Source organism: Punica granatum, chromosome 8, assembly GCF_007655135.1.
Source record: "Punica granatum isolate Tunisia-2019 chromosome 8, ASM765513v2, whole genome shotgun sequence".
Taxonomy (NCBI): Eukaryota; Viridiplantae; Streptophyta; class Magnoliopsida; order Myrtales; family Lythraceae; genus Punica; species Punica granatum.
In genome coordinates, this window is record NC_045134.1 from 5,555,081 (window position 1) to 5,834,337 (window position 279,257).

The 279,257-nt window shown below is 38.7% G+C and overlaps 28 protein-coding genes and 2 long non-coding RNA genes across 50 annotated transcripts; 14 read left to right on the top strand and 16 right to left on the bottom strand.

Annotated features, from left to right (window-relative positions):
* Positions 1-9,399: 9,399 nt before the first annotated feature.
* LOC116187086 lies at positions 9,400-11,629 on the top strand. 2 transcript variants are annotated; one of them, XM_031515678.1, is made up of 3 exons: positions 9,400-9,738; positions 10,420-11,011; positions 11,224-11,629. In XM_031515678.1, the coding sequence occupies exons 2-3, from the start codon at positions 10,510-10,512 to the stop codon at positions 11,250-11,252; spliced, it is 531 nt and encodes a 176-aa protein (XP_031371538.1). In that variant the 5' UTR covers positions 9,400-9,738; positions 10,420-10,509; the 3' UTR covers positions 11,253-11,629. The 2 variants fall into 2 exon arrangements, with proteins under 2 accessions (XP_031371538.1, XP_031371539.1); XM_031515679.1 differs by lacking the exon at positions 9,400-9,738 and adding an exon at positions 9,993-10,165.
* Positions 11,630-12,375: 746 nt separating this feature from the next.
* On the bottom strand, positions 12,376-19,023 carry LOC116187895 (sucrose synthase-like). Of its 2 annotated transcripts, none has more exons than XM_031516902.1 (13): positions 18,874-19,023; positions 16,138-16,262; positions 15,903-16,029; positions 15,577-15,728; positions 15,288-15,480; positions 14,873-15,208; positions 14,512-14,781; positions 14,312-14,428; positions 14,042-14,208; positions 13,727-13,951; positions 13,044-13,607; positions 12,806-12,944; positions 12,376-12,682 (listed from the first exon to the last, which is right to left on the bottom strand). In XM_031516902.1, the coding sequence occupies exons 2-13, from the start codon at positions 16,233-16,235 to the stop codon at positions 12,653-12,655; spliced, it is 2,418 nt and encodes an 805-aa protein (XP_031372762.1). In that variant the 5' UTR covers positions 16,236-16,262; positions 18,874-19,023; the 3' UTR covers positions 12,376-12,652. The 2 variants fall into 2 exon arrangements, with proteins under 2 accessions (XP_031372762.1, XP_031372761.1); XM_031516901.1 differs by lacking the exon at positions 18,874-19,023 and adding an exon at positions 17,050-17,204.
* An 8,326-nt stretch (positions 19,024-27,349) lies between these two features.
* LOC116188415 (kinesin-like protein NACK2) lies at positions 27,350-32,912 on the top strand. The gene is made up of 15 exons (XM_031517762.1): positions 27,350-27,491; positions 27,938-28,191; positions 28,277-28,366; positions 28,455-28,555; positions 28,644-28,757; positions 28,857-28,938; positions 29,201-29,268; positions 29,466-29,525; positions 29,617-29,741; positions 29,841-30,039; positions 30,150-30,287; positions 30,388-30,477; positions 30,557-31,420; positions 31,508-31,812; positions 32,378-32,912. The coding sequence occupies exons 2-15, from the start codon at positions 27,963-27,965 to the stop codon at positions 32,703-32,705; spliced, it is 2,793 nt and encodes a 930-aa protein (XP_031373622.1). The 5' UTR covers positions 27,350-27,491; positions 27,938-27,962; the 3' UTR covers positions 32,706-32,912.
* Positions 32,913-34,102: 1,190 nt separating this feature from the next.
* LOC116188418 (eukaryotic translation initiation factor 3 subunit K) lies at positions 34,103-36,626 on the top strand. The gene is made up of 8 exons (XM_031517767.1): positions 34,103-34,372; positions 34,729-34,785; positions 34,891-34,941; positions 35,029-35,091; positions 35,464-35,514; positions 35,610-35,676; positions 35,814-35,896; positions 36,271-36,626. Exons 1-8 carry the CDS (start codon positions 34,259-34,261, stop codon positions 36,460-36,462), a joined length of 678 nt encoding a protein of 225 aa, XP_031373627.1. The 5' UTR covers positions 34,103-34,258; the 3' UTR covers positions 36,463-36,626.
* A 579-nt stretch (positions 36,627-37,205) lies between these two features.
* Positions 37,206-48,401, bottom strand: LOC116188417 (phosphoinositide phosphatase SAC3). 7 transcript variants are annotated; one of them, XR_004152249.1, is made up of 17 exons: positions 47,640-48,401; positions 46,873-47,077; positions 46,633-46,798; positions 45,776-45,998; positions 45,040-45,116; positions 43,830-44,187; positions 43,560-43,693; positions 43,328-43,456; positions 42,713-43,073; positions 41,680-41,801; positions 41,247-41,357; positions 40,527-40,712; positions 39,600-39,764; positions 39,410-39,515; positions 39,139-39,189; positions 38,461-38,878; positions 37,206-38,107 (listed from the first exon to the last, which is right to left on the bottom strand). XR_004152249.1 is itself a non-coding variant. In XM_031517766.1 (16 exons), exons 1-15 carry the CDS (start codon positions 47,745-47,747, stop codon positions 39,142-39,144), a joined length of 2,499 nt encoding a protein of 832 aa, XP_031373626.1. In that variant the 5' UTR covers positions 47,748-48,401; the 3' UTR covers positions 37,206-38,107; positions 39,139-39,141. The 7 variants fall into 7 exon arrangements, 3 of the variants coding, with proteins under 3 accessions (XP_031373626.1, XP_031373624.1, XP_031373623.1); XR_004152248.1 differs by having other exon boundaries at positions 38,461-39,189; XM_031517766.1 differs by lacking the exon at positions 38,461-38,878.
* A 14,437-nt stretch (positions 48,402-62,838) lies between these two features.
* Positions 62,839-65,947, top strand: LOC116188971. The gene is made up of 5 exons (XM_031518429.1): positions 62,839-63,060; positions 63,688-64,622; positions 64,768-64,968; positions 65,190-65,385; positions 65,514-65,947. Exons 2-5 carry the CDS (start codon positions 63,765-63,767, stop codon positions 65,732-65,734), a joined length of 1,476 nt encoding a protein of 491 aa, XP_031374289.1. The 5' UTR covers positions 62,839-63,060; positions 63,688-63,764; the 3' UTR covers positions 65,735-65,947.
* A 1,043-nt stretch (positions 65,948-66,990) lies between these two features.
* LOC116188972 (probable E3 ubiquitin-protein ligase RNF217) lies at positions 66,991-70,353 on the top strand. Its single transcript, XM_031518430.1, has 4 exons — positions 66,991-67,508; positions 68,234-68,384; positions 68,724-69,173; positions 69,746-70,353. The coding sequence occupies exons 1-4, from the start codon at positions 67,130-67,132 to the stop codon at positions 69,819-69,821; spliced, it is 1,056 nt and encodes a 351-aa protein (XP_031374290.1). The 5' UTR covers positions 66,991-67,129; the 3' UTR covers positions 69,822-70,353.
* A 1,458-nt stretch (positions 70,354-71,811) lies between these two features.
* LOC116188194 (protein FAR1-RELATED SEQUENCE 5-like) lies at positions 71,812-76,535 on the top strand. 3 transcript variants are annotated; one of them, XM_031517395.1, is made up of 7 exons: positions 71,812-71,977; positions 72,571-72,624; positions 72,780-73,735; positions 74,085-75,135; positions 75,425-75,510; positions 75,614-75,691; positions 76,079-76,535. In XM_031517395.1, exons 2-7 carry the CDS (start codon positions 72,591-72,593, stop codon positions 76,106-76,108), a joined length of 2,235 nt encoding a protein of 744 aa, XP_031373255.1. In that variant the 5' UTR covers positions 71,812-71,977; positions 72,571-72,590; the 3' UTR covers positions 76,109-76,535. The 3 variants fall into 3 exon arrangements, with proteins under 3 accessions (XP_031373255.1, XP_031373253.1, XP_031373254.1); XM_031517393.1 differs by having other exon boundaries at positions 71,812-71,973; XM_031517394.1 differs by lacking the exon at positions 71,812-71,977 and adding an exon at positions 71,986-72,144.
* Positions 76,536-80,930: 4,395 nt separating this feature from the next.
* On the top strand, positions 80,931-90,260 carry LOC116189279 (1-phosphatidylinositol-3-phosphate 5-kinase FAB1B). The gene is made up of 12 exons (XM_031518871.1): positions 80,931-81,445; positions 81,532-82,248; positions 82,348-83,067; positions 83,698-83,851; positions 83,966-84,310; positions 85,186-86,055; positions 86,142-86,473; positions 86,919-87,042; positions 87,139-87,309; positions 87,536-88,954; positions 89,138-89,404; positions 89,592-90,260. The coding sequence occupies exons 2-12, from the start codon at positions 81,620-81,622 to the stop codon at positions 89,916-89,918; spliced, it is 5,358 nt and encodes a 1,785-aa protein (XP_031374731.1). The 5' UTR covers positions 80,931-81,445; positions 81,532-81,619; the 3' UTR covers positions 89,919-90,260.
* A 2,609-nt stretch (positions 90,261-92,869) lies between these two features.
* Positions 92,870-94,906, bottom strand: LOC116188990 (pectinesterase 3-like). Its single transcript, XM_031518470.1, has 2 exons — positions 93,781-94,906; positions 92,870-93,628 (listed from the first exon to the last, which is right to left on the bottom strand). The coding sequence occupies exons 1-2, from the start codon at positions 94,883-94,885 to the stop codon at positions 92,955-92,957; spliced, it is 1,779 nt and encodes a 592-aa protein (XP_031374330.1). The 5' UTR covers positions 94,886-94,906; the 3' UTR covers positions 92,870-92,954.
* A 679-nt stretch (positions 94,907-95,585) lies between these two features.
* On the bottom strand, positions 95,586-99,873 carry LOC116188487 (pectinesterase/pectinesterase inhibitor PPE8B-like). Its single transcript, XM_031517881.1, has 4 exons — positions 99,426-99,873; positions 97,560-97,870; positions 97,135-97,429; positions 95,586-96,466 (listed from the first exon to the last, which is right to left on the bottom strand). The coding sequence occupies exons 1-4, from the start codon at positions 99,787-99,789 to the stop codon at positions 95,769-95,771; spliced, it is 1,668 nt and encodes a 555-aa protein (XP_031373741.1). The 5' UTR covers positions 99,790-99,873; the 3' UTR covers positions 95,586-95,768.
* Positions 99,874-110,006: 10,133 nt separating this feature from the next.
* On the bottom strand, positions 110,007-113,051 carry LOC116187469. 2 transcript variants are annotated; one of them, XR_004152065.1, is made up of 6 exons: positions 112,293-113,051; positions 111,852-112,194; positions 111,552-111,689; positions 111,080-111,210; positions 110,866-110,974; positions 110,007-110,700 (listed from the first exon to the last, which is right to left on the bottom strand). It is a non-coding gene; the product is annotated as an uncharacterized LOC116187469 (long non-coding RNA). The 2 variants fall into 2 exon arrangements; XR_004152064.1 differs by having other exon boundaries at positions 111,852-113,050.
* Positions 113,052-114,963: 1,912 nt separating this feature from the next.
* Positions 114,964-122,923, top strand: LOC116189499 (alpha-aminoadipic semialdehyde synthase). Its single transcript, XM_031519185.1, has 25 exons — positions 114,964-115,211; positions 115,999-116,294; positions 116,499-116,585; positions 116,679-116,808; positions 117,040-117,213; positions 117,343-117,425; positions 117,555-117,671; positions 117,914-117,989; positions 118,120-118,291; positions 118,450-118,546; positions 118,679-118,845; positions 118,983-119,031; positions 119,132-119,272; positions 119,712-120,026; positions 120,264-120,344; positions 120,473-120,538; positions 120,644-120,761; positions 121,094-121,223; positions 121,329-121,408; positions 121,480-121,638; positions 121,720-121,960; positions 122,039-122,147; positions 122,233-122,394; positions 122,502-122,571; positions 122,704-122,923. Exons 2-25 carry the CDS (start codon positions 116,046-116,048, stop codon positions 122,754-122,756), a joined length of 3,126 nt encoding a protein of 1,041 aa, XP_031375045.1. The 5' UTR covers positions 114,964-115,211; positions 115,999-116,045; the 3' UTR covers positions 122,757-122,923.
* Positions 122,915-125,099, bottom strand: LOC116189500 (glucan endo-1,3-beta-glucosidase 6). Its single transcript, XM_031519186.1, has 2 exons — positions 124,519-125,099; positions 122,915-124,228 (listed from the first exon to the last, which is right to left on the bottom strand). Exons 1-2 carry the CDS (start codon positions 124,869-124,871, stop codon positions 123,112-123,114), a joined length of 1,470 nt encoding a protein of 489 aa, XP_031375046.1. The 5' UTR covers positions 124,872-125,099; the 3' UTR covers positions 122,915-123,111.
* A 935-nt stretch (positions 125,100-126,034) lies between these two features.
* Positions 126,035-128,148, bottom strand: LOC116189501 (E3 ubiquitin-protein ligase RHA2A). The gene has a single exon (XM_031519188.1). It carries the CDS (start codon positions 127,944-127,946, stop codon positions 127,404-127,406), a length of 543 nt encoding a protein of 180 aa, XP_031375048.1. The 5' UTR covers positions 127,947-128,148; the 3' UTR covers positions 126,035-127,403.
* Positions 128,149-131,623: 3,475 nt separating this feature from the next.
* LOC116189246 (protein FATTY ACID EXPORT 7-like) lies at positions 131,624-134,603 on the bottom strand. Its single transcript, XM_031518820.1, has 3 exons — positions 134,144-134,603; positions 133,464-133,598; positions 131,624-132,082 (listed from the first exon to the last, which is right to left on the bottom strand). The coding sequence occupies exons 1-3, from the start codon at positions 134,490-134,492 to the stop codon at positions 131,943-131,945; spliced, it is 624 nt and encodes a 207-aa protein (XP_031374680.1). The 5' UTR covers positions 134,493-134,603; the 3' UTR covers positions 131,624-131,942.
* A 1,649-nt stretch (positions 134,604-136,252) lies between these two features.
* On the top strand, positions 136,253-139,192 carry LOC116187342 (E3 ubiquitin-protein ligase AIP2). The gene is made up of 5 exons (XM_031515999.1): positions 136,253-136,533; positions 137,267-137,480; positions 137,567-137,766; positions 137,978-138,193; positions 138,888-139,192. Exons 1-5 carry the CDS (start codon positions 136,378-136,380, stop codon positions 139,035-139,037), a joined length of 936 nt encoding a protein of 311 aa, XP_031371859.1. The 5' UTR covers positions 136,253-136,377; the 3' UTR covers positions 139,038-139,192.
* A 289-nt stretch (positions 139,193-139,481) lies between these two features.
* Positions 139,482-142,412, top strand: LOC116187341. 2 transcript variants are annotated; one of them, XM_031515996.1, is made up of 9 exons: positions 139,482-140,027; positions 140,129-140,368; positions 140,590-140,647; positions 140,838-140,900; positions 141,272-141,347; positions 141,454-141,569; positions 141,681-141,770; positions 141,847-141,978; positions 142,065-142,412. In XM_031515996.1, exons 1-9 carry the CDS (start codon positions 139,504-139,506, stop codon positions 142,197-142,199), a joined length of 1,434 nt encoding a protein of 477 aa, XP_031371856.1. In that variant the 5' UTR covers positions 139,482-139,503; the 3' UTR covers positions 142,200-142,412. The 2 variants fall into 2 exon arrangements, with proteins under 2 accessions (XP_031371856.1, XP_031371858.1); XM_031515998.1 differs by having other exon boundaries at positions 139,487-140,027; positions 140,129-140,332.
* Positions 142,378-145,761, bottom strand: LOC116187340 (3-ketoacyl-CoA synthase 10). The gene is made up of 3 exons (XM_031515995.1): positions 145,272-145,761; positions 143,885-144,510; positions 142,378-143,140 (listed from the first exon to the last, which is right to left on the bottom strand). Exons 1-3 carry the CDS (start codon positions 145,689-145,691, stop codon positions 142,588-142,590), a joined length of 1,599 nt encoding a protein of 532 aa, XP_031371855.1. The 5' UTR covers positions 145,692-145,761; the 3' UTR covers positions 142,378-142,587.
* Positions 145,762-150,213: 4,452 nt separating this feature from the next.
* LOC116189196 lies at positions 150,214-153,575 on the bottom strand. 2 transcript variants are annotated; one of them, XM_031518755.1, is made up of 5 exons: positions 153,440-153,575; positions 153,110-153,290; positions 151,814-152,180; positions 151,237-151,728; positions 150,214-151,148 (listed from the first exon to the last, which is right to left on the bottom strand). In XM_031518755.1, exons 3-5 carry the CDS (start codon positions 152,174-152,176, stop codon positions 150,420-150,422), a joined length of 1,584 nt encoding a protein of 527 aa, XP_031374615.1. In that variant the 5' UTR covers positions 152,177-152,180; positions 153,110-153,290; positions 153,440-153,575; the 3' UTR covers positions 150,214-150,419. The 2 variants fall into 2 exon arrangements, with proteins under 2 accessions (XP_031374615.1, XP_031374614.1); XM_031518754.1 differs by having other exon boundaries at positions 153,110-153,527.
* A 5,476-nt stretch (positions 153,576-159,051) lies between these two features.
* Positions 159,052-160,426, bottom strand: LOC116187258 (ethylene-responsive transcription factor ERF017-like). The gene is made up of 2 exons (XM_031515916.1): positions 159,659-160,426; positions 159,052-159,492 (listed from the first exon to the last, which is right to left on the bottom strand). The coding sequence occupies exon 1, from the start codon at positions 160,360-160,362 to the stop codon at positions 159,661-159,663; it is 702 nt and encodes a 233-aa protein (XP_031371776.1). The 5' UTR covers positions 160,363-160,426; the 3' UTR covers positions 159,052-159,492; positions 159,659-159,660.
* Positions 160,427-164,966: 4,540 nt separating this feature from the next.
* LOC116189649 lies at positions 164,967-169,379 on the bottom strand. 3 transcript variants are annotated; one of them, XM_031519407.1, is made up of 10 exons: positions 168,246-169,379; positions 167,814-167,930; positions 167,088-167,471; positions 166,932-166,995; positions 166,590-166,807; positions 166,384-166,497; positions 166,079-166,184; positions 165,758-165,969; positions 165,541-165,644; positions 164,967-165,410 (listed from the first exon to the last, which is right to left on the bottom strand). In XM_031519407.1, the coding sequence occupies exons 1-10, from the start codon at positions 169,329-169,331 to the stop codon at positions 165,266-165,268; spliced, it is 2,550 nt and encodes an 849-aa protein (XP_031375267.1). In that variant the 5' UTR covers positions 169,332-169,379; the 3' UTR covers positions 164,967-165,265. The 3 variants fall into 3 exon arrangements, with proteins under 3 accessions (XP_031375267.1, XP_031375266.1, XP_031375268.1); XM_031519406.1 differs by having other exon boundaries at positions 167,814-168,014; XM_031519408.1 differs by lacking the exon at positions 164,967-165,410 and having other exon boundaries at positions 165,541-165,660; positions 167,814-168,014.
* Positions 169,380-173,924: 4,545 nt separating this feature from the next.
* Positions 173,925-186,005, bottom strand: LOC116187816 (endoribonuclease Dicer homolog 3a). Of its 4 annotated transcripts, none has more exons than XM_031516765.1 (25): positions 185,598-186,005; positions 185,026-185,206; positions 183,619-183,732; positions 183,254-183,388; positions 183,066-183,135; positions 182,920-182,984; positions 182,711-182,842; positions 182,356-182,508; positions 182,064-182,190; positions 181,742-181,847; positions 181,469-181,661; positions 181,143-181,303; positions 180,830-181,051; positions 180,134-180,399; positions 179,009-179,280; positions 178,244-178,773; positions 178,037-178,131; positions 177,635-177,855; positions 177,331-177,540; positions 176,397-176,876; positions 175,949-176,221; positions 175,498-175,824; positions 174,922-175,117; positions 174,644-174,755; positions 173,925-174,291 (listed from the first exon to the last, which is right to left on the bottom strand). In XM_031516765.1, exons 1-25 carry the CDS (start codon positions 185,720-185,722, stop codon positions 174,087-174,089), a joined length of 4,971 nt encoding a protein of 1,656 aa, XP_031372625.1. In that variant the 5' UTR covers positions 185,723-186,005; the 3' UTR covers positions 173,925-174,086. The 4 variants fall into 4 exon arrangements, with proteins under 4 accessions (XP_031372625.1, XP_031372623.1, XP_031372626.1 ...); XM_031516763.1 differs by having other exon boundaries at positions 174,850-175,117; positions 185,598-186,003; XM_031516766.1 differs by having other exon boundaries at positions 174,922-175,099; positions 185,598-186,002.
* Positions 186,006-193,270: 7,265 nt separating this feature from the next.
* Positions 193,271-197,359, top strand: LOC116215883 (2-hydroxymuconate semialdehyde hydrolase). The gene is made up of 5 exons (XM_031551687.1): positions 193,271-193,712; positions 194,481-194,798; positions 195,556-195,651; positions 195,820-195,887; positions 196,843-197,359. Exons 1-5 carry the CDS (start codon positions 193,389-193,391, stop codon positions 196,961-196,963), a joined length of 927 nt encoding a protein of 308 aa, XP_031407547.1. The 5' UTR covers positions 193,271-193,388; the 3' UTR covers positions 196,964-197,359.
* Positions 197,360-201,602: 4,243 nt separating this feature from the next.
* On the top strand, positions 201,603-206,860 carry LOC116215885 (guanine nucleotide-binding protein alpha-1 subunit). Of its 2 annotated transcripts, none has more exons than XM_031551692.1 (14): positions 201,603-201,916; positions 202,515-202,762; positions 202,909-202,981; positions 203,429-203,466; positions 203,558-203,647; positions 204,002-204,079; positions 204,288-204,395; positions 204,591-204,692; positions 204,851-204,906; positions 205,211-205,345; positions 205,435-205,528; positions 205,631-205,690; positions 205,763-205,842; positions 205,955-206,860. In XM_031551692.1, exons 2-14 carry the CDS (start codon positions 202,676-202,678, stop codon positions 206,130-206,132), a joined length of 1,179 nt encoding a protein of 392 aa, XP_031407552.1. In that variant the 5' UTR covers positions 201,603-201,916; positions 202,515-202,675; the 3' UTR covers positions 206,133-206,860. The 2 variants fall into 2 exon arrangements, with proteins under 2 accessions (XP_031407552.1, XP_031407551.1); XM_031551691.1 differs by having other exon boundaries at positions 202,521-202,762; positions 205,955-206,297.
* A 1,281-nt stretch (positions 206,861-208,141) lies between these two features.
* On the bottom strand, positions 208,142-221,507 carry LOC116215884 (myosin-15). Of its 2 annotated transcripts, XM_031551689.1 has the most exons (39): positions 221,352-221,507; positions 221,075-221,203; positions 220,323-220,469; positions 219,661-219,806; positions 219,400-219,556; positions 218,600-218,658; positions 217,907-218,063; positions 217,537-217,686; positions 217,297-217,433; positions 216,940-217,086; positions 216,744-216,845; positions 216,470-216,527; positions 216,267-216,368; positions 215,948-215,985; positions 215,736-215,862; positions 215,484-215,657; positions 215,080-215,211; positions 214,732-214,841; positions 214,333-214,393; positions 214,038-214,215; positions 213,441-213,646; positions 213,011-213,130; positions 212,796-212,894; positions 212,469-212,690; positions 212,154-212,293; positions 211,880-211,991; positions 211,637-211,690; positions 211,457-211,546; positions 211,134-211,304; positions 210,876-211,028; positions 210,470-210,646; positions 209,907-210,038; positions 209,737-209,807; positions 209,551-209,650; positions 209,413-209,469; positions 209,246-209,302; positions 209,063-209,143; positions 208,899-208,981; positions 208,142-208,786 (listed from the first exon to the last, which is right to left on the bottom strand). In XM_031551689.1, the coding sequence occupies exons 1-39, from the start codon at positions 221,355-221,357 to the stop codon at positions 208,663-208,665; spliced, it is 4,566 nt and encodes a 1,521-aa protein (XP_031407549.1). In that variant the 5' UTR covers positions 221,358-221,507; the 3' UTR covers positions 208,142-208,662. The 2 variants fall into 2 exon arrangements, with proteins under 2 accessions (XP_031407549.1, XP_031407550.1); XM_031551690.1 differs by lacking the exons at positions 220,323-220,469; positions 221,075-221,203; positions 221,352-221,507 and having other exon boundaries at positions 219,400-219,579; positions 219,661-219,801.
* A 2,849-nt stretch (positions 221,508-224,356) lies between these two features.
* Positions 224,357-226,216, bottom strand: LOC116188650. The gene is made up of 2 exons (XM_031518137.1): positions 225,133-226,216; positions 224,357-225,031 (listed from the first exon to the last, which is right to left on the bottom strand). Exons 1-2 carry the CDS (start codon positions 225,925-225,927, stop codon positions 224,537-224,539), a joined length of 1,290 nt encoding a protein of 429 aa, XP_031373997.1. The 5' UTR covers positions 225,928-226,216; the 3' UTR covers positions 224,357-224,536.
* A 12,670-nt stretch (positions 226,217-238,886) lies between these two features.
* LOC116189043 lies at positions 238,887-240,108 on the bottom strand. Its single transcript, XM_031518537.1, has 2 exons — positions 240,035-240,108; positions 238,887-239,570 (listed from the first exon to the last, which is right to left on the bottom strand). The coding sequence occupies exon 2, from the start codon at positions 239,544-239,546 to the stop codon at positions 239,196-239,198; it is 351 nt and encodes a 116-aa protein (XP_031374397.1). The 5' UTR covers positions 239,547-239,570; positions 240,035-240,108; the 3' UTR covers positions 238,887-239,195.
* Positions 240,109-251,005: 10,897 nt separating this feature from the next.
* Positions 251,006-265,047, top strand: LOC116188667. The gene is made up of 4 exons (XM_031518156.1): positions 251,006-251,279; positions 251,322-251,515; positions 251,720-253,154; positions 264,995-265,047. The coding sequence occupies exons 1-4, from the start codon at positions 251,006-251,008 to the stop codon at positions 265,045-265,047; spliced, it is 1,956 nt and encodes a 651-aa protein (XP_031374016.1).
* A 1,807-nt stretch (positions 265,048-266,854) lies between these two features.
* On the top strand, positions 266,855-267,697 carry LOC116189226. Its single transcript, XR_004152361.1, has 2 exons — positions 266,855-266,901; positions 267,014-267,697. It is a non-coding gene; the product is annotated as an uncharacterized LOC116189226 (long non-coding RNA).
* The last annotated feature ends 11,560 nt before the right edge of the window (positions 267,698-279,257 follow it).

Here is a 279,257-nt window from a genome sequence, read left to right on the forward strand (position 1 = left end):
CACAGAGATAATGATAGGTACTCCCATAATTGCATGCTACTATACTAGCCTAGGCTTAGTGTATTTTTTTTGTGATAACAAGCTGTGCCTGTCCAAATAAATGGACCGCCAATAAAAAAATAAATAGAAGATTTTGTCGTCTTATATTTTGGTCTTTTCCGAGTTTCCATCACTCGCCTAGTCCTTTCTTTCTCGATAGTCGATTCTGCTCTTAGCACGTTATACCGGCTCTCACTTAATGTATTGATTTCTGCCTGACAAGCTCGAACAAGAAGTTAATTTTCACGTTTTGAGATAACATACACAAGACACTTGATTTAAGTTTGATTCCATATAAGTGTCTCTATATTCGTTACTGATTTTCTTTAACCATCATGAATCCGGCTCTTGATTTTTGCCCCACCAAAGATTTCACTCCCCTCTATCAAAATGTTGGGTCCATTCGATTTACTTGTTATGTGAATTTCGGTTCCTCCGTCAATAAGATCAACTCGATGACGACTGACTTTCCAAGTCAACAGAGAGAATGGATGACCCATTTAAGGTTCTAATCATTGAGCAACAAAGGGCTAAAGGGAAGATAAACTTTAAATGTTCAATTCAAGAGAGCTTTATTAATAAGTTATAAAAAAATTGTACAAAGGCCAAATCCGCGTGGAGGATAAAGTAGAAAGACCAAATGGAGAAACCTAAAAACTGAAAGTACTGAGTAGGGTAAAAGAAAAGATACGGAGTGGAGAATCGTGGATGGACGGTTACGATTGCGATGCCATTGTGAAACCGAAACGCAGGAGAATAATCCCTTTCCCAGCAACGTCACGTTTACCTCGCGTTCAACAGAGTTACACTTGAAAGCGCTTCACCGACCGCGTACGAGGATAACATAAAATGTCCGAAATTTTCCTAGTGTATGACCTTGTAACATTCATGTCTAAATGTGGTGCAGTTGATAAATCGTGTTTAAAGATCAATAACGAAATAAGCTGAATCCACGTCCGAGAAAGAATTTGTATTAATAATGAAATAAGCTGAAAATATCTCGCTACATTAAAAAAAATTATTAAAGATCCATTATACAATGTAAATTCATGATTTTTGTCATAAAAGATGTCCATAAATCTAACTTAAGAATAAAAATTAGTAAAATAAATAAATTCAAAATCAAGAAGTCCTAAATTAACGTTCGTGCTGCAACACTAAAACTCCGTTTTCAGAAGTAATTCTAATTTACCCTTTCTTCGTATAGGATTTTCCTCAATTATAATGCATAAACGATAGTCTTACGTTCGGACGAAATAAGATTCTTGCATTTGCCATTCAGACGTAACTAACATTTTTAGACCACATCCTAGAAACTCTTGGTTTTTAGAAATAGCCCAGTGTATGGCAATTTGTTTGTAGTGTTATTGCATAATATGAACGGCTCTTCTCAATAATCATTAATTTTTCTTTTTATTGTGTATCGTTAGTATCCAAAAATCCAACGGGTATTAGCTAATTCAAATTCGAATTGGATAGCTTAATAATAAGGTAAAATTCTCATAATCGTGATTTTTTTTATATTCAGAAGATTCATATGTGATTATTTAAAGAAAAAAAATGTTGAATGATTTCAATAATCATTAATAAATTGGGATTGATGTGATACGCGGGGAGTGGTAGTTGAAAAATTAGGTATATGCAATGAAATTTAGGAATCTTTTCCACTCCTTTTTTTTTCCCCCCTTTTTGGGCTAAACTTTACACTCCGATTGAAATGGGGATAAGTGTTATGGACTTGTCATGAGATGTACGTTGAAATATAATTGAAAATTAGGTAAAGTGTGTAATGTTGAATAAGTGAAACTTTGAGGTCAATGAACTTTCTTATCCTTTTAATTTATATGGCCATCACAGGGCCAAGAGAGCACATCCTCATTTATCAGCATCACCACGTGACTCACATTCACAGTTCACTAATTAATGTTGCCCATTTGAATTCAAAATTCACGATAACCATAACAATAATTGGTTTCTTCAAACAGATCGAGGACTGATCGGGTTGCAAACACGATCCTCTGGAAATTCATAATTTCCTACAAGCTATAATTTGTTATTTTTCGTGAGATGATGATGCTATATAAACCTCTACTTATTAGTGAGATGAAAGAGATGATGATGCACGAATGTCCGGATGTACCTCTACTTATTAGGGTTTATCCGTAGCCCTAAGGCCCATCCCGGTTCGCATACATTCACAATAGGTGGTAGCAACCAATGTCGTGTCTGACAAACAATTCATGACGAGAGAAATTTTGACTGCCTCTTATGGCAGGAAGTGCCCGAGAGACGCACATATGCAATATGCATGATTTTGTGGATGTGGTCTAGTTTGAGTAGTGTTCAGATTAAAATGTTTCGACGGAATCAACTGCGAGGAAAGAAAGGCAAGTTAACGAAGATTCGAAGAACCGAGATGAACACACCACTTGTTCTTCTCGAGTGGTTGTTGGGTTCTCATCCTTTTTAAGAACCAAGCATGCATGTAGGCATTCACAATATATATATATATATATATATATATATATAATATATATATAATATAAACTATGACAAGTTTATTTAATTTTCAATATTTCAAAAATGCCATTGTATTCTTGTGACTTTTCATCGCACATTTTCAGCTTGTGACCTTTGGTCGCACATTTTCACTATAAATATAAATCGGCTCTTTCAATTCATCACTCATTTTCGACACTTTATTACATTGCATCTCTATTAACCAAGTTACCATTCATCACAAATATGTTTGTTCTATTATTATCTCATAACGATTTATAGTTTCAAAATTTCGTTGAATCATATGTTTGTTTTCAACGTCTATTATTCTATTAGGTTCATATTTTTTTTATCTCATCGCTATGAGTCAAGTGGTTATTTTCATAATTTCTTATTTTTCCAATTTTTGTTCTAAAAAATACATGTATTCTTCGTAAATTTCTATCTTCCTTTTTATACCTTTTACTACCACACTTTTGGTGTACTTCTTTAGTATGATTTTTTTCTCACACATATTTAATTCTCTATTATTCGCTCATTTTCAACATTCATTGCCTCAAATGTTCTATCATATATCACCTTAGCCGAGTTAAACTTTATACATCTTTTCCAAAGTATGACCATTCCCAAAGTGTTTCTTTAACTTTTTTTTTCCTTTTTGCCATTGGTAAAATAATTATATTATTATTTTACCCATAATTATTGACTTTGACGAACGCATCAAACATGAAATAATTTCTCCATTCGATACTTATGGTCCTTCTCTCCCATTTCCTATTTACATTTATATTTTTTCTATTTTCTCTTTCGATTTTTAATTACTTCTCCTTTTAATTGTTCTTATTCTTCGACTTTGCTAATCGTTGGAAAAAGATATCTCGTATTCTCTTTCTTTGACCATAATCCTTTTTAAAAAAAAAAATTTAAAAACCAACTTATACGTATTCTTTCTCATAACCTTTCGATTTTAAGGTACCATTTCATACTTTTTCACTGTAAAAACTACCTAGCATATTCTATTCAATAATTATTCACTCTGACGAACACATCAAATATGAAATAACTTATCAAATCAACGCTCACGGATCCTCTCTCGTGTTTCCTATTTATATTTGTATCAATGAATTTTCAAAATTTATATCAAGAATTTTTTAAAATTATTTTGTGAATGGATATTTTCTGATGAGTTACTGACATATATCCTATGATTAAAATTTTATATTTTTAACGTATTTTTCAAAATTTATATTGATTTATTTGAAAAATTATTTAAGACATTATGCCATTGGTAATTTGTTTTCAAAATCCCAATCAATTTTTTTATGGGATCTTATGGATACAAAAGTACGCATTTTGGAGAATAAAAAATAAAGAAAGAGAAAAAGAGTTTCAAAGAAAAGAGATACAAATATCATTAATTTCTTTTTTTATTTAATTTTGTTTTCTCTTATGTCAAGTTCTTACTTCTCTCTCTATTCTTATTTTCTTCTTTTTCTTCTGTCTACAGACATTGACTGTCGTTTATACATTGTCACTGTAGTGCCTACTATCACCACCACTTGCTAATAATATTGCACAAGCTTGAAGTCATCATGTTGTCAATGTCCTCCTTCACGAGCTCTAGGTACATTTTCATTCTTACTTAAAAATGGAGAAATAAGTTGCTTCCAATATAAATTTAATATCAATTATCAATACAATTTATCAGTTTGCAATTGAAATTAAATTTACTCTTGTGCCTTAGTTGGGATCTGAAGTATTTTGTTTGTTTTTTTATTTTATTTGTTAAGTATAAATTATAACACATAATATAAATTACTATATATACATAAATTCGAATCTTATCAACTTCCTTCCAATTTTCTTTCTTTCAAAACTAAACACGACCCTTAAGGTCTTTAATTTTCGGAATTTTTCGGTCGGTTTGGGTAGAATTGTTCTAAATTTTCGAACTATGGGTGCCATTGCAAGCCTATTTGTGAAAATAATATTTCTATTAATTATTTTGCAAACTTTTATTAAAAATTTAAATTCATTTCTCTATTTTTCTTTAGGATGTTCTATTGAAATGAAAGATCAAGCCAGAAAAATATATCTATTGAAATTTTTTTTTGAAATAAATTATTTTTAAATTGCATTAATTTCATTTTTAAAAAATTATTTTTTATATTTTAATAGTACTTATCAATTTTTTATTATTTATTGACTAGATTCTGCATCAGCGCTACGGGCAATGTAAAAAAAAATAATTTAAAATGTTGTCTCTACATTTTCATCATTATATACCATTTGTAATTCTACATAGATGTGCTATTATTAAAAAAAATTAAAAATTGTAATGAAAATTGAAAAAAAAATTAGTGAAAGAAAAGAAAAATAACTTAGGTTGAGATAGATCTGGAGTAGGGATTGAAGATAAAGAAGTAGAAAGTAGAGCAGAAGATGACCACGTGTGAATTGATGAATGAGTAAGATATATGAATTTAAAATTTGAGCAGTTTTATAGTTTTATTATTGCCTTCAATTTTACTTTTCTTCAATAGATTAAAAAATAATGAGGATAATTTTGTAAAATTGTGCAAAAACTAATACGTATATTTAGATATAGTGATTTGTCCTTAGCATGTTAATTTTGTATATAATTTTTTATGTTACATATATGTAAATACCATTATTAATATATATACATGTATGTTTTCATTGAATTTAATATTATTTATTTATTATATTATAAAATTAAATGAGATTTTATTGTGAGTATTATTAGTTTCCTTTAATATTTAAATCCCCATGGGGTTTACTTGGTAGATTTTCATGTGCCATGTCTATAATGTTAATTCCATGTGAGAAAATTCCATTAAAATTGACAGGAAAGTAATGGTATGCTACACATTATAAGAAACTCATAATTTATACTTTTTTCAATTAAAAAATTCTTGCTAGAAATAATAAAAGGCTAATTTTTTGCTTTTTTTTGGTCATTAACTCTCATAGATATTATTAACTATTTTGTATTTTATTTATTTATAAATTAAAGTAAGAACAGATTTATGACTAAAAATGGTCATAAATCCATTAAAAAAGATATACTATTAATTTACTTAGATTAGATATATATATATATATATATATTCAGAGAGTTTTTTTATGTATTATGTTGTTCGAGTATTATGTATTTTAACCTTATCAAAAAAGGTTTCTTATGCAACACACGTGAATTATAGTATGTATATGTATGTGTGTGTGTATATATATATATACACACACACTAGACGTAAACCCACGTTATGCATGAAATTTTAAAATATAAAAGAATGCCATACGTGCAAAATATAAAGATCAATTTTATTTTCTATTGTTGTAATTACGTTTTTATAAAATTAATTACAGAAAGTACGTATGATGTAATTTCTATGTGATATATTCAGAAATGATTTATATGGATCTTTTTTAGTAGATTAGATTGATTCATTTCTAATATTAAAATTTAAAATTATAAAATATAAAAATTAACAAATTATTTACATGGAAAAAAAGAAAATGCGGGTGAAGTCTTGTTGAAGAGAGAGGGCGAGAAAGAAGGGAAAGAGATAAAAATGGGTGGAAATTAATAAGAAGTCATGGAAGTGGAACGAGAGAAACACGAGAGAGTTGGAGAACTTTTAGGAGAAAAAAATGGATTGAGAGAGAGTTAAATTTATCAAATTAAACTTATATCTAACGGTTATTATTTTTTTAATCGAATCAAATTAATGATATTCCTCGAAGCTAAACCTTAGACTAATAAGTTGCTTCTCTTTTTGAAATAGTATAGAATCTGCATGCAGGCCAACCAATGTTCTCCTCTTGTGTCATTACTGGGCTGGGCCGATCAGACCAGCATTAGATATCAGGCCTAGAAGGGGCCCAGTCCAAGCCCAAGTTTTCTCTGCATTATCTCAAGAAACTGATGAGGCTTAATCAATCAAATGCATCGATGACTAAAAAGCAAAACATTATGTTGCTTTGGATACCGAAAAAAAAAAGATTAACATTATGTTGTTTTATATGCTAACTCAATTATATGCATTCAACTTAAGAAAGGACACAAGCCTAGGGGAGGGCAGCTCGAACCCGGGCATTTTGAACCTATTAATTTGAAAATAAAAGTTCGACCAGCTCGGGGCTCGAAAAATCTGGGGCTGGGTTGTTTTGCTCCTTTGTAGTTAATAAGCATTTGGTCCATATACCAAACAGACATCAGTCACAGATTGTTAGAGCATTCCCTGGCTGGAGATGTATGTCATCGACAACTTTTTGCCATTGATCTTTAAACAGTCAATCATAATTACCTTAAAAATCTATAATCCTTGGACCGATTCGGAGCGATCTATCCTCCGATCCGTTATATTTTTCATCATGTTTTTGTGAAGATACATCCAAATCCAATCATGTCAACTAATATGTAATCAAAATGGAAAGCGTCACGTAAATTTAGAAAATTCTTTCGTCCCTGTGCTAGATAGTCCCTTTCCCATGTAAACTATGTTCTTCTTTTCTTTTCTTTTCTTTTTTTTTTTGCGATAGGGAGTAAACCATCTTATTTTAGTTGAGTAAGAATTTGGACCGTTTCTCTTCCTCTGCAAGCTATCAGATAAACATTATATGCAGCAACTTCCATCACATAAAGTTGAATCCTCGTAAATTGTCGTTGCACCATTGTTTATCGGAGTTTCTTTTGGGGGCAAGACACCATCATCATTAATTAAGGAAGTGCTTGACGCAAATCTATGAAACCAATTGCTTTATTTGATCTTTGTTGAGCACGAAAAAAGAAAAAAAAAAGATGACTACCACCCTAGTGGTCTACTATCCAATTAAATACATTCATATCAATCAAGTGTGGACGTTTCAAATTTTCAAACACAGTTGGTTCGCCTCGTATTCAGACCTATTTTTGATCCGAGTCTCTTGCAAGCTTGCACCCTGGAAATCCAAAATACTCTCTCAAGCAAGCAGAGGCGTCCTTTCTTGAATTACCAAAGCTAAGTCAAGAACTTCCTTCTTTGAACATTGGGAATTATACTTTATTACCAGATCCTCTAATTTCCTTGCCCACAATATATAGCTGAATGGGCAAGCTTTTGTAATCATTCTGGCCCAATTTCAATCTCAAGCCTCCCTGGTTATGTCTTTTCGCGGGAGAAGGAGATGTAAATTGGACCGGTTATGGACTTCTTAGCCTCATTTTTAATGATGAAATTCACCTTTCAAAGCAAAAAAAAAAAAAAAAAAATCACAGAGAGAGAGAGATTCAAATTTTCAAACTCCCTTACGTCTAAGAAAATATCTTGCTTCTTTATCAAAGGCTAATTAGAAGGACCACTCTAACATCTATATAACTTCCTTTGAAAACTTAATTATTGATAATGGCCATCCTAAGGGATTCTTAGGCTTGGGTTCCTTGTGAGTTATATCTCTTGCTCTTTTTACCTCCCCATATCAAAGAGTAGGATAGGTGCCTTCCCACTTGCATTCGTATGTGAATTTATTATTCGGGTGTCTATCGTCGGTATAATTCTCGTAACAACGCTTCGTCTTAGAGTATTCATTCCATAACGTGGTTCCTTCCTTCTCATATCCAGTGACGATTGCGATATTATAAATCTAGATTTGCATTTTGATTTCGTTTCATTATAGTTAGATATTTAAAAGAGAAATGGTATTGCTGAATAAAAGAGAAATGGTATTAATGCATTGTACATTTTGATATTGTGTAAGTGGCCAAGTTGATGCCATTATTGCTGATGCATACCGTACCAGAACGGATAAAACACAGAGGGAAAAGCTGATCTGATGAGACGCTGGCTGTAACATGTGACTCAGCATCATATGAATCCTTTCCAGTTTCTTTAGATCTGACACGCCCGTATTAATTAGATTCCGATCCTTAATTAATTGTTTTTATTCCCTATTTCCTTAATTTGTGTTGGATATTAATTAAATTGAAAAAGCACGCCCTTTCGCATGCCGTGATCATAAGTAAATTTTCTTCTAATTAATAGCATTTTAGATCCAAGAACATCAAATTGACCGGGCTTTTTGTTAACATCAAACATAATCATGAAAAACATATGATATGTTTTATAGTTCGTAATATGCGATATTTATGTTAGTTATAATTACTTCTACACCAGCTTTCGATATATAACTCAAGTAAGTCATTTTGCAAAATTAAAATTCAGTCATTTTGCAATACGGAATATACGTAAGGGAGCATCTTATGGCCTATTGAGTGAAATCTTGTTTATGGCAACCGATTCTTGTTTAGGTATTGGCTTAACCATAGCTCTCGGGTGCTTTCTTAAGGAAAGCAGCGCAATCTGTGTTATTTTTTTTCCCTTTTCTTATGAGGACACGATTTCTCCTTAACCTACTACCACTTGAACATACCACTCAGGCATTGGCTCAACGTTGGCTGGGAGATGTTTTCAAGATTGAAACTCCTAAAGTCTTTCCACCCGAAGTGCAATTTGCCCGTCGTACCGTCTCTCGTATTTTAAGGCAACAATTTTTTTTTTTAATGTATACTACCTGATATCCAGAAATCTAACGGAATCTGATTAATTTAGGTTTGAACCGAGTCAGCCCATGAAAAAAAACTTTCGCAATCGTAGATATTCTCCATTCACAAAATGAAATAGGCCTAGGTATCGAACTATTTGCACCAACCCATGTTGGTTAATAACACAACAAATCTTCAATAATCCTTAAAAAATAAAAGATAGACATAAGAAGAAAAAAATAAAATGAAAAAAGGAAAAGACGTAAACTGGTTTCCTTATCATGGAGGAAGGAAAAACAGTAACAGAGTTCTCTCATATATGTTTTCCATTTCCAAACAGCAGAGAGGAAAGCAAGAACGAAAGAAAGAAAGAAAGAAAGAAAGAAACCGCAGAAGTCTCTCCTCTCCCCTCCTCCCGACATTAATCTCGGAGTCCCCAAATGGATGGCGACCGATTAATCTAACACACCACCCACCCCATCGATCCGCCATTCCTAAATTTGTCATCCTCAAATACCAAAGCCCTTCTTCTCCGATTAGATTTTTCTCTCTCCCCTCTCTGATTCAATTCTCTCTCTCTCTGTTGTGGTTTCAAGCTCCCCGGAGGTTCCTCCCATGGCGGTCTAGGCTCTCTTTCCTCTTCCTTTCCTGGTCAGGTATGCCATGTCTTTCGAGATATTTGTATTCGACGAGGCATCTGCCCGGCAGGATAACCCGACCGGGACTCTCGATAACAAAATGAACGTAATAATATTCTTAGATCGTGCAGCTAGCTAAACCCGACCAGGACTCTCGGAAACAAAATGAACGTAATACTATTCTTAGATCCTGTAGGTAGCTAGCTACTATTAGATCGCGTCCTAATTGATTGTTTCTCTTTTTTTTCTTTCTTGAGACGTGAATCGATTCCACGGGGACCTGTGTACATTACGTGAACGTAAACGTAATATGTAACGTGTTCGGTTGCACGAGCCAGGAGTAGATCATTTGAATCAGCTGCATTAAAAGTCAGAATTGTATAGATATTCACGAGAAGCTCAAATGCTATTGAGCCAGCATGTGGAGATTCGACAAGGATGCTCGGTATAATAGTTTATAAATAACGTTCATGGTTATGCTGGTCCTTATGTCGTGTTCGATCATCATGTGTTTCGTAATCATTTGTAATGTTTTCTTCGATCTGATAGACAAATTTTCCTCATGATTTCAACGGAAAAGAGCAAATGCACCGTCTTGAAATGTCTACAAGAGTCGATATCTTGATATGTTATCACGCGTTTTATTGCTTGATATTGTTCTTAGATGAGTAATGTAATGTGACCAATATTTACGTGCAGTGGAAGGGATCCGATGAGATTTCCTGCCCGGAACTGGATACTGCGAGACCAGTCCTAGGATTAATCTCGTGATACTGTTCCTGTCGAGTGATGGAAGAAAACAGTAGCGCCGCGGGTGGAAAGTTGACGGGAATCCGGCAGATCGTCCGGCTGAAGGAGATCCTCCAGAAGTGGCAGTCTGTCACACTTAACCCAAAAGCAGACGGTTCCTGTTCTACCTCGCAGCTCGATCACGAGACGACGGTGACCCCAGGGATCAGCATTCCACGGATCCTGAACAAGAGGTTGGAGCAGGTGAGAGCATGCGACTCAGATGAGGAGAGCATCCACAGCCCCACGGATCCACCACCCGACGTGCCCAAGGGATACCTGGCAGTTTACGTGGGTGAGGAGCTGCGGAGGTTCGTGATTCCAACAGGGTACCTAAAGCACTCACTCTTCAAGGTCCTGCTCGAGAAGGTAGAGGAGGAGTTCGGGTTCGATCACAGTGGGGGGCTCACGATCCCCTGCGAGATCGAGACGTTCAAGTACCTCCTCAAGTGCATGGAAAACCAAAACAATGCCGAGGATGGCCCCGACGACGAGAGCTCTGGTAATTTTCAATACTTATGCAACCCTTCTAATCGACTTTGATCATATCTATTCATGTGATAATAAATTTTTCATTATATTTTTTTTTCTAGAAATCAATCAATAGTACTCATTTCATAATAGCGCGAAGTTAATTTTTCAGTATTTCGCGTGATTTAACCATTACGAATGCTATACTTAACATATTTTTTTTTTCTTGGTGATTTGTTGCAGCTGACAATTCAGAAGCCACAGAAGAGTGAGGTGAGATGATCAATTGGCTTGTAGGTGGATATGCCCAACATTTCATTATTAATATTTAATATTGCTGCAGGGCTGACTTCCTTGTGCATATACTAAGGCTTTTATCCTTTGTATGCACAAATTTTCTTTTCTTCCTTTCCTCTTTTTTTTTTGTTGCGATAATTTTCTTCTTCACCATTCCTCTTTGGAAGTGATGAAAAGAAGAAACCCAATAGGAAACTTTTGTTTAGTTTTGGAGATTTTGAGGGTTGTGTTGGCCAAAATTAATTTTTGTGCTAGAGGGCTAAAATTTTATTTTGACCTCTATCACGTGTTACTCCTTACTTTGTATGTGAATTATTATCAAAGTGGATATCCGGAATACATTTGAACATAAGATCTTTCTTATTCATTTACGGGTATCATGTCAGTTTCTTGATTTTACGACATATGTCAAGATTTTTATATGGGTAAGAAGTTACTCGTAAGTTCATCTAAATCCAACCTATATGAAAAAAATTATAACCTCTGACCTAACAGGAGTGCACGCATAACGTTTCGATTTTGATAATTACGTATTTGTTAATTATTTGTGGCAAATCTTGCTCCGGACTACATTTCTGGTGTTGGATCAGAAAGTCCTAGTGATCAATACTGAAATGGCAGATCCTGCGATGCCTGATTTGATTCAGAATGGAAGAGATATGGATCCGCAATCTTGTTCATGTGCCCCTAGCTAATGGATCATAATGGCCCTTTTAATTTAATAAAGACAAATAATTATCCTTTAAAAATTATAACCTTGGTTTTTTTGGTGACTAGATTAGATAAAAATAGTAGATCGCCGCCATTGATGTTGTCAGGAAATATTTTTTTTATTTGTATAACAGTAGATTAGATTAGATTAGACAAAAAATAAAATTAACATAGGTGCAGGGTTAAAGGGACAAGAAGAATAATTATTTCATTTTAAAAAATAACTAGCTTGTTTTCCATATCAATGCACGTTGATAGGCAAAATGGATTGTCTAGACACATTTCAAGGAGGAATGGTTATTGGCACAGATGCGAGTCGGTATATTTTGATGTGATAGTCTCGATCATTGAACACCGGAAAAGTTAACGATCACAAGACGGCAAATATGATCACGAGAAGAAGGAACTTTCACTGGATGGCCGGGGCTGAAAACCCGAATTACAAGCATTTCCACGGGAAGAATTGCAGGGGAAATGGAAATAGAGATATGCAGAAAACAAGAGGAAAATGGAAAACACATTCTTCACAAAACACATCACAATCCTCAAATTGTGACATAATTATTCATGCCTCAGGACTCATAGAAAACTCAAAATGCTGCTCCCGCCTTTTATGTAGTAGAAGTTCTATCTTCATGTCCCTTCATCTGTAATATTTATTTATTTACTCAACAGCAAGTGGAACGGACTGAGCCTGCAGATTCGAAGTCGTATCCCGGAACTCGAGTCAGTGAAAAGCACGACATTTTGTTTGCGTAAATGAACTTACTGAGCAGATCATGATTTAATATGACATGGGTTGCGATGGATGGCTTACCAGTGGACGGTACTTGAGGGCGTAGAACATCTCAAGGTAGCGGCGGCTCTCGAGCCTGTCCAGGTTCGATACGTGTTTCCAGAACCCGTACACGGCAGTCAGGTTCAGGAGCCTCTCGGAATATATCTGCCATGTGTACCTGGAATAAAAATCATGGCGGAACTGTTAAATGATGAATGAACGCAGCAACCACGGTTTTATACGAAAACTCTTGTAAGTCGAGCTAATTGGACTTTACTTCTCTTGGATCCTCTTCATAGCGCCCAGCGAGATCCTGTCCCAGTGGCTCGGGTCATGCTTGCACTTCTCGAAGAATTCGACAAGGATGTTGGCTGCCTGCTCTCCGTGGTATGGATCGATGTGGAATCCTGACTTCCCATTCACGATGATCTCAGCAGGCCCACCATTGCAGGTTGCAAAAGTGGGCAGCCCGCAGGTCATGGCCTCGACGACTGTCAGCCCAAACGCCTCGTAGAGGGCAGGCTGCACGAAGGCCCCCCTTGTGTCGCAGATGTAGCGGTAGAGCTCTCCATTCCGGACCCGGTTCATCTGGGACGAGATCCACCGGAACTGTCCGTTCAACTTGTAGGTCTCGATAAGGCCATGCATCTTCTTCATCTCGGCCTGCTCTTCCAAGTCTTTTGATTCCTTCCTCCGGTCACCTCCCACCACGACCAGGTTCACAAGCTCCCTCAGTCGGTTGTTCTTCCCGTACCACTCGACGAGCCCTGTCAGGTTCTTGACACGGTCCAACCTAGCCATGGTGAAGAGGATCGGCTTGTTCCGGTCCTTAAGCACACACCTGGCACAAAGAAACGCAATAGTGTTCAATTTTCGAGTTCTCCTGACTAAGCAGTTCAGTTGCCAGCGCTGTAGTTGATAAACATAAATACCAAAACCAAATTCAGTATGAGGACTCACAAGTGCTCCTTGTTCTCAACATCGCTGAAGAGAAGCTCTTCGATCTCGGGATGGAAGGACTTCAACCTCCGCTTCTCTTCGGTGTAGGCGAAGTAGATGCTCATATCAGCACCAGGGGAGACAATGTTGAATTTGGGGTCGAATACATCAATCCCGTGAACAACCCGGTAAAGCCCAGGCATAGTGAAAGCGATGTGACTCTCGTACTGCCCGATTGTGTCCTTGCTGATAACACAAAAACATAGAACGATTAGCTTCCAAGGAACAATATGTTCTACGGAGTTGGAATATGATTTGAACCGGGAAGCTAGTTACCTTCCGGCAATTTCTTGGTAAGTGCTGGTGATGATGAAATCGGTGTGGTTCATGGCAATAAGATCAGCTGTGAACTGGCACGAGAAGTGGTACTTCTCCTCGAAGTTCTTCCAGTATATGTCGGAGTCAGGGTACTTGGTCTTCTCGAGGGCATGGGCAATCGTACACTGGAAAATTGCACAAAAAGAAATCAAATATCAGGGCATAATATTTATACATCAAGCATCAAAGTAAACATAACATGATGGGAGCTAGATCGCAAAAGCAAACCTGTGTAACCCCTAGCTTATGGGCTAACAAAGAAGCAACAAGGTTCCCGTCACTGTAGTTCCCAACGATGAGATCAGGCTTGCCTTGCAATTCTCCGGCAATTTCATTCGCGACATCCTAGTAACACCAGCAGATGGTAATTAGATAGAGCACAATTTGTCCATTGAACTTGATTCATACAATGTGAATCTTATAATTACCTCGGTGTATCTCTCCAGGTATGGCCAGACCTCGAACCTTGAGATCCATTTACGGACGATTCCCTTCTCATTTCTGAAGGGAACACGAAGAATGTGCGAGTGCTCAGTCCCGAAGACTTTCTCCAGCCTCTGGTTGCATGTTGTCCCCACAGCATCGGGAAGAAGACGAGTTACAATGAGGATCCGAGGAGTAATGTCGAGCCCCTGCTGCTTGATGCGGTGAAGCATCTCGCTCTCTAAGGCACGAACTTGATCGAGAATGTACACAACCTACAACAGCGAAATAACCAATCAACATTTGACAGAGCACCATGATCAGCGATCATCAAAAAAAATATTGCAACAGAAGTAAATAATTTACCTGCCCACCAGTATCGGGGTACCCGAGCACGTCGTCCTGGGCAAAGTAACCGTGAGGGGACATGATAACAACATTAAAGACCATTGGGATCCGGTCGAGGAACTTCTCGAGGGTGCACGGGTCAGGGGCCTCTAGGAGGTCGAGGAGGAGCTGGATCATCTCGTCGACGCGCGCAGCGGTGTCTCCCCAGCCCCGCTCGAGCCCAATCTCCTGGAATTTGTGCTCAAACTCGGAGTATGGGGTGTCGGGTTTCAGGGTAGAAAGATACTCCTCTGCCTTCCTCAGGACATGTTGGAGGGCAGAAACATTTTGGATTCTTGTATTCACCATCATGTTCTGCAGAATGTTTCAGACATCACTCAGCAGTTCTATGCTTCCCCTATTTCATAATGTAGACAAATGATATAGTTTCTACCTTCCCCTTGTAGCAGTGAACTTGGAGGAATTCAAGCAAAGGGTGCAAGCTTTCCTTGTCGTGGAAGAGCTTCGCGGAGAGATGGCGGTTGAGGAACTCCACCCCATTTCCGATCGACTTTGAGAGAGTCGGGCGGGGGAATGAGGCATTGAATGGCTCAAAGTCCAGCTCAAGCACGAAGTTGCCATTCAAACTGCATTAGAGAAAAGACAGCAACTCGTTATGAGAATGAGACCTGGCATATGTCAGATTAATGGCAAGAAAAAGAGAATCAGGTTAGCTCATTTGCCTTCCATCGACGAGCTCTTCCTTGAAGTGCAGGTACTCAGCAACCTGCAGTTGCTCGACCACGAGGGCGTGCACGTTGACACGGATGTATTCCCACACCCCGGGCCTTGGGCGGACAGCAATGGCAACCCACGGAGGCAAAACGATTGCTTCCTAAATTATTTACACAAACATAACAGAGAATTAGAATCAAAACAACTCGCACATTTTATGAAAAAACCTCTCATGTTTGAACCGAAGAGATCGGTTTGTAAAGCATAATCCGACGACCGATATGTAGCTTAGTTTCCAAGAAAGGCAAAACTGAAAGAAGTGAAAGAAGTTTACCTGAGAGGCTTTCAGGACTTCACCAAATGCACCATCGAGGAGCTTCTGCCTGGTGTCCTCGGAGATTGCCTCGAACTCAGCAATGAGCTGGTGGTGTTGCAGTATGCCTTTCCCCTTGGCCTCGACCCTTTGATAATCGGAACACAAACACATAAGTCCCGAACTCTTTCCCACCTTAACGTCCCCGAAATTTAATCCAGAAACAACAACAGACAACACTGCTATGTAACTCTACCTGGAAAGGAAAGCCACAATCTCGTTCCGGTGAGCAGAGAGGGTCTCATCGAGACGCTCACGGAGGCTGTGAGATCGAGTCAGAAGTCGCTCCGCCATGGATGAAATCCTTCGGAAACCTTAGAACTGCAAACACAGACAATGAGAGAAGATGAGAATCAATGTCATCCGAAACAAATCCATCATTATAGGAGTTGTATAATCACCAGAAGTCAATTCCAACAGAGACAGTTATTGCTAAATTTTTCTCTAGAATGACACGCAATTTCAAAACCTACCAGCTCACCAACCATGTGCATAAGAATTAAATAATCAAAAAGGGTGTTCAACCAAAACAAGATTTTGATCTATTAACACCATAACATGGGACAGACTTAAAAAGCAGAGATCTGATAATCCGACAAACGATATATTCACTCGGGGAAATAAAATAAAGGGTGTTGGGAATGTATCATGAACAGGGGACATGGGGGAGTGAGTCAAGGAATTGAACACAGAGTCCCATTTGCAGCAGAGCAGATTGAACTTTGACTGAGGGAGAATTCTCTTCTCTCCCAAAAAAATGTTGGAAAATTCAACTTTGGACAAAAACCATTCACATGGGACTAAGAAAAACACAAACATAGTTCTCCGCGAAGAAAAATTCCATTTCTCAACAGAAATGGAGCTCAAGATCATATTCTAGTGAGACATGAATTGGCTCCATTAGCAGTGTTCCTGAGGTGATCAAGTTTTGTCAGATGATCTTCAAAACCATGAACATGGGATCCATTATTTCTTTTTTTTTCCTGCAGATTCTGTAATTTCATCCAGCAGCATTTACATCATCTCGATTAAGCTCGGCATCCGTGGATGAATGGAAAGAGAGTATAAGAGGGGAAGAGGGGAAGAGGAGAAGGGAGATCAAGAATACCCAGAAGAAACAGAGCAGAGGAACAGAGTAATACGGAGAGACAGAGCTCTGGAAACACAACAAAGTGAACGGGGGGAGGAAGAACGGATGAATGCTGGATGGGGTTTCGGTCGTTGAAATTTATAGGCACAAAAAAACATTAGCAAATCAAAAAGCAAAATTCTCTATTTCCTATTTCTTTTTCTTTTTTTTACTTTTTTCCTCTTGATTCTTGACTCTTGACAAAGAACAGTCGTGTATCCAAACTGAGACCTGACTGGGTTGAATATATATGTATCTATATTTTTTTAAGAGAGGTCATGAGCTTAGAACTAGAAGGAGATTGATATTAAACGGGCACGAACCGTCTCACCCGTCGGACTTAAGCTCATACGTGTTTCTAGAACCCGTACACGGCAATCAAATTCAGTAATGTTGCAAGTAAATCACATGAATGATTTACCTGACGTGATCCTATGTTTACAATTGACACACGGACATTCGGTAATATACCAAATGATTTAAAGACGGAAATGTGAATCGACAACATGAAGTGGAGATTGGCGGCGTATATTCTAAAGTTCATCACGAGAATCAAAAGTAACTTCAAATCAATACCCTCAGCATATATCTTGAAACCACCTGAAATATATAGCGGGCTTTCGAATTGAGAATATACTAAAGAAGAAAATTCTTGTACACCGAAGGAGTAAGGGAAAACAAAACAAAAAACAAAAGAAAGAAAATTCTTGGTTTTTCAAATATATAAAACTCTTGGCTTTTTTTTTTTGAATAATATTATTGGGTAGTTGAATTTATGTTATCTAATTGGGTGAGGAGTCCTGCATTAAGGTCGTATTAATGGAAGATATTTCTGGTCTTTTGGTAGTAATGAAGGGACCCTCAATGAACCTAACAATCATCGATGGTGAGGCAAGTGGAGACGTTTGGCTAGTTTACAAGGGTGGGGACGCCGCAAAGGACCACCGGACCATCATCTCCCGAAATCCCGAACTAGGAAAAGCCACGTCAATACAATCGCGACCAACATGTGCGTAAATAGTTAAGACGCATTTTAGATCTGATTAACAGGTGTGATTCGATTAACGGTACACTTGTACTCGATAGTATTAAAGTTTAGAAAGTAAGCAACATTAATGTGGTCTCTCCTTCATGATGATTGTGTTGAACTTTGATGATCACCGTGAAGGTCTCTAGTTTTTTCTTTCTTCCCTCTTTTATTTTATTTTCTTTTTAGCATCTTTTATTTATTTAGTTGCAAGAAAAAAACAACCAACCCAACATTCTCTTTTCTTTCGGCATGGTAGAAAATTAGGAAGTAAGGAATATAAGAGACGCAAAAATTCTTACGGAAAATATGGAATCTCTTCATTACTAGTTGATGCAGTATCATCGCACCAAATTCTATTTTTTTTTCTTTTCTTTCTTTACTTATTCCCCACTCATTTTTTTTCTTTGCCCCCTTTTTGTTAAGAATATTCCTTGTGTTGGGAAGTAAATACCGACCATTCTTACGGCCATTCTTACGGAAGTTCTTTTATGGCAATGTACCAAAGGAAGCAATTGTTATAACATGACACGATTCATAGCACGTGTAGGTTCGTAATTGTGATCAACCTTCAAAATTTTTTTGAGTGTAAATGGAAGATAAGAAGGAAAAACAAACATGTGGAAACTTGGTACGTACTCATTGAGCTTGGTTCGACATGGTGCACTAGGCACATAGGTCGAATGCAGCTCGAGTGCACGACTCAAACTGTGACCATGACCAGTAACGTGATACGATAAATGAGCAAAGTACATTGAGTGGTTGATTTCACTTACCTCGAGATTGGAGGGAACTTCTTCAATGGGACCAAAAATGATCAGAGCGTATCACAGCGACCTCTTAAATGAATAGTATTAACGCAAAATGGGGAATAATGAGAAGAGAAAATGAACGGAAATGGGGATGGGATGGAGAGAATGGGAAAGCAAACGAGCCCTTTTATACTCATATTTTGAGGGGTTGAGGAAGGCTCGGCCCTCCACGCCGCCGCTGACTGCGGTGGTTATTGGTGACGACGGCGGTGGTGGTGTTGGTTTTTGTGGGTTCAAGGAGAGAGAAAAAGTGGGGAACCCCTCTTTTTGAAATTAAATTAATAATTTATGAATCACGATATATGATACAGTTAACAAACTACACTTTACCTAAACAAACTTACATGTATTAGGGATTTAACATACATACACCTTGCGACCAAAGTCAAGCTAATACCTAAACGGGTATCGTGCTCGGAGAAAACCTCATTATTTTACCGTAAAGATACTAATTCACAATTAATTAATTAGGTGGAGGATTACAATGTTCTCACAGTTTCATTGGATGTACCTTCCTCTGGTTTTCTTGTTGCTTTCTGAAAACCGCTTTTCTCCTCATTACCTCCCACCATTTTCTCTGGTTTGTACGTCCCCTTAAGTTTGATTAATTAATTAATCTCCACATCTTCTCATAATTAATGGCTTTCCCAATCGATGGAAGGTGCGGTGCGATAAGCAACGGTAGAAACGGTCGAGAAATAATCGACGAATCATGCATGTATTCATAATATAAGGTTAACATTCTAGATTAACTGTAACTAAATAAGTCCGAAATTAGCTTCGCTCGTATATAGCCGCTGGATTTCCACGTCCGATCGTTTTCTGGTTTCCTAATTTCAAGGCGTGTACAGGAAGTTGATTCCGAAATTATTCCGTAATTCTTGATTTCAAAAAGTCCAATTAATTAATTAATTAATTAGCAATGGGTGACAAGTATTTAATTAAGAGAGAGGAGTGTTAAATTAATCAAACCCAATTCTTCTCCTTTAATCAAGCACAAGCAATTGATTATATTTAAATACTATGCAGAATTTTTGAATCCATTGAGATTTCGCCTCATAATTAAAAGCAGCGCATGTATCAACTCAATTTCAAATTCCAAACTCCTTAGGACTAGCTTGCGTGGCTTTTGACCAGTATATCCTATTCCGTGCGCTTACAGATCTGCAAGACCGTATGGATTAATCGGGTGAAATCCGAATATTCTAATATGCGGTGGAGAAAAAAAGGAATTTTCTAGGCGTCGCCATCTTCTATCCTATGGATCCTATTGTCTTTGACTTCGGAATGGTTGCCTTCCGCTGTTTGGCATTATTATTTCACTTTATTAATTCTTATATACTCGTCTATACGACTACGCGTTCGCTTAATTATTCTTTCTGATGCAATACGACGGCCGAAACCCAAATCCATTTTTTCTTAATTTAATTAATAACAGTCAGCGGACCCAAAGGTTACGAATTTTTAAGTTACGGGACGATCCTGCATGTACCGTCCCGTTAGAGCAGGCCACGTACCCGCGCATGCGGCCCGTTCGGGACAAGGGAATCTAACGTCACGAAAAGTAATTTTTTATGTACGTTAGTTTCGTTTATACCAAATTAAATTTATTAGGCTAACTTTAATACTTCATCATACGAAAACTACATCAATCGCTATGTCCGAAAGGAAAAAGAAATGTCCTCCCCTTATTAGTGTAATATCCACGTCCCATGCCTAACTCAATGGCCAACTTATAAGAATAAAATTCCATTCGGTGTTCGAGCAAATTTAACGAATCAGGTGAATGAGAGTTAACCTCAAGCGGACGATAAAATAATTTATAGTGTGCTTGATTTTAGAGCTGAGTTGAGTTGAATTTTGATTTTAATTGATTTATAATAATTGTGATGTTGAATTATGAGAAAAAATGTGAAAAAATTAATGAATAGTTTAGAGAATTGAAAAAATTGAAAAAGTAGTAATTATGTTGTTGACTTTTGTTGTGTAGTTAGCGGTGTTAAAATTAGAGTTAAAATCTTAAAATGGAATTTGAAAATCAAACAGGACATTAGAGTTTAGATTAGTATCGTACGTAATCTTAGAATAGATATCTTCAATTCAACATCACAATCATTACTTTTTTATTTTTTAAATATTTTTATCCATTCAATTCAATTTTTAATATTAAATTATCTCAACTATTCATTATTTTTTCACAATTCAATAACACAATCATTACTTAATTATTATTTTCTCTCGATTATTTATTACTTTTTCATACTTTTTCTCATAATTCAATAATACAATCATTACAAATCAATTAAAACTAAAACTCAATTCAACTCAACTCTCAATCCAAACGCACTCTTATTGATTAACTTAATTCTATGTAAGTGGATGCATGAGTCCAACAATAGATAGTAAAAGATAATAAATGAATAGAATAATTCCAATTTTAGTATAATCAAATTTGAAATCTCTTCATATAAAATCAAGCGCAAATGGTAATATATTTAAAGCGCTTTACTGACGGGACCGATTTTAATTGGTATTTATACTGTCACGTCATGCAATGGATAGCACCTGAGGTAAGTGATTTCGTAAGGAGTGAATTTTTGTCGTGCCCTTGGAATCACGAAACCTTATTTGGTCCCGGACCCCAGACCGTCCGGGAGGCCTCGGGAACCGTAAGATGGGAACAGCCCCTCTCAATCAGGGGCTATCCTCTCAAATCAGCGGCTCCCAGGAAACCCCCCCGGCGGTCCCAGCCTGGACCAGATAATTTTCCTCGGGTCACGTGATCCATGTAACAATTGAAGTATTGCCTCCAAGTATCCACTGCCTAGGGCGGACCCACGTGTCAACAGATTAGAATTTGGACCCAATATTCATAATTTTAATTTTTTAACAATAATATAAAATTTTAAAAAAAAATAACGTAAAAGTGAGAGACGGCGAAGACTGAAATGAGAACCGTAATTGGATTGGCCAATAGATCGTTGTGAGACGCGGCGTCACCGATAAAAAATAAATTGGAACAGTCCTATCCTATTCTTTTTACTAATCGGGCTTATCCGTTAAGATCCCTAATTATTTTTTTCTGCCCAAGTTAAAGTTTTCGGAAGTTGGCCGATCTAATTCAAATGGGATCGACTCACTAAAGAATAAAACTTTTTTAATGTAGATTTTCTCGGTACGTAAAACTTGAATCCTAGATTTTATATAAAAGAAATAAGTGTCAGATCACTTAAATCAACAATTTAAAAAAAAGTTTGCATCCAACTGCGCAGAGGACAGCTGATTGGAAATCCATTGGCTAGGATTTGGTGGTTTTTGAACCATTGAATTCCATTGATTGGAAAAATTGCTTTACAAATAAACTTCAGGGTTTGGTAGCCCACTTTCACATTGATTGTCGCAAATCGTACACTTAATTTCTTGAAGAATAAGTCGGAGTCTGGAAAAGTTAGCATCGAGTTGAATAGAGTATGACCTGGGGAACTAATAATATATTTCAACGATTTGCTTTCCATTACGGATAGTTTTTGCCAGTAGTCATTGGAATGATAGCTAGTCTTTCTTATCCGAAATATCAAAGAAAATGTATAATTTATAAGAGGCAGAACAGGAAACTGTCTTTACTTAGAGCAAAAGGGCACGATAGCGAAAGGAAATTACAAACAGTGTCATTGTTATCAATATTAACGTCTGATTAGAAACTAACATGGGTTGATTTAAGCGGCTTCACACTTGTTCCGCTTAAGTAAAGTTTCAGATTCGAGTCTTTGTGAATGTAAAAAATTTACGATTGAGAGAACTTTATCCTGTAGTGGGCGGACCCGGCTAAAATTGGATTAGTCTGGACTCAATGGATTTCAGAAATCAGAATACACATCGAAAAAAAGTCGGGTTAAAAGAAATATAATACAATGGCAAAAGTTCGCTTAAATATTTAATATGAGATTTTTTTTAGATTTATTCTCACTGCTCACTAAGAAAACTTTTCCTATCCCGTTACTTTTATCCTTTTCATATTCATCTACTAAGTTATGAGGCATTTCTTGTAACAAAAAATTAAAGTTGGGTAGATCTACTAACTATTTTATGCAATTTTGTAGGTTTTCTTCAACCACATCATTGGTGACATCTCAATGTTTAATTGTGATGATGATAAGATGAAAATCTCCCTCTCTCCCTCTCTCCCCCTCTCCATGTGGAAGTTGAGGGGATGGATATTTGCATTTATTAAAGAGTCATAAATCTAAGGCGAATAATTCTAGAGACATGCCAGCTACTTTTGGTACTTGATGTAATAAATTAGATAGCTACGGACACAAAACAGATGTTAATTTACACGTGGCAGGTGAACGAGGAATTTTCGAAGATTTTATATCGCCATATGGTGCGACTGTATGAGAAATCATCAATTAAAATACAATAAATTTATAAATGAAATGTTAATTACAATAATAGTTGTCATAATTATTAATTACAAAAAATCATATTGATTCTTTGTCACTATATCATTTTAAAGTATGATCATTTAAAAATTTCTATAGATAAACTAAATATAATATATAATCATACGAGCTATCGTTTGAAATAAGAGGTTTTGAGGTTTGATTATTCTCGTTGAAACTTCATAACTTTTTCTTTTCCCTCTGTTCTCTTCACTAAACCCATGCATGTCTTATTTGATAAAAGTAAAAACTTCGCATAAGAGAATGAAATGAAATGGCGTAAAATGACATTCAATTCTTCACTCCATTTTCTTATATAAGTTACTATTAAGCGTTAGAAAGATCATTTCATTTGAAGGATTTTTTTCCCTCTTAAATAAAATGAAGAAAAAAAAAGATCCCAACAAAAACTTCTACAGTCTATAGCTATCCAATTAAATTATCAAATTATAATAATCTCCTCTAGGGATTACTAGAAAGCAACTTGTTGGATTCAATTCATATTTTATATCTTAAGTTTCCTAGTCCGAGGCCAACAATGGAGAGAAATAAAAAAGTTAGACTACGAAAATTTGATAAATTAGAGATTTAATATAATGAAATAGAAATTTTAATATTTAAAGGGACATAAATAATCCTATTAAATATCAAACCTGAAACTTCCTAATTATCTATATAAAATGATATGTTGGTAAATACTATACGCTATTCATATACTCGAATTCAACTTAAACATGACTGGCCTTCTCTTTATAAAACTACATTTCAGCATTTGAAATGCATTTTCATTCCTCTCTGTTCCATTCTTTGTACCAAACAGGACCACCTAGTAAGCAAATTATCATAAGTGCTGCATTTCTTTCCCATGCATGTTTATTATTAATGCCTGTTTTTACAATTAAGCTACCTTTGTGAATCGGGTCCACGTGATTAAATACATATTATTACTAGGATAAATTTTATAACTAGACAAGTGAGAGTCGCGTTCTAGCGGTTAAAAAATGCTATAGCCTATAGATCGCCACTTGGTCGAGATGTACATCTCGAATGAGCTAGTTCAATTTACTGAATGGATAGCATACTTAAGTTTGGTATGCCTAACAATCTTTTATATGTGTTGGATATGGATGGTAAATCCCTTTCTTTTTAACTTGAAAGTCAAGCCTCGATGCCTTTCTCCACTTACTCGCACCAAATTGGAAAGCTTTGAAATTTCTCTCGATGGGTTTTGCAATCTGTTGTAGGACAAAGAGGATGAATAGTCTTTCTCGGAATTAATTAGAAGCATGCTTTAAATAATATTAATATTGCTAAAGGCAAAATAGGCCGCAGGTTCTAGTCCCATTTAATGTTCATATTGGGACACATTTGTTTTTACTGGTTTTAGAATCCCCATTTGTACTCTTTAGATTCCTTTCGGTCGTATCCAGTCATATATGTACTTCAAAGTCATAACAACCTATGATCTATTTTATATAATCACGATATCGTGTAATAATGTGTGTGTATATATGTATATATATTCAACTATGTATATTTAAGGCATTCAGCAAAAAACCATGTCCTCAAGTAAATGTAAATAAGTACATTAAAATTTTCTAATAACTATATTATATTAGCTTTGAGAAATAACCGAACATTTTGGCAAAATTGAATAAACAACTTAGTAGAGTTTTGATTACAACAAATCATGGATATCAATTCAGTAATAATATATAAAATCATAAATATTTTTAAAAAGTAGACAGAAAATAAAACTTTCTTTTGGATCATTGACTTGCTATATTATAAAGCTCTAGATTCTTCTTTTTTTCTTAAAAAAAAAAGAAAAATAAATTGGTTAGGAAAGTTAGCAATCAGTGAGATTGGATGACCTTTTTTTTGTTTTTGGGTAAGGGGATTGGATTATCTTAAAGGTGGGGCCAATTCACTTGCCAATGAGAGAAAGGGCAATTTATGTGTCTGTCGTTGCATGTAACTTTTCTTGTCCTCAAAGCATCAACCATTCTTTCTAATTTAATGAAATGATATAATCTTTTCATTTAAGCTTGTTTTGTGCGTAAGAGTGTCATGGTCAAGTAGATAAATGACGCATGATGCCCAAAATTTTCACGAGCGCTGACAGAGGCCATACGGAATTGTGGATGTCCCGGCCCCACTAAAATTAGTCCGTTTCGATGAAACGAGCAGCACCGAATTTCGGATACAACTTTGATGCATGGTAGGTATCAAATCTGACATATTTGCCTACAATGCATGATCATAGGTAAAGGTATATGTGCCACTTTAGCTTAGGGTTTACGCCATTGACTCCGAACTAAAGTTGTAATTCTATTGCCATTATTTCCCTACCTCTTATATTAGACTCTCAGTCGAAATCGTCCCGTTGTTTCATCATGGAAATATAAGAGGAGAGACTTTGTTATATACTTCTAGAACAATGCAATATTGTTTCTTCAACGAGTTTGTTTAGGGACACATTTGGTCCAGTTTCTATATTGGAAAAGAAGCAGAACAAAATCACGACTACCGTCATTGAAACCCACACTTGATGTGCGGGTATGAAGCAATCAATATATATCAAGAGTCAGAACGCAACTGTAACTAACTGATAAAATATATGTAATTATGAGTAATTTTTACTCGTAATAATAGTATATATAAAATATCCGTTTTCTAGTTGAAAACATGAATCGAAAAAAGAAAAAAAAATCAAAGGGTATATTTATAATTCTGCACGAATATTGACATCGATGATCAAATCTGATAATTTTGGTTACTGGCTCTCGTCAAAAGGGGGGGAAAACCTAATAAGTAGGCCGGTGGGTCCGCTTGGGATGAATCATGAATGTGCCCCCCCCAATTATCATTTTAACCAATAGCTTCCTTCGCAGCAAAGTATAAATGTGAATAATTCTATGATGACTTTTTGGCCCCCTTTATTTTTTACCATCTTCTAGAAAAATATGGCCCTCTTTTCAGACAAAATATATTCGGGAATTGACATTTTCCCCATCCCATTTCTTTGATAAGTAATAAGTAATTTGGGGTCTGAGGTGTATTTCACGACATATTATAGTTGGTTTGTTGGCTCTAAAATGACCAGATTTGACATGATTATTAATGTGGTTATTCGGATAAGTGCTTTTGGATATGCCGATCCAGACGAAACGTGTTAGGTTCAAGCATTTCAATAAGAGCAGGCATATTCCTAGCTAGAGACTTTTTTGAATGTGCCAAAAGAATTAAAGATGGTTTTGTCCATAAGATTCTTCGAGATACCAGAGCTCAAATGTCAAGCCATTGGATTGTGATTTATCGTAATAGTAATAAGATGGCTTGGAAGCACAAATGTCTATACCCAAATTTTAGTGCAAAAGCTTAATTGGGGATTTTTCTTGAAATATTCCATTAGTAAATACAGTGACAATATTGGGCTCACATTCGGTGTTAATTTAGTTTTATCTCGCGATGACTTGTTGAGGCATTCCACGATCCGATCAAAATTCCCAAGTAAACCGGACCATATTTACTTGCTTAACCAACGTGTTCCCACGCGCTGAGATCATAATGTGTACCTTCCTTATATCACATAGCGAGAAATAATCACCTAAAATTACTTTATAGTTTATTATACTGTCATATGTCTTCTCAAATTTATCGGCTAAAATTGGTTATTGGGCCCATGTCGAAGTTGTGTTTAGGCTGAGATTAAGCCCAATTTCATGAAGAGCCGACACGTGTAGGAACTCCCGGGCCAGACCTACTTCGATACTTTTACAACATTGGATGGCTTAAATGGAGAGAATAAGAAAGATGGGATCTAAAATTTAAAAATAAAAAGTTGAGGGACCGAACGAATATATGCTTTCCTAATTGTACCAGGTGGCGCCTTTCCGCACGGATGAAACGGAAGAACACGTGAGCGGTCACGTGCCAAACGGAAATACGAAAAATCGAATTAAATTTAGAAAGAAATTTAGCCGTTACCTCTCAAGATTACCTTTCCGCCTCTCTCTCCCTCTCTCTCTCGCGCTCTCTTCACTCTCTGTTCTCTCCACCGAGCTCGCCGGCTGTCCGATCTCCGGTCATCTGCTTCACGAATCTCCGGCGAGAAACCACTAGCCGATCGCCGACCAGGTACGATACATGATTCTTACTTCTTGGTCTTCTTTGAAGTGTGCAGTCCGTGTCGTCTGCCATTTCAGGTGATTTTTGTTGATTTCGGTGCTTCAAAGAAGCTTGATGGTTCGTCGCGATTTCTCGACTTTCTTTATACTCTCCCGTGTCAAAACCTGTGATTTCCGGTGGTTCGGGATGGTGTAGGGGTTCGGTTCTTATCGAAGTTCTTCTAATTGGAAGTAGGAAGTTGGAATATGGAGATGGGGATGGGATTGGAGCCTGATTGTACTGTAGTAATCAATCTAGAGTTCCTTGAAGTAATATCAGCTCAGTCAAATCGATTCGCAGGCTGTTGTTTCTTGCTGGTAGAAATGGAGTTTGAGATGCAATGGCCTTCTAAAGATGTGTTCTTGCGACTGTAGAACTGAGATTTAACGCCGAGAACTTTTATTTTGGGACTGCAGGGTTGGGCTGCTTCATATTGGTAAGATGTCGGGGGCCGCAGCTACCCCTTTGACGAAGATACGGAGGGCCTTTTCATCTACACCAGGGGGGCAAAAGGCTTGTGAGGAGAAGATTCGGGTCACAGTCAGAATAAGGCCCTTGAGCAGGAGGGAACAAGCATTGTACGACCTCATTGCCTGGGAAAGCGTGGATTTCAACACCATCATCTACAAGAACCCAAATCAAGAACGGAGTGCTGCGACATATGTCTTTGGTATCTCGGAGATCATTCTTTGTCTCAGTTTGGATGAGAATGGGGTCTTTTAGATATGTTGCACTAATCCCAGTCTATTTCATAGATCGAGTTTTTGACACTTCATGCTCAACTCAAAGGGTTTATGAAGAAGGGGCAAAGGATGTTGCTCTCTCTGCTCTGAAAGGAATTAATTGTAATTTCCTATGAGACTTCACTACATGTGTTTTGCCTTGTGCTAGTTTATTGGGTTTTCTATCTCAGATTATTCCAATTTCTGGCAGCAACAATATTTGCGTATGGGCAAACAAGCAGCGGAAAAACCTACACCATGCGAGGCATCACAGAGAACGCTGTGAAGGACATCTATAAACATATTGAGGAGGTTCTTAATGGCTATAATTCTCAGCACTTGCTTTCAACTACTTGTATGCTCTATTATCATGAGGCTAATGCATCGTTTTAAATGTTAGAACCCAGACAAGCAGTTTGTTTTGAAAATGTCGGCATTAGAGATATACAATGAGAATGTCCACGACCTTCTGAATCTCGAGTCTGGTTCCTTGCGGCTTTTGGATGATCCTGAGGTACTTGTATGAAATTTAGAGTTGAATAAAATTTTCTTAACTGATAGACTCAACAACTGTTTTATTTCTTTTTTCTTCTTTTGTTTATTTGAATTACAGAAAGGTACAATAGTCGATAAACTAATTGAAGAAATTGTCAAGGACAGTCAACATTTGCAGCAGCTAATCAGTATTTGTGAAGGTACAGTATTATTCTCATGTAAATCAGTACTCTGTTTCATTATTTGATTACTCGAATCTCATGACAACCCTCGTTCTTTTGGAGCAAAAATATATGAAACGGACTTTAGGACTTGTATGACCAATGAGTTCATCTATTCGGAGCTAACATGATTTTGGTTTCTCATTTTCACTTCATGTTAATTCCCTCTTTCAATATGTCAGTTCCAATTGCATTATGTCAAGTTAAATACTCACCTTCTTTGCCTTTCTGCTCTCCGCAGCTCAAAGACAAGTGGGAGAAACTGCTTTAAATGACAAAAGTTCGAGATCACATCAGATAATTAGGCTGGTAAGGTCTATTAATGATTGTATTTATCTATCATGCGGTTGATTAGTTACATTCCTCATAATAATTCCCTCCATTCCTTCTCACCAATGTGCATAGTTTATGTACTTCATTCTGCTTGTGAAATGCTTGGTTTGTAAGCTGAAAAAACCTTGACGGATGATAACATCCTTCTGTCCGCTTCTACCTTTCTATTTCAGACCATTCAAAGTAGTCTCCGGGAAAATTCTGGGCGCATGAAGTCTTTCATCGCCAGTTTGGTATATTACTTCGTTTGCCATCAATTTGGTTTGAATCAAGGTCACAAAAGTACTAGCTGTGCTGATGGAGCATTGGATTAAAAATTTTCAGAATCTCGTTGACCTTGCTGGAAGTGAGCGTGCCAGCCAAACGAATGCAGGCGGAATAAGATTGAAGGAAGGCAGTCATATCAACCGCAGTTTGCTGACCCTTATGAATGTGATAAGAAAGCTCAGGTGAGAATTTTTGAAACTCCTTTAAACAAATAATTACTCATTTCACGATTGAATTTTCATCCTCTTTCTAGCCTTACATGATTGAACTTCTTTATGCAGTGTGGAGAAGAGGAGTGCACACATCCCATATAGAGATTCGAAGCTCACACGCATATTGCAGCATTCACTAGGTGGAAATGCTCGGACGGCTATCATATGTACCGTCAGTCCAGCTCTAAGTCACGTTGAGCAGACAAAGAACACGCTCTCGTTTGCAACTAGCGCCAGGGAGGTTACAAACAGAGCTCAAGTAAACATGGTAAGTTTTAGAAATGAACCAAAAAGTGCAGAACTGATCGTAGAGCACATTCTTGTGCAACAGAATATTCAGATCATAAAATGGCTTTCTGAGTGCATTTTCGTAATCAGGTTGAACCCGAGAAGAGACTAGTGAAGCACTTACAAAAGGAAGTGGCCAGACTGGAAGCAGAGCTCCAATGCCCAGATGTTTCCTCCACTTCAGATCTCAGGGATCTACTAAGAGAGAAGGACGTGAAAATTGAGGAGGTAAGATTATATGTGGCGAGTTTTGTCTTCATAAAACTGACTTTCACTCGTATATATAGTTTAAATTGAGTCAGCCATATGGCCTCCATTTGAACTGCAGATGGAGAAGGAGATGAAAGAGCTAAAGCGACAGAGGGACCTCGCACAGTCCCAACTGGAATCAGAAAGAAAAGCACGCAAGGAACTGAAGGTAATGACTTCCCTATATCTATTTAGTACTAGTACATCTTTATAAGTCCTCAGCTCTAATCATTGCTCAACTTTGTCAGGGCCTAGACCAGGAGGGGCCCTCAGATCATGTCGTAAGGCGTCTTGCCTTTGAGGGGGAACCTGCTTTGTCTGTTAGATCTACTCCTGCGAATAGTAGACTGCGAAGCACAGCAGCAAGGAAGGCAATACTGAGGCAATCAATCACTTCCACTGACCCTTCCTTGCTTGTGTCTGAAATAAGGAAGCTTGACGAGCGTCAGAGGCAGATCGAAGAAGAGGCCACCCGAGTTCTCGAGATTCTTCACAAGGAGGTCGCCTCCCACAGAATAGGCAGTCAAGAGGCTGCAGAAAATATAGCCAAGCTGCTATCAGAGATAAAGGACATGAAAGTTGCTGGTTCCTTCCAAGAAGTCGTCACTGCCGACAAGGCGAATTTACAGGAAGAGATCATTCGGCTCAATTCTCATGAGAATGGTATCATGTCATTGGAGCGGAAGCTGGAGAATGTTCAGGAATCAATAGACAAGCTCGTCTCGGCTTTCCAGATGACTGCAGAGGAATCCTCGGAGAGCAGGAGTCTAAAAAAGAAGAAGGGATTTCCAATTAGCTTGAGCAACAGCCCAAACATGCATAACATTATCCGAGCACCATGTTCACCTTTGTCTTCTTCCAGAAGGGCAATGGAACATCAGACAGAGAACATGGACCCCAATAATAACATGTTCGTTTCTTACAAAGAGAGTCCATCGAGGAGTCACGGAACTGCAACCCCAAAGCAGTCAAGATCAATTAATGTGAAGAAGATGGAAAGGATGTTCAGGAATGCGGCCGAGGAGAACATTCGTAGCATCAAAGCTTATGTAACTGAGCTGAAGGAGCGCGTCGCAAAGCTACAATACCAGAAGCAGCTTTTGGTTTGTCAGGTAATTGGATCTCTTTTGCAGTTCACTTCACTTCTATATTTCATTTGTACATAATCTCTGTGCTTTCATGCATGTCGCGTCCATTAGGTTCTGGAGTTGGAGAAAAATGAGTCGGCACTTGACGAGGCAGACATGACTGACCAGTCCCCCATGCCATGGCCATTGCTATTCGAGGATCAGAGGAAACAAATTATCATGTTATGGCATTTATGCCATGTCCCTCTCATTCATCGGACACAGTTTTACCTGTTGTTCCAAGGGGATCCCTCTGATCAAATATACATGGAGGTCGAGCTCCGCAGACTCACTTGGTTGGAGCAACACTTCGCGGAGTTGGGGAATGCGAGCCCAGCGCTCTTGGGAGATGACCCTGCTGGGTCTGTTTCATCATGGTAAATTCTTTAGCTCCTTTACCGTCTTCCAATGCATATCCAAATGTGAATTGCTTCCTCCCAATAGAAACCAAAACGAGTTACAAAGGAGCAAATCTTTCACTCTTTTGATGCGTATGAGAAAAAGGAAATTCCTCAACAATCTGAAACGAAAGCTTTCTGCAATTCTATTTCATGTGCTTTCTTTTACTTCAAATAAGCCACATTATGCATTCTGTAGCTCGACCTGTTGCCATATTGAGCTGCAATAGGTCGAGCAATTGCCATATCACTCTTTTGTTTGGAGAAATCGATGAACGAATTATTAAAAATATTTGAGCTACTCTATCATTGGGAAAATTAATGGGCTGTCTATTAATAAAAGTCACTTGTTCATCAAAGAATAAAGAATTTGCTTTTGTTTGGAGAAATAGATAAGCAAATGATGAAAAAATGTTGCTTACTATAATAACACGAAGGTTATCATCACCATCTGCAGACGAACAACAATATGATGTTCTATCTCATTTGTGCAAGAAATAATGAGTAGTGAAAATGATATTGCATGTACTTCCATTTGATGCAGCATAAGGGCACTTAAACAGGAGAGGGAGTACCTTGCCAAGAGGGTAAGTTCAAAGCTAACAGCCGAGGAGAGGGAGAGGCTGTATGAGAAATGGGAGATTCCACCAGTTGGAAAGCAGAGGCGGCTGCAGCTGGTGAACAAGCTGTGGACGGACCCGCTCAACATGGAAAACGTGCAAGAGAGCGCCGAGGTCGTGGCAAAGCTGGTTGGCTTCTGTGAGTCGGGTGAGCAAGTCAGCAAGGAGATGTTCCAGCTCAACTTTGTGTCCCCAAACGACAAGAAGCCGTGGACAGGCTGGAACTTGATATCGAACCTCTTGCATCTGTAAATAACTTAGGACACAAGGTTCCAAAGGGATATCAGCCGTCCAGAGGCGAATACAGAATCTTGATCTAGTTGTTTACTTGAAACCTTTTGGGCTCTGCAATAGATGTTTCCCAGTCCATTTACTAATCGAACCCGGGGAGCTGATAGTTAATCCGTATAACTGTATAACTGATGCCGAAGAAAAAGAAATGTGTGAATCTAAGCAGGCGATGAAAGCGATCAAACAATTGTATTCGGTCTCCTGACCTCTTAATACCATTGCTTGGCAACCTCTTATGGTACGGTCACACACTGCAGATAGACATGACATGCACTGCGAAGAAGTGCTCGAGATGAGAATGGAGTCGGTGCTATCAAAGGTGGAGGTCCGAATTGGTCCTCAGCTATATGTAGCTTTTTCATTTTCGTCCTTCAACTTGGTCTTAAACATTGCACGATTTGTTCACGTCAGTCCTACCGTCCAATTTTCCACCCAAAATATTTCAAAAGTTAAAAATTAAAAATTGGAAAAAGAAAAAAGGAATGAACATATCATTGGAGAAGGCTCCGCGACGGCGGCCCCTATCCCAACGAGGTTGTCAGTAGCCTCTGAAGTCATTGCCAACTTAATAAGAAAAGGGTAGCCGCCGGCGAGTCTCTTTTCCTCGAAATGAGGATCCTTGTTTTTTATTGGGATCCCTCGATTTCGAGCGAGGTCACTGACGGAGGGGCAACCACCAGTGAGCCCCTCCCTTGGAATTGAAGGGGCCCCTTCGATTCCAAGAGAGAGTAGAGATCCCCTCGATTATGAGGGGGAGAAGCTCACTAGTGGCCACCCTCCTCCGCCGAGATAACCTAAAAGCCACTAGTGATCTCTACGTGGGAGTGGCGGCCAGCGAGCCTCTCCCCCTCTTAATCGAAGGATTCCGCCCCTCCTCCCCTTCTCTCTTTCTTTTATGATTTGATTTTTGTTTTCTTTTACAGTGTATTTGGTTTTAGAGTTAAGTAGAGTTGAGTTTTGATTTTAATTTGGTTGTAATGATTGTGTTGTTGAATTATGAAAAAAAAAAGTTTAAAAAAGTAATGAATAGTTGAGAGAATTTAATATTAAAACTTTTTAAAAAAAATAATAATTGTATTGTTGATTTTTATTGTGTAGTGAGTTGAGTTAAAATTAGAGTTAAAATTTTAAAAACCGACCTTAAAACTAAACGGGCTGTAATGTTTCGAAAATTTTTTATTGTTTTTTGAACCATTTTGGACGGAAAGGTCATGTTTTGGACGAAAATTTGAACGATAGGAAAGAAGTGAGTAAAAAGTGCAACGTTAAGGATAAAGTTGGAAAAAAAAGGAGGAGGAATTTAGAACTAAAGTGAGAAAAACAGCCCAGAATGTGGACCAAAAGTGGGTTTTCCCCATCAAATCATCAATATAAAACCCTAATCCGTAATCCCTCTCTCTCTCTCTCTCTCTCTCTCTCTCCAGTTCAATCAAACTCGCCGAGTTGCCCGGTGAAGAAGGCGAAGCTTATAGAGAGAGGAGCGAAGATTCTGAAGCTTTTCGCAGGAAATAGCAATGGGGAAAGAGCTTCAGAAGCAGCAGCAGTCCTACACTGTCGAGCAGCTCGTCGCCTTCAATCCTTACAACCCCGACATCCTCCCCGATCTCGAAAACTACGTCAACGAGCAGGTGTCCTCTCTTTCTCCCCCAGTATGAATCCACCCGATTGCTGTATCCCCTCGTACAAAAAGGAACGATTTTTTTGCTCGATTTAGGTTTGCTCGTGCGGGTCTGAGGTCTCTATTTGCCATCTAAATCGTGAAAATATTAGTATTTGGAGGCGTATTTAGCAGTCTGAGCACTTTGTAATGTGGTTTCAAAGCTATTCGCTTTTAACCGGAAAAGCTTGCAATTTTGAGATAATCAGTGTTGCAGTGATTTTATCTAGTAAGAGTTTGCTCTCATCTGTTAGTTTGCTCTCATCTGTTTGGGCGAAGCTCTCCCGTTATTATGTAAAATTAATAGGAATTAGTTGAATCGTCCAGGTTTCATCTCAAACCTACAGCCTCGATGCAAATCTTTGCCTTCTCCGCCATTACCAGGTATAATGCGATTTGCCCTTCTGGTATATGGTTTTCTTGGGTGTTTTAAGGATGCTTATATTTGGTGAGCTGTTGGCTTACTGGCAATGGTATGTGTTATTGCAGTTTGAGCCGGAGAGAATGAGTACCCAAATTGTTTCTCGCATCCTAATTAAGGTATGTTTAACACTGACTTTGCCCCCCTTTTTTTTTTCAATCTGCCATTTTGCTTATTTTATAATTGATTGATCCTCTGTTGAGCAGGCTCTCATGGCGATGCCAGCTCCAGATTTCAGCCTTTGCCTCTTTTTGATTCCAGAGAGAGTGGTACTGTTCTTTTTTACTTTCTGACACTTTCAAGTTTCAATAAATATTCCTCATATATGTTCTATGAGAATGGACTATCCGCTTTGTTCATCCTTCATAATCATAACGGAAGGCAGGAGATATCAGCTTTTTGAGAGTGAGAAGATCCATGTTTCCTGGAAGGACCCGTCTTTTCTGTAGCATATCATTTGATCTTGCCCAAGGGGGGCGCTCTTGCTACTGTTTAATTTATAGTCTTCAGCTGGTTTCAAACATGTTGCATTGCTTCTCAAGTTTTGACCAATGAAGCTTTTGTGAACCGTGTTTTGTATAGTTTTATCTATCAACAGTTGGTAGTGAATCTTTGCTCACTCTATTTTCCTTCCAAATCAGCAAATGGAAGAACCATTCAAGACACTGATTGTTCTCTCCAACTATTTGGAGGTAAGTCTGTTGCTCCTTATTAAGGAGATCTGCCTCTTGTTCAGTGGTATCCATAAATTTCAGTTAGATCAACCAAACTCTCCTATTTTGTGCAGACAGGAAGATTCTGTCAATTCTGGGATGAGGCTGCCAAGAGCCGTCACTTGCTCGAAGCCGTTCCAGGTATTTAGACGTCACTTTGTTGCTGATCTTTTTCCCGGAATTTCCTGGTCAATAGTTGCTAGCTTTCCATGCTGCTCTTATCCTGAAAACATAAATTTAGACTACCTTAGTATGTTTCTTGCCCCTTTTTGATGCAGGTTTTGAGCAAGCAATCCAAGCTTATGCTGTTCACGTACTTTCTCTGACTTACCAAAAGGTTCCGAGAGCTGTTCTTGCCGAGGTACTTCTTCCATCCAGTATATTGCTCTTTTATTGGATCAGCTTCATGATTATAATTTCTCATGTTTGCTGTTATACATCACTCATTACTGCACAGAGCTTTCTCTGTATGCTTACGACTCTCCCAAGCCCCAATTATCTTTCTTGCTAAAAGACTTCTTAGTCCTCGTAGGGCTGAAGCAGTGCCCATAAGCAAAATCAATTACAAGCCCATCGATTGAACAAAGGCTGGGCTGCTTTGCATAGTCTGTGGAGTACTGTTAAATTAGTGATGGGGGAATTCAACCCAATATGTGATTATCTAGTAAATGCCCCACAGGGAAAGGATGTGTGCTAGCAGTAAAGCACTTCTAATGCTGCACACTCACGTTGCAGGCAATCAACATCGAAGGTCCATCACTGGACAAGTTCATTGAGCACCAGGTCGCGAACTCTGGTTGGGCTATTGGCAAGGGACAGCTCATTGTGATATCTCAGAACTTATTCAATCATCCTGAGCTGAAGAAGAATGGCGCTGAGATTGTTCCGTTGGAGCACATCACCCGGATCTTCCCCATTCTCAGCTAATTTTCCCAAGTCAAATGTGAAGTTGAGCTTCTAGAGGCTAAGTCCGACTTTGTGATGCTCCAAAGTTGAGAATTATGTATTCGTTTTTATCTTGGACCGACTCAATTATATATCTGAACTTAGCTTGAAATTGCACCATTTTTGTGGGGTTTGATATTATTTCATCAGGCTGATTCAGTTTTCTTGGATAAAAAGGCAAAGCCTATTACTAATGAATATAATACCATTCCTTGTGGAATTTGGAATTGTCAAAGTTCAACCCTATGTTCAATCACATGCAATTATCATGCCACAAGCATGTATTGTTGGCGACAGATCTAAATTGTCAAACCCAATTTGATGAAATCTTAGGAGACTGAAATGCATCTATTCATACCCACAGAATCACCCGTCTATTCATACCCACAGAATCACCCGTCCACCCCCGATGGGATGGCTCCGTTGGTGTGTTGGCTGGTTTTCTTGAGGGATCGAAATACATCAGCATTTTTTATTGTTATGCAATGCAGTGGCAATACAATCGTAGCGAGACTTGCCATCGCGCATTATAGAACAAATCCTTCATGGTTTGATACAATTGGGATTTGTATGGGACCGGTACATGTGCAGCAACTTACATGGTGTCTAGATCAGATCTTCGAAGACGACATGGTCCACATTCATAACAGCTGCTGAACATAAAGATCAGATCATTTTTGCACCCTACAATTTCACTGGAATCATGCTAGTGCGATCAAACTAGCTCGCGTTAAAGAGTGTCACCAACACATTGTTCTAGCTCGTGTTAAAGAATGTCACCAACACATTGTTCGTACCACCAAACACAACCCTACTGACAAGAATGCCTAGATAAGAAATCATAAGTGGCCTCGTCGATTCATACCTTTCCAACAATCGACAATTTAATCTCTCAGCCAATCAGAAGAGCCTCCAAAATGTCAATGCAAGGATACCTAACGTTTGAAGTAATAAATGCTTCCTATATGGAATAAAACAGAAACAGAAACCAAACCAAAACGCCTTAGAATGCTTTAGTACCTTGACGGGTTAATAACGACTACAGATGCCGGTAGTTGCTCATAACTCCAAATGCGTGATCCTCGATGTTAGTAACATGCCTGACAACTAGAAACCAATAACAGATAAAGAATCAGCAGATCTACAGCTCTACAAGTGGAGCTCGAACATTATATACACGCTTGACCTATGGAAGCCTATGGGTACGCCGTGCCCCAAAAAGAATTTCAACTCTTGCTATTTACTTCTTTCTTTTACTTTTTCTGGTGCTATGGCATCGACTCCCCATCAAACTTTTACGATGGAATGAGAGCTGCACACTCAGAGTTTGACGGAAAGATTGCCTCCGCAATATCTTAAATCTCACGGATCGTAAACCCTCATCTTTTTGCTTGTCCAGCCAAAGCAATTTGCTTTGCTTCTTTGTTGATCATGATGTATAAGCTTTTTTTAACGTCGTCGAGAATATATAGTAACCCACGAATCAAGTAGGGGGAAGAGACAAACTTTAGTGGCAAAGCGTCTCCCCAGAGGTCACCCACTTGACAAAGCTATCAGAATAATCCTCCAGAACATCAGCATGGTGCATGCTGTGATATGATAGCTCCGCCGATGAATTCTCCCCTCCCTAAAGAAACATAAGGGATGTTATAGCAATCACACCTCTAAAAGCCAAAAAAAAAAAAAAAAAAACGGAGAGAAAGAAAAAGAAAAAAATTGTTTAATTATTTCCAACATTCAAGATGACATTGGTGTTCAGAGGTACAACTCGCAAAACATACCCAGGAGGCAAGATTGATGTTTTAGAACATAAAAGCAAAGTATGTCCAAAGAACACCATATGCCAATTTAGTTCATATCCAAAGCATATCCCATGGACATGTTGAAGGATAATAACAAAGACAAAACACATAGATAGAATGGAAAAGACACAATTTCCTTGCCTCACCTTACTAAATTTTGAGTGAGAATTTATGTTACCTCTACAAAAATGGCTTCCTTTCAGTTGGCCCCCTGAAAAGATTGTCTGGGCATGTCCTAAGATAACTTCTTTGTCCGTAATGCTCACCCAATGTCATCCACTCTTTAAACTGAGTTCATATTTTCTCCTTAAAAACTCCAAGATGAAACTGAGCACGCAACCGACTTACATTTCTTGAAACCAAGTGCTTATTCAAAGCTTCTAAATGTAATGTGTGGATTCAACGAGTCAACTTCTTCCTTGGAGCCTACAATTGTAACGAGTTCCGCAACCCAACAATTACACTTTGCAGTAAATTTCCCATTCCACCTCCAACTCAAGATTGCCAAACCTCTAACCTCCATTCACAGTAGAATCGCCAGTACGCCGATGAAAATTGCGTTCTTCTAGGGAAATAGAAGAAGATATATCTGACAACTAATCCAGCCCAAAAATTGGATAAGAGATCTCGCATCAAAAGTACATGCATTTGACCAGATTCCTTCCACAGATACCCTCACTAGTAAGGGGGGATCGTTGAAATAATTGAAACTAAGTGAGGCTAATCAAGACAAATCTTTTCAGGGGCCAGACTGAGATAAGAGGATAAATTCTAGGAGTATAATCAGTATCAACTCAATCTAGAGCGTTTAATAATCCCAAGGGATAAATTATCTGTCGCTGGTAAGATGAAGTACCTTCTAGATGGACATCTTCATTATTAATTCGCACGGCAGGCATGGAACACCCTGTCAATTATTATAGCAACGCGCTAACGTAATAAACCCAACTGACCGTTGGCATAGTAATCTAATACAAAGCAGCTATGGCATTTGAACAAAGTTCCCAGCATTTTATTGCGTACTTACAGAAAACCTAAGAGCATGACTACGCAGAGGCAATGCCTCTAAAAGAACATCAACAGTTGATTTCTACCAAATTGTTAGTAGAGTCTCGAGTGAGGCTGACCTTCATGCTGGGTCCATATTCACTTGTTGATGGGGTTGCTCCTATTCCGTTCATGACATTTTCCATTGATAGACCCGCAACTGAGGAGCTTGTAAGCACAGAAGATCTGCAATCATTGAACAATGTCATGACCTAAAGTTATAAACCTAAGCTCAGCATCATCAATTTACTCTTAGCTTTTTAAATTTACCTATCATATGCCTCTTCGTCACATGAATTCCCTGAGGATGAAAGCCAGTCCAGATCCACGAAGTTTGAGTAATTAGACGCATCTCCATACTCGGAATAGTAAATATGATTGCTTTCCCTTTGAACATCACCGAATAGCTGTCTTTTTGGCATAGTGGGAGTATACCTGAATATAAGAAAGTTCATAGTATTTAAGTCAACTAGATAAGTGTAACAATAAGGAAACCTCTTTCCTAAATTTTATACAGCTATAGACACACGAGTCAAAATTGTCAGTATTCAATAGCTTTGTAGGTAATCAAAACGAAGATATCCATATCTTGACATAAAGCTTTTCCATTCGATCCCCAGATTATTGTGACAATAAGTGCTTGTTTGGATTGCGGGTTATAGATGGCTATGGAGTTATTATATATTGTTGTATAATAAACATCCATACCCTCCATAACCCATGATCTAAACAAGCTTTAAGGGTGAGAAGACCTGATATATCATACTTTCATTGAAAAACTATTAAGCTGGGTGGATCGAGTTGGATCAACTGATAAAAAGTAAAAAGAGATTGAAATGAAAATGTAAAATAAGGCACAGGCAAAAGGTAGCAACAGAAGATCAAGCATTTGCGTAATTCTTATCCACATTCCACCCAGCTAACTAATAACGAATATGACGAAAAAAGGCTGCATGACAACTGCTGCTGCCAGAAAATCAGCCGTAACATGATTATTGCATTTTATGGAATTATAATTTGAGATAAATAGTAGGGCGGAAAGTTCTCTGACTTTAATCCAGTGGACTTCCATTGAAGTTCATTTGAGATAAGTAAAGTATGATCCAAAAGATTAATCTGCATATGCAGCTTGTGTGTTGACATGGGATATTAGCAGACAACATATTAGTTTTGGATGCAAGATGTGAACCAACCAACCTCGAAAATGCTATTTCACTTTCAGAAGTTGAAATATCAGGTGATGAATCAGAGAGAACTTTGGCATCTTGAGACTGATCCTGTGGATCCAACCGAGACAACTGATCCTGCTTCTCTGTAGCTGACATTGGTGAGCAGGTGTCCCGAAGGATATTTCCATCCGATAAGCATCTCTTGAAAAGGGACCTAGAAATCACACCCCATCGTTAAGACATTGATGACTCCATTATTACTTTACCCCCAAAAAAATTACTAATAATAATAAATAAAATAAAATAAAAATAAGCATCACATCCATCCCTTATTACATGTCAACTGCAACCAGGAGAACCACATTTTTTCTGAAGAGAGATTTTGCAGATGAGTCAAAATAGATGAGGCTGTTGATTTAAATTCAGATAGCAGAAATATGAACCTCTCCATTGCCCTCATCACATTATGCAATGAATTTAAAACATTGAAAAAACCATCATTAGCTTGAGTACGCGAGGAATGAAAAATTTTAAATTAGAGCTGCATGCAGTTTAGCAAGAGTACATGATTTCCAGTGAAGTTAAGATTTGGGCATGGTCATGTCATACCAGATATGAGTAGGATTTACAAATGGCATAGATTTCAGATTTCCAAGAACATCAACTACATAAGGGGCTATTTAACAACTGTCAACTCTTCAATAAAGTAATGAGTTTCAGAAGCTCTTGCTCTGGACAGCTAAGGTACCTTCCATCATCATCTTCATCATTCCTCTCTCCATTTCTCATTGAATTCTGTTCTGAGTCAAGCTCCCACAATGCAGGTTTGCCTGGTTCTGGCTCAAAATTACCCAAGAATCTGCTCATACCATATGTACATTGTCATGAAACTACACCAACTTGAATTATTTACAGCATATAACCTCACAAAAATAAGATAATTGAAAATATATATATATATATATCTCAGGACATTTAAGAACTAACGATGAGCAATGTGATAAGCATGACCGACAACATTGTCTCATTGTAGCCATATTAAAATCATGCTGATGCTCCCAGATAAGGGTAAGGGGAAAAATTGGTGATCACGTTGCAAACTAGGCCATAAGCAAAGATTCGTTAAGATGATAAGGAATAGTAGATCCTACATATAGAAGGTTTTAAAAAAGAAAACTTACACGTCAATGGCATCTTGCTTCATAGCATCCATATATGCATTGTTGTAATATCGTTGTAGCGTCCTAAAGAACTCTTGTGACTGAGTGGCTGCCTTCCACTGACCACGTATAGCAGAAAATATCTGGAAAGAGTTCAAAACAAAACAAATTATCAAAGATCAGGGCTTATTAGTCGTGGTGGGTTAACAAATTATTAGGAAGATTGTAGACAGCTTAAAAAGGGTTACATGCATGAAGATTTATGGATTTCTAAATTATGGGGGTGATTATGTCGGGCCCTCTTGAATTGTATACACCCAACCTAATTGTCGTCTTCAATTCGATTTTAAATGCCTATTTTATATTTTACAAAAAAAAAATTGAGATTATTGCGAAGCTAATAAAAAAGGATTAGATTATCCCACCCTTTATAGAGAGGAAAGTCCTAGATAATCCTACTCCCATCCATGCAAGACAATACATTATCCTATCATAATTGTAACATAAATCATATAAATATTCGAATTTAGTTTTTTTTTTAATTAAAATTTGCATCGACATACAAATGACCTATTCTTGTATCTGAGATGAATACACCTATAGATTATCAATTTTTCGAGTTGAAAGGTACTTCCCGGTAAAGTAAAGTTGTGGAATCTTATTTGTAAACAATTTGGAGGATAATTGAGTTGCAGTATTGGTGTCATATCGTAACCTTCAATGTTTGTCAATTGACTTTAAGAAGTGCACTGCAGGTTCAAGTCTCCACAATCTTGTTTAATGCTGTGCAGCCACTCCATGAATTGGATCAAACTTACCTGGTAGTATGGGCTTGGTGTGCATGTTGACCAGCAGAGTCCAAAAGGATAATGTTTAAAACAAAAGGATACACTAAATTTCAAGTTGAACAAGATCTATAGACAAGTTTCATTTTTTAAGAGTTTCTCCAATTACAACTGAAGGAGGCATGCATTTAAGAGTCTTTAAACAAATCAATTGCACAAATTCTGGACCATTAGGACTTCTTAATGCAATATCTTATAAGATAGTTTACCTTATTATGAGCAGCAGAGCCACCATACTGGTGTGCAAGTGTGTCACCCATTCTCTCATAGCATCCCATTAGCTGATCAGCCATAGGAGAATCAAGGTCCACCTTAGGATCCTCTATGACCCCAAGTGCATGGAGTTGGCGTCCTAGAGCAGCCAACCCATAGGCAAACTGGGCAGCATTTGTTCGATCAAGGCAGTCTATGCAATTGGTCCGGAGCACACCTCTTTGAAACTTAGGAGGCTTTGTCAAGTGATTCCCATTCACAAGGTTGTTACCTTCACTGTATCTTCTCTCTAAATAAATATCATCACTCTCTTTTTCCCCATCATCTGCTGATCCCAAGCAGTTACTTCCTACATCCCTGCAACAAGAAATACCACCATTACACATGAATTTCCATGTACAATGATGGAATTGGCTTTGCTTGGAAATTCCCAGCATCGCATGATACGCAGTGTTTCATACAGAACCCGAATTAGAAAGTGTTAAATTAAAGTTCCATGCTTCCAGCCCAGAAATAGCAGAGAGTTAACTTGTTAATGAGCAGTCATATATTCAAATGCACAAACGGCCAGAATAAAATGAAAAGATGCATTTCATATGATCCAGACTTACTCTGCTGAAGGCCATTCAATACAAAGCTCTTGTGTTACGGCAGGTGATATTTGACAATAAAAGAACCCTGTCAGTGTTAACGCATACGCAGCGACTTTACCAAGAAATGACAGAGCACTTGTAGCTTTGCTGTGGCAACCGAAAAAGAAACGAGAACTGAAGTTAGAACCTGATAAAAGAAAGTGCGGGAAAAAGAGTTGGTATCCCCAAAATCTTGTAAAATGATTATTACCTCCGCGAATGTTTGTGTAGATCCCAGTGAAGGAACTTCAAACGGTTTTCTTCCGGCAAATCTTTATTAATATAGTCAATAGCATTAGCAAACTCGGCACGAAGAATAGACTCTCGAGGCTTTTTCTCTTCCGTCTGTAATCGAAGGTGAAACACAGTGAACAGACAATAAAAGAGATATCAGAAAAGCATCATCGTTTCACAATTAGCAAAAGACATCCGCCCAGTTAAAATGGGCATTGTTTTAAAGCAAACATATAAAGATGCTCACCTTTATTAGATTTAATATGATTATAGGGTTTCCATATCTCTTAACAAGATTTTCAAAATGAAGTCTCGTAGCTTCATAGTTTTGGTCCTTCTTTGACACTGCAAGGGCCAAAAGTGAGTTTACAGCACATACAACATTGTCCCGAAAAAAAACTGAGTGCAGAGACATACATATTATATCTGGTTTAAGATTCAAACGTGAAGTTTCCTGTGACCAGAAAAGTGGAATAGATCCACGGTTCTGGACGACAGAACTTATTTTTGTGGGAAATCCTTCAGAGGCATCCTCAAACACAATCTGCTCTGTCTCAACATCATTAGCCACTCTGCCCTCGTCATTTACTCCCCTTTTCAGATACCTACATAGTGAAACATGCCCCGTTAAATGACAGCATAAAATTTCATCTGTACATCAGAAAGATAAGCAGACTCACTTTCCTTGGACATATTACTTTATCATCATTTAGGAAACAACCAGACTCCTACCATTAAGCCATATGAAGCAACCATCAATACTGGCCAATTGTTAACTTCATGCTAATTATCAGCAAGGTAAATGCAATGCTTTACTTTTTGGCCATACACGACATTCAAAAGCATTCCCAAACCAAGATATGGCAGTTTTCAATTCAAATCCTAGCCAATTATCAGGCTCCCTTTCAAATCAAAAGCAGATCCAATGCACGTAGGTCCAGAATATCTTAACCTTAATCAAGATAAAATGTCATTTGGAGGAGCTTAATCATTGAGAACAAAAGATATGATCCTAAGGTCTACACGAAATAAAGGGCAACTGACAACAAGAACCATTCTCGGAGAATGTGTTGTTTTAAGTAGGTCTCTCCATTCTTCTTTAACTTTGGAAAGAGAAAAATATATTGGAGACAGCAGCAACCAATATCACTAAAGTGGCAACTACCTATAGGTGCCATTAACAAAAGGAGGAAAAAAGAGCAAGTTCAAACAAGTGGTCCAATTGTTTTGTTGTGGTCGAGGAATAGCTCATGCTAAATTATTGTCGAGTATATGATGATCCCTTGGCTTCTTCCGATTACCACTCTCTACTCTTCTAAACTATAATTATTCATCAGCTTAAATGGGTTTGTATTGAATTCGTGATGAAGTTTATTGTATACCAAATAAATCTATTAAGGAATTAACCAGTGCTCCCTTAAATGGGAATTTGATTGGAAATTAAAATCAGCACCTACCTTGTACCAGCATAATGCCGCGACCGTCTAGCAATCAGAGTCAATGTCAAGTCTCGTCCAGCAACAGAAAGCGTAGCCTAGGAGAACCTCAATCAATCAGTACAATATCAAAAAGAAATTGCAGAAGAATTTTCAAGGTTTTCATGTTTCATAGCTCGACTATGAACATCATTCTGCCGAAGCTCTGAAACTGGCCGCCTCATGTAAATACTATTATTTATGCCCATCAAATTCATTCCTCTTCATTGCATTAACATTTTACAGATATCGTCATACACAAAAAACAAAGATGATTGTTAAATAGGACTCCCATTAATGAGTAAATAACTTAATTAGCCACCAAGTAAATATGCAAATGCAACAAACTACAGTTTCAGGTACGGAAACTATTACCAAAATCAAATTATTACAGTTAAAATAAAGTACCTTTAAAACAATCAACAGAAAAAACTACTAGTAATTTAAGCAAATTCAAATTGCAGTTAGTAACTTTCACAAATCAAGTAATCACAATATATGTTTGCAAAACTGATCCCCTCCCAGGCGGGTAGATCTGAGTAGTAGAAAACGGCAAAGCAGCTTCTGTGCACTAGGGTCAAAAAATTTGAGCATGCAAAATAGATGAATAATGATTCCACAACACCTATAAGATGACATCAGACTAAATTTTAAACCCTAAAATTCTGCTCAGTCAGTTATTAGCAGGAAAATCACCTAAATGAGATCCACTGATCACCTGTTTAAAAAAGCCATAAACCAAAGCAACTGTCCACAGAGTATTCTGGAGGTGATTCCTTATTCCCCGAGTCAAGAACTCATTCCATACGAACATGGTCTCGTAGAGAACCTGTCCTGTCTCATTATCACACAAATTCTTCTGAAGGCTGCGCATGACATGGTATGAGTAGCTAAAAAAGAAGTCCTTTGTGAGATCCACTGTGCACAGCAGCTTTTTGTATCTATGCCATGAAAAAAAAAACAAAACAAAAACCAAGTTAGACACACAATATGCATAGGAAGAATTCCTCATAAGTAATAGCACCAACAGCATAAGCAAGGGGTTTCGTTCAAATGAGGAGGAGAACTGATGGTGACAGAAGTAAATTGGCATACCAAAGAAGATCTGTTCTTCAAGCTAAGTAACCCCAATATTAGGGACTCCATATAATTGCCTAACAGTGACCTAAAATATACTATACCCAACTGCATAGCAAAGCACTTTACGATGCGAAGCAACAACAGAAACTGCACTCAGCAAGATATTGAGAATAACAGCACACATCTTTGGATCTTTAATATTAAATGCTGGTCATATTCCCCACTTCTTGCTCATTGATATTTAGCATTACAATAGCCGGTGAAACATTGATGGTCTTTCCAAAAATGAATATGATCAAAGAAGAAAGCAATAATCCCATAAAGAGATGAGAATTTGAGAGGAGACATAACATGGAAGGGAGTTGTAGAGCCTGAAACCTTAAATCTTACAGAAAATGAAATATCAGTTTTTCCAGTTTTCTTGAGGGCACTGCAGTTCTATAACTATGTAAGGACTAAAGATTGAATATAAGTCACTCAAGCTAGATGACAGACCTGTTTTCATCCCTTGAATTAGCGATAGCTGATCGAACAGTAGAATTTGGGAGCGGAATCATCTCACTCTTAGAGATAGCATAGACAGTATGGCCACAGATAGCACCAATCTCCCTCCTCTTTGTGATCAGCAGCATGTAATAAGGTCCTAAAAACTTGATGAACCCTGCAAGGTGGAGAGCACTATGAGTTGGTACAAAAGCAAAAGAATCCACACGATACACCAGAAGAGGTACATACCCACTATTCCGTAACATGTAGTGACAAATTTCAGTCCACCAGTTGATTTGTTACCCTCATGTATCCGCCTCAAGAGATCAGAGCATTCACGTTCTGTATATGTGGTAGAATCTTCACGAACATTTAGCTCAGAAGGATCTAGCCTATCAATTTTGAGCACCCTCCAATATGTTCTGCTCTTGTCCCTCCCAATCATGTAAAACATCTGAAGCACCGGCATGGAAAGCGATTACGTGAGACAACTTTCAATTCCTCAATTATCTTGGTAAAGGCAAAATCTGGTCATGGCAACTAATCACCAGTATAAAAGGGTTATCACAGCTAGAAAATATCTAACGGTCAGAAGATACATTCCTCATTAAAAAATCATTGATCCCGCTAGACTCCATTCAGTCTATAATAAAATTTCCGCAAAAGGATCTCCAATATAATCAGCAGCTAATATCCAGCCCAAAGCTGATCAGTACTTTCTTTAACCAAAATGACTAAGAAATGAAGCCACCGAATCCCCAAAGCAATTCTATTTCTATTCACAAAAATTAGACTTTTGGATCACTTCACTCAGACAAGCACCGTCAACAGACTGTACTTGCAACATCTGAGGTTTGGTTTAAGCAAAAATAGCAACTGCAGCAACAAAGTCTCGTGCTTTGACCGCAATTAGCAAATGGAGCTCCATTACAAGCTGTGATAAAAGGTCAAACTGAAGAGATCTTAACAAAGAGTGCAGAATCATATAATCAGCGGATTAGAAAATGAATCATTACCGATCGTGTCTCGTAAAGCCTGAACTTCTGCATACAGGATTCGGCTGCAGGACAGTCCATACCGTCTCTCGAGTGAAACGAGCTCTCACGGTCCGAGCTCTCCGCCATTTCTACGCACTCTCAAGAGCTACACACAGCTCTCCCCGAGCCCCAGGCTCAGGGGACTTATCACAAGGGCATTCACCGGAAACCCGAGCCTTGTATGCCTCCGACAAAATCTCCTCCCGCAAAGCCCCGTGCTTTCAAGCTAGCGAGTGATATGAACATATGAATTGCGCAATTCACGCTAACAGCAAGCGCCTTCCGCTGCACAACGAACAAGAACTCCCAAGACACAGGACGGAGCTAGGCTGCTTCAGGTAGAGCATCTCCCGCAATCAAAACCAGAGCTGATTGATCGACCAATCAATTACCAAACCAATCAATCAGCCCCCCAAATCCACGAGCTTTTGACTTCGAGCTTAGAATTGCTATTATTGCACTAGCTCAGCTCGGAGCTACAGATTTCTGCGAACTCTCCCCTTCAGTGGAGCGGAGGGGGAGGGATTCGAGCTTCAAGGAGATTGGGATCGCAGGCTGCAGATCGGAGCTCGGAGCAACAGAAAGGGGAGGAATTTCGAGAAGGCAAATGGGAGGTTCGAGAAGAGAGAGAGAGAAGGAAGTACGGAGCTTGGAGAGAGAGGGATTGAATTGATGAAAGGCCTTGGAGTTTGGTGCTGTCTATGATTTGCAGGCAGAGAGAGAGGGGGGGGGGGGGGGGGGGGGGGGGGGGGGGGGGGTTCAGCTCAGATCCACCACATGGAAGGGAGAAGGAAGGAGAAGAAAAGCAAATCAAAGCCACAACTTCGGTGATCGCTCCATCCATCCACATAAAAAATATATAAAAAATAAAAACAATAACAAATAATAATAATAAATTTTACTATTATTATTAATATAATAGTAGTAACAATAATCTTCTTGCTATTATGCGTGTTCTAATTTTTGCTTAATGTTTTTTTACTAGTAATTTTATGAAGTTATTTTTTCGTCGTCTGGAATTATTTGTTGCTTCCTAATAGAATAAAATGTGCCAGGCATAATTCTTGAAAGTTCTCCAAGAATACCTTAAGTTATTATCAGTGTGTTTGGTTTCAGAATTAAAGTAATTGTGATTTTGATTGTAGAAAATGGCAAATGAGATGATATTATAAATTTGATTTGAGAAATGTGTGTTTTTGTTATGTAGTGTGTTGAGTTAAAGTTAAAGTTAAAATTTTAAAATTTTAACTTTGAATTCAAACGACCCTATATTTGAAATTACAGACTATTGTTAAGATAAGCGTTGACAGTTTTAACATTTCATTTTCAAGTATATCGAGTTCTTTTTTGTTATGTTCGGTGGTATTATACTTCTGCCGAGGCGGTAGTAGTTTTTTTAATCTTCATAAGATGGGGTAAGAATAAAACTTCCATTTTTTGACTCCTTGTTTCCGCGTCCATTACTATTCGACCATTATATAATTGAGAAGATTCTTCTTCATTTTTCGACAATTACAAGCAACTATAGACATGAAAGATGATAATTCATTAATCTTTTATTTTCATAAGCAAAAAATGGAGGACAAGTCCCTTTTTGCTTATTTTTCAGTGTTGTTGTGTTTCTTTTGAGTAAGTCGTATTTTTCTTTCTTCGCGATAAGATAAATTCAAAGGATCTTAAACGATCATATTTCATAATAACGTGACGAAGAATAATCAATAAGAATATTATCATTAGGAACAACTATATGATTGTAAATACTTGAATTATTAAAACTAATTATTTCGTTTATTGTAATTTAATTGGTGCTTTATCATTTCGCATGACGAAGGAAGATCACATACGAATTTATGTGATAAACCACGGGAAAAGTTCTACTTTTATATACATAGATTTGAATTCATTTATTTTTTTTCATGCATATCGTGTAATTGAACAGATTCCTTTTCCCCTTTTGTTTTTCTTTGTCCTTCATGTGCAATACATGTATTCAAGAGTTTTGTTAGTATAGTGCTATAAAATATTCCATGTGACGGCTGGTCCAATTATCCTTTTTCAATTTGTATACATCCTTTGGGTTCTTTTTCTTTTTCCTCGTGATTTTGATGAATTTTGTGGTGATTTTCCTATAGCTGCCGACTTTGGTTGCTTCGAGAGAATGATTTATTGACCGACTATACAAGACAGCTAAAAATTTTTAGAAATTAAAAATAAAAAAGACCAAACTAAAAGGATTTCGATTTTCATCAATACTACGGGTTCTATGTATGTATATAATATGTGTCAATGTCACGTTCTCAATTTAGCCAATAAAGTTTTACTAAATATAATTGTTTAAAAACAAACCCCAGTCATCCTGCCGAGAAAAAATAAAAATTCTACCCAATCGAATTTTTGTTTCAAGTTTTAGTTGGGACTTGAGATATATAAAATATATGAGAAAAGCAAATAGGTGGGAAATTTTAACTATAATAACAGATTTAATATATAAACATATTTTTTTTCTATTTTTCATTTTTTACAATTTTTATTAACTAATAAGCAGTTAGACTAATATTTAATTACCTCAAGAGTTTTCTTAATAAATTTTCGAAGCGAAATTTTCAATATTTCTTAGCAGTTTCAAAAAAAAAAACCAAAGAAAGAAAGAAACTTAGAACCCGTTCAATGATCTATAAATTAAAAAAAAAAAAACTTAGAACCCATTCAATAATCTATTACATTGAAATCATAGTTAATGGACAGGGTCATGAATCGAGTTCTTCCCTAAGCAAGACAATATGTCGGTTTATGCTACAAGAAAAAGTGTCTATGCCGACACTTTTTGGCCAACGCACTAAAAGTGCATCGGGAAAGGATTGTACGAAACAATCTACTCCAAAGCAAAAAATATGTGTCGGTATAGGTCGAGTTATACCGACGCACTCGTGATGAGATGGGAAAATTTTTCCTATAGTAATGCAATGTTATCTTTGGCAACACACTTTTAATGCGCAGCTCATAAGCTGCTTATGCCAACACAAGTAGTGTTGGAAGAGAATATATTTTTGCCCAACACATCTAATTGCATCGGCGAAAGTTTGTCTTTGTCGACACATATTGCTCTTGCCAACACAAGTTTGTGCATCGCTATGTACTATAGTTTTAGTCGACACACCAATTGTGTCGGGGAAAAGTGAAGTTTAGGCGCCATAATCAAAATTTTGAAATTTCAAATTCAATTTCAAGACCATTTTAATGAGCTTGCCCTTCCCTTTCTCCTATCAAACGTAGCTCTGTCCGTTTGTCTCCTCCTGCTCGCTCTTTCCTCAAATCTTACCTGAAGCCCTCATATCTCGATCCCAACCCATCGCTTCCTTCCTTCTGCTTCTTCTTCCGAAGGCCACAAACTTGGGAAGCTCCCCCTTTTTTCCCCTTGGTTGCCGCTGCCGTTGCCCCCTTCCTAGAATTGTTGCTGCCTTGCTTCTTTCTCTCCCTCTGCTGCTCGCCAATCCCTTCCTTGAGCAGCCGTTACTTTGCTGCTCCTCTGCCTCAGCTGCTTGCCGTTCCCTTCCTTGAGCCGTCGCTGCCCTATTGCCCTTTCCCAAGGCTGCTACTCAGCTGCTTGCCGCTCCTGCATCACATCTTCTTTCCATTGCCACTCCAATAACATCTTCTTTTCACTGCCAAGATAAGGTAGGCTGGCCACCAGAAGCTGCAGAGAAGCTGAATCAGACATCCCCGAATATTCCTCTGAGTCAGACATCCCCGAGTAGCAGCATGCTGCCTTTCAATGGGCATAATGGGAGCTTTTAAAAAAAAAAAAAACACTTGTGCCGATGCACTTTTGGTCAGCATAAGTGTCTTATTTTTTATGTGTTTGTCGAGGCACTTACATGTGCCGGCACAAGTAATGGTGCATAACCCGACGCAAATGTGTCGTTTAGTGAAAACTTGTGCCAACACACAAAGTGCATTAGCATGATAAGAAGTTGGGCCGGCGCACAAAAATGCATCGATAGAGGTCAGCTTTTGCCAATGCACTTTAAATTGTATTGTCTATTGCGCCGACAGGGTCTATGCCGACGCACGAGTGTGTTGGCAAAAGTCTCTTTTTGCGTCAGCATAGAACACTTTTTCTTTTAGTGTTTGTGATATCATATGGAATAATATGGGGTTGGCATGACAAAGAGGTTGGTGAAAATGAACAAAGTTGTGTAATGACATGCATATATATGGGACTTGGTGTTAGGAGCTACAACAAGAAGCTCTTAAAATCATATGACAATGGGTCCGGTTCGAAAGAGTTTTCAATGAGAATATATAAAAGCAAGTGTCGCACTAATCTTTGAGTTTTCACAAGAATCATCTCAATATTACAGAAGATGTTCGAGATTCAAAGTTGGAAAAACCACCTAGTTAATAATCACTAGCTAATAGGACTTACATCAACCGATATTCTCCTCTTGACACTAACAAAATTGAAATATTTAGTAAAGAAAAATTCGAGAAAAGAAAATCGATTGTGTAATGTGGTCATAAATTTAAAATTTTATTTTGGTAAATGTCAAAATAATATCTTATCACTTTCATATAAGTTCGATGGCAACAGCTTATGGAGCCGAGACTCGTGACCCAAATGCGAAGTTTCGACTTTCGAGTTTCTAGTTGTGCACATAGTTAAAAACCTGGGATGGAACAACATGGGCCTCTGCTGATAGCTCCTGCTGCTTTAGGAGGTAGGGGGGGACCCTCACATGCTTCTCGGGACCTTATTACATTATACACTTCTTTTCCTTTTGCCCCTATCACATTACACACTAATTTATCAAGATTCTCACGATACCTAAATTAATAGAAAATTTTAATTTTCAACGAGAGAAACAGCCTCGAAGCTTTTAGATTCAAATAGAAATAATCAATTGCCCGGATATACGAGGTCGTACCGTCAATTGTCATGGTTTTAATGATTATGGACAACCTAGACGTTTGGCGAGGTTTACTACGTACATGGGCATCACTAACTTTGGTGGAGCCTATGCTCCTGAGTTCATGGGTTGCACCAAGTGATTAAATAGTATATATATGAGTACATAATGATTAATGGATAATCATGTAATTAAACTCAGCACACATACAATACCCTCTTTAAATGGTAAATGTCACATGATGATAATGAAAGTCATCTAATCGAATTAAATTTAACCAAAAAAAAATCACACCTAATTCTGTCGTTCACAGGTACAAAGATCATTACCTGTTAACTTCAATACACGGCTGGCATTGCCTGCCCATGACTTTTGAATTGGTATACCTATTAATTTTGTATGTACTACATAGATCTCTCTTTGATTTTTATATAATGTTTTTTTATAGAGATTTTTTATATAATGTTTTTAGACTAATGTATGACCAGCCAAGAAAAAAGAAAATCACGAAATTGTAAATGCCGAGAAATGAATTTGCGTGAAGTGCAGTTTATTGATTATTAAACTATAGAAAAAACAACAAGCTTTCGCTATCTCACTACGATCCCAACAGTGAAAAGGAAAAGATTTGTCTAACATTTTATTTTCGAGATCGCCAATAATTTTAAAAAATTTATACACATTGGATTAAAAAAATGGAGACAAAATTGTCTTTTCATCTATATATTATATGTCGGAGAAGAAAAATAGTTAGAGCAGCTTTTCTTTTCGCGGGAATGCCCATAAAATAATTGTAGTTAACAAAGTCACATGGCGAATATTATATTTGTAAATGCGACAAATAACTATCTAACTTTTACTCTCTTTTTTATCCAAAAAAATATCACTTTTTTTCCTCCAACCGTCCAAACACCCATCTGATCCTCTTTTTCTTTCCCTTAAAATTTTAATAATTATAATCAATTTTTAAAAACTTATAAAATAGCTTGAAACATGAATTGGAGTCTTATTCATTATTCTTATTTATTTACTTATATAATCAAATTAATATCATAATCAAGCTACTCGATTTAATTCATGCATATATAGCATGAATCTATATATAGTATTTTTTTCGATTACAACATTTAATATATATTTAACAAATAATGTTTTCACCTTTCTTCATTTTTCTCTCTTTTCCCTCTTTTTCTCTCTCCCCTCACCAAAATCAAGACCACATGCAGGATTTTTTTTCATAGCACTCAATAATAATAATTCTCTCATAAATTATTAAATTTATTGAATTTTTATTATAAAGGCTCTCGCAGAATTTTCCTGAAAAATATAAGAAGATAAAACAAAAAGACGTGATAAACTTCACTAATAATATTTTTTTCGAAAATTTTTATTTCAATTAGAATATGTAGTGATTTATTAGAATTGAGCGAGTATAATATAAATCTAATTTGGGCTAAAACGGAACACTCAACTCCAAAAGATAAAAAGAAGTTTATTTGCTAGCTAGGACGCCTAATAGAGAAGTTAGTGGAACTTTCGTGATTTCCCTTGCATCATCTCGTCCCCCCTTTCTTTTTCTGACACTTTTATATTAAATTTTATTACAAGATCTGGGAGCTGAATTGTCTTTCTAGCCAAATTATTTATTAAAAAAATGAGTTTTTACATATTCCATAATTTTATTTTTTTCAAATTTATCCTATACTTTTAAAATTATCAAAAATATTCCATGATTTACATTTTTTTCAAATCTATTCCGCCGTTATATCTTTCTTCAACATTTAACAGTATAGCTACCGTGACCCTTTATCCGTGATAGATTTTAGAAAAAAATCAAAATCACGGGATAAATTTGATAAAAAATTAAAATCATATGATGGATTTGAGAAAAAATTAAAATCATGAGATAGATTTTGAGCCTACTTACGTTTTATTAACGAAAAATATAATGCCCTGATAGGAAAAAAAAATGTAAATCATAAATTTTTTTGATAATTTTAAAAGTACAAGATAAATTGAAAAAAATGTGAAATCATGGGATATATAGCTTAATTTGCCCTAAAAAAATGAAACTTTGTCCACCCTTTAAGAAATCATCATCCAATATTATGTAAGTCATTCGATCAATTCATTTACTTTTAATGAAACATTACATATGATCGGAAGTTTATCTAATTATATGATGGACTTCACAAAAAATATTGATGTATATATATTTTGATGAATATATATATTGAGGACAACTCCGTGAAATCTTTTCGTTATTTAAGAAAGTTGGGATGAATAAAGAACGCTTCTAATGTACTCCAAAAAAGCACTTTTATGGGCAGATTCCGAGAGAGAGAGCCCATAAAAGAAGATGGATTATGATTGCATCAATCGTTGATGGTCCCAACAAATAGTGGAAATGAAAATGTTGCCTGCATGTCCACGTCCACCTTTACATAGGACTTCTCCGGTAGGCTCTTATGTACAATATCAATCGGCGCAAGAGCACTTGCATTGAGCTCATCGACGCGTCATAGGAAAGCTCGTGTTTTATTTGAGCATGGCTAATCGATCCTACTCCATTTCGCTTTAAAATGAAGAAATAGATTTGTGGAAATTATATTCCAACAATATACATCTCTTAGTTATTCGGATCTTAACGTAAGGATTGCCCCTTGCAATTATTAAAGTTGAGATGCGAGCTTCTTTTTGCGAGCTTATCAATAGTTCCGTGGCAAATGTAACCCGAATCCATTGGATTTGTACGTATATTTCTTATCCAAAAGTCATTCTTTAAGTAGAAAAAGAATTTTATTCGAATCCATTGCTGAAAAGATTTTCGTTCCAAGTGATAGCAATGGTATGAGATGAATTTCATTTTTTTCTCTTTTGGTTTGGGGAGATCCTGTGAAACTAGATGGAGAGATATATACAAGAACTTAGCGAGCATCAAATTCGGAAATTCTTGATTCTACCTTTTAGAGAAATTGAAAGCTCAAATTAGTGTTTTTATTTTCGACTCTATTTCTGTTATCGGGAAAACATAAAAGGAATAAAGGCAGTTTTGGTCCTCAACCTTTTGCGCTTTTATCCTTATTTCGTCCTAAACCTCTCTCTCTCTCTGTTTTTTTCTTTTTTGCCACTCTCATTAGGGGTGCAAGTCAAATTGAACCAACCCAACATAACCGGACCCTGAAAACCCCAACCCCGAAAACCCGTTTTCATATTCGGGCAGTTCAAACCCCTTTCATTGGTTCTCGGGTAAGCCGGTGAATCGACCCGACAAACCCGAATTTCAAAAAAGAAGAAGAAGAATAAACTAGGGCCAAAACCAAAACCCTATCGTTCACTCTCCTTCCCAGGCCCTCGCTCCTCAGTGAGTCTCGGCCTCCTTCACCTTCAGTCTCTCTCCCTTTTCTGTTACTTGCAGAAGGGTTCTTGAAAATAGGATTTGGTTGTCCATCTGTCGGGAACTTTACGTGGAATATACTAGTTCTATGTAATTCCTCCATTGAAGAGCTTCCTCTAGTCTCACTCCTTTGAGCCTCCCTCGGGCCTCAGTCCATTGTGTGTGTTCTCTGTCTCTGTTCTGCTTCTCTAATCTCTCGCCAGAGTCAATGCGTCTCGTTGATCGGAGATCGGGTTTCGACGTGCAAGGCGCAGTCTGCATGCAACTCGTTCTCCTTCTTCTTGTTCGATGGTCCGTGTAGTGGGGAGATTCGACTGAGAGTGCATTAATTTGAGCTTAGGTCGTTTTTCTTAATAAATTCGAGTTAGACAGGGATCCTAACCAAATAACCCGGCCCACTAACCGTCAGGTTATTTAGGTGTTTCTTGTTCTTATGGGTAGACGTTTCCCCGAGCCGACTCAACCCGAAATTTGGATTCCCCGACCCGAAATAAGAAAATCCGACCCAAAGCAAACCATTTTCACCCTAACTGCATCCTAAACCTTTGGTTTTTTTTTTTGCCACTTTAGTCCTAACATCAAATTTTTAGTTAAAAAACTCATTTTTCCGCTCAAAAAGCATTTTTTAAAATAATAATAAATTAAAATTTAAAAAGAAAAAAGATTTTTTTAAAAAAAAAGGTAGAAGGAGGCAACTGGAAGTTGGGGCCCACTGGCCACCACCCCTGATTGAGGTCCGCAACAGGGTCGGGGAGCCCCCACACCCCCAATTGAGGTCGGCAGCAAGGTTGGATCATGCCGGCGACCTCAGCCGCCCCCCACAACCCCCGATTTCCAGCTGCCCCTTTTCTCTTTTTAATATTTTTTTCTTTTTCTTTTGTGAATTATTACTATTTTAAAATATTAATTTTTGGACTAAAGTGGCAAAAAAATCAAAGGTTTAGGATGTAAATAGCAAAAAAAGAAGGTTTAGAACGAAAACGACCAAAATGCAAAAGGTTGAGGACCAAAATTGCCTTTTTTCCAAAATAAAAAGACTCACCCCGTGAACTGTAAAGACAACGTCTAAATGAGATTAGTTTAGGTCACGGAAAAAAAGAAAACAAAATTGGACTTGAGAGCCCACAAATATACTTATCATTTAACATTTTGAAGGCCCCCGTACATACGGCCCATTTTATCATCTCTACGTATGTTCCATTTTATATTCTTTTCGAGCACACTCTCATTTAAGTATTGGAGAGGGAGATCGAGACTCCCCCTCAATCCTCCCCCTTTTGCAAGTTGTTCTTGTGGTGTTCGTGGAAGCTCAAAACTCGTGAAACGCATGTAACTTGCACGTGTTCAAGACCGGATTTTTTCAACCCCAACACTTACTTACAAAGAACAAAAGCCCCGCGCTACGTTCCAAAAAATCGACCCTATGTAACTTGTTATGGGACAAAACTCTCTCCTAGATCAAATTAGTTGCTCAAGTCAAAACTCTCAAGGTACAAATTTTTTTCTTCAAGGTCTAGCTAATTCCATCAACTGTGACACGGCTCCTCTTCTTCTTCATTCCTCCACGTAAATCAATTGATCAGAAAGTGCATGAAAACCCATAAAATTCAAAGCTTTTATCGATTCTTAAGAATTAGGCTTTACAGAATATCTTAACCCCGAAATCGTTGGTTCCGATATATGGGCTCTTATTTTACTTTCTTCGTCTGTGCTCTACAGGAAAGTAGTGGAGCCTTTGTACATTGAAGAAATAGAGATATACTCAACAAGGCTCGGAAGGTTTGGCTAAAAGTTGAATACTTTTAACATTTGACAAATTTTATGTAATAAGAGAAGAGAATGGAGATGAAAAGGATACATGGTGACCATAAGGCCAGAACTATGGGAGTAGAATATATCGATTGAATAGAATGACTTATGGTATAACATAGAGGACTCGCCTAATTATAGGCTACAAAAAATCTTGAAAATAAAATACTCATAGATGTAGAATAATATCTAAATTTGATCTAAAAAATCCCAAGAATATTGACTATACCATATCGATCGATATGATCTCATTTAGAAAATAGCGCAGCGAAACATTCGCTTTTGCAAAGATGAGTTTGACGATGACATGGACTCCTTGGCAGAGGAGATAAAAAGTATAGATTGACTTGGATTCTTTGCCCAACAGTTATCGAGAAACCAACTTGAGCTCCTTGGCGTCAGCGATCGAGGAATAACAATTGACTTGAGGCTTTTGCCTTCAAAGGTCGAATTAACTAGCTTGAGCATCCTTTTTGCCTTCAAAGGTCCGTTATTGTTGTCTTCGTCATCTAATCATCGGGGTTTCATCGTCCTGCTATGATACCATGACGAATTTTATATAATGAGCGAAGCAAATAAATATGAAGAAGGATACGTGGTGACTACAAGGCCAAAATCACGAGAGTAGAATATATTGATTGAATAGAATAACTCATCGAATAACATAGAGGACTCTCATAATTATAGGCCACATAAAATCTTGAAATAAAATATTCATAGATGTAACCAATGTGGTTGGTTCAAGCAGTTCGGCGCTTTCTTCGCTTAAGCATTTAACAGTGCGTTTGGTTTCAGAGTTAAAGTAACTTTGATTTTAATTGTGGAAAATGACAAACATTATGTAGTGTGTTGAGTTAAAGTTAAAGTTAAAATTTTTTACTTGAAAAATTGTATTTTTGTTGTGTAGTGTGTTGAGTTATAGTTAAAATTAAAATTTTTGTGATTTTAACCCTGAAAACAAACAGGTCATAATGCTCCGTTTGTTTTCAAAGTCGTGATTTAAGATTTTAACTTTAAATTTAACTCAAAACACTACACAACAAAACACACATTTCAAAAGTCAAATTGGTGGGCCCCATATATTATTAAAATACAATCCCATTATAATTAATTATCTATACCTTCCATTCATTTCATATTTCAAAAGTCAAACTGGTGGGCCCCATATATTTTTGTCTTCTTCTACAATCACAATCACAATCACAAATTCGTGACTTTAACTCCGAAAACAAACGCATTGTAAGTGTCTTTGTTGAATTTTACCTTATTTGTTTGTTTCGCTTAAGTAATGTCACATTTTAATAAGTTCAATCGGTTTAATCAAAATTTGACCGATTTAGGCCCATTTAATGTGCCACATAGGATTCTATTAAATGTTTCTCTATTGTTAGTGTCCACATTAGCAAATTTGAATGACCATTTAAGGTTTTGGTAGATGTGGTAAGGGTATGAAAGTATGTAAATTTACAGGTTAAAAATAAAAAATTGGTAGATTTGGGATTTTTTGGGAAGCTATGCGAATTTTTAAGCTAATAACCCTAATAAATTTCACTGCTGATATTCCATTTCAGTTAGAATATGTCCTCATTTTTTATTACTATTGGGGTCCACGATAAAATACAGTTAGCAAGTACTAAACAGTCCTTATGGTGTTAAGATAGCAAATTGTAATTGTATGATTTTTTCTAATGATTTCTTTTACTATCCCTTATAGTTTGCCCGACGATAAACCGTTTTTTTCGTCCTTGTAATTTTTCGATTGGGTATTTTATCCTTGTATTGGTTTTTGCCATGGATTAATAAATGGTCCACTTATTGCTTGAGCAGAAAAAGAAAAAGATCTAGTTTGGGCTAAAACGGAAAACTCAATTCCAAAGATAAAAAGAAGTCTATTTCAGCTGGAACTCAATTTCGTGACTTTCCTGACATCATCTGGTCCTTTTTTTTTACACTTTTACATTAAATTTTATTTTGGCACTTTTATATTAAATTCTACTATAAGATTTGGGAGCTGAATCAGCTTTCTTGCCAAACTGAAACATGAATAAAAAAACAAAAATAATAAGTGTATTTATATTACTATTTCGTCATATTAGATAAATAAATTATTAATGATAAAACAAATAATAATATTATAAAATAATATATATATATATATATTTACTTAACGATGAAGTAAATAATATTAATATGCATGTTTATTTTTCCATAAGCTATATAACAAATTAATTTTCATGAATTTCATTATAAAATTGATTGGTGGTATACTCGATCAAGCGGGTGATTTTCTCACGTACTATGTACCTCGCTCTACCCTTCTATGGCAAATGTTTGGATCTATTATGACATAGTCTTTTAGGATTTAGGGTAGTATGTGTACATACGGATTCTATACTATCCATAGTTACATTTTTTTATTATGTATTTTACTTTAAAAAATAATAAACTTTAATTGATTTTATCACATTTATTTAGTTGAAAGTTAAGTAACATATAAATTTCAAATTATTTTCCATAAATTACAAAATGTGCTATTTTTTGCTACTTACCAAGCACATGTTAATACTGACATTACAAAATTGCTTCAATTTAATTTTCACATATTATGGAACATTAATGTTGTGTTTGGTTTCAAAGTAGGATTTTAAAATCAGATTTTGATTTTGAAAAAGAGTGATATAAATGGTTATGTATGTGACCCACCATTTGACTTTGCATGAGTTATTTTATTTTGTTGTGGAAAAAAGAGTAGTATAAATTGGGCTCACCATTTGACTTTGTATGAGTTATTTTGTTTTGTTGTTAGTAGAATTAAGTTAAAGTGTGATTTTAAAATCACACTTTGAAACCAAACAAGCCATAATAACCCGTTTGATTTCATAATTTGATTTTAAAATTTTAACTCTACTCACTACACAATAAAAGTCAACAATACAATTATTACTTTTCCATTTTTCTTCAAATTTTTTAACCATTTAATTCAGTTTTTAATAATAAATTCTCTCAATTATTCATTATTTTTTCACATTTTTTCTCATAATTCAACATCACAATCATTACAAATCAATTAAAATTAAAATTCAACTCAACTCAACTCAACTCTGAAAGCAAACACACTATAATTATCCTGTTACTTTAAAAATGATTAATATCACATAATTTTTCCCATTGACTATTCTATAATAGCTTAAATGCCAATAAAAAATCTTCATAATAATATCATTAATGACAGTATGTAGCACAGACCATCGCCGTAATATAAATATATAGAGGACAACTCCGTGAAGAGATTAATTAGAACCTTTTCGTTAATTAAGAAAAAGATGAGATGAATAAAGAACCCTTCTAGTGTACTTCAAAAAAGCACTTTTATGGGTATAATCGAACGAGAGAGAGAGAGAGAGGGCCCATACAAGAAGATGGATTATGATTGCATCAAACGTTGATGTTCCAACCAATAATGGAATGCAAAATGTTGCCTTCATGTCCACATCCATCTTTACATAGGACTTCGCCGATAGGATCGTATGGACAATATCAATTGGTCGGAGGGCGTGCATACATTGAGCTCATCGACCCCAGGAAACCTCGTGTTTTATTTCAGTATGGCTGATAGATCCCACTCCAGTTCGCTTTAAAAGAAGAAACTAATGCGTGAAAATTATATTCTAACCGTGTACGTCTCTTCGTTATTTGAATCTTAACGTAAGGATTGCTGCTTGCACTTATCAAAGTCGAGATGCAAGCTTCTTTTTCCGAGCTTATCAATAGTTTCGTGGCAAATGAAACCAAATCTATTGGATTCACATGTACGCTCCTCGTCCAAATATCACTCTTCAAGTGGAAAAGAGTTTTATCCGCATCCATCGGTGAAAAGATTACGGTGTTATTTTTATGGATTCGTTCCAAGTGATAGCAATGATATGAGATGAACAACATTTTTGTTTCTTTAGATTTGGGGAGATCCGTGTAACTAGATGGATATAGAAGAAGAGAAATAAGAACGTCGTGATTGCTAATGGAGTAAAGTTTGATTTAATTTAATTTAATTTGTTTTTGCTTGTGAAAATTTATTATTATAATTAAAGGAAAAAAAGTAATGATTGTATTATTAAATTGAGAGAAAAGTAATGAATAGTTAAGATAATTTAATACTAAAAAATTAATTATAATAGCATATAAAAAAATATATTAGAGAATTTATTATTAAATTAAAGAAAAATATAAAAAGTAACGATTGTATTATTGAATTGAGGAAAAAGTAAATGAAGCACAGTGAAATTAAGTTAAGTTAAATTAAACTTTGTTTTCAGACAGAAAGATACGAGAATTCTATTAGTGAGCAATAACCTAGGAAACTCTTGATTATGCATTTTCGATAAATCACAAGCTGAAGTTAACATTTTTATTTGAAATATACTATTTCCTCCGGTTCGAATAATCTGTATCACTCTCATAAGGCAAAACCGTTATTACGTCAGAGAGCAAGGGCAAATTGACAGTAAGAGACATTCGGAAGTGTTGGAGGAAAGATAATTTCCCTTTTTATTTTCAATTCTATTTCTGCCATCGGGAGAAAATAGAAAGAGTCACTTTGTGAACTATAAAGACGACGTCTAAATGAGTTTAGTCTTCCAAAAAAATAAGAGTTTTTATTTAAAATGATTCATGATTTGTTCGTTTTATCAAATTTATCATATGTTTTTTTGATCAAATCTATCCCATGATTTACTTTTTACATCAAATTTATCCCCGCGTTATCTTTTCCGTGGACATCTAACGGACGTGTTAACGTGACACGTGGAGAGATAGTGGGCCACACTTGCCACGTAGGCGCCACGTCAGCACGGCCGTTAGATGTCGACGAAAAAGATAACGCCGGGATAGATTTAATGCAAAAAGTAAATCATGTGATAGATTTGATAAAAAAAAATATGATAAATTTGATAAAATTGACAAATCATGAGTCATTTTAGATAAATATAAAAAAAAAATGAAAGCCCGTATAAATTAATTATTATCTCGCTCTCGATTAACATTTTGAAGGCCCGCCCCATACATACGGCCCATTTTCTCGTCTCTACGTGAGTCAATGTCGTCTTCTCCGAGGTTTCTTCGTTATCCTTCGGATGAAGCTAATCCTTCCGAGCCTTCATATTGCTTCCCGCGGTGGCAGCCTCTCTCCCTCTTCTCTCACCTCTCATTCTCGGCGACCTCTGTTTCATCTGCAGCCGCAACTTCTCCCGCCTCTGCCGCCGCTCTTCTATTGCCGACTGAAGTGAAAGAGGTGAGAGTTTTCATTTGGCGTTTGGGTTGTCTGAACTACAATTAATGGAGGCCCTAATGGTGATGATGTTCTTCCAAGGGGAAATTTTCTATTTTTGATCGTTCCCGATAGGCATCCTCACCTCAATTGCTTGCCTTGTGGGGTTCCGTGCTGGTTGGTGAGCTCTGAATTGGGGCTAGGGATAGGTGGAATTGCAATTTTGTGGTGTGATTAGCTTCTCCTTATTATTGCTATTCAGTAATTGATGTTGCCGTATCTTTCATATAAGTTAAATTCAGTTCTTTTCGTTATTTTCATTTGGTATTTGATTGAATTCTGCCGTCTCACGAAATTACTGCTGCCTATGTTGCTTCCGAGATTAGTTTAAAGATCCGGGATTTCTGCAAAATTGTATTTTCGAGTTGGCACGGTGTGCTTGAAATAATTCGTGACTTTCCTCTTGAAGAGACAGCGTACTGGAATGTCCCGGGTCGATATTTATTGTTTTAAGTAGCCATTTATTTTTCTTCAGCTCTTACAGTTTTAGGCATGTCGTCTACTTGGGTACATTTTCTTTTTCCCTGTTTTAGCTGCTCCGATGGAAGTTTTCCCCGAGTTGAATTTGTAGTTGTAATTGTTTGTCCGCAGGTGCTTCTTAGAACCTCTCTCTGTTAAGTTTCTGTTTGGTGTCAAGTTGTGCTACACAACTGCTCGTGGGTGATAATATGGCAGCACCTGATGGACGGGTTTCATATTCATCGTTTTCAACCATAAACAAGAAAGAGGGCAAGTTCTCCTATGATGATGACTGTAGTGACAGTGGGTGGATTGTCTCGGATGCCCAAACTGATGGTTCATTAAGGTCAAATAGTCCCAAAAGGGATCATCTCTATAATTTTCCAATTGCATCTGAAGATTGCTATGATGAGGATTATGAAAGTGATGGACATAGTAACTCAATGCCAACTAAGCCTCCGGAGGTGAACTTGAAAAATGTGATGAATGGGATATTTGCAATATTGACTGGACGAAACAAACCTTCTTACGCCCCCACAGATCAGCAGATCTCGAGTTCAGATGTTTCATTCTTGGGGTCAGGTAAAAATGGGGATACTTATTTGCATTCTTCAGTTTACATACCAAGTGCCCCGCCACTTCTGGAACCAAATGTGAAGGATTACAACACATACAAAGATATGCTGGATGCCGAACCCCCAGAATGGCTTCCTGATAGCGCCGCGGCAGTTTGCATGCAGTGCACTGCCCCCTTCACTGCACTGACCAGAGGAAGGCACCACTGTCGGTTCTGTGGTGGTATTTTCTGCAGAGCTTGTAGCAAGGGCAGGTGCCTGTTGCCCGTCAAGTTTAGGGAGAGGAATCCGCAGAGAGTCTGTGATACTTGTTATGATAGATTAGACCCTTTGCAGGGGATCCTTATCAATTCCATTAGCAATGCTGTTCAAGGGGCAAAGCATGATGTCGTGGACTGGACTTGTACAAGGGGGTGGTTGAATCTGCCCGTCGGTCTGACCATGGAGCACGAAATATACAAAGCATCCAATACTTTGAGAAGTTACTCCCAGGTAGAGCTGATACTTATCAAACCTCTTGTTTTCCCCTTTGTGCAATGGAAGCTTTATGCTTTTGAACACTCTGATGTTTAGAGAGCAAATTGGCAACTAAGGCCGCGTGTCTTTTAATTAAACATTTTCTGTCTTTTCTTTCCAGGTTGCTAAGTTGAATCCAGACAGGTCCATACCATTGGCTGTCTTAAAAGGAGCAAAAGGTCTTGCCATTCTAACTGTTGCCAAGGCCGGTGTTTTGCTTTCATATAAGGTTGGTACTGGTTTGGTGATCGCGAAAAGGCCAGATGGATCTTGGTCTGCCCCATCAGCAATACTATCAGTTGGCCTGGGATGGGGAGCTCAGGTTCATACTTCCTCTCTTGCTGTTTATCTCTCTTATGAAATATGAGCTACATTGATGGTAATGGACATTCTCTGCTTACCCGGAGACATGAACTTGAATTGTATTTACACATCTTTTTTGGGTCTAAATGTAAATTATAGTGCATTCTCTCTCATCTCTCTCTCTTTGCCCCCACTTGTTGCGCTTAAAATTTCCGTCTTCATGTCTTCTGTATGATGCAGATTGGGGGTGAGCTGATGGACTTCGTAATTGTGCTTCATGATTACAAAGCTGTGAAGACATTTTGCAGCCGCATGCATTTCTCTCTTGGTGCCGGTTGCAGTGCAGCAGCAGGGCCAATCGGGAGAGTGGTCGAAGCAGATGTTCGAGCTGGGGACAGAGGTTCTGGCATGTGCTACACTTACAGCTGCAGCAAAGGTAAATATATAAAAGAGCATGCGCTTGCTCGAGTTTGCTTTATGCTCCATGGTATTCCTTCTTTGTGGTAGTGCTAAATACCTTCCCTGAATTATCAAATGGTGAACTTTGCAATGTTTACCTGGAAGGTGCTTTTGTGGGAGTGTCGCTAGAGGGGAATATTGTTGCAACAAGGATGGACACGAACCTCCGGTTTTATGGGGATCCTTATCTCAGCACATCAGACATACTTCTGGGGACAGTGGACCGACCAAAGGCAGCAGAGCCTCTATATGCAGCTCTGGAAGATCTCTTCTCCGCAATGTATGGAGCAACTCTCAGATCGCCGCAATACCATCCTTACACATGATTAGTTTATTGTGGATATGTGTTTCTCATTGACATGCACCGTGTCTGTGGTTTTCTTTATTAGTCAATTGTATAGATGACAGTTTATGGACTGTGTAAATAGCATTTATGACTTTATAGGTCATCGCATAAAATGCGATCAAGTTCGAGTATCTGTACATAGATCATTTGGCACGCACATGTTTGATTTAGTGGAATGTTTGGTTGATTAACATGCTCGATGTGTCTCGGGGATTCATATATTGTCTTTCAGGATCTCTCTCTGTACAAAGTTAAATCGGTATACCTCGTTAGCTACTCTTGAGGATCCAGGAGGAACTATTTTCCGGGATCCTGGTTGTCTAGAAGTCTTGAGAATGCGGGAGCGCCTCCGGACTGTGCTCTTGGAGGGTCCTTCAAAACATCCCTTGGATCCCTAAGATGTGTCCTAACACCTTGGGATCAGTAAAGCCCATCGAGGTACTCGGAACCCTTGGGAATAAGACCCCGAACCGCCCTGTGGATCTCGTGAATTGGAGATCTCGGAATGCCTCGGGGCCTTTGGACTGCCCCAGCCGGGATCCTCAGAACCTCGGAATCCTTTTCGGATTCCAAAAGGATTTCGGTATATGGCCTTACGGAAGCCTTGAACTCCCGAGAGCCGGGAAAGTTTTCGAGTGCATGCTGGATCGTGACCTTTGATCTCTGAAAACAACATTTGCGGACCCCTCGATGCTTTGGCATCATTTGCATGTCTCTGGTGTAGGGTGGCGGAATGATCACCAGATTGCAGCAAACTCTTTGTTTTATCGCGCATGATCGCTATCGAACGTGAACCAAAGCTCGTTGCTTTACAATCATCGAAACATCAAATTTATGTACGCAAGCTTAGAAATCATTTTAGGAAGCATATTACATAATTATCCTAATCCTTTTTTTACATATAAATAATAATATTTTCTATGATATTTAATAAAAAAATAAAATAAACTAATAATTTACCCATATAGATGTTATATCAAATCTGATCTCAATAAAATTTTTACATTAATTTTGATATTGACCTATTAAATGTACATTATATTATCCCTTTCGCCTGCCTACCGTTAAAAACTCGACAAAATTTTTTGACCGAATGGGTAATATGATGTATATTTAATAAATCAATGTCAAAATTAATGTAAAAAAAGTCACAGATATTTCCGTTTATTATTAGATGACAGACAAATGAAAGAAATTATCTGGTGGATACTTAATCTCTCAAAATTTAATTTTATATGAAAAATTTTATTGAGGTGTGATTTGATATAATATTAATCTCGCAAATTGTTAGCTTACGATATAAGCAGTGCCGGGCTCTTCGACTAGTTACAGCTTTGAACGACTAGAGCATAAGCAGGCGAAACGCTCCCCAAGCATGTCGCAGGCGGGAGCAAAAGCGGCGGGCCACCCGACTCCGCCTCCGCCACCGCCGCCGTCAGCGCCGGAGGTCGTGGACCTCGAGAGCGAGGACTTCGCCTGGGGCTACTCCACGCCCATAACCCCCTCGGGTAGGGGCTCGACGAAGCAGCAACCCATCTCCGTGGAGCAATACTCGGAGGAGCGTGACCTTCAGATAGCGATCGCCGCCTCACTCTCTACGACCACTTCCTCTCCGCCCGCATTCGTGGACCTCTCCTCGGACGGCGTCCGAGTCATTGATGTGGACGAGTACGACGAGGACGCCGTGCTGGCACTACAGCTCGGCTGGTTCTTCGAAACCCCTTCCTCTAGCCGGAGGAAGAGACCCTTCTCAGGTTTAAAAATGGCAACTTTTGCTTGGGTCTTGCATGCGATCATGCCCTACCGTCAACCGAATCCGCCACTGTAGGGCGTTTTATGATTTTCGTTAAGTAGTAATTATCTATGATCTCCCATAGCCTTGATCGTAGGCAGAAGCCATCGAACCCTCCTAGAAGTATTCTTTTTGTGGCGAATTTCACCGTAGTAGAAGTGTGTCAGCCCTTGCCTAACGTAAGAACGTGGAATGTTTCACAGCAATTTAGTCACTTCCATGTGCGGGATTTAGGTTCTTTCATGGAATTGTGTGTGCCCTTCACTTCCACGTGACTGAAAATGGGAACTACACCCTCAAGTTCCACCTTTTTGGCTCGAAAATACGACGACGAGCAACCTTATCTGCGGCTTTCTACGTTGACCCCAGTGAATGTTAGAGCTACGGGGTAAAACCAGGGATTTATGGAGCAGCATGAAATTCGGGATGCCAGTGGTCCTGGGATCAAACTTTAGGCTGCAAATGGAATTTATAGTGATTGACCAACTTAGACATAGTTTTCCAGTTATTGATCACGACATTCAGCTTGAATTTCCTTGTGCTTTCAAGCTTCCTGTTGAAGGTTGCTGTCTGTGGTTCTGTGTTGTTGTACCACACAATCAGTGTCCTGTGTATGCAATGCATTCGGCGGAGTCAATTCTGGAAGGATTGTCTGATCGTTTGTTTTCTTTTCCTGTCCTCTCTCAGAGACATGGGTGACTGAGAGGGGTGAGTCCTCAAGCTCCAAAGCCAGGCCGCCACCTTTTATGTGCGAAATCTGTGCTGAGTCAAAGGACGGGGACGATTTGTTTCATGTACAGGGTTGTACGCATTCCTATTGTAAGGAATGCATCAGCAGGTACGGTTATCATTTCTCAATTTTTGCGTGGCATCCATTTGCATTTTGCCGGGGCCATTTCACTCCTTTCTTTCATTCTAGTTTTATTGGATGCCTTTCGAGAGATGTTAGGTCTGTTTCATTTTGGGTAGGGCTAGATTGTAGATTTTCATGTCTCAACAATTTTAGGCAAATATCTTTACTCATCCAATGTTTGTGCTGATCGGAAGCTGCAATAGTGCTTACGCCGAATATTTGGCAGAAGATATGAAATGAATTGAACTGAATTGGTCCTAGTCACTCTTCGAGGCTAAAAAAACTGTCCCAAAAAAAAAAAAACCCATGTGCTTGCATTTTTAGGTACGTGGCCTCTAAACTGCAAGAAAGCATCACATCCATCAAGTGCCCTGAGGTTGTATGCTCTGGTCGGCTGGAGCCCGAGCATTGCCGCTCGATTTTGCCCCAGGAGGTCTTTGATAGGTGGGGCAGTTCCCTTTGCGAGGCTCTGATTCTTGGGTCCGAAAAGTTCTACTCTCCATTCAAGGATTGCTCGGTAATGCTGATCAATGATGGGTCTCAGGTGGTGAAGGAATCGGAGTGCCCATATTGCTATAGGATGTTCTGTGCCCAGTGTCGGGTTCCGTGGCACGATGGAATCAAATGTGAGGAGTTCCAGAAGCTGAATAAGAATGAGCGGGAGAGGGAGGATATAATGCTGACGCAGCTCGCCAAGAAGAAAAAGTGGACGCGGTGCCCTAAGTGCCACTTCTATGTGGAGAAGGTTGCCGGTTGCCTGTTTGTGTGGTGCAGGTAATTGATTCATCTGGTCCTTCTTCACCTTCCCATGTCAACTAGATCATGAAAAATGAAGAATTTTATTTGCTTATGATTCAATCATATATCTGGGAGTGATTATCGATTATTTTCATTATGTTTCTGGTAAGCTGAGTCGATACTAATGTTGTACATAAACGCGATAAAGTTCGTTTGAGCATCTTAATTATTTCTGGCTCCACAACATATATTTTGATATAGTTTGAGCCAGTGGGACTGTCTATGTGTGTGCAGAATTCTCAACCTTTATCTTCCCTGACCCTTATTTGACGCAACACATACGAGCTTAGTTGCTTTCAGCAGATGAATACATCTCTCTTTGTTAGTGTAGCCGATTGTTTGTATAACCTTTCTGTCGTGTTTACTGCTATGCCATTTTAACTTTGATGCAGAATTTGAAAGAGGTCATTTTCTTGTCTCATTTTAAGTGTGACATTCCTCTAAAGAGCATAGAACACAAATATTTCTTCGGACATGTTTACTTTTGCTTGTACTATGTAAAAGTAATGTATGCTCGGTCATGTATGCTTCTTTCGAACTATTCGCAGGTGTGGAGTTGAATTCTGCTACAAGTGTGGAACTCAGTCGAGGACTTCACACTACTGTGCAAACTGCAGACATTAAGACTGATTACATGCTCCTCCCGTGGTTCTTGCTACGTTGAGGCTGTTTATAGGATTTGAGTTGGCTACATAACTTGGAATACATGTACATGGATTTGACTTAAGCATATGAGTTCCATAACACTTAAGGGTAGTTACAATACGAGGGTCCATACTCCATACGCATTACGCACTTCTGGGAAGTCAGTCAAAATTGCAGCTCTTGGTTAGCCCGAAGCTGAAGCAGGCAAAGCAAAAGAGAGGATGAATGGCAACCCCTTTGCAATGCTTAACTAAAATAGACCAGAAAGGAAAGCACTGTTAGGGCATGTTTGGTTTGCAGGAAATGGTAGGAAACAGAATACCTATTCCGTATGGAATACTCATTCCGATATTTGGTTCATGAGAATGCGGAATAGCTATTCCGGGTCGAAATAGGAATCTGGCTTTCATGGGGAATAGGTGTGTCTCCCTTGAATGTTCGCAATAGCTATTGTCCATCTTGAAAAAGGTGTGCAAATTCGAAAATGCTCACGTTTCTTTATTTATTACAATCTCATGCCATCCATTTCTCCTGCTTCCCCCGACCGTTCAGCAGAGCAAACTCGAAGTTGGAAGTGCTCGATCCCTCCTCTGGTTTCAATTCCTCCCTCGACATCTTGAAGCTCGCTTTTCACCCTCATTCCCCGCTTGAAGCTCGTTCCCTTCGCTCTACCGAAGTTTGAAGCTCGCTCGCTATCTCATTCTCCGTTCTAATTAGGTTTGTCTCGCCACTGCCCCCGAACCCTAGAGTCGTTGAAGCCTTTGCGAAGACACTGCCAAAGGTGAAGCTACCTCTCTCGCTTTGATCGAATTGCCAACGGCCGACGATTTGATCGGGGCAGAGAAGCTCAGCTAGGGCTCTTAGTGGTCGTTCTTGGGCGAGCTTGCTAGAGGAGTGACAAGTGTGAAGTTGGAGAAGAGGTTCTCGTCGAGTCGCTCCGAAGAGGAAGTCGTTGTCGAGGGAGCAGGTGGAGGTGGAGGTGACAGGTCGATGGGCTGGGGCTAGGGAGCAGGAGGTCGACCTTGACCCCATTCGCGAATGATCTGGGAGGCAAGGGAGTCATGTACTGTTCGTCTTCTTCATATTGGATAAGATGAACAATGTATTTTTTTGTAATTTTATTTAATATAATATTTTAATATATTTTAAAAGAGAGGTATTTATGTCTTTTTATCTTGTTTACATTGTATTCCCGGTTTTTCACCATTTTTCTATTCCGTCCAATCAAACAAAATAAATTTCATCAGAATATCTATTATATTCCATGTCAATTCTAATCCATGCCTATTTTATTCTCTATCAATTTCGTTCAAGCGATCCAAACGCAGCCTTAGTTTTTGCAAAAAATGACGATAACAATTATCAAACACGTGACTGTGGTCTGATGGCAAAATAACTTCCTAGTTGCGAATTTTATTTGTAGGGGTTTGAAATAGGGTGGGCCTAGTGACATCGGAATGAGATTAGTTTCATCTCATCAAGTTGAAAATACTCATAATTTTATCGAAAAAAAAGATAATAAGTAATAGATATGAATTATTATCCCATTGGGGCTCAAACATCCAAACCTTTCATAAACCTTATTTTTTTCGGCGTAAACTCGGAAGCCCAATTAGGGCCCCACTAATCTTGTTTAGCTGGATCGGCCCATTAAGGAATAATACTGCATTTGGTTTATAAGTAATATTTTAAAATCAGTTTTTGATTTTGAAAAAGAGTGGTATAAACGAGGCTCACCCTTTGATTTTGTATGAATTATTTTGTTTTATTGTTGGTAAAATTAAGTTAAAGTAATATTTTAAAATTCAACTCTGACTCCAAACAGAGTATAAATCTCTCTCAGCATGAATTTTTTAAACTCATAAGGACTCGAACCGGAACCTTATTTTTATTACTATTATTTCTTATTTTTAATTTTTTTTTTCGGTGGAGTTTCACAAACCTTATTATTCACGAAAGAGGGATTTCGTGTCCTCCCAGAGCCCCGCCTGGAGTTGGACTATCGACTCGGTCGGACCCGTTTATGCTTTTCGCCCTCTCAATTCACTCAGACCCAACTCGCTCGCGCGCTCACTCTGCGTCTCCCTCTCCCTCTCCCTCTCCCTCCGTCCCCTCGCTCCCTCTCTCCCTGGTAGGTAATTTCATTTCATTCCTTCACAAAACCCTTCCTTTTCCCCTCTAATTCTGCATTTGGGAGTTGGTTACCCCTCGAAAGGGGCCCAAATTCACGTTAGTTTGATTATTTGTTCGTTGGATGCTTCGAATCGGATAGATTCTGCCACGGCAGGGAGCTGCGTATTTGGTGAGATGGCATTGCTCCTGCGTTTCCATCTTCCCTTTGCTGAAATAGCGGTTATCTATCAATCTAACCTAGGAAGGAGCTATTTTTCCTCCTGTTTTGATCTTCTCTTTGTCGAGACTGCATTACCCAGCAGGTGTCTGAGGCTTATCCTGAAAGGGATGTCTAAAATTCCGAAACTTGAGTAGGAAAAAGGTTTACACTGCAAATATTTACTTGAATCTGGGAAAAAAAATTGCTGGGTCAGGTCTGATACTACTCGTAATGCTTGCTTTAGATGGCTCTGCTAAGTTTTGTAGCTTGGTGTTGGATTGGGGTGTTGAAGAACTACTGCAGACAATGAGCTAATACTGGGTCTGGGGCTCCTAGGCATTGGAGATTTTTGCCAGCCTTCCAGTGAGTTGCTGAATGATGTTTCCTTTGTTGCAGGTCAGATGAACTGAAGAAAAATGGAGAAGGGTAAAGAGACAACTAACGAAGAAGGTAAAAGAGCCCTCGTTTTGCTTTTTCATGATTATCAATCTGGGTATCCGGCGAGATGAAGAAAAAGTTGCTTTGTGCGTAATTTTCTTCCTTATTCGTTCGCTTGCAGAATCTGATTTGTTGCATATTTTTTGAAATGCTTCCTCATTTTGCAGAGCGCCCAGTGGAAGTGGATGAAGGGGAACTAACCAACATTGAGTTGAGCGCTTCAACGGTCTCTCGGGGACTGATTGATGACTTTGCCAATGACAATCTATTAGGAAAAATTGTACGTAGCGAGGAAGAGGCATACACGTTGTACAATGAGTATGCATATGAGAAAGGATTTAGTATTCGGAAGGCTAAGTCCAGATACTATGAGGGGACAAGACTTATTCGCCAGAAGGAATATGTTTGTTCGAAGGAGGGTTTCAAAGAAGACCCCACCCCTTCTGAGACCCCAAGCTACAACAGATTGGATGTTAGGACCGGCTGTAAGGCAATGATACGTTTCACCGTGAAAGATGATGAGTGGAAGGTCACTCATTTCATCGCGGAACATAACCATGAATTGGCAAGTACAGAAGAGAGGCACCTGTTAAGGTCCGCAAGGAATTTTAGGAGGCCGAAACCTCGTTTATTGAATTCTGTGGAGACACTAACTTTGACCACCGAAAATACTGGCTTTGTCCAGCGGGATCAGAATCCTGCGAGCGAGCAAAATCTCGTGTTTATAGAGGGGGGAGATGCTCAAAGCTTGTGTCAATGGTTCAAGAAGAAGAAGAATGGTGATATCATGTTTTTCCATGATGTACAGTTAGACCAGGAAGGCCGGGTGACCAACTTCTTCTGGTGTGATGGTAGGTCTCGGATTGATTACGGGTATTTTGGAGATGTGGTCGTCTTTGATACTACCTATCGTATAAACAAATACAATCTGATATGTGCTCCGTTCTTCGGAATCAATCATCACCGGGCAAAAGTGATGTTCGGGTGTGCGTTCTTGTTGGACGAGACAAGCACATCTTTTATCTGGCTCTTTAAATCTTTTCTAGAGTCAATGGGGAACAAAGCTCCAAGAACAATAGTCACCTATCAGGATGATGCAGCGTTAATTCAGGCAGTTGAAGAGGTACCTCTTTTTATGAACATCAACCATTTAAGGTTCCATCTGTTGCAAATTGACTTTTTCTTCAGAATATAAGAAAATAACGTCATAGGGAGTATGATATTTTCTTATATTTTCATCATGTAGTTTGAAAATCACCTGAAAATATTTTCTTTGTGTTTTGGTAGATTATGGAAAAGTTTTTTTCAGAAAATTGTATAGATAATTTTGTATTCTCCTGATACATGAGGTTTTCAGTTGAGTAGAGAGAGCCTCAGAAGACTTTTTCTTGGGCATGACATGTGTTATACAAGCGACCTTAATTTGATATGAGTTTCTGGAGGTACTTTGACATGCCTGATGAATTGTCCAGGTTTTTCCAGATACTAGCCATATAATTTGCCCGTGGCATATTGTGAAGAAAGCTTCGTCACATTTGGCTGGCCTCTATTCAAATCCAGCTTTTGCCCAACTGTTCCGCAAATGTGTGCAACAGTGCAACATGGAGTCTGAGTTTGAAGAAACATGGCAAAGAATGGTGGAGGAGTATGACTGCAAGAATCACTCTTGGCTTAAAACCATATACAGGTATCGTCAGAAATGGAGCACGGCTTTCTCAAGCAACTCGTTCTCCTGTGGTGTCATCTCATCCCAGAGGAACGAGTGCGTGGATATTTTTGGTGGAATCTCCAGCAGCAAGATTACGTGCCTCACAAGGTTTGCCATTGAGGTTGACGAGCTAGTTGCTCGCTGGCGTGACTCGGAGTTAAAATCGAACTTTAGATGCAAGCAAGGGGCCCCTCCCCTTGTCATCAAGAAGAGCAGTATTTGTCATCAGGCAGCCCAGATTTATACCCACAAGATCTTCGAGCTGTTTGAGCAGGAGTATTTGGAAGGAGTGGGTGCGCTGAGGTGTACTGAGCTTAGCTCAAGCGGAACCTTGTGCACTTATCGGATGGTTGGCGACATGGATGATCAGAAGGAGCATATCGTGCAGTTTGACTCCTCTGCTTTGAATATTTCGTGTTCCTGCAAGAAGTTCGAGTGCATGGGTATCCTCTGTTCTCATTGCTTGAGTTGTCTCCACATGAAGAATGTGAATGCTATTCCTCATCAATATATTCTAAAACGGTGGACGAAAAGTGCCAGAGATCGAGCTCCTAGTCACGATCTAATGGACACAAATAGGAGGGAGACTGAGGTCGAGTACCACACCGAAATGATGCGGTGGGCTTATGATATGATCACGAGAAGCCAGAAGAGTCCAATTACAAGAGTCTTGTTGAGGGATAGCTTCCGCCAAATAGATCAAGAGCTTAAGAGAGTGGAGGCAGATTTGGAATTGAATGTCGCGAATAATGCCCAAGCGAGTGGCAATTCTGGGAAGCGTAAGAAAAATGCAAGCAATGAATCCTTAAAATCCAGTAAGCATCATGGTTTAGTGAAGATATTTCTTTTTCTCTTTTTAAATTTTCTGAACAGGGAATACATGAAAAAGAGTCCATGTCGAAATGATTGTTTTGCTCTGTCATGTGAAGAACGCAAAATGAGGAAAATGTTTTCTAGCTAGCTACTCAGGAAGCAAACAAATGGCGCACTTCACTGAAATAGAGAGGAAAAGAAAAAAAGAAAAAAGAAAAGGAAGCAAACAAGCTTGAAGTTAGTGCCTAATGCAATAGATGACTTATCATTAAGTTGTTTTGTTCAATGCAGGAAAAATCAATGACCGAGCAGTGGACAACTCCGTGCAAGCCAATGCTCATGCTAACATCCCGTTTGATATTGTTAACTTAAATCAAGTATGCTGGCAGAGTCAAGATTTTATGCAATTAAAGGTTGTTATTTGGCTGATTATTTGATTACAAATTTATACTAAGTTGATTCAATTTATTTTTCTGATAGGGATCAATTGATTTGAGTACAGCACCATTCTACCCTTTCTCCCCGCAGTATCTCCAACATGCCCATTTCGCTGCTCAGGTACGAGTCGTAGAACTCTGCTGTGTCGATGTGTTTGCTATTGGAAAATATTTTAGACTTCATTTCTCAGGTGGGAAAAAAAATTTGTTGATTTCCTTTTTGGCTTTAAGAAGATTGACTAAGTTCTCTGGTTGAAGAAAATGTCTAACTAGCATATGACGCCTCGTCTGCAAGTTTCTTAGCAAGTCAGATAGAAAGATTTGTTTCAAGTTTCCTAGCAAGTCAGATAGAAAGATTTGTTTCCATAGCATCGCAATCCCTTTTAAGATGTATGGTGTGATTTAGTGACTGAGACCAAGTGTTATTAGACGTTGGAACCAATAATATCAATTATCAGTGGCTTACTTTGTGTGGTCTCCTCTCATATTTGCTTAGTATATTTTACAGGAAGCCGAGCAATTTCAACGCAATAATTGACCACACATATCTCTCACTGTAACTTGGGCCGATTGGAGAGAGATGTTTATAAGGCTATTGCAAGTGGAATTTCTGGCAGTCCTTTCTGCCGGCTTCTGAAAATACTGGTTTCGAGCTGTTCAGTTTGGGAAAGGGAAGGGAACTCTTTTTACTTATAGCAGGGGGTAAAGTGTAGTGAAGCTGCTACTGATGTGCAAGTGCAGATAGTTTTTTAAGTTTTTCAGATTGGTGGTTGTTAAGATGTGTAGTGTAAATTAATTATCTTCGTTTTTCTATATATATATATATAGCTGAAGAAGAAATGGTAGGAGTGTTAGCTCTTAAGAATGCGCTGATAATGAAATTTTGTCCGATTTTGAAATTATTTTTACAAGTTTTCCTGATTTCACATAAATGATATTAAGAATGCGGATGTGATTCTCCTGTTTGGTTCAGGCTGTTAGCCGGAATAGTTTTCTGGAAGATGAATGTGAAACACGGCAAATGTTGTGCTCAGTGAGGAACAATGATCCCGCGTCCTACTAGAAGGAAGACGGCAGTCTATGTGTCTATGGTTTGATTAGAACAATGATCTTTTCACTTATATGGGTTATGTCGTCCATAGTTAACGCGCTGTGCCTGTAATGTGTTATTAAGTACGCGGAGCCAATCAATCAGAAGGAAACAAGAAATGTTAGGCAGAAAGAAAGCACACTTCGAAGCTGATTAACTTCCTCGTGTCCAGCGAATAAACGGGCCAGGAATAGACACAGCGTGTTCGAGATGAAACCTTATGCTTTGCTTGGATGAGGGAATCGACTGGATCAGGACTTTTGAGAACTCTTATACACAAAGTAGACGGGAAGTTTGGTTCCATAGAGGAGCAAGCAAGCCGTGGTATTCCCGTGGAGGGCAACTCAGACTAATAGGAGTGGTCTGAGATGAATATTCCGCAGTGATTTGCGAACTGATCGGGTCATGTGTTTACTTACTTCTACAGTTAAGCTCATCCGAATTCAAACAGAATGGATAAAACAATGAGGATTTTTCAGGTCTAATCTCAGCAGAACTAAGCCCAAATTTAGATGAGGATAGATAGATGTTTATAACTTGGGCCGATTGGAGAGAGATGTTTAGAAGGCGAAGCGCTGGCCACGAAGAGAGAGCACGGAAAGTACGACTCGAAGGAGGGCCTCAGGGAGGATTCTGGTAGGAGATAAGGAGCAGGCGTTCATGGCAGGAGATTCGAAGGGGCAGCGTGCTCGAAGAGGCGATTTGTGTCTTTGCATTTTAGCGGGCAGTGTGGAATTTGTGTCCGGAAAGACAGTGAGAGACGTCGAGGAGGGAAGGGTGTAATTGAGCACAAGCTCGTTTTCTCTTTTTCCTCTTTTTATGGACGTAGAAGAATAACAATTTGGAGAATAGTACAAAGGTAACTAGAAACTCTCCTTCCCATTAAATATTTTTGTTTACATGGCTAAGAAAGATTAAAATCATATTGACATACCTGAATTTATTTGTTTTTCATTTACTTATATTTTTTAATGTATAATATTACAGATTTTGAGGTGCTATAATGATTTATCACATGATTAAAAAATTGAGACTTGAGAATGACACAGACAATTATAATGAGTTTGACAAGATTGTGTGGGATGCTATGAACACAATGACTAATGAAGTCGTCAGTATCGACATGATTTTCCTTGATGAACATATATGTTTTGTCATTTTTTACTAACTATATTATTTTAAAATACAAAACTTGATTATTTATTTAATTATTATTATTTCTAATGAAATCAGGGTTCTTTAATTTATGCAAACATAAGAAAATCTTAAATCAATTTGTTTAGATTGTCACTTCGTGAAGGGGGTTTATATACCGTCAAGAATTTCAAAATAATTACAGCATCATCGAGGAACCGCCCAGTAAATGTTGATACAGTCTTAGTTTGTTTTACTTACACTATATCTTATATATTTTTTCTCTATACATATGTTATTGGTAAGTTTTGCGCTATTGAAGAAGTCGAAAAAGTTAATACAACAATTGGCCTTGCTCACAAAATGATATCGAGCTACTCCTTCACCGGTTTTATTTTACTTAATTATTGTTTATTTAATTGATGAATGATTTATATTCATGATATGACTAATACAAATTCATAAAATTAATATTTTAGGGATGAAAAGATAAAAGTGGCACTATGGGGCCCATGACTAAACAGATTGAAGAAATTTTCTCGCATGAGGACTAGGAACATTCCATCATCATTATTAACAATCATGAAGGAATTTCGAAGTAAGATGAAATTAATTTGAATAAATATTAAGATGGCGTTTGGTAATCAAGTGGAATTTAATTTCACTCAACTCCAAATATTTATATATATTTAAGTAATGTTGTAATAATGGTTAAAAAAATGTGTGAGAATTTATTATTAAATTGAGGAAGACAATAAAAAAGTAATGATTGTGTTGTTAAATCGAGGAGAAATTAATGAATAGTTAAGAGAATTTAGTGTTAAAAATTAATTGTAATAATAGTTAAGAAAAAGTACGTGAGAGAATTTATTATTATATTAAAAAAGATAAAAAAGTAATGATTACGTTATTAAATTAAATAAAAAATAAAGTGAAGTAAATTATACTCCATAAATAAACAAAGCTAAATCATTCATATTGTTTCCTCAAAATTACTTCTTCATTTACAAAAATTGCAAGACAATACACAGTTTCACATCTACGGCCACCAAATTGTACATCAATGTAGAAATTTTGAAAATTGAGGAACTATTTAAAAGGTAATGTACTATCTATGTAATTTGAAATAATATATTCATATGTAACAGAAAAAAATAATATATTCATAATTTTCCGATAATTTGATATGTGATTTCACAATAAAATTCATAAGCATTTATCCTCTTTTTATTTAATAGCACTGTGAATCATACAATATCCAGAAAATTTGTCTGACTTTTTTTTTGGTAAATAATAGCATTTTATTAATAACAAATCTAATTTACATTATACTACCGAGCGCAATACGAGCTTTGTCGCCCACCTGATTGAAAAATCCGGCTTACATGTAGAAAGATGACTGAAAACTCATCATTGATAAAAGCGAACAACAAATGCAAAACTGACATGACACAGGCGCACAATGATCCTGCGACTTCCTGACTTAATTGGAGATAAACCAGGGCTGACTAATCATGGCTTAATAGGACTGAGTGACCTTGACTACGGACTCTTGAGACCTCAAAGGGAACCGCAACACGAAGTCAAAAATGGCGTTGAGCTACATCGGTAAGGTGTCGACGATAACAACCCAAGCAACCAAAGATTTTATTCCCAGGAAATGGGGGAGGATCCCGTAATAACATCCATCAGGGGTAGTTGTCGAAATGTGTTGAGAAACCACCGATCTATTCTGAATGGAGTTTGAACAACAATGAAGTCTTATTCTGAAACAACAAAGGAAACAATACCACGATAAAATTATACACAACTGCTCTTGGGCCATACTGCCTCGATTCAACTCATATCATATCCAACCAATGACACATTAACATGATCTGGGGACTCTCGTGACGAACACATAAATAATAGTGTAATGAACACAACAAGGGCGTGTGGCTACGCCGATTAAATTATATCAAAGGAATTGATTGCTAATAATATAATATTATAACATAATTCTTTTCATTTTCAGCGAATAATTTTCTATTAATTATTGTTAAGAAAATTATAAATATTGCGTGCATGTTTTCATTTAATTACAAGAATATTTATTACGCCACAGAAAAGAAAAAATAACTTAAGTTAGTGATAAATTCAAATAAGCTTTATAGTTTTAAGTAATTCAACCCCGGGTCTAATTAATTAAGGTCTCGGGTGTGACTTTCGTGACAGGGAAAAAAATCATGCTTGGGAGAGTTTAATCATTTAATGGACTGACATCGCTTAACAATTGGACCTAGTGGATGTTCGGATGCGTAATGATTCATACCATAAAAATGTCTATATACTTAAAATACATGAATATATAAAAATATAAAGATAAACTTGAAAAAAAGGAGGAAGGGTGGGTGCGGGTGGGAAAATCCACTGTACTTCTCGTCTCCACTCCTCAATATGAACCTAGAATCATACCGTTATATAATATAATTAACAAAAAAAAGTGACTAGCGGTGAGAAACCCCCTCCTCCCCTAATTGTTTGACCTAATAGGCCAATAAATTAAAAATATATTTTAAAGAAATGGAAATAAATGGTCCAACTATAACGATCAAATCATTTGACGTAGCGAACTGAACGAATTATGTATTACATTGTTCGGGCTGAACTAAAAAGACTAAAGAACGAATGAAATTAAAAAAAGAGAAAAAAAATATATTTTTTTTAAAAAAGTAAGCGGCGAGTAGAGAAACTTCTCAACTCGCCCTCGGTCCCATTATGGGACTTGGAATAATTTTTCTTGTTTAAAAACAGGACCTGCAATCATTTCTTGTTTAAATTCTTGTTTAATAATAATAATAATAATAATAATAATAATAATAATAATAATAATATTACTTACAGTCATTTTCTGTGGCACAGGAAAAATGGGAGCTACCAAACAAACAAAAGAAGCAGCGAAAACCCTCCCCAAAAAGGAAAAAAGAAAAGAAAAACCTTAAAAAGAAAAAGAAAAATCGTTCAATCTGTACATCTCACGGTGAGAAATAGATAGAGAGATGATGGAAAAAAGGAAGAAGGAGGTAGAAAATTCTCCATTTCCATTCACAAAATTTCTGTGAATCTCTCTCTCTATCTCTCTCTCTCTCTCTCTCTCTCTCTCTCTCTCATATCAATATCCGTCTCCATCGGTCTCTTGCTTTAGCAGAGAAGGAAGCAAGGAAAGGAGCAGGTAGATTCATCCACCTGTGCGTGCAATTATCTCTGTCACGATAAATTCGGCCACCACCTCTGCTTCAGCAAACAAATAATAATAATAATAATAATAATAATAATAATTCATTATTATATATAACTATACATATACCCACACCTGTATATTATATACAGTATCCGTTTATATATATATATATATATATGTGCGTGTAAATGAGAAATTGAGGGATAATCTTTTATTATAAAATTGGGTTGGATATTGTGTTGAGTTGCGGTGGAGATTTTGCTTCGGCTGGCGGTTACGGCTTCCCTGTTTGATCAAGTATATTAGGGTTTCTGGTGCTGAATTGTTGCTGCTTTCTCTGTTTGAGGCTGTGATTGGGTGTTCTTGCTGGGGAGTTAGAAGCTGAGGCTGCTCAATTTTTCCGGGTTCGAGCTCTATCTGCGTATTTGCAGGTATTCATGGATCTGTGTTATCCCTTCTTCATGCAGGGGTAGCTTGAAGTGGTTAAAGTTGGTTGCTTTTTGGGGTTTTGATGCAGATTCGGATTGGTTCTGTGATTGTGGGATCTTGTGTGGGATTGGCAAATGAGAAGACTATAATGAGGGGGCTTGGCTGGGAGGTTGTCGATGGGCACCCCCGACAACAAACTATCCGAGCTAGTTGACGTAGTGAAGTCCTGGATCCCTCGGAGGGCCGAGCCGGTGAAGTTTTCCCGGGACTTTTGGATGCCCGATCAGAGCTGTCGGGTTTGCTACGAGTGTGACTCCCAGTTCACCGTCTTCAACCGCCGCCACCACTGCCGCCTCTGTGGTCGTGTCTTTTGTGCCAAGTGCACGGTGAACTCGATCCCCGCCACCTTCGATGACCAGCGGACTACTGGTCGAGACGACTGGGAGAGAATCAGAGTTTGTAACTACTGCTTCAAGCAATGGGAGCAAGGGGTAGCGACTGGGGATGATAATGGGTGTCCATCTGAAAGCACCACCCTTGCCCTCCCTCTCAGTCCCTCACCCTCCGCGACAAGCTTGGCAAGCAGCAAATCGGGCTGCACCTGTAACAGCAGCTGCAGTACTATTGGGTCGACTCCTTACTCAACTGGGCCTTATCAGCGCGTGCCGTATATATCCAGTCCTAGCAACGAGCAATTCATGGAGATGGATCCATCTCTAGTTGAGCTCGATGATGTCCCTTCCGAGAGGCAATTTGCCGAAACAGGGGATCCCTCTTCCACCCAGTACACCTTTTGTATGAACAGGTAACTTATGCACTTTTCGAGTCGTCAGTTATTTTGATTGCCTTTGCCGTTAGTTGCTTAATTCATTGATGAGGAAAGAGCTTTTCCCTTTTCTATTAGGAGTGATGATGAAGATGATGACTATGCTGGCTATCGCTCGGACTCTGAAGGTGCTAGGCACTATGGTAATGTCAGTGTTGATGAGACTGGCGGTGTCTACTACGGACCGCATGAAAATTATCGTGATGGAAGTAAAGCTGAAGCCAAAGGCACGGGTTGCTCTTCATTGATTGAAAACTTTAGTACCCAAGGAATGGAAAGCAAGGATGATGGTAATCAAGTGGCTGAATCAAAGCCTGAACTCATCCATGAAGCTTCTGCACAAGAATTGGAGGGAACAGATTATGAACCTGTGGACTATGAGAACAATAGACTACTTTGGCTCCCACCAGAGCCAGAGGATGAAGAGGATGAACGAGAAGCTGTTCTATTGGACGATGATGATTGTGAAGGTGCCACTGGGGAGTGGGGGTACCTACGCCCTTCAAACAGCTTTGGCAGTGGGGAGTACCGTAACAGGGACAAGTCCATTGAGGAACATAGGAAAGCTATGAAAAATGTTGTGGAAGGCCATTTTAGAGCTCTGATTGCCCAGCTTTTGCTGGTTGAGAATCTGCCTGTCGGTGGTGAAGATGGGAAGGAAAGTTGGTTGGACATAATTGCATCCCTCTCTTGGGAAGCCGCTACGATTCTTAAGCCTGATATGAGCAAAGGTGGAGGAATGGATCCTGGTGGCTATGTGAAGGTGAAGTGCATAGCCTCTGGGCATCGGAGTGAGAGGTACTTTTGTTGGCCTATCTTTAATGATTTGGTGTTCTTCTCAGCATATCACCAAGACATGATTCTCAGTCTGTTCTGTCTCATTTGTGTTCTCTTTTCTTATCTTTTTCCGCTTGTGTCATTTGCATAGTCATGTTTGCATGTTAATTTCTTTTGCTACTGCTTGCTGTTCTAGTGGTAGCTACAAGAATGATGTGGTAATCTTTGTGATAAGATTTTCAGTTATAGGAAATCATAGCCCCGGTGCTGATTTTTATTTCATATTTGATATTTGATGTGGTGTTTATACTGTCGAAGTATTTTATCATTTTCTTCTCTTTTTTACTTGCTTGAGAGTTGCTTATTCGGTGCTTTGCAAAGTCATAATTTTTATCTGGTGCAGAGTTATCTATTTATGGAAAAAAATATTTAGTCCATGTCTGTGTAATATAAAAAATGGGGACAATTTTGTCTATGCGTTTATTATAAAGTGGTTACCGGTTGGCGTAATTTCTGCTGTGGAAAAAAAAAAAAAGGTTCACAGTCATGTTATATATAGATATAAGTAGGCTGCCCTTTAATTTGTCATATTCTGCTTCATGATGGTTTTCACTGTACTTACATGAAACTTCTTTTCGTTTCTTCTTCTAGCAAGGTGGTCAAAGGAGTTGTCTGCAAGAAAAATGTGGCTCATAGGCGTATGACATCCAAAATAGACAAACCGCGTTTTCTAATTCTTGGTGGAGCTTTGGAATATCAACGAGTTTCAAATCATTTGTCAAGCTTTGACACATTACTGCAGCAGGTTCATTTAGTTTTGAATTTTTTTCCTTTGAAAACTCATTTGGCTTCTTGAAGTTCCTCCAATATCTGTACTTCTCCAACATTAATTATTGTATTGATTTGTTGGGTCTCTCAGGAAATGGACCACTTGAAGATGGCAGTTGCAAAGATTGATGCACATCACCCCAACGTTGTATTGGTTGAGAAGTCTGTATCGCGTTATGCACAAGAATACATCCTGGCAAAAGATATATCACTGGTTTTGAATATCAAGAGGCCACTCTTAGAACGTATAGCTCGCTGCACTGGGGCGCAGATAGTACCTTCGATTGATCATCTCACGACGCCAAAATTAGGGTACTGTGATTCGTTCTATGTGGATAAGTTTGGTGAAGAGCACGGTAGTGCTGGTCAAGGTGGAAAAAAATTGACCAAGACATTGATGTTTTTTGATGGTTGCCCAAAGCCATTTGGCTGCACGGTAAGTCCTACCATAAATTTCGTTCTGTGGTCTATAGGTTACAATTTTATGGATACATAAGTCAGGGTCTCCTTTTGGAGCGACCTAATAATCATACACTTAGGTGGCGTTTGATATATTAAGTTTTTAAAAATTAAGCACTTAATTAATTAAGAAAAAATAGTGTATAAGAAAATGAGAGGATTGATAAGGATGAGGAGATGTGTTTTGAGGAGTTAAAGGCACCAATAAGTGAAAATGCTTTATTCCATTAAGTCAAATTTTTTGGCTTATCTCATTAAGTAGTTTTTGACATTAATTAGTTTAGACACTCACCTCTCATCTTTCCCTCCTTCTCCCATTCAGTCTCCCTTGTAACTAACTTGTAACTAACTTTTAAGCACTTAGTTGATTAAGTTGAAGCGAACACACCCTTATTGAGCTAGACAATATGTGGGAATTATACGATAATACATTGTCCAACATGTTACTTGAGAATTAGGTGAAGCTTTTCACTTTAAATGGCTAGTACTAGTCCTGTTGTTAATTCTTTTCTTGGATAGAGATACTCAGGGTGCTTTAAGATATTATTTTATTTTATATATATCTCTATAAATATAAATATTTTTTTTTGGATAGTTCATGTAAACTCTTGAGTTTATTTGCCTGAGGATTTTGATCTTCCAACAATTTACTATTTGAAAGAAAGAGAATGTTTAATACAAAGTTGGAAGCTAAATTAAAAAAATCTCTGAAAAATTGAAAACTGGGAAATACTCTTTTCCTAGAAAGCAATATTTATTTCGAGTTAGCATGTTTTCCCAATTTTTAAATTTTCCGAGGAAATTATCTGTCAGTAAACAGTAAACAGCCCTGAATGCTTTTGTTGGGTTCAGGTTTTGTTGAAAGGTGCTAACGGGGATGAACTGAAGAAAGTGAAACATGTGGTTCAGTATGGAGTTTTTGCAGCTTATCACCTGGCTCTGGAGACATCTTTTCTGGCGGATGAAGGTGCTTCACTCCCTGAGCTCCCTTTAAAGTCTCCCATAACTGTCGCTCTCCCTGATAAGCCCTCAAGTATCGAAAGATCAATCTCCACAATACCCGGTTTTCCCATTACCCCTTCCGGGAAGCCTCCTAATGTACAAACAGAGACTGAAGTGCAGAATCCCAACAAAGCTATGACGTTGAATGGGCTCCTGTCTGAGAATTTGCCCCCCTCTGCCAAATCAAGTCCTTGCTCCTGGAGTATGAATGAGGAATCTGCCTCGAGATTGACTAGTTTTGCCGCTCAGTTAATGTCTTATCCTCTTGGGCAGGACAAAGTGGGCATTGGCAATGAGTTCCCACTCCCCGAGGAGAACAAGTCCGTGGGTGCGGGGGACTTTGCTCTGATGTCGTCTGGCTCTTTTGATGATTTAGCAGGAATTAATGTGATGTCTCATCCATTTGGCTCTACAGAGACAATGAGAAAAAATGTGACCAACGGTCATGCTGAAGGAAATGATTTATCCCTAGATTACCGAAATAATTTGGGACTTGCAGCTGCAAATGAAGATGGCAATATTATCACTCAGGACATGGTCTCTTCGAAAGAAGAGTTTCCTCCATCGTCTTCTGATCATCAGAGCATTCTGGTTTCACTATCCACTCGGTGCGTGTGGAAGGGAACCGTTTGCGAGCGGGCCCACCTCTTTCGTATCAAATACTATGGGAGCTTTGATAAGCCTTTGGGACGGTACCTGCAGGACCATTTATTTGACCAGGTATACTTTTATTATAAATTATTACTGCAAACAGGTTCTGCTTATAAGTTAAAGTTCAGATTTGATGAGCATGGCTTCTTTCTCAGAATTACCGCTGTCGTTCATGTGAACTGCCATCAGAAGCTCATGTCCATTGTTACACTCACCGGCAAGGAAGTCTCACGATTTCGGTGCAGAAGCTTCCGGAATTTCTCTTACCGGGAGAACGGGAAGGGAAAATATGGATGTGGCACAGGTGTTTAAGGTGTCCGAGAAAAAATGGATTTCCTCCAGCAACTAGAAGAGTAGTAATGTCTGATGCTGCTTGGGGCTTATCTTTCGGGAAATTCCTAGAACTGAGCTTTTCCAATCATGCTGCTGCAAGCAGAGTTGCTAGCTGTGGTCATTCACTTCATAGGGATTGTCTTCGTTTCTATGGGTAGGCATCTTTCCCTCTCTCTCTCTTTCTTTTTCTCTTATGGTAAAGGTGAATATATTAAAAGAAGTGTCTGGCAGGTGCTAGCTTTTATAGATAAAAAAAAAAACTGAAATCAAATTGTAGATCTAAGAGAATCAATTGTATTTAAGCGTCTATGCCTTCTGTAAGCTTGGCCATGAAAGAATTGTTTATAGGTAATGCATCTCTTGGTAAAACGGGCAGTGAAGACTGAAGGGAGTACGTTGTTTAATTCTTGTTTCTGAAGAATTAAGCCATTTACTCAAAAGTCCTTCTGCCTCTCTTTACATGTAGTTCAAAATATTGTACGGCTGCACACCTTTAGTATTGATTGTTTCATTTCCTTATTGACATGATTTTCTAGCAGAAGGTACCTGTAAACACTAATGAGGCTTTTATATTTATATGTAATTTGCCCCATATGCAGCTTTGGAAGAATGGTTGCCTGCTTCCGCTATGCTGCAATTGACGTTCATTCGGTTTACCTTCCGCCCCCGAAACTCGAATTCCACTGTGACAATCAAGATTGGATAGAGAAAGAAGTAAACGAGGTCGCTAAATATTTTTCGTTGCTCTTTGTAGTTTTTGTACATTATATGCGCAGAACTTTGGTGCTCATTAGTTGCATCATTTATTTTGTTGGACAGTTGCGTAACCGAGCAGTACAGGCGTTTAATGAAGTGCACAGTGCTCTTCTGAGGATTCGGGAGAAATTATTTGGTGCTGGGCGGAAGGATGATAGCATTAAAGCATTGGATCGAGGAGGTCGTTTGGAAGAATTGGAGAATAAGTTACTAAAGGAGAGAGAAGAATTTGAGGTTTCTCATTTAAATATGTCGAGCAATTACATCTTTTTTTATTGTGTTTTCTGTAATAAAGGGTTTCATTTATTTAATTTTATATTCCAATGGTCTCAAAGTTTTTGTCTAATTCATACTCTGATATATAAAAATGTTATTTCGTCCATAAAATCTTTATTTTTCTTCCAGAAAGAAGCTTTCCTTTTCGGGCCTTATATGTGTCTGATTGATGTTGTTCTTTCAGGAATCTTTACAGAAAATTCTGCCTAGAGAACTGAAAGCAAGCCAACCTGCTGTAGACATCCTGGAGATAAACAAATTGCGGAGACAGCTGCTGCTTCTTTCTTACATATGGGACCAGCACCTAATCCAAGCCTCAAGTTCATTGTCAAAGAACAGGAGTGTCCACCATGGTACAGGAGGTGCTGCTACAAAACCGAAAGAGAAAGCTATGAGTGCCCCTGAGAAGCCCATAGAGACGAAATTCCATTCAAATTCTTCTAAAGGCTTTGGTAGTTATGATTCGCTCCTTTTGGAGAAGAAACCTGATTCAAACAGGAGCCAAGTTGGAAATGATAGCAGCAATGGTTGTAACATATGTGGAGCAGACGAGGACCTGAATAATGGAAAGACTACTGAGCCTTTACTCTCTGCAAGCCCAAACATCAACATATCTGAACCTTTTGAGTCAGGAGTTCGGAGAGCATTCTCGGAGGGAGAGTTCCATAAAACTGCGAGTTTATCAGACACCTTCAACACTGCGTGGACCGGAGAAAATGCTACATCAGATGAGAAGAGCAATTTGGCAAATTCAGCTGCAGAAAAGTCGGATCCAGAGGTTTGCAGTACTGAGCAAACTGGAAAGGAAGTTGTACGTCCTGCAGCACTACTATTTCCCAAGGTGACTGAAAATGTGAACTTGGTTAACTTTGCAACAGTAAGTATGCCGAAGCCCGGTATCGCCGACTATAATCCGACATATGTACAGTTATTTTGGGAATCAGAAAGGCATAGTGGGGCACGATCATTTCTGCCTGTTGGTTTAAATGATACAATCATCCCAGTCTTCGACGATGAGCCGACAAGCATTATAGCCTATGCGCTCATTTCCCCAGAGTACCAAGCTCAGATGTCTGAACCTGAGAAGCCTAGGGATGTTCTGAGTACCCCGCTTTTTGATTCCATGAGCCTGCTCTCATTCAATTCGCTGGAGGAGGCAACCTGGGACACCAGGAGTTTTGGCTCAACCGATGAGAGCATCCTGTCACTATCGGGGATCAGGAGCAGCTCTCATTCTCAGGCAGACCTGCTGTCCTCCACGAGGGACTTGCATGCAAGAGTATCTTTCTCAGATGAAGGAAAGGTGAAGTATTCAGTGACCTGTTATTATGATAAACAGTTTGAGGCTTTACGAAGGATCTGTTGCCCGTCGGAGATGGATTATGTGCGGTCACTCAGCCGATGCAAAAAGTGGGGGGCGCAGGGAGGGAAGAGCAATGTGTTCTTTGCAAAGACATTGGATGATCGGTTCATTATTAAGCAAGTTACGAAGACGGAGCTGGAATCATTCATCAAGTTTGCCCCAGCTTATTTCAAGTACTTGTCTGAGTCAATCAGTTCAGGGAGCCCCACTTGCCTTGCAAAGATACTGGGCATCTATCAGGTATTATATTTCAATTCTCTATTCGAAGTGCTTAGCTTGCATTCCATGCAATTCTGGATCCAAAATTTATCCCAAAGAGAAGTGCTTGTCAGGCATATTTTACCGTTTCTCTTAAATTTTTTTCGTTTGAACTATTCTTAACGTGAATTTCTTTCTTGTCATCTGCTATTTGTGGATTTAAAGGTTTCATCGAAGCACCTTAAAGGAGGGAAAGAATCGAAAATGGATGTCCTGGTGATGGAGAACCTTCTCTTCAGGAGAAACATCTCGCGGCTTTACGACCTCAAGGGATCTTCTCGGTCAAGATACAACCCTGATACGAGCGGGAGCAACAAAGTCCTGCTGGATCAGAATCTGATTGAAGCAATGCCAACTTCTCCGATATTCGTTGGTAACAAAGCCAAGAGGTTGCTCGAGCGAGCCGTGTGGAATGACACAGCTTTCCTTGCAGTAAGCAGCGAACGAACTCTTATTGTTTTCTCGCTTAATTTGTCTCTCCGAGTTATCTGGAAAAGCAAAAACTTAATTTGGCTCTCCTGGCAGATCGGAGAAAGATAGTAGTAATCTTCTCTTAATAAATCTTCTTCTATTACTTTCACGTGCATCAGTTTCTTATGCCTGCAATTTGCCCCTGCAGTCGATCGACGTGATGGACTACTCTTTGCTTGTGGGCGTTGATGAGGAAAGGCACGAACTGGTCCTTGGGATCATCGACTTCATGAGGCAATACACATGGGACAAGCACCTTGAGACCTGGGTCAAGACCGCGGGCATCCTTGGTGGGTCTAAGAACACATCCCCGACGGTGATCTCGCCTCAGATGTACAAGAAGAGGTTCAGGAAGGCTATGACTGCCTACTTTGTCATGGTCCCCGACCAGTGGTCCCCACCAATGATCATCCCGAGCCGATCCCAGACGGACCTATGTAATGAAAACTGCCAAGGTGGGAATGTTGCAGATTGAGTCTGTTTGACAGCCATCGACCTTCCGATAGGCTTCACTCCTCAAGAGTCTTATAGCTAGTGTCCTCTCCATTTTTTTTACCACCACCACCACCACCACCACCACCACCAACAAAATGTATAATTCGTTCCGTCCTGCAGTAATTGTTTTTACATGGCTGCTTCGTCGGGATGATCTGTTGTAGGTGTACATGTAACATTCGTATATTCATTTAAGCCAAGTAGTGAAAGGTGCATAATGTCGATATTTGTGCCGCAAGACCTTAAATCCACCAAAGAGAATGGACAACGTTAACGGTTGTAATTGTCAGACGATGTGTTAATAGCAGCTGATCTTTGCCAATCTTCTATTTCATTTCCGATTTGAACCAGGCTCGGCATAGAGTATGGTGCTCAGCAAGCACATATCAGGAGTCCATGCCTGCCTAGGGATGAAACTGTGGCATTGAGATGCCAATGTTCTTGTTTGGGTTGGAGTTGCCTTGAGCCGTAACGGCATCGAACGCTCGGGTATTATGTAGTGGGTTGATAGGAATCGAAGTAGCAGGAGCAAAATAGTGCACGGTCAGCCAAAGATCGCAAAGCCGCTGCCTGGAATTCACCCGGACCAGCTGCCTGTGTTCTTGAATTCCATGCATATCTTAAAAAGGCTATGAAAAGAAAGCTATTTCAATATTATGAGCAAATTATGGAAAGCAGAATATATGTTTTTCAGAAATGTTTCTGAGAGTCCAATTTGGTTCATAACTAGCACCGTGTATCAAAATATTTGTTTAGAAGATATGATCCGTTGATGATCTTTCGTGAACTTTTTAACATTTTCATGAAAACGTTTCAGTATTTTATTAATCGAACTCGAGAATCAAGATGACCGAAGGTTGAAAGACCAGCTAAGGCCCGAGCCAGTAATTTAATCTTAAAAAGCTTATTCATGACTCGTACGGATTTCTCTGTCACCCGCAATGAATATGGGTCTTGCTGGAGTTCATCATCATCATCATCAACTATGAAACAGTGGTATCGGAAGGATATTGCGTTGCATCCGAAATGATCATAGGTCTCGGCTGCCAAATGCAGACCGGCCCGAATCATTAACTATAACAAGATTCGTATTGAACCGAATCGAAGTTTCAAATGTGCAGTTCGACTTCGGTTCCTAACTAAACCGAAAACCAATATATACATATATATATATATATATATATATATTAAATAATTCACTGATTATTTTTGTTTATTTATTTCTTCTATGGTACAAGGTATCTCAGGAAGAGAGAGAATTATTTCCAATGGCCACCTTTGAAATTTCTGATCGCCAAATGAGCGCCCCGTTTGTGATGACTTCTTTGAATCCTAAGGACGCTGTGAAGAAGTATAGGCGTCACATGGAGTACAACTGGGACGACGAGACACCTTCCCATAAGGTGTTCTACCTGCATTCGGAATTGGCCGAGCCTCGCGTGCTCGTGGAGGAGATTGACAACCATTTAGATGACTGGTTGGAGAAGTGTTCGAAAAATTATCCTTCAGGGATCGACTCCGAGACTTTCAAAAATGATCCGACCAGCGGTGAACCCCAGCGCTGGTGGTTGTCTATAAAGGAGGATTTTGTCGATATCTTCCGGACAGTTACCTCTGGTCTCCGACCCCTTCACAGCATTCATAAGTTTCACGGAGATATAAAAAATGGGGTCGTGCTGAGGAGATTAGTCTGATTAGACAATGGAAAGCTGCGAACATGGCTTTATAACATGGTGGTCGTGCCCCGTGGAGCAAACATTGAGGAGGAACAGAAGACAAATGTTGAACAGTCGAGAACTCTGATGAGGAAAAAGCACAACTTTTCTAATTCACCGATCACCGGGGGCTTCATCTTGCGAATATTGTAAGGGTAGTTGATGGCTTTCCTCATCAGAGTGCTGTTGGGAGAGATGGAAATAATTCAATGTTCCCAATTGCACGAGCAGTCGTGGAAGGAGAAAATGAGACCTCTTGGCGATGGTTTATTAGCATTTGAAGGAAGACTTAGGAATTAGTGATGGACATGAGTGGACCTTCATCAGCGATCAACAAAAGGTAATCACTTATATGTAATTATTTACAAGTGTTATCAGTGGTTTCCAAGTCACTGACTATAAATGCATTATGTTACTGTAGGGACTAGAGAATGCAATAAGATCTTTCTTACCTCAAGCAGAGTATAGAAACTAAGCGAGACCCTTGTATGCAAACAAGAAGAAAGGCATACAGGTCTTGCTTTGAACTCTACCTTCTGAGGGGCTGTTAAGAGTACTACTGTGACAGGGTATGTGAACAGAGTGGCCGAGATGAGAGCTTTGGATTGGGAGGCTGTTGATCACTTTGAGGAGATTGATGTCTAGAAGTTCCATCGTGCATATATCAATGAATGGTCCAAATGAGATGCGGTTGATAATAATATCTGTGAGTGTTTTAATAACTCCATCTTGCTTGCTAGGAGTAAGCATATCATAGATACGTTGAAAGATACTAGAATTGCGATAATACATAGGATAACTGATAAGAGGAATAAGTGTAGGGCCTCCTCCGATGAAGTATGCCTTATGATAAGAAAGATACTTGAGGAAAATAAGCTTAGCTCTAAGTTCTATGAGCCCACATATGCTGGAGATTTGGTATTCGAGATTGATCACTTTGGGAACAGATTTATCGTGGAGTTACACGCTTTGAGCTGCACTTGTGGAAAATGGAATTTAACATGAATTCCATGCCCACATACACACACACGTACATAGATTTTCATGCAAATTAAAGTAATGTAGACTTTAATAATTATAATAAAATCATTACTCTAAATTAATCACAAAATTTATGATTCTTTGATAATAATTATAATTAAGCTTAATTAAGTTGACCTAATATATAACAACAGTAATTGTCAGATATGATATGCTCCTCACAAATGATCTTTGCCCTTTTTTCTACTTCAATATGATAAGCAAATTACGAAGAACAAGAAAAATATTTTTCAAAGATGTGTCTGAAAGCCAAATTTGGGTCATAAATCGTATAATACATTAGCCTTCGGCAGCCACTTATTGCCTTGTATGAAGGATTCCACACTAAATTGTACTGCTTGCTTCTCAGAAATATTGTGCCTAAACCCGGCCCAGCTAACTCTTCCTCTGATTTCGGAACCAGGCCCGGTGTTCTGATACTCGGCGTAGAAGATGGTGCTCGGCGGGTCCAGATTAGGAATCCACTGGGCCCAACCCATGGGATTTATGAACCCGTCGATGTCCGACCGCATATATACCGTGGTAGAGTAATCCTCCCAAGGCCTGCCGAGGAATGTCTGTGCGGTCAGGTTGTCGAAGGGCCTGATCTGACAGTGCTGGATCGAGATGCCGGTGTTCTGGTTCGGGTCAGATTTTCCTTGAGCTGTAATGCCATTGAACTGCCCTGGCATGGGCTGCCTGGGCTGGATCCTGCAGTTTTGGAAAACTGCTGCCGAGTTGCCGAAGATAAAGTCTATGGTTCCAATAATCAAGCAATCCCGGTAGAACTGACGCCCGGCATGCGTGAAGAGTGTGTCTTGATAGGCATCGAAGAAGCACCGATAGAATACTGATTGATCCGCCGAAGAACGCAGAGCCACTGCCTGGAATTTCTCCGGGCCAGCCGTGTTCTCGAAACCTATGTCTTTCGCTATGAATCCTCTTCCATCAGCACCTGTGCAAATGCAGTAGTGTTTCTGAAGAACGAACAAGAAGTCGAAAATTTTCATATCTCTAGGAATTTGAAAGTATCCCTCGCGCATATTTTCCAGTCAGTCCAACATAACATATCAAGATCTGATTACTTGTTAGCATCTCGTGGCTTACCGAATGTCGCAGAGGAGTAGGTAGGAGTCCCATCGACATAGTTCTTACTGCCGGAGATTACAGTCTTCCGCATTCCGTCACCGTACATCATCACATTCCAAAGATCCGCACCAACAGTCACGTTCTCTACGTATACGCCTTTCTTAATGTATATCACTGTTCTTGCGCTAGTCCTCTTAGGGACTGAAGCCAATGCTTCACTAATTGTGCTAAAATTCCCGCTGTCATCCTTTGCCACGATTAAATCGGGTTTCGGATTCCCTGCCAGCATTAGCCTCCAGTCAAATTTACTGATCCACTCCGCTGATTTGGGCTCTTTTGCTGTAAGCAACTTGCGTGTGCTCGGGATTCTGAGATTCCCTAGTAACGCTAGTACATGCGAAGCGATCGCCAAACTATTGCTGGTGAATTCCATCGAGTTCTTCATCGCCATTTTCATGAAATCTGCCAGTTCAGACCCATTCCTCGCCTCCATAAGCCCGTACTGGCATGTCTTCTGGTCGGTGATTGCCGTACTGAGCCATGTCCTGATGCTGTCTGTGTCAGGGAAGGGGCTATTACCAACTTCCAGGTCCGCCTCAATCCATGCGATGCAATGCTTGACTTGGCCGATGGCGTGATCGAAGAGTGTCCCGCAATCATGCAAGGCTTGTACCGTAAGAGGATCGCTGGAGTTGAAGCTTACATTGTAGTTGTCCGTGGAGGACATGAGCCTCCTCGGCAAGGAAGAGACGTTCACAAGCTCACCGAGTGCAACTTGAAGAGAGAGCTTGAACACCCCTTCCAGGTTCAGATGGGCCGGAACGTTTGATGAGCCCCCCACAGAACTGATGCTTGAGAAGCACGAGTTCGGGTACAGGGTCACGTTGCACATGGAACTGATTGAAGTATAATCCGCAGAGTAGCTCGGTGGATTTTCTCCGGACCCAGTGCTCCTCCTCCCCGGTGGTGAGACCCCGACTGCAATGCCAACTATAAGTGAGATCAGCAGGACCATAGAGATTGAGATGACCACGATACGATTTCGGGTCTTCCGGCAAAAGTCCTGCTCTTCTAATTTCTTCTCTGCCTTGCCACAGCTCTTGAAGGTGCTGCATGAATCCATGGCCCCCTCCTTTCTAATTACTTAGCCTGGCAATTTGGAATTGTGGAAAAATGTTAAGACGAATTAACAATTCATGCTAGATATAATTATTAAAACATTTGCTTAATTAATTATAAATTATATTTGTCAAATTTTAACAAGGCAATGCCGTCCATTTTATTTGTTCCTGATGAGGTCCTACGACTATTAAATACTAATTTGCGTTCTAATTACCGTTAAGATCAATGTTGAAGGTTAATGATGTCATGTTTTTAACGCGTATACATATTTGTTTATAAGATATATGATCCGATGATGATCTTTGTTGAACTTTTAACATATTCGTGGAACGTTTCGATATTTTATTAATCAAACTTGAGAACCAAGACGACCGAAGGTTGAAAAACAAGCTGAGGCCCGAGCTAATAATTTGATCTTAAAAATCTTATTCATGGCACTGTTTGTCTTTCACCCGCAATGAATGCGGGTCTTGTTCGAGTTCGCATCATCGTCAAGTATGAAACAATGATATCAAAACTTTCGTTGCATTCGAAATGGTGGTATGTATATCATAGGTCTCGGCTGCCAAATGCAAGACCCGCATCATTAACATGATTTGTTTGAGGTTGTCAGCCGGCCAGTGAGAGTATATATATGCAATTTATTTATCCAGAAAAATCCATTATATCAATGCATTTCCTAATTATATCCCGAGAGAAAATTATAGAACCCACCACTCTTCAGCATTTTAATTAATCAATGCCATGGAAGTAATTAAACTTACAAAATTTTAAAACTATATATTAAAATTTAAAATTAAAAAAAATAGAGAAAAAGGAAATAATGATGAGCTGACTAAGTACATTCATTCAATTTGAGATATATATATATATATAATAATGTCTTAAACTGTTAGGCCTGCAACGTACTTGACCCCAGTGGAGGGCAACCAGGAGTTCCCTTCAATGAATTGCGCCACGGTGAAGTTAACTACCTGGGTCGAGTCGTTCAGCACATGAAACCCGGGCCACTTAACCCGTCCCGTTAGCCCCGAGCCAGGCCCGTAGTTCAAGTACTCCCCGTAGAATAGCGTGTCAAGAGCGAAGTTGCCATTCCACTCGAGCCAGCCCTCTGGCCGAAGGACGTTGCTCAAGTAGGACTGCATGAAGACGGTCCTTGAGTATGTCTTCCACGGCCTCCCGAGGTAGGTCATCGTGGTGTTCACGAAAGGTAGCAGGTCTGTGTCTGCTGTGACATTGCAGAACTGGAACGAGAACCCGGTCGACTGGTTGGGGTCCTTCCGGCCTTGTGCAGTCACGGTGTTCTTCTGTGATGGGAGGCCCTTTTTCACACGGATCACGCAGCTCTGGAAAACCACTGCCCCGTCCCCGAATATGAAGTCGATTGTGCCGCTGATCTGGCAGTCCCGGTAGAACTGGCGCAATGTGTGGGTGTAGAGAGTATCCTGGTACCCCCTCATCGAGCACCGGAAGTACACTGACAGGTCTGAGTCGGACCGCAGGGCCACTGCCTGGTGCTTCTCCGGCCCCGCCGTGTTCTCGAAGGTCATGTCCCGTGCTACGAACCCTCTACCGCTTACAGCTACAAAATACATTAACACCATACAGAAAACTCAGTATCATCTAGAGACAAAATAATGGCCCACTCCTTATTTTCTTTTCCGATTTCATCGGAAATCAGTTCTCCGTTACATTTGAGCAGAGTTAGGTGGGGTGGGCCTAACAGTTGCATGTTAGGTCCACTTATATCCCCCACCGACACCAAAAGCCCTCTTCCGGTAAATACATAAACTTTCTTGGGCATAACATTAAGTAGGTGAATCAACAAGCAGTGGAGGCAAAGGATTCGGGATGAATTCGATCTACGAATGATACAGTAGACTGAACCAATCAACCGATCAGAATTTCATCTGAATCAGACTCAATGCCTTATTTTTTGAGTTTTCATGTCGCATCCCTACTGATCTACACCTACCATTATATACTTAAGTTCAATTTTCACTCGAGTATCATCAAGCTACCAGCTTTATCATATGGGTCCCTTGTCAAGAAGACCACTTCCGATGAAGTCGAATTAATGTTCCCACGATATTTCTGCTTCATGAACCTTGGACGTCGCCACATCGGAAAATTAAATGAAGTGTGACAAACTCTAGAGGTTTCCCTATAATATTTATGGCGATTGTAAACCACTGCACCATCTCCTTAGATAACCTTAGCAGGCAAGGATAAGGAGGAGCTAGGACTCACCAAAAGTTGCTGATCGGAAGGTTGTCCACCCGTCGATGAAACTCCGGTTACCAGAAATCACGGTCACATCCATCCCTTCTCCGACCATCATAATGTTCCACTTCTTCTTCTTGATCTCCACGTTCTCCTTATAAACGCCCTTCTTTATGTAGATCACGAAGCGGCGGGTGATGTAGTCGGGAGCCGCCATGACCGCGTCTTGCACCTTTGTGAAGTTCCCGGTCCCGTCCTGAGCCACCACCACGTCTGCCGCCACCCCGTTCACTTGTAGCAGTTTCCGGTCCTCAGGCCTCACCTACATATTATATTAATAAGAAAAACTAAGGACTGATCCAAATGAAAAAGAAAACTATTCTTCTATTTCTTAAAAAAAAGGGAAAAAGATCTGATTAGATTTGGTCAAGAATCACACTATAGTTTCTTACCCATGATGGAAATTGGTTGCCTTGGCCTCGTAGTTTCCTCCCACCATGGCCTCCGCCACGGCCCCCACTACCGGTGCCGTTGCCGCTGCCTTTGGCGCCACTGCTGCCTGACTTGGGGTTCTGGGCAGGGCGGACCTTGATGAGGAGGTTTCGGACTAACGATGTGATCTCTCCAAGGCTGCTGGTCACGATCCCCTTAACAATGCTGCTGGTGCCCTCGAACCCATCGATGCACGTGTCCTGGTTCGCGAGGGCTGCACTCAGCCATGTCTGAAGGTCGGAGGCCAGGTCTCCGGTGCTATTGTGCTTACCTGATCAATCGTTCATTGCCCATATTAGTTATTACATAATCAGGACGAAAATTATAAGGCCAGATCTATATTGAATGGACTAAACCAATTACAATGAAACAGAGCACGTCCATGTACTCATGGGATTATCCTCGGGCTCACCAAAAAGTGTACAGGTTCCACTTAAATTCTTAATTTCGATTGGCAGACTCTGTTCACTATACCATATATAAAACAAAGCAATTACTTGAGCTTTGATTATTGCAAGTTCATGAACAGTGATATACTAGACATAGTGGTTAAATAGTTTTTTTGGTATCAATCCTGATATCTGAAAATTCAATTTGATTATGATTAATCAAATTGATCCGGATCGACCCACTAAAGGATAAAACTTAGTCTTTATTTTATGATTCCATTAGCGAGGAAACGAAAATTATCGTGTCGGACCAGAATACATGTTACATCGAACATGTTACGAGACTGCTAAGTGGATAAATATATAATGGGATCCATAATTAGGCTTGGATGTCGTGTTAAAGTTATTACCACCAATTTCTCTATGATTAATTGACCATTGCACAGCCGCATCGACATGCATCAAGTGGCTTTAAATTCATTTAGAATATATACCGGAGCCCGACATGGCGAGGAGGGACCATATGATAGAGCAGTGGATTTTTCGCAATTGGAGAACAACCAAACACATCAGCGTGGGAGTTACGCATTTAAGGAACTAGAGAAATTAATATGAGAGTATACATGAAACAAAGTACAAGGAATAGGCCAAGCAAATTGATGAGAGTGTAAAAGCTATAAATGGCCCATTTAGCCAAGTGAAATGTGTCTCTTGATTTAGAAAATAAAGGTACACTTCCCATCCCACAACGTCCAAATAATTAAATAGTATAGGAAATCAACTTTTTTTTCTTAAAAGAAATATCTATATATTATTTTATTTTCCTCGTATTTAATCCACTCGGAATTAACTTGCTTCACCCACCCACCCACCGTTAATATTCTCCTATGAAATTATATTTTTCTTATACAAATTTCATTTGTCTCCGATCATGTTAACAAAACAACATTTTAGTGCGTCCTGCAAAGAAATATGATACTACAGTTCGAGGTATGATATACTTGATAAATTCACCTACAGTGCATGAGTTCTAGCTAGTACGGTATGGTTGATATACAACGACTGCCAGTAGACGAACTTTACCTATAGTGCATAGCTAAATTCACTGAAAGCACTGCACATGACCGGGCCAACTTGTCATCTCGCCAGGGATACGACTTTATGAAAAGTATCAAATAGAAGGGAAAGAGCTAACTAGGATAAAGGGAACGAGACGTAAAAGTGCACCGCGCATGCATCTCAACATTGCAATCTGTGCTATTAGGAGTGTCTGTTTTTGTTTCCTTTTTCCTTTTGTATTATTTTTCTTTTCGAAATTTCCCTATGCTCAATAAAATGCATGGAGAAAATAGCACGAAAGAAAATAAACAAGAAAAAAACTCGATATGTATATAGTAAGAGTTGGGGAAGATCATAGGAGAATGGCCAGAATATTACTCTTGGGATTCTGGGTGGCGGAGGCGGCCCAGGAGAGCTCGTCGGTGGAGAAGTCGAGGAGGTCAAGGCAGTCGGAGATGGCGTTCGAGAGCCTGAAGTCCCCGAACACGCTCCCAAACTGCGACACCGTCCCCATCACCTCCCTCACCACATCAATCGTGGACTGGATCAGGTTCACAAACTCGGGGGCTGGAACCGTCAAGCACTGGGACTGCAGCAGATCTCCCAACTTCTTCGAATTCGGCTGCAACGCCGATGATGAAGAACTACTGGCCACCAGATCAATGGGGGTGGCCAGAAGCAGGGAAGACAAGAAGATGAGAGCTATAATTTTGGGGTTAATATTGTTAGGAATATTAGCCATGATGATAATAATGGAAGATGATGGAAGTGTGAGGGAGTGACAGTGAAAGATGAGGAGGGAAGAGCAAATACGAGAGAGAGGAGGAGAGGTGAGGGGGTCGCATTTAAGGGCTTTTGGATTGGATTGGATGAGGGATAGGAAAATTAATTAGGAGGTGAAAAAAAGAAGGGAGAGACAATAGTCTACTCTTGCTCATGCACAGTGTCTGTGATGATGACAGACTATTCTTAATCTGTTGACTGAAACTTACAATTTACGTTTAAGTGATGTCCTAATTTCGGTAATAAGATGCGTTCCGTATACAGTGGGTAACCATTTTGTGAAAATCTGATATCACGTACTTTTATGTTTTTACCATGCAATAATCCACCAGTCGAAGTTTGACTAGCTAGCGAAGTCGTATGTCTTTGCTTGTGTTTTTCCGTGCCATCTTTTGGTTTATGTTGGACTTTAAATCACGCGGTGTCTGCTTGAAACGCTCTTAATCCCAGGTCGAAAGTATAAAAGAAAATAAAATAGTTTATATGTGATTAAATCTCACAACTTATCAATTTGAGTTTTTAAGTTGAAAGTTGAGTTCAAGCCTATGTAAGCCCGGTATAATTTAAGATGGTATCAAAGCCCATGGTAATGATCCTGGGGGCACGTATGCGCACACCACGCCAGTGAAGTTCGAGTCCGGAAGTAAAAGTTCGGCTCGTAGTCATTGACCCCCCTCGCCCGAGTGTGGAAGAAGAAGTCTAGCTCGAGGTAGTTAAAGCCTGAGTCCAGAAGAGAGGAGAGACCGGCTTGAGGTAAGTTGTTGAGGGCGGGCAGTTAAGGTTCACGTGGCACGTGTAGGCAAAATCATGAGAAAGGCCACACGGTGCCACGTGAGGGCGGGTGTTGGGAATATAAAAAGTTAATCCCACATCGGAAATATAAAAGAAAATAGAATAGTTTATATGGGATTGGGCCTCACAACTTATCAACTCGAATTTTTAAATTGAAAGTTGAGTCCAAACCCGTATAAGCCCAAATGAAAATTTAAGATGTGTAATTAGGTATCTTCAATTCAACAACATATTATCAAGCATCAATCAGTTTATCGAGTCGGTGTATACATATATCCGGACGTGCTTCGTTTCAACAAGTCCAATGATTATTAAGATCTCAACACCTAATTAACTTATGCGTATGCGCGAGAACGCCGAGCCTCGACACGATTATGTCTAGTTTTCTATTCTAATCCAATGGCGGCAGGCAGGGGTCGTATAGTTCTGGAGATGTATAAATGGGGTTGAAAATGACGGGGGTTAATTAGGCAAAGAGTATGGGACAGGTGAGACATTTGTCGGCGGTCAAGAAGGGACCGATGGGTTCTACTTCGATCTTCTCACACGGATTGAAGAAAACGAGGGGATCTGGTTCTGTACACCTTTACTTTTATTCTTTTTTAATTTTAACAAGAGAAATCTATAAAATTAACAAAACGAAATAAACATCTAAATAAAAGAATATAAATACTTTTATTAACTAGAATCTAATTTAATTTATAAAAAAAACGAGAATCGAATTTTAAGTATCTTGATTCTTGATTGAGAGCGAGTGCGCCACTGTACCATATAATATCCTTTTTCTTCATTTTGTTTCTTTTCTTTATTAAAGAAGGATACATCCGGTTTTTGGTTTCGTTCATAATTTACTTTTCTATTTCTAGGATGCACATGGATTTAATAAAAGATAAAAAATAAAAGTGTACTAAAAATTCTACCGAAAATCATAATTGAAATCTCTTGAATCTGAGCGAGGACGTTCACCCGTCTTTTTCTACCCCTGGACCTAGCCATTCCAATGGAATGATCATTATAACTTTTACAAATGCAATTATATAATTAACCCTTTTAATTTTAGACGACGACATGTGATATACTATATATTTTTTATTTTTCTGATCTGCCTCGTACAGCTATTGGTCCCTTTTGGTTTATATGATCCCAGAAGCTAGTATTCCTGGAACCATAAATGAGGATACAATGACATTTCTTTTTCCGGAGTGTAACTTGTTATTCGGAAGCCTAACGGGTCCCGATTAATTTTGTTCGAGTTAGGTTGGTCCACTAAAAAGTAAAAGTCTCATAGTATAAATTTTTTTCATTCACAAGACTCGAACTTGAGATCTTACTTAAAGAGAACAAGCGTCGAGTTACTTAAACCAACTCATATTGATCACATAATGACATTTCTATTCATAAGAAACATGGCAGCAAGAGGAAAAAGAGAGGCCATACCATACATATCTTCCCTGTGCCCCTTCTTGCGGGCCATAGTATTAAACCCACATTCTAATATGTATGAAGGGTATAATTAAATGGTGTTTTAGGGCACGCTAACGTTAATTCGGTTCTATGTACCGGAATTGGTGAAAAGTACTTAAGAAATGTGAATTTATTAATCTTAATGTACAATTTACGGATCTCTCGCAAGGAAAAGTAAATCTATAAATGTTTAATCCTTATGGAAAACGCCTCGATAATTCTTTACTTCTTAAGTCATTCGTTTTTAGAGATCATGTTCGAGAAATTCCAATCACCTGGATCACAATCCCATGGCGACCACCACCAAACAACAACTGCCAACCATCCTAGGAGAGGAAGCCATTAATCCCTTTCCCTGGCCAGGGCAGTTAACAACAGCCAGAGGAACCGATAACCATCACCAACCGGGACGATGGCACTCAGTCAAACAGAACCAGAATGCAACTGATTGTAACATGGAAGGCGAGGTCGCATGAGGTGGTGGATACATAGCAATGTCATAACCCCCTTGCCTATGGTCAACGAGACCGCTGCTACATAAGGACGTGGCTGCACCTGGCTGCATTATGCTATCGATCGAGATTCATACAAATAAATGTTGTTCGGAAATCAAACACAGGAAAATAAATTATTTTCAAGAAATTACTGCATCTTTGCGTATCTCTAAATAATAAATCACAAAAAAAAAGACGTCTACAAACATACGAGAATATTGATTCATATTTTCATTTAATTCCTATCAATTTTGAAAGTACGTACTGAAGTTTTTGGTTTTTCAATTTTTTTTCTCCTTTTTTTTGTGATGCAGATAAGAGACTAATTAATATGTTATTCAGCTGAGAACATGCATGCAGGTGGAGAAATTAATTACCTGGGCAATTGGAGACACTGGTCCACTGCATTCACTCTCTTCCTACAATTCTGAGTAGATATTAGGCAAAAGTCAGCTCAAAGGAAAGTCAGCATATTTTTTTTCTTTATCATTTATTTTATATTTCTACTTAAATAATTTTTTCCCCTCTTGTAATCTCAGCCATATAATAATGAAAAATCATCTAAATTAATAAGTTTTACCTGAATTCATTGCAAGCACTTCTATATCATCAGAATGTAAATATAATGCCAAGTTTGGCATGAGGAAACAGATGCCGAAGCAGGAATTAGTTTAGCCAATAGGCTAAGAATATCACCTTGGCACACCGGGAAAAAAAAGAGTTAGACAGACACTGCATTTATTTTTTAATAAAGAAATACTGTATTCAATAAGTTATATAAACAACCGAATGCATGAACTCCTGACCGGAGGTCGGAAGACTTAAATGTGCGGTGATCTGATCCGATCAGAGATACTGAATGAGCTGATGCGTGTTATGCTTTATTTATTTACTGAAATAATTAGTAAATTATATATATTTTTTACTTGGTCCAATTTCCCAAGCAAAGCATTTTTAGCAATTATAACTCCCAAGAAATAATATATGGATAGATAATAAGTATGGGAGTTACATTTCCAATATCTTTTTGATGCCTTTCTCCTCCTTTTGTTTTTTTTTTTACAAGGGATGATAGTAGATCTAATACAATAATATGGAAATCCTAATTCTAATAGTTAATAAAGGATTACATAAGCTTTTTTTACTTCATTTTGAAAGGAGAACATATATGTCGATCTTTAGATGGATGTACGTAGCATTAATTTCATTTCTTTAATTTCCACAAACATTAAATATTAATTGCATGACAAGTTGATGTTTGCATATAGTGAGATAATAAGATGTTTCCCGTGCGTTTCGATTCAAAACACTGTGAGTTAAATTCGCTCATATATATACAATACAGTTTGTCGATTTTTTCCGACCTTGCGGGGTGGTGTTTTAATTTGACCATTTCGTATGTAATTTTCACTTATTGAAAAGGGTAATATACTGAATTACTTTATTGTATATATACATTGGGATAATTAAGTGGAAGCGTGAATAAAACGACAAGTTTGTATAATTTTGAAAATTGGGTGCGTGCATTCACCTTTGTTTTCTTTTTTGGCTTTCGGTGGCCGAGATTTGAAAAACACATGTTCTCTTTGTCTGAAATTCTTCCAAGTCATACATATGCCCAAAATTAAATGCAAATCTCTTCTTTTGTCTATGTATAACATCAGCGGGGCCGAGACAATTCAAAGGGCTTTTTTCATCTTTAACATGTGGAACTTACTCCACATTCTTAGAAAATTAATTTAAGATAATGAATTTAAATATTTAAATGACGATAAATTTTTATTTACTTTAAGATTAATATACTTGTAATTGCAACATGCTCAATTCTCTAAAGCTGCTAGCTGCCTATACTGTGGATTTAACCATAGTAAAGAAATAAAAGAAATAATGCATGAAAACACTCTCCATTAGGCCACTTACATGCGGTGGAATTGACCTATTTTGTGAGCTTACGTAATGTTTACGTGGATTATAGGGATTAGTTGAGTGAAGCACGGAAATCTGTGTTTGGGGGAAAAAACAAAACAAAGTAAAAAATAAACAGGAATATATTGGAATCAATAAGAACCATGTCGTATAATTCATAGCAGAAAACCCTGACAATCCTAAAAGCATATCATGTATTTATGCCTATCAGAAAAAAATGCATACAATGTATATGCATTGTAATTTCCATTGAGAACTTCTTTTCTGATATTATGTCAACACTTTTCATTTTTCAATAGAATTAAAGAACAAAGAATAAATAAAAGTGATAAAAAATATACTTTTCATTTTTCAATAGAATTAAAGAACAAAGAATAAATAAAAGTGATAAAAAAATATACTTTTGAATCTTCCTTCTGGCAGATGCTGTTGTAAATGGAAGCACATTCTAGCTGGAAAGTTGAAATTCGTATATCATTGTAGCAATGATAAATTTGAAAAATAAAATGGTCATAGCAAATATAAACAAACTGATTGGGAACTGCTTGCCACATGAACTTTTCTTTCTATATGGTTAAACTACAAAATGAACATTAATATGACCATCATTAGTGATGAATCTCATGATAAAACTTTATTTCCTTTTTTAACAATTGATGACTTCCTTCTTCCATAAGAACTCTAGGGGGACAATGCATCTATTGTCTGGCCCGTATGATTGCATGAAAACTTTAAGCCATTATTCATCATGATCATGCCGCTCTATAAGTACTTTATATCATTGGTAATGTATAATTGTATAGCATCAAAGAAGAGGTTTTGAATTTCATTCTCGCCATTGGTATTTCTCGTGCTCCTTCTATTCCTCTTTCAATCTTTACTAATCTCATGGTCCTCCCGTGTAATTTGAAAAATAATGAAAGTAATTAAGTTCAACCTGATGAAGTATCCTTCAAATTTTATGCACTTGCCTAGTTGCCTTTCAAGTATGTATTGCGTAACTCCTCTCATCGATTCAATCAAACTCGACCGAGGAAACATTTCGTCGTGATAAAATCAATCGGTGCCGGAAAATACTACTGCGGGTTCATATTCCGCAATCGAGGGGCTCCCATGCATGCACATGTACATTGATTCCAATATTCCCTCTATCATTTTGGTCGATCATAAATTATGATATCCATGCAAGGTTTCGTGGAGATCGAATTAAGCAATTGCATGCATGGAATCTTATTTTATTTTATTTTACATAAATAAATAAATAAATAAATCAAATTATATGCATGGAATGAACTTCTTTTCAAAAGCAATAAAGGCGATAAAGAGGGGGAGAGAGAACGGGGTGCATTAAAGGAGAAGAAAAGAGGTGGGCACGCGAAAACGCGTTCTTACAGCTAATTTTGATGCATGTCTCTCTCACAATCCCCCTTCTTTCGGAAAGACGAATTAAATCAGCCATTAGGCTTCCATACAGATTTGGCCACTCCCCCGGGTTATCACAATCACGACTCGATCCGTCCCAGTTTAGTCTATATCAATTCGATCATCACATTTAAAATGACTTGTAGATCTCTTCAGTTATGCACCAGTCACACATCATTTCCGTTTTGTTGTTTTCGGGCTCCTCTCTCTCGATGAACTACCTTTCGACTATATGTTTTGACATTTCTATATCAAAATTCATATGGACGGTGTATCACATGGTAGAGGAAACTAGGAAATCAACATCACACCGACAACAGCTCTACAGGCCAAAAACTCATGCATACAGTCGATCTTTTTTTTTTTTTGGCTATGTATGTATTACTTCGGTTCATAGTCTACAAATATCGTGCAGAATTGTATATAGACTAATTCTATGAGTGCGTCCATGGCAAATTCATTCATTATCTACTGAGTTTTCTATGTAATAAATTCGATTTCGCCATGACCTACTTTGTCTCACTAAATCAACCACAACATCACATTGAGAATAACTGCATTCATCATTTACTATACCTTCTTCTCTCGATATATCGCGCTAACTAGTAAGCCTTTTCAAGAATACGCAGTTTCATTTCATTTACCCTCTAAGTCTTCGGTATACTAACGTACGAGTGTGTTAATTTTCAATCCATGCTGCATCTCATATATAGGCATTGGGCATTGATGATCACAGAAAGCTTCACAAACATCTATCTCTTTGTTTTTATGCGACAAACATCCATTATTTAATTCGTACTAGAAATGAGACACCGCGCTTCGCTATGGATTGTATTAAATTTATTGTACTTTCATAAATTTTAATTCAAGTAGCGGTTTGATTCAATTATAATATATTTCAACTTTTTTTGTGTGTATATATATATATATGATTGTATCATGTTTCTAATTTATTGAGGTGTATATATTTTTTTCATCTTTATGATTGAATTTATTATACCTTACAAATTATTTTACATGTCATATACGCATTGGGGGAATAAAAAAAAGAGCCATGTGTACTGCACAGTAGGCATATATACATTGTAGGAACATTGCATATAAGTTGTTATTTTCACTAATATTTTGCATGATTATTTTTCATTTTCCTTAATAATGAAATTATAATATTTATTCGTTCTCCATTTCGGCCAATGAGTAACAAACAACTGTAGCGCTCGCTTTCTCGTTTCTCCTCTCTTTAAATTTGTCGGTCACTCTACATTTTTTTTCTCATTTTATTTAATTTTTCAAAATAATTCTTTATCGTGAAGAATTTAACCTTGTGCAGTTATTTATCATGCAATTAGAATTTACTTTGTGATTTCACCTTATCTTCATTAACTATGATTGTAAAATCAATTAATTAGATGCATTTATATAACAATGTGCGATTAATGAATTAAGATTACAGTATCCTCTTTAGTTATGATATATATTTTTTTCTAGAAAATACGGCTGATGAGATTTTATTAAAAAAAAATGAAATTGTTGGCTTTCCTTTTCTTCCAACTCTAACGATTAATTCCTTTAATTAAAAGAGTAGCTGGCCATACAGTTAGAGGACTCCATCAAGTGGAAATTATGGAATATTAATTAAGTTCAAGATGTATCTAAATAGATCGGGTCCAGATCACCGGAAAAAGAAGAAGAAGAAGAAGAAGAAGGAGAAGATCGGGTCCACATGGTAGAGGAAACTGGGAAATCAACATCAAACCGACAACAGCTCTATAGGCCAAAAACTCATGCATACAGTCGATCTTTTCTTTTCTTTTTTTGGCTTCGTATGTACTACTTCGGTTTCACAGTGTACAAATATCGTGCAGAATTGTATATAGACTAATCCTATAGTGCGTCCATGGCAAGTTCATTCATTATCTACTGAGTTTTATATGTAATAAATTCTATTTCGTCATGACCTATTTTGTCTCACTAAACTAACCATATAACATCACATTGAGAATAACTGCGCTCATCTTTTAATATGCATTCTTCTCTCGACGTGGCGCGCTAACCAGTAAGCCTTTTCGAGAATACACAGTTTCATTTCATTTAGCCTCTATGTCTTCGGTGTACTGATGTACGAGTGTGTTAATTTTCAATCCATGCTGCATCTCATTTATAGGCATTGGGCATTGATAATCACAGAAAGCTTCATAAACGTCTATCTTTTTTTTTTTCTTTTTTCTTTTTTATGTGACAAACATCCATAATTTAATTCGTACTAGAAATGAGATACCGCGCTTCGCTATGGATTGTATTAAATTTATTGTATTTTCATAAATTTTAATTTAAGTAGTGGTTTGATTCAATTAGAATATAGTTCAACTTTTTTGTGTGTATATATGTAGATATATGATTGTATCATGTTATTAATTTATTCAGGTATCTAAGGCTTGTTTGGTTTGCAAATGTGATTTTAAAATTATAACTTCAACCTAATTCCACCCACAACAAAACAAAATAAATGATACAAAGTAAAAAAGTGAGTTCCATTTATATCACTTTTTTTTCACAACAAAACAAAATAATTCATACAAAGTCAAATGGTGGATCCCATTTATACCACTCTTTTTCAAAATTAAAATCTGATTTTAAAATCCTACTTTGAAACCAAACGCAGCATAAATGATCGGTCCAGATAACCGGGGAAAAAAAAAAAAAGAAGAAGATCGGGTCCAGACGTGGATTATATCATCCACACCCAGTTTCTGATGAATTAATTTCCATGTGCTGTCTTAGTTATTTTGAATAAATTCTTTTCCTTTTAATCCCAATCTATATATTTTTCCATCTTCAGCCATTTGCCTCTAATTCTGAAACCTACAGGTAGCTTAGGTCAGCATCACAATCAATACCAATTTTATCCATTTCGAATTGATTATTGAACATGAGCGGATTGTATTTTCATGATAATTCAATCCGCTCATGTTCAATAATCAATTCGAAATGGATAAAATTGGAAATCTTGCGTTAATTTAATTCCAATGCAACTCTCGAGTTAATTCTTGCCCGACTTCAATCCCAATGCAACTCTCGCTATTTCGAGACGGTTCGCTAAGTTATTCACCCCATATCAATTTAGATTCGTGGTAAAAATCGTGAAGAGAGTTCAATCTAATCTGATGTTTCATTTTTTGCCATATGTTGGTGAAAGATGTGTTTGAAATCCTCAACACTAAAAGGCCCAATTGCAATAATTGATAGAACCACGGGACCTGAGATTAAATCCAATGCTGGAAAAGCCCAACAGACCCACGACTTAAGAGGATTTAGCAAAACTCGTTAGTGCATGCTGCATATAATAATGAATGATCAAGTTAGTATCACAATGACAATGCTGGCCCATTTTCTGAAGCAAAGACCCAGCTTCTGTAGAAGTGCAGAAGGGCTCGTTAGATTTATGGTCGCACCGTCGACGGCAGCGATTTGAAAAACTAACTATTCCGTGATAATCATAGCCAGTGCATTTCGAACTGCCAAATCGTACCAGTGGATAATGGGATGGGTACAATTTTCCTTTCTGAAAAACCACCATTATATGGTATGGATATGGTTGTGATGAAAGAGCTAGGGATGATATATTATTGCATTATGCGGCTTTTGTATATTCTAAATGTCCGTTATACATACCCGCCTCACCCCCAAAGCCAAGCCTTTCTTATATAATCATCAACCTCAGCCCACCTACATATAATGTAATGTAATTCAAGCTACTTTCACGAGATCCTTTCATATAAGCGTTTTTCGTAAACCTCCAGCTCATGGTAAAGCATTCCTTCACGATCCTACTTTAAAACATATACACGAATCTCAAGTCGAAATATATATTTTCATTTTTATTCCATCTTTTTTTTATCACCTGTTGCAATAAACTTAAATTTTATTATTTTTATTCCTTCTTTTTTTCTGACAAGCCTCACGCAACAAGCGAGCAAAAAAGAATAGTTGTTAATCATTAAATCCTATTCCTCATTGATGATTCATTCATTCATTCACTTTTTTTTTTTTTTTTTTGCAATAGAGGGATGGATCCGCGGAACTCTTTACTTGATAATACATTACTAGGGTAGTGTTGTATTTTGACGCTTTTCTTTTCAATTGTTATGATTTTTTTTCTTGGTAAAATCAAGGGTATACTCAACTTATAAACTGAGACTAATCTTGTTTTGGACGTTAATTAATACTCACAATTTTTTTGTGAGACGAATATGACATCTGCCTTGTGGGGAAATTTGGATGGTTATAAGTATTTAAGTATTTACTTTTTTCTTAATAACTCGGCCATTAATACTACCACGATATGGAAGGGAGACCATGGCCTTTCCATGTATGTCCATGCTCTCTTAAGTAAGCTGGTGGCCTCTTCACTAGGGTCCGCATCGATAAGTCGTTCCACTGGACAAATTTGTTGCCAAAGCAGCTCGAAAAAAGTTTCTAACAAGTATGACGCGATCGAGTTTGCACAGGGGAAAGATATTCCGGAGTGACTATTCATCCCATATCATGAGACATCGAAAACTTTCTTCCTTTCCTTGGGATCATCTCGAGAGTCGGCGTACGCATTTTTATCACCATTGTTACTCCGACCGTGCAGCTTATAGGCTTGGGGACACGAGCTGGAGAAGAAGTATACATTCATCTTACGTTGCTTATTGCTTCACTCCGTACGCATCTGTTGCTTTCGCCATACAGACAGCAGCAATTGGAAATGTTGACTCTGCGTATATATGCTGGAAAACACGAAATCCACAAACACAAGACAATTTTAATTAACAATGATTTTTCATTACCAATAGAGTTTGTTCAAGTAATTCGACACTTGTTCTCTTTAAATAAGATATCGGATTTGAGTCTTATGAATGGAGAAAATTCATATTGGAACGGGAGAGCTTTACCCCTTTAGTGGGCCAACCCAGCTCGAATTGAATTAGTCGGAATCTGTTAGGCTTTTGGACACCAAGATGCTCTTCTCTTCACTAATTAATTACCAATTAATTCATGCATCTGCTCATTGAAATAGTCTGGTTAACTAAGTAATCGTGTCTAGAGCATCGAAATTTCATATATTCATGGATAACTAAATAATAATAATTGTCCAACAGGACGAACCTCCTTCCACACCTCTGAAATAGTAAACCGCACTTTTGGCTACCTCGAAATTGAATCTGGCGTGGTACAAGTATAACCCGCTCTGAAACCATGTAAAATTCTCACTTAAACTTTCACGGACTTGAGCCCATCTGCAATCCAAAAGCTTAAATTAATAGATTATTGGACCCAAGTCTCATATAAACTTGTTGTTTCTTTTTTAATTTTTTCACATGGGAAAATATATTCAACAGTGCTCTGTATATTCAGAGCTTGAGGATCTCTGGGTCAGACCCTTCGACCATTTTGAAAGACAGAATTAAGTGCTTGATGAGGGAGAATTGACGGAAAACATTGATAGCCTCGACCACAAAGTTCAATCAAGGGACCATCGGCACACCATTTATCATGCCAAAAAGATATATGCTGAATTGATAAGTAGTAATCTTCCTGCATAAGACAAAGTATCGAGAGTTCCAACTCTTGATTCTACCTGTGATCTTATCAGTTAAAGCCATGCAGTCCTCTGTGGATAATCTACCAGAGACCAACGGTAGCCCCAAGTATTTGATAGGAAGAGAACCCGATTTAAATCGGGTTAGATCAAGGATCTCCTGAACTTGATATTCACCTAGGCCAGCACAGAAGAATTCAGTCTTATCAGCATTCAACTTCAGACTCCGGAAGTTTGTCAATTCACCTAACACCTCCATCACCACGTCAATAGAACTAATATTTCCATCAGTAAAAACCATTAAGTCAACAGCGAAGCGTAGATGGGTCAGCTGTATACCTCGACATTTTGGATGGACACCCAATCTAGCATCAGCAGCAGCCTGAGTCCAAGAGCCGAGATTACACCTCCATGGCTAAAACAAATAGATAGGGAGAAATTGGATCCCCCTGCCTAGCTCCCTTACCACCTTTAAAATAACCTGCAAGGGATCCATTAATCGCCACTGGAAAACCACGGAGAAGTTATACAAGAAACTATCCATTTGACAAAATTAGTCGGGAAACCGACGGCCTTGAGAATAATATTCTCCAAGAACTTCCAATCGAGAGAATCAAACGCCTTCATCAGATCAATCTTTAAAGCACACCGAGAACTCATCCCTTTTGCACCTCAGGAGCTCCTGAACAAGCAAGCCAAACTGTTATCAGAAATCCTACTGCCTTTTGTAAATGCAGTTTTTGATTCTTACTAACAAGGGAAGGGAGAACATCCCTCAACCTCTTAGCAAGAACCTCAGTGATGACTTTATAGATTAAATTGCACCAGGAGATGGGCCTGAAATCTCTCATATAATCTGCATTCAGCTTTTTCGGCACCAGAGTAAGAATTATAGGTTTACTTGTCGAAGCATCCTGCAAGTCGAGAAAAACTCGAGAATGGCTGCTATCACTGAATCTGACTTTATAGATTAAATTGCACCAGGAGATGGGCCTGAAATCTCTCATATAATCTGCATTCAGCTTTTTCGGCACCAGAGTAAGAATTGTAGAGTTTACTTGTCGAAGCATCCTGCAAGTCGAGAAAAAACTCGAGAATAGCTGCTGTCACTGAATCCCCTGTGCATTAGCATAACTCCTCTTTTATATCCATAATGCTATCCGACCTCCTACCATCCTCAGACGGCAATGATCTAATAGTACCACGAGAATGATGCACCTTGACAGATTTGTAAAAGAATGAGTTATTTCCATGGCCCAAATTCAACCGTTGGATTCTTCTGCTTCAAGATAGCCTCCTCAGTGACCATAAAATTCATCAGCTGCTGCCTTTTCTCCTTTTCAGCAAAGATAAGAGCATCATAAAACTTGAATTCAAATTTTAAGGACGATATATATAATCAAACTCTGATTTATATAAAACCTGTATTCAAATTTTAACACAGTTTCATTGACCTCGAATTTGCATAATATTATATCTCATCGTTCAAAGTCACGAGGCATAAACATTAGTCGGACCGTGTGCTTTGCCCATTATCTCCGTCGTATGCATCTGTTGCTTCCGCCGTCCAAATAGCACTAATTAATTGAGTCAATGGTTCGCTTGGTTGTTGGAAAAATATTTGAAAAAAGAAAAATGGTCTAGTTGATCTATGATGGGGACAGAAATTCTCAAAGGGAGGACAAATAAAAAATGGTTTCCAATTATCTTGTGCATTTCTTTTGAGTGCACCGCACGATAACTAAAAATCCATTGGATCCCAATTACTCCGAATTCGAATAGGAATATCGGTCATTAAGGGATAAAACTTTTTAAATCGCAAATTTTCTCTACATACAAAGCTTTAACTCAAAATTTTACTTAATTAAAGGGACATGCGTCGAACCATAAATAATTGTAATTTGTACATATTTTCTTCTGTAAAAACTTTAAATATATATATATATATATATAAATAAATGGTCTCTCTTGAACGTCTCCATCCGAGTGGTAGCTCATCAACAATTCTTGAATGAAAACAACTTATCCAAACTCGAAAATTTGAAGAAGGAGTTTCTCATTACGCAACTTAATTGGATTCACCATTTTATCCGTTAGAACCCATTAAATTTAAGATGAGCCCCATCAAAGCACAGTTAATTGTCGATGGCAAATATTCAAGTGCCCTACTCATGGGATAATTAGATTCGCCAATTTATCCGTTGGGTTGAAAATATATTCCCGATTGACTGAAGAAAGTTATCTAGCGAAGAGACTCGAAAAATCGGTAGAGTTATATACTCGATCTATTTAATGGATTGGGTGATATATTTTGAAATGTAATCTAGATTTTCATAGATTTCTGGTATATATCTGCACTAGGAATTTAAATATTATTAGGATTTCCACAAACAGATTTATATGGGGTTTATTTTTCTAATGTATAGGGATATGCGGGAGTTTCTTTAAAATGATTGTAACTCTAGAATAAGAAGAAAAATCGGTCCACGCCGTCCCGAACCACGTATACCGATTGTGTGATTTCCCTATTCCTAATCTCCTCAATTGCACGAGTTTATTTTCTCCCAGCGATCCCGAATTTCTCGAACGCTATCGTATCAGAATTTAAAAAACTTCACAACACAAACATTGTCGATGGTGGCGTTTCCGTTATGGAAAGGCGACTGCAGAAGCGGGCATCGGTAACATCGACGAGGTTGTTCGAGAACCCAACCACAGGTCGACACGTGTCGTGCTAGCCATATGAGTCAGCAGCAATTGTCGTGTCCCTCTCTCTCCACTTTATGAGAGCTTTACGTCATTCTGCCTTTAACGCCATAAATTCTGGAGTCCACGTGGCAGAAACCCTTTTCGTCCGTATGCGATAAGATAAGAGTTCCAGCTTCTCAATCCAACAATAATATATCAATATCATCATTCAAGATCAATACCATCCCCCTGCTTTCACGTAATATATTTAGGATCTAATCGGCATAACCACGATAATGTAACTCTATGGCAAACCGAGTAGCATCGTAGCTAAATCAACGCCCAATTTATTGCAGTTTAATACTCCCGATGTTTCATCGTATTTCATGGAGCAGTCCATGCAATATGGTTGCATCTTGCACGTGTCCTGTCCACTAAATAAAAGGAAGTACCCCCGTGCAGTGCTATAACGCATTACGTCGAGCGTGATGACAATGACTGGGGAGCGTAAATGAATCTTCTCCGACTCGACAACTGGCAATAGGTGCGTGATTTGGTAACATGACAGTTTGTTCACTATCAGTAGATAAAATGATTTCTTTTACTTTTAAATCCCAAACAATTCGATTAAAAGTTAATACGGTAAATCGCGAGATAGTAGATAATCTAAAATTTTCTTTCTTATATATATATATATATATATATAATTAGCACAAGAGGATTGCCTTCCATATATAACCAGATTGCTCAGTAACTTTTATTATTCATCACGTTTATCTTATTTGCTTCGCGCACTCTCCAATCTTCATCACCGTCGTCATCATTCACTAATAATAAGTTGGTGCATACTGACACTGCAACCTTCCATCTCCGCTTTTTCTTCTGCTGACGAAATCGAGCAAATCCTCTTTTCTTCCTGCTGATAAATTTTTCGGACCCCATCGACCAGTAATAACCGTGATCTGCATCAGAGCGTCTCGGAGCCCCCTTCTTTTCACCGCAGAAACAGAGGTACACGACCATGATCTTCTTCTTCTTCTTCTTCTTCCGCCGACATCTTACCTCGAGTTTTCCTTGTGCCCATATGATTGAGAAGCTCGGTAGTCATTTATCTCTGCTGGGTCTGCAAGTTCTTGGCTTAAAGTTTGGTTCTTGGCTCTGCCAGTGCAGGAGTTTGGACAGGGGAAGATGAAAAGATTTAGTCCTCGAATTTAACTTTGAAGTGGTCGTCTGTTATTTAAGTCGTGTCATCGACTCCTCGACTTTTTCGATTTTTTATGTTGAGTCCCCTGTCCCCTCGCTGGGCCCTTTATCAATAACCAATATGTGTCAGAGATCGGGTTTTCTTGTTTTATAAAAATCTATGATATATTCAGTGCAAATGGATATGTCGAATATGTTCAGTCCCTTTTGCCTTTTCCCCGCCATGTCAATGAATATACTTCAACTTTATGAACTTCATGTTCCTCTACTGAGACAAGGATCTGTACATTAGATATAATGTTTCTATCTCCTGAGATCGAAACTCGAACGGCTGTCTTGCCGAAGATTAATTTAATTTAGATTTTCGTATTCCTTTTTTGGTAGTAGCTTAAGAGTTAGCTTCACCCGCCGGAATCCAATTTTCATCCTAAGCTCTCCTCGCAGAAGACTGCTCTGTTGATATATCCGAATCTAGTGACGTAGTTGTCATTTTTCTCGGGCCACCTTCATTTTCTGCACTAGCAAAGTGGGCGGTTGGATCGGCATTCGGCCTGAGAAAGATAGACTTGAACATTTACAACTTCCTTTTTCGCAGGTTGATCTACTGTAAGTGAATCAGTGTTGCAGAAGAAGGCCTAGACAATGCTCGGGAATGGAGTTGTTGGGATCCTCGCTGAATGCTCGAATAAGTGGGAGAGGAGAGTGCCCCTGACTCCCTCACACTGTGCTCGGCTTCTACTTGGTGGAAAGGACCGGACTGGAGTTTCTCGAATTATTGTGCAACCATCGACTAAGAGAATCCATCACGATGCACTCTATGAGGACGTTGGTTGTGAAATATCAGAGGACTTGTCCGAGTGTGGCCTTATAGTGGGCATTAAGCAACCCAAGGTCTGCAGAAACCAGAACACTTTTCTTCTTTCTTCTTTTTCACATAGATGCACTAAAAAGCCTCTAGACTATTTTGTATTTTATATTACATATATTGAAGGAATTTTATAGAGGAAGTCCTATAGTGTAGCAGTCGTTCAGAGAATTTCAGATCATCTGTCGTTCATTCTCTTTGTACTAATTTTCCGGTTTTGCTTGGAGCAGTTGGAGATGATCCTTCCTGATAGAGCTTTTGCATTCTTCTCACACACACACAAGGCACAGAAAGAAAACATGCCCTTGTTAGATAAGGTCCACTCTTCAGGCATTTTTTGTGAGCTAGCCACCAAATAACGGTGAGACGCTTATTTACCATTTTGATGTTTTTCACTTTGTTGTCATTAGGTATTAGCTGAGAGAGCTTCTTTGTATGATTACGAGCTTATCATTGGGGACCACGGAAAGAGGTTGCTCGCATTTGGGAACTATGCTGGAAGAGCAGGACTAATCGACTTCTTAAGTGGACTAGGACAGCGTAAGTCAATTGACATGAACCATCATGATATGTCTTCATTCTGCCTCTGGAATGCTTCTTCTCTATAAATGCTGCTCATAGTATTTATCAAAGTTTGAAGCTTGCAGTATTTCATTATCTGTTGTTTTCTGTTCAGCACCTAACTATGCTGAGGATATGCATATGCGGTTGTTATTTTTGGGTTAGATCAGTTATGGCTAAATTTGTTTTTATTTTTTCTTAAATTCTCAGGGTATCTGAATTTGGGATACTCAACGCCTTTTCTCTCCCTCGGCACATCTTACATGTATCCTTCACTGGCTGCTGCTAAGGCTGCGGTCATTTCTGTTGGTGAAGAAATTGCAACTCAGGGACTTCCATTGGGTATCTGTCCCCTTGTTTTCGTATTCACAGGCTCAGGAAATGGTAACGTCAGAATTGAAAATCAACTCTCCTTTAACCTTCATTACTTTTATTAGTTGGAACTAGTTTCTTTATTGGTAGTGTTTCGACATATTACCAATCTTCTGTCTGTTTCTTTATGGGCCTGTGTAGTTTCCGCTGGTGCGCAGGAGATATTTAAGCTCCTTCCTCACACTTTTGTGGATCCAAGCGAGCTTCCCGAACTCTTTGAGACGGTAAAATGTCAGCTCTTTCAGCTAATTCATATTCTTGCTGCAGTGCATTTGTCTTAGTTAACTACTTATCCTAAAAGCTAAGCTAGCAGAAATCTGCAATCTGATATTCTCTTCTTTTTAATGGAATAGGCCAAAGATCTTTCACGATCTGAGAGGAGATCTAAACGAGCATTCCAAGTGTACGGTTGCGTTGTGACTTGTCAAGACATGGTTAGGCACAAAGACCCCACGAAAGTGTTTGACAAAGTATGTTCTCTCAACTTTATGTTTTTTCCACGGCTCGGGGTTTTATCATCAGCAAATCTTGTTTTCCTGCACAGAAAACCTGTTCTTTTTTCAGTTTATCTAGTGCGTATTTCTAGGACCTATTTCACTCCTATTGTCCACAACGATGTCTGAGAACATTAATTTATGTATTTTTTGCTGTCTTAGAATACTATATTCTAATGCATGAATTTGTTTTTATTGGCAAATCTGACGCATTTCAGGCAGACTACTATGCACATCCAGAACACTATACCCCAATTTTTCATGAGAAAGTAGCGTCCTATGCATCCGTTATCGGTAGGTGGTGATGTCACCAGTAAACTAATTGCATCAGGCCCTTCGAGATTCCGTTATCTTGCTAATGTTACTCAGAATATTTTGTATATATTGAAATGGATGAACTAATTACGCTTGCTTCTTGATGCAGTCAATTGCATGTATTGGGAGAAAAGATTCCCCCGGTTATTGAGTACCGAACAGCTTCGTGATCTCATGACAAAAGGATGCCCGCTCGTGGGCATCTCTGATATAACGTGTGATATTGGAGGCTCGATAGAATTTATTAACAGAACCACGTATATAGAATCACCCTTCTTTAGGTATGCATATTCTATATTTTTCTGAGATATTTTACATACGTTTGTTCCATCTAGAACTCTGAAGTGCATACAACAAGGCCATTTTTATGTCATATCATTGTTCATATCTCAAGAATATTTGGTTTTGTTTCAATGATGTGGTGATTCGGCATTTGCAGATACGACGTTTCAAATGATTCTTATCATTCTGATATGGAAGGAAACGGCTTGCTTTGTTCAGCTGTGGACATTCTTCCGACAGAGTTTGCGAAGGAGGTGCCATAGTCACGAATTCTCCTATAATCAATTGTGTTACATTTACTGTGTTTTTTTTTTTTTTGCATATCTCCTCTATTATAACATTGCAATGTTCTACTCTTTCATGCCATGCTCCAAACCACTGTGAAGGCTTCACGACATTTCGGCAATATACTATCCGAATTCATTGGAAAATTAGCTTCTACGGTTGACATTGCCAAACTACCTGACCACTTGAGGAGAGCTTGCATAGCCCATGGTGGGGCCCTAACTCCTCTTAACGAATACATCCCACGAATGCGAGAGTCTGATACGGAGTAAGTTATTCCGTCTAGTTCAATCTTGAAGAAATCATTCCTAACCATAAATTTGTCCTGAATTCAAGTAGTACAATGATTGAATGTGACTTCCATTCCCATTATATGTTTGATACCTTTATTCCTCTGATTCTTAGGGAAATGCCTGTAAGTGTTCCTGCAAACAAGAAAAGGCATACCAAACTGGTATATTCTACACTCGACTAGTCATTTCACCTTCCCAATGTGTACTTACTGCAAACATAAAATTGAAAATCTTGCTAAATGTGATGAGCTCGACTGCTAGGTTTCTCTGAGCGGACACTTGTTCGACAAGTTCTTGATAAACGAGGCCCTAAATATCATCGAAGCTGCAGGCAGCTCCTTTCACTTGGTCAAGTGTCAAGTGGGTCAGAATACTGATGCTTTATCATATTCAGAACTTGAAGTGAGTATACTTCTCCAGAATTTTGTTTCATGAAGTCTAAACATTATGTGACTTGCTCTCCATTCACAATCTTCAACCTCACCTTCTTATCTATTTGAGTAGCTGAAAATGACGGAAATAGGTCTTGTTTTTTCCTTTGAGAATACGTTTTGTCTCAAATCTCGTGGCCATTGCATCAAGCTATTATCTGTGGTCAGCAGCAGCCCGACTTTGTCTCTCAATTTACATGTTTTTGCAAACAATTATTAGGGGAGCATTTTCCCTGTGTTTAATTTTTGCTTGAGAACCGAAATCAGGAAAGATTTGATTTTAAAAAGTTACAGTGGAAACCGAAACTGAACCGAAAGAAAAGAGATCAACTTTTATCCTAAAGCTGCTTTGGCCTATTTGTGTCTGTATTATCTTATTATCTCATCGTAGATATTCTACTGCTTCTTAGGTAGGTGCAGACGATCCAGCGGTTCTCGATCAGATCATCGATTCCTTAAACTCTCTGGCCAATCAGGGTGAAAGTGACAAGGTGGATATGAACAGAACTTCACTAGTAGTAGGAAAAGTCGACAGCAGTGGCGTTATGAATGAAGACAGTGCAAAAAAGAAGACTTCGGTCCTTATTTTAGGTGCTGGCCGAGTCTGCCAGCCTGCTGTCCAGCTTTTGGTGTCGGGTTCCTGCCGAGGTTTTGACTCAGATCGTGAAGAAGAAAATGAGATTCAAGTTATTGTTGGATCTCTCTTTCTCAAGGAGGCTGAAGAGGTATATTGCTTGAGAAAATCTTTGCATCCAAGCTACTGGTGATAATGTTCAGTTTATCTCCTCTCTGATCGAGAATATCTTTTGAGTGTCAAAGTATGCTCGAGTATATTGTTGGGCAATCCCTTACGTGGAAAAATCACTTATAATCATGACTCTGCAATATATTTGTATAATTTAGATTTACCTTTCTTTTCAACTCTATTTTCTGATCTGATAGTGCCATGAGAGCTAATACAGATTGTAGAAGGAAGCCCAAATGCAACCGCGGTTCAGCTAGACGTGAAGGACCATGCAAGTCTTTATGAGTGGGTTTCTCAGGTAGGATGAAGGGTTGGATCGTGCATTGACTTATTTACCTTCCTCCTGTTGCCTCCTTAACTTGAGATCCATTTCTAACTTACGTGCCATGAGAATTCTCACATAAACAACTTGAGCGTTCCACGCAGGTGGAGGTTGTCATCAGTTTATTACCCGCAATGTTCCATGCTAATGTTGCTAGTGTATGCATTGAGGTACTTCAGGCTAGCTCGTATCTTTCTTTGCTTTTTTCTCCAAAAGAAGCAATCTTGCCTTTATAACTCCAGAATAATTAAATAATAAGTTGGCGTCTTTTGCAGCTCAAAAAGCATCTTGTGACTGCTAGCTATGTTGACGAGAATATGTCACAGCTCAATGACATTGCAAAGGAAGCAGGGATTACAATTCTTGGAGAAATGGGCTTGGACCCCGGCATAGGTACTAAAACATAAAAATATGAGTGCTGATTTCTCTTTTGTTACTTTATTTTCTTCATGGTTTGATGTTTATATAAGTTGATCGATTCTCGTTGAATTGGAAATCTCTGAGTTCTGTTTGTCTTGCAAGAACTAGTCAATAAAATTCATCTGGATGCGGAAAAACCAGTTCGTGAAATGAAAATCTGTTTCGTTCACTAAAAAAGACCAGGAACCACTCCGCTGAAACTTTTTATTGAAAAACAATGCTGAAATAAACTGAGCCAGTGTAATACTGTTGATACATTCATATTAGCTAGATTTTGACCATTAAACAAAATTTCGGTTAATCAGATCATATGATGGCAATGAAGATGATCGATGAAGCACACCAACGGAAGGGGACAATCAGATCGTTTGCCTCCTACTGTGGAGGCCTCCCTTCCCCTGCAGCTGCAAATAATCCACTGGCATACAAATTCAGGTCTTTACTGTAGTTCTTGTTGTTCTGGATTATCGGCAAGATTTACTCTTTATTCAGCACAAAACCTCAATTAACCACAATTGTTGAAACTCTTAATTATTGCAGCTGGAATCCTGCTGGAGCCATACGAGCTGGGCGCAATCCCGCCATTTACAAAGCAAAAAATGAAATCAAATATATTGATGGTAAGGTGGTTGGCAATTTTTTTGGGTTCATATTCTGGACTTTCGATTTCATTGATGGAAGTAATGTGCAGGGAAACAACTGTATGATTCCGCCTCAAAATTTCGCATATCAGAGCTCCCTGCATTTGCTCTTGAGTGCATCCCGAATCGCAACTCTTTAATCTACGGAGATCTGTATTGCATCAGTCATGAAGCAGCAACAGTCTTCCGTGGAACACTCCGCTACGAAGGCAGGATATCTCTGAATTTTTCCTATGTTGTCATGCAACTCAATTTCCAAACTTACCACTGACAGCATAATTCGGCTTCAGGTTTCAGTGAAATAATGGGGGCCCTCGCAAGAGCAGGATTTTTTGATAGTGAAGCTCAGTCAATTCTGACGAATGGCCAGAGACCTACATTCAGAAGATTCTTGCTCGAGCTTCTGAAAATCAAATACGAGGATCCGTATGAGGCTCCACTAACTGAGAAAGGCATCGCGGAGCAGCTTGTACGACTTGGACATTGCGAAGGGAATAGAACTACTGCCCTCAGGACCGCCAAAACTATCATGTAAGTATAACTGCAAATTTTTCTGAACTCTTGTCTGCAGATGTTTATCTTTTACAATCTTCTTTTAATTGGAATCAGTTTCTTGGGGCTTCACGAAAGAGCGGAAATCCCTCCTACTTGTCAAACTCCTTTCGATGTCACCTGTCATCTCATGGAAGAAAAACTAGCCTATGCAAGCACAGAACAGGTACTTTGTTCTCATCCTAAATTTCAACGGAATAAACCTTGTCGATAAAAAATTTAGTTCTGAAGGTTTCAATTTATGGTGTCAGGATATGGTGCTCTTACATCACGAAGTGGAGGTCGAGTACCCAGAAACCCAACTCAGCGAAACGCACAAGGCGACATTATTAGAGTTTGGTAAGATCGAAAATGGGAAAATGACCACTGCAATGGCTCTAACAGTTGGAATCCCTGCAGCCATCGGAGCTCTGGCAAGTCCTTTTCTTGTGTTTTCCGGCTCTTACCATTTCATTTTATTACCGACCAAACTGAAGAATAAAGCTGCTTCAATAACTCATGTTTATTTGGTCTTCTGCAGCTTTTACTCCAAGACAAGATCAAGATGAGAGGCGTCCTAAGACCTATCCACCCCGAAGTGTACCTGCCAGGTATTGCAGTCACAGTTCCACCTCCGAACAAATTCTTAGAATTTTTCGATTCAAAGATTGCATGGAAAGAGGCAGATTCATTGCTCGGCAAGTTGAATTTCTTCTAACGTGAAAATTTTCTGGTGTTTGCAGCTTTGGAAATCCTCCAGGCATATGGTTTCAAGATTATTGAGAAGATTGAATAGTCTCAGAAAAAATGGGATTTCCATCTGATGTAAACATATATATTGTATAAATACATTTGTATATATGTCTCAGTTTAAAAACTTGTAGACGAATAAAATTTTAGATCAATATGTCAGTAATCAATATGAGAAAAAATTCAGTGGAAATAAGGACTTTATATTGGTAATTTTCTGATTATGCCAGGTAATTTTCTGTACAAGAACCTCAATATATGTTTCTTACACCTCGAAACCGAGTCTGTACAAGAATCGCTCTTTCCAATGGAAAAACTAATTGTCGGGATGTTGTCGAGATATCGTGTAGGAGCCACCTGATCTAATGACTTGGTTGCTTCACTATGCAACCTGGTACGTATTAACCCGAGATCATCAATGCTAGAAGAACAATAAAAGCCATGCCTAAGTTAAGCTTCGTTCCTTTGCTTGAAGAGCTTTTAGCAGTCTCGTGCTTGCCTATATCGATCATGATCTCGAACCGGCAGCTGCTCTGGGAAGGATCAATGGCAGTCACGACAGACATGTTGTTGAAGGAGCACGAGCCCTGTCTCTGATCCATCGCCTGATAGTACATGTTGAATGCATAGGAAGCATTGCTCCGAACATCAAGCCGACCGCAGGATGAGCCATACCCGAGACTCGTGCAGTCGGCATAAGTGCACGCATAATCGATGCTCCCGGCAAGGTTCGGGTCCGAAAGGCTTGCTTGAGGGGACATTACACACCACTGCCTTTTCAAGTACTTGACCCCTTTTGCGGGTGCTAAAGATTTCCCGTTCCCCATGTCTAGTGGGTACTTGAGAGTTCCATCATAGTAGAAAAGCCCCCAATGCCTCTCGAAGTTCCCTGGATCGGTGCTCTTCTGGTCTTCGTCGAGGAGCGCAAATATGTAAATGTCGGGCGGTGTCTTCCGCTTTGGGGTGCCCTGACGGGAAATTATCCGGTTTACGAGGCCCTGGTTAAACCTGCGGGCATTCGCAATGTTAGCATTGGGGTCGCCATCCGTGGGCCACCCTACTTCACCTACTATGACTGGCATTGACCCGAAACCATTTTTTTCCAGAGCCGAAACCAGGGTATCAAAGTTGGCGTCCAGCACGTTCGTGTAAGTGATCGAGCCGTCGACTACTGGCTGAGCAGAGTTGTTGAAGAAGGCATATTCGAAAGGGAAATTGGGGTCCGCTTGAAGGCTGAGGAACGGGTAGATGTTGATGGTGAGGGGGCCTCCATTGTCATTTAGGAACTTGATGATGGAGATCATCAGGTTATGTATATCGGTCCGGAAGTTGCCGCCAGAGGGCAGCCCGCTGTCTGTCTGATAGACGTCTGCATTGATCGGGATCGTGACCTTCACCTTTTGGGCAAGCCCAGCTTTTATCAGGGCTGCCTGGATGTTCTGGAGCGCCGGGAATACCGTCGAGACGAACATGTCCTTATATGTCTTCAGAAATGGTTCGTTGCCCACTGCCACATACCTGGAAGCCACACTGCTAATTAATCACACGGTTATAACGTACCTTGTGGCATGAAATTCGAAGTTGAGTGATTATATCAGATATAGATGCACATGTTTAAACAAGCATTCATCTGCAAGTCCATTGCTCAACAGGTATCGGAACAGCCCTGCCTGCCGGAATCAGATATCGAATGATTGATTCGATTAAGTTAGACCATGTCTCGATGTCCAAGACACAGGGAAGGCGGCTCATCCTCAAGACATGGTACGACAACAGAGAAGCTAGACCGAAAAGAAAACAAACCATACCTTATATTTGTCCCGTATTTCGATATATAAGAGGACACGTTTGCCGAGACCCAGTTCACTGCGGCCTGGACGCCACTCGCAAGGCCGGCAAGCATGTCGTTGGGAATCCCTACCATGACCTCAATGTCGGACTTCCCGAGAGCCTTGAGCGGTCCGGCCTCGGCCTCAAAGAACTTCACCTTGTCGAACCCGTTCTCCTTGAGCATCTTCACCACTATGTCAGGCGGGACCGGGTGGGAGGCCCGGCTCCCCCAGTTGCAGGCCAAGCCATGTGCCACGTTACCTGAGCCTCTGCCTCCGCCGCCACATATCACCGCAAGGACCAACACCCACCAAAGGGAGCATAAACCCATGTCTTGGCTAATCCTAAGACACTGTCTTGATGATGAATTACAAGGATGTTTTGCATATATAAGTGAAGTTATGGAGGAGGGCCATAAAGGGGCAAACAAAGTTGCTTTTACTAAGGGAAAGGCAAGGAATTTTATGGAGATTCAGGAAGGAACATGATTCCATGGAAGACTTTAGTTCTCATGGATTAACAAGTGTCCCAATTCCATGGCTTTGGACAGACAAAGACAGGGAAGAGGGAAGTGTGTCAAAGCAAGGAATTGTTATGGAGCCGTTGGTAATTGGAAGGGGGGGATTTCTTCAGGCGCAAAAGACCCCACGTGGAGGGGAAGGAATGCACTTTGCCCCTTCCCATTTTCCACCTCGGATCTTTGTCCGTCCCAGAAAAGGGTTCTGCCGCACGCACAAGTCTCTTTCTTGATATGCACTTTTGTGAGCTTTTCTCAAACCTTGTCAAGGAAATCCTTTCTCCAGGAAGTTTCCCGATGAGGTTACGTGGTGGCAAAAATTGTCAGCCGTTTGACATTGCTCCTAAGAGGTATGACGTTGAGTTGGGAACTAAGTACATCGAAACTCAGCCTCATTGTGAAATTTATATTCCTGGACGGTGAGGGTAGCTCCTAGCTACTTTCTTTGCATGTAATCAACCTGGTCAAATGATACGTATTGTAGCAACTGAAAACCCTTTGATGCAGCATTTATCTCGAAGACCCTCTTGACCAGACTGCCATCGGCCGGTGGTACAAGCAGGGGCTAGCTTAAATATAGCCAAAGAAGGCAAGAGACGCCTAAATTCGGTGAAAATGTTCATCCTTTTGCATTGTCTCTCTTCATTTTTGCATGAACAGTGCTTCACGAACGACATCTAGTTTGAGCTGGAAAGTGTGTCATGTCACATTCTAGAATGGTGGAATCACATCATATGTTTGAATTCTATTACGCATCGGCTAATCCTCACTTGACAACACTGTCCTCCCTTAAAACGTGTGGCTCTCTCAATTGATTTGATCAGACGCAGGCTTGCTTTTTTCCCCCGAATGGACGGATAAAGCCATCGCGGACTTTAGTTTCATAAACATTGATGGCCAAATTGGGAAAGATGCTACTATCATTCTCGAGTAAAATGAAAAGAAAAATAATTTGGGTCACTAATTCATCAACAAAATGATAGCAATGGATTAAATTTTAATTTATGTATTTACAGCCGACAGTCCAAGCCGACAATTTCTCAATTTCTTTTTTTTTTTTGGTGAATAATAGAATGCATTAGAAATTAATCATCCGCGCACATAGCGCTTACAGTACAGGGGTTGAAAAACCCCTAATGTCATCAAATAAAATCTGCCTAATGGAAGGAGGAGAAAGAGGCAAGGTAACAAGATAGTCAAGTTGCTCGGCTTCAAGATTGGTGAGATGATCAGTGCATTTATTGGCTTCCCTATAGGTATGCCTGGGAATGATCGCATCAAATGTCGACACATGCCCCTGCAATCATCAATCAAGTTCGTTAGCACCTTGTTGCTTGAATTTCCCCAGACCCAGCTTAAGATCAATTCAGCGTCGATCTCTACAATCAAGTTACTGATGGCGCCCTCCTTAGCCATAATCAATCCTTGTCGTAGGGCTTTAAGCTTTAGCAATGGGACTTGTTGAGCACCCGAGATTCATACAAAATCCCCTGACCCATCTGCCCAAGGAATCTTGAATGATTCCCCCGGCTCCAATGGTTTTTGGAATTCCTTTCGAGCAACCATCAGAAGTAAGTTTGTAGTAGCCATCAGGAGGTGCTTCCCAACGGACACGGATTGTCAAGCGAGGCTTTGGGGAAGGCTTCGCTTGAGTGGCATAGTATTCAGCCGCAGCTTGGATGGTAAGATCAATTAAGTTACTGTGAAGGGATTTTGATGAGAAAACTTGGGAATTTTTATTCTTCTAGAGGTGCTGGATATCGAATGTGAATACTATACCTCAAGGAATGTGTAAGTGCGATGGTTGAGAGGAAGTAACGTTGTAATGTAGCCATTCCTTGATTGGAGCAGTGAATGTGCCCAGCTTGAAGCATGGAATCCCCTAGTAAATTCATCATATCATCATCCCCTAGACTTACCAATCAAATCCTTCTAAAATAATATTTTCCCTACCATCTTTTTTTTCTTTTTCTTTTTCTTTTTTTTTATACAGATACCCACACCACAATATCCCAGAAAGAGAAAAGAGAAAATGAATTTACAAATTACAATTCTAGTTCTAGACTGCAAAAAATTGTAGCCTAGTCCCGCTCTGAATTATACCCCGTGAATCTCAGCTCTTCGAATTCGTGGTCCGGTCCTGTCCTAGCCCAGGCAATAATGTTCTAAGTGTGAAACGGCACTTCTAACGGTGGGCCCGCGCGGACGGCATCACCATCCATCGAACGCCGACGTTGATGACGGCACTTATAACGGTGGGCCCAGACAGACGGCATCACCATCCATCAAACGCCGACGTTGATCGTCGCGGTGCATCGGACTGTTTACGAGGCGTGTGCTCACTGCTCAATAGAGCAGATCATCCCCGAACAGGTACAAGATCCTCTCGACGGCCCAGCTGGGCTCCGGATCGGGCTGGGCCCACCGGTCAACCCACTGGGAGGGGGCCAAAAGTGGGGCCCGGCAAAGCGGGCACGACCGGTGATTGCTGCTGTTCTCGTCATCGTCGCCATCATCGCAATCACGGCCAAGATCGAGATCATCCGGACGGTCGTGATCGACCCACCGGTCGATGCACTCCCGGTGGAACACATGGGAGCAGTTTCTGAGCTCCCGGACCTCGTCGGCCTCCCCGAGAAGGGACAGGCACACCGCGCACGTTTCGCACCCCGGTCGGCCATGGCCGTGCCGGACCATGATGTCGCCGTAGTTGGTCAAAGCCAGGTTCTGCCGGATCCTCCGGGCGGAGACCTTGGAGGCAGAAGGGGCGGGGGAGGGCGGGGATTGGCTTCGGCTGCGGAGCTTAGAGGCCCAGGAAAGGGCCCACCTGATGATGGCGAACACCAGGGCGGCCTTGTAGAGCAGGAAGCAGCTCGATGAGTCCTCCATTAATGGCGGATGCAAGAGAGAAGATCAAGAAGCGAACAAGGCAGAAGGAGGAGGAGGAGGAGGAGGAGGAAGAGGAAAGGAGAGGGAAGAACAAGAGAAGAGCTCGGGGCATTTTATAAAGGTGAGAAAGGCAGTGAAGTCGGAGATAATGGAGGTGTCTTTCTTCTTTTACTTTTCTTTTTGTGATGGTGGTGGTGTCTTTTGATTTTTATTCGTCCTTTTTCTTTATTGTCTTTTCCTTTTCCTTTATTTGATCTTTTATTCATTATTTTTTTTTTTGACCCTCCTTATAAAAAAAATATTGATGATTGAGAACCTAGACTGTTAGTATCATGTCAAAGAGCGAGGGTCCGATCGGAGGTTACGTTCTATCCGGTCGGATGAATTGATAACTCATCATCTATTCGCGTATCGTTCACAGCCTTTTCTTAAGGAAACATGGGTTGTCGGATGACTTGAAAAAGGAAACATAGACAGAGATTCGAGTTCCATGAACCAAAATCGTGTATGTCTTGGAATCCAAAAACACTAGACGACTACATATGACAAGGTTTTTACAACAGTATATATAACATCTGGGCAAAGTCATAATACCATTAAAGATCGTACAGTCAAATTATAACATTAATAAGCGTAGTAAATGTTGCAAATGACGATTATATTTAAAAATATACACTCATACGATGCGATGTACAGAGCTCTTGTAACGATTGTTTTACTGTACACTCCTTATAGCAGCTTGATTTTCTCTAAACTTTTCACGTTGAATTCAGTCAAAACTTAATCCAAGTGGTATGATGTCACTGAAATCCACTAAAATTGATTATTGTGGATGACGTGAAAATGATTAGATGATGTGCCAACTTGCCATTAGCAATTCCCTTGGTGAGGCCAGCGTCACAAAGGTTGGCCCCTATTAGCTTAATTAATTAATTCCCACCAAGTTTATCAGTTGTACATATATAAAAAAAAATGATATAATACATCATAAAATAAAATGGAAAAACAGAATTATCATTGAATAAGATAATTAATTAAAATCTAAAGCGTCGGCAGCTGTTTCAAGGAGAATTTGGACGGACAGATTTGTGGGGTTGCTTTCTATTCTGAAATGATGCTAATGATAATGATGATTTTAGGTATAATAAACAAAAGTTGGCTCTGATATTTTCTAATAAAGAAAGGAAATAAGACCTAATTGGAAAGCAAAACCAAATCCCATAGTGACGTGCATGTACATTTTTCTAACAATGACAACCTTTTTTTTTTTTGGGTGAATAACAATGGAAAGTATTTTGAACAATTAATAAGATGCACAAACTGAAATCGATCTAATTTTCAGTGCCCACGATTCGATCCTATCAAAAATGATGTATGCATTAAAGAAGCTAGCTATGACATCATGAATTCATATCGCTAATAAGTTAAATAGATGTTCATACGTGCCTCTTGAGGTGCACAATGTTTTACATGTTGTATTCATGTTGAGAACTTATTTGTCCCGTATCAAAAAATATAAAGAAAGTTCATGAAATATACGGGGAATCGATTATATTATTTATCACTTTAATCTTTTAAATGGGACATAATTTCAACTATTTATAAGTTCTAAAAATTAATTGAAAGGAATTAAAAATTTAGCGAGATGTGGATATTGAGGGAAAGGATTACGAGTTATCATGGACAAAATTAATAGTTATTAAGAAAATATTTTCCGTAGCAATTAAAATTTGCTTGATCCTAAATTCTTATAGCCTATTAATAATCTCAACTTTTTTTTTTCCATGGATTGCAATTGATCTTTTCGAGAGTGCGAACACCTATATTCAAATGGATAAGTTGTAAACAGAATGTGGCTGAAGACCACTCGATCCAAGTGGGGCTGAACAATGTTAGGTGAAATGGAGAGAAAAAGGTAATTATATGTCAGCAAAAGTGTTATGTGGTAGGTCATGTGTGGTTTGGGGCAAAAGGGCAATGACCCCATTACATGTGTCATCGTCCTACTCAGATTCCACCCAAAGTGATGGGGGAAAAAAACATTATCGTATCTCAATCGTCACCTTTTTCATTTTTCTTGATTTTCTCACTTTTCATTTTCTCTTTAATTTCTTCATATTTCGCTTTGAACTGAACGAAAAAATGTTCGTAAATAAACGCTTAATCGGGCCTTGAACAGCTCCACAAGTTAACAGATCCATATGTATATATCTTCGGACTTCTTCACGTGGAAGTTACGTCTACCCGTTGAGTTCATAAGTTCATAAGTCTGATGGATGACGGAATGATCTTGTAATATCAAGTTTTAAGAACTATAATTACCGTGATGAAAACATTAGATTTTTCTATAGTGATCACTAATATTATCATTTTGGATTAGTTCCGTGATGCAAGATAATACATAATCGGTGACTTTCACATCATATCCGATTATATCACATGCTTTTTCTGGACGTCATGCCCTTCTTCCAACACAAGCATGGGCACCATGTGCGACCAACTTGAGATACACAAAAAGTTCGAATGAAAGAAAATTATATCACGATGGAGCCCGAAAAGCGAACAAAATCTTCATTTCTACTATAGCCATAACGACTTGTTTGGTATATAAAATGAGAAAAAAAAATTTGTACGAGATGAGTTCTAAACTTCTGTTTAAGTCAATACACGTATTAGTTTTGATAGAGTTTTATATATAATAAATCACAAATTATTATAAGTGAATCAGTTTATTAAGCAATATACAAATTTGGTCATTAATTGTCAGTTTGAATTACTTCCCAAATGGGGACCCATAAATGATTTAAAGAAGAATTAGAAGATTGCAACATTTTGATAATGTCCAAATATTAACGCCCATAGAAAAAAAGAGAGGAGGAATTCCCTTACCCATACAATACACCAATATATTCAAATGAATAAAAACAATAGAAATTAGAACAAACCGACCTCAAGAACTACAAACGAATACGACATGCAAACTGATAAAAACCGTCACATAACTACGTGTCAATGAATTTGCTGAAACGAGTCGAATTATCAATAATGAATCCAAGCCCAACATCCGCATCGAAAAGTTTGCTTACGACCGAAGGAATATGCTGCTGGATTTCTCTTTTCGGCCAACACCGACCGTGCATATAAATATTGATGACCTTTGCATTTGCTTTTTTTTTTTTGGATATAGTTTTTTTTCTGAGAAAAATTTATATAGCATTTGCATGTTGTATTGCTCAAGTACTAAAGTAAAGGTGAAGATGAAAGATGTGTTGGACGGTCAGCCCCTTTTTATCTTTAAAACCTTATCTGCTATGTCCACAAACATGACATGACATCAACAAAATTCTCCAGAAAAAAAATAAAATGAGAAAATGACATTCTTCGGCTCAACCTTGTAGCATTCACACATGATGTGCTTCTCTTGTTCTTTCCCATTTTCACCTTTTTCACATATCTATCTTAATCTTACGGAGCGAAAGTTCCACCGAGGGTTTTCCATACTGCCCATGTGAGTCCAGAGGTATCGACCCCTGACGATGCAGGTTGGACCTTATATCAGTGAATATCGCAAACACGGCTACAGGAGATGAACTAATTGATGGGATGGAACACCGGCACGAACTAGAACAAAGACCCGATATTTTCTTGTGCGACCGCAATAGGAGAAGGAACGAATATTTTCCAAAAGAGTTGTAGTTTGATAAGGCAGCGGCTCGGCTATAGTTTCAAAAAAGCCAGGCCACAAACAGGGCCTTGTACAAAAGATTTGACGAAATGAGCTAATTTGACAGGTCCTCATGTGCTTCATATTTCGCATCAAGAAAACACTGTTCCATTCAGGCTACAACCATAAGGTCCATAAGACACACTCTGGCATCTACATAAAGAGGTACAGATCGAACTCGAAGACAAGTTCAGTTACACCCACGCAATTTCTTTTATGGCATCCTGATCGATTGCTTGGAGCTTGCCTCAGTACGTAGCTCGAAGCTTGTCTTAGTGCATGCTGCGGAGAATCCCGTGGAGATAGCCACCAGTCATAACGAGCGAGACAAGAGACACAACTCCAGCAGGAAATACCTTCCCTGACTTCTTAAACCGGGAGCCCATCACCACTAGAAGAGCAGCTGATATTCCTGCAAATTCAGAAATCACATCAGGTACTGCCGCCATTTATCCGTCTAGGAAGTAATGAAAGGTCACATAGAAAATCTTCGATTCTTTACGACGGATGAGAAACTTTGTTAATTTAAGAAATTCAAATGCTTCCGAGATCAGGCCACAGCAGATACTAAGGGAATTTTGGAGGGCAAAAATTCTTTTTTCTAAATAAAGGACAAATAAATAGTCTATTATATTAGATTCCAATCGTCAAGTAGCAAGCTTCACTGCTTGCTGCCAGAGCAGCGACGATCACCGAAAGAAATCATTCATATGGGCGCAAAAGCTTCCTCCTTTATGAGAGTTGTCAGTTAAACTAGCTCATCTACTCACCATGCCTTCGTGGCCACTGCTGTTCTGGCAAGGCAATTTCTGAAGTTATCACAAACAGTAATCTGTTTGACTATACCTTTTAGAGGGAGAGGAAAGGATGGAGAGGATAGGGATGGGCATGGAAGAAAACTGCTCGCTCTTCTTAGAATGATGTTAGTAAAGGCGAAGAGGGGAGAGGTAATGCATCTATATGTCCCTACTCCTCACCTTCCACTACGACACATAAGGGCAAAGTGGGGTATTAATGAAATGCAGTCAATTCTTTTGTCCAACTCTATCCATTTCCATTTCCCTTTTACGTCCCTCGTGGCCCAAAAGAATTCTCCCAAACTCATCCAACTGAATGATAGCACTACACCTTCGAGTCCTCTGAGAATCCCTCCATCCGCACAAAGTATGAAGTTCTGACTTAAGCACATAACAAAGTTCAAAAGTTTATGCAGTGTTTCAATCCTTGTCCTGTGTAGCTGAGGTTTAGAGCAACAAGTTACTTATGATGAGAGGAATAATCTCAGCAATTTTGTAAAGGAAAATGCTTCTTCCTCCGATTCACATGATGAGCTGGTATGCCTACTCCTTCACATTAATTAATTGCCCGTGATTGTGCCAATAATTACAAAATTGCCACTTGTGTCTATTCACAGCTTTTTTCGTAGGTTTGACTTTGGCACACATAGCATTACTCTTTTGTAAAATATCTCATATTCGGTGGTTGGAGTGGAAATTTAATTTTCCAAGGCTGCTTATTTCATTTTCCTGAAATAAATGTACTCATATTTACTGATCCTAGGGGCAATTCAATCATTAAGAATTATCATTTAAACCTCTGAAATGAGATTTCCACTTCTCAAAGAAACAAAATCAGTAAATCATCACTATGTACCAAAATCATACTGCCCACAAAGTTAACTCAACCAAATTGAAGCACATAACCGAGAAATTTCCTCAATTTAAAGAGAATGCATGATATGTGTAAACAGAAACATGAGGGAATTCTATTAGATCAAAGCTTCAGTTTCTTACCAAGTCCAATTGAAGATGCGAAGACCGGTCTTGAGGGAAGCTGAGAGTAGACATAATACAATAGTGCAGCTGATACTCCACCAGCAGCGAGCGACTTCTGACTTCCACTCTTCAGGTATCCCATGACACCACCCACTACACACACACACACACACACACACACACACACACACACACACACATATATATATATAAGTTAACCTTGAGCTGATTGTATAACAAGGAAATGAACCATAAAAACTGAATGGCCTGATATCAACACTGATCTAGACAGACAAATATCGATTTTAGCGAATCTCATAGAAGTTCAATCATGAAAAATTCTCTCCACTTGAATGAGTCCATCATAAAAATATATGAAAGTATATCTCAATATGATGAGTTTCCCTGTTCAGATCATTTCGGGAGTCCAAAAATTGTTTCCCTGGGAAGGAAAACATATGAGATGAAACTCCATGGCCATTTCACGTTTATATCAATTTACAATGTTGTCATCTCCAAAGGATTGAACTTTGAGCTCAAGCGCCTAAATTTTAGCCAATTAAACCAAACCAATCATACTTACTCCGGAAACTCGAAACTAACTCCGCATTGACTACACGAAATACCGAGATCATGTGCTACTTCGACAGCGAGATTCTCCAGCATTAATGATACTAAACGCAAAAGAAAGACTTTACCTGCGACAAGAGCAGCATAGCCCAGAGTCAACTTTTGTGACATTGACATCCCGGTCTTCTTCTCCTCCTCCTCCTCTTCCCCCTCACCCCCGTTCTCACCATACCGACCTCCACCGCCGCCGCCACCTACAGGGCCTCCGCCACTCCCGCCGCCGGAGGAAAACGCAATAACATGCCCCGGATTCGAGCCCTGTCTCGTAAGGGAAATCCTCAATCGGATGAGCCCGGAGCTCGAGAACTGATGGGAAGATGGAGCCAGAAGAGAGTTGGTGGCGAATAATGAGCTCGGCTTCTGCTGGAGGAGAAGAAGAGACGACTGAGATGCACCGAAGACGACCGATTCCGCCATTTTCGTGACCGCTCCGGAGCTTCGAGAGCCGACTAGATGTTCCCCTTTGGTCTTCGAGTTTTATTCCGATCAGAAACTAACTTTGCGAAAAGGTCCCAATAGTGTACTGCTTTTGGCAATAAGAGACGGTTTAATATCGAACCGAATTGAATCCAACAAAAAGACCGAACCTCTCGAATCGGTTCTAATTCAATGCGATTTATAAACAAATAAAAGTGATTCTATTAATGACTTTTTATATTCAATTCGGTCAATCGTGAATCATCGAACCAAATTGCTTTGATTAAAACTAAGTGCAACCCGTATGTTACATGAGAAATTTGATGCGAATATAAAGTCAAATTATATATTTTAAAATTATAAGAGTATTAATGAAATTAAAAATGCAAAAATAATATATTAATTTACTTTATAATTAGAATCGACATATTAATTTAAAAAGAAATACTTTTTTTTAAATATATAGATATAGATAATAAAAGATGATTGCATTTAATATATACAAATTAAATAAATGTTTTGCTTAATTAAATATATATCAATTTCAAGATATAAATTATGTTCCATCTGATAGCACATATAAAGACAATTATATAATTAAAGACAATACTCCATTTGCTTTCGCAATTGTATTTTAAAATTTCAATTCTAACTTTAACTCTACTCACTACACAAAAAAAAAAACTCTTCAAAATAAAAAAGATGGGGCCTATACATAAATCCACATACACCTCAATTATACTCAATTTATTTTTTAATACTAAATTCTCTCGATTATTCATTATTTTTTTTACACTTTTTCTCATAATTCAACAAAACAATCATTACAACTCAATTAAAATCAAAACTTAACTTAACTGAACTCTAAAATCAAACACACCAACACATTGAGAGAAATGAGCAAGTTAGATTGAGGGGAGAAGGCAGGGATTTTCTAGGGAAGCAAAGATGGTTGACAAATTTAATTTTATTCTATTTTGACTTGTGAATGATATAGTTATTTATAGGGTTTTTAGTACGTATATTATTGGATTACGTATAAAAATTATATCTTGAGATACTCTTTACATTATTGAGTAAATTTTTTCATTTCTTAAAAGAGAACTTTAATTATTATTCAATATGTACGAAAACTGATGATTAATTAATATGACAAAGTTCAATTAATTGAATTGTAAATACACGCAATGTAGAGTTAATGGTTCACTAACCGAGCTTAGATAAAGTGTCCACGTTGTGCTTTTAGTTTTTTATATTATAATTGATAATTGATTGATTGATTATTTTCCTAAATATTAAAATAACTAAAAAATTCACTAAAGTAATTAATATAATCTTTTGAAGAAGCAAAGTAAAAAAAAAACAAAAAACCAAAATTTACTAAAATCAGCGTTAGTTGTTGTTCAACTCATAGTAATTGCGTCTAATTGAGCCGAACCTATTTACTTTAATCTTAGGTTTTTTTTTTGATCTTGTTAATAGAAAATCCGATTATATTTGATTTTTTTTTCCAGATAAAGTGATTATGTCTCGCATTAATACCCCGCAATGAATCGATCAATTTGCAGTTCGGTTTAATTTGGCACGGTTTTTGAACCAATTCGAACCATGCCCACCAATTTCTTGTCAAGCAAGTGGGCAATTTTGAATTAAAATTATAACAGATGGGTAATCGTAAGATATTTCATAATATGGGGTGGAAATTGAAATTAAGATAAATAGACGACCAGGTATTGATGATCCTTCCATACGACCTTCCCCATCGTTCTCTCTCTGTCTCTGTCTCTGTCTCTCTCTGGGTTACCTCTCGCGCAAGAAAAACCCATATAAGATTGAAGCCATCGTTGCTTCCGTCTCAGAGAGATTCATCAGGGAAGGAGGGAAAATGGGGTCTTCATCTTCCGAGGAATGCGTGAGCGGGCAATTGGAGGAATTGCAGAAGCAGCTTGGGAAGAAGCAGAAGTTCGAGGAGGCTGTTTCGTCCCTCAGAGCCCTCCTCCAGCAATCCTACCCCTCTGCTTCTCCTCCGCTTCGGCAGAAGGTCTGTACTCTTTCTCCTTTCGTGCTCGGATCGAATCTCCTTCATGCTTGAGTTTTGCTGCTTGAGCGTCTTCATGGGAATGTGTTATGTGGCCATTACCATGAGGAAGATTATGGTTTTCTGTGGTTCTCGATTGGGCATGATTTTCATGTTGAAACCCTCAAATTTGCAGCTCCGTTGCTGCCGTTTGCCGAAACATTCACTTTTGTTCAATGTTCCAATGGGCATGAGGCTGTCCCGATTGATTCATGGAAAACTAGACATGACAAAGGAATCATTTTTAGGAACCAGAATGTCTCCCGTTTCGTCCATGTGCTGAATGTGTAGTCAATTTGTCCTTAACCATTAACCAAGTTGTTAATGGTAACCGCAACAACATCAAGTTTTTATGTACCCTGTTACCACATCAGCACATTTCAGACTATCTGATGCTCGTGCCGAATCACGACCATATAAGCCAATATGTAATGTTCGATGGGTTAGTATGATAAGGCCAGCTCCTAGTGGTTACAAAACATTGGTGGGCTTAAGGGATATTTCACCCTTTGTTGTGTGCGTTGAATTCGAGCGGAATTGAATTTCAGTAAGTTGGATGAATATGCTTGTGTTTGCTTATGTTGCTTATATAATTATGGCATATTCATCTATGTATTTAGCTTGTACTTGGAAGCATGATATGGGTAAAACTTCTTCTATAATATTTGACTAAAATACCAAACTTCAATGGTGCTAGATTTATGCCGTTGTATGCCGAGTTGCGACTGTTTTGAGGACAAGATATACAGCACCAGGGTTCTGGCATACTGGGATAGGGCTCTTCGAGCAGGCTGAGACCCTGGTCTCTAAACCATCTGAGAAGGAACACTTGAGAAGCTGCATTTCTCAAGCACGAGAGCACTTGCATTTAGCCGAGAATCCAGCACCTGCACAGAACAATGCCAACAGAGGTCCGGCAACTGATGCACCTTTTCAGCTGTTCAATAATGGATGTCTATTATACTCTTTCTTACTTGTAGTTTCTGTGTCGATCTAGGCTACTTATTTGAGGGCCATCTCACTGTGGATCCTGAGCCTCCACGGCCCCAGTGGCTTGTACAGTCAGACCTCATGAACGCAGTCGCCACTCTAGCAGCAGCTGAATCCTCTCACCCAACGGAAGAAAGGAACTTATCGGAAAATACTGCAAATCTACTGGAGGAGCTCATTCAGAATTTTGAGGACTCGATCCCTGAGGTATATTAGTGCCCCATTTCCTTATTCCATTGCCTTATTTGAATTTTGAACAGATAGTTTGAGAAAATGTAGTTTGTGTCTCATTGAGGATTGATTAGCATTATTGCTCTATTATTAATGATTTCTATCCAATGTGCTGGTTAAAATGAGAAGTGCCGGATTTACTTTTGTGTTTCTTGTCGAAGATATAACAGTGAACTTCTGCTTTTAGATCCTTGAGGATGTGGCTGGAGCTCCAAGGGCTCCACCTGCCAGTAAAAAAGTTGTTGCGAAGTTGCCCGTAATTACTCTTACAGAAGAAATCCTGGCCAAAATGGGAAAGGGTGCAGAATGTGCGATTTGTCGGGAGGACTTGCAAGTCAATGATAAGATGCAGGAGTTGCCTTGCAAGCACACATTTCACCCACCCTGTCTAAAGCCTTGGCTGGTAAATTATACTTCCTTCTGATCTGTATCTCATTACATGCTTTATATACTTTTACGAATTTTGGCCATTAGTAGCAGGGTATACATAGATTTGGCACGGGAGGTTTCTTGAGAAGAGTGATATTTGCCTGCAACACTTCTTCATTACATCAAGTGAATATAAATCTTTTCTGGTTAATCTACATATCCTTCAAAGAGAGATGCAACCATAATTTTTCCTTTTCTAATTTCATTTTGTGGAAGAACCATTCGCAGCCAGTAGAAGAAGATTCCTTTATTCAATTTGTTTATCCTACTACCCTAAAATCCAACTAATTGATAATCTGGGAATGATTTTTCCATTCTAATTATTGCCATCTTTCACATAACGAGAAGGGCTATTATTTGCCCATCCAATAAGAAGTGTTGTTCTATTGGTCATACCCTGTGATCGAGACAATTGTCTGAATCCTTTGGAACCAAACTTCTAAGTTTTATGATTTCCATTTTTAAATTCTCGCTGCAGATAAGTATAGGTATTTGTCATATTCTGCAGTCAATTCCATACAGTAGCCACTTGAAGTCATGTTTTATAGATCATGAAGTGTACTGGGGCCACAAATTCGACGTTTCGATACTAGTTAGCATACACGGCTTATATTTTGCTGTATGTATTACTCCATTGGGTGAAAGCTTGAAGTTTATATATATCACAGGATGAGCACAACTCCTGTCCGATTTGCCGACACGAGCTGCAGACCGATGATCATGCCTATGAGAGCTGGAAGGAGCAGGAAAGGGAGGCCAAAGAGGAGAGAAAAGGTGCTGCCAATGCTGTTCGTGGGGGCGAATATATGTATGTTTAGGAACCAGTAGATCGGATATGTATACATCATGTAGTTTACTCTGAATGCTCGTAAAAGTTCCTTAATATCAAGTTTCCATCAAAACTCATTCCTTGTTACTCTTCAAATTCAATTGAACGCTCAAACTTGGAGCATCAGCTCGAGTGCTTTCATATTGGAATCTCTTGCACGTTTTGCTCCTGGATCCGATCCGATCGTTCCTTCCGAGCTTTGCTCCCCTATAATACCTATACTTGTCTACAATTCCACCTAGTCAATGTCGTCGTCTAGAACTCGAGAAACCAATTGTATATCAGTTGAGACTGCGTGACATGAGGCTTTACGGGTGTTTGGGAAAGGGTTGAGGATTGCGGTCAATTTTAAATCTATCCTGTGAGTAGCCCGATAACTGAAAACCAACCCAAGCCCACGGGCTTAAAGGACAGACCATCCACCCCATCAGCTCGGTGTCTTTGTCTGTGTCTGTATGCCTGTCGACTCGTGGCAAAGCCAGACACAAGTGAACGAGCCGCAAGAACCGTGGCGAAACAATCGACACAGATTTCCATTCTGTTCATTTCAGAGAATTTCCCTTCACCATTCACCTTCAAAGAGGGTCGCTGCTGATCACTGCATTCCGATGGAGCTCAGCTCTTCAAGCTCTGTCTGGGGCACTCGAATCGGCCACGTACCAGCTTCACCGAAGATTTTCGGCCCCCTTCAGTCCCAACTTTCGTTCCCGGCGTTAACTGCAAGACCCAGAAGGCGTTCTGCCCGCAAGAGGTCTTTTTGGTGCATGATCTCTAATGGGTATGCGGGGAGTGGGAGCTTCGGCATTGGTAACAATGGCAGAAGCTTCGTCACCGCTGCCGCCAATGGCATCAGAGCTAAGATTTACAGGAGGTTGGGTTCTTGCCTTGTGATACCGCCCCCCGGTGGGAGGAAGCCGCGCGCCATCATCAAGTTCTTGGGCGGAGCTTTCATTGGAGCTGTCCCTGAAGTCACCTACAGGTTTCTCCACCTTCCCTCTACTGTGGGCATTGTTTTTGTTCTGTGTATAGTTGTCGGAATCATCACGGTTTTGTTGTTGCCGTTGTCGTTGTTGTGTGCAGCTACTTGAAAGAGCTCTTAGCAAAGGAAGGGTTTTTGATAATTTCAGTGCCTTACAATGTGACATTCGATCATGCCGAAGCTGCTAACGAAATCTACGCCAAGTTCAACTCTTGCTTTGATAATTTCTTGTCTTCTGGGTTGCCCGAGGATGGCCTGTCAGCTGCTGATCTTGCCGGTCTTCCGCTTTTCTCCGTTGGTCACAGGCAATTTTTTTTGGTGGCTTCACTATCTATTTCTCAGTTAATTAACTTGCTTTTGCTTGAATACACATGGAGCAACTTTAGATTAATTAGTCGTTTAAGGTTTCAGGTGGGTTTGCTTCAGAAACTCATTAACTGTCTGGATTCGAGCATCCCGATCCTTCATTTGCTTTCTAGTCAATTCACATTAGACTTCTCAATCAAATGAACGTCATCCACCTCACAAATATATTCTCTGGAATGAATGTGTTATTTTGCAGCAATGGTGCACTTCTCCAAGTGCTAGCAGGAAGTTATTTCTCCGAGAGGATACCAAAGGTCCATCATGCTCCGAGTTTTCATTGTGATTAATGATGCTTTGTCTTAGTTTTGAAACGTTCATTGGATTCTTGATGAAGTCCATCAGTTTCTAGTTTGGGATTGGTATGCTGATTATTGAATTTAGTTTAGTTTAAAATAAACGAAGCAATTCGTGGAGTGTGACAAAGAATGTTGTCTCTTGTGGAAGGCTAATGCCATAATCTCGTACAACAACCGGCCAGCAACAGAGGCAGTTCCTTACTTCGAGCAGGTAATTGTCCCCCCCCCCCCCCCCCCCCCTCTCTTTCCTTTGGAAACACTCCTAGGCTTTTTTAGTTCTATGACTATCTAGGTTTCTTGTCACTATAAACACCCGAATCAGTATTAAGGCTTAGTTTGGTAAGGCTGAAATTGTTAATGGATGGTAGAAAAGAACATCTGAGTGGAAATACTGCTTTGCATAAGCTGCTTGAAGATACTATAGAGACTGCCAGAGCTATTGGTAGCTTGAAATACTGTTATAGAAGTGTTATAAAGACTGAAACGTGCAAAAGACTTCCCCTAAAGAGAGAGCCTTTCATGAATCTACCCTTTTCAAGCTTAGTCGATCTAAAACTAGAAATTTGTGATGATATTGTGCAGTTGGGCCCTCTTGTTAGTCAGATGATGCCGCTTATGGAGGCTTCCCCCGTTTATTCCTTGGCTCAAAATGTCTCCGGTACGGCATCCAAATAGAAGCTCATTCATTTATTAGTGCCCCTGAAGATGCCGCAATTCCTCTCTCTGAATTTTTTGTATGCTTGTATCTTGCTCTGAGTATACAGGAGATGCTATGAGAGTGCTATTTGATACTGCTGGTTCGATTATTAAGGAGTACGATCAGGAAGCCCTAGTTTCCCTGACCAAGTTTGTTGATCAGTTGCCCTCTGTATTTAATCAGGTACTTTGTGAGTCTTTGAGAGAGCATTGCGAGTTCCAGATTCAATTTTGCTGCTTGACTTTGTAAATATTTGCATTTTCTTAGCACATGAGAATTTGATATCGGATTCAGGTTACTGAAGGAATATCAGAGTTTAGACCGACACCTTCCGAGAATCGTGATTTTTGCAAGAACTCATACAATGTTAAGCACACGCTATTGGTACGTCATGGTGTATTGGAGTAGAAACATATGAAATTGTTCCCGTTACAATCTTCTAGTTCTGTTCGTCGTGCAGGTGAAGTTCAATATTGATGGAATTGACGAGACCGATCTGTTAGAGGAGACACTGAGGCCTCGGGTGGAGTCCATCGGAGGGACGCTGGAAAAGGTCGAGCTAAGTGGCACCCACATCACACCATGCATTCAGGTAATATGCATGAACTTTCCGTGTCAAAATACGACAATTAATGGAAAGAAGTTTATATTCAATGTGGACATCTTCAATCAATCCAGGATCCCAGATGGCTAGTTGGTACCGTCTACACGCCAGCAGATGCCATCGCCCAGGGGCTCAAGACACTTTCTTTGCATGAGACCAGAGTCCTGTCCCGGACCATAAGCGATTGGTTCAGACAATTCGAAAAATGATACACATCTCTGTCATAGAAATTGCTCGACTCCAGCAATATGTAGACAGCACGAAAGATGATATATAGATCGATAGTGTTGGTACCTTAGATATCATACTTGTGTGAGCGAATTCCCAAGAACTTGTACATGACCCCATGATTATTGTTGAGCTGTATCACTGTCGCACGGATTGAAGTCAGTTTTAATCGGAACTTGTACGAAAGACACTTATTTTCCCGTCTCTTGAACTAGAAATCGGCAGAAATGCCATTGGCAAACTATAATCATATAAACCGAAATCCCAAAAGCATTAAACAGCAAGCTTTGCCTTTGTCCTACTTTGAGAGACAATACAATACATATATATAGGTGAATATATAGTAAGCCCGGATGCAGTAGGATCATCCTAGACAGGCACTGGGTATCTGTCGATGCAATCGAGCCACGGGTTCCTTGAGGGCTTGCAGACACGGCGGATGGCCCGCCAGACGATGCTGTTGCACTTGAACCCAGAGCCAAAAGCGATCTGCCACACGCGGTCACCACCCCGGACCTGCTCCTTTGCCTCCAAGTAGGCCAGCTCGTACCAGATGCTGCTGCTGGACGTGTTCCCGAACCTGTAAAGGGCCATCCTGGATGCCTCCAGGTTCTGGTCGCTCAGCTCCAGATTCCTCTGAAGCTCGTCTAGTACGGTCTTGCTCGCTGCGTGGATGCAGAAGTGCTCAAATGCAAGCTTGTAGTCGGGAATGTAGGGCTTCTTCGGGGCAGGGTCAGAGCCGCCGACGAAGAAGTGGCGCCAGAACAGGGTGGACAGGAAGAAGAGCTGCTCGGAGAACGGCAGGACGAGCGGACCGAGGGTGGTTATGTTGGTCTTTAAGGCTTCCCCCCCGATCTCCACGAGATCTTTGCTCACTCTCAGGCCCTTGAACCTCTGCTCATCTTCCTCTTGGTAGATGCACCTGTCAAAAGTTTTCAGCCATTGATATCTTTAAAACTTCCATTGAAGACTAGGAAAAAAAATGCCAATAAATCGAAAAATGACATTTACTATTCCTAACATGTTTGCCACTTTCTGTCTTCCATCGACAGCGTAAATACGTCAACTGTATTATGACTCGTGGATAACTTCCTAGACATATTCTTTGGAAGTACAATGGACCCATAAGACTTATTGATGAGGATTGGAACTCGAGGATTAGAGCATAAAGGCAACTGGATTTTTTACCCAAGATATGATGTCACATTAATTACTAGACGGTTGCCTCACTGTATCAGAATTTAAAGTCCAACTACTCCATCTGTTCCCATTTATTTTACTCAATTCGCCATGTTAATAATTGATCATGGAAAATTGGACATATAGTTTTCCACAAACAAGATAAAGTTCCGAACAATAAACAAATGTATTGCATATGTCCATTGTGATAATTTATATTTAACGTTAATGTTGTATTATTTAGGCTAATGCGATGCCCGAACTTGGACTAATGCCAGTTAAAGAACACCGCGTGGTATTACCAAAAAAAAATTTAAATTGATGTAGACGACAATAATTTCTCTACGTCTGAGTAGTTACGTTTATTGCATGACTGAATTTCTATTAGTCCAAAGTCGTTGTGCCCAACTCTTCCAAAAGTCAATTTCTCCAAATAATAATGAATAATTAATTTTAAAATTTATAAATCAAGAACATGAAGGCATACCTGAAGCTGCGATCATCGGCGCCCTTGTGCGTCCGGACCACGTGCTCAAGCCGATACTTGGCTCTTCGGTAGTCCCGACGCCGGTTCGAGAGCAGGACGGCGGAGCATCCCATTCGGAAGAAGCAGTTGGGAATGATCATTGACCGATCCTTGCCCTGATACCAGTTGTAACCTACCATCTCGCTACTCACCACGACCGCGTAGTTGTTAGGGTTCGCCTGCAGCATGTCCCTAGCTAGGTCGATCGCGATGATCCCTGCACTGCACCCCATGCCCCCGAGGTTGTAGCTCAAGATGTTCCCCCGCATCTTGTAGTGGTTGATGATCATGGCCGAGAGGGACGGGGTCGGGTTGAAGATGCTGCAGTTCACCACGAGGACGCCGACGTCCTTGGGTCGGACACGGGTCTTCTCGAACAGCTCATCCAGGGCACCGAACATAACAGCCGATGCCTCGGCCCTGCCCTCCTTCATGGTGGCACAGTTCTCTCCCGCCAGCACCGGCTTTGGGATGTAGGTCTCATCCCCCATCCCGGAGAACTGCAGGATCCTCTTCTGGAACTCCAAGGTCCCGTCATCATACTTACCCGATTTTCGCATTTGCTCAATAAACTGCTCCTTGCTTACCTGAGTAATTAAGTATATATTGAGCCTCATTAACATGTGCACATAAGTAATTTTGTGGTTGGGGTCCCATAATCACATCGAAGATTCATAAGTCGTGCGAGAAACAAATAAAAATTGAACGAGATGATTCGACCGAGTAATGTAAAAAAGAGTTCATGATAAGAAATTAATTAACCCAATTGCACGCGCCAAAGCAAGAACAGCAAGATAATTTATTAAACTCTTTTGTTCGATAGCTATTAAACTTATTAATTCTGTCGAATTTGATTAGAAGAATTTTCGTAATTAATTATCTTAATTTTGGGATGAAATCACATCCTTTCCATGTCAGCTGGTTGGTTTCATTTTCATCTGTCTTGCTCTATCATTGTTTCCCTAGAAAATATTAAAACAGGGACCAATATGGTCTGAAGGTACCTGTACGAATTCCCTAAAATGGTTCTTGTGTGAGCAATTAATTATTGAGTACAAATATAAGTATCCTTTAAAATAGGAATATTAATAGCCACTTTTTTTATACTTATTCAACCCGATGGTGTCAATGTTACCTCATTAATTTCAAATGTTTCACATGTTGCATAGAACATAAACGTACGTGCATCGATCCTAATATCAAATGTCATTTCACCTTAATATTTTTCGGGATATATGTCGGATATTTCGCTATTATTTACCCGAAAGCTTAGACTCATTGAGAGGTCTACCTCAATGCATGTCAATTGTGTCAGTCCACATAATAAGGAGCAATATCATGCTCTTACCTTGAGATCATCGTTGGGGCGGTAGCATGCAAAGTCGACGAGATAGATGGACCGGGGCCGGGACATGAAGTAGACAGAGAGCGTGAACACGAACACGGCGAAGAACGAGATCACGGTGGCGAGGTCATACCGCGCGTCCTCCACGAGCTTGCGCCACAGCTCGTCCCTGCTGAGGCTCCCGAGCTCGGCCCCAAACACGAGGACGAGCACGGGGACCGTGGCCAGATACACGCCGTGGTTGATCAGGTAGTGGTACCCAAGTCTCACGTACTTAAGGTTGACCCCCGAGTGCACGAAGTCGGGGAGGCGGCGGCGGACACGTACGGAGAAGGCTGGGGAGCCAGCGTCGGGGCCCGAGGGCTCGACGCCGCGGTTGACGATCTCCGTTGAGAGGAGGTGCTGCTCGTTGGAGGGGGCCATTGTGTTGTGGGGTTAGAGAGGGAGACAGAGAGTTAGGGTTTTCTTCTTTGGGGAGGAGAGGAGAAATGGGGTGTTATGATTATAAGTAGTAGAGGGAGGGAGGTAATGGTGGTTGGAGTGTAGTTAATGGAATCACCAAACAAGGGTAGTGTGTAGGTGAAGGGCCTTCCCAACGGCTTTAAATTCCCTCTCATTCAATGGGAAAGAAGAAGAAGAAGAAAAAGAAGTGTTTGGGTTGAAGACTCAATTATGATCATTCTATAAGTAACAAATCATCGTGCTACGCCGTGTTAAGATATACAGATACCTCTTGATTCATCTAAATGCCTGAACTCGAAAAAAACATGTTATTACAGCATAACTATTGACGAATCGACTGCAATGCCTTGTTCGCTAAACATATTTGGAATACTGACAGTCTAAACTATGATGATCGATCATCCGAATGACGTCTGCCTCATTTGTGGATCTGCAATACTTGTCGAGATTAGACAAGGGGAAAATTTTATCTATAAACGGAAATCACATACATGGTAACGAGGCTTGAAGGGTTTAAGCATGTCATAAGCTTCAAGATCACGCTGTGAAAGCTTTATCCCTTAATGGGTCGACTCAACTCGATTGGATTAGTCGATAGCCCAAAGAGTTTCCGGATACCAGAGTGCACACCGAAAAAAGCAACTTATTAGTTCTCTAAGTGCTTAAAGTTGTTATTAACAATACAATCTTAAAAACAACGACGATATCGGTGGACGTATAATAAGATGACCCTAAATGTAGCTATGATTCATCTCTCTCTCTCTCTTTTATTTTATTTTTTTTGGTAGGTCACGAATAATCTCTTTTTAGCTCGTGCATTTTTCACATGCAACGTGTAAGTATAAGGCGTGCACATTATGAAGTGAGAGTTTTTTGTGAGTTCGATATCATAAAATCCGTGTGGGACGGGTAATTTCTACATGGTGGCTATGAGATTTCTCAGATATGACATATGGGGGAATGAGTGTACCATCACAATTCAATTGTGGACGATGGAGCTTGAATACATCTTTCACCATAAGGGGTTAAAACTGGATAGGGAGGGAAAGTTAAATCGATATTCAGAATTTTTCTCGTTTCGGGTTTGTTTCTCCTTCCATTTTCCTCCTTCCCAAACACCAAAACACAGACACACCCTAAATACAGATGATAAGGTTTTCCCCGAACTTCAAATCTCAACGGGCTTTTCGGGAAAATGCGTCTAAGATGATTTGTTTAATTCGTTGTGTCTCATCTCTTTTATCAACCAAAGTCGTGACGAATACAAAAGCATATCTGGTTGCATGCAGATTTGTATGTTCCAAGTCGTAACGTTTCATATTGTTTCTTCACTTTCGTTAAAAAGTGGCTTTCTTTACATTCTTAAATTCTTAAACTTGGGGAAAAATTTTCTGAAAGACACAATTTCCCTATTTTAGGAAAATTTGTGAATTTCAACGACTACATTTAGTTTTATTTTTCACGTTTTCCCCATTTTTCCAAATTTTTTAAATTTGAATTTTATTCAACAAAGAGGTCAGTGGACCTAAAAGAGGATAGAGGAAGAAAAACATACGAGCACATTTAGCGAGAATCAAATCTAAAACTTCTTTATTTTGAGTCGAAAGGCAAAGTCTCTGCACCAAATTCTTCCTCGTTTCTACGTGTGGAGTAAAAATTATGAAAGGTAAGTGAATTCCTCGGAATTGAGCACATATCAAGCCTTTCTTTGTGGAAAAGTGCCACTGGCGTTTGCTGATAATTACACATATGCTAAGGAAGAAATAACAGCACTCATTGCGAAATTGACACATACAGAGATTTGCTATTAATGACAAGAGGATACGAAGCCAGTTCTTCTTTGAAAAGTTTAATCATGGCCAATTCGCTGCCCATTCACAAAAGGCAGAACTTGCGTAAATTCACGGAGGTTGGAAGATCGCTTTCCTAACCTTAGAAGCACCTCGTGCTCAATATTCGACGAACATTAATCCCAAATAATAAACTGAGAATATTTCGTAATTTTACTGAAAAGAAAATAATAAATGAACGGAAATCAAAGTCGTTCTTTTTTTTTTTCCCTCGGACTAGAATTCCATGCATGGGTGGGGAGCCGACATTGTCCATAAATGATGCACATGCAAAATAGTAAATTGACCATATAACAAAGGAGGAAGCCCCAACCTTGAAGACCTCTACAGGCTTCAACCCACCAGCAGTTTTGCTATCCGATATATGCAAATTGATCAATCAATGCATGCATATTGCATGTGATCCTTTTATTTAATTTATTATTCAGTATTTCCTTTCTTTCTTTCTTTTTAAAAAATCAATTTCCTCTTTTTAGTTTTAATGGTCCGCGTCTTTTTTGGTTCAGCTACCACCTAAATTTGACCCTCTATTTTATGGCTGGCAATTTGATCAAATCCAACAGTGGCCATCCATTTGCTGGACAGTTCTGATAATATTTATAAATCTTTCTTTGTAGCCCACAAAACAAATTAAGTAGAAGTCGTTCATACAAATTTCTAGACTAATATGTAGCCTGATAATGCTGTTCAATAACTAATTAATTTAGGAGGCTCTAGCTATTTCGTCTACGACTTAACGAATACTTAGCTGGTCCTTCATCGACACATCGACAGGGTATACCGGTGAAACTTTAGCAAATGCCAGGACCGACCAATATTTTCATTTGTGGTTCAATGTATATTTCGGTTTCCATCCCGAACTTGGTGATCAAACTCTACTGCTGTGATGATATATATGCGAAGATACCGTGCATGTAAGAGGTGTCGACGCTTCTTTCCATTGAGAGAGAACATGAAATGTGAGAAGGTCATTTTGTTCGAATCCTAATGGCGGAAGCTCCACCCCCCATTTCGTACCTCGGGTTGTACATATTAATTAACTCGATACGGCTACGAAAGATGAAATAGCTTGTGTATTTTCTAGGTGCAACTACTATGATCAGCGAGTATGTTTGGTTTTACAGTTAAGTAGAGTTGAGTTTTAATTTAATTGAGTTGTAATTATTGTGTTGTTGAATTATAAGAAAAAGTGTGAAAAAATAATGAATAGTTGAGAGAATTTAGTATTAAAAATTGAATTGAATGATTAAAAAAATTGAAAAAAATGAAAAAAATAAAAATTGTGTTGTTGACTTTTATTGTATAGTGAGTAGAGTTAAAGTTAGAGTTAAAATTTAAAAAATCAACCCTAAAACCAAACGGGTATTTATCGGCTCAGTCGATTTGCAAATACCAAATCTCCCCGATGCAAAAGCAGGAGACTCGAATTCATGGGAACATTAAATGAAAGCCAGCCCACTACCAGCAATGCGCTAGCCTCGGAGGGACAATTGATGTCACAGTTGCAATTTTCCTGTAACGCTCCAATTTAATGGTCGGACCAACCGAAAATTAAATCGAAAGCCAAAGAGGATAAGGTTTTGCTTCAATTTCTTCTTTTCCATCTCTGTCCAATTTTCGCAATTTGCCCTTTTCAGAGTAAATGTTCCCATTGAATCTCTGTATCTTAAGTTGGGAAAATGGTCCATCCCAAAATTAATTCGAAGAAGAGAGTTTCATTATTATGCTCAAATATTATGGTCTGCGCGATCGAGTTGATCAGGACCTCTATGGAGAAATCAATGTAAAGATCATTATGTGTAAACTACACTCTGCAACGACCCTCGCGATCAGTTGACTGCTCAGAGTAATTTTGTTAGTATGATCAGCGTTCATCTTGTTGACTGTGTTCATCAGCACAACATCAAGAATTCCAGGTCACGGGGTCACACATGCCAAATTGTTTCATAGTTTTTCGATGTATGCCGAGAACAATGTATCGCCGTGCCCTGTCTTGGAGGATGGCAGCGGCTGTTGTTTGGGCATATCCACATCAACCTTTAAAGCTTTCGCTGTTCGTCAGGGCATTATCCATCTCAACCTTTGATTAAAGCTTTCGCTATTCGTCACTTTCGGTTCGGGACCAGCAAATCCAGTTTTGGTCAATCCTGGCTGCATCTAAGACACAGTCCCATGCAACAGTATGTCACAGCCTTGACAGTCCAGGACTGGGACCACGTGCCCACAACGCAGCACGAGGGCACAACAGCCTCGGGTCCCCGTGCATAAAATGCGATCGAGACCAGGTTCGAACAATCACCTTCATATACAGCAGGGAGTCAAGCCTCGAACAGGTCCCCCACCTATGCGGGATATCCGTGACAAGCCAAAATTGTGAGGAAAATCATAGTATACTGTGATCCTGAAAATGATCTCTGTGTCTCCGTTGTAGCTCCACCTTATACTTCGTCTACATAGCATTAAGTGGGTCTTCGCACGGACAGCCTGTCCGACCATCTTACCATGTCTATGGGGTTTCAGGGCAATGAAGCCCAGAAACTCGAGCATGAAATGAGAGGATAAATATTGTGGGCATCGGCAGTCCCCGAAATCTCATGTCAAGCACGCAATTTATGAATAGCAGTCATACTGGATGTTTGCAAATGTTGAACATCAATCCCTTGCAACAACCATAATGTACTCTGAAGCAACTAATTATGATCTGATCTTGAACTTCCAGTTAGTGTTCTTCTACTAAGATTTACAAAAATAATGTTAAGTTTCTATCGACAAAAGACCAATCCTAGAACTTTAAACTAGAAGCAAAATATATGCAAAATAACAAAAAAGAAGATACTGTTCAGTTGTTAGCGAGGAAGATCCTAATCCATCTTAGCCGCAGTTCGGGTTTCAGGGACAGAAACAAAAACATCTGGGCAGGACGCTCCACGATCTTGTAAGAGGCGAGCAGTCTCTCATCAACCGTCAACCCTTCAACCAGTTCCATAGCATCATTGAATTCCGTAATATGCTGCCTCATTGAATCTGACCCGAGATACCTTCCCATCTCTTTCCTCAATTCCCGCACTTCATTCAATAGAGAAGAAGTCAGACTTTTCCCGGCTTCACAGACTGGGTTTTCCTCTTGTTCGGTCCTCTTTCTTTTTCTTGCTGATGAGGTACTTTCACCTTCTGTGGACACCAGTGGCCGAGTTATACAATCCCCATTCGGCAAAACATTCTGAGGATCTTCGCCTCTATTGAATTCATTTATGGGTTTGGGCCCGCACAGATTGTTTCCACATGGCACAGGATCATGAAAATCTTCCTCTTCATGAGCAGGCTCATGCCTGCTTATGGCATCAGCATCCAGGGTAACGTCCCGCAGATCTCCATCTTCATAGATCTCATTCACTGGCCCATTGCCTTTCCCATTTTCTCCACGGGCACTTCCCAAGTCCATCTCCTGAAGAATGTCTTTGACTGCCCGTGCATGTCGTCCTGTGGCACGATCCTTCGCATAGATCAAAGTCAAATCCTCAAAATGTGGGAAAGCCTTGAATCTAAAAGCAGCTGCTTCCTTATGGCTCTGTTGAAAAGCACAAAAAAGCAATTAATGAAATAGAAGAATTTGATGTAAGAAACTGCACATTTTGGTAACCTGTGAAAATACTTACAAGCAAATATGTATCCCAAACAGAAACTTCAGCCGCTGCAATCTTCCTACTACTATCCCACTTGAAGGCATTACCATGTGGCCCATAGATCATCTCATACAGTATACTCCAATCCTTCTTAAGTGTCTTAATTCGAGATTCTATGTGAGGCCTGCCTTTCAAGCCACAGTTGGGCAACTTCTTGTTAAGCATTTTTTCGAGCTCCCGCAAGTAACCCGATTTGAATCCACAATCTCCATTAGGGTTGCAAAACTTATACAATTCCACCATGCACGAAACAAGTGCCTCATCCTCCCTAGGATTCCATTTCCTCTTGTTTCCTTTGGAGCCCTGCAGATCACCTGGTGAGGACGCAACTCCTGTTGAATCTTGATCTTCATTGGCCTGATTTGCAGGTACATTTTCTATTGCAGGTTCTCTCGAGTACATCAGAGTTAACTCCTCAAAATGCGGGAAAGATCTGAATCTATAAGGAGTGGCATCTTTGTGAGTCTGTCCAATAGCACGAAAAAGCAAACAGTCATTATCAGAAGCATCAGCGTAAAAGAAATCATTTGCATGGGTCTGATATACTTGCCGCTAAATAAGCATCCCAATCCGCATTCTTTGCAATCACCATGTGCCTCTTGTAATCCCACCTAAACCCACTGGAGTGTGGCCCATAGACTATGTCAAACACGATTCCCCACTCCTTTTTCAGCGTCTTGAGCCTTGATTCAATATGCGGCCGGGCTTTTATTCCAGCATTGGGCATTTTACGCTTAAGAAGTTTCTCGAGCTCTCTCAAGTAGCCAGATTTGAATCCTGACTCACCATTGTGCGTCCCAGAGTTGAACAAATCAACCATGCATGACACCAGTGCCTCGTCCTCCAAGGGAGTCCATTTCTTCTTGGCTCCCTTGGAGGCTTCTAGATCATCATGCGTGGATGTACCCACCATGGTGCTGCAAGGGGAACAATTAACAAAACTGAACGTCTGTAGAATGCTTCATTTCAATCCCGACAAAGATAATGTCTCAATGATTTCAACAATAGGGTCAACCTCTAGGACTCCATTATTCACATTACATAACAATATTTGTAGTATTCATTTCATTATTCGGCTGCAGTTAAGTTCAACTTCAGATGCAAACCTGTTCATTGATGCGTTGTGTTTTCAATACATTCCCAAGAAAAAGAACATTCTTTGGAGTCAATTCTTCAGACAGTGCATCATTTTTTCTATTATTTCTGTTGAGCATCGCACCTACTTGGTCTAAATAGTAACTGAGTCTAAAAGAAGACACGCAAATGATGATCCAATCTACTAAAATGGTGCAACTTTAATCACCAACATTAGCTTACTCATAAACAACACTTGCTCTATCATCACCACAGAGAGAGAGAGAGAGAAACAACGCTGTGCAACCCCAGATAATGAGCATTTCGGTAACAGAAACGCTCTGGGAATGGGCATAAACTCTCTTAAGTTCACTCCAGGAGCCTTTAACACAGTATTCAGGCCTCAATGACGAAGAAGCTGCCCAGGCTTACTCAGATTTCCGGTAAATTCATACAAGAAAAAAGGTCTCGAGAAACACTTTCCGGGAACTGCTTCTCTCATTGTACTAGATAAGAAAAACACCTCATTTCTTTGATTCCCAAAAGTAAGCTTCCCGAATGACAAAATTCTCAATCCTTTTTCTATACACAACAGACTCTGCTACCTCAATCAACAGGAAAATGAAACAACTTCTCATTAAGCTCACCATCCCTCCCAGTTGCTACTACAAAGGCGTATACTTGGAACCACAAAGCACAACACTGACGAACCAGAGCAACTGAGACGAACAAGATAAGGCAAATCAAAGGAAATGGCCTGTTGCTCGATTACCTCACTTAACTACTACAAGTGGCCTCCCTGCAACTGTTCGATGAAAATCCCCAATGAGGAAATTGAAATCAACCCATCGAAGCGCAGGAGACACTGGAAAATTCTTCCACTCAGCTGAAAATCAATCAGCCCAATTTCGCTTCCTCCATCAAACAGCCGGCCAAGGCGCACGCTTCAGGCCCTGCTCACGTAATTCAGCGGGAAAATGAAATTCTTGGCGCTTAAAACGGTGAGCCAAAAAAAAAAAACTAATTTTGTGGTCGGAGGAGAAGCTGCAATCCAATTGCCGACGATGAACGGAAAGGGAGCTGACGACGGGGTTCCGATCACCTTATCATCGTCTGCGTCGCCCGAAAACTATGGAGCGATTGATTTCGGGGGCTTTTCTTTTCCTGTCCGTACTCCCACGGACGGGAACGCTACCTCCCTTTCTCTTTTTCCTAATGTTCCCCTCAGTATTCTTTTTATCTCAATCTGCTCCCTGTATTTTTAATATATTATATGTTAGTACTTATAGTTTCGTGCCCCTCGAGTTTCGACTTGCTGGTTGACTTATAGAATAAAAGTCAACTTGTAGTATTACATTTTCCATCATTATAATATTTAAATGCCGAAAAGCGCAACATGGATGCTCTATTTAATCTCAATTTTAAAACTCTTAACTCTACAACGAGTTTCATTATATTTCCTTTCAATGAATTTTGTCACATTTTAATAATTGTATTTTTTCATAATTTAGTGTCAATTTCACTATGACCTCAAATGGATAGAAAAATGCTAGACATGACCTCATCAAGGCGAGGTGATGTTGATGCCCAAACCATCCTCATAGATCACGATTGTTGGCAATGCCGACCCAAGGGCAAGGCCACTATGGCCTTCACTTAGAGCATGTCCACTACAAGTGCCATGCTCGGTGCCTTGGCACACGTGGCACTTGCATTGGCCCTCACATCGGTATGTTCCTCGCTGGAGGAGGCACCAGGTGGAAGCACGGTACTTCTACAAGCACTGAGCCTTCCCGATGCCCAACCAATCAAGGCAAGTCATGCGGCCTCATCGGTTTCATGCGAGTTGTCGCTTATTGACTTTTTTTAAGGGCAAAAGATCCTTTTTTTTTTAATAAACAAAAGAGTTGTTCAATGGCTCTTTTGCCCCAAACTGGGCAAAAGAGCCACTAGCTTCTTTTTTGTTTTTTAAGGACAACTCATTGACTTATTTTGGACAAGCCGCACGGCCTTCCCCGGCTCATGCAACTTGTCGCTTATTAACATTTTTTTTAAGGGGCAAAAGAGCCTTTTCCTTTTTTAATAAGTACAAAAGAGTCACTACTTCTTCTCTTATTTTAAAGGCAATCAATCGACTTGTTTTTTTTTAAGTACAAAAACCCTCTGTGGTTAGGGATTTGGACATATTGGACCACATGATTTTTTAAGAGACAATTAAAATCCTGTGATTTATTACGTGGGACATAAAAAACCTCACTACTACTTTTCTGCATTTTGGTCCTTAATCTTTAACATTTTTTTTACTTTATGGTTCTAAACATTTTTCTTTGTCATTTTTATCGTCAACTTTCAAAAATTTCTCAGTTTAGTCATAGCAAAGGGAGGGAGGGACTGCGACTGCAAATTGGCGACCCCGACCCCAGTCCCGTGGTCACCTGCAGCCATGGTAAAAAATGTTTAAATGACTTTAGACCTCCAATTCTCTTGAATCATTCCTCGATTGTTGGCTGAGATGCATCATCGGAGTTAGCAAGAAAGTCAACAAAGATGGTTATTTTTAACCAAAAAACGAGATTATTGAAAATAAACCTCCATTGATGGTGCCATGGGATATGGTTAATTGTCACATGACTCGCATCGCATCGTATCATGACTACCTAACATAAGAGTTAAAACTAAGATTGTATTTGATTACAACTTAATTAAATAAGTGTTTTTAAAAATTAGTTATAAGTTAGTTACGTGAAAAAATGAATGGGGGATAGAAAGATGAAAAATAATGATCATAATCTACTTAATCATTGAATCAAAAACCACTTAATGAATAAGAAAATTTTTTCACTTAATGAATAAGAAAATTTTTTAACTTAATGAAATAAGTAACTTTTCACTTATTAATACTCTTTTTCATTCACAAAATATTTTCTCATCCTTATTCTTGTTATCATCCCTCTCTTCTTCCTATAAATTTCTTTCCTTAACTAATTAAATACTTAATTTTATCAAATACTATCTAACTTTACATCATCCTAACCCAAAGTATAGAATAATCTGATATCTTATCCCGCACTAATCAGATTCACATGTGTCTATAAATATGACGACGTAGGTCTGTTAAAGGTGCTCTATTAGGTTTCTTTTACTGGGTCCAACTTGATAGGTGGACTTTCATTTATATATATATATATATATATATTAATTTCTAAATTAAAGTCCTTTTTGGATTAATTTTCAGCAACTTTATATGGAATTTCCGAAGTTAAATTATCATGAGAGCGTGCGTATCTAACAAATATTTTATATTTCACTAGGCTTGTGATATTAGATTTGCATCATCAAAGTTTATCATATATATATATATATATATTAAATAAAAAAGCATTCTTGCATACGATGGAATCAAAGATTCGGAACTTAACCAGCATATTTTTTTTTAATTACATGGAGACTTAAAGAGTGTAATATAATAAATCAAAAATTTAATAGAAGGGCATATATAATTTCACTATAAAAACACAATATAAAATTTTAAATACCAAATAAATATATATATATATATATTATACTATATCCCTTGATTTAAAAGTTTAATTTGATGGGGATGACAATAGCCTGGATCCAAACGAGGTTATTTAATTAATTTTGATATGGTTGTGACTTGTGAGTCTTGTGACCCTAAAAAGTAATTGAATAAATTATTATTACTGGCCAAAGGAGAACGAATGATGCAGGGGATTACGAAATGCATGGGCCCACAATTTCCTGAAATTGGACCCACACGAAGACCCCCTGTTTTGACTGGAGTGCTCGCGCTGTCCTCTTTTTCTTTATTTATTTATTTATTCTTTTTTGATTTTTATTTTTAAAAAAAGGTTTATATAAGTCTAACTCCGGTAAATAGAACGGTAAAAAGTTATTTTATTTTGCTTAGCTACAACGTACACAGGCCTTCACATGCTCGTTCCTTCAAATACTCAAATAATATTGCATACGTGAGTTTAGATGGAAGTGGTGACTCTTTAAATCCATGAGCCACCTACTAAGAGTTTAGATTTCATATGAAAAAATTAAGAAAAATCTTTCAATTGCTTATAGAGCGGGAGAAATTGTAAATTTTACTTAGTATCAAAGTGGGATACATGACCTGGTAGGCTCACTCACGTCAGGTCCAGTTAATTGTCTCATAATAAGTTGTTGATGACAAGTATTGAGAGTTTAAAATAAAAAATGAAACAAAATTAAAAAATTCAATTTGTCTGGAAAAGATTAAATACCTCAATTTATCCTCAATCGCTTATTTTATAATTTTAGTAGACTGGAAAATTTTGCATGTATGTAAATAAATAAGGAACAAAAGATGGCACATTCTAAATAAAACAGAAAATAATTTCATTATATTACGTCAAGAGACCTTTCTCGTATATATATATATATATATATATATATATATATATATATTTTATAAGTCAAAAGAGTGGGAATCCCAGCTTGCTTGAGAAAGTTCGGCAAATGAGAAGACAGCTTATGAAGCACTAAAAAGTTGATGGAGCTTTCTTTCGTATGATTGCTGTATTTTATTGATTTTTTACCCTATGTTATCTTGACATGGAATGAGAAAATTGTATTAATTATTTAGATTAGATACACTTAATCCACAATTAAGCACTCAAATTATGCCTAAGATGTCGGAGAAATACCTAATTATGTATCTTAAGTGATTTGCAGCAGGAGAAAATATCATTAAAATTATAGCGAATACATTTGCCAGCCACACGAGTAATGAAACTTAAATTTAACGACGTTAGACATCATTTGTTTATTTTTTCGGTGGACAAGAAATCATTTACTTTATTTAAGTGGAATTTGAATTATGTTATTGGAAGAACGAAAGATATGTATGAAGGGGGCTGCTGCTTCCGTTATTGTTTGGTTCCGCGGTTTAAGATATGACTATTCGATGTTTGACGTTTGACGTTTGACGTTTGACATTAACCGTGGATTTGACCGTTTGGAGTCTTTGGACGGTCACAGTTAAAACTTGAAAGATCTTTTTTTTTTTTTTTTGGGTCAAAAAACTTAAAAGATCGACTGAAACCACTTAACCCCTCAACATATCATCAACTATTGGAAAATGAAAATAACAATAACACGTTATGCTCAAAGAAAATTACACAAAGCAATTGCATGTGTTGTGGTAGCACATGCGTATCATGTAAGTCCGTCCTCTCATATCTATAAGACCGGCAGCCTGAAGTGAGATTAACTTGAGATCGGCTATATTGGTTTAGGTTATTGATAAAGAAATCATCGGCTCGAGAACACCTTTTGGCCACTACTATCGGTAATTGGCAAAAACATATACATGTAGGTCTATTCATCCATATATAGAGTAAAATTGCTTATATCGAAAAACAATTAATTGATCATATATAGGACTAAACCATAAACCATTGGCATGTGAAAAAATTAAAATATATTAAATTGAGTATAAAAATGTATATATCAAATTTGTAAGAGAAATTTTAAAAAACTTAAAAACAAGTTAATATTAGTCCAATTTCCTAGGCGGTTATTATTAATGATTATTGTGTGAAACTTAAACTATTTTATGATATTTTCTTATTCTTAAGAAGCAAATTATTTTTAAAAATATATATAATTATTTTATAAATGAAATAAATATATGAAAAAATGAAACCGTGAATAACATAACGATAGATATTAAAAAAATTTCACTGTGCTAAAAAGCCAATATGATTTCCAAAATTAATTATTAAAAATATGCTTTCCAAAATTCAAAGTGATCACGTTTGTAATGACCATGTTATTTTATTGTGTTGAAATTGATTATTAAAAATACTTATTGTGTTAAAAAGCCAATATGCTTTTCAAAATTCAAAATAATTATCATAAAAATGACGTATAAATATTTTAAGCTAGTAAATAAAAAGATAATTTTCAAAAAAATTTATGATCTCATAAATAAAAAATATTATGATATAGTGCTATGAGCTTAAACTCGTAAATAAAATAAAATTTTAAATTTTAAAAATAAGAATCTCATAAATATTTTTTAAAAAGAGCAAATTGAAGTTTTATTCTATTTATTAAACTTAATATAAGTCAATCTATATGGATAATTAATAAGGATACGATTCTGCATATCAATTAAAATAAATAGTTTCGAAATATTATTATAATAATTAATTTGCTATGTGGCAAATAATTAACTCATTCTCATTATTAACGAATAAAATGTTAAGATATATATTTGAAATTATAATTAACAATCGGAAGTTTTTACTATTTTTTATCAAAAAATTTGTGTTTCAAAATGTAAATAATTTCAATAAGAAATGGTATAGGAATATATGAAATGAACTCATGCAATGCACGAGATAGAAAGCTAGTATATATAATAAATTAAGAGGCGACTATTAGCATTACGTGCAAAAATAATACACAACAAATACTAAAAAATTAAGAGTTTGGACAACTCACCTTAGTAGAATAAAAAAATGCAAATAAATAAAAGCAAAAAAAAAAGTATCTAACGTGAAGAAGAAAAAATGGGGGATGAAATATAAGGAAGAGAGAACTCACCCAAAAAAATCTAGGGAAGAGAGAGTGAGGCGACAGGGTTTCTCGTGATTTATAATAGTATAGATAAATAGATATCAATAAAGATATAGATTATTATATTATGCATTAATATTTATTAATAGCTGAAGATATTTTATTGATAGAATATTAATACTAATCGGGAAAATGAGAGAGAAAGAAGTCCACTTGGGCTGGCTCGCTAACACATATGTGTCTATAAGTACTTACAACTCCTTAAACCCTGTCGTTAAGATGTTGAAAGAGATAGACAATGACTGGAAAACCTAAGCCACCTTATTATCACACTCAGAAAACTAAAGGTTACTCAAGCCTAAGAAAGAAAACTCGAAAATTTGCAACCCCAAGCAGCTAAATTAGCCGAACTAGTCATGGTAACGGAAAAAAAAACCCCAATCTCGTCTTCACAATGACAAAATCTCCGCTCCCGGAAAAATATTTGATGTGCCTTCGGAAGCATTGAGTTCATTATCAAGCTCGAGCTTCTCTGTGTACTTCTCCGAACCATGATATTTTCCTGTGTATACATTGTACCTGCATATATATACGATATCGTATTATTAAGGACCGCGTTAAAAAATATATTTAAGCGCCGCATGTAGTGCGTTACGGTTTAACTCGAAATAATGTAAATTTTGGTGCGACATCTTTTCCTGTCATCTGAGATGCCGGGATTAATTTTGTCCGAGATATCATTAACCTTTAGAAGTTCCAAAGGAAGGATGATTGGTATGTATAATTGCCACCACTACCGCTACCATCATCGTTATCATCATGATCATGATCATCCTCATCATGTCCATCCCTAACATCACTGTCCATAGCTAGGGGAGAATGCAACTGATGACTCCCAATCATGTATTCCATCTCACTATATAAAAACCCGAAATCCGAAACCCTGCCCTCATTCTCATGGAGCGCGCCCAAGAAAGACCAGTCTATGCTATTCCCTCCACTGCCCTGGGCAGCAACCCCACTAGAACGTGGCGGCTCATCGATGCTGCTCTCTCCTTCAGGACCCGGATGATGTTCGTTTGCAAACCGAGCTGCCACAGCCTGGATCTCCTGCGGCGAGAGATTGTGGGCCCCAACAATATCGGGTGGGCTGCTCGGGAAGTTGAACTTTGCATTTTGGCCGCGCAAACAGAAGAGTGCAGCGTCAAAGGCCCTCGCCGCCTTCTCGGCCGAATCGTAGGACCCGAGCCATATCCTCTCCCGGCTGTTGGGGAGCCTTATCTCAGACACCCACTTGCCCCACTTCCGCTTCCTCACGCCCTTATACTTGGAGGACGAGGGAGAGGAGGTGGAAGAAGAAGGAGAAGGCAAAGAGGATGAATGATCTTCAGGATCCAACGGTGCTCCCGCCGCTCCCGAGCATGATCCACCAGTCACATTCGGCTTCATATTGCTGGAAATTGTGGTCCAGATGAAGGACCAGGCTACCGATATTCCGTCTTTTCTTTGTGCGGATGATAGAAGTTTTTTGGCGGGGAGTTGTATAAATAGTTGATCGTACGGAATTCGTTTCTATGTCCTAAGCGTGTTGGCCCCTGCAGACTATCAGTGGACGGAGGGGAAGGGACACGTGGCGGTCGGGGAGGGGAGATGACGTGGCGACGCGGTAGGGCCAATGATATAAAATTAATGAGCACGTGGGAGATATGCAGCATATTTTGGTGGGGGTCCTGACATCTGATGTATAGGTTTGGCGAGCCGCAGGCCGCTGGATGCTTCTTCATAAGGTACTTTCCCACGCTCTCCACTGGCGCGTGAATCCACCTGTCGATCCACTTACATAAATAGAAGTACTGAATTTGATGATGATGATGATGGTGATGATGGTAAAAAAAAGTGACTGTAATGAATGTATTGAACTAAAGGACTATAGTGATATTACTCTGAAAAAAAAAAACTATAGTGATACAAATCAATATACAATGATACAAGTCAAATTCAACCCAAATGATAAAACTCTCACAATTTGAATTTTCTCCGTTCATAATATTCAAATTTAAAATTTTATTTAAGATAAATAAACGATTAAACACTTCGACTAACCCACCTTAGTGATAAGTGACGTTATTATTTTCTCTTCCCGTGGGCATTCACTCTTTATATTATGTTTCTAATGGCTTAGGTCACTTGTTGTTAGGAGATATTTCGGGATTTGTTATACCCCGCCTTTCAACTGTTTGATTTTCTCTGGGCCTTGGCCCCATTAATCTACCTAAAAAAAGTGACATGTTAATGTTGCACAACATCACTTACGAACTCCAAAGGTTTTTCGGCTATAGAAGTCGAAAAGATATATATATTCATTATTATAAAAAAAGATTCACTTTTGTGACACATGGTCTCTGAGAACAAAACCATAATCACTCTACTTTATGAACCACGAAGAACTCACTTTTTTGTAAATGACATCGATTTCATGAAAAAATAAAGCAGTGTGAACAAAATATGATTGATAAGAAATAAAATATTATCAAAATATGTGGTTGCAAATGAAAAATTAAAACTAATCCTTGTGGACTAATCTTAGTAATGGAAGGACTTTAATGTTAACTATATGTTCGATCCACTAGTAATCACCGATTTGTCAATATGCCGGTCAAATCTAGCACGTGCATAGAACGGGCCTTTCGTCTAGTCATTGTTAATAACATTAACTAAAGGGAAGATTCTATAGTACAAGCAACAAAAGTGATTGTACCATTGAGTCAAATAAATATTATAAAAAATTTAGATAAAAATACATTATTTAATATAGTTAGGTAAATATCTTTGAAATATATCGAAATTATTTCAAAATTTATGTTGTTTACTTTAAAAATTTATGTAATTTATTTTTAAAAATTATGTACTTTACTTTATTAATAATTTACTATAAATTTAAGTAGTTTACTACCAGTTGAAATAATTTACTTCGATTGAAAGGTACAATCATTTTAAGGTGATTGCACCATATAACTTCCCTAACTAAAGACCATTCGAAGTTTCTAGAACATTTTGAAGTAAGTTTTGACTTAACTAAATCAATATCAACCACTGAAAATCTTATTTGAGTGATCATACTTCTTGATTTAACCTTCATATGGATTTAGAGAAATGAAGGAAAAGGGAGGGGATGGAATAATAAATTTGCTTCTCGCAATTACGGAAAAAAAGGGAAGGGATGGAATAATCATTTAACCTTCGTTTGGATTTAGTGATTTATGGTGCAAAATTAGTTGTATGGTATAATCAAAATTTTCACTATTGAATGATAGATAAATTATCTATTAATTTACCAATAATTGCAATCCAACATTCAAAAATGATAAAAAAAAGATTGAATTATAGAATTTTTCTAGGTGAATAAACGATAGAAATTTTCAGGATCTTTATTACAATCCAAATAATTTTTTTTTTGACTTTTTCTAGGTGTGTAAACGAGTTGAGCCGAGCACGTACATATAGGGTTCAAGCTTGGGTTCATAAGACTTTACCTAGGCTCAAACTTGAGTTTGAACTTGATGTAACTTGAAAGCCCAAGTTTGACCTTGGCTCGTCAAACAAATCAAAGGTTCGAGCTCGGCTTGTGTGAGACTCGACCAATGGGCCAAGTTCAATAAAAAAGTCGGACTTGACTCGGGCTTAGGTTTGAGTTTGATCCTTTTAGACTAAAAAAAAGCTATATAAATTAAATTATAAAACAACAATATTATACAAAATATAATTTTAAATAATAATAATAATAATAATAATAAAAGCTCGTTTAGCTAGAATGCTAGAGCTTAATAAGACTAAGCAGAGCTCGAGCTTCTGTCCAGTGAAACCCGAACTATTCACGAATAATCTGGTCTCATTTACAACCTTTTAACTTTTTCAGAAACCACGCGCATGAGGAAGCGCGTGTACAGTTAGCCTGATCTATCTGGAGATGACAAAAAAGAAGGCTGTGCAACAGTCAAAACCAAATAGTCCTTAAGTGGAGCCCACCTCAGAAGACAAGTGGGACCCATGCACTGCACTTTGGACGTACCCGTGGATTGGGATCAGTCACCGTTTTTTGCGCCAAAAAAGAAAAATGTTACTTATTTACCTAAATTAATTTTTATTATGATTCAAAACAGGTTCTAGTTTTGCTATTTTTATTTTTAACTCCATCTTTACCTATCTCGTGAATTTATATCTATATCTGCTACTTTCTTTTCTTTCTAAGATGCCCTAGATTCGGAAATAGAATCTTGACATAATCATACATGCTTTGTTTATTATGATCCTGATTACTTTTTAAAAATGAGCCAAATTTAAGATTAGTTTCAACTTTATTTGAATGAATTTGATTGGTTAAATTTTTGAATTTTATTATGAATGCATAAATTGACACAACATACACGCTTTGATATAACAACACTAGGTAATTTGACATATACTCGAGATCCATATGGTCGATACAGTTGATTATACAAAAAACAAATATGCAGTTGATTCATTTGTATGATTTTAACTAAAGAAAATACAATATGGAGAACGGGGACCTCTAGAGTTTTTTTTTGTTTAATTAATTTGATATCAAAATCAAGAATTTAAATAAATTATCATTTTTCTCTCTGAACTTTGATATGACCTCAAAGAAATAGATAAGATAGGAGAATATGTATTTATATATAAATGGATAAATTGCACTGGTGGTCCAAAAATTTTTACAAATGTTTCAATATGGTACAAAATATTTTTTTTGCTACTTGATAGTACAAAATGTTTTAAGGTTGTTTTAGTATAGTACAAACCGTCATCTCGCCATTGACGCCGTCAAATTAATACTGATGGTGCAAAACCAGTTTTTGTGGGACGTTACATGATGGTGCAAAATTTACAAATCTTATAAAGGACAACTTGATTGCGTCAATAGCAAAATGACGGTTTGTACTATACTGAAACAACTTCGAAACATTTTGTACCATCAAGTAGCAAAAAAAACTTTTTGTACCACATTGAAATATTTGTAAAACTTTTTGAACTTCCAATGCAATTTACCCTATATAAATATATATATTAAAAATTATAAAAAAGGTGCCATTTGCAATTTGATTAAAGCAGTCACTTCTCCCTAGTCTCCAATCAGTAACGCGTTAACATCTAAAAGGGAATGTTTAAGAAGCCATTGATTGGCCATTTGAGAGGCTTTTCTTTGACTAAGAAAATTTTCTCAGCGCAACTATTGACCAAACCCCATGCATGCACGCCTCCACGAGAAATCACCCTAACATCGAGTGAATTATTCTCTACGACGTGAAAAATTGGATGTATATTTAATTCCTATGCGAAGTTTAAGACCGAATCAAGAGTATAACATGCATGCAGTGAGAGTCGACCTTCAAGTTTGGAGTATGCTTCGAGCTCTCGGTTATTGCTACAACATCGAGATCGCCGACAAGATGTCAATATTATCGATAATTAGTTTTTTTTTTAGGTAGATAATAATTAGTTATTTCTGATCTCATATTTTGAAATGTTAATCGATGACTCAACTTGGAGCGTCAGCTAGCAAAGGTACATTTTAGGACCAATGGGAACACTTCGAAGTCATGGAATGTTTTTTTTTTTTTTTTTGGGGAGAATTGAAGTCAAAGAGGAAAAGGTGTTATTAATCAGAGAGTGCATTTGACTATGCAAATGCTCGTGCATTGATCGGCTGACCTTCTTATACTATTGTAAACGGTCAACGGCTTCTGCTTTCTCTATCTCTCTGTCTCAGAAATGCTTGTAGGGCGGGCCCCACTTCAAAGGTTTTGTCCACGCAAGAGGGGAAATTGGAATTTGCGCGCGAGTCCGCGTTTTCAATTTGGACTCGCAAACCCGATACAATTCTCCACCATTTTTTTAGTTTTTCACGGGTCGATGATCGAAATGGCATGTAAATGCATTGCTTGCACACGTTATGGTTTCACCGTCCAAACTTATAAAGTCCAGCCTGGATCAGAAAATCCGAACACACCAAAACGCCACCAAAGGTTCGGAGATTATGTGGAAATCCCTGAGACAGATTCTATCGAGAGTCAGATGGATCGGATCTTTGTAATATGATCCGGATTCCGACCAGTTAAATTACAACTTTTCTCAATATTCAGACATCTTAGCTACATCTTCCTTGCCACATAAACACATGATCTCTACAGTAGCCCCTCATTTGACACACAACAAATAAATTTGGGATCTCCGACGATCAGGAAAGAGTTCAAAACCTTGAGGTCGAACTGCTTTTCTTGCGGCCAGCATCAGGTGGATGGAGATAAAGAAGGGGATTCATTGGAGTCCGCGATCACGACAAGAGGAGGGAAATCATGGCATCAGCCGAATCGGGTCCATCGTTATTGACGCTAGGGATTATGTTCACCGGTGATATGAACTTCACGAACTCTCTCAGTTCGGAGAAGCTGCAGTGTTCGCTATATGGCACCTCATACCTGAGAAACAGAAGTTGACACAGTCCATGTCGAGAAGAGAAAGTAACCATCGGAAATTTTTCCCGATTTTAACTATATGATATGCTTTGACATAAACCATAAGAAGAACATCGAGATAGAAGCATATTACCTTATGATGGTACCTTGTTGAAACCTTCTACCCGTGCCCTTCTTCTTTCCTTTGCCGAAAGACCATCCTGTTGGTGAGAAGGCGACGATGAGGCTGAATCGTCCCTACTCAACAAACAATCTTCAATCACGTTAATAAACCATCAATCGTTTCAATGGGAGGTATTAAATACTTTCCCACCAACTCTTAAATACTTGTACACCCTTGAGTCCCTCACCAGATATTGGTTTGCAATTTGCTTTAGTCTCTTGAAGCTTGCGAGCATCCACATGGGCACGACATGGATATGGCTTTCCTGTTCATTCACTGTGAGCCACTGCAAATCTTCCTTAGCATACCCGAAGCACTGTAAGATTCTCAGCTTTGCGGCTCCAACATAAACTTTCTTGCGTAATACACGTGCAACCTCCATAAATAGTCTCTCTTTCCCTGATTAAGCATAAGGTGGAGAAGGAAATGAAAACAAAAGGGACAATGGAAATTCACCATATAAAAACAGACAAAAAGAAAATGCAACGGGAAGAGTTGTGGATTGAACCAATTGTGTAGCTCCCGATGAGAAAAAGAGTTTTCGGGTTGAATGCTTCAGCTTGGATGGCCTCAAGTACAAACTGTACAACTGCCTCTTGCTTCGGAAAGTCGTACTGGGATTAGGTGCAGATTATGAGTGAAATAGTAAATTAGTGCTTGATTTTCACATAGTATAATAAAATGTACAAAATTCCAGTGCTCTTACTAACTTAAATCACCAACTAATTTTAGTAATGCGTGAAAACTACGAAGATTGATATGAAACTATAAATTTGTAGTTTTGGTTTTAGAGCTAGTTCTCCTGAACCTCACCTGAGCTTGACAATATGTGGTATCGAGGATCAGTGTATGGATACGAGATGCTTGCAGAAGAGGATTTGCAACCATTTCTTCAGAGAATCGAAAATCTCCAGTATGCAACACTGCCTGTATGCATAAATGTATTTGGTGTAAAGAGTGTTGATTTTTTAGCAACAACTTTGTTTACGTAAACCTAATAATCTCAATTTGGTTAGTACCTCGCCGTTAGGTGGTTCAAAGAGTATTACTATGGAACCTGGACAATGGTTTGCATCAAAGCAAGTCACGTCTATGCCAGCAATGCTGATCTTTTCGTTAAGAGGTAAGACTTGCAGTCTGTCCCAAGGGATACCAATCTTCATATTCACAAGTTTTGCAGTGATCTCAGAGCAATAGATTTTTCCATGACAGAAGGACCTAGTTAGACCTTGATAATCTGCGTTAACATCATATCATGTTATAGATAACCAGATTATATTAAAATAGAGACTGAGGGAGAGGGATTTGATAAATGTGACAAGAGTACAAGATTTAAGGGTGAAAAGGAATTATAAACTTACGGTCCATATGAAAGTGAGAGAGAAACCAGTGGGAGCAATCTCTTCTAAGGTACCGAAAAGCATCCTGTAATATTTCATTAATTTGAGACAAAGACCATAGCCATATTACAAATTTACACAAAAGAATGACAGATATAGCCAGGCAGACAAACATACCACTCGAAATGGTGTTCCTGGTATGAAACACCATGCTGGAATTTCACTTCGTTTACCCTTAGGAGCACCATTTCTCTGCTTAGCACATTTACGACTGGAACCTATCTTTTCTTTTGCTTTTCCTTGTGCAACAGAACTTTTTCTAGTTGTCTTGTCAGAGAGAGAACCCATAAAATAATCTGTAATCAACTTGGTTTTAGTGTTATCAGCAACAACTACTTCAGAGCCGCTGTTTTTTCCTGTACCTACACCATGAATCTTCTTATTTCCAGGTTCGACAATATTCTCATCGGCTTCTCTAGTGTCGCGTTTTCTGAGTTGGTTAATAGCATGCATGATCTTCTTCCTCGGACCGAGAGCGTTGATACCTATGTTGCAAAGATCCTACCGAGAGAAGTGTTGACTGTTAATCAGGTGAAATTCAATAAGTAAGAAAAAGGACAGGCATTATCAAGAGATCTTCACATAATCCAAGGCGTCAAAACAAGTCCATTAAACTTTCAGTATTGGCACTATACCCACAGGCTTAAGAATGCTCATTAAAATTTCAACAATCTCACTTTCCATGACCATAAGATGCTGTTTCTACAAGATCCCACGTAACTTTGGTATCCAGTCATCAATCAATCCATGCATGATAACTTGCAAAAAATTAGAAGCAATGACTCATCAGGAAGAATCTAGATGTACCTTGTAAGTCTACTATGCAATGATAAAAGATCATACCTCTTCTGTCAACCACTGTAAGCTGTCCCAGTCGATCTCTTCCCTCACGAAAGCTTCTTCATATCTCTCTAAGCCAAGACTGTGTAACCATCCCAGAACAGGATTGACATCGACAACCTGCGCAGGATATAACGGGACAGATCCATCATTTACCATCTGCACAGAATCTGAAGTTCCATTCTCATGGTCGGGGACAAGAACCTGCACAGAAGCATTCCTCTAGTCTATTACGAAAACCCAAATTAATGACAGAACTGTCCAAAAGTACAGATTAGAACTTATGAAAGGAAGGTCACAACGTTGAACCATGATGTACATTTGAATTTTAAAAAGCAATAAGCAATTTTCATGTATGACCAAGAAGTTTCATCCATTGCAGGGAACCATAAAACTTCTAATGATGAAAAAGAAGAGCAGCATTTGCCGACTTACTTCCTCGGATTGGTCGTCATCCTTGTCAAGACACTCATTGGTGTGAAGCTGCCTCGACTCTTCGCTCAAGTCCGAAATGTCAACTCCGCATAAAGGGCAGTAAACCAAATCAACATCTTTTTGGTCTACCTCGGAACAAAGCTTAAGTAACACATCAAACTCTGCACCACCCTCAAATTCCTCGCATGATTCCTCAACCCCATCAAACTCCTTATCGTTACAGGCTAACCTCTGACCAGCCATTAGCCTAGACTCGATCGAATTGACTAAATAATTCCCATTGCCTTCCACCGCTAAAACTTGCCTCCCACTAATTTTGCCACAGTTGTCTTCTACATCCCCATCTCTGATCAAATCTGTGCACTCAATGCTCGACTTTATCAAATCCAAGCTGCAGCCCTCGAGCGAATCATGGTCATTTAAATCATGCCCTGGGCTTAAATCGGACAAAATCCTAGCTTTTTCACTGAATACCGGGCATGTCTCACTGCCAGCGTCTAATGTCCCTGCAATCAACCTGGACTCAATCAAACTGCATAAATTCACCCCGTCTGTTTCTCGATCAAGAACCTTCCTCTCATTAATATGCGTCAAACTAGCACGATTGATGCCCGAATCAATCAAATCCAAACTCAAATTCTCGCCAGAATCGATTACATTCAAATTGTATTCTTTGCTCGAATCCCTTTCCAAGCAAGTTTCAACATTGTTCGCATCAATCGAATTTAAACCCAAATCATAAGCTGAACCAACCGAGTTCGATTCGCGGTCCTTGCTCAGAGCAGACAGATTAGCAGCCTTCCGATTGGCGGACTTACCGGAGCTGGCGTTCTCCTTCCCTGGGGCAGCTGGAGATTGCCTTGGCCTCTTCCTGGGAGGCCGCGCAATGGCCGAGCTGTTGGAGGGTCTCAGTGGCTTCCGTGAGCTGACGCGGTGGGAGGACTTGGCGAGCTGGCTCTGCGAGCTGACAGTGCAGGGGTTCTGGAAATCGTCGTCATCCTCATCTCTGAACGGAGTGAAGCGGTGGGGCTGGGAGGCGGCGACGGCGGCGACGGCGGCGTTCTCAGCTCCGGCGGAGGATGGCATTTTCCGAGATTTATGTTTGAATTCGAACCTGAGGATTACTATGGCGGGACGGAAATTGCAAATTTGGGTGGGTTTTCGGCTCATTTTATAGTTGATGTCGCTCTCCTACCAATAGTTCACTGACACGTGGATGGACGCGGGAGCGAGCATGTCGGGTCGGGGCCAGAAGTGGAGCGCAATAACTGAATTAATTATAAGGCAAATTTCAACACGCCTCTTACCATTTGTAAAATAATCAACGACATCTTTCCTTTTAAAAATTAGTCACACCCCACCTCTCATAATATTCATTTTGCCACGTGAATCCTCCATCACAAAACTGCACGAATCGACCCGCTACCTAATTTTTTTATCCGAACCAAATTTGACCTAATTTAATAAAAAAAGTAAAAATCAGTTAAAAGATGGGTGTTGTGTGGTTAATTTTAAAAGAAATGAGTATCGCTAGCCATTTTATAAATTAAAAGGGTCTTCGGAATTTATTGCAAGTTTTAACTTGAAATTCAAAAGTTTTTATAATCAATTCTTATGGGTACAATTTTTTCCCTAAATTCAGAATTAAAAAATATCAGATTCAATTTTTATCAGTATAACTCTCGTGATGTTACATTCCATTACTTTTATGGTCTCTTAAAACTTTAGGCCCCAGCCAGCCTGATTGGGCACTTAACCATTGGGCTCGAGCCTCGAGCTTTTGTGTTGAGCCTGTTATCGTACCGACCAACCATTAGCTCGATGAAGGTCCAATTAGTTCATTTTAACGTTGCACCGTCAGTCTTTCCTCCTTATGCTCCTGATAGTGTACGAGACAATGTCGTCTCAACTCTACGAGGAAGAGCTAAGATACCAGTTCATGGAGCCAAGGCATTACAGAGCTCTAGGGGCCGAGATGATCATCCAAATGGAATATGACACTTCAACTCCAGTAGATTTCAGTTCTAAAAATGGTTTCCTGTCCTCTGATCGAACTGTGCAGTACAATCCGATTTCGAAACCAATGCTAACATTTGGGCTGTACTAGTGCTCGTCCAAAAAGTCTCTCAAACAACGTTATCAGTATAGAACCACAGCTGATGTGGAGCACTTTTGAGCAACTGATGAATAAAAGCATACTTCATAGTACTTATACATTGACGCAGCGTACACGCAAATAACCTATCATAGACCCGTTGATTCCGCAGAATACCAGAACTACGACATTTAATCCCTATTGATTCTTCGAATACTTAGGAAATTGGCATCCAACTCGGATCGAATCCAAGAATTGGGCAAAGAACACGAAAGCTCTAATTTTTATTGATAATCCAAAAGACAACTCCCTTAAACCCTAGGGCTTACAAAGCTTAAATAGGATTTTAAAAAAAACCTAAATCGTACAAAAAGAAATAAACTTTCCTGAAATTGCAAAACATCCAAATAATAATAAAATGCCCGTTTGAGGCCCTAAACGATGAAATTCGCCTTAAATCTCGTCTTTTCATAGCCAAGGGCTATGAGTTTTGTTCTAGAGGCCGTTTCCCTTGAGACAGGGTTGTTAAGGGCCGGTTACTGATTTGGCACGTCTTCTGCCGCATCATTATCCCCTGGATGGAGAGAATTCGTCATCGAATCGTCATCCTCTGAAGTATCACCTTGATTTTCACGAATTGAGAGACTAATATGTTTTTGCTGCTTTCCCACTTGCCACTTGAATGTCTTCTCAAATGCATCAATCATGAGCTCAAAAGTCTCCTCCTCCAAATCTTCCCGATGCTGAAAGGATCGTTGTTTACTGTTGAATCTCTGAAGCCAACCCTCATCTTCGCAGTCCATGTCATAATTTGCAGTTCTCTTCGCCAAAGCTCTAGAAATGGGTCTAGAGAAGGTACTGAGATGGGTATCCTCATAATCTGGAACTTCTCGAACTCCAGGGACATGGATGATTTTAACTGTTGCTGCAGCAGAGGAAGTGGGAGAAACAACCTGCTTATTTTGGTCGAAACACTCCTTATAGAGATCCCTGAATTTGAACCAGTCATCCCAATTCAAGAACACCAATCTCCAACCATTATCCCATGTCCAAACAGTAGCATGGTTGAACCGGTTCAATACAGCAGGCTTCATTACTTTCATTCGCCTTGTAAGTGTACCTCGTTAGCCCCTCTCTTTTGACCACAAGAAACCACTCCCTCAATGCTGAAGGTTCTAAAAGAACAGGTGCTTCTATGCCATGGGTGTTCATGCAATGCCTTGATGAGGCAGAACGTCCATCTGATTTCAAAGTCCTAAGAGGCAAGTGTAGCACTAACCTGCCACCTAAGGTGTCAATGACTGACTTGGTATTGGAAGGTAAAGAAGTTCGGTCACCTGATAGTTCAACGTCATCATCGTTGTTTATTTGCTCATCAGTTAAATTATTTACACAAGGCGATGGCACAGGATGATGCTTCAGGAAGATACCAAAATGGATGGACCTGAAACAATTTGGAATGGTGGAAAAATTAGCCAAAAACATTAGTATATCATCTCTGATCCCAAACAACTTGCAAATCCCAGAGCCAAATGTGGATGCAAGGTCCCACAAGAAACGAACTCCATGTGATCGGATCAGGTCCTCCAACAAGAACCCAGGGTCCCACAAGAAACGAACTCCATGTGACAAATAAATCCCTCGGATCGGGTCCTCCAACAAGAACCCAGGGTCCCACAAGAAACGAACTCCATGTGACGAATAAACCTCTCGGATCGGGTCCTCCGACAAGACCAAGAAAGCTCAGACATCTCTAAGCTAACCTTCCTCATGTAACTCAATATAGAAAAAAGAAATCCAACAAACCCGGAATCCTCACTGCAAGAAGCTGACTTTACGACAAGAGCCAGTCCCCTAAATGGAACGCAAGTGTCTGCCTTGATGCCCTTAGCTTTAAGCCCCTTTGGCCTCCGCGAGAAGTGAATCTCGTACTTCTTTTTATCTAAATCGATCATGTCCAATGCCTTCCCATTCTTCAACGGGACTAAGGACTTCCTCACTGCCTCCCTCACTATCTCTCTATGTGGCTTGCAGCCTATAAGATCTAGTAATGACCTGTCAGATAAAGGCTGTTCGAAAATTCCAGCAGCGAACTTCACCCTAAGTAACCTCTCCATTGTATCATCAATCCTCGAGATTGGCAATTCCCCTGCCTCCACTAGTGACATCGAGTCCTCTTGAAATTTTATGAGGTCAAGTGGGCCCAAAACCATGTCAATCCCCGCATTAATTCCAAGATCGGCGCATATGCGATAGTCTGCCCCTTCTTCAATTTTATCAATGCCTCTCCAATCAGAATTTATAAATCCTTTAAACCCGAGTTTGTTCTTCAGAACGTCAGTCAAAAGAAACTTATGAGAATGCATCTTCTACCCATTATAGCTAGAGTGGGAAGCCATGACGGTGCAAACATGTTGAGAGATACAGTCAAGGTAAGGGCCTATGTGGACTGTCTCCAACTCATCCGCTCCGTTTGGTTTCGCAGTTAAAATTACAAAAATTTTAACTTTAACTTTAACTCAACACATTACACAACAAAAATACACATTTCACAAGTCAAAAATTTTAACTTTAACTTTAACTCAACACACTATACAATCATTTGTCATTTTCCACAATTAAAATTAAAGTTACTTTAACTCTGAAACCAAACGCACCAATCATAACTCGTTCTTGTATCCCCTCGTTTTCCCCTCCTTCAGTGCCTCCATAACAAAATCCTTTGTGCACACGATCATGTCGTTCCTTCCGATGACAAAAGGGTGGCCCTTTGGGTGCTCAGCTGGCGGAAGCCCTTGCAAGACGGTAATTATGGAAGCCATCCTTCCCACGATTTTCGAATAATGGTGATAGTGGTCCACCGTAACATTTCCGTTACTTCCGTCCATTATTTTGTTTCTTGTCGGGTCTCCATCAACGCCCTCATCCTCTCAGTTAAGCGATCCACTAACACGTCTAACCTACGCTCCAGCGCCACCACCAGCCGGATATCAATGATTTGCACCATCTTCCAATCCAATTTGTCCTCCTCTGCAACATGACATTGATTAGTCCTTCGAGGCGACATCGCTGATCCAAGAGCGAACGCGGCTCTGATATCAACTAACGCAGTGTACACACGAGTAACCTATCACAAACCCGTTGATTTCCCATAATACCAGAACTACGACCTTCAATCCCTATTGATTCTTCGAATACCTAGGAAATTGGCATCCAACTCAGATCGAATCCAAGAATTGGACAAAGAGCACGAAACTTCAATTTTTATTGATAATCCAAAAGACAACTCCCCTAAGCCCTAGGGCTTACAAAGCTTAAATAGAGTTTTTTTAAAAAAAACCTAAATCGCACAAAAAAAAACTTTTCGAAAATTGCAAAACACCCAAATAATAATAAAATGCCCGTTTGAGGCCCTAAACGATTAAATTCTCCTTAAATCTCGTCTTTTCATAGCCAAAGGTATGAATTTTGCTCCGGAGGCCATTTCCCTTGAGACAGGGTCATCAAGGGCCCGTTTTTCTCTGGTTATTGATTTGACACGTCTTCTGCCGCATCATACACCCCCATTGAAACCTTCGTGACTCTACACCGCAACACTTCAATTCTCAAGTTCATTTATTCATTTCTTCAACCCTCGACATATATAATTATGTCGATCCAATCCTAACATTACAGACGTCAGAAGAGGAGAGAACATTTTTCTCCAGGTTAGGAGAAAATTTAACCTGTTGGATTTTCCTAATCTCCTATTCACTGATGATAATTCTTCCTTGCTTCTCAAGCTCGTGAAGGATTGCGAGAGCAGCGGAGTCATATGAGCTCTTCTTGTCGGCCCTGGCATCCCCAGAGCATTCGATGCTTCCATGGTTGGGGATGTATAGGCTGATTCTTGACTTGAAGCTGCTGAACCCCTTTCTCTTCTCCGCTCCATCATCAAACTCTACTGCAGTTCTGGAAAATTAAAATAAAAAATAAAAAGCGACACTTTAGGAGTTCATGTCATAAATTATAGTTGAATTACACGTCCAGGCCCCGGCCAATGAAAGACACATTATCCTCCCAACTGATATTACCATTTTATCAGTGTGCTAGATGATGTATGCAACTGAGAAATTATTGCATATACTCTAGTGGCAAAAATCTCGATCAATCACATCAGTGAAAAATGTTGACCCTGTAATTAGCCAAGCCCTAGCACGAGCCCGACAAGTAAGACACAGATGCACTTTATACAAAGACCCTAAATGATTAAACAAATGCCACGAAGAAGGATAAAACAGAAAGAAATTTGAATTGTCTTAACCTGAACTTTTCTTCATCTGTTTCAAATTCCGGCATTGGCCACTGCTGCTTCTTGCAGAGCTGGTAAAGAGTGGTTCTGGGCCCACCTTTCTTCATATCGATCGGCCCCACAACTGTAGAACATTTCATTTAGTTACAGAGACCATATATAAAAAGTTCTTTCAAGAAATAATACCAAGGAGGCAACCACACGGAAGTTAAACAAACCAGGTGTTGGAAGATCTGGGTCCACCTTCTTTGGACCGGGATCAGCCGAAGCATTAACTCCATTATTCTCACCTCCCGATGGTCGACTCTCAATCTTTCTCCGTTTTGTGGAATCTGCTGGATCCCGAGACCATTCTTCCATTCTTTCACCGTTGACGCCCGCTGCTGATTTTAAGTCAATTGCTTCATCAGCATGATCAGAACCTTCTTTCCTCTTTCTCAAGACCCGAGAGCACATTATTCCTTTATCCTGCTCCACATAGCACAACTAATGTATGTTATCAAAGTTGCACGACAGTTAAAAGGTTAAGTAGCATATTTGGTCCTCAAATCTGATGTTTTGATGTCACTCCCTCTACTTAATTTGGGCGATTGAGTCCCTTCACCGTAAAGGATCTTCCTTTGAGGGTCCTCTGCTCAATGCCGGAGCATTGATTGAGGTGCAGATCCCGTGATCATTTCTCTCTTTTAACAGATGGATTGATAGATCAAAACAAAATAGATGGCAGGAAACAATAAAACACCAAAATTCAAGGACCAATTGAGCAAACAAAACTCGAGAATATGATGAACAGATAATTTCATCCAAGGACTCCATGTTACCATGTGCTATCACAATGAAGTTGAAGAGAACGAGCATTCACACACCTCGAGTTTCTTCAGTACACGGAGAGCGGCTTTTCCTCTGGCCTCCTTCCTACTTCGGTCGTTCCCTTGCCCTATGAGAAGATCGTCTTTCAGCTGCAAACTGATCTCCGCATGCACAATCTCTTCTTTAGTCACGCATTTCTCCTTGATGAAATACCCAAGATGGTCGCAGAGTTCATTCAGCTCACGGAGAGGGGGTAGCTCAAGCTTATCGGGGGTCACGATTGGAGATAAGAGAGGCTTGAATATCCTCCATACTTCATCAAGATTCAGCTTTGTGTCTATTAGAATTGCACCAGCAATACTTTCCACCATGTCCCCCAGAGCCTGGATAAATGCATATTCGAAGTCGATTTTTTATTTCCTAACAACGTATATCATCTTGTTTACCAATTTCAGAAAACAAACTCCAAGCAAGGTCTAAGTTTTGAAAGAATCAATAGATTCCTACCTTTGGGCCCTTTGAGCCTTGAAGCAATCTCGTGTCATCATCAGTTCCACGGCACAAGTCCACATACTCTTTTATCTGTGTCAGAAGTAGACTTGAGCTTTGCTGAAGATGCACTTCGAGGTTGTGCTTAACAGCTGTTTGTGCAAAACTTTCATTGTTGACTGAAGCCGACCTCAAGTCAGTCAACTCCCCAGGGTCAACATTCGTGTGCGATTGATACAGATGCCAAGTGATGAGAATGTCCAACACTGAGTCGCCGAGAAACTCCAGTCTCTGTAAAGAATAAAATAAATATATACATAAATGAATAAAAACTGAATAAATAAATAGTACTGGGAAATGCATGATAGTCCAGGCTTCTTATGTTTTCGAGAATAATTTCTGTTTGAAAAGTATCTTTACTTAAGTTTCAAAATTAAAGATCTCATGGAGAAAAACTACCACTTGCCTGATAGCAATACCCAAGCCCTTCCTCTTGGCAGGAGGGATGTGTAATGGCTTCCAGCAGGAGCCCTTTGACGAAAAACTCATACCCGATCTTCGACTCCAGAGCTGCAATCTCATTGGCAGTCTTCGGGACACTGGAGTGCAGAGAGGCACTGTTGATAGCTTCAACCACAGATGAGGGATCGAGCTCAACCTCCATCCCAAACCACTTCATCAGGTGGAGGGCCCCGACCAATCCCCCAGCAACATAGTATGCTCCGATGAGTGCCTCAAGGCAGTCGGAGATAGTCTTCGAAATCAACCACCTGTGGCCCTGATCGCACAGCTTCCCAAGCTTGATTTTCGGGTTGACAGTCTGGAACTTTGGGTCAAGGGGGACTTCAGATGAGTCCACGCCGCACTGACAAGGCTCTGGGCACCGGGTCAGCTGCGCTGGGGCTACCCATCGTCGGGGATCAAATGGGCAATCTCGTATGTAGCCCTTAAATGAGAAGTTAAACCAATAAACCATTAATCGTGATTATATCGTACTGGTCCCCCGATTTAGGATTTTTTTTTTTTGGGTAAGGTATTGATAATGGTGAAAAATCTCATGCGATCCGGCTTCTGAGAAAAAAAATGCCTACTAACTGTAAATCCAATTCCATTTTCTAGAACAGGTTCTACTCAAAACCAGATTATCCCCAACAAATCGAACAAAAGATTGCCAGAGCAACACTGTTTGGTTTAGGTTCTGCACATAACAACTAGGTATTATCATTGACTACAAATCATTTACATTGACTTCGTAGACTCGACAACCCCACCAAAAAAAAAAAAAAAAACGAAAGATTCTGCTAGAAAACAAATAGCTCAAATCAAGAGAATTACATTTGTAGTGAGTCAAAGAAACTTTTACAGCCAACGACCATTTCCATAAAAGAAAGATAAAGTACCTGTATTTTACGAGAAGTCCCACGTTTGTGCAGGGTTGCATTCGAGACAGCCTCAGATCTCCGCCTTGATAACTGCCCCTCGTGCTTCTTGGGATACTTGAGAAAGAGGTGGCAACTTATCGTGTACTTAAGAACTGAGTCCCCAAGCAACTCCAAGCGCTCCATGGAAAATTTCTCGTTGCACCGAAGCGCCGTGATTGCTTCAAGAATCTAAGCATGGACCATCATAAATTTTAATCTTATCGAAATCACAGCGGAACTCAGGAAAGATACGATTGACAGAAAAGGACTACACTACACATACCAAAGAGCTCGAGATATAGAAGTCGTTAGCCTGACAATTAATCTCTCCTCTGAGCTGACTCGCCAACATGAGGGATTCGAGTCGGTGCATAAGAGACGGCAGCAAGTAACAAGTCCGCAGAACAGTGATCGGTACATCCAGAGTGTGTAAAAGTTCAGGCGGCATAAAAGCATGGTCCACTGGCTTTTTAATAACTGGACCACCTTCGGATATCTTAGCAACTGTTCATAAGCCCAAGAAAATCAAGGATACAACTGGTGCAAATGGCTTCTCTGACATTTATGCAGAAACTGCAACCACCAGTACTAAAAGAAATACTGACTTCCAATTAAATTGAAAAAACCATGTGTGTGAAATCATTGTCTAATTGAACAGACAGACAAGCTTGAAAAGGAAACCTACCCACGTCATGGAAATCCACCAGAAGGTTGTGCGGGTTATGGCTGTGCTTCAACCGTAATAACTGCTGCTTAGGATATCTTAACACGATACCATACCTAATGATAATAAGCAAAAATAAAATTTATTTCCAAAGTAAATCCTCTGGGGGTTAACTTACTAGACACAGAAAGAAGGATCGCCTGTAAAAAGTTAAAAAAAGACACCTACTTTTTATAGAAGTAATCAGCATGACTCGTAAAAGACGGCTTTTTGGAGCCTTTACTCTCCTCAAAAGGGCTCTCAGCATTCATCTCCTGAATCACTTGAAGGACTGAGTAGATCCTTCCCGTGTGTATCGCCACAACTACCATATCCTTAAGGCTGTTGGAATCAAACAAGCCATTTGCAAAGTGGAGTTTTGTCTCATCAGGCTCTGTCTCTCCATCTACATCGCTCTTATCAGAGTATGCCTTTAGTATCTCATCTTTAGTACGTGTGCCCAACGAATGGTGCTTCAAGAACTCAACAACAGAGGTACAGGAGTTTATGGCTTGCCAGTTTATTTTCCATGGATCATCACCCTGAACCTCTGCAGTGTTGATGGGAAGTAGCAGGTACATGTATGAAGGGCTCCATAGTGATTCGGTTCCATTTTGCAGAACAAACTGTCGTGGCTTTTTGGTTGACTTGGGGCCAACAAACAACCTACCGAACATACCGTTGAAGAAAAATTCCTGAAAGCGTTTGGCTTTCATCATCTGTACGGACATGAAAGAAAAGAAGAAAAAAAATGTGTATATTATCCTCATCAAAGAGTTAATTATTTGTAATCATCAAGGAAGTAATTTATTCTATTTGATTGCATGTCTGTATGCATGGGAAGAATGAAGATTGGGCTCATAAGGTAGCTCAAACACAAAAATTGACAAAAAAAAAGAAAGCAGATAACGGAGTGGACGGAAAAGGAAAAAGAAAGGGAGCATAGTTCAACACCTGTTGTGGATCCAAGTGCACTGGCCCACATGAACAAACAGAAGACTTCACCATCTTCGAAAGTAAGTAAAGATCCACTTCGATATTACCGACATCATCGTCAAGTTTTGACTCGAGCAGGAGAATAAATCCAGAATAAACTACATCTACTGGGCTGCATGAGAAGTCAAACTTATAGGCTTGAAAAGAAGCACCATCAGTTTTTTCTCTCCATGTTCCTGATAGAGCACATATAGTTGTCGTTCCGTGAAGTTCTTTCCTTTTCGTCGTCCCTTCAAAATTCAAGATTTTTCAAGACCGAGAAAAAAAAAATCAATTGAGACTCAGACTATAAAGAACCTAAGGGAAAAGCCAAGGCATGAAAGCACACGTACAAAGATGAAACGCTGTGTATAAAACTGTATTATGTATTCCATTCCATTCATTTTTATCCCAAACACGCTTCCACCCTTGAGGCTCCTCACCCCATGTTTACCACAGCCCAACTAGAAAACGGGTTCCTAGTAGAATAAACTCGATACTTACAACCATGGTTGTCATGATATCAACCTGGCTCCTAGGATCTTACGATCCATGGGCAAGCTTCGATCCCGATTCTAGTATGAGGATCTAAATTGTAGGATCTTAGAGGGATCTTAAGCCGACTCCTATGATCCTACGATCCTACACTTTGCAAAAATTTTAAAAAATTGACCTAACTCATGCATGTTAGCCGATATGTCAAGTCCATTGAGCAGCCAAGTCATTTTTTAAAGTGATTTGCCTCTCTTTCTTCATTAGTTGTTTGTTACTTCCATTCGATAATGTCATTTATCAACTGTGAGCTGCTTTTTGGTATCTCGTGAATGATACCTTGTGTTTTTCTCTGAGTTGTTGTTAGCGAATGGTCTTTTCAGAATTTGAAATCATATTATGTTTTATGATAGATAAGAAATGTAATGGTAAATAGAATAAATTTATACTTATATATATATATATATATTTTAATTATAGGTAGGATATTATGATTCTCGATCCGATCCTACGATCCTCGATCTCATGAACCCCTTCTGATCCTAGGCAGGATCCTGGCATCCTTGCTTACAACCAAATATCAAAGAAATTGCCCTTAAAAGTTCAAATTACCTGCACCCGGAGCGAATTCTTTGCTTTTCGGAAGGAGATTCTTTACCGGGGACACTTCTACCAATGGTATAAGGTGGTCGTCCAGAGCATCCATTTGGTGCAGCTTCTTACAAGCTTCCAAGCAGACTCGCTGCTTTGCTGAGTGAGAACTCCTGCTCAAGGGACCGACTATTGTTTGAAAGGCTGCATTAGGAGGTAGAGTCAGAGTGCACTGACAACACCCCTCAGAAGACGTGAACTGGAACTCTGGCTTTGGCAAGAAGTACCTACAATGCTTGTTTTTGTTAATTATTGCAAAAGAACTAATACGACAACTGAAATGTGCACATTAAAAGATAGAAAGGGTCAATTTTAATTTGCTCCAAGAAGTGTGCCTAATTCAGCTTTAGCCCCCTTTGTTTCGGTTCTCTCTATTAGCAATCTCAAGACAATATCTTCAAATTTGTCAAAATCAGAACATGTCAATACGTAAATCCACAATTAAATAAGTGGATCCTTGATCTCTATTATTAAATTATAGAGAAAGGAAGATAAACTTCCCCCTTTGTCCTCCATCATGCTAAGAGAATCTGGTCTCGTAAATCATTTTGAAGGAGCTAGCAATTTGGTTGACGTCAAGACTACGGCCAAACTAAAACGAACAAACTGAAATCAACCTAATAGAAATAGAAAGTTTAAAAAACCTGGAATCCATACTTATCACGAGGGAGCTTCTCGCAGTATCGATAAATGAGACTAATACTCGAATCTGTGCTAACTGAAGCTCCAGTAGCATCAACAACATACGTATCCTTTTCCTCCTCGAAAGTGCATGCTTTCGATGTGTACATGCAGGGGTCTCTATTTAGTGCTGTATCATTCATGGAATACTCGCTCCTGATGATATCAAACAATTGGTCCCTCTGCTTCACATTTCCCCTGTAAATACATGCAGAACAGACATAAGCAAGACTAAGGAGAGACAATGAAATATATATTGTTCTTTATCATAAAATAAATTCCTCTTTACCTCTCAACCATCATGATATATTGTGAATTATCTTGCCGCGCCCGTCCACGTGACTGGATATAACTACGGACTGACTTTGGAAGATCCAAGCGTATCACATAGGAGCACATGGGCACATCAAGCCCCTCCTCAACTACATCAGTTGCAAATAATAGGTTGACCTGAATACAAACAAAATGTTTATCACACTCAAGCACCTTCTGTAGTAAAAGGAAGATCTTAACCGGAACTCTTTTCATACTTCAAGAAAATGGAGACCAACAGAGAAAAAAAGGTCTTCAAGTTCTTTAGGACCGTATTGGGCATAAACAGATGAAGAAAGATACCTTCCCAGAGCGAAAAGTTTTCAAGACTTCCTTTTGCTCTTTGGGTGCCAGGGAATCAAATGACGTACTGGTCCCAGTCAAATACCGAGCAGTGAAATGAGACAACGCCTCCACTTTATTCATAAATCGATCAATTACTTTCGCTGTAATTTTTTTCTCAACAAATATAAGGCAAAGAACTTGTTCGGCTTCTCTGCAGCCACATAAGAGAATTATAGAGTTATGCAGCTGACACGAAATTGAACAAAAATTGAAAATTCTCTAGGGAAATACCCGAATGACTGAAATATCAGAAGAAGTTCATGCAACTTCGGGGATATGTGACCCAACTTTACTGCTTCCAGATAGTCTGAAATAAGCTCCGGAGAATTCTTGTTGCCTGCTTGTAGATAACAATAAATAAATGTAAAGCAGAAATCCTACTACAGCATATTAGATAACTTGGGCAGTTCAAAAAAGACTCAAGACCAAAGACTGGCTCCCGATACCAAATAATATTTACGAAGAACACTTTGGGAAATAACAAGAAGATAATCGATCGCGAAATCTTCTCAGAATGACGAACATAGGCAAAGGAAATAACAATAGACTGTACCAATGTGCAAGGAGTCTCCTATTATGTTCAGGACTTCTTCTAAGTACAATTTACGCTGTAAAGAACTCTCTCTGCAAATTCCATTTTCCTGGGCATTGGGGGCATTCTCCAGATAGTATTTTACCGCCTGCAGCGAATTGTGGCAACATCAGATGCTTTATCTCATCGGGATGAAAAAGTGAAAAAAAAAAATAGAAATGAGGGGGAAGAGCCTTGGAAATTATCTGCTAATCTTGGCAAACAGCAGACCTGTTATCAGCTCGGTTCATTCACGACAAAGAACGAACCATACCTCATAAGCACAAATCAGACCGAGATCATTGAGACAGAACATGATCTTTGCGTGCTCACAGGACAGTCGTTTCCTGAGTGTCTTAAGTTTCTCTTCCATGTCCTTGTAATGGCTTTCCCCTGAATCTAGCATCCTCAACAATGAAACATCGTACTGCCAATTCACAGGAACAGCAGAAGCTCACAATACCGAACTAAAAGCATAGATGATTTCTCTCAAATTTGTTTTTTAATCTCATGCAATTAGCAATATGCAAGGGTATATAATGCATGTCCAAAATCACGCTTGGCCCTAGGTCCTTTTGGATCCAGATTATTAAGAAAAATAATCTGTCAATATAAACAACATTGAATACCTTGGAAAATACAGCTTCCATTTTCTCCTTCAAATCACTGCTCAGAGACTCAAATATGTCATAAAACCTACAAGTTTCCTTCGCAGAGGGAACATATGTTTCCATCTCAGCTCTGTCCTCAACAGTGTATACCTGCACCAGTAAGCAAGTTTGAGCCAAGATTCATTGCCATATATTACCAAGTTCTTGGAGTACAAATATCTCCATACCTGAGAATCCAAGACGTTTTCAAGTTCTGCCATCTGACCTTCACACCTTGCCGCTGAGGATGCACCTAAAACACACACACATGGTTGAAGCAAGCAATCTCGAGCCCATGGTAGCCCATAATAATTGACTTGCACAAACATCTTACCTTTAGAAACAACAGGTGAGGCTGTCATCCCAAAAATCTTTGGATTGTTAGAAGATTTGCAGTAAAATTCCTAAAATAGAAAGAAAACAAAAGATAGTATCTAGTCACACCCGCTTCCCAAATATCAAATAGTATATATACTCAATTTTCAAAATATAAAAGTTTACTTTAGGAGCAAATTTTCAAACCTTCATTATTCTCACATAAGGATGGTTCCCTGTAGCTCGGTGGCACTCATCGAGTATTAGCAAGCAGAGCTCTTCAAGACTCAGGAATGCTTTTCTCAAGGTATCTAATAAGATCTGCGGTGTCATCACCAGCACCTAAAGAATGGAAGCAAACTTATTAGCATTCAGTTTACTTTGTTTGGTCTTCTGTCTAATTGCTTGTGCAGTAAAATTAGTTTAACGAAAGAAATTGAGAGGATACAAAGAACGAGAAAACAAAAGAAATAAACTAATAGTCCTCCTCTTTGAATATTCTTGCTCTTATCAAGACCACAGACAAGTCGTGAATTCTAAGCCATTGAGAATGAGAAAAGAGGCAAACTCACATCATGCTCGTTGAATTCCTTCTTCCAACTTGCTGCATTCCATTCATCAATTCCCTTTGCTCCAAAGTATTCACCCACTCGAAGATTGGTATAGTCCCTTATAACAGCAAATTGCTGCCCAAAACACAAAGGCACAGCAATCAATCATTCCTGTTGCATGATGTTAACGACAAGATGCAGCAAGAAAGACTACCCAAGATATATGTAGAGAAACATTTTCAGGTGCCAATAAAAGTTTGAAATGTCTTCATAATGAGAGGGACAATGTTTTAAATAAAAAGGTGAAATGTAGTTGCGCGAATGGACTAAAAAGATGGTGAGTTATACTTAAGCAAATGAATTAAAAAATGATTATCACTTTGGATATACAAGAACATCTTCTCCACGTCTTCATAATGTGTGATCATGACTTATCGGGAAACATCATTTGTTATGGCATATAATTATCTTTACACAATACTAATTTGATAAAAAGTTACAAAAGAGAGCAATTTTGTAACAATATCACACAAAATCGATCTCCTCTATAACTTTTTATCTGTTATTATTGTATAAAAATAACTATATGCCATAGCAAATGATGTCTCCCGATAAGTCTCCCCACAGAATGTGTTATTCAGAGGAATTCATTTTTTAAATTCACCCCTGCATTCTTTTATAACCAAGTGATAATGTGTGATTATCACTTATTGGGAGTCATCATTTGCTATGTCATATAATTATATTTATACAATAGTACCTGACAAAAAGTTACAAAAGAGAGCGATTTTCTACAATATCACACAAAATCGATCTCTTTTGTAACTTTTTATCGATTACTATTGTATAAAGATAACTATATGCAATAGAAAATGATGTCTCCGGATAAGTCTCCCCCAAAAAAGACAACTCAGAACGTGTTATACCAAAGAATTCATTTTTAATTCACCCTTGCATTATTTTGTCTCAATCCTTCTGTAGTTGGGGAACTTGTCTTAGAGCAATCTAAATTTTTAACACCATCCAAATTGTCGACAGAAATAGACAACACGGACGTCACAAAGGAGGGGAAAACAGGTAGTTAGCCCATCGCGACTGTACTGCCTGGAAAGCTGAGGCTATTGTCCTCAACTCTGTCAGGATTCATGCATACTCCGTATTGCTCGTGCTTTTGGGACCAAGATTGGAGGGATTCAAGCCTTAGATTTCCAGTCAGGCAGGAGGAGCTAATTTTCCCATTTTTCCCGACTCTGTGATGCTCAAGTGATCTATTTCAGTAGACAATTTCGATTTTTCATGGTGTTAGGATCGTGGCAATACATAGATAGACTACAAAACTGGTAGAAAGAAAAACTAGACTGCTGAACAAAGTTTTATGATCAAAGTAAACGTCCATAATTCGGACGTCATAAAATTGACAGAGCTTGCCTGATTCACGAGATTAACGGTGGGAGCCAAGAAAATGATCAACTTTCCGTCACCAGAAGTCTTCATGGCGTCTCCAAATTGCCTGATTAACATCACAGCGATCATCGTCTTCCCGGTGCCAGTTTCCAGCACAGCTATTGTGTTCCTCCTCAAAGCAACCTCATAGACTTCCTGTTGATACCTGTATCAAGGGAACCCATAAATCTCCAAGAACTGGGAAAATCTCAATAATGGAGCCAAAAGATTTCTTCGAAACGATCAAAGGGTCAGAAACCCACAAATCACATACTATCAAAATCCATGACCTTTCACTCATATTCGTGCAGAAATCAAACCTCAACCACTCAGAAACATTGTCATATATCACTTTATGCCAGTGGGATGTCAATCTTTAAATAAAGAAGCACATTGGTTCATCAACAGACACATCAATGTCCCAAAATGCTCTGCATTGCAACTATCATCCCAATACTTCTCAGTCACAACCCAATGTTCAGTAACCCACTGGAAAGTCATCAAAAAGACAACTTGGGAAGGACCCGAGAAACAAGAAGAAGGCGAAGAACACAAACCGTCTGGGGGTGAAATGAACAGAGTGATCAGCGGCGGCGGCGAAGGAACTGGCTTCTGGGTTCGACGAGTTCATCTCCTCGAAGCTCCTCTTCAGAGGATTCTTCACGATACCCACCGACCCCATCACCGAAACTTACAATGCGGCCCCTCTCTCTCTCTCTCTCTCTCTCTCTCTCTCTCTCTCTGTGGCTCTATCTGCGTGAGTGAAGCAGCGCAAGAAGCGTGAGTTCTTGGGGAGAATCTGTTCGTTGATCAACGCGGAAACGGTTGGTCGCCGTGAATTTTGGGGATTTTCAATAGAGCTGAGCTCGCTTGCATGCGAGTGGAGCTGCTGCTGCTGCCGCTGCCGCTGCTGCTGCCATTAACGATCTTGCTTGCAGTATTTTTTCGCTCTTATTATAAAGAGGATTCCTTTTCTTCTTTTCGGGGAATTAAATTAAATTTAGTTACCAAATTAGAAAATAAATTTTCACCTGCCTTTTATATTCTTAGAAAAAATGATACAAACATCCCCTAAACTTTGCCCGGAATCACAAAGACATCTCTGAACTTCTCCCGTACCATCATACGGGACCAGTCACTTGACCAAACCGGATCGACTCAACTGATTACGTGGTGACACAACTTCGAACTCAATCATGTGTTGTCCACGCAGTATGTTCCAAAGAGGTAATAAAGCCAGCTGCCTGTATAGTATGCGTTTTGAGTTATTTTTTTTCTATTTTGAGATGGCACGACGTATTTTCTTGACAAAAATAGTTTAAGTCCACTTGCGATTATAACCATTGTGCGAACCCCAAATTTGCTAGCAAGACATAGACATTCACGATATACGTATGGTCCTTGAACATTGACTAGGAATTTCAATTTTTTTCCAATCAGGAATATAGGATAAATTCATATTTGATGCACTTGGCCTAATGAGAAGAACAATTCCAATATCTCTTTTTCTTGAGAAATTATTGCCGGGCTTTTCCATATTAAGAACTGCACCATCTGCCGAAAGAGGTAAAACTGTGGGGCTAATTAGGACTGTCATCAGAATGAAGGGGCCAAATTGAAAATCTAGTTCGGAGCTATGCACTTGGTCCGCCCGGGGAGCTCCGGTTTGTGAAGAGGCGGCGACGCAAGCAGGTCGCGTGGGGAGCACGTCCCACCCCGTTGGCTCTGAGCAGACGTGTGGCCGATGCGCACGAGCCTTAGCGCGTGGACGTGGGGAGAACCTTTTGTCGTCTCTCGCCGCTCGAATGTCCCCTCGGTTTTGTAGAGCTCTGACTGGCTGGGATAAGTATATGTGTGGAGTCTTTGGACGTTTGGAGTTTAGACTGTGTGGAGCCCATTAAAAATAAATAAATATAAAATATAGGATAAAAAATAAAGCACAATAAAAATATATATACATGTATGTAATAAGAAAGAGAGATAATTTTTATTATTTATTTAATTTTGTTATATGATGTAGAAAGGTAAAAAAGAAAAAATAATTTGTATCTAATCTCTATTACTTATACCGAGAACCGTGCTGTAACTTTTTATTTTCAAAAAAAGCCCTTAAAAAAATATTTGTAATTAATAACAATTATCAGATTATGGTTAGGATAATAATTTTACGCATAAAAGTTAAAAATTATCCGGATTTTACTTCACACTCCTCTGTTTTATCTTTAAACAGATTTTTTCTTCGTGCTCCCTTTTTATTTTTCTATCTGATTTTGTTTTTCTGGGTGGACTCTTTCTTTTTGTTTTGAATCTTATATTTTTTTACCTCAATATATTTAGTTAATAATTAACTTTCTTTATAAAATTGACAGAATTGAAAATCTCTCAATTTGAAGTATCAAAAATTATTTAAGAGTAATTCTTATTTTTTCAATATATTTTTCTCAATTTGTAAATTTTTCGCATGTACCACGAAAATGCTCTAGTTATTTTGTAAATGAGTATCTTCATCTTTTTATATTAACCATTTCTATTTAACCAACTTTCAAAAATTTTCTGTATTTTTATTTTCGTTAACCAAATGGATATAATTTTATATTCCCTATCAATTTATATCTTTTTATTAAATATATTGTCTATTACATTCTTGTCTATTACACTCTAGCGAGTATATATTCTAATAGATATTATCTAATCTATATTATTAGATATGACATAAGTAATAACTGTTGTATCCATTGTTTGTGGAATATTCGAATCATCATTGTATGTCAAAATAATAATAATAATAAAAAAGAAAATGATATGTACACACATAATCACCATTACATGCGTGATTGTCTGTATTAATTGAACACTAGTGTGTAGTATCCGGGGATGCTGCAGGTCAAAAAAAAAATTTGGATTGTTTAATTTATCATAATAGTTTGTATAATGACCAATATAGAGTTAAGTGAAACCAATAATAAAACTCCTCATACATAAGAATTATGAACGTTCGATTGATAGTAAATAATCCAGATTTTTTAAAAATTGTACTAAAAAATATTTCATAAGGTATATAAAATATTTTTTCTCACTAATTTAATTTAAATTTTCAATGATTCTAATCAGAAAACCATGATTGTAATATAATAGGGCTTAATTAGTCTCCTAATTTTAAATTGACGAACTTTACTTGCAGTAACTGTTCCATATTCATGGAAACCATCTCGCCATCATTGCCGAGTCGCGAGAATTAATCTCAGTCAAAAGATTGGTGTAAAATTGCATCATCGACAAAAAGAACATATTTAAGGTCACAAATAAAAAGAGATTACTTATATTGGTGATATATTGAAATAAGCTTTTCACCTACGTATGTTGGTTTAGCTCATTTGGTACTTGTGCTTGGGGAGAGATGTTTATTTCTTAGTGGACTGATCTTGCTCGAATCTAGATTAATTGAATTAGCACCTAGGTGCGTTGGTTTTAGGTGATTTGATATTTGTGATCGGAGAGAGTGAGCTTGATCCCTTAGTAGACCCTGCTCAAACTTAGAGATTAATCAAAATCCATTAGACTTTCGGATATCAAGCGATATTCCTCGAAAAAATTTATACAATTACATTAAATCAATAAAAAAAAAAGAAAGAAAGAGGGTGGGGTCGCCACGGGTAGGGAAACTCATACTACTCTCCCGCTCAGGTAGATGATTTTTTTTCAATAAATTATAATAATTTTTAATTTTCATACGGTATAAAAATGAACATTTCTCCAAGTTAATATTAGTTTAAATTTTTAACATATCTAATTAGAAAATCAAGGTCACAATATAGTAGGACTAAACTTACTAATGTTAAATGGACGAAATTTACATGAAGTTAGGGTTTGAAATTTGTTAAAACCATCATGTGGTCATAGTCATACTCAAGCGAAAATTAGTTTTAGTTAGTAGGCTGATATAACCTTATTTTTCATAAAAAAAAGATAAGGACATTTCTAATATCACAAATAAAAAGAAGTTACTTAAATTAGTGGCAAATTGAAATAGATTTTTCACTAATATGAGTTGATGTTAGGTAATTCGGCACTCGTTTCACTTTAGTAAAATCTTATATTCAAGTCTTGTGATTTAAATTCATAATCGGGTGAGTTTTATCATTTAGTGAACTAACTCCATGCATACCTACCTAGATTTAATCGGATCCGCTGGACTTCCGAATATAAGGTGGTGCACATCAAAAAAGAGTTGGTATAATTAAACATTAATTAAGAAATTAAAAAAAATGAAATAAGAAAATTCAAAAGAAAGAAAGAGACGGGTGGATCCCTTGCAAGTAGGGAAAATCACCCTACTCTCCCTAATAAAGGGATGGACCAGTTTTCATTGTTTAAGATGTTTACGCTCCGTTTGGATTCAAAGAATCCTGATTTTAACTTTAACTTTAACTTTAACTCAACACACTACACAACAAAAATACACATTTAACAATTTAAAAATTTTAACTTTAACTTTAACTCAACACACTACACAACAAAAACACACATTTCCCAAGTCAAATTTATAATCATATCTCATTTGTCATTTTTCACAATCAAAATCAAAATCAAAATCAAAGTAACTTTAACTCTGAATCCAAACAGCCCCTTAGATTTTATGGAGATGTAAAACAAATTTATCATTAATTTTTATAAAACAAATTTAACATGGTCAAAACTCTTTCTTCTTTTTTTTGCGAATAACATACGGTCAAAATTCATTTTCAATATGAAATTAATAAGTTTTTAATATATTGTCGATCCGCGTCTCATTCTCTTTCCCCAAGTTCAAAAAAAAAAAAAAGCAATCCCCAAAAACAAAAGGATGAATTTATGATGCAATTAAACCACCTTCATCGACAACTGCACCTTCCTTTCACCTGTTCTCTTTTTATTTTTTTTTCCTTTTGTTTTATTTAATACGCATGGTAGGATAATCAAATTTGGGAACAAAATGGGTAATTTCACACCACATATATGTCACACATGGTGAAAAATATCAGGGTCCATGGCTTCATGCATGTGATCTGACACCATATATTTACATATTTACAAGCTTTTATATGATATTAAAGCCAAACTTTAATTTTCATGTCCGTGATACCATCTCACAAAACATCTTTAAATGATCTATTATAGGTATTTAATTAGACTTCTAGACATCTAAACTCTAAGTTTAGATTCTTGCAAGTGTAAAAACAACCCCTTTCTGCCGGGGCATTATCCCATTATCCCGAGTTTCATCATGCAATATAAGATGGGTCTCGCACATTCGAAGTACATTATTTGACGCAGTTGATTCGCATTTTCGAGTTTCATCATGCAAATCATGTAGAACCCTCCCCCCTCCTCTGTCTTGAAGGAGTAATTAATACATTGACGTTAGACTCGACTCAACATTTGTGTAGGCCCTCATGTAATAGTCGCAAGACCAAACTATATATTGCTTGGAGATTCGGTAAACAGTGCATCCGATCGAGTTCCATGCCGTAAGAATCCCTCGAATCCGATTCTCCTATTAGTTTAAAGTCGATGGAGTTGTTGGACATTTATGTTCTTTCCAATGAAGATTTAATTGGCCAAAAATATTGGTGAAAATTGACAAGAAGTTTTGACATTGCAATAGTATGGCTTTATTTAGGTTATGAGGGCGTGAGCCTAGTATCTATCAATTAGAAATCTTAATCATTAATAAAAAGAAATGAATGGTCTTGTGACGAATATCGAACCCGAAATCTCTTGGTCACCAGGCGAATGCGACATTGCAATAGTTCATTCGGGTTGTTTCTAATACATTTCTTTTATTTCAGATCTTGATATAGTTATTCCTCCGTAAAGGAAAGGAAACTCCGAGCTTAATAAGTAAGATAGTTCATTGTTGGTAAAACAGCAAGCTCATGAGTCAAAGTTTCTTACAACGTAATTCGTTCTATTTGCTAGGTCAGCCTATCTGGTTCAATGCCCTATACCTAATGTGGACTAGACTGCGGAATTTGATGTTCTTTTGTTGTCATATATAACCACGGATTGAATTGAGTGTCACTGTATCAAACCAAATTTCTCGAGTATTAAGATAATTCAGTTGGTTTAACCATGAACTCTATCATTGGAGACTACATTTGGTAGTCAGGATTGGATAGATTAAGTTGCGATGGGATGGGATGGGATGGGATTTAATGTATGTTGGATTTGCAATATCCTAGTTTGCTGTTTGGTGCATGTGAAGCATCGAGGATGTGACATGAAACAAAAATTACCGCGCTACTCTTAAAATAGATTTTTTTAAGCGATTTTCTTAAAATAATATTTTTAAAATAAAATAAATAAGGACATAATCGGAGACGAAGGAGGGGGCAAGGGTGGCCCAACTTGACCACCACCTCGCTAGTGAGGTCTTTAGGTGGCCTAGGAGAGTGGAAAGAGATAAGGGTTGTAATGGCCCGATCCGACCATCACAATCCCGTTTAAGGATGTCGGTGGTCACAGAGATCGCCGGCTATCTCATTTGAAGGCTATAGTTACTGGAGTCAGATCACCCATAACTTTTGTTGTCCTTTCTCTCTATTCGAGTAAAGAGAGACGATTGTGGGGCTATGGGGGCTGATGCCGACCACGACATCGACCCCCATCACTCTAGGCAAGGTCTCCAACAACGCAAAGGGCTGTTGAAGACCTCCCTAGGGTGATACTGGCCACATATTGGCATACCGCCACCCATCTCCTTCTTCAATTCTTACCATGGCAGTATATCGTAATCCAAAATAGGAGCAGGGATATTATTAATTTTTTAAATATAATATTGTACCAATTTACCATCAACGCCTCTAGTTGGAATTAGCTCCTTATAATTATATTCCAGCGAACTCCTGATCCAATTCATATTTCGTCTTCATCAAATATGGGTTTCCAATTTCAAAAATTTTATCCCACTCTTTACTCGGGCGAATGAACGCAGCCAAAACCCAAAAGGGATCGATGATCTACTCGTGGATTTTATCAGTGCGTTTGGTTTCAGAGTTAAAATAACTGTGATATTAATTATGAAAAATGACAAATGAGATTTGACTATAAATTTAACTTGAGAAATGTGTGTTTTTTTTGTGCAGTGCGTTGAATTAAAGTTAAAGTTAAAATTTTTTACTTGAAAAATGTGTATTTTATTGTGCGTGATGAGTTAAAAGTTAAAGTTAAAATTTTAATTTTGAATCCAAGCCTACTCATATCTGCAAAGAGCCAAAAACCCTAAAGGAGGATATATAATAAAAGAAAATGAAAGAGAGGTTGGTGGGAGAGTCGGGTTAGTGGGTCACCATCACCCACACACAAAGAAAACCAACCAAACCAACTTTATTTTTCATCCCCCCTTCGTTTCACACCTATACTTTGCCCATAAATCTCCACGATCTTCATTTGACATCAACCCCTCCTGCGAATGATGGTTCTTTTCTTGTTAATGAAAATCCGGAAAAGATATTTCACTAGTTAAATAATGAAAAAGGTTACATCATATTTGATTTCACTACTTTTTATATCAAATTGTTTAATGTACATGCATACACGTAAAGTTGATCATTTAAAATTTTTTACCTTTTCACCATATATTTCCGTCATTTCATAGTTTGAGTTTTGACTGCTCCGTGCACAGCACTAAAAAAGCCTAAATCGATTGTAAAGTCTGTACTAAAAAATGTTAGTATAGTGCAACTTATTAAGGTAATTTCTCGATCAAGTACAACATACAATACTGAAGATCATGCAAATTAGTATTATATTTCGCGCATATTTTCGCCTGACAATCACGATATTGCAGGTTAGATATTCGATAGGACTATTTGTATTCATTTATTAGCTATTAAGATTTTTATTCCATTGTATTAGACCCACAGACTTTCCATATAACCGAAAAAAAGATCATACGAATTAGCACGGTTGGACACTTGTTTTCCTTCAATGATGTCTCGGGATTCGAGTCTTAAATTCAAGCCGGGAGATATTTATCTATTAATGCGTTAACCCAATTCAAATTGAACTAATTTCTGCTCATTGAGCTTCCGAATATCATAGTGTACACCACAAAATAATTATGCATAGTGAATTTAATCTCCACCAATACGTATAAATTAAGACGAGTCACAATCACCTAATAGTTTTTTATTTTTTATTTTTTTCCTGGTCCGCTATATTCTCTCCCTCTCTCTCTCTTTTTGAAACTTTTAAGTATCGAAGTTTCTCTCTATCCATCTTTCCCTTGGCATGGCCTCATTAAAGTCTTGATTGCCTCATCCAACACCTTCAATTCATCCCAACGTCTCCCACCAAATAACCAAATAATGCTCCCAATCCCGTCCTTCTTCAGCCTCGTGACCCTATGGGAGACCTACCTCCGCCGCTGCTTCACCGCCTCCGGCCTCTCCCCGCGGGCCGTCGAGGTCGACTCGGAGACCAAGACCACCATCCACTTCTGGGGCCCTGCCGTCAGGCCAGACCCCCAGAAGCCCTCCCTTGTTCTGGTCCATGGGTTCGGCCCTATCGCGATATGGCAGTGGAGGAAACAGGTCCAATTCTTTGCGCCGCACTTCAACGTCTACGTGCCCGACCTCCTCTTCTTTGGTGGTTCCACGACTGCATCATCTGAGCGGAGTGAGATTTTTCAGGTTTGTGAGACTATAGTGCGAAAGATGAAGCAATGACCGTAATCTCTTAACATTTTTGTCTCTCTTCTATGCCTCCAGATAGAAAAACAATTCAATTAAAACCAAGTCGAACTCGATACATTTTCGAGATATGTGAAGTTTTTCTTGGTCCCGTCTCAAGAGTTAAGTGCCAAAGAGCTATAAAGCTATAGCTCTACGAATTATTTTCCTTTTTATTCTTTTATCACGAATCACACTGAAAAACGACTGTCATATCAATTCAAGCACCGATCACTATATGTAAGCTAATTGGGACCACGCATTCTTTCTCCGTGTTAAGTAAAACCAAACCATTGGTGAGAATGCGATGGAATCAGGGATGGACCAAGGGGGGCTCGGGATGGCAATCGTCCCCCTAGAATTTTCACCCCTTAAAGAAATTTACGTATAGTCCTTCAAATTTTAATAAAATTTATTATATCCATCCACCTCCCCCAAAATTCAGAAAAACTATCTCGCTCCCTCAAGAATCTTGCCCTCAAGAATCTTGCCCCTAGCCTAAACCCTGGGTTCATCCCTGGATGGAATGACATGTAAAAGTACAATGTCATGGTATAATATTTGTTATAATCTACCCAATCATGTGTGCCTGGAACAACCATTTTGTTGATGAATAGAGTTATTCAGTAGTTAGCATTTCTTTTTAAAATAAGTCTCTTTTTGTAAGTTTGGTGATGTTATGTGGAAAAGAGACTTCTGATCGTGATATTATTTTCCGTAACCATTTAGGCGGAGTCGCTGGGGAAACTGTTGGTCATGGAGCTGAAGCTGGAGAGGTTCTCCATCGCGGGGACTAGTTATGGAGGGTTCGTTGCCTACAGGATGGCCGAGATGTGGCCAGAGAAGGTGGACAAGGTGGTGATAGCGAGCTCCGGCTTGAACTTGAGGAAGAGAGACAACGAGGGCCTGTTAAAGAGGGCTGGCCTGGAGAAAATTGAGGAGCTCATGCTGCCAACCAATCCCGGCCAGCTGAGGACGCTTGTGGACCTCGCGGTGTTCAAGCGGCTCAACATGGCCCCTAACTTCCTCTTGATCGATATCATCAATGTGAGTCGTTAACATATATTTACCTCTACTCATCCATTTCTTCGTCTTGATCGTTGAGATAATTATATATAGTTTTAACGAGCATACATCTAGCTGCTAATCCCGAACCATAGAGAACTATATATAAGCACCCATCTTTGAGCACATTTACGTCTGTTAAAGCGCATAATCAATCGATCGAGATTGGTTACCGAATTGTCAGTAATTGACAACCATTGTCAAGGACGGGTTAGTACATGGGTGAAATTTCTAGGATGGTTCCCTGTTGTACCATGCAATTATTGGAATTTTGGGACCATTAATGCCTTTATTCCCAGACACAAGCTCTTACTTGTCTTCTCGATAGGCAAGTAAACCAACTCTTGGGCGACTCTCCTTTATTGGCCGGTTGTCTAGCTAGGACAAATTACTGCACACCCATATCGTACGTACAACCACTATGACCATGACACGTTCTAAGGAAATATGTTAATATGACAAAATCATATTCAGTAACCGAGTGACAAGCATTAAATAGATACCCAAATTTCTCCACCCATGATTCGATAAAGCAGACACATAATGATCGTAAATGTCCCCTCGTTTCACATTATGCAAATTTGCATTGAGGACTTGTCTAATTCTGTGCATGCATGTCCGGGTAACATTTCGACGGGTCTATTTTGCCAATTATTAATAGTTGAGGGATTTTTTTTGAAAGCAAACATAATGGAGGGCATTGAATTGTTTTTATCTTTAATTGTTTATTGGGTCGCAGAAGCTGTATTCAGAGAATAGGAAGGAGAAAATGGAACTGCTGAAGGGAGTGACCCTTGGGAAAGATGACAATCCTCATATTTCTCGTCTTCAACAGGTAATTTAGTTTAATTTATGTTTCAAATATATAATAAGTCATTTAGATTTAAATAAATTGTCAATATTTGTAATTAGGGTAATTGATTATATTTTAAAAGGATATATTATTTAGTTGGACCTTCCTTTTTTTCGGTGAACGTTATTTATGATCTATTTTTGACAACAGGAAGTGTTGCTGTTATGGGGAGAGCACGACCAATTATTTCCACTAGAGATGGCCACTGAACTGAAGCAGTATGTTTTCTCCACTAGATCCTCTATAATAACCTCTCATATATATATATATATATATATATATATATATTGGGTGAAACCATTTATTATTTTTATAGGAAAAATTATTTAATAATTTCCCATGATAAATTTATCAGATTTATGGAAATGGTGGTTTATTTTAGCAGGATATTTTGGTGTTGCGGAATGAATCTAACAATGAATTCACCGTATTTTTGTTATCTTTCTTTTAGTTCCAACTTCCATATAAATAGAAAAATAAATATGAGTGAAGTTTTATAATAAGATTTACAAACGGATTCAACAGAAGCTAAAGAAAATATTTTTATAAAGGAAATTGTTAAAATTCTCACACTGAATTAGATGGCAACGAGAAAGGAAAAATGAAGAAAGTGCCCCTTACTTAAGTGAAACGTGAGTTTGTGTATATAGAGATATGAAGCTCCAAAACTGCATTGGCGCGGGCCTAGCATGTGCAAGAAAACTGGTTTATATTTAAGCGTACGTATGTGAAAATAGACTCGATTAATTAATTAATTTTGTTTCTTAACGATCTTTAAAAATAAATAATGCTTTCATTTGGCAGAAGGAGATAAGTCAATCCATGACCTAGCTACTAATTTATCGATTAATTTCATATTTAATCCGTGTATATATGTAAATACATCTTTGTCGAAATTAAGTTCCATGAACTGTTAGTTAGTACAAATATACAGTAATGCTTAATAAAATAATGTAACATAGCGTTGAACTATAGAAACAAGTAAAAACAATTATCAGCATGAATTCTTTTATATTAGTAAGAAGTTTGTACAAATTTTTGCCGAAATATATTTTTATTTCATGTGGGCGTATCTTAAGGGAAAAATCATCTAATGATTATTATTATTTTGTTTCATTATAAATTGATAATAGTTCATTTGATTTTTTGTATATATAACTGTTGGGGGTGCAGGCTTTTAGGGGAGAAGGTGAAATTGGAAGTGATGAAGAACACTTCACACGTCCCACAGATTGAAGCCCCTCTGCGGTTCAACAACATTGTGAAGAGTTTTTTATGTGGGCCCTCCTCCTAATAATTTCTTTTCCCCTTAAGTTGATAAAGTATGCATAATCAAATATATATATATATAATATTATTGATCTAAAATATATATGTAAATATAAGAAAAATCCGTGTTGCTTGTAATACTGTCGGACCAGATCAGGTAGGAAATTATATTGTCCACTGCAATTCCGAATCACAAGCATTTAAAAAAGTCGTTCATCGGTAGAGTCACTTTAAGGTAATTTTGTAAGCTACTCATATATATATATATATATATTTATTTATACACACACATACATATATGCTTATTTCCGTAAGGTTAGCCTTCTGTCTTCGAAAAGATATGTCTGAGAACCTTTCTATTGCTCGTATGTAATAAAATTGCCCTTATATATCGATAAAAAGATTGCCGGATTTACTGCAATGTGAATATTTTTTTTTAATTACTTTGAGAATTTAGCAAAACTTGCTCATTTTTCGTCTATTGTCATGAGGAAATTCCTTTCTATGTACTTTTCCTTTTCTGATAGGCATCCTTTCTGTGTTCTAAACACAGCTATTCTTGGCTACATATTTCTGTAATAATTTAGCTAGTAATCATCATCGTACCGTCGATTTAATATGTTCCAAGAATGTTAGATCTGACTCTCGTTGAAGGCATTATTAGGGTGACCTACAGTCCTGGAAATTCAAATTGACCCAACAATCCCTACTAATCAGATTCTGAATCTTGTTTGATCTGCCTAATGCTCTCTGCAATGAAAATATAAGAGTAAATGTTATAATACACTAGAGTATACACTATATCCACAAGTACATACATTTATCTGACTCCTCCAGTCATCTATCTATAATACTTATATTGGAAAACAAATGGTTCGAGTTTATGGGTGAAATTTATTTTTAACTTGATCCCATGGACTCGCCACTATCATAATCATCAAATTTATATTCATTGTACTAGGTTTTGGACCCCTTTATAACCAAAAAAAATATTATCGAGTTTATAATTATCATCGGAATTAATTAATTGGAAGTAGACTCATATGAACTCTATTCTATCAAGCTATCTTTCTTTATGCAAATCGTCAACGTAGCATAGAGTTTAGGCATTTCTTTATGCAAATCGTCAACGAAGCTTGAATTCGTGTTTTTGTCCATTTCTTAAGCTAATTGATTGAATTCGATGCTTTATATCTCAGGTTCGTGCATATTATGAATACGTGCTACTATTTGCTTATTGTCCATATTAAATTCATGTTTGCATAATAGAAAGCCCCGTCGTATTTTATAGAAGGATGTTATAGATGTTTTATTTTCCTAACATACTATGCTTACCAACACTCGGATACCGCTACATCATTTAAGAGCTCCGTCTTTTTTGTTTTTGAATGAAATATTTACTTATTTTCTCTACATTAATAATTTGAGTTAATTATGTAAAAAAACACTACCTTTACTCAAATTCTCAATTTTACCACGACCTTTCAGAAATAGGATATAAAGACACGACCTTTCATTTTGATCACGTTTCTAGCACGCCGTGAATTTTTCTATCAATTTTAATGGTAATAGCTGACGTGGACTTGACAGTGCCATGTGACACGATTTGATTGGACTGGTGGATTCCACAATATTTATTTATTAAAAATGACTCTAAAAAATTTTTAAAAGAAAAAAAATCGACTAGAATTAGAAAGAGGAGGAGCGGTGGGGGTTGCCAGTGCTGGTGGGGGCTCCAAACAGGGTTGAGCTGTGTCCGATGACCTCGATTAGGGCAGTGGTGGCCGCAATCGAGGCCCTCATCTTTGACAATACCCATTGTCCCCCTTCCTTTCGATTCCAGTCGGATCTTTTTAAAAAAAATAGAATTTTTTTAATAAATAAATCTTGTGGGGTCCACCAATCCAATCAAATTGCACCACATGGTATCGTCAAGTCCACGTCAACCATTACCGTTAAAATTGGCAGAAAAATTCACGGCGTGCTAGATTTAAAATCAAAATGAAAGGTTCTAAAAGGTCATGCTAGAAGTGGACATTCGAGTAAAGATCGTGTCTTTTTACGTGATTTATGCTAATAATTATAAATGACTTTCTTCATGTATTTGGAGTTTATGGATGGTGTGAACCGGATTTCTTGGTTATCGTGGTGAAATTATTTCCACTTATTAATATTTTATGTAATCTTTTTGCATATATTGGAAGTCTATGGACGGTATGAACCGAGTAGTCCAGTACAACATCGTGACATCATACATTTTCCAACGTAATTTTACATTGTATTGCATAGAATACTATTATTGAGTAGGATATATTCGTGCATGTTATTATGATCGTCATATTAACAATTTTCTTCCTTTTTACTTCCAAAACAATTTCTATATAAATGAAAATTTGGATTATCTATAATTCGGTATATGTATAGGCAACTTTACATATTGGTTAGCTATCGAATACAACTTATACTTTTAATTCCAAGTATACCATGCAACGCATGGATTCCATCTAATTTTTAAAAACTCAACAAATGTGTTAAAAAATAAATATTTCTTTAATGTGATGATAAACTTTTTTCTCTTTTTATGAAATTCTCTAATAAGTAAGGTATAAAATATTGTCCAACTTCTCTGATCAGAAATGTGAAAATAAGTAAAAATCGAGGGGTTATGCAAAAATAACGCTTGATTTCTTTCTTGAGAATTTGTGCTTTTTTTTTTTAAAGATAAGTGACTATATTATTAACTATCAAATATAATTGTTCGCATATTTGTCTCCACGAAAGGTTCGACGTTGAAAATCAATTTTTTTTGGGAACTAAAAGGTTCTAATTAATTAATTACCTTTTTAAAATTAAAATAATTTAATTCATTTTATTTTATTAGTCTTATTTATATAATATATAAACTAATGCTCATCAAGCAAATAATGTAGCTTTTTTATGTAACTAAAATGTTTAATAGAGCAAATTAATATCATGAATATAAAATTTTTATTGATCGTATCATCAAATAGTAATTCTACAATTATAAATTAATTAATATGCGAAAGACTTTGTTTAATAAAATATATAAATTTTTACAAAAATAATAATGAAATGGCTAGTTCTCTTGGGAAAACTCGTGATTTGATAAGCGAATTGGGAATCTATTTTTCTCGCTTGGGGGATTCTTACACTCAATCGAGGTGATTTTCACTTTTCACATTTCACCCCTACTAATGTTATATTATATGTTTCAGTGGGTTTTGGGTAGAATCTGTCTTCTTGCACGTGCAAGTGCACAACCAAAATAATAGGGACTATATTGATAATTTTAGTAAAACTAGAGGATCTATTTGGGAGATGAACGAAATTGGGGGGTTAATTACTGACCGGACAGTGAGCGCACGATTTGCTGCGAGCTTTTAAGGGAATGTAATTCTCCAGGGATCGAAATTGCAGAATCGATCCCGGATCGCGAGTCAGGTCGTTGAATCGCAGGATCAGTGCGACCGGATGATCCTACATTCAGCCGAAGCCCGCAAAATTGGCCCAAGCCCAGCGAACAGCCTGGTTTTTTTTTTTTTTTTAAGAAAACCGTCAATTTATGCATGTTTTTGGCTTTGTATTTTCATTGGAGGTTAGGTTCCATCTATTATACCGGCATGTAATATTAAAGGTGCTTTACCTATACTTATGGGAGCAATGAATAAAATCCTCATTACTACTGATCATGAAGCTATCAAAATGCTCCAAATGGGCATCCTTTTGTAACCTTGATGTGCCCATGGCCATCTCCTCAATCCCCCCAATCCGTCTAAGGGATGATGAGATGTAGTTTGGGCACATCAAGCTTTTATATTGAAATGTATTTCCAATTCAAAAGAAAAAAAAAATGAAGCTGTCAAAATGCTCGAAAATATTGAAATTATGTATTCTGCAATCGTGTAGACTTATGATCCCGCACTTTAGACATAGAACCTATATATGGGAAGTAGAGTTCGATGAAGTAACCCATGGTGCTCACCTGAAATTAAGAGGTTTCCGAATCCGGCCTCTTAACAAGACCCCTCCCATGTTTCATTACAGCTCCACTCGTCTCGAGGACGGTTGCCCGTAGCCGAACCTCCCGCGGTCATCTCTACATCGGTCCCGCGCATGCCAGGACCAGCTCTGCGGTCATGCCTCGAAGCCAGAGCCTCGGACCGGGCCGGTCCCCTACCGGCGAAGACCGACCGACCGACCGACCGACCGGCTAATTAATTAGAACCAATAAATTCTATCTAGATGTGAGAGATTTAGTTCGCTATATGGTCAAAGACAAGTCCCACTCTGATTAAAAAGTACGGTGGATCAGTCAAAAAGGGAGAACACATCTTCTTTCTCTTCCTTCTGCGGCCTTTCCTCAAAGTGTCTGTGTCCCCGACACACCACCACCTAAATATGTTCCGTACAGCCACCCTATACGCACAGACACCTTCGGTCCAACTTTGACTGCCACAGAAATTAAAAGAAAAACAATTTAATTTTTTTTAAAAAAATGAAGAGAATCAACGGAATGGTTAAGGCGATTCGACGTTTGTTACGGTGTCTTTTCAACTCCTGTGAACGGAAAATATCCACATTGGGAAAGCGACCATGGGGCTCGAATTAAATTAGTCGGATTCATTGAATTTCCGAGCAGGGAACGCTTGGGGGAGGGAAAAAAAAAGTCTTTCTCTCTCTTCTTCTCTGTGCTCAGCTTTCGGCGCTGTTCTCTCTCTCTCTCTCTCTCTCTCTCTCTCTGGGTGTGGAGGATTTCGATTTTTCAATAGGTTCAAATTCAGGCACCGTTGATTAATCAAATCCGCCATAGCTGGTGTGAAAGCTTGCAGCCAACCCCCCACCCCACATGTAATGCCGCCATTAAAATAGCTTATCCCCCGTTTCCTCCTCCACCACCTCCACCAGCAGCAGCTCCCTCTTTGGCTCAGCTGTCGAGCTCCGTGCTGCTTCTTCTCAGGTGACTATTGACTATGTTTGCTCAATTCTGATCTCTCTCTCTCTCTCTCTCTGGATCTTTGCTTGCGTGCGCATTCGATGCTGCCGGAGGTGGTGTAGATAGGGACGCCGAGAGGGGTCTCTTAATTGTCGATTCGAGCTGGGTGATTGCGGGGGAAGTTTCGATTTTTTGTTGTAATTGGATTGGGAGTTGAAGTGAAGTTGTCGGGACTTGAGAGGGCTGAAAGGAGTGAGTGAGCTTGTGAGCCGTTAAACTGATTACCAGCTCCGTCGCTTTCAGCTGCATTTTGTACTGTTTGTTGAACACTCATTGCGATGGTACTGGTATGGGATTTCTAGGTGCTGCATTGTCTCAGGACAACTGCAGGTTGCTTTTATTCATGTTGTTGTGGGGCAATTTGTCGTGGCTAGAGGTCTTGGGATCTAAGGTCGATAAGTCTAATGTTCGGGTGGGTTCTGGCTCGTTCAATCCATTCTCTGTGAATCCTCGGCAGTTCTTTTATTTGAGCTCAAATTTCCCTATACCGATTCTCCGTAGTACATGAAAGTTGGAAATTTTATGTGATGAATAGCTATCTTACCGTTGTGTTGCCCTTTAGTGTCAGGACAGAGTGAAGTTTGTCTCCTGAAGATCAGGAGTTTTTGAGCGAGCTGTTGCTGGTAACTTTGCCAGGCTCGGAGTTACAAAGAGAAGGGTGTGTATGACGGAGACTTATTGGAGGAGTCCGAAACCATAATTGGTACATTTCGTCGGTCTTCTATGCTGTCTGTTGTGATACAGACCATGGGATTGCTCTGCAGCAGAAATCGTGGATATGATGAAGCAGATGCTGAGGCAAATGCACAGGTATTCAACGCAGTAGAAATAAATACTACATGTATCCTTTTTCATGAGCGACTAATGGTGAAATGGGCATGTTGTGATGATCCATAGGTAGTATTCGTGTAGTTGATTGATCGTTACATCTAATTCTCTTGACCCCACAATAACAGGCTGCAGAAATTGAAAGGCGAATTGAGCAAGAAACAAAGGCAGAAAAGCATATACAGAAACTTCTCCTTCTTGGTACGGGGACTAATCTTTTAGTAACTCTGCTCCAGTTTGGATTGCAATACACAAGATCTGTTGTCTTACGGGCCTAGGAATTATAACTCATTGTTTCATGGCCCTATACTTTGTTCCTTTATGTTCAGATTGGGTCTTTCAAGGCCCATCTACCTAGTACTGGATGTTGTAAATCTTGTAATAAAATGCTCATGAAACAATTTTAAGATGAAATGTCCTTAGGCAGCAACAGGCTCTCTTCCTATTTGTTTGAAACTCTCAAGTAGGCTGAATCAATTATTTTCATTGCTGGGCTATCATCTTCGAGAGACTATTAACTGTTCTTATCTCGAATCACACTTTTTCATCTGCTCTTGCATCGCTCGCTGGTTTTCATATTCTGTTTTTACTGTCATAATTGATATTGCTCAAAATGATGATCCAATTCTTCTATTTGTCTATATGAAGGTGCTGGAGAATCAGGAAAGTCAACCATTTTTAAGCAGGCACGTAATTTTTCTGTTATTAAATTTAAGCTCCACTACCATGTTTACTGAAAATCCTGATGATTGGTTGTGTGAATTGAATTTCATGCAGATAAAGCTTCTGTTTCAAACTGGCTTTGACGATGGGGAACTCAAGAGCTATATTCCTGTCATCCATGCAAATGTTTATCAGACAATAAAAGTACGCAATACTTGAAAGGGTGTGTTGGTTATTTCCCTTTTGCAATGCCATGAATGTATTGCAGATGCATATTCTAAAGGATAACATGGAATTATATTTACTAGATAAGTTATCTCTATCCTCTTCATCCTTGCCAATGATTATCAGACAATAATCTGACAATAAAGTATCCAATACCTGAAGTTCAGCGTTGGATAACTTCCGTTTTTTGATGGCCATTAATGAATTTGTGATGTATATTATAAAAGGAAATATGAAATAACCTATATCAAATAAGTCAATGATTTCTGAATTCTGAATCATGTATATAATAAAGTTCCGCTCTATTAAGACATACTTCCTGTGAATGAGCAGATACTGCATGATGGGTCAAAAGAACTTGCTCAAAATGATACCGAATCCTCGAAGTATGTCTTAGCAACAGAAAATAAGGTATGAGTTTTGCCCTTTATCTATCTCGTCTCATCATTGTGGCCTATGCTTTCTCTCATGATAAGAAATCTTTGATAATAATCTGAATGTCCATATGTAAAAATTAACTTTGGACTTCTATAGTCAATTACAATATGTAAGAAAAGATATTGTTCTTAAATCTCCTAACTACATAATCTTAGTTGCTGTAATCGTTGATTCTCTGTAGGAGATTGGAGAGAAATTGTCAGAAATTGGGGGTCACTTGGATTATCCACGCCTCGATAAAGAGCTTGCGATGGAGATTGAAACTTTGTGGAAGGACGAGGCAATTCAGGTTATTTTCTTTTATTCCTTAGATCACATATTATGGCATGTAGTGGTCTTAGTTAAGGTAGCCCCAACTTTAGGATCGATAGCATTTTACTTCTGTTGTTGAGCCTCATAGCTTTGAAAGTTATTTTTTCTCAGATCTATCTTTGCTTTGACGCCTGCAATAAATTCATTCTTTATAGTTGTATTTCTCTTGCAGCAAACATATGCACGTGGATATGAACTTCAAGTTCCAGACTGTACTCAGTATTTTATGGAGAACTTGTATAGATTGGCTGATGCAAGTTATATTCCTACGAAGGTATCATATATTCACAATATTTTCAGTTTCATCCTAATTCTGGAATCGTTATATGCAGCATGGTGAAAACAATTCTCGTCATTGATAACATTAGACTGATAAATCACCCATGCAATGGCACCTTTCCTAGCTTCTGAAGGTAATTTGGTGTTATACAGGATGATATTCTCTATGCAAGAGTACGCACTACTGGTGTGGTAGAAATTCAGTTCAGGTATATATCCTTGACTGCATCTTTCTTAAGCAGGAAAAATGCTTTACCAGTTCAAGTTTTTTCATTATGATGTTCTCGGGATAGGATTTTAGGCCCACTCTAAACACCATTCATTTCATGTTATGAAACCTTGCTTTTGTACTCCTCGGAAACATGCAGCCCTTGGAAACATAGCATATAATCTAATTTATCTCAACTGAGAAAGTTTCAGTTCCATCACAGTAATATTCATGCTTCGAATTTCACGTCCATCTTTTACTAATTCATCGGGGAAACTTGTGTTTTTTACTGCTTTCCTTGACAGTCCGGTCGGTGAAAATAAGAAAAGCGGAGAAGTATATAGACTCTTTGATGTTGGAGGCCAGAGAAATGAGAGAAGAAAATGGATCCATTTGTTTGAAGGTGTTTCGGCTGTAATATTCTGTGCTGCTATTAGCGAGTAAGTCAAGCTCCTCTTGGTTTCCCACTGCCGTCTAATAAAATAGGTACAAGTGTCTGAGTTGACGACATTGTTTTAATGTCCTTCAGATATGATCAAACACTATTCGAGGATGAAAGCAAGAACCGAATGATGGAGACAAAAGAACTTTTCGAGTGGGTGCTGAAGCAACCGTGCTTTGAGGTCGTTTCCTACATCTCTTCTCAAGTTGCTGATTGTTTCCTTTTGTAAGTTCACCACTTATGTCATTGCCCTCTGATCTAACACGGGTTCTATTGTTTGCAGAAGACATCCTTTATGCTATTCTTGAATAAGTTCGATATATTCGAGAAGAAGATTCTGAAGGTAAGGGCTAACATAAGTACCACTGGTGTTTCTGTTTGAGAATTCATGCTAAATTTCTCGTTAATTGTATAGGTACCACTGAACGTTTGCGAATGGTTTAAAGATTATCAACCAGTCTCCACAGGAAAACAAGAGATCGAACATGCATACGAGTAAGCCTGCTTGTTTTTCCATGTGGAAGCAGTTAACCATGCATGATTCAAGCAAATGCTAAATGAATCCTCATTTCAGTTACGTTACCCGTCCTTGTATTCTTGCCCTCAGGTTCGTGAAGAAGAAATTCGAGGAGTTGTATTTCCAGAGCACAGCCCCTGCCTGTGTGGATCGGGTGTTCAAGGTCTATAGGACCACTGCGCTCGATCAGAAGCTTGTGAAGAAGACTTTCAAACTCGTGGATGAGACACTGAGGAGGAGAAATCTCTTCGAGGCCGGTTTATTATGACAGGTTCCAATTTTTGGGTAAAAGGCCCGAGGCTTCCGATTTTTTTTTTCTTTTTTGCTCCTTAAAATTCTCATTTGTTTACTCACATGATCTTTCAGTTAAAAGATGAGATGGCCCTTTCTTTCCATCTCATACCATGAAATTTGCTGAGTCCTTGATCAGTCTTGGAAATTAGAAATCTCTGCCTTTCATTCCCTGCATCTCTCTTTTGCTTGAGCTTTCTTTCGTCCAGTTGCAAAAGATGAAGTCCACCGGTCTCAATCCCGGGACATGTCGAACTGTACCGCGAAGGCTTCTCGACCAGCATCCTACGAACAACATAGTGGATTTCCCTTTTTCTTTTTCCCCCAGTTTCGAACCTCCAGTTGGCCTACTCACCAAATGTGCATATACAAACCTGTGGAGAGATCTACCTATGTACACGGTCGGGATGACAAGCCTTAACTAACCACAATTTGACCCCTCTGCCATTTGATCGGATTCTGTTGACAATAATTTCGCTCGGATTCTTTGAGAGCCAAGAAGACCCGAGAAGGCCTGGTCACGAGCAGCATTTGGACCAGCCGATGCCTCTGTGTGGCATCCACGAGCTGTGGAGGTGGCAGCGGCGCATTTTGTGGAAGATCACAGTCTGCTCGAGTTCTCTTCCCTGTACGGACCGAAATAATGTGAGAGAGAACCACAAACATGTCATATGATATGACCATCAACGAATTGTTACTTAGTAATCAGCAATGCATTCAGCAAAACCTTGAGTTTGGCCTACGTCCAATGCCACTGACCCGACCTCGCCATCCATATATATATATATTTTTCCCTTACAATACTATAAAAATTAGGTGATGCCGCGTTTGGCAAGCAACCCTACCAATAATTTATTTGCTGAAAAAATGTAAAATCTCGAGTAAAATTTAATGTTATTAAGAACTAAATACATTATTAATAAATTTTATTATGTTAGTATTGAATTCACTATACGGTAGGGTTCGAGTGGTTTGTATAATAAACATATGCTACGAAAATTTATGTTTTAATTGATTTTATATTATGTTATATCATGTTCGGCGCAAAGGAATGGAAAAGAATGAGGGTGATAGAATGAAATGAAATATAATGGTACGAAGAGAGAAAAATATGATTGAACACATTAATAATGCATACTCATGTTTTTATTTATACAACTTGAAAGTACCAACACTTTTTCAAAAAAAAAAAAAAAAAGTTGTTGAAGTAGTAGAATGCACATTTTCCAATTTCCCCGAGCCTGCACAAAACTCATTCAAGACCTCACAGGTAACCTCCATTTTCTCTTTCGAGGCCTCCGAGAAAAAGCCTCCCAGAAAAGCAGCAAGTCATCCGCAAATAAGAAATGAGAGATCGGCTGTCCGTGACGCTCCCACACGCATAGGTTGCCACTTTCTTTTTTAAAAAAAAAAAATAAAAAATTTATAAGAAATCGAATATTAAAGGTTATTTTTCCTTTTTAAAAAATGCACTTTTCTGGACTCGATCTTTCATTTTTCTCCTTACAGGGATTGAAACTGCTTATCGCTTACCTATTCCTGTATGTAAGTCATAATGACACGCGGGAAGGGCTCGTGCAGCTGCAACATGATTTGAAAAAGGAATTAATTGTGGTTTTGAACCTATTCTTTCCATGTACCCCCTTTTAACTGAGACTATATTCTAATGTTTGAAGTATATGGATCAATTTGATTCCACTACCACACGTATGGGTAGAGTTGGGACATAGTTAATAAAATTAAAAGTATTCCTTCTCTTTTCCGATGTCTTATATAGCTTTAAGTAAGTTCACCGTTCACATTATTCGACAGCATAATGTTACTATACATATTCTTTTTCCACGCCAGAAATCATAATTGGTAAAATTTGTCAGTCTCCTTGGCTGTGATACAGAAAATGGGATTGCTCTGCAGCAGAAATCGTAGATATAATGAAGCAGATGTTGGGGAGGATCGAACAAAGGATTGAGTGTCCCTTTCGGTTGGTTCAAAAGAACAAAGCTTTACAAGTCTCAAATTCGAGACATGTCGAACGGAGCCAAAGATAATTGATTTCATTTTTTTTTTCCTCGGGTTTTCGAATATTCAGTTGGGCTACTCACCAAATGTACACCTACAGGAAACTAGTGGGACTAAAGAACATATAACCTACGGAGAGTCCTATGTATGTACACAGTTGAAAGGAAAAGCCTTCACGTAAAGCTTAAGTACCCTCGTCCAATTACAACAAATTTTAATGCCTAAATCCCCCTCCCCCAACCCTAACAAATCACATTTTACACCTCCAAATCCTAAAAATTAGTTAGGGGGATCTATCTGTACTAATTTGACTCGACAACAGGCGTTCTCCTCATATCCCAATGCATCTGATCCCTCCGCCAATTGAAAGGATTCCATCTACGATAAGAAGGGGCATGAGTTCTTTGCAGAGCCAAGAAGGCTCGGTTTTTCTACACCTACTGCAGGATCTACAGGAAGTATGGTTCGATTATGATGTAGCCGATTATCTACTTCTGATGCTGTAGGAGAAACCGTGCACAAGGATGGTCGGAGAGGAAAGGGGGAAGTGCGATGTCTGAAGGATCAATTGGAGGAATTGCCATGTCTATGTCTTCAGTTGAGAAGGGGATACTGCAGAGAGAACGGCGAAGAGGGTCACAGCATTGAAAAGTGACATGCCCGACCCAGTTTGATCTGATACCGAGGAGAAAAATACGAGTGTCATTTGGGGGACGTAATTTACCTTAGATCATCATCCAACAAGAATGAATTCGAAGGCATATTGTGATTGTCCTTGTCCACCATCTCTCTCATTTGAGCAACCACCTTGACAGAAGGCAAAGAGTACTGTTAAGATCTTCACAAGAAGACACCGAACAACTACCTGAAGCAGAAAGTGTAACTCACATCGTTTGACACGCTCTGTGTGCCGTATTTATCATCGAAATACATTGTACTGATTCGATATATTTGTCTCACAGTCAATGCCTGTTCAGTACCAGAACAGAAACTCAGGATTTGAACTCCACAAAAAGTCTCTTTTGACAACAAGAAACTATTTCTGCAAAAGCAGCAGGAACAGGATCATACCGGACAAAGATCCTGCTTGATTTCTTCTAGAGACTTCTTCCTCTTCTGGTGTATCACCTAAGAAGGCGCATCACACAGAATGAAAATTAACATGGCAACAGAAGAACCAAAATGATTACTCTTGTTTGGGATAAGCAGAAGAAAGAAACTGACAAGCAATATCGTACCAGAAAACCAACAGCTTGTCTGATATATTTGAGTTCATGCCAAGAGGTCCCCGCGTACTACAGTTAGATACACGGTACTCAGTTAAAGACTCCGAAAGAAGAATTTGCAGAACATGAAAATATCTCAACTGCAATTACCTCATCTTTTGCATTGACTATCCATTTCTCCAGTTCAGCCAGACCGGATTTCACGTACTCACCATTTGAAAATGTGCAACATTCACGTCGCAAGAGAAGACTGCACGTACGAATTCTTAGTATGAATTGGATTATCAATGAAGAAGGCAACTCACATAGGCATTCGACTAAATCTAATAACCTGACCTGTTGAAAAGCTGTATGTTGATAAAGGAGAACACTTGGGTGACGAGCTTACGGATAAAAAAGGAGGGCACCTAAAAACACAATTTTAATCAACGCATGAGTTACAAATATATACTCATGAGGGATAGGACACAAAGAGGTCCACATAAGAAGAAATTCCCAATGCATACATGATTTCCACGGAGACGGCTCATGAGAGAATCCAAAAATTTAACAATGCTTTCCCATTGAGAACCAAGCATTTGCTGCGAAGCGTTACCGGGAGATCTTGATGATTTACCAGCGTGTCGCGCTTTTGGTGCCTTGAAAAATTTTTGTAATGGAAAGAGAAAACATAGTTGTTAAGCATCTTTCACATTCTTCGAACAACTTAAAAGGATTCGCATAAAGTCAAACAAATATGTATTTAGAAAAGCAAATAAATCGTACAATCAAATAATGGAAAATTTAACAAAGCACGAATAATATTTATTTCTCGAGGATAAGCAAATAATTGATGTAATCAAATGATCATCAAATTTAACAGAGAACAGACACATTTTCCCTTAAAAATTATTATTATCATTTGTGAATACTATTGCAGATTTTTTTTTTCTTTTTGAAAAGGAAAAAAGTTTAATACATAAATTAAAAAATGTACTTTCAAGAAAAGCTATTGAGAAATGCACTCCTATACCTGAGTATTTAAGCAATTTTACGGTTACTTCATAAACTAACTGCTCAAATTGCTTACCTGAATGCAAGAATTCAGCAGTTGTGATAATTCTTTCTTCAAATTGTCACGAATCAAACCAAAAATCTTCTCAACACAAGCAGTCAACTGCTGTTTAAAAAGTATTGCCGGATATCTTGCTTCCATATGCGACAAGCCATCATCAAACCCAACATGCTTAAATGGAGATTTTAAGCCCTGAAAGGAGATAGAACGAAGAGGCATAAATAACTCTCTTTAAACCTCTCTGCTGGTAGTATAATTTTAATAATTTTTAATAATCCGGCTAATAAGTGCATAATATGTTGCGCAAACTTTGTAAAGCCTTGTTTTCCCACTGGATTACTATAAGAAAGAGAGGAACAAAACATGCCTTTACGCCATAAAAACTGAAATTAAAAAACGCAGTCTTCATTGTCTAACTCACATGCACAAGTCTCGGGGTCAACCCAGAAGCCCGTGGAGAACGTTGAGAAGTTGCATTGAAAAATCCATTAGATCGTAAGTTCCTCTGCAAGAGGCAGAGAAGTGCTGACGCATTCGATAACCAGTAAGGCAAAGTAATGTTTTCGTCCCCCACCTGAAACAATTACAGAAAAGATTTGCGAAAGGCCAGCTTCATTGCAAAACTACTGCAAGAAAAGCAAGAACAATAAAAATTCAGCAGAAGATGCTTGTCAATCACCTTCAGCACTTCGTTGATTCCCTCAATTATATAGTCAAAAATGGCTGTCCTCTCCGATTCAAAGGCGTGCCAGTGAAGAAGACAGTTGTATATGACACAAGCAGCTAGTGGCTTACCATCTTTAAACCCTAGGTGTTCTTTGATACAACTTGACAGGAACTCATAGTTCTCCTGTAGATATGCTTGCCTCATTAGCTCGAAGCAAACAATTTAAATTTCTAATATCAAATTACATTTTACCATTACTTGAGTTCTGAGACAGTAGACCAATTAACAGATGGTTATTGCAGCATGTTGAAATTAAAATCAAAACGGGGTACAACCTGATGTTTCTCTGCCGTCAACTTTGGTCTTCGTGACTCAGATAAGCCATGTGAGAAGGACGCGAGGATTTTGGTAGGTGTAGGTGATTCCTGCAAAGCATGATCTTGACAACATGAGATAAAAGAATCCTTGGAAGGAAAACGGGTGGAAAGACAAAATGTGAAAGGGAGTTATCTTACATATGCAGCTGCTTTCCTCTCACTTTGTTGCAGGGCAAGTACTGCAGAGAATTTCTGAATTACCAAAAAGATGGTAAAGAGGACATTAATTGTTGTAGTCATACAAAGGAAACACATAAATCAAGGCAAGGCCTTAGTTATACATGGGCACTGTGGGTTGTTTCTCATCATCAGGCACCAATCATTTAGAGGGGGAGAGAAAAAGATTGTGTTCAAGAATCATTTCTAAAACTAAGCACTCACATCTGAATTAGATTTCAAAAAACCAGCCCTGTTGCTTCTTGGAGTCCCATTCAATGCTTTCTGCCGCAATACGTGGTTTTCACCCTCCACATTGGCAAGCTTTGCCTCAAGGCTGAGATTAAAAACAAGGCAGTGTATAGAAATGAAAAACTACAATATCAGAAACTAATGTAAGGCAAAGGAACTTTTTCAGCTTATTTGACCAAAGGGAAAAATAACTTCAACTGGTCAAGGAGAATGATGAAACGTAAATCCAGAACTGGTGCAACAAAACCTTTTCACATTCTCCTGCAGCTGAGAACACTTCTGTTGAACTTCGTTTAATTTCTCAATAGCATCACTCCTCTCCTTTTGAGCCTTGGAAAGAGCAAGCTCCAAGGCAGCATTTTTGCTTTCCAATATTTCCATTGAACTCTGTATGGAAATGAAAAAAACGAAAAATGTGCGCAATGCCATATTTTTGAGAAAAGATCTACTTGTGAAGGAACTTAAACAGCACAAAAACGGAAGGTAGAACAAGCAAAATCTGATCATGTAAGGGAAAACTCCAACAAATAAGAAGAAAAGGACGAAGATGCACATAACTGACCTTTAAGTAGGCATTTTCCTTCTTCAGCTCAGTATTAGAAACAATTTCTCTCTCCAGAGCAGATTTTTCTTTGACAGACAACTCTAGTTGATTTTGCAGCACCGCATTCTTATTACACTCATTTATTGTTGCCAACTTAGTTGCATCTAATTCGAGAATCAAAGATTCCAATGTCTTTTGAAGTTTGGAAATTTCCACTGTTTTAGCATCTTCATTGGAAGCCTGCACCAAAAAGTTATTTTAGGTAAAAAATAAACTTGGAGCATAATGGAGAAAGCTCTGGATACTAATAAAAAGAAATGACAAATGAAATCCTTGTAAGTGTACCCTTAGTCTTTTCTCCAATTGCAATCGCAATGTAACATCTTCTAACCGCTTCTCTAGCTTATTCTTAGCTAGACGCAAGGCACCCGCTTCATTAGCCTCCTGTGAAGGACAAGTGTCATGAGAAAAAAATTCATGGAAGAAAAGCTTATTAAGATGGACTCATGAGCTAAAAAAGGTGACTACAATTTGAAACAGGAAAAGCACAAACATTTCACCTGCTTAAGCCTTCTGAGCTCTCTTTTCGCAAGTTTTCGCCTCCATAGACATTGTATTGCAATGATAGAAGCTTGACGATTCTTGAAAGCCAAGCGGTACTTGCGCATTCTCCATCGAGCCTAAGCATTGCATAACATGCCTGAGTGATGAATATTTTCATTTGCCAACGAACAAAAAATTGAAAAAAATTGATCGGTAAAGGTAACAAAAGAAAATTTCCCCATTAGACTGTTTAAACCAGTCTTTAGAAAGTACATAATCATTAAATGAAAAGCAGACTAAATTTGTCTGCACCATAAATAGACTTTCATTTCGCCTTGTATAATATTTGACAATTGAATGAGATTGCCCCAGTACGTTTTTCGATTGTGTTCTTACGAATGCTATAGATGGAAATCCCATCGTGGCCACTTTAACTAACACATTTACCTGAATATGAGTGGCTGCCCTGTGTCTCTTTACATACAAATATTTCTGGCGTCTTGTAAAACCGTGGATACTTGACTGCAACGTAATTGCAGCTGTGCGTAACTTCACATAAGCACTCCTTAACAGCCATCCTCTGACATACTTCTGCATTACAACAGCAGCTGCTGTCTTCCGTTTCACTTCATAAATCTTTCGCGCAAGGCATCCTTAAGCAAAGAAAACAGTAATTAATTTTACTCTTAACAAAACAAATCAGCCAACCTTTCTTGGCCAGAATTTTATCTGCTGAAAGAGACATGTCTGGTTCTATTAATTTCCTTTTTGTAGCATTTCTTTTGCCTGCCAAGACCATGTCTTATGGGGAAAGATGGACCTCAAAATGGATAACCAACTAACTTCTCATCACCCAAGAGCTGGAGTTCTGATGCTATTTAAAAAAGATTCTAAGGTAGCTAAGCGGCTAAGTTAGTCTAGGAAGACAAGCCCTATCGCATGATAACACCTACAATCTAAGGGTCCAGGGAAAAATTTAGAAAGAACACTGACTACTCCAAGTACAACAACTTGCTAGCAACAAATAAATACAGCAGCAAATACCTCTGCAGTAAGTTTGTAGAACAGATGCAGCAGCTCTGGTTGATTTAAAGTTTCTCCGAGTGATAAATGTCTGAAGTCGACGCTGAATACGTTTGGCAGCACTGTCCAGAACCTCAGCTCGTCGAGAATCCAAAATTCCAATCTGACCTGCCCTAAGAAACACCTTGTTTTTCCCAAGCTGCCACAGAAATTTAAAAGCCAAATCAAAACTATGAAAACAGTAAATGCATGGTTATGCGTAGGAAGAGTATATCATAATACGGGGACAGCATTACTGTATGTGGAGGCAAAGTACCTGAAAATTATCAAGCTTCAGTTTACGCAAGATCTTTTCGGCTATCACTTTTTCATCATAGCTGAAATGAAGGGAAAAAAAATGCAGTCAGAACAGAAGGTGCTAAAAATAGCAACATATCAAAAGTACCTGAAAATTGTGCAAGATGATGTTCAATTAGAAGTGTTGACTGAAAAAAACAAATTATTTTGCCAAATGCAAATAACACTCAATGTGAAACAATAGACATCCGAAGGAAAAGAAAGATGGATGGCTAAAAACACTTAACAACTACAATTGCAGCAAATTCACATTAACAAACTTGCTTTTAGTTAGAAACGTTTATACTTGGCCTATCGGTGCACCTAAAGGATTCATAAGGCAATCAACTAGAAACGAAGCAAATTATTGATAACAAACCTCCCATCCATAAGTTCAGGAGCTAGCAGACCAAAACGATCTACAAACTCGGCATAAGACCTTCGAGTTGGATAACCAGCCAAACTAATGCGAACAGCCTCTAGAACACCCTGCAGAAAATGACTTAATTAAATCATGATAGTTACAAGCTGTCATGAGAGAATCAAGGAAAAAATAAGTAACATAAGAATCCACCGAAAGAACACAGTATTCTGGTTTATCTGAAATCATAAATAAATAACATTTGACTGGTATATAACAATTAACAAGTACTCTTTGGTTTCCATTATATAGAATACAGAGATTAAGAATGTAGCTGCAGCAAGAAAAGAAACAAATTTCACTAACCCCACACCGCAGTTGATGCAATATGCTCAATTTCTCAAACTTCTGTGGTCGATTTAAGGAGTTTGGCTTCACACAGCGAACATAATGAGGTTCTGTCAAGTTGAGAGTTTCCATGAGAGCTTGAAGTTGTTGCTGCAATCAGGAAAAAAGAAATAGCGGGCACAACTTATTATTTGCAAAGAAAGTAAACGCCTGAATTTTAAATATCTAGCAGGCAAACCAAATAATAAATAGAAATCCTCTCAAAACAGACCCATAAAGGAGACTTCAAAACCCACGATAACCAATCCAACACAAAAAAAAACCCAAACCTTACATTTAAAACAAGCCAAAAAAGAATTTCTAAATATTATGGAACAAGACAGATAGTTAAAGGTTGTAACCAAGGAAAAAAAATGCCACACCTTAAATCTTGAGGAAACTGAAGAAAATTTATAAGATGATCTTGCAGATTCCTCCGGCATTGAAGAGAAAAGACCAGCCACCAAACTGCATCTGGAAGATGACATTAAATTGCAGTGCTCTACCACAACGTAGTCACGATTTTTGTCTAGAAAAGTCTCTGTCTTGTACGTAACCTGCATCAGATACGGGAGCTAAGTGAGACTATCTGTAACTATTGGGATGCAACAGAATCCTAATTCCAAATGACTTGCCTTTCCAGCATAGTGGGAAATTGTGAAATCTGTCTGCGAAAATTTAGGTTTTTCCAACCTGGGATGTGATTGGAAGTGCTGAAATAGTTTGGTTGAGAAAGTTTGATGAGTAGATCTTGGGAACATGCTGCATGACCACAGAGGACAATTATAAACTTGAAGTACAGAACATATATAATACATTATATAATTATTGGAAGATCAATTCATACCAAGCTTCATCCAAGAGAGGAATAATCCCAATTGGTTTCTGCAAGTATTTGCATGAACAGAGACAATATATTAGACTAATGTATAAAATGAGATTGCTGATATTGGGGATATCTTAAAGATTTTTACGAGTAAATCAGAAAAACGCTTCATAATATGTTATCAGATGAGATAAATACAGCAAAGATTAGTTCCAGTAAGAAAAAATGGCTTTTGTACAGATGAAACCTATAGTATCTTTGTACTAGGAACCTATTTAGAAGATGAAAGTGGGATTTAGCCCCTGGAGTAACATTTCTAAGAACTCAGATAAGCAATAACCTTCTCAATCAAATCTAGAACATCTTGATTGTCTACAAAATCAATATAGCTCCAGTTGATTTCCTCTCTGTGATACTCTTCCTGCTCCATCTTGAATACATGCTGAAAGAAATAGCAGACGTCATATATGCCTCCCTAAAACTTTCATTTCATAATTTCCAGAACTGCAAGCACACACAATCTTCATATAAACCAATATGCACCTCATTAAAATGCTGCTGAAGCTTTTCGTTTGCAAAGTTGATACAGAATTGCTCAAAACTGCAAAGTCAAAAAATGACAATCAATCAGCACAAAGGTCCAATACTACACGAATAAGAACTGCTAATATATATATATATATATATATATATATATATAACCATAGGTCCAGGTAACAAGAACACAAATTTGACAACACCAGGCAAGATAAACTCGTATTTGATAATGTGTCGGCATAGGGATATTGATAATATGGATCAAGATTGTCAAACTTACCTGTTGCTATCAAAGCATTCAAATCCATAAATATCTAGAACTCCAATCTGTATATCGGAGTTTTGGTCTTGTCCAACTGACTTGTTGATCTTATCAACTAACCTGATCAAAACATAATTGAAGTATACATACATAGTTACAAAATGGAACTGAAACGAATAAAGAATATCACAGAAGTGTAATCTTTGTATTATACCAATCAAATAGCCGGGAGTAGACAGTCTTCGCTAATGCGTCTCGACTAGCAGCAGCAGCATTACAATCAAGGGCTTTCACAATATTTCCTTCACGAGTCTGAATGGAACGAGTGCAAAGAATTGCTAACAACAGTTTCACATCACACCTGATGAAATAGAATAAGATCATCCAGCATAAAATTGGTGGCCCATCAATGCTCAAAGCTCGAAAACTCAGATCCCAGAGAAAACTTATTTGACCGGCTCATAAGTGCAAGGTTTAAAAGAATGAGCAGGATCTGCAAGGAACTCAACACATCTTGGCTTTGAGCTGGAAAAGTAGTCAGGAACCAACTCAGCGCTAAGGAATCACTTACATGAATAAATCAGCAGCTATTTGCAAATGAAAGCTTGATTTCTGATCCTTTATAACCGAAGAGTCATGCTCTTTGCCTGGGGAAAATTCTATGTTTCCCAAATGCAGTATGGCTGCAAGTATTCGAAATATTGCCTCCTGATAGAAGGTAAATGAGCATATGATATATGAACACAAGGAACAGCAATACTCAACCACCAAACAAAGACTTTTACTTGGTAAAATTAATAATTTTGCAAACCTGGTCTTCAGAACTTATGCCCACGATATCCATCGCCCTCCTTGTTTTCACATACTCTTCAGCATTGCTGATTCCATCTAATTCATAAGTCTTACTTTGATTTAAGTAGTGAAAGTGGCTCGGATGTTCTAACTTGTATTTTTCAGCATCCTGCTCTTGATGACATCCCAAGATGTAAGTAAAAATTAGATCAATTTTCCGAGAGCTAGATTAAATCAGAAAGCAAGACGTCTCTTAAATTTCAGATATAAAAACTTTATGCAAGTAAAAGTAATATTTTTTTCAAGCTCATAAAAAAGACTTCAAGTGATCATGATTAATTCTTTATACAAGTCAAGAAAGAGAATAGCAAGCTAGAGAGAGATAGTACCCCGCCAGATGCACATAACTGATAAAAGCAGTGATAGTTCCTCTCAGGATCAGTTATCTGAACAACACGGGATCGTTCTAGAAGGTAAGTCCTAATTGCAGCGCCAGATATTCTACCATTTGTGTCGAATTGAATCTCAACAAACTTGCCGAAACGACTGCATCAAATAAGATATACTAAACTAAGCAAGAGCCATTTCCAATGAGCTTTGATACTCATACATGATCTGTACAATAGCTAATATTTCAGCTTCTTCTCCACCAAGTTGATTTAAAATGTTAGCACTAACCTGAAGAAAATTCACAGTCGATAATCCTTATTGTCTCAATTTCTCTAACATTAAATAGTAAATCATTCTATGGAGAAGGAGGGGGGGACTTCTGCACAATTTTAATCCTCCACAATGTAAATAATTTCAAGTATTTCCGTGTTGGCACTTCCCAGTAAAGGTAAATGTAATACATAGAAATTATCTTTCATTATGTCGCAATCAACTGCAGTTGCTCATTTTGGCAGACTACAAAAACTTATTCCTGTTTATTCACTAGAAATTTAGACTATTTCTAAATAAAAGAGAAAGACCTATAATTTCTCCCTTTCGTTAAGGTTGAAGTTGATGACAACATTATTGCATTCATTCAAAGAAACATAACAGCAGGCAGCAAAACATCTAAGCGAAATAGACAAACCTACCTTGAGTTATCATTTCTGACAGTCCTTGCATTACCAAATGCCTCCAAAAGTGGATTTGACTGGACCAGACAAGAAAAGAGGCACATCGTAAAGCATCTATTATAAACTAGTAACAACCATAATATCAGATTTTATTAGTAACACGATGGTCTAGATAATTATGGCCCCTGCAGTTTGGCCTTCTGTGTATATGGCAGTACCAGCACTTCAGTTATTAATTAATTTTGGACCGACGGCAACTGAAAAGGTAAATAGAGAAGCAAACAATTGAAATGGTTCCTCTCAACATTTTATGATTATTTCGCCAAGAGAAAAGATAGAGATTTTGAGAATATTGACACATAATTTCATCTGACAGAGAAAATGAATCAGCGCGTCATTTGTGGTGCAAAGGGAGAGAGATTGGAGCATGAATTTATTCTAAGAACCTTGAAGTTTCTCCGCCATTAGAAACGAAACAAGCCTGCTCTTTTGGTATTGATATGCTGAAAAAAGTATTCTCATAACACCCCTAGATACTCCATCAATCCGTACACTTCTCTAGCAATCACCCAAAAGAAATGAAATACTGCCTCAAATAAAGAGTTGCACAAGTTAAAACGTTGGGCAGGTCGACTCAACATTCACCCATAAATAGCATTAAATTTTCCAAGGCTTTGAACCCAGGGAATGACCAAATGATTTGATAGTCTGATGAAATTTAGTATATGTTATGCCAAATCAAGACTCATTGGATCAGGATCTAACTAATTAGCCAAAGTATGAGAATAACTTGCTAAATTGAAAAACAAGATTATTACCTCAAGGACTTGCTGCTCAACTGTTCGGTCATCTCCCACTGTGCGGCCTCCAACATAAGTGAGATACTGCATGATTAGCTTCGTCGTCTCAGTTTTTCCAGCCCCACTTTCTCCACTAACTAGAATAGACTGGCTCTTATGCTCATTCACCATAGCTCTGGAGAACAATAAATAAAGCAGCTAAAGAAGACACGTCAGTGACTGACCACAGAATTAATATATAAACAATTAATTCATTGAAAGCATCAAGAATGGACCTACCTATATGATGCATCAGCCACTGCAAAGACATGAGGACTTAGCTCACCAAATGGAGCTCCCTTATATTGCTCCATCATGTGGACATTGTAAAGATGAGGAAGCTTTGTGAATGGATTGACAGCTATCAAAATGCTTCCTGTGTATGTCTACTCAAAAAGGGAAAGCGAGTAATGATGTAAATTTTGCCTTGAACATCCACATAAAGATATAACTAGCATACTCTGAATTATTCTCTTATAAGGATTAATGTCCCACTTTTTTGAACGAAATGAAAAGATCAATGTTCAAATTTAGATCTATCTCCCCAAGCCCTGCTGGAACCAGCAAAGCACATAACCTCATAGCTAGAAGGCAACTTATAAAGAATACATGAAATGCAACCAACCAGACAGAAAAATATAGATATAAGCATGATTTTACAAAATAAACATAAAAAAGGAAAACGTAAGCAGACTGCCTTAACCAGCTATGAAAGATTATTAGCTGCGAAAATTCCAAATTAACATTTTGAAGCATCTCAAAATCATAGCCTTCTTTCTACAATCTATAACTGCCGATATCCTTACCACCAGTCAACGTAATGGGTGAAAGATCAATCATCATTAACACAATTGGACAACCACCTAAATGGAATACACGTGCCGAGAATTTTTTTCACTTACATAGATTTCATTCAGAGCATATCTTCTCTCAAGATTGTAAAGCACTCCAGGCTCATTCAAGTAGGTCAACTTAGTCATGTCATCCACCCCTCCATGATCGTCGTCGTCTGCATCCCGTAGATGCAACTTCTCGGGGATGATTAAGACCTTAAACACGAAAATGACAAGTAGCAATAAAATAGCCAATCAAATGGGAAAGCACAAGATACTCCGAGTGATCTCGTCCATAAACCGAACCAATTACCTACATTTTAGTTTTACTAATTTAGTGGTTTAGAGCAGCTCCAAGCATGCACCTTTTAGTTAGTTTACGTAACTTTTTGCTTTACTATTCATTAATGCACGCCAAGGTGGAGGTTCTATAACAGTTACCGATCAAATTCAAAATTTTGAGCTGATGTGCACATTCCACGTCCGCTGTCTATCAACGCAATCAATCCTACTAACGCCTTATCCATAAATTGGGCACATTAAAACACTCTTTTGACAACCATACAAATCCTGTAAACACCGGAAAATCAAACAGGTGTACAGTAGGACACTCACGCCGTCCGCATTGTCCAAATCAATCAACTACTTCCCGCACGCATCAGAGCTCTCACTTCAACGCACTTACCAATCACATACCATGACACCCTTCTACTCTTAGCACACAGAGAGCTCAGGAAGATAACGAATGCCCAAAATTCATAACACAATTCATAACTTCAGGCAGGAGGTGAGGCAGCAGCAGGGCCAAAAAAACTCGGTACCTTTTTACCGGTGGAGGTGATGACCTGAACTTGCTTGCCCACAAAATCGTTCACTTCAGCGGCAACCCAGGCCAAATTCCTGTCCTCCGCCCAGACCTTGGAGCCCTTGCGCAGATTCATATTCGCTTCCTGAGGAAGTAAAACCACACAGTGAAACCGACGCAAACGGACAACGGATAACAGCAAACCCTAACAGCAATTGAAGACCCAGCCGGTGCAGAGCGAGAAGGGAGCAGAGAAGGTAGAGAGAGAGTAGAGAGAGAGAGAGAGAGCTCACGGGCATTTTTGCAGAGGGAGAGGTTCCCGCCCTAACAGGTGTTTTTACAGAAAATGAATTTGAGTCAGAAATGGCGAAGAAGCGTAGGGAGGGGACTGTCCTTTCCGTAGTTTCCCCTTCCTTTTGAATCAATTCAATGCAGTTCTCAATCAACTTAATTATCGTAGCCTACACGTCACTGCTAATAGCTAAGCTAAGCTAAGCAGTCCGGATCATGTCGTGCTCCCGAGTTCATCGACCTCGAATCAATCCCGGACGCACCACAGAACCTTGGACGATTATATTATATGGTAACGTAAAATAATACATCTTTTCGTGACGTCTCATTGGATATATAATTCTCATTTCGATCGAGATTCTATGCTGGAAATGGCTCGAGATAGCCTTGTGATCGATATCTAGTACAATCTTCTCAATGTAACCCACGTCCGAACATATTCATGCAATCAATCATTATAGGGTAGGCCATGGGGAGATTCATACGAATTTAAGCCTCATTTACTCATCTTAATTACTTGACTTATATAAATGAGAGCTTGTTTCCTTCCAAACTTGGGACAATGTAACCTCCTCGTTTTCTTTTTTTGCGTCGCGATAATTCTAAGGAATCAGTAGTATTAACGATATAAGTCTAGTGGATCTATGACGGAGTGTAGGGACTCGAGCATGTTGCCCAAAAGAGGCTTTGAAGCTCGCCAAAAAGCACGTGGTCACCGATGCCTTTAGGCTAGGCTTGCACTTGGCTTTCGAGTTGAATCATGATCCAATTTAACTTGATTTTATATAATGATTGCAATTGTTAGCAAATATATGAATGAGTGAAAACATATATAGATATGTATATATAGATGTAAAAGTAGATAAAAAATTTATTATTTAAAATTTGATTATAAAATAATTTTAAAAAATATGGATAAAATATTATTATTAAATGAAGAAAAAAATAAAATAATAATGATTGCAGTGTTGAATTCGAATGATACAATCCATCATTATGTTAGAAATGGAAGCCGGAGAGAGTTTATCGGTTGATTGGTTCTTTGGTTTTACGGCAAACAAGTAGCCCGATGTCCATGTTAGCTCCGCAAGTTTTGCCCTTTACGGTGTTGAGAGCCGACTGTTTGCTTGATGGGAAAATGTGAGAAAGCGACCCCAAAATTGGAAAATATTTGAATCTTCTTCTTCTTCAATTCAATTTTTTTGAATCCCAGCGCATTTATTTATTAAAATAAATAAAATTATTTATTATTATTCCTTGGAGAGCGTGCCCTAACGCTGCAGTTGTCTATATCGTGGGCCCCACACGATTGCAGATTGGGCGGTGGAATCATTTATCGCCGGCTTATTGGGCTTCAAGTAGGCCCAAAGATTCGACAATCATGATGGGCTCAAACTTCATTATGGGCCCAAAGACAATTCAACAAGATACTGCGTATACATATGCAAGATTTCAATAGTGACACTAGCGATGAAAGGACCCGCAACGAATTTTATTATTATTATCGCTAAAATATAAGTTTTTCATAATGAAAGTAAAAATTATTTACAAATTAATTTCTATAATATTGCTAAGGACGTCGTACTTTTTCTTCTCACATAGATTATGAAAGATATATGTCCTAAGCTATTAACTTAAATGGCTAATACTCATTACTTAGCATGAATTATATAACTTTTCACATATGAAAAAGAAATATTTATCTTTTTACCATTAATGACATAATGAATACTCATGCATATTGTGCTATATCACTGGACGTACATACTCTATTTTATTTTCTCTAATTAAATATATAATATATACTAATATATAAAACCAAAAATACAGTTATTATATAAACTTCAATGACTATGGACCATTAGATTGAAGTTATTTTGATAATTGAATAGTAAATAACTACCGAGACTCTAACTCCACTATCACATTTGAGAAGAGACAACAAACCTACCTTTAACTATTGTCTATTTTTTCATGTAATTTTATTAATTATGGGTCTTTTTATCTATGATATTATTTTTCACTAATAGTAATGTTTATCCTAATTATATAATTTGAAAAGTATGTTTATCCTAATTATATAATTTGAAAAGTATGTGCAGTATCATGTATGTTGCGGGTCAAAGCTATAGTTGTAAATAAGCATCGCAACGTGAAAATTTTTAAATAAATAATTACAATTTATTTTTTTCAATTGCCAATTATTTTGAAAATAAATAATTTCCAATTATCTTTCGGATGTGCACCAATTAATATCCGGATTCGTATTTGGAATATTTTTATTAGAAAAACATAATAAATAGTTTATTTTTTATGTCATATAAAAAAAAGAGAGATAAGTTTGAATGAAAAAAAAAAGAGTGGGAATAGGGGGATTTGAGCTCATGTGAAGGTAATGGAGTTGTGGTCTCACCAGTCCAACCATATTGCATTTCTTGTTCCGATTGTGATTTTAATATTTTAAAAAGAAAATAAAAGGTAAAAGAGAGTGCGAAGTCTCCTTCCCTAAAGGAAAGTCGCTCTAACCAACGGAGTTATTATGACTTGATAAAACATCAGCAATAGCCAATAGCAAGAAAAAGAAGAGAGGGAAAAAAAAAAAGGGGGTGTAAAAAGGCCATTATGTGCCAGTAGGGGAACGAACGCTAGCCTCATGCTTGGGAGAGGAGGCGCCGACCAGAGGAGCTACTTGGTAGTTTTCTCAGCTCTCTCTAATTTAAATTAAAAAAAGGAAAAAATAAGAGGGAAGGGGGAAAAAAGGACAAACCCACGCGCTTGGAGTACGAAAAATGTCTCTACTCGGCCTGGGTGAACACGGACCGGTTTTAATTTGTTAGAAAATACTTATGCTGCGTTTGGTTTCAAATTATGATTTTAAAATTAGATTTTAATTTTAAAAAAAGTGATATAAATGTGACCAACTTTTTGACTTTGTATAAGCTATTTTGTTTTATTGTGAAAAAAAATGGTATAAATGGGACGCACCATTTGACTTTATATCAATTATTTTGTTTTATTATGGGTAGAATTAAATTAAAGTAGGATTTTAAAATCCTACTATGAAACCAAATAAGTCATTAGCATTCATAGACTACATTCATACTCGGCATCTTATTAGCAACATAAGAGATTTGACATTCGATACATAGGCACGAATGAACTCACTTAGCCTAGACCGTGAAGCATGCTAAACATCGACAGCGTGATTTTCCTCGCGTTCCATCCCGTCTTTACCGTCTAAGTTTTCACCCAAAAACTGCTCAACCTTTTCCCTGTTCAGGCCGGCATCAACAGCAGGTGCCTTCGGCTTGTAAACTTGCATCTCTGACAATAGTCTCTCACGAGCCAAGTCTGACATGTCGTGGGTCGCTTCTATTATCCCCTTCTCGAACTCCTCCCTCAGCTCCTTCTCCTGCTTCTTCTCCTTCCTCTTGAGCTTCTTCTGGATCAGAATCCTCAGAGTGCCTGAAACGCTAGTCCAAGACGGATCGTTCCGAAGCATCTGGAACATGTTTTCTAGGCACTGGGCCTTTCTGTTGGCAATGAATTCCTCGGTTATTTCTTTCGGACTAAGCTCTCGGGACCCTGGTGGGTTCGGGATCCCAATTTGCTCCGTCACTCGAATTAGATGGTAGCTCGGACGAACAATGGCTTCGTTCCATTCAGGCGGAGTGCAATGCACCTGCCAAAAGCATAACTTTATAAGTAACAGGAGCAACATATATACATTAATTTTATAAGTATAACATAACAATATGAAGATATATTAATATTTGTTCTTACCAAAAGCATAAGGTCCTTATGGGGGCTGAGAGATCTTTCCCTCTCCAAGGATTTGTAGATAACTGAAGGGAACTCCTTCAGCTTCTCCCCTGCCTCAATATCCATGACTCTCACTAGCCCTGCTTCGAATAACTCAGCCGCTAGCTCTCTCGGTGTCGACTTCAGGATCCAATAGTAGTTCTCGTTTCCTTCCCGCAATATATATATGTTATGCTCCGTTGTTCCAGACGGCCTCTGGTTCCTTTGCAACTCAATGTAGCGACACCGCCACCTCAGGAAAGATGAAGGGTGCCGGTTCCTTATATCCCTCTGCACCTCTTTTGGCAAGTAATGCTCCACATTGAACCTCACGGCGTCCCTCTGGTACTCGGTGAGTATTTGGTGCGGTTTCAAATTCGGCATTAGGTAACGCTTGGTTCCATTACACTCTTTGTCGTGTTTTGCCACAACTTCGGTTTTCAGACCTAGGCTATTGGCGATACTCTCGAGCAATTCCTGCAAGGGTTTGATTCTAAGGAACATGGTAGAAGTAGGATCCTTATCGGAATCACTCAAGAGCAAAGCAATTCTGGCAAGGTGTTCGAGCATTTTCTTGACATGGAAACGAATTGCATTTCCATCATCGAGCGGTGGCCTAATGGTAAGATCTAGGGCAAGGATTATTTGTTCAGCAGCTTGGCACAACTCTCTCTTGCCCCTTGATTGGATTGCATTTATGAGCTTGTGGGCAGTTGAGTCTCCATTTGCCAGCTCCCTTAGATATTGGAGTCTCTTTTGGTAGCTCAGTTTCTCCATGGTATGGTAGACACCGTACCTACCGAAAATACGGACGAACTGCGAATATAATAGGAACCCGGAAGAAAATAATGGAAAGAGGAGTGAAACTAGAAGAAGATACAAAGGTTATCATGGGGAATGAAGCAGTAGCTCAGGGTTAGTATGGAATCGAGATCCTGTCAAATTGTCGGATCGATAAGGGTCTAGGTAGCTGAGAAAATGAGAAAGGACACTAGACTGTCGTATATCCAAAGACCAATTCTTATTAATGCAATCAATGATACATTTGGGACTGAGAGTGTGAGCGTATATATGATCTTTGCCTCGTGCCCTTTCCTCTCCAGTGGACTTGCCCCTTTTATAAGTGTTAGGAAATTTTACTAGAGAGGTAAATCTTATTGGATGGTTATCTTTTCACCCTGGAAGCTGGGGTTTCTTTAGGTAAATCAAAAGGCCCTTTCCCTGATGTGAGGAAGTGAAAGAGACTAATGATAATGTAGAACGTCGATGCTGTCTGTGGTCCTTCTTTAAAATTTGACCACAACATTATTCTAGTGGGATTTTTACCCATAAGTCTCGTGATTTCACATTTTTTTTCAAATCTATCATATACTTTAAATATTGTCAAAAATATCTTATAGTTTACGTTTTTTTTTCTAAATCTATCACAGCATTATATTTTCCGCTAATAAAACGTAAGTAAACTTCAAATCTATCACATGATTTTAATTTTTTTCTCAAATCTATCCCGAATAAATGGTCATAGTGGCAAAATCGTTAAATGTTGACGGAATATATAATGGCATGATAGATTTAAAAAAAATGTAAATCATAAGATATTTTTTATAATTTTAAAAGTATAAGATAAATTTAAAATAAATGTGAAACCATAGGATATACTCCTTTTACTCTATATGGCAAAAATTGGCAGCATATCAAGTGTGGGACATATGGAGTATAAGCAAATAGAAGGTGGCGGAATGCTGATCATTAATTGTGGTGTGCCCTGATACCAGAGAAGTAAATAAAAATTGGTCCAAAAAGATGATCAGATGGCATGGGCATGCATCATCTTATCGAATCTGTCATAAAACTGAAATCAAAGTACATCGAAACTCGAACTCCAGTGAATTCAAACTCCTGGAACCCTTGGTTTACAGCAGGACTACATTTTTGAGAACTATATGTAGAGCGTTTGAGCATCCCGTTTTTGTGTAATTTGTACTTTCTAAGACCCCGCAGCCATACAATTTTCTGTTTTTAATACTATTACTTAGAAAGTAGAATCAATGCAGAGCCATTGATTCTTACCCGTAAAATCCTGTGCTCTTATATATTTTTCTTCTCATATATATCTCTGTTTTTTTTTTCATTAGTTCATGATCTCGTTTGTAACTAGAAAGTAGCTATTAGTTAAGGGGTAAAATGGCAAATAAAATAAAATGATTTACTTACCCCAATCCTCTTCTCCCCACCTTTCTAGCATCTTCTCTAGCAATTTTTTTTTTAATTACAAAGAAGTCTAATGGGTCTTAGTACAATGTAAATCCTAATAACTAATAAAAGACATAAATAGTCCAACTACGACAATAAAACATGCAATGCGGTCTTGGTTGATAGGCGAGCCTCTTTCACTATCCTCTCATAATTCTATTGTACATATTTTATGTGATTTTCAGTAATCGTACGATTATTACCAATTTGACGCTGTTCCATATTTGTTAAAGTTAGTCAAGTTTATGTAAAAGTAATTATAGGTTTGAAAAATAGCCTAATTCGTCCTTATAGATTAGTTCTCTCATAAATTCTGGGTCAGTCATATAAAAAAAATAGGACATTGATATATAAGCCCTAATGATTTAGTTGATCATCGTTAACATTCTTTTCATCGGACAAGCACAACAAACCGGCTTTTCTTATTTTCCCTTTGGTACAAAGAACTTCATACATTAACCAGTCATTCCCATTAACTGAAAAACAAAATGCGAACAAAGATTTGAGAAGTCAATGTGAATACCGGAACATTGTAAACGGGGATGGACCAAGGGATTGTCGAGGGGCGTCTTTTAACATTTTAAGAAAAGTCATATATCATTTCTTAAATTTTAACGAAATTTCTTATATTTGCCCCTAACTTGAAAAAAAGAATCTTCACATTTTCAAGGCCTCGGTTCAAATCCTGCGTTGTTGTTAGTGCCACTCTGGCAATATTTCATCAATATGATAAAGGTTGTACGCTTGATATATATATATAAGCAACTAGTTAGTTATATCATTGGCAACAAAATTGCTGATATTTTGCATGTATTTAGAAGCCTAGACACATATCCCATGTGACTTTTTTTTTTTTCTAACTCAGGGTGTTCGGATTTCGCCCGACTAATCCCCGAGACTCCGTGAACCCCTGGCGATGCACGGAGCGGGTAATCACGCCAAAGGCGCTCCGGTGGCCCCAAGGGAATTCGAAACCGGGTCTCGAAGCAAACTTGAGTACTCATTAATCACTAGGTCAAATTCCTTGGGGTTATATCCCATGTGACTTGACTAATGTAATAGAGAGTAATAAAAACACCGTCCGCATGGAACCAATCCAGAGGACCAGAAGTATCTCTTGAGATAATATAATAATATATGCGGGTCTAATTTTCTCCTTTTCCAATTATTGGTACTTTTGTTGATTGCATATCCATAAATGTTACTTTTTATCCGATAGAAAGGAGCTTTCTTCGGCAAAAGTTAACGGGGGTTGATGATGATGAGGCTGACGACATCAATGGAGTCCCTTTCTACTTTATTTATATTATTAATAACTAATAAATTAACAAATGAATGTAATAAAAACAGCTTCGCCTTTCTCGCATGTAAGATTTGTTGACCTTTGCACAGTAAAAATGTCCATTGGATTTGGATTTTTGTACATTGACTATGGGGATGACCTCGAAATTTTTGTACACACTAATCTGCAAACTTTAAGCATCCAATTAAAGCTACACGCATCAGTCATCACATAGTATAAATCATAGAGGATGGCCGACTCTGTTTACCATCGACGTGGGTAATTTAAGTTTTGAGCTCAGATGTGAGGTCACCTATGGACAAAGTAGAATGAATACAACCACGTTGAGACGCTTTGAGCAAATAGCCGCAGGATGAGGATGAGACATTCTATCAACAAGCTGATAGAGTCTTAACTGTGCCATTGAATATATAATCCTACTATCACGGACTTGTGAACTTGAATCGTTGAGGGAATCACCCTGTCACTACAAGTTCGAAATATTTAAATTACTCTTACTTCTATGGATAAAAGCTCACATTATCTGTGAAATCTGCGAAGAATCTGTCTATTGAATGAGTTGTTGGTATTGAAATCCTGCAAGATCTTCTGGTATTTATAGATTTTCCTCTCACTCGGCGGTTACAAAATCTCCTCTCTGATCATTTGATAACGTAGGTTCTTTGTTATCCAACTACTTTTAATCGTCATCTTATCCCCACGTGATAAATATTCAAAACTTTGACCCAGTCAACCTTGGATAAGTTTTATCTTCTTAATCTGTAATTGTCCAATAATCGTGATTCGAAGACGACGTCGTGACTGCTCGAATTCGGAGGCAGTTGTGATTTGGATACCAACGTTCAGATTTTAGAAACCAGTTAGTCACAGAATCTGAGTCATGAAGCGCCATGCACAGTAATGTTTAGATTCTGTCTATTCACAGATTCAGAATTTGAATTCGTTTGCTGTGTCAAAAGCGAGCCGTTCTTCTGGAGTTCTACCAATATTACACTGATACTCCCAAAAATTTGTAATTTATAGAAGTACCCATGATACGTCTAAGGACTTGATTGAGCCAAGTGACAAGGCTCTAAAAACTTTTTTTTTTCTGATAACAATATCATTATATGAGAACAAACGTCTACAATCCACGGGACAGAGCAGTAGTAATCGGATAATGAATTCTTGCTGTCACTTATCACTAAAGAAAAAGAGATTTCGCATGCGTTGTTACTCTTAAGATGAACGACCCTTTAGAGTTGCCGTGGACGGAGTATTTTGGCCCGATGTCTTTCTCATCTCTACTTTTACCCCATCTTTCGGAGAAACTCTCTTTTCTGCAGTGTATGTATGTGCGTATATATACGCATATATATAACTATATTGCACAATGAAGGAAATGATTCATTAGTTTTTTATTTTTATAAACGAAATACATGAACTTAAATGGATAAATAAAGAAGTCAAATATAGAATCGAAATTTATACTAATGGGAATCAAATTTTAAATATCTGGACCCTAGATCGTGATTGACGCTACTCCTCTGGGTGATGCGTATAGATAAATAATGAATGATTCATTTTCCTTGTGCAAAAAATAAAAATAAAAATAAATAAAAAAAATAAAACAAAGACAAGGTCATCTATTTCAACCTTTTCCCATTCCTCATCAGAGTTCATACCATAGAATGGCAGATCAGAATAATCATAGCTCCTAAGTTATGGAGATGACAGGGACGTTATGTGGTTTGGAAAATTTCTTTGTCCAAATTTAAAAGGCAACAAGAGCATATTCCCATTCAATATATTGGTATTCGAGGTTTTTCTAACAAAAAAAAAAAGAAAATGTTGGGGAATTTCATATCTCTGTTCATATTGCTAGGAGGATTCAGACATATGCGCGTGTTGTGCATTGATATGATTGAATTTCGATTTTATGGTCCTACAATAATGTGACACTCTTATTTTCGTGCTTTCCCTTTGCTTTTTTCTGGAAAAATCGATTGTCTTGGGAAGCATCAAATCATTCCGAACTTTATAATCCGTTTGATTTCAGAGTTAAAGTTTTGAATTGGTGATTGTAATTTTGATTAAAAAAAAAAATTTTTGCCCCCACAAACCCTTCTCTCTTCCCCCCTCTAACCCATGCATGGTATGTTGAATAATATATTGGGTCCATCAATTTGAATTTGAAAAAGTATGTTTTATTGTGTAGTGTATTGAGTTAAAGTTAAAGTTAAAATTTTAAATCGCGACTCCGAAATCAAACAGTAATGCTTTGTTTGGTATGTTAGTGTGATTTTAAAATCACACTTTAATTTAATTCTACTTCCAATAAAATAAAATAACTCATACAAAGTCAAAAGGTGGACTTTATTTATATCAATTTTTTTTACACAACAAAACAAAATAACTCATATAAAGTCAAAGGGTGGACCTCATACATAACTATTTATACAACTTTTTTTAAAATTAAAATATAATTTTAAAATGTTATTTACAAATTAAATGCAACATAAATGATTTGGTCTTTAATAATTTTGATAGTGGAGAAGAAAAAGGGAGACAACATCAACCTACGTGTTTAAGACATAATATTGTACAAGTCCAAATTGAGCACCTTATTTGGTTTCATAAACCGATTTTAACTTTAGTTTTAACTCTATTCCACTTAACTTCACTTGTTTTCAATATAAAAGTCATTTCCAAGCTACTGGAAATGATATGTGCACCTTAAGCCTAAGGATAAATGCAAGCGGAAAGCACGTAAGTATAACTTCATACTTAATTCACAAGACAGAATCAAAATTCGTCTTACATGCATGCGTAATCCTTAATGATGTCAGTTATTAAAAAATGCACGCTTATATTTAGGATTAGTGTGTAATCACACGTGCACGCCTTGCTGTGTACATATAAGAGTTAGACGTGCCATTGAAATCTCAAATGTACAAGTCCTTCCAATAAGGAATTGCCACGTAAGTTTATTTAAAAAACCTCACCTCCTCAATGAAAGGCATTTCATACTATTTGCATAAGGAGACGATCTATATTTCATAATATTCGTATTATGAAGCAATCTGTATATTATTAATTATAACTTATTTACATATGCATACAAATTAATAAATTATTCCATATTTATTTAACAAAAACACTCGCACAGTATGCCAACACCATCGACTAGCTGGCATTTCTTTCAGTCTGAGGCCTTTTTTTTTGTACACTTTTTCCATTGTCAAAGTTGTCAAACTCAGGAACAGAGAATGGTCTGAATCAACCTTCTTGATAATCAAATGAGAACCGACAAAGTTTAAAACAAGCACATGTTTTAACATGTTTCACTTCATATCATCAATTAATCAGGATTAAAGAGGATCCCTTGTACAGCTGCTAGCAACATCATTTTTCTCCCTATCATTAGTTTTAAATTCGAGCAGTACCGCTATAATTACTATCCTTGGGAATGCTTTTATTGTAATTTGATGAAATTCATATCTCGAGTTTTCTATTATTTCATTAATATATTATTCTCTAGTTAACATTATAACTAAGAGTTTCATAAAGGGCTCAGCTCAGTGCAATGATCCTTACTGGTTACTTGAGATTAAGAAGTTCCATATTCGATCTTTTACAAATGACCCTTGTCAATTGTATCCCTCGTTAAGCCTAAGGAGAACCCTTTTTTGACAAAGAAAACTTTGTAGTTAGAGCAAGCTAGCTAGGTAAAAGTGTCGACTACTATTACGCATTTTTCAGGTCTTTTAAGTTTATGATAAAGTAATTCTTTCAATATCTTATACCTAATTCTAGTAGGGTCTTCTCTTCAACCTCGCACCAGCAGTTTCATACTGAAACACATCTCTTCATTTTCACCAAATCCAATCCTATATGCAACGCTCTATGGCTCTCGGTTTGCCTTTGGCTTAGAAATAAGCGTATACAACCATTTGTATATGTTAGTATTATCCTTTATTTTTGTACAATATTAACAAAATAATTATTGCTTTATTCGGATAAGAAAGAAAACAAAATAAAAACAGGGAAAAAAACCTAGTATTCTTGAAAAAAAAATATGGATTTTATAACAAGACAATTATGCTGCGTTTGGTTTTAAAGTAGGATTTTAAAATCATAATTTGATTTTGAAAAAGAGTGGTATAAATGGAGCCCACCCTTTGACTTTGTATGGGTTATTTTGTTTTATTATGAAAAAAAGTGGTATAAATGAGGTCCACTCTTTGACTTTGTATGAGTTATTTTGTTTTGTTGTGAATAGAATTAAGTTAAAATTATGATTTTAAAATCATATTGAGAAACCAAACAAGCCTTTAGTAATACTGACAAGCATAATATTACATTTGAAAGGAGTAATATTTTTATCGAAATGTGTAGTACTTTTATTATAAGTGATCAGTAAAACGATGAACAGTGAAAGTATTCCGCATCTGAATAAAAGTACAATAAATTTATGCATATCACCATGATTGATCATCAAGTTATAAAAGTCACCTTTAGAAAAGAAAAGAATTAAGTTAATGATTATATAACTGATCCATAAAAGTGTTGATATTATTCTGACACAAATATCAATTTTTGTACGATATGCTGAAATGAAGTTAATTAATGATTGTTCCACGCGGCATTATACATAAAAGTATAACATCATTTTGCATATGCATACATATCTGTTTGTAGAATAATTAATGCGATGAACTAATAATTAGTTCACATATCGGATAAATGCGTTAAAGTTGGGACAGGCTGACAAAGAAATATACTTTATCGGCACCTTTTTCTGGATGCTTCTAGGGCTTGGTCTGCCCATTAATTACTATGATGCGGGTCCCACACCCAGCCTTTCAATATTATTTTATTTCTTTGGAAATCAATCATCGGGGAAATGCCACGTTATCCTAATAAAGCTAAGTTCTATGATTTATTGATAACTTACATTGATGTACGTTAAAAGAAGTCACGTTAGAAAATGAAACAGATACATCGTAAATGGCGCAATAAAGAAAAACCCGACAAAATTTGGTCCATGAGAGAAGAAAAGAAACGCTTTCCCCCTTTACATAGTGTTATTGTTTCAATGATAGAGACTTTTATAACTTGATAATTAATCATGGGGATACGTATAAATTTATAATACTTTTATTCAGATGCGTAATACCTTCACTTTTCATCGCTATATTGATCACTTACAGTAAAAATACCATAAGTGAGATCAAATCTCAAACTTCTTAATTTAGGTCGAAGGTGATGCCACACTAAACATCCTTTTTTCTTATTGTTAATTCTTTTTCTTTTTAACATTTTTGTTATGCAATGAGAGGAACTGCTGTACACGGACCACGTAATTTTAAGCAAACTATCATCATAGGTCGGTTCACCAAAAAATAATTTAATATTATGAATTGATCACACGTAACCTTTAATGATCACCATCTTTATATAATTTATCACTTAATCTTGTGTCATGGTCTCACTTATTAGTATATTAATAAAGAGCAATCTGCGTAAAAATTCACCTGGTTTACCCGCTTTCAAAAATATCAAGCATTTAAAATTTAGAAAATAACTTCTCGTGGCTTCATTTTTTTTTCGAATAAAGCCAAAACGTCAATATATATATATATATATATATAAAATAAAATTGCCTCAAGAGGTAATAAAGGTAGCCTAATCAATGCAACACAAAGAAAACACATAATTGATCAAAGCATTCCACCAAAAAATCAGCCAAAAAATCAAAGCATTAAAAAAAGCACTTAATCTATTATTGTGTTTCTTGATTTTTCATAGTTCCCATTTTACCCATCAATGTATGTAGACAATTATTATAATTCCTATTTCATCAATTCGATGTATCTGGACATCCTAGAAGCTCAATCAATTCTTCCAATGTATTTAGACATATTTTCTATTAATATTTCAATTATGATAAAACGTGACCTTTTGTATTAGTGTCTATTAGGAAAAAAGTTATATCTTGTAATAATTTAGAAATATGATGAATAAATGTCTTTTATTGTTAATTTGTCAAGATACTTTATACATCATCAACTAAAATTATCCTATTATTATTATTAGCATCATAAAAGTACGGAGTTGGATAAAGTGTTTCTCGATTTTTCTTAATTTCACTTTTACCCTTTCAATGAATCTAGACATACTTTAATTTATGTTATACCGATTCGATAAATCTAATCACTTTTTATGCATTCAATATATCTAGACAAAATTTAATTCATTCATGTATCTTGCCACATGACTCACATTTTTTCGCATCTAGAGTGACTAAATATACTCTTTCATAAATCAAGACACGTTTTATTTATGCATATTCACTAAAGGATGCATGCATGTATCTTCACTTCATCTAAACTATAATTATTTGGTATGATATGATTATTTTCTTTTGATGTGTTTTCACTCATTCAATTAAAGAAATTGGAATGTTTTCTTATTCTTGTCAACAATCATGAACCTTACCGAGTTTTCCAAATCTAGCATTTTTTTTCCACACGAATAATCATTTTAGTTTTAAATCTAACGTTCATCAATTTTACAAGACATAGCAATCGGTTAGTAATATGGCACCAGAAAAATATTAAGAGTAAAATAATAAATTGAATAAAAATAAAAAGGGGAAAAACTCATAAAATTCAGAACAAATAAAATTTAGAAAATAAACTAAAATATAAAGAATTAGAAAATTAAATTTAAAATAAAAATTAGTATAATTCTAAATATATTTCAAAGGATTTAAGAAATTCAAAAATAAAGTTTGAATATAAAAGAAATCCAAAATTTACAAAAAAAAAGAGAAAGAAATTTAAAATTTACACCTATAATAAAAATATGTGTAATAGCTTGACCTGTTTTTGCACTTGGAGATGTTAATTGTGCGCTTTCATAGATTCCTACTTTTAATCTCTAATTTTTCTGTTTCCTTCTAATTTCTTTTCAAGGCTTTCACTCCCCGCCAATTCCCTACTATTTTCCCATTCCCTTTGATGGTCGGCAATGGTGATTGCTCTCTATCTATACATATATTCATTCCCACAATCATACCACCTGGCCTTATATTTTCCCCTTCCTTCTCTTGCACCATCTTCCTCTCTCTGTGCTTTTCATCCCAAACCAGACAAACTTCCTGGTTTACACAAATTACTCCAATGAATGGTGCATGACTATGACTCCAAACTGAGGTCAATCAATCTTTGATTAATCAACGAATTATAGAAAATAGGAGATTTTTCTTTTCTAGATCAACGAGCCATAAACAAAAAGCACCGAGGAAGAACAAGAGAGAGAAAAACAAAGAGGCAGTGAGTGTAACTCTGAAAGGGAGAGCGAGGATTAAGCCAAACGGCCTTTGGAGATGTGAAAATCGACACAAGAGTTTTCTTTCTTCATTTGGTAAGAAACTCAAACACTCTTTATGGTTAAACTCATTATTTCTAGAGTTAGAGGGAGAAAACTCAGTTTGCGGGCCGTTAATGACAACTTGCTGTAAATATGTTCATTTTATGAAAGTCTTATATGTTTAGACTCCTATGATCACAAGGAAGATATAGGAATGTACAAAACTCATTTTCGTTGAACAATTCAAGAGTTATGGCAATCTAAATCTCTTATGATATTGGTAAGTAACGAATTTTGACCTAGATTTTTATTTGATTCCTTCACCTTGTGAAATTATGTTAATTTCTGAAACAAAAGTTCATTTTTTAAGGTTTTCTTAGACACCAGGATTCAATAGTTTATACATAGAGAAGCAACCTGTTGAATTTGGCCAAGCGAAGAGTTCGGGATATGCCAGCCACCATACATAACCACTTCTAAAGGCACGTGACATCCCATTAATAACTTTTCTACACTCTTTTTATCCTCCCATTACTAGAGACCGAGACATCTCTTATTAATGGATATTTTCATTCGATTTTATTGACCCTCAGTTTATATATGATAATTAATGTTTTCTAGGAAAACTATCACCTTTTTTTTTGTAGGCAGTATTTAAGCAATTTAATTAATTGTATCGATTTGGAATTCACAAAAATAAAAATTTTAAATTATGACATAGCATGTCCCCTTATCTCTCCTTACCAAAAAATATGTGTTGTTATCTCTCCCTATATATATTAGAGTATTTCAAAGTAGTTGTTAAGTAGATATACAAATTTATGATTTTGCATTTCATTTAAAATAATGCAACAAATAAAACTAAAAAGAAAAGTCTTTCATGACAAAAAAATAATAATTTCAATCATTTTAGGAAAAAAAGGAAAAGAAATAGATAAAAGTTTTTGTTTTACAGTTTTTTTTACGGATTTTTTGGAAAAGGATATAATTGCCTAAAGTAGGATAAATAAAATTTCATCTTTTTCTACTAAAATTCTGATAATTTCAAAACTAATTATTATTATTATTTTTTGTTATAAAGGACGTTTAAGACCTACTACAACGAAAGAAAATTTCTAAATAACTAATAAATGGGTACGTGTAGTCTCATTATGTATCGAACATGCGACCTCTAGGTCAATAGGCGAGGGCGGACGCCACTGCGCTACACCCTCTTTTGATAAACTAATTATTTTCTTTTTTATAATTAAACATCAAGTATAGTATATGTAATATATAAGTACATGAGAATAAACTCGTGTAACACGGATATTAAAACTAGTTTTATGGTAAAATGCTTACATGGCGTATCCATGTAGGCATTTTTATCCAGGTAGTACCCAAGAATAATTAAATGAGATTAATGGCGCTAAGAAAAAAAAAAGAAATCGACAAATCAATTACCCAGAATTATCGATAGTACTTTGGCAGTAACTATTGTCAGTCTCTTTTCTCTTTTCCACTTCAAGCGTCCGCTGCTCCTCTTCCTTGCAGTTTAGAACTGAGGCAATCGAGAGAATAAGCTTCAATTGGTGATAGAGAGCTTCTTCTTCTTCTTCTTCTTCTTCTTCTTCTTCTTCTTCTAATTATTGATTTTATACACAGCTCTGAAGATGGAAGAGTAATTATTTAACTCCTTAAAAGTGTGAATTTGTAACTTGGGTTTGCAATTTCATTTCCCACTGACTGTGTTTCATGTAGTTAAAAAATCTATATATTTGATTGTTTGCAGGACACGTTCACACAATAAAAGCTTGAGATAGAGCAAACCTAATTCTTAGTGACATACACAAGCCCAGGTGTTGCGATTTTTGGATCGGCCCTCTCCAATTAATCTCAAATTTGCCTAATTTATCAATCGGCAACCTCTCACGGCCTTCCTTTGCCGAATTGAACTAGTTGATGATAGGGTCCACTGCCGAAATGCTGACGTTAATTCTAAGTAATTAATTTGATGATTTTTACTTAAATTTGATCCCTATAATCTAATTTATTTATTCTCGGGTGCCACATGATAAAAAAATTGCCAGGCAGAACAAGCCACATAAGTGTTTTGCGGTAAAATTGACGCATTGGCTTCATTTAAAAAAAAATCATGTGATTTTATTTTTTAAAAATTTTAAACACTTGAATTTTTCTTGTTAGAGTGTTTGACTTTTTTCTTGGAAAATGGGTAATCACATGATTCTTTTCCGCAATTTATATTTAAAGAAAATTATGTAATGTTGATCCGTTGTTTATACTTTCGGATACCAAGGTATATACTGAAAAAAATTATATAGTGTTGTTATTATTAGCGATATTTTTTACTTTTATTTTTTATTGATAAGCTTGGGTGAGCTTGGACAGGAACTTATGTTGAGACGGCCAGTCCTGGACCAAACTCGAAGTCCGGGCTTCGGCCAGACCCAAACTAATATATTTGCACAAGACTAGGCAAATCCTCTAGGTCTCGCCGGAAACAGCATATTCACACTATCATTTTGGTTAAGCACTGGTAGGCTGCAGCAAATCCGATCAGTAAAACGATAATCAATCCCTCTTCCAAGATGCGGATCGCTAGTCTAATTTCGTATTGCTTCCGATTCTATGCAGCTTTATCCATTCATTATTAGAATGTTTAGTTTTTGTGAAGCTCCATGTTTTCCCATGTAATACTTTAATCAGATTATGACTTTTAACCACTAGTTAATATATATATATATGGGCGCATCTTTTGTCCAGGATCAATTCGATGCCTTAAACAAGAATTAATTACTAGTTAATAAGTTGAAAATATCTCGTATTTCACCCCAAAGAAAATTTATAATATTATTAACCACTAGGTGAAGCCCGCCAAGGGGATTATAGTAATTAAGACCCATTTATTAACTAATGTATGGATTACAAAACCACAAGCAAAGCATATGATGCGACCAGCGTTCCGTCCGTTGTCTGAGATCTATGAAACCCAGAAAACACCTTGGACAAGTAGTGCATATATTTAATATATCTATATATATGGGTATATATGGATATATCATTATTATATATTCACATCTCTCTCAACCCATAATCATTTCCTTAACTGCTTAATTAATAATTAGGTTGTGCGTTAAGCTTGTCCTGTAAAACTCTTGTGGTCTTCCAAGTCGACCGATCGTAGGAGAGGGTTAGAGAGGAGAGAAACCATGGGGTTGTTCATGAGATTAGGGTACATGGATGGGGGAAACATGAGAAGCTGTTTCATCAGCTTCTCCAGATCCTCAATCTTCTTCTTGAGTTCTCGATTCTCCTTCATGAGCACATCTCCGAAGACATTGTGGTTGTAGGTTATAACTGGAAACTCCCTATTACTGAGAACGCCTGTTATGTGAAGCTCCTTCGTCTTGCTGTTCTCCTCGAGGTACGGAGTCATACCAACTTTGGACTTGATCTCTGCCAAGTATGTCTCAGTCATCGACATTATTCCAAATGCTAGCTGATAACCCTGCACAACTAAGAAAAGTATAAGTGAAAAGTGAAAGAAGTTCAAATATTATTGAACATATACGAGGAAAGGGGAAAGAAGAGGAAGAAGAAGAAGAAGGACAGCAGCATTTCTTGATGATTCGGTTTGTCCTCCTTGCACGTGGATATGATCACATCGTTAAGATTGGATGGCAATTTATAAAATCAAAAGCGCAGGAAGCACTGATCAAGCTCAATATTCTGGTCGTTTTTCTCTTGTTTGTGTTATTGCTTGATTTTTTCGAACCAGATTAAATTATCCTCTCCAGCTAATGGAAAATTTGATGTGTAGCTAAAATATTGACGATCATTGGCTTTCTCAGCTTTAGCAGATTAACAAACTAATTACCTGCCTCTTCTATCAGTAAGCATATTCAAATTGTAGCTGGCGAGTGAGATAGAGAGATGAAATGATAATGGATAGGAAGTACTATGAGAACTTACAGAAAAATGCACAGAACAGAAAGAGAGATGTTTCTTTTGGCTGATGAGAGGAGAGATAGGACCATGTGGCTGCTTATAACTTTAGAGCCTCGCTAGCTATTTATATAGGTGCAATGTAATGAATAGTTAATGTAAATTTATATATCTTAAAAGAAAAATTAAAGTTGCTAATTGAACTATTATTGAACAGACTTTACTTACTATGGACGATGGGTTCGAAACTATTGGAAAAAAACCAGGTGATCAGAGCTAAATTCAACGTTGAACCGGGAATTAATCTCAGCCAATAGAATAAGAACATCACATTATGCTCTCATAAAAAATCCAAAAAAAAACAAAAATGATAAATAACAAGTACGAAAATTTGCTCATCCAATTTAAAGGGTCAAAATTTAACTCTCATCAGGATGTCGCAGAAAAAGAATGTAATTAGCATAAACACGTCAAAGCCTTTTTTCCTAGTAGGAGTTCGATAAAAATTAAATGAGAAACGTGAATTTCTTAACATTTTTCATTTTCAATGTTCTTAAACGAACAAGCTGATAAAAAAGGCGGTAAGTTATTTGATTTTTTTTTATAGATATGATTTTATTTATGAGTGAAGAACAAAGTGGGAGAACAAATGGAAAAAAAAAGAGAAAAGGGATTAAAGCACCTCATGATAAATGAGCAAGTTAATTTTTTTTATTATAAGAAGGGTTATAGTCTAATTACAATGAAATGAAAATTTTAATAATTAATAAAGGGATAAATAGTCTCATCACGAGTATCGAATATGAAATTTCTTGGTTTTCACTTATCAGGCATGGCGTGTGTCACTGCATTAAGTTAATTTTACTCATGATGAATGAAAGACATCACCTCGTTTTGGAAATATGTTTAATTTTATTTGAGGGTTCCCCTCTCGGTTCTGTTGGATAATTATTAAGTACAACTGTATTATTAAAATTAATTAATAAAACTTCCTAGTGAATGCTATTTAATTATTTTTAAATTTTTGACTTTTTTTTACTTCTAATATCTGAACAATCCTTATCAGATAAATAGAGGTTCTAGCAATTTTTCTAGTTTGCTAACGTCAATCAGCAGAAGTTTTTTTGATAAGTCTTTTATTTATTTATTTGATAAGTGGAGAAAGCAGAAGTGTCGAGAAAGCAGAAGTTTCTATATAAAAAATGCACCCAAGTACTAGCTTACGCAACACGCACAGAGACACACACATAATATACGTGTGTGTATATATATATATATATATCATGTTGTATCTTAAATTATGAATTATATAAAAAAATTAATATTATCACAATTATCTATTCTAAAAATCAATTTTCTGAAAATATGGTAAATAGATGATTATTTTATTATAGAAAGAGTTTTAATGTTCATGTGTGTTCAATATATAGATAGTGTATGGATGAACTTATATGTCCCTCTACACTTATCCACTTTCTCGGCAGGGGTGGAGGCGGACGAATTAATATCGATATTTTCAGACCTTTAAATCTTGTATTCTTGTGAACAACTGTCCGCTTAGTGATTTTTTAATATTATATATATATATATATACATATATATTAAAGTTCACTGAGTAGCAATAAATGCTCTTGAATTAATGCAATTGGAAAATAGAGAAAAATAAATTCTCAATACTAGAAATTAAAAAATGCTTAAAGATATAGCAAACCTATGGATACGAATATTTATATTATTATTCGTAAAAAAATATTTATAAGTATATGCAATTACATGTGACATTACAAGTTACTAAATCCCTAATAATTAATAGAAAATTAAAAAAGAATGAACTGAAGTGAAAAGAAAAAAAATTAATGAGAATCAAAATCTAAACTTAAAGATAGTTGGTAATTAGATTTTTAATAAATAAATTAAATAAAAAATTTTAAATAAAAATCAACCATGAAAACGATGATAAAATACTTAGAACTAAAAGAAATATGCAATCGCTTCATAAAAATCATGGCATAAAATATGAAACCAAATTAAACTATAATTTAATAAACTTAAAAGAAAAAATAACCACAAAGAATGATTATAAGATATACTAAAAAGTAAATTAAATCGAGTTCAAAAAAATATCTATATGAAACGAAGGACCTTCAATAACCGTTTGGAAAAAAATTTTAAGCTTTTAATAACATATGTGCTTTTTAATTTCTTAGAAAAAATTGCTATTCATAAAAATGCATGGCAATATAAAGTTGGAAAATTTGAGTATCTTATAATTGTCCTTTTAATTGATGACATTTATTAATTCATTTTAATAAAATTACATTACTGAAGTACTTCAATTTAATTGCTCGAAGTAATAAAGTAACTCAGTAATAAGCGAAATAAATCTTCAAGTGACATGATATTAATATAAATATAAACATCATCTGGAAAATTATTATTATTATTGTTATTGTAATAAATAATATATCCTATATCGATCTTTATAGTTATGGTAAAAATTGACTTGTGATAACAACAAATACGCGTCAGTTAATACCATAGAAAAGTTAACCATTTTAAAATTATAAGAAAATATGATTTATAAATAATAAAACATCAATTGTAAAAGTACAATATCTTTTAATCAAAAGTAAATATTAATGAACCATTATAGTTATGAAATCTTTAAAATTTTACAATGATAACATAATACAAGAAATAAAATATATGAATAAAATAATACCGAACACTTTCAATTTTATTATATATATTCGTATTTTATACATAAGTTTGATGATCATGTTAAAATATTGAGTGAATTAACATAAAAAACTAATATTATGTATTAACATGATCAATGGGTAAATGCAATACGAGATAAATAAATAAAATAAACTCGTACAATGCAGGGGTAGTTGACTAATTCCTTATTGATTTCAACTTCAGAGGCTTATAGTTAGGTGACCCAATACTAATCAGTCGTCCTCTATTTGAAAAAGAAAATTAGTGATGATATAATCAGTAGTCATCTGTTTGGGGAAAAATTATTATATGAAATTCAATATTATATTTAATGTTTCTACAAATAAAATCAAACTTGCTAATCGGTGGGCTCAGTCACTTCTGTAGAGGATCAACATTATCTTTCTTTTTTTTTTTTGTGTGCATCATTTGGTAATCGGAAGCCCAATATATACTGGTTAATTCATGTTTGAATCAAGTTGGTCCATCCATATATAAATTGACTCCTATAGTAATAAATGCTTTCTTATTAATAGAAGAAAATTATTAAAATAATATATGAAAGGAATTAAGAGAACTGATTTAATCATGTGAAGCCCAATTATGAAAATCCAATATCATCTTGACTTATTAGAAAAGAATCAATTTAAAAATTAAGTGACAATTAAATATACTAATAAATAAATATTTGATTAGATGCTAACCTAATTTCTAATATTATAAGGATAAAATTATTATAATATATGAATTTATGAAATAAAAAATAAATATTTAAATAAAAATGTCATAAAATTTATATTTAAAAAATGTGTAACGAATCTTATTTGAACATCTATAAAAAAACACTTATATATTATACAATGATTAGATAAATATATAATGCATTGAGACCATTTGTTTAAAAATTATTTATTGAACCATTCAAGATTATCAAATTTTATTAATTGATTAGCGAATGAAACTTGAAATTAACATTGAGCATATTTTATTAAGTTAAAAAGCAAATATGTTTTTTAAAAATCATAATAATTGTTATAAGAAAGGATATATATATATATATGCGTGTGTTTGTGTTTTTAAATGAATATATATATACAATACGAATGATTTAACCACAATAAATCCATCATATATATCTATATATATAGAATTTCTTAAAAAAATGATCCTATAAAAGAAAATTTTATAACATAAATTCTATTAATTGATAAAGAATAGAAATAAGGATGTTATAAACAATGTTTATGAGATAAATCTATATTGACAATTAATTTAATAATGTGATGCATATTAGTTGAGATAATTAGCTTGAATTATCATTGTAATAATTAGCTTACTCTAAGTTTTATTAAAAAATATTATTTGAATATTAAAATTAATAAGTAAAAATTATTATCATTTTGTATAAGAAGATTGATGTTTCAAAATGCGTATAATTACAATAGAAAATGATAATTAGATAATGAACACGAATCCATGCAACGCATGCACAAGCAAAAAAGCTAGTTAAAGAGTAAAAATTTCTCAATATTAATGTCAGCACCTAATTTCGGTCCATCGGCTCCAGGGGGGCAAAATTGTCATTTTTCTATTTATCACCTTTTTTTAAAAAAATTAATTAATTAATTAATTATAATAATAAAATAAATATAAAAAAAAAGAAAGAAGGAAAGAAAAGAAAAAAATCTCGGGCAGGGCCGGGCAAGGCCGGGCAGCGTTGACCGGCTGCCCGTGACCCGCCGGCCCTAATTTTAAAAATAAAAAAAAAATTATTACTGTTCCGGTCAGTCCGGGCAGGCCGGGCAGCGGCAACCGGCTGCCCGTGATCTGGCCGGCCGCCCAGAATAGGAAATCGCGGATTCCGCAATTTCCTCCCCAAATCGGCTGAAATCTCGACCGAAAATTGCAATTAAAGGGGGGAAAACCTAATTCGGGGGGCACACAAGGGAACCCAGTGAAAGAAATCGCGAAATTCCTCTCGGATTGGGAGAATTTTGCAAATCGGAGCCCGATTGGAACCGCGCCGGAAAACCGTGAAATCTCAGCAATCCCGACCGTTCCGGCCACCGGTGAAGCCCAGATCGGAACCGGCGTCCCCAGGGCGACGCTCAGAACACTCACACGCTCCCTTTCGCGCCGTCGTTGCGGTGCCCAACGGCCGGAACCGCCGCTCTCAGCCGCTCGGCGCCGCCCGTGTTATCGTCCGATCGCCACTAACGGGCTTCGGCCCATTGCATTTCATTGCAGGTCCAGCCCGTCAGCCCAGCCCGTCAGCCGCGGCCTGAAGCCTTTCGCGACCCAAGCCCAGTCCGGTCCTAAATTCAGTCCAGCCCAAGACCTCTCCGGGCGGTTTCCTCCTTTGGATAGGCTGACCGACCGACCGACCGACCCGACCCGACCCGACCCGACCGGCAATTTTCTTATATTACAGAAACGTCCCCAAACTTTCGGACTAGGTAAAATCTCAACTTAGCGGCATGCTTAGGGCTTCATATTAAATATCGTGCTTGCTTGGATGATGATGACATGAAATAATTGCTTGTTGCTTGCATAGATTATCGAAATTATGTCTAATTCGATTATTTTTTCTTTTTGATTTGTTTCATTTTAATCCTGCCGCAACTCTTCTTATTTTTCAAATTATCACAAATTCTGAAATCCATTTTAAATCAGTCCCAGGACATTTTTAACATTGTTATCATGTCCCTAATATTTTCTAGAATTTTATACTGCTGCAGTAAATTTTTTGACTTGTTTCAATTCAGTCCCTAGAGAATTTATTAATTTTTAAAATCAGCCCTAAATTTTAAAATTCATTTCAAACATACCCTGGGCTATTTCATTATTTATATCACATCCTCCAATCTTTTGAGGATTTTAAACCATCTCAGGAAACTTTTCCATTTGTTTCAATTCAGTCCCTGTGACATATATCCCTTTTAAAAATCAGTCCAGAGCTTCAAAATTATTTTCAAACGCGTCCTGGGCCATTTCATTCTTTCCAGAACGTTCCCTGATTTTTTTTATAATTTAAAATCGTTCCAGTAAACTTTGTAATTTGTTTCAATGTAGTCCCTGCAACATTTATTCATTTTAAAACCAGCCCTGAATTTCGAAAAATTAATTTCAAATAAACCCTAGCCCATTTTATAATTTCCCGAACATTCTCCAAATTTTTTGATTTGTTTCAGTTTAGTCCTTGAAACCTTTCTCCGTTACTTTATTAGTCCTTATTATTCTACATTATGTTGTTCGATCTTTATGCAAATTTTTCGAGATGACTGGAAATTAGAGTTTATCGGGTAATCTATTATTGATCGTTTCGACGGCTCGAAACCCAAAAAAAATAAAATAAAGCATTCAGCAGATTTTAATTAAACTTAATGATTTCACTAATCGGGTAAACGGGACGTTCATTTGGCGAATTAATTCACTCGACCTTAATAATTTTGCACGAATTGGTAATTAATCGGAAATACGCGTCGATAAATTGCAAATACGTGTTGACGCCTTCTTTTCAAAATTCGCAAATTTCATACTAAAATCTGAGACTCGTGATCCGATGTGACATGGACGTCTGGGAAGAACTTGCATGTTTTGACTCGAGGCCTCCTAATTTTAGGTAACTCAAGTCGGGGTGTGGAAGTTCTTTTTAGATCACTTCCGGATAGATTGACCGTTTCTTTGACTTTTTGGGGTTCTCGCATAACCCTAGAAGAATCAGGGAATCAGTCAACGCCGGTAACAGGCCGAGGTGGCCCGCATTGCGCAGTCTCTCTCTTTTCAAAAATAAATTTTCTATACAAAGGCAAAAAAGGCGTATTTACAATTTATTGTTATCTATGCATGATCTTGGGTAGTTAGATCGGGAATAACGATTTAAGATACCAACATTTGACTTAATCGCATACTCGGCCTAATAGAAAACAGAATGGGGATAGCGGGCTAGGCACTAGGCTGTAGGATTCTCGTGTCAAAATCCACATTCTATAATAACCTATCATAATCAAAGTGTCACGATACATAACATTTTAAAATCAACCCACACATTCGAGACTTAATCACGGACACACACAGTCTGTCAGGTCCGGTAAATGATGCTGAATGCTACATGCCATTCCCCTCTTGTTTTTTGCTTGTTTTAGGGTAGGATTTGTATGCCAAGATACCTCGGTTAATAATCAATTAATCCACGTAAATTTGGTGATAACAAAACCCCATTGATTGTTTATTTGAGCTTGCTTATTACATCTTTTGCACTTGATTGTTATGCGGATCGAGCCCGATCCTTTAGGACTCGATTCACATTGGGTCCAACGCCCATAACCATCGATCACGGGGTCCAATGCCCTTATACACCGAGTGCGTACTTTAATTTCAATTTCAGTCTTTTCAAACAATACGGTGAGCACGAGTGGAATAATAACCGAATGCGAACCAACCGGGATCCAATTGTTATAATTTGTATTTCATTTATTTGAGAGAACAATGTGAGGATTTATGTTATGTTTATTCATGTAAGAATCCCAGTCGGAGAGCAGACGGTCGGAGTGTTTCTTCGAATTTACGGTGTCAAAACGCGTAAGATGAGTGGAACTTAATTAAGCGGTAATTAAATAAAATGGCAAGCCTAGACAAGCTAGAGTACCGATAGGGCATGCGAGATACAGGCTCGCATGTAACAAAACCCCCGAATTCGGAACCTTGGGTTTCGCAGACCATATGCCTTAGTAATTAGGTGTACTCCGTACCCCTAGACCTGGGTAACTTGCCGGCCCTCGACCTTCGGGTCATAAAATGGCAAGTGGCGACTCCTTCTCACGTGCGTCCGTCGCGCGTCCCCGGGAAGGTGGATACTCCCAAGCCGCGTTGCATTTAGGCGCGCGCATGCGTGCCCCGACGAGACGAAATTCGGGTGCGCACAGCTTGGCGACTCCACTGGGGATACTTAGAGGGTTCAGGCTCGTTTCCGCTTGCTTTGTTTGCTTGTTTATTTATCGCTTTCCGCAATTTTTCGCTTATCTACTTTATGCATTTTTATTTCCCGCACACGCATTGCATATCATACTAGCTTCTAGGTACCTATGGGTCGCGTCCCACGACCGGTAATAGGAGCATAGGTTAGATAGGGGTTCGAAGTAGGGGTACGGCGCGTAGTTCGACTGTCGCTTAGGCCTTGAAAAGAATCCCGCTCGATTTCAAGGAATTGACATCCTTGAGTCGGGGGCCCCCATCCCTAGGTAGCACGGTCCTTGTAGTGCCAAAACCATGCATACTGCAGGAGCTCCACGCCATATTCCAACCCGACTTCAGTAACAGTTCATCGAGTCGGCCTGCGCGCCATTTGAGTCCTTTTCTGTTTTTGAGAGAGATGTACGTTGTATACATTAAGCCGTGGGCATTTATTTTCTGTACCCATGCATCATCTAATTTGAAAATTAAGCGTCATTTATATTAACCAGTCCTAAATCGGTTTTCCTTTCATCTTGGTAAGAGATGGCGCGCTCGGTCTCCTTTCCACACCTCGACAGAGTCACGCCACCACTTGAGGAAATCAGTCACATCTGGGCTCATCTACATCAGGTCAACCGCGACTACATCAGTACCTTTGTTGGGGATATACCAATGCTAGCTATGTGCCGAGTGGATTGGAACTTCTTGGGAGCAGCGGTGACATTTTGGGACCCAGTCCACGCCGTTTTCAACATCCAAGGTACTGAGCTCACACCTACCATCGAGGAATATCGCACTCTCGTCGGAAGAGTTACAGCCACCCGCGACATTGTGGAACCTAACTTTCACACCACCCGATTTATTTTGGTATCGCGTCTACTCGGGGTGCATAGGTCACAGCTACAAGCCGAACTTGCATATTCCGATGGCACAGAGATAGTCACCGCAAAACTACTCCGTTTTATTGAAATACGAACGCGCGAGGTTCAAGGGGATCTTTTACAAAAGAATTTTTGTCATGCAATCTTATTTTTAATTTTCGGGACTCTATTATTCCCTCGCTCGGCCGGTCACATTGACGCAGCCTTAGCTAGCGTTGTCCTCCAAGTGGTGGGAGGCCGCGAATACGAGGTGGCCTTGTTGGCCGAGACCATACGGTCCCTTGATCGCGTTACAAGAAAGATCGATCGAAGGTTGAGAGGGTCCCCAATCCTTTTGCAAATTTGGCTCCAAAGCCATGCAAACCCCTTCGGCCTTGTTCGTCCGGTTATGTTTTTCACACGTCCGGAGTCTATCATTTCGCGGTTACTACCTCTGTTGCGTGTGGAAGAACGCAAGGTCTCCGAGTGGATCAAAATTTTTCGCGAAATAGAACCAAAGGGCTTTAAATGGCGCGCCGCGTGGATGCCACCCGGACCCATGACCATTAAATGTCCTGATTTTAACGGAGAACCACTCGTGAGCCATGCGGGGTCCACCACCTATTTTCCGGCGCGAGTAGTGAGGCAGTTAGGTGGCTTACAGACAGTTCCCAAAGGTACGACGCGAACCGAATTCGAACATACTTGGCGGGAGGACCAGACGTCCATAGATCGCCTAAGTGAAATCGAACGGGTTATTACCGCATGGCGGACTACGGTCATCGAACATCTTTACTTCCCCGAGCATCCGACCCAAGATGAACGGGACTTTCAAGCCACGGAGGAATATATCCTCCGCTTTTATCGATGGGGTCCATCAGAGAATGACGATTTCACATATTCCCCTCCAGTAGAAAGTAGCGCATCATCCGGGGCACCGGTACCGGACATGACCATCCAAGCCGAGCTCGCCAATCTCAGGGCTGAAAGGGATCGCCTCCGCCGAGAGATCGCCGAGAAGAATGAGTAGCTGGGCGATCAGCACCAACTACAGAAGGAACTTGCACAGACCCGCGCCCAACTCCAGAAGCGTGACCAGGAGTTGGCGCAAGCGAACGCTGCCTTGGAAAGGGCCAGGAAGAGGACCTGTGTAGGTCCATGCACATCCTAGGATAGACACCTCAATCAGGCCCTCACCGGTGCTTTCCATGGTGACGGTCGCTTGCACCTCGAGCACGTTGGAAGACCGACTTAGGACTATCTTTTCAAAATTTGTATTGCACTTTGAACCATTCAGAGTTAATATGAATGACAGCATTAGTTTTTGAAAATTCATGAATCTCATGCATTTCTGCTTTTATTCACTGCTGTGCATGTTATTTTAGAGATAATTTCTTACATTAAACTCACACACTTATGGAATCCAGGTGTTAACAACTGGCGGCACCTCATCGATATCCTACTCATTTCCAGCAAAGAATGGCAGAAGAAAATCAATTAGCTGTCTTTGAGGAAGATACGCCTATCACCCCAATTCATTCTCAAGCGTCGACTATGCATGCGCCACCACCACACGTGTCTCCTATAGGCGTGCCACCAGCACATCGGGGAGCTTCCCCGACTCATCTTCCGCCACCTGTATCTTCGGGCCCACACCCGGCATATTCAGGAGGACAGCCATCTTCCGCAGCTGATGATCGTGCACGTATTGCAGTACTTGAGAGCATGGTCAATCAACTGGCTGCCACCATGGCCACCAATATGGCCGAGCTCATGGCCCTACTCAAAGGCCCAAATCGTGCTTCTTCGAGCTTCACCTCACCTTCTGGGTACGGGCCAGCGGTCGATCCAAGCCCATGGGCCCAGCCGACCTTGATCCCCGATAATGGAGATACGTTTGCCCCAACGATAGTGAATGTGCCGGCAGCCCATCCGGTTAACAATCTTCCAGCACCACCGGCTTCAGCGACAATGTTGGACCGCCTATGCTAATACCTCCACCGATCTCCACGTCAGTTCCGGTTCCAGTCTCTGCGTCGGTCCCAGCTCCGACTTCTGCTGTCCCACCCCCGATCATTTTCCTGCCTACAACTGCCCAGGCTCCTGCTCACACTGCTGAACCTCCCCCGTACTAAGCTCCACAACCCCATATCGGCCTTTCTTACCAAGCTCCACCTCCCATAAATATAGCCTACTCTGAACCGGGCACGCCGAACCACGCGGCCCCTAGAGCTCCACCCACAAATTTTCTCCCGGAAACGGGGACTGAACAGGAACAGAGATTGAAGAAGTTGGAAGAGAATATCCGAGCCCTACAATCAGGCGGCTCCCGCCTCGATGCCAGCGATGGCGATTGGAGTCTTTTCCCAAGCATGCAGCTACCCCCAAAGATTAAGGTGCCTGAATTCCAGAGGTACTACGGCACGACCGACCCTCGTCACCATCTCCGTCACTACAGGGGAAAATGTTGCAGTACTGGGACTACGAAGAGTTTGTCATCCATACGTTCCAGGATAGTTTGGCAGGAGCGGCTCTGGATTGGTACATGTCACTGAGAGCTGCGGATATCCCCACGTGGACAGACCTCTCGAGCAAATTCATCGACCAATACAGGTACTGTGCGGAGGCGCCCCCGACTCTGCTTGAGCTCAGCACGATGGAGATGACCGGTGACCAGGGCTTCGAGGCATATGCAGTGAAGTGGCGGGCTAGAGCGGCGAAGCATATCCCTCCGATCAGTGAGGCACAGTAGATCCAATTATTCCACTCCACTCTTAAAGGTGCCTACTACTTGCACTTGTTAGCCCATACGTCGTCATTCTCCAACCTTATCGATGCCGGAAAGAAGCTCGACATCGGCATTAAGCTCGACAAGATAGAAGGTTCGGCCGAGAAAAAGGAAGGAGAGTCCTCGAAGAGGGCCACCACTGGGACAGCGGGAAGCAGGAGAGGGAAAGACACGTCCGTCAATGCTGTCAACTCAGGGCGCCAGGCCCCCCAGCAATATTCCATAAGCTACACGCCCGCACCACCAGCCACTCAAGCATAAGCTCCACCTTCGATACATTATCAACAACAACCACCAGCGCAGCAAGCTTACTATTCCGCCCCACCGACTTCCTTTCCATTGCCGGTCCCGCAGCAATACTCCCATAATTATGCTTCTGCTCCTCCTCAGACCCCGCAATATAGGCCTCCGGCTTCGAGAACTCCTCAGCTGACACAACAGGCCCCAGCCCCACAAGGTCAGCAAGGTGGCGCAACGCAAAATCGGCAGCGTAAACAGTTCACACCTCTGCCGGCTCCGCTCTCCTACATATATCGGCAACTCCTCGAGGGTAACAAGATCCGATCGATAGCACCTAACCCTGATTTTGACCCAACCATCCAAGATCAGAGTCGGCGCTGCGAGTATCATCAGGGCGCACCCGGTCACACCACTGACAATTGTTGGAAACTACAGGAGAGGATCCAACAGTTGATTGATGACAAGCAACTCACGTTCAACGCCGTCAAACCCCCGAACGTGCAATCAAATCCTCTTCTCGATCACGGGTCGAGCTCGGGACCCAGCATTAACATGATCGGTGTTTGCGCTATAGGGGAGTACGAGACCGGACAGGAGGCACCGGCCCCGTTTGTGATTGAATGTGTTCCTGCAGAAGCTGGTGTAGGGTACGCAGGGTTTGATGCCACGCCCGCCCCATTCGTGATAGAAGTCCCCGCACGTGAGCCATATCAAGACAGCAAGGTCCCGTGGACCTACGAAGGAAGTGTTGGGAACCTCGAGAGTCAATTTAGCGTCATGGGCGTGACACGCTTGGGTCGAGTCTATGAAAATCCGAAGGTCGCAAACAAAGGGAAAGCCCTGGCAATGCCCGAAGTCGCCCCGGAAGCCTCGTCCATTCCCCAGAAGAAGGTGACTGAAGAAGAAGCTGAGGCCTTCATGAAGATTATCAAGGCAAGCGAGTACAAGGTCGTTGAACAAATGGGCAAATCTCCAGCCCACATTTCACTACTCGCCCTCCTCTTGGGTTCAGAGCCACATCGTGAAGCGCTTCTGAGGGTCCTAACAGCAGCGCAGATCCCCAAAGAGACGGCTCCGGAGCGGATTGAGGAGACTATCAGTTCGATCTTCTCCAACAACATTTCATTCTTAGATGATGAACTTCCCTCAGAAGGGTGGGCACACTCGCGGGCACTACACATTGTCTGCAAGTGTAATAACTTTATTATCGGTCGGGTCATGATCGACAATGGCTCGGCACTCAATGTTTGCCCGGTTTCCACGTTGAAGCAGATGAACGTGGACTTTAACCGTATCCGTCCGAGCAATACTGCGGTTCGAGCCTTCGACGGCTCTCGGAGGGAAGTAAATGGAGAGATCGACCTGGTGATCGAAGTGGGTCCCTGCTCATTCGCTGTTACGTTCCAAGTCCTAGACATCCCGAATGCTTTCAGCTCGTTGCTCGGGAGACCGTGGATCCATGCAGCTGGCGCCGTTCCTTCGTCCCTACACCAAAGGATTAAATTCATCGCAGAAGATCGACTTATCACGGTCAAGGGTGAGGAGGATTACGCCATTTACAAGGAGACAGCTATTCCCTACATCAGTATCGGGGACGATCAAAATCTTCCCTTCCATTCATTTGAAACCATCTCCGTCATTCGAGACTACGGAGAGATCGGTCCAACCCGCGCTGACCGCATGGTGGGGAAGATTTTGCTGCGCCATAATTACATCCCGGGTTCCGGGCTTGGAGCACATGGGCAAGGGATCAACCGCCCCATTGAGGTTGAAGAATTAAAGAATAGGAGGGGACTTGGTTTTCGCCCTTCCTGTCACGAGATTATTGAGGCCCGCAGGGGCAAGCATCTCCACCGTCTCGCTGCACGCTATGGGAAGATCAATAGCGGCATCCCGGTTCAACCGCTCTCCTACTTTTTTCCTGGGCCTCCACACATTGTCGGAGGTACACTTGACGGTCTCTCCTCGGATTCAGACAGCGAGCCTGTTGACCTGCCAAACATATGCACCGTCACCGAGGAGACAACTCCAGGGGCTTACATCCGCCTCACGCAGGAAAATGAAGAACTCAACAACTGGACCTCAGTCCCGCGTTACTCGGCTGTAATCGCCGATGTGTAAGGCCATCTATGTTTTGATATTCCCCGCGTGTCGGCATAGCCATAAGCCACACGACCGAAGAGGGATTCTTGTTATGGCATTCCGCCCTCATCATTAATAAAATCCCTACATGCATTTTTCAGAATTCTCTTGTCTACTTTCTCTTTCTCTCTCACTTATTCGCAGCACTTTAAAGTTTCTAAGACAATTTATTTAAATCGCCAGGCTCCACTCGAATCTGAGTCTTCGACGCGTCGATTCGAACCCATCCGAGGAACTCCTTGAAGAGTCCCGACCCATATACTTCGGGGAAGGACTCGACGAGGATGGTCGAGTGCCCGAGATAGAAGAGAGTTTGCGCCGCCTTGAGAACCGCCAACTCACTTCCGTGGAGCCGACAGAGGAGATCAATGTGGGTACCGAAGAAGAACCTCGCATCCTAAAGATCGGGACAGGTCTCGACCCTATACAACGAGCCAGGATGATCGAATTTCTAAAAGACTACCAAGAGGTCTTCGCTTGGTCCTACGCTGACATGCCGGGCTTAGATCCATCGATTGTCAAGCACTTCCTGCCGCTTGATACAGAGAGGTTTCCACCCAAGAGACAACACTTATGGCGGCAACGTGCCGGCCTTCTCCTCCGCATCAAAGAGGAGATTATTAAACAGATCAACGCAGGGTTCCTGGAGGTTTGCAATTATTCTGAATGGGTAGCGAATATCGTGCCCGTAGAGAAGAAGAATGGAAGAGTTAGAGTCTGCGTCGACTACAGAAACCTCAACAAAGCCAGTCCCAAAGATAACTTCCCCCTACCTCACATTGACGTTTTAGTCGACAACACAGCACGCCACACGTTGTTCTCCTTCATGGATGGCTTCTCCGGATATAACCAGATTCGGATGGCCGAAGAGGACAAGATCAAGACGACGTTCATCACAATGTGGGGCACTTTCTGTTACCGAGTCATGCCCTTCGGCCTCAAAAACGCCGGGGCAACATATCAGAGGGCGATGGTCACGCTATTCCACGACATGATGCACAAAGAGATCGAGGTCTACGTTGACGACATGATTGCCAAATCCAAAGAAGGAGAGGACCACCTGGTTAATTTAAAACGCCTTTTTGACCGCCTCAAGAGGTACAAGCTCAGACTCAACCCGACGAAGTGCACATTCGGCGCTAAGTCAGGGAAACTGTTAGGATTTGTGGTCAGTGAGCGAGGCATTGAGGTTGACCCGGACAAGGTGAAGGCAATCAGGGAGCTACGTCCGCCATCGATGGCCCGCGAAGTACGAGGTTTCTTGGGACGACTGAATTACATTGCAAGATTTATCGCAAACCTGACAGACAAATGTCAACCACTCTTTCGTCTGCTTCGTAAAAATGCGGCAATTGAGTGGGACGAGGAATGTCAGAAGGCCTTCGATACTATCAAGGCATATTTGGCTCAGCCACCAGTGCTAGTTCCGCCGACACCAGATCGTCCGCTGATCATTTACTTGACAGTGCGTCGGCAATCCCTAGGATGCATGTTAGGGCAGGAAGACGAGCCCACGCGTACAGAACACGCCATTTATTATTTGAGCAAGAAGTTTACCGAAGGAGAGTCTAACTACCCGGAGATTGAGAAGATATGTTGCGCGCTAGTGTGGGTTATGCAGAGACTTCGACAATACACGCTCTACCACACTATCCGCTTATTGTCAAAGGCGGATCCCCTGAAGTACTTGCTCGATAGTCCATCTTCCATGAAGAACATTTCAAAGTGGCGATGTCAGCTGACATAATATGACATTGAATATGTGCCCCGTACATCGGTTAAGGGGCAGGCAATTGCAGATCACTTAGCGGAGTTCCCAATCGAAGACGATACGCCAATCAACTCTAATTTTCCGGACGAAGGGATTCTCCAAGTGGATAGTGAGGAGAACAAATTCGCATGGAAGATGTATTTCGACGGCGCAGTGAATTCCACCGGTTCTGGTATCGGCGCAGTGCTGATATCCCCCGACGGACGTTATTATCCGATTGAAGCAAAAGTCGATTTTCCTTGCACCAACAACGTGGCCGAATACGAGGCATGCATCCTTGGCCTGCAAGCGGCGATCGACTTCAAGGTGAAGGAATTGGAAGTGTTCGGAGATTCTATGCTTACAATCTTCCAGACTCTGGGGCAATGGAAGACGAAGGATGAAAAGCTAGTGCCATATCACGAGTATCTTGAGGAGTTAGCGGAGAACTTCGAGAAAGTCTCATTCACATACACGCCGCGCATCAAGAACCAATTTGCAGATGCACTCGCGACGCTCGCATCCATGGTGAGCATCACGAAAGAAAACCTCATTGAACCACTCGAGATCAAGATCGCCAAAGGCCCTGCTCACTGCGACGCAATCGAGGCGATCGATGAGCAGCCATGGTACGAAGACATTAAGCATTTCTTGCAAACCGGTCAATACCCTACATTCGCTAACCGTCGTGATCGAAAAACACTTCGGCGACTCGCAGCACATTATTTCCTGAGTGGAGAAACTCTCTATCGCCGTTCTTTCGACGCCACACTACTCCGGTGTGTTGACGAAGTCGAGGCACAACGTCTCATGGGAGAGATACACGAAGGGAGCTGCGGACCCCACATGAGCGGGCTTATGCTTGCCAAGAAACTCATGCGTTTAGGTTACTTTTGGTCCACCATGGAAGCCGATTGCGTCAAGCACGTCAAGCACTGCCACTTGTGCCAAGTGTATGCCGACCAGATCAAAGCACCGCCTAACGAGTTGCGCTCGATGGCAGCCCCATGGCCCTTTTCAATGTGGGGTATCGACGTGATCGGTCCTATCAACCCCAAAGCATCCAACGGACACCAATTCATTTTGGTGGCGATAGACTATTTTACCAAGTGGATCGAGGCCGTAACGCTTGCTTCAGTCACAGCAAATGCCGTGGCACGTTTTCTCAAGCGTGACATCATCGCCCGATACGGAGTTCCCGAGACGATCATCACCGACAATGCCAAGAACCTGAACAACAGGGTCATTGACGAGCTTTGTGAGCGATTCAAAGTGCATCACCGCAACTCCACTCTATACCGTCCCCAAATGAACGGTGCAGTGGAGGCTGCAAACAAAAATATCAAGAAGATCATCGAGAAAATGACGGTGACTTACAAAGATTGGCACGAGATGCTTCCTTTCGCGCTCTTGGCATACCGAACATCTATCCGCTCTTCAACCGGGGCAATCCCGTATTCTTTAGTCTACGGCATGGAGGCCGTCCTCCCGATCGAAGTGGAGATTCCTTCCATGAGGGTCCTCGCCGAGACCGAACTTGAAGAAGCAGAATGGGCGAAGCAACGTTGGGAACAGCTCAATCTCATTGACGAGAAGCGGCTAACGGCACTCTGTCACGGTCAATGCTACCAACAGAGAATGGCTCGAGCGTTCAATGCGATAGTCCGCCACCGCGAGTTCAAACCCGGTGACCTCGTCCTGCGGAAAGTCTTACATATTACACCTGATTTTCGGGGCAAGTTCGCATACAAGTACGACTGGCCTTTTGTCGTCAAGGAAGTCTTCTCCGGAGGGGCAATCATTTTAAGCGACATGGACGGGACCGAAAATGCGCTCCCAGTCAACGCCGATGCCCTCAAGAAGTACTATCCCTAATTGGGTGCTTCGTCGTTCTACAGTCGTTGCATGTCCCCGCAGCTACATCTCACACTTCCAACACTTGCCTTCTTCCGTATTCTTCAGGCTTCGCGCCCGTTTTACTTCAGCGCATCTTCTGTTATCAACATTTATGCAATCTCCATCCAATCCTTCCATATAAGAACATCTATGAGAGAAAAAGAATAATTTTCCCGCTAGGTTGAAAACCTCCCCAAGGCGACCTAGGCAAAAATTAAGGAATGAGGGGCACGACTTAAAATCCCGCAAAGGGGAGCCGTGGCAAAATGAGAGCATGAGTTATATCCTTGCTAGGCTGAAAACCCACAAAGGGCGGTCTAGGTAAAAGTTAAAGGAACCGAGAGGTGCGATCGGACCCTATCTTGGGCAGTCGTAGCAAAAGGAGAGCATTCATGAGAGAAAAGTCAAAATAAAATACCCCGTCAAGTCGTTTCGCATTTTGCGGCCTGGGCAAAAATTAGGGGAAATTGTCGGTTCAACCACGAAAGAGCTGCGACACCTCGTGTGGAGCTATGACAAGTAGTGGTTTAGGGTTTTCAGCGCAAGCAAACTCTCTTCGACTCTACGGGTTCAAGACATGCCTCGAAATGAGTTCGAATCGTCGTATCCTTGATTTAGAGGATTCCTAAAGATCCTTCCTTTTACCTTCATGCAAAAACTCTGCGGGTCATGCCCGTCTTGCAAAGGCCATTCCTTCAAGTCAAATACGTGTCATACTCAGGGACGCGGTCACCCCTCAAACGGCCACTGAATCTAAATTCCCGGAATATCATTACATAGATTTCTTTACATATCGCAATTTTAGCAAGTTTTGCCCGACTGACAACGATCGTTGGTTATCGTTTTCCTGCATACAGGTCTGAGTGTACCGATCTCGGGAGGTGTCCCCCGAGCGGGCGTATGTCTGTCTCGTTCGACAAGCCGCAGTCTCTATTCGGGTGAAGGACCCAAAAAGGAGCACACGTCAACTCCGCCAGACAAACCCATGGGCGCACGACCAGCGACAGGGCGCAGTTATCACTGCATTATTTCAGCACAATACCGGCTTAACACCGAACAGATAGCCCTACGCTACCTCATAACAGTGATTCTTACTCTCGCATTCACCGTTCTTTGGACTTCGTGTCCTTATTTACTGTTTTCCAGACTTCGTGTCCGCATCTACTGCATTCTGGACTTCGCGTCCACATTTACTGCTTTTCGGACTTCGCATCCAGGACTTCGTGTCCATCTTTAACACTTTTCGAACTTCGTGTCCATCTTTATCGTTTTTCGGACTTCGCGTCCAGGACTTCGTGTCCACATTTACTGCTTTTCGGACTTCGCGTCCAGGAGTTCGTGTCCACCTTTACTGCTTTTCGGACTTCGCGTCCAGGACTTCGTGTCCATTTTTACCGCTTTTCAAACTTCGCGTCCAGGACTTCGTGTCCACATTTACTGCTTTTCGGACTTCGCGTCCAGGACTTCGTGTCCATCTTTAACGCTTTTCGGACTTCGTGTCCATCTTTATCGCTTTTCGGACTTCGTGTCCATCTTTATCGCTTTTCGGACTTCGCGTCCAGGACTTCGTGTCCACATTTACTGCTTTTCGGACTCCGCGTCCAGGACTTCGTGTCCATCTTTACCGCTTTTCGGACTTCGCGTCCAGGATTTCGTGTCCATCTTTACCGCTTTTTGGACTTCGCGTCCAGGACTTCGTGTCTATCTTTACCGCTTTTCGGACTTCGCGTCCAGGACTTCGTGTCCATCTTTACCGCTTTTCGGACTTCGCGTCCAGGACTTCGTGTCCATCTTTACTGCTTTTCGGACTTCGCGTCCAGGACTTCGCGTCCGCCTCTTACTGCATTGTGGACTTCGTGTCCACATTCATTGCATTTCGGACTTTGTGTCCGTGTCTACTGCATTCCGGATTTCGTGTCCTCATTTACTGCTTTTTGGGCTTTGTGTCCACATTCATTGCATTCCGGACTTCGTGTCCGTGTATACTGCATTCCGGACTTCGTATCCTCATTTACTGCTTTCCGGACTTCGTGTCCGCATTCACTGCATTTTGGACTTCGCGTCCGCATATATTGCATTTTGGACTTCGTATCCACATTCATTGCAATCCGGACTTCGTGTCCGTGTCCACTGCATTCCGGACTTTGTGTCCTCATTTACTGCTTTTCGGACTTCGTGTCCTCATTTACTGCTTTCCGGATTTCGTGTCCGCATATACTGCTTTTCAGACTTCGTGTCCGCATTTAATGTCCTTCAAGTATGCGTCTACATTTATTAATTTATGGTTTGTACTATTTTGCAACAGACCAGACGATCGCTAGGATCAAACGAGGTGTTTCTCATAGTCTTTGGCTGCATCCTCTATCCGAGCACGCAACCAAAGAGGGGCAAGCTGTCAGCACCCAATTTCGGTCCATCGGCTCCAGGGGGGGCAAAATTGTCATTTTTCTATTTATCACCTTTTTTTTTAAAAAAATTTAATTAATTAATTAATTAATTATAATAATAAAATAAATATAAAAAAAAAGAAAGAAGGAAAGAAAAGAAAAAAATCTCGAGCAGGGCCGGGCAAGGCCGGGCAGCGTTGACCGACTGCCCGTGACCCGCCGGCCCTAATTTAAAAAAAAAAAATTATTACTGTTCCGGGCAGGCCGGGCAGCGGCAACCGGCTGCCCGCGATCTGGCCGGCCGCCCAGATTAGGAAATTGCGGATTCCGCGATTTCCTCCCCAAATCGGCTGAAATCTCGACCGAAAATTGCAATTAAAGGGGGGAAAACCTAATTCGGGGGGCACACAAGGGAACCCAGTGAAATAAATCGCGAAATTCCTCTCGGATTGGGAGAATTTTGCAAATCGGAGTCCGATTGGAACCGCGCCGGAAAACCGTGAAATCTCAGCAATCCCGACCGTTCCGGCCACTGGTGAAGCCCAGATCGGAACCGGCGTCCCCAGGGCGGCGCTCAGAACACTCACACACTCCCTTTCGCGCCGTCGTTGCGGCGCCCAACGGCCGGAACCGCCGCTCTCAGCCGCTCGGCGCCGCCCGTGTTATCGTCCGATCGCCACTAACGGGCTTCGGCCCATTGCATTTCATTGCAGGTCCAGCCCGTCAGCCCAGCCAGCCCAGCCCGTCAGCCGCGGCCTGAAGCCTTTCGCGGCCCAAGCCCAGTCCGGTCCTAAATTCAGTCCAGCCCAAGACCTCTCCGGGCGGTTTCCTCCTTCGGATAGGCTGACCGATCCGATCCGATCCGATCCGACCCGACCCGACCCGACCCGTCCGTCCGGCAATTTTCTTATATTACAGAAACGTCCCCAAACTTTCGGACTAGGTAAAATCTCAACTTAGCGGCATGCTTAGGGCTTCATATTAAATATCGTGCTTGCTTGGATGATGATGACATGAAATAATTGCTTGTTGCTTGCATAGATTATCGAAATTATGTCTAATTCGATTATTTTTTCTTTTTGATTTGTTTCATTTTAATCCTGCCGCAACTCTTCTTATTTTTCAAATTATCACAAATTCTGAAATCCATTTTAAATCAGTCCCAGGACATTTTTAACATTGTTATCATGTCCCTAATATTTTCTAGAATTTTATACTGCTCCAGTAAATTTTTTGACTTGTTTCAATTCAGTCCCTAGAGAATTTATTAATTGTTAAAATCAGCCCTAAATTTCAAAATTCATTTCAAACATACCCTGGGCTATTTCATTATTTATATCACATCCTACAAACTTTTGAGGATTTTAAACCATCTCAGGAAACTTTTCCATTTGTTTCAATTCAGTCCCTGTGACATATATCCCTTTTAAAAATCAGTCCAGAGCTTCCAAATTATTTTCAAACGCGTCCTGGGCCATTTCATTCTTTCCAGAACGTTCCCTGATTTTTTTTATAATTTAAAATCGTTCCAGTAAACTTTTCAATTTGTTTCAATTTAGTCCCTGCAGCATTTATTCATTTTAAAACCAGCCCTGAATTTCGAAAAATTAATTTCAAATAAACCCTAGCCCATTTAATACTTTCCCGAACATTCTCCAAATTGTTTGATTTGTTTCAGTTTAGTCCTTGAAACCTTTCTCTGTTACTTTATTAGTCCTTATTATTCTACATTATGTTGTTCGATCTTTATGCAAATTTTTCGAGATGACTGGAAATTAGAGTTTATCGGGCTATCTATTATTGATCGTTTCGACGGCTTGAAACCCAAAAAAAAAATAAAATAAAGCATTCAGCAGAATTTAATTAAACTTAATGATTTCACCAAACGGGTAAACGGGACGTTCATTTGGCTAATTAATTCACTCGACCTTAATAATTTTGCACGAATTGGTAATTAATCGGAAATACGCGTCGATAAATTGCAAATACGTGTTGACGCCTTCTTTTCAAAATTCGCAAATTTCATACTAAAATTTGAGACTCGTGATCCGATGTGACATGGACGTCTGGGAAGAACTTGCATGTTTTGACTCGAGGCCTCCTAATTTTAGGTAACTCAAGTCGGGGTGTGGAAGTTTTTTTTAGATCACTTCCGGATAGATTGACCGTTTCTTTGACTTTTTGGGGTTCTCGCATAACCCTAGAAGAATCAGGGAATCAGTCAACGCCGGTCACAGGCCGAGGTGGCCCGCATTGCGCAGTCTCTCTCTTTTCAAAAATAAATTTTCTATACAAAGGCAAAAAAGGCGTATTTACAATTTATTGTTATCTATGCATGATCTTGGGTAGTTAGATCGGGAATAACGATTTAAGATACCAACATTTGACTTAATCGCATACTCGGCCTAATAGAAAACAGAATGGGGATAGCGGGCTAGGCACTAGGCTGTAGGATTCTCGTGTCAAAATCCACATTCTATAATAACCTATCATAATCAAAGTGTCACGATACATAACATTATAAAATCAACCCACACATTCGAGACTTGATCACGGACATACACAGTCTGTCAGGTCCGGTAAATGATGCTGAATGCTACATGCCATTCCCCTCTTGCTTTTTGCTTGTTTTAGGGTAGGATTTGTATGCCAAGATACCTCGGTTAATAATCAATTAATCCACGTAAATTTGGTGATAACAAAACCCCATTGATTGTTTATTTGAGCTTGCTTATTACATCTTTTGCATTTGATTGTTATGCGGATCGAGCCCGATCCTTTAGGACTCGATTCACATTGGGTCCAACGCCCATAACCATCGATCACGGGGTCCAATGCCCTTATACACCGAGTGCGCACTTTAATTTCAATTTCAGTCTTTTCAAACAACACGGTGAGCACGAGTGGAATAATAACCGAATGCGAACCAACCGGGATCCAATTGTTATAATTTGTATTTCATTTATTTGAGAGAATAATGTGAGGATTTATGTTATGTTTATTCATGTAAGAATCCCGGTCGGAGAGCAGACGGTCGGAGTATTTCTTCGAATTTACGGTGTCAAAACGCGTAAGATGAGTGGAACTTAATTAAGCGGTAATTAAATAAAATGGCAAGCCTAGACAAGCTAGAGTACCGATAGGGCATGCGAGATATAGGCTCGCATGTAACAGAACCCCCGAATTCGGAACCTTGGGTTTCGCAGACCATATGCCTTAGCAATTAGGTGTACTCCGTACCCCTAGACCTGGGTAACTTACCGGCCCTCGACCTTCGGGTCATAAAATGGCAAGTGGCGACTCCTTCTCACGTGCGTCCGTCGCGCGTCCCCGGGAAGGTGGATACTCCCAAGTCGCGTTGCATTTAGGCGCGCGCATGCGTACCCCGACGAGACGAAATTCAGGTGCGCACAATTAATGAATTGTATTAATTCAGAATACTCAACTCAATGATTGATGTTCGTGAGGATAACAATTTAAGTATCGGAAGACTTTAGTTGTTATAATAAACTACCCTAAAAAGTGAAACTGTACATTTATGAGGGATATGTGCTTGGGTTCGGGGGGACAGGGAATTGGGTAGGGATTTCCGCAAAGAAAGTACAAGAGGGGATGTATATGAAAATTCGAACATAAAAGATTATAATAAAATCAATTGAAAGGACGCTGGATTGTAAAGATTCCAATATTCTTAAAATACGACGACTAATTGAATATGATAAAGTTAAGAGGAATTTTTTTTTTGTGTAAAACAACTAAGGGTCCAAATCAAATCAAATCCTAAATTAAGCAAAGCACAAACAGGAGTAGAAATCCCAACCATGTTTTCTAACAAGAAGTGGTCTATACCGTTAGGAATAGTATCAAAAACATAAACTCTCATAAGGCTGGTGATAGATCGTCTTGCCAGTCAATCCAAAGAGGTATTGCCTTCCCTGTAAATATGTGATGTCTCCAACTTCCCAAATCCCAAGAAAGGAAATCCCGACCATGCGCCACATTCAACGTTGCTATAGTGCGTGATAGGGAAGAATAGAAAAGGGAAAAAAAGAAGAAGGATGTACATGTAAAAATGAATAAAAATATTTTGTAAAAAATATATGTATATACATATATGCATATATAAGATCATATTTTAAATTGGTTTTCGTGGCACTATAAGATTGCGCTGTTGAAATAGTCACTCCTCTAAGAAAGAGAAATGAGGCTGCATGGCGATTGAAAATTGGTCCACCGAATCTTAGGTTTGAAGTATTTAATTGGATGACATAGTTTTTTTTTCATAGTCTACTTTGACGATGTAATTAAGCACATTAGATTATGGCTGTGACCTCTTTCATATCTCAACGGACATTTGACAAAATATACATGTCTCCATCTCCGTATATCTCATGGCGTTGTGCTTTATTATTTAACCTATTAAACTGTCGATAGCATAAATTGTAATTGTCGCAGCGTCTTACCTGTTACATTGTCAATGGTATGAATAGACAATTTTGCATTATTAAATGCCTTTAGTCTCAACAGCTGCGCATCTTTATGTTTACTTGGCCGTGCCATCACATCTTTATTAATATCTTGAAATCTCTTATGAACTACGTGTCGAAAACAATTAATTAAAAAGGTCTCCTCTTTGAAATCGAATAAAAACTAAAGGTGTCCGGATCATGTAATAGAGTATTCATATGGACCATAACAGGAGGATATATGGATATAAGGCCAATGAACTTTATAGTAAAATAACGTTATTTTCACTCGTCAATTCTTCAATTTTTTCAGTTATAGGAGCTCATGAGTCTAATATAATAAAATATAAATTCCAATAACTAATAACGAGGCACGAGTAATTCCATTAAATATTAAACTTGGAATATTTTTGTTATTAGGTGAGAGCCGCGCCACTGCTATACATTATATTTTCTTCAATTTTCATCGGTGTAGTTCCTCACTTCCTCACATTTCCCTTTTTCCCCATTCTTTAATGGGCTATAAACCTCCTGCGTAATCCAAGAAAAGAACACTGATCTTGTTGTAGATCTCCGTCCTAAAATTATTAGGGAGAAGATGTATAAGCACTTTACGATAACGAGGATAAATTCAATATTTCATATTAAAATAAAAAAAATGAGAGAATTGGAGTAAGCAGATCTTCCACAAGTTAGACATCGGAATTTAACTGGATTTGCTCGTCGAAGGGAAAAAAGCTTGGTGTTATAATTTTGAAACTTTATGATCTGTCTTTATATCCAGGGTGTGGATTGAAAGAAATCAAAGGCTCTTCAATAAGCAAAGAAAGCCTGTGATTAGCTTAGTTAAAGAGATCGTTACAATAGTGAGGATGAAGATTGCGTTACTGCCAATATTTTAAAATGTAAATTCTTCTTTAGTTCATCTTCTAGGCTAGGAATCTGATGGTTTTGCAGTTGTTTTATTATTTGAATTAGTGGTACACTCTATAATTACAGTTTTGATGATTAATAAAGCACCAATTATCCAAAATATAAAAAAAAATGAGAGAACTTCATCTCTTCAAAACAGTTAAATCAAACTTGAAAAATTGGCAGCTTGATAACTATCTTTGTGGCATATGGTGAGGATAGTGAACCTAGTTAGACCTAGCCTGATAGTTTGGTGCACCAACTGAGATCACGGTAGAAACCCCAGGAGAGTAATCTAAACCTAGAACTTCGAGATTCTAGATCGGTCCACTTGTTACTGTATAATATATATTTTACTTATAATGTTGTCTTATGATTTCTTTTTTATCTTTTTTTTAAGTTTATATCATCTAATATTTAGAAACCCAATGAGTCTCGCCTAATATTCACATCTTAGCAGAATTAAGGAGAAAAATTCTTCCAATTGTGACCTGCACTAGTTGGTATCGTATTTTACGTATAATGTTCTCTCATTTTCTCTAGTCCCATTTTTGGATTTGGCCCTAGCGATTTAGTGCAGATTTTTTTTTTGGATACATCAGTAATGCTTTCAGTAAAACCTAGAAGTTTCAAGAGATACTGGTGCGTTTGGTTTCAGAGTTAAAGTAACTTTGATTTTGATTGTGAAAAATGACAAATGATTATCTAGTGTGTTGAGTTAAAGTTAAAGTTAAAATTTTTGACTTGGGAAATGTGTATTTTTATTGTGTAGTGTGTTGAGTTAAAGTTAAAGTTAAAATTTTTGTGATTTTAACTGCGAAACCAAACGGAGCATAAATGACTATGACTCGAGAAAGAGAGTGTAGCTAAGTGGTGTATACTTTTGTCTGATAATCAAGAGGTTGTAGATTCGATTCTCGTGGTGGGACTCCGTGCCCCTTTATTAGCTATTAAGATTTTCATTTCATCACATTACATTAACGGATTTCCTTTGTAAAAAAAAAAACCATGACTTGGTGAGAAAAGAGTATAGAGGATGATAAAGCTAAGAAGGAAACAAATCCAATGGAATTAGGAATGATATTATAACCAAGCGATAAAATCTTGGGCTCTTTTTGGGTTACAAGAGAGACTCGTTGACCTAATGCAATGAAATAAAAATCCTAATAAAGTTAATAAAAGGGCACGAGTAGTCACAATGGGTATCGAACCTGAAACTCTTGATGACTAGGTGAGAACGTGTGCTTTACGCTATTTTGATAGTAAAATCTTGGGCTCTATTAGCACCTGTAAAAGAATTGTCTTCCCTATGGGAGTAGTTACATGGCCGAATTGAAATGGAAAGATGAGAAATAAATGCTGGCCAAAATTTCTTTGTATCCTAAGGCATGCCCGAGTTATTAATAATCCACCTAATGATGGAGGAATCAGATTAGAAAACAAGACGAGCTAACTTGAGAGATGTGTTGAGAGCTGAAATGTGTAGTGTCACGTTTATAGTCTGAAAACTAAGAGATTTCATATTCTACTCTCATTAATGAGACTTCATGAGGCGTCCCACCAATCTGAGAGAGTTTTACTTTTTCGTGAGCCGACTTGGCTCGATTGGATTAGTCGGGGCCCAATTGGGTTTCTAGATACCAGGGTTCAAACGAAAAAAAAAGGGAAAAAAAGCCTGCAGTGATAATTACTGTCTCTCCCTTTCCATTTATAAAGGCATGGTTCTACGAAAGAAATGCATCTTCTCTTCTTGGTTAATCAAGAAACTGTTCTCAAAAGGTATGAATGTGTTTTCATTTTCGGTCAAAGATCTAATTATCATGAAGTGTTTTCTCTAGAATGTTTAGTTCTAACATGAAACTTCCATGCAATTCGATTGTCTATGCTGCAGAGATCATCGTCGGTGATTGAGCAGGATGAGCAAGCAACAACTAGAGAAGTTGAAGCAGAAAGTCGGGGCAAACCCCAACTTACAACAAAACGGTCGATTGTTGCACATGCGTGAGGTTATTGGGGGTCACAATGAGTGGTCTGTATTTACTTATAACCTCCAAGTCCTGGGGGATATGGCGAGGGAAAACACAGAGCTGAGAAAAAAGCATGAAAAACTGTTACAAATGATGGCACCAATGTTGCCCGCTGGAGGAGGAATGATGCCTAATCTTCTGGGTATGAATAATCCCAGTGGCAACACAAACCAGTCCTTCCTGGGGTCTGGGTTGGGCTCCCTTGGTGCCTCTCCAAACTTCATGAGTCCCAACATGAATTTCAATCTTATGGTTATGCTGTTGGCCCAAAAGATGGAAGACATGATGAGCAGGCTTGATAAGTTGGAACAGGCACAAAAAGGGTAGAGCATGGTAATGCATGGAGGTTACAAATACTATGTAATGAGTTGAATAATCGTTATGATTTGATGTGATGTTCGGACTTCAGAGAGTTTGAAAGTCCAACAGTATGTCTGCTTCCTCTCTAGTATGTCCTATTGTAAGAACGTGCTTCATATGTTATATTACGAGTGCGTGTCTCTGTAAGTTATGAGTCTTATGTCCTACAATAAATTGACTTTTGGTTCTCATTGCCTTTTCGAATTTTATTTGAATTTGCAGGACAAATTCAAGTGCAGCAAAACAGATGAAGTTTCGTATGTGAAGCTCTCTGTTTCTTGAAACACCTCAAGTACTGATACGAGTCTCGTACATGAATTCAAGTGTGTCATTTGGCTTGCGTATTGATGAAACCAGTGCAAGCCCCTTTTTATTAGTAAAGCAGTTTGGAGTAGCTCCAACTCGAATATTAATTGATGACAGTGACATAACAAGAAAATGTGGAACTCTATTCCACACCTTATTATTTATTCATGGTATTCCGTCAAATTACACACACAGCTTACACATATGACCATTGATCATCGGTCACTGCATAAGGTGACACATATGAGGCGCTAGGTTCTTGTAATGAGATTTTCTCTCTCACCGATCCAACATAATAACACCGATCCAGGCTAGCTATGCTTTAGATGGTAAGATAATGAGAGTAATATTCTCGGATCAGAGTAGCTTGTACGTACCCTTCAGTGTCATCTTTCGGATGGGTGGTAGGTATGAGATGGGGAAGATCCTGCAGGCGATCTCATCAAATGACTGCCAATATTTTGCAATGGAGCCTCCATTTGCTAAACTTGGTCATCATTATTGATCTCCTCTACTCCATGTCAGTTTTTCAGTTACTGATAGAAGGGAAACACAAAAGGGGAGATCATGGGAGACCTGCTCTTCTCCAAATCCTCGATCTTCTTCTTGAGTTCTTTATTTTCCTTCAAGAGCATGTCCCCGAGGATGTTGTGATCGTAAGTGAGAACCATCCACTCTCTCCAACCACCAAGAGAAGCCTTGACATGCAGCATCTTCGTCTCATCTTTCTGCTCGACTCGTGGATCAATGCACATTTTGGACTTGATTTCCGCCAAGTAGCCCTCGGTTGCCATTTCAGAGATTGCTCGATCTTCCACAGATTATATACACATAACTTTTGCAGATTGACCAACTGGTCCAATCATGTTTATCAAAATCAAAGTTTGAAGATGAAGCCAGCCATCGAGAATGCGACTTACGTAGATAAGCGTGACAGAGGAAGAGTGGGCGTGTTGTGTATAGGAAGACATGGCTAGAGATAGTAAACACGATCTATTAATCAATTATTTAACTTGGTAGGGGAAATCAAATAGAGTGGCAGAGAGCTCATCAATAAAGCACTGAACATTCAAGAAAAAGGCGTTTGATGTTCAATAATTGCCATATATTGTGGTCTTTCTCCATGATGAAAATGTCAAGAAGCCTCCAGGAAAAGGAGGCAAGCGAAAAATGGGTGGAAAAAGTAAAAGTGGTGACAAATAAATTTGATTAGTCCAGATAAATGCGGAAATTTTTTTTCGACTTTGTTTAGTTTGGAGGGAAATGGAGGAAAAAGATATAGCAAATGGGCTGGGTTCGGGTCGGACATTTCTTAGTCGCTTCTCCATCAGTCCTCTTTTTCTCCCATCCTCCTTCCTTTCTCTACCTCCATGTCAAAGGAAAAGATAACTCTTGCACACATCTGGACTGAAGGATCCCTAAGCATTGAACAACACTCACCTTAGAAAGAGGTTGTACCACACTTTCGATCTGAAAATCTAGATGTTCCAGGTTCGATTCTTGTGGCGGGATTACATATTAAGTTTTCTATTTCCTTTAACTAAGCCAATGGCTTCCTTTATAATCGAAAAAAGAAGCTAACTTCCATAAATTTGTCATCGAAGGAGATAATAACCAAGGTCACGAGGCACTTCGGGCCTCGTGTGGGATTGGCCTCCCAGATGACCTTAATTAGGTTTCATCCATGCTCTCAGTCTCAGACTTCACATATTTGATTCAAATCTTATATTAAAGGTGAGAGATTCGGAACCAAAAGTCTTGATTCGATTCTCATCAATAGGAATCCTCATGCCCCTTTACAATTCTCTTCTCCTTTGTCTGGTTCCTGAATCCCCTATTTGGTTTGTATGTACCTCTCTTATAATCGAAAAACGAAAGAAAAGGAGGACTTGATAGCCTTCTGGATCACTTGCACTATTGGACCACCCCAACAGGAACAAACTCTCTTCTTTGGTTGATCAAGTATATTGTTTCCAAGAGGTAATTCCATTCCTTCTTTTATTAAGAAACCCTTTTCTCAATATATATATTTACACAGATATATATATATATATACATATACATATATATTATTTTTTTTCTCCCAGTGTTCTCATATGTTCCTCTTCTCTATAGCTTCAGCCTCAGAGCAGAGATTATCACCAGTGATCAGCCCATACATACAAAGCAAAGATGACTGAGGCACAGCTGCACATGTGTGTTTGATTTTAGAGTTAAGTAAACTCAAGTTTTGATTTTAATTGAGTTGTAATGATTGTGTTGTTGAATTATGAAAAAAAAATGTGAAAAAGTAATGAATAGATAAGAAAAAGTAATGATTGTATTGTTGAATTATGAAAAAAGTAATGGATAGTTGATAGAATTTAGTATTAAAAATTGAATTGAATGGTTAAAAAAATTGAAGAAAAAGGAAAAAGTAATAATTGTATTGTTGACTTTTGTCGTATAGTGAGGAAAGTTAAAGTTAGAGTTAAAATTTTATGCTGCGTTTGAATTGTTAGTGTGATTTTAGAATCATGATTTTGATTTTGATTTTGATTTTGATTGTGAAAAAAGACAAATGAGATAGTATTATAAATTTGACTTGGAAAACGTGTATTTTTGTTGTATAGTGTGTTGAGTTAAAATCAAAATCATGATTCTAAAATTACTTTTACAATTCAAACGGGGCTTTAAAATCATGATTGTAAAACCAAATGGAGTGAAATTAGAGCAGAGTCAAGGGAAACCCGAGGCTGGAAGAGCACGGCCGGCTGCTGTACATTCATGACCCTCTCGGTGACAACATTGAATGGTCCGTCCTAACTTACGACCTCCAAATCCTAGGGGATATGATAAGGGAAAACATAGAGCTGAGGAGAAATATGAAAATCTATTGCATGGCTCTGAGCAAGTACCATCAATCCCGCAGGCTGGAGGAGGAATGCCTTTTCTGCCGGGTATGAATCTGGGCAATCCTGCTGGAGTGTGCCCTCCTGGTACAGGAGGATGGCCGACCAACTTTCAGGGGTTTAGCACCGGTAGTAATGCGAACCAGGCTGTTCCGTTTCCTATTCCTCGAATGGGCTCGGCTGCCTGCACTAACTTCCCTAACTTTCCACCGAATATGAATCCCGCTTTCGTTGCTGCAATGATGAATCAGATTTTTAGGACCAAGGCATGAGCACAGTGAGGGCGGGGGAACAGGGACATACCCTGTTGTTTCGTGTTTTGGCATGTGGAGATTACCATTGCTGAATACACGATCACCAAGCTTATATCCTTATACCATGACGGAGAGAAGGAAATGCCAAGGTTCATAGTGGCTCATCAAGCAGATGTAAACCGATGTTCTCCGATTATCTACAATCCGAAGGCCGCTAACGGCTTATTGCCATGCATGTCCATGGAATATTGTAATAAGAGCGCACCGGCTTCATCTGATATGCGGACATATTAATATATGCGTGTAGGTTATGTGTCTTATGTGCTACATTAATAAAAGAGAGTTTTCACTGCTCTCTTAATCAAATATAGATAAATTTCTCTGTTTTGCTCATCGTTCGTAATTGATTGATGATCAGTATCTCGAAGCTTTATTTCATGAAACGATACCTGGCTAATAAGATGCATTGAGGACTGAATTAATTATCAGACCAAATTTATATGTTATTCATTAAGGATGTCTCTAGAAGAGCGCCTTTCCAAATGTCCTAACTATATATGTTGGTCTGAATATCAAAAAAAGGAAAAAAAGAAACTATGTATGTTGTCTCAACGAGCCTAACTAACCCCGTCTAACATAAGATCCTTTATCCAGATTCACTTCAAACTTTAAATTTTGAATTTCAACCTTCAAAGTGATCGGTGTTTATCAGAAACGGTATGAATAATCTCAATTGAAGAAACCTTATCACTTGCCTTCACGTGACGCGGACCCAGTTGATGATTGCATGAGGCGGACAAACTCTTCTACTCTTCGGGTCTTTGCTCATTGATTATGGGGTCATATGGTGTGAGGCCGAGTTTCTGATCACATGGACAAAGAAGACACTCTGATGTCATCCAGAATTTCTATTTACATGAATAATTTAAGATAACCTCAAAACTTGAAACTAACAAAAAAAGAAATCCAAAAAGCTCCTAAGCTATAACAAGCATAGCAGCGGATACAAAAGTGGAGACAATCTCAACTCTTAACATAAAAGTTGCAAATTGGTTACTCCAATCTAATCTAATGAGTTCTACAATAACAAACCATCCTCCACTTCTTGTACCCTTGATTCGGCTATCTTAGGAGTCGTGAATTGTAGGACTGTATTGTCTACTCTGGCCACATGCACCTGCTGGAGATTGGAGCATTGATCTTATTATATCAGCCAAATATTTATCAGTTGGCATCATAATTTATCGAGTTAGAGATATGACGGTGGCCTTTAAGGAGAGAGGTCACTATTAAAAAAATAAAATGGATTATGAACGACTTTAAGTGTGAACATGTGAAAAAATAGAGAGGGCAGCGAACTATATATATATACACACTCTAATGAATCTACGCGTGCGTTTTCTTGATTAAATGGCAAGATATAATGCTTATAAAATGCTAGAAAATATATAAAAAAGTAAATTTCATTAGAAAAATATATAATTAATTATATAACATCATTAATAATTTTCTTGAGGCCCTTGCAGCTAGCGTGGTGGCATTGACGGGAATGAGCCTTGCAGAGGCGCTCGAAAGAGAGAAGGACGGCGACAATGAAGGCAAGGAAGTCGAGGGCGTAGGGTTTGGGGATTTGGGGGAATTGGTGGTAGCAAATAAAGACAAAACAAAAAAAGAAAAAAAGAAAAAAGAAAAAAATGGGCCAAACTTAGTAGGGGTGATCGGTTCTGGGTACCATGTTTTTTTTATAATATCCGGACCCTACCCTATAAGGGATCGATTCCAATATTTTGGAACCGGATCCTACCCTGTTGAATCATGGAACCAGAACTTATCCGGAACCTCTATTATACTACAGGTTCCGGATACCTGTTGGAACCTGTAATTTTTTTTTTTGCCTAACTCAATCAAACAACAAAGATCGTTGAACAGAATGTCTATTTCAGAATAAAAAGAACTTTGAAAACAGCTAGATGAACTTATGACTTCCTCTAGATCAGTGCAAAGCAGACTGCTTGATTCAATTCGTCATGCCAAAACTTGCGTAAATGAAACAAATGCACATGCTCATGTTTATGAATTGACCAAGACAAACAGCGGCCATGGGATCAGGACAGGACCTAATAAATGGAGGTGATTCATTCAAGTAACGAATTACTGCCCTTCAACTGCATATTTATTAATGGTGTTGCACATGAGAGGATGATTAAACACCGAAAACCAGATACACTTAACTCACTGTCCTCTCGGTCGCACCCAGACTTGTAGTAGCGCGATGGAGGAAACAACACAAGAAACGACTGATATTGGATTTGGTGAATGAAAAAATGCAGCTCGGTTTTGAATTCATTATCTTTAATCGATGGAGGAATTTAGCAGCTAAAGCAAAATGGAACATAAAAAAGAAAGATGCAATACAGATGGTTATCGATAACCTGCATGGGCCCATCAAGGAAGCGCTGGTGCTGGGAGATTGCCGAACATTCCCTCAACTGTTTGAACGAGCTGCCCGCATGCAGAGGAGTATAAAAGAGGGGTCTATCACTTTCCTCAGGAAGAGTTCTAATGGGGGAGAAGGCAAGTCGAAGAATACCCTAAGGACCCAGCAACAGCAGGGGAACAGGATGATCAGGAAGGACCAAATAAACAACATCATTCTCGTACTGTTCAACTGCGCCGTTCGTGTATACTACCTCCCTGGCGGGAGGTGCAAATGGTTCAATGCGTGGCTCCTCACAGAAGGCTTCCCGATGCTTCTCATCCCAATCGCCTTCTCCCACATGCTATCGCGTGTCAGAGGTCCCAACCAGTCCTAGGTCCATGCCCTGCGTGTGCTTATCAACCGTCGACTAGTCTTGGCTAGCATGGGCCTCGGGCTCCTCCTCGGCCTCGATGGCTACCTATACTCATTCGGGTTATCATACCTCCCCATCTCCATCTCATCCCTCCTCAGTTCCACCCAGCTGGCCTTCACAGCTGTCTTCGCCTTTCTGGTCATCAGGCACAGAAGATGTAAGGTTGAAGGAGAATCGGAGACTGAGGGGACTAGGTAGAGCAGATTAGGGATTTAAAAGCTCAGCTCAGACACAACTGAGCATATTAGGGATTTCAGAGATGGAGGGGACTGGTTGAACTTTACCCTTTTTTTTAATATTATCATCCGGTTCCGGATACCGATTCTTGTTCCGGTTTTGAACACCTTGTAGGTAAGAACCTGTTGGGAAGGGATGTACTTAACCAAATAATAACGCAGCGATTAATCTTCCTCCCCTACTAGTGTAATCGAGATAGGAACTAATCAAATCAACCAACAAGCAGTAAAGTAAAAGAACACCAAGAATTTTACGTGGAAAACCCCGATGTGGAGAAAAACCACGGGACCAACTCCGAATCAACAATTCACTATGAATGAAGGTTATACAATGTCTTTCATCAAGGGTAAACCCTTGGATCACCAAACTCAAGAGAAACACTCTCTTGGATCACCCAAACACTAAATTCGTCACCCACACCGGGTGGTTCACAAAGTCAGCTGAAACAGCACCTACAGAGCTCGAATAGAAATTCTGACCGTTCAGAACTTAGCCCCACGTGTTGTGAAGCTGCTGTCAAAATTTCGTCCCAATCGGAGTTCGTTTGACGTCCCGATCGAGGTTTGATCTCCAGCTGCGCGCTGCCCTTGTTTATCCGATTTTGCTCTGTTCTTTTGTTGCTGCTTCTGCTGATCTGCTGCTTCTGTCTGCTGCTGCCGCACGTCCGCTAATCTGCAGCTGTTCTGCTGCTATTTATTCCTCAGCTAGTTTGCTGAAATATTAACCCTAACAAAACTGGGTTCTTGGGCTTATTAAAACCCGATAAAAGCCCAATACAATTGAGCCCAATTTCCTCCAAATTGGAGGGATACCCAACAGAACCGGAACCGGAACCGGAACTGGAAATCATCGGTTCTCAATTTTTCTACCCAGACCCTACCCTGTTTTTAATTGGAATTACCCAAAACCTACCCCGTTAGGGTGGGGTCCAACCGGTTCCGGTTTCACGCTGTACCCATGCCCACTCCTAGGCCAAAGGACCTATTTAACGTCAAATAAATTTTTCGTCAATAGTAACAGAGAGCCTACGGAGGGACCTTATTGAGAAAACTCAGGGACTCAATTGATGTTTAAGGGACTAAATTGATATTGCAAAATAACAAATTTAATGTATAGGGACTAAATTGATATATGGAAGGACCGATTTGATGTATAGACGGGCGAATTTGAGGTCAACAAGGGTTACATTGATGCAGATTTGATGAAAGAGACCCATTGATGCAAAGGACGAAATTACTGATTCGTCCATATGGTATTTAATTAATTCTTTATTATTGCTCGTTGGAGAGTCGCCCTATCGCACTTGTACTAATTGTCTGTATCGTGGGCCCCACGTAATTGCAGATCGGGCGGTGGAATCTCGTATCACTGGCTTCGAGTAGGCCCAAAGATTTGACAATCATGATGGACCCAAAAGCAATTCAACAAAATACTGCATGTACAAAACATAGGCAACATTTATGCTCGGCATCTTATTAGTTTAGGGACATAAGAGAGCCGATGATTCATACATATAACCTTGAACAACCTTATTTAGACCGGACTGTAAAGCAACAAAACTTCAGCAGCATGATTTTGCTCGAAAATATTATAATGTCGAGAAAAAAAATGAAAAAAAGTTTGTACATCACATGAGTAAAAAATGTGACGTTATATTTACTTATGAATGCTAGAGGTTTGCTTCCACATATTACACTATTTCTATATATTGTAATCGTAGAAAAAAAGGAGAAAACTTGCACGTTATAAGGGACAAATTTAGATAAAAAGGAAAATATTTTTTATTTGCCAATTTTTTTTATTGAGTAATTGATTCAAACATAATGATGGGATCAGTTAACTCAACGGATCAATTGGATTACACCACTACTTTGTTGACTCAGGTATAAAAACACACTAGACAAACAAATAAATAATAAAAAAAAACTTGGAGCGGGAAAAGTTCCCCACTCCCGATTGGAAATTTAGGAAAAAAATGCATATATTTTGGTTTGAATATCTACTACTTATAATAATAAGAAATTTCTTCTTATTTTTCTAAATAAAAGTTGATAGAAAATCTTTTGAAAATAAGTGACTCGACTATAACGACTGGATCTTTGGCGTAATAGATCCGGCAGATTAGCTGGTAGAGTATTCGGATTGAATTTGAAAACAGTGGAGAAGGAGAGAAAACAAAAAAATAAAATTGATAATTATATAAAAATATTAAATTTTTCTAAGAAAAAAAAGAGGCAAGTGGGGAAAAGCTCCCACTCGCCCCTGATCCCATAATGGAAGCAAGATAATTTAAAAGTTGGGGGAAAAAACTTTTAAAGATAAGTGGTTCAACTATAACGACCGGATCCTTTAACCTAATGGGTTCGGAGAATTAGCTGGTGGCCTATTCGGATTGATTTCAAAACACTTGGAAAAGAGAGAAATAAAAAAGAGAACATTGACAATTATATAACAATATCAAATTTTTTTAGAAGAACAAATGAAAAGAGTCGAGTGGAGCACTCGCCCCCGGTCCGATAATGGGATTGGGACTCATTTATCTTTATATAATTCCTAAAATCAAGCATAGAGAGATATCTGGTATTAATCTTCTCTTCCAAATTGAATTTTTGAAATATTCCGCCTTTGATATCCTGTTGAATCGCGTTCGCTCTTATGGAAACTTGAGCACTCCCTCAGCCAAAAACATCAATTCTGAACACAACTCATAGCACAATATTCATAGAAACACTCGAATAGCCATTTAGAAGAGAGATTAAAAATTAAACCTAGGAAAGAAAACTAAGGCTAATAACAACCTAAAAACTATATCAAACTCGACTAACTCATGGCCCTAGCATCACATTTCAACCCAAAAAGTGTTAATTTGATTCAGTTGAGTTATCAGGCCGCTAATTATATACAGGTATATCATCTCCGCGCATCACTGAATTAAAAGTTTCGTAAGCTCTGTTTCTTCAAACACCTTTGATACTGATATGAGTCTCGTAACCGAGTTTTAGAGTGTCATTTGGCTTGCATATTGATGAAACCGGAGCAATCCCCCGTAGTTAATACGGGTTTGGAGTAGCTCCGAGTTCTCTGAGTCGAATATTGACAGTATCATAACAAGAACATGTGAGGACACCCAGGATCACGTGATAATTTTTTTTCTCAGCGATCCGACATGAATAACACTAACCCAGGCTAGCTTTGCTTTAGATGATAGGACAATCAGACCAATATACTTGTCGGAGCAGTGTAACCGGCCACCCATATTTCAGGGTCATCAATCCAGCCGCTGGTACGTATTAGATCGCAAAGATCCTGCAGATGATATCATAGAGTGACTGCCAACATTTAGCAATGGAATCTCCATTTGCTAATATTGGTCATCAATATTGATCTCCTCTAGTTCAGCTCAGTTTTTTTTTTCTTGCTCTTAGTTGCTAATACGAGGGAAACGGGAAAGAGGGGATTGCCACGGGAAACCTGCTCTTCTCCAACTCCTCGATCTTCTTCTTGAGTTCTTGATTTTCCTTCAGGAGCATGTCCCCGAGGATGTTGTGATTGTAAGTAAGAACCATCCACTCTCTCCAATCACCAAGAGAAGCCTTGATGTGCAGCATCTTCATCGCGTCGTTCTGCTCGACCCGTGGGTCGATGCCCATTTTGGACTTGATCTCAGCCAAGTAGCCAGCAGTCGCCATTTCAAATCAAGCAAGCCGATTCCCCGAGTGCAAACAATGAAGAAAATATAAACGCAAAAACTAAAGAAATGGAATATTGGAATGATGAGAATTGGCAAAAAAGATATTGGAAAGAGCATAAAATGAAGACGATAAAGAATCGGCCAGCATCACGCCACCGTATAATTAAACAAGGTAGCATCATGGCTGTAGGATTTTGTCGTCTTCATGTCCTCTAATTTTATTCTCCTTGTTACAGCCATTACTTCAAGATTTTTAGCACCGTAACCTTCAGACACTTGATGTTGTGTACCTAGAAGGCTTCATAATTTTCTGTATGATTGTTTGATCTTTTCACTGATATATGGGCTTTAGCAGATTGACGTAACTGCTCGATCGTGTTATCCATCATAGCATCAAGATGTGCCCACAGTCATCACATGTGACTAGTCAAATTCGATCTTACGTGAGTATTCATTCACATAGATTAAGCACTATAGCTAATAAGGACTTTATATAGGTTGGGAACTTACAGAAATGGAGAGAGAGAGAGAGAGAGAGGGACTGTTTGTGTCTGCTCGAGGGAAATATATGCTCGAGGGAAATATAAGAGTTATGGAAGATAGCCTCTATAATGCCGGACTTGGTTCCTATTTATAGGAGACGGTAACATTGCAAGAGGAAGAGTATCCTCTCTTCTTGGTTGATCAAGTGTATTATAGTGTTCCCAGAAGGTAATAACTACATTGTCTTCCATATCCACATATTCTTTCATTAAGAAACCCAAACCTTTTCTCTTTAAAAGCTTTTTGAGTTGTTATTATGGTGTTCTCATATGATCCTCTTATCTACAGCTTCAGGCTCAGAGCAGATACCATCACCAGTTATCAGCCCAAACACAAGAAGCAAAGATGACCGAGGCGCAGCTGTACGACATTAAGAACAGAGTCAACGGAAACCCGAGGCTGGAAGAGCATGGTTGGCTGTTTTACATTCATGACCCGCTCGGTGACAACATTGAGTGGTCCATCCTAACTTACAACCTCCAAATCCTAGGGGAGATGATAAGGGAAAACATATAACTTTGGAAGAAATATGAAAACCTATTGCATGGCTCTAAGCCAGTAGCATCAACCCCGCAGGCTGGAGGAGGAATGCCTTTTGTCCCGGGCATGAATCTGGGCAGTATTTCTGTATGTCCTTCTGGATGGCCGACCAACTTACCGGGGTTTAGTACCGGCAGTAATGTGAACCATGGTGCTCCGTTTCCTTTCCCTGAATGGGCTCGGCCGCCTGCACTAACTTCCCTAACTTTCGCCGAATATGAATCCCGCTCTCTTTGCTGCAATGATGAATCAGATGTTTAGGACCAAGGCATGAGCACAGAGAGGGAGGGGGAATGGGGACAGATATGTCCTCGGCGTTTCGTGTTTTGGCAAGTGGAGACTACCATTGCCAAATACACAGGAGATCACAAGTCTACATCGCTATACCATGACCAGGAGAAGGAAATGCCAAGGTTTAGAGTGGCTCATCACGC

What these genes read in the sequence shown, in the direction of transcription:
- LOC116187086 (XM_031515678.1), top strand. Translation starts at nt 10,510, where the DNA reads ATGGAAGAAAACAGTAGCGCCGCGGGTGGAAAGTTGACGGGAATCCGG. An exon ending in CCCCGACGACGAGAGCTCTG is followed by an intron (nt 11,012 to 11,223) that starts GTAATTTTCAAT and finishes GATTTGTTGCAG; the next exon opens with CTGACAATTCAGAAGCCACA.
- LOC116187895 (XM_031516902.1), bottom strand. Translation starts at nt 16,235, where the DNA reads ATGGCGGAGCGACTTCTGACTCGATCTCACAGCCTCCGTGAGCGTCTC. An exon ending in ATGAAGAGGATCCAAGAGAA is followed by an intron (nt 12,945 to 13,043) that starts GTAAAGTCCAAT and finishes TTTTTATTCCAG; the next exon opens with GTACACATGGCAGATATATT. An exon ending in CCCTCAAGTACCGTCCACTG is followed by an intron (nt 12,683 to 12,805) that starts GTAAGCCATCCA and finishes TCGAATCTGCAG; the next exon opens with GCTCAGTCCGTTCCACTTGC.
- LOC116188415 (XM_031517762.1), top strand. Translation starts at nt 27,963, where the DNA reads ATGTCGGGGGCCGCAGCTACCCCTTTGACGAAGATACGGAGGGCCTTT. An exon ending in CACATCAGATAATTAGGCTG is followed by an intron (nt 29,269 to 29,465) that starts GTAAGGTCTATT and finishes TTTCTATTTCAG; the next exon opens with ACCATTCAAAGTAGTCTCCG. An exon ending in AATGTGATAAGAAAGCTCAG is followed by an intron (nt 29,742 to 29,840) that starts GTGAGAATTTTT and finishes TTCTTTATGCAG; the next exon opens with TGTGGAGAAGAGGAGTGCAC.
- LOC116188418 (XM_031517767.1), top strand. Translation starts at nt 34,259, where the DNA reads ATGGGGAAAGAGCTTCAGAAGCAGCAGCAGTCCTACACTGTCGAGCAG. An exon ending in TTTTGATTCCAGAGAGAGTG is followed by an intron (nt 35,092 to 35,463) that starts GTACTGTTCTTT and finishes CTTCCAAATCAG; the next exon opens with CAAATGGAAGAACCATTCAA. An exon ending in CGAGAGCTGTTCTTGCCGAG is followed by an intron (nt 35,897 to 36,270) that starts GTACTTCTTCCA and finishes CTCACGTTGCAG; the next exon opens with GCAATCAACATCGAAGGTCC.
- LOC116188417 (XM_031517763.1), bottom strand. Translation starts at nt 47,747, where the DNA reads ATGGCGGAGAGCTCGGACCGTGAGAGCTCGTTTCACTCGAGAGACGGT. An exon ending in GATGAAGATGATGATGGAAG is followed by an intron (nt 40,713 to 41,246) that starts GTACCTTAGCTG and finishes TGTGATTTCTAG; the next exon opens with GTCCCTTTTCAAGAGATGCT. An exon ending in AATATGGACCCAGCATGAAG is followed by an intron (nt 38,108 to 39,409) that starts GTCAGCCTCACT and finishes ATGTTTCTTTAG; the next exon opens with GGAGGGGAGAATTCATCGGC.
- LOC116188971 (XM_031518429.1), top strand. Translation starts at nt 63,765, where the DNA reads ATGGCAGCACCTGATGGACGGGTTTCATATTCATCGTTTTCAACCATA. An exon ending in CTTTGAGAAGTTACTCCCAG is followed by an intron (nt 64,623 to 64,767) that starts GTAGAGCTGATA and finishes TTTTCTTTCCAG; the next exon opens with GTTGCTAAGTTGAATCCAGA. An exon ending in CACTTACAGCTGCAGCAAAG is followed by an intron (nt 65,386 to 65,513) that starts GTAAATATATAA and finishes TTTACCTGGAAG; the next exon opens with GTGCTTTTGTGGGAGTGTCG.
- LOC116188972 (XM_031518430.1), top strand. Translation starts at nt 67,130, where the DNA reads ATGTCGCAGGCGGGAGCAAAAGCGGCGGGCCACCCGACTCCGCCTCCG. An exon ending in TGTAAGGAATGCATCAGCAG is followed by an intron (nt 68,385 to 68,723) that starts GTACGGTTATCA and finishes TTGCATTTTTAG; the next exon opens with GTACGTGGCCTCTAAACTGC. An exon ending in TGCCTGTTTGTGTGGTGCAG is followed by an intron (nt 69,174 to 69,745) that starts GTAATTGATTCA and finishes AACTATTCGCAG; the next exon opens with GTGTGGAGTTGAATTCTGCT.
- LOC116188194 (XM_031517395.1), top strand. Translation starts at nt 72,591, where the DNA reads ATGGAGAAGGGTAAAGAGACAACTAACGAAGAAG. An exon ending in TAATTCAGGCAGTTGAAGAG is followed by an intron (nt 73,736 to 74,084) that starts GTACCTCTTTTT and finishes TGAATTGTCCAG; the next exon opens with GTTTTTCCAGATACTAGCCA. An exon ending in CAATGAATCCTTAAAATCCA is followed by an intron (nt 75,136 to 75,424) that starts GTAAGCATCATG and finishes TGTTCAATGCAG; the next exon opens with GAAAAATCAATGACCGAGCA.
- LOC116189279 (XM_031518871.1), top strand. Translation starts at nt 81,620, where the DNA reads ATGGGCACCCCCGACAACAAACTATCCGAGCTAGTTGACGTAGTGAAG. An exon ending in GATTGTCTTCGTTTCTATGG is followed by an intron (nt 86,474 to 86,918) that starts GTAGGCATCTTT and finishes CCCCATATGCAG; the next exon opens with CTTTGGAAGAATGGTTGCCT. An exon ending in AGATACTGGGCATCTATCAG is followed by an intron (nt 88,955 to 89,137) that starts GTATTATATTTC and finishes GTGGATTTAAAG; the next exon opens with GTTTCATCGAAGCACCTTAA.
- LOC116188990 (XM_031518470.1), bottom strand. Translation starts at nt 94,885, where the DNA reads ATGGATTCATGCAGCACCTTCAAGAGCTGTGGCAAGGCAGAGAAGAAA. An exon ending in CTACTCCTCTGCGACATTCG is followed by an intron (nt 93,629 to 93,780) that starts GTAAGCCACGAG and finishes GCATTTGCACAG; the next exon opens with GTGCTGATGGAAGAGGATTC.
- LOC116188487 (XM_031517881.1), bottom strand. Translation starts at nt 99,789, where the DNA reads ATGGCTAATATTCCTAACAATATTAACCCCAAAATTATAGCTCTCATC. An exon ending in CGCCACCCAGAATCCCAAGA is followed by an intron (nt 97,871 to 99,425) that starts GTAATATTCTGG and finishes ACGATTGATCAG; the next exon opens with GTAAGCACAATAGCACCGGA. An exon ending in CTTCCGATCAGCAACTTTTG is followed by an intron (nt 96,467 to 97,134) that starts GTGAGTCCTAGC and finishes TGTATTTTGTAG; the next exon opens with CTGTAAGCGGTAGAGGGTTC.
- LOC116189499 (XM_031519185.1), top strand. Translation starts at nt 116,046, where the DNA reads ATGCTCGGGAATGGAGTTGTTGGGATCCTCGCTGAATGCTCGAATAAG. An exon ending in CCACGAAAGTGTTTGACAAA is followed by an intron (nt 117,672 to 117,913) that starts GTATGTTCTCTC and finishes GACGCATTTCAG; the next exon opens with GCAGACTACTATGCACATCC. An exon ending in CCACTGGCATACAAATTCAG is followed by an intron (nt 121,224 to 121,328) that starts GTCTTTACTGTA and finishes TAATTATTGCAG; the next exon opens with CTGGAATCCTGCTGGAGCCA.
- LOC116189500 (XM_031519186.1), bottom strand. Translation starts at nt 124,871, where the DNA reads ATGGGTTTATGCTCCCTTTGGTGGGTGTTGGTCCTTGCGGTGATATGT. An exon ending in AAATACGGGACAAATATAAG is followed by an intron (nt 124,229 to 124,518) that starts GTATGGTTTGTT and finishes TGTGGCTTCCAG; the next exon opens with GTATGTGGCAGTGGGCAACG.
- LOC116189501 (XM_031519188.1), bottom strand. Translation starts at nt 127,946, where the DNA reads ATGGAGGACTCATCGAGCTGCTTCCTGCTCTACAAGGCCGCCCTGGTG.
- LOC116189246 (XM_031518820.1), bottom strand. Translation starts at nt 134,492, where the DNA reads ATGGCGGAATCGGTCGTCTTCGGTGCATCTCAGTCGTCTCTTCTTCTC. An exon ending in CTATGCTGCTCTTGTCGCAG is followed by an intron (nt 133,599 to 134,143) that starts GTAAAGTCTTTC and finishes GTGTGTGTGTAG; the next exon opens with TGGGTGGTGTCATGGGATAC. An exon ending in CGCATCTTCAATTGGACTTG is followed by an intron (nt 132,083 to 133,463) that starts GTAAGAAACTGA and finishes CTGAATTTGCAG; the next exon opens with GAATATCAGCTGCTCTTCTA.
- LOC116187342 (XM_031515999.1), top strand. Translation starts at nt 136,378, where the DNA reads ATGGGGTCTTCATCTTCCGAGGAATGCGTGAGCGGGCAATTGGAGGAA. An exon ending in ACAGAACAATGCCAACAGAG is followed by an intron (nt 137,481 to 137,566) that starts GTCCGGCAACTG and finishes GTGTCGATCTAG; the next exon opens with GCTACTTATTTGAGGGCCAT. An exon ending in CCTGTCTAAAGCCTTGGCTG is followed by an intron (nt 138,194 to 138,887) that starts GTAAATTATACT and finishes TATATATCACAG; the next exon opens with GATGAGCACAACTCCTGTCC.
- LOC116187341 (XM_031515996.1), top strand. Translation starts at nt 139,504, where the DNA reads ATGCCTGTCGACTCGTGGCAAAGCCAGACACAAGTGAACGAGCCGCAA. An exon ending in GTCCCTGAAGTCACCTACAG is followed by an intron (nt 140,028 to 140,128) that starts GTTTCTCCACCT and finishes TGTTGTGTGCAG; the next exon opens with CTACTTGAAAGAGCTCTTAG. An exon ending in CAGTTCCTTACTTCGAGCAG is followed by an intron (nt 140,901 to 141,271) that starts GTAATTGTCCCC and finishes GATATTGTGCAG; the next exon opens with TTGGGCCCTCTTGTTAGTCA.
- LOC116187340 (XM_031515995.1), bottom strand. Translation starts at nt 145,691, where the DNA reads ATGGCCCCCTCCAACGAGCAGCACCTCCTCTCAACGGAGATCGTCAAC. An exon ending in GCCCCAACGATGATCTCAAG is followed by an intron (nt 144,511 to 145,271) that starts GTAAGAGCATGA and finishes TTAATTACTCAG; the next exon opens with GTAAGCAAGGAGCAGTTTAT. An exon ending in GCCGATGATCGCAGCTTCAG is followed by an intron (nt 143,141 to 143,884) that starts GTATGCCTTCAT and finishes AACTTTTGACAG; the next exon opens with GTGCATCTACCAAGAGGAAG.
- LOC116189196 (XM_031518755.1), bottom strand. Translation starts at nt 152,176, where the DNA reads ATGGTGGGTACATCCACGCATGATGATCTAGAAGCCTCCAAGGGAGCC. An exon ending in ATTGGGATGCTTATTTAGCG is followed by an intron (nt 151,729 to 151,813) that starts GCAAGTATATCA and finishes GCTATTGGACAG; the next exon opens with ACTCACAAAGATGCCACTCC. An exon ending in TTTGGGATACATATTTGCTT is followed by an intron (nt 151,149 to 151,236) that starts GTAAGTATTTTC and finishes GCTTTTCAACAG; the next exon opens with AGCCATAAGGAAGCAGCTGC.
- LOC116187258 (XM_031515916.1), bottom strand. Translation starts at nt 160,362, where the DNA reads ATGAAGCCGAATGTGACTGGTGGATCATGCTCGGGAGCGGCGGGAGCA.
- LOC116189649 (XM_031519406.1), bottom strand. Translation starts at nt 169,331, where the DNA reads ATGCCATCCTCCGCCGGAGCTGAGAACGCCGCCGTCGCCGCCGTCGCC. An exon ending in CAGGAACACCATTTCGAGTG is followed by an intron (nt 166,996 to 167,087) that starts GTATGTTTGTCT and finishes GAAATATTACAG; the next exon opens with GATGCTTTTCGGTACCTTAG. An exon ending in CCACATATTGTCAAGCTCAG is followed by an intron (nt 166,185 to 166,383) that starts GTGAGGTTCAGG and finishes ACCTAATCCCAG; the next exon opens with TACGACTTTCCGAAGCAAGA.
- LOC116187816 (XM_031516763.1), bottom strand. Translation starts at nt 185,722, where the DNA reads ATGGGGTCGGTGGGTATCGTGAAGAATCCTCTGAAGAGGAGCTTCGAG. An exon ending in TGCACTTGGATCCACAACAG is followed by an intron (nt 178,774 to 179,008) that starts GTGTTGAACTAT and finishes ATGTCCGTACAG; the next exon opens with ATGATGAAAGCCAAACGCTT. An exon ending in GCTGATTACTTCTATAAAAA is followed by an intron (nt 178,132 to 178,243) that starts GTAGGTGTCTTT and finishes TATTATCATTAG; the next exon opens with GTATGGTATCGTGTTAAGAT.
- LOC116215883 (XM_031551687.1), top strand. Translation starts at nt 193,389, where the DNA reads ATGCTCCCAATCCCGTCCTTCTTCAGCCTCGTGACCCTATGGGAGACC. An exon ending in AGCGGAGTGAGATTTTTCAG is followed by an intron (nt 193,713 to 194,480) that starts GTTTGTGAGACT and finishes GTAACCATTTAG; the next exon opens with GCGGAGTCGCTGGGGAAACT. An exon ending in ATGGCCACTGAACTGAAGCA is followed by an intron (nt 195,888 to 196,842) that starts GTATGTTTTCTC and finishes TTGGGGGTGCAG; the next exon opens with GCTTTTAGGGGAGAAGGTGA.
- LOC116215885 (XM_031551692.1), top strand. Translation starts at nt 202,676, where the DNA reads ATGCTGTCTGTTGTGATACAGACCATGGGATTGCTCTGCAGCAGAAAT. An exon ending in ACAGAAACTTCTCCTTCTTG is followed by an intron (nt 202,982 to 203,428) that starts GTACGGGGACTA and finishes GTCTATATGAAG; the next exon opens with GTGCTGGAGAATCAGGAAAG. An exon ending in GAGATCGAACATGCATACGA is followed by an intron (nt 205,843 to 205,954) that starts GTAAGCCTGCTT and finishes TCTTGCCCTCAG; the next exon opens with GTTCGTGAAGAAGAAATTCG.
- LOC116215884 (XM_031551689.1), bottom strand. An exon ending in ATGCTCTGAATGAAATCTAT is followed by an intron (nt 219,807 to 220,322) that starts GTAAGTGAAAAA and finishes CTTTTTGAGTAG; the next exon opens with ACATACACAGGAAGCATTTT. An exon ending in TTGTTGGATGATGATCTAAG is followed by an intron (nt 208,787 to 208,898) that starts GTAAATTACGTC and finishes TTCTCTCTGCAG; the next exon opens with TATCCCCTTCTCAACTGAAG.
- LOC116188650 (XM_031518137.1), bottom strand. Translation starts at nt 225,927, where the DNA reads ATGGAGAAACTGAGCTACCAAAAGAGACTCCAATATCTAAGGGAGCTG. An exon ending in ATAAGGACCTTATGCTTTTG is followed by an intron (nt 225,032 to 225,132) that starts GTAAGAACAAAT and finishes TGCTTTTGGCAG; the next exon opens with GTGCATTGCACTCCGCCTGA.
- LOC116189043 (XM_031518537.1), bottom strand. Translation starts at nt 239,546, where the DNA reads ATGTCGATGACTGAGACATACTTGGCAGAGATCAAGTCCAAAGTTGGT.
- LOC116188667 (XM_031518156.1), top strand. Translation starts at nt 251,006, where the DNA reads ATGTTGCAGTACTGGGACTACGAAGAGTTTGTCATCCATACGTTCCAG. An exon ending in GAAGCATATCCCTCCGATCA is followed by an intron (nt 251,280 to 251,321) that starts GTGAGGCACAGT and finishes CCACTCTTAAAG; the next exon opens with GTGCCTACTACTTGCACTTG. An exon ending in AAGACACGTCCGTCAATGCT is followed by an intron (nt 251,516 to 251,719) that starts GTCAACTCAGGG and finishes GCTCCTCCTCAG; the next exon opens with ACCCCGCAATATAGGCCTCC.